At 35.0% G+C, this 243,536-nt stretch overlaps 7 protein-coding genes across 13 annotated transcripts; 2 read left to right on the forward strand and 5 right to left on the reverse strand.

Annotated features, from left to right (window-relative positions):
• Positions 1 to 1,831: 1,831 nt before the first annotated feature.
• On the forward strand, positions 1,832 to 66,229 carry LOC137931456 (V-type proton ATPase 116 kDa subunit a 1-like). Its single transcript, XM_068774833.1, has 14 exons — positions 1,832 to 1,963; positions 10,367 to 10,490; positions 51,882 to 52,049; positions 53,242 to 53,568; positions 56,083 to 56,259; positions 57,150 to 57,362; positions 58,078 to 58,228; positions 59,451 to 59,824; positions 61,739 to 61,848; positions 61,945 to 62,072; positions 62,967 to 63,181; positions 64,255 to 64,426; positions 65,056 to 65,227; positions 65,947 to 66,229. The coding sequence occupies exons 2-14, from the start codon at positions 10,374 to 10,376 to the stop codon at positions 66,086 to 66,088; spliced, it is 2,466 nt and encodes an 821-aa protein (XP_068630934.1). The 5' UTR covers positions 1,832 to 1,963; positions 10,367 to 10,373; the 3' UTR covers positions 66,089 to 66,229.
• A 4,354-nt stretch (positions 66,230 to 70,583) lies between these two features.
• LOC137931652 (katanin p60 ATPase-containing subunit A1-like) lies at positions 70,584 to 103,610 on the reverse strand. The gene is made up of 9 exons (XM_068775125.1): positions 103,495 to 103,610; positions 102,981 to 103,142; positions 81,866 to 82,086; positions 79,300 to 79,766; positions 76,056 to 76,235; positions 75,401 to 75,543; positions 72,234 to 72,343; positions 71,679 to 71,805; positions 70,584 to 71,024 (listed from the first exon to the last, which is right to left on the reverse strand). The coding sequence occupies exons 2-9, from the start codon at positions 103,139 to 103,141 to the stop codon at positions 70,826 to 70,828; spliced, it is 1,608 nt and encodes a 535-aa protein (XP_068631226.1). The 5' UTR covers position 103,142; positions 103,495 to 103,610; the 3' UTR covers positions 70,584 to 70,825.
• Positions 103,611 to 120,765: 17,155 nt separating this feature from the next.
• Sply (Sphingosine-1-phosphate lyase) lies at positions 120,766 to 142,716 on the reverse strand. Of its 3 annotated transcripts, none has more exons than XM_068774905.1 (11): positions 142,462 to 142,716; positions 139,837 to 139,974; positions 135,775 to 135,990; positions 134,914 to 135,122; positions 128,533 to 128,766; positions 127,660 to 127,869; positions 126,524 to 126,644; positions 125,505 to 125,622; positions 123,797 to 123,943; positions 123,125 to 123,245; positions 120,766 to 122,534 (listed from the first exon to the last, which is right to left on the reverse strand). In XM_068774905.1, the coding sequence occupies exons 2-11, from the start codon at positions 139,970 to 139,972 to the stop codon at positions 122,424 to 122,426; spliced, it is 1,623 nt and encodes a 540-aa protein (XP_068631006.1). In that variant the 5' UTR covers positions 139,973 to 139,974; positions 142,462 to 142,716; the 3' UTR covers positions 120,766 to 122,423. The 3 variants fall into 3 exon arrangements, with proteins under 3 accessions (XP_068631006.1, XP_068631008.1, XP_068631007.1); XM_068774907.1 differs by having other exon boundaries at positions 142,652 to 142,681; XM_068774906.1 differs by lacking the exon at positions 142,462 to 142,716 and adding an exon at positions 141,749 to 141,789.
• A 964-nt stretch (positions 142,717 to 143,680) lies between these two features.
• Positions 143,681 to 154,147, forward strand: ics (ras suppressor protein 1). Of its 2 annotated transcripts, XR_011109046.1 has the most exons (7): positions 143,681 to 143,888; positions 145,416 to 145,706; positions 146,286 to 146,368; positions 147,405 to 147,519; positions 147,919 to 148,051; positions 148,785 to 148,934; positions 153,932 to 154,147. XR_011109046.1 is itself a non-coding variant. In XM_068774947.1 (6 exons), exons 1-6 carry the CDS (start codon positions 143,738 to 143,740, stop codon positions 148,870 to 148,872), a joined length of 861 nt encoding a protein of 286 aa, XP_068631048.1. In that variant the 5' UTR covers positions 143,681 to 143,737; the 3' UTR covers positions 148,873 to 150,622. The 2 variants fall into 2 exon arrangements, 1 of the variants encoding a protein (XP_068631048.1); XM_068774947.1 differs by lacking the exon at positions 153,932 to 154,147 and having other exon boundaries at positions 148,785 to 150,622.
• Positions 152,853 to 162,518, reverse strand: Nemp (Nuclear envelope integral membrane protein). The gene is made up of 8 exons (XM_068774946.1): positions 162,297 to 162,518; positions 160,939 to 161,060; positions 159,937 to 160,150; positions 158,635 to 158,801; positions 157,880 to 158,095; positions 156,232 to 156,356; positions 153,887 to 154,048; positions 152,853 to 153,119 (listed from the first exon to the last, which is right to left on the reverse strand). The coding sequence occupies exons 1-8, from the start codon at positions 162,379 to 162,381 to the stop codon at positions 152,951 to 152,953; spliced, it is 1,260 nt and encodes a 419-aa protein (XP_068631047.1). The 5' UTR covers positions 162,382 to 162,518; the 3' UTR covers positions 152,853 to 152,950.
• Positions 162,519 to 163,684: 1,166 nt separating this feature from the next.
• Positions 163,685 to 240,322, reverse strand: jar (Myosin heavy chain 95F jaguar). Of its 4 annotated transcripts, none has more exons than XM_068775287.1 (26): positions 240,079 to 240,321; positions 195,150 to 195,339; positions 194,109 to 194,182; positions 189,492 to 189,621; positions 188,406 to 188,570; positions 187,235 to 187,497; positions 186,842 to 186,991; positions 185,942 to 186,198; positions 184,919 to 185,076; positions 184,454 to 184,618; positions 183,019 to 183,142; positions 182,262 to 182,370; positions 181,459 to 181,656; positions 181,026 to 181,250; positions 179,650 to 179,857; positions 178,640 to 178,881; positions 178,023 to 178,135; positions 176,674 to 176,781; positions 175,548 to 175,685; positions 174,108 to 174,200; positions 172,776 to 172,820; positions 171,517 to 171,637; positions 170,644 to 170,761; positions 168,793 to 168,975; positions 164,955 to 165,093; positions 163,685 to 164,313 (listed from the first exon to the last, which is right to left on the reverse strand). In XM_068775287.1, exons 2-26 carry the CDS (start codon positions 195,337 to 195,339, stop codon positions 164,298 to 164,300), a joined length of 3,732 nt encoding a protein of 1,243 aa, XP_068631388.1. In that variant the 5' UTR covers positions 240,079 to 240,321; the 3' UTR covers positions 163,685 to 164,297. The 4 variants fall into 4 exon arrangements, with proteins under 4 accessions (XP_068631388.1, XP_068631387.1, XP_068631390.1 ...); XM_068775286.1 differs by having other exon boundaries at positions 168,793 to 168,978; XM_068775289.1 differs by lacking the exon at positions 172,776 to 172,820 and having other exon boundaries at positions 240,079 to 240,322.
• LOC137931669 (myophilin-like) lies at positions 230,657 to 231,440 on the reverse strand. The gene has a single exon (XM_068775150.1). The coding sequence runs from the start codon at positions 231,402 to 231,404 to the stop codon at positions 230,841 to 230,843; it is 564 nt and encodes a 187-aa protein (XP_068631251.1). The 5' UTR covers positions 231,405 to 231,440; the 3' UTR covers positions 230,657 to 230,840.
• Positions 240,323 to 243,536: the final 3,214 nt, after the last annotated feature.

A 243,536-nucleotide genomic window follows, 5' to 3' on the forward strand; every position in this document is an offset into this window, starting at 1 on the left:
TTAATAAGTAGTTTTAATTTAGAGAAACTAAATTATTATTTATTATAGTCGTAAACATGTCAAAAGGTTATAGTGGATATACGATTGTAATGGAATAACACTAAAAGCTTGCTATTTACAATTTAACGCGAATGCTGTTTGTTCAACTGGTTTAAACACACAAATAGCATGCATTTAGCGCGCATAACTCACAATTAGCATGAACATTCGCATCTGCTAGATATCAAGCGATTTCAGTAAGTTCTTTAAAGATGTTATTTTTATTTCCTTTAATCTATCAATTCCCCACATTGGCTGGACAGTCGGATATATTAAGTGCTAGGTTTCTTCCTTTTTAATCTTCTGCATACACCCTTATCAAAATAATCAAGTAGTTTTTTTTTTATAAAAATAATTGTTTCATTCAACAAATAAATATTTTATCACCTTTCTACGTCATGAAAAGCATAATATTAATGGGGTCATATGTTGAAATCTTTGATTTAATTAAATTTTTAGATTAAATACTCCATACCCTGCTACCAATCACTACAGTAACTTGTTGATAGTATTTTATGAAAAAATTAAGCATTCATAATGCACTTTGATACTGTTACAAGCTTATAATAACCGATTATGGTTTAAGGAAGGTGAAGGGAAAATGATGGTTTGAAATCTAAAAAAATAGATCAAACAAAACTTTTCCCACACCAAACGGCCAAACAAATGTTGTCAATAAAGAAAAAAACTCGTATAGTTAATCATAGTGTAATAACATTATTGAGTTCAAAAAAATGTTTTTGTAAGTGATCATTACTCTTATCATAATATTATTCAGTAAAAAATTAAAGGCATAAACCTTCATTTGTTTATTTTTCTATTGAACTAATAAAAATTTTAAAGCTAAAGCGGCTTTATAGATAGTGAAAATTAATGATAAACAATAAAATTAATTTTTAAGTCCTAAACAGCACAAAGTTAGGTTATATTTACATTAGCAAAGTATAATTTTTAAATATACTTATTTTTTTAAAGGTTATGTCACGCTAGTTTTTCTAAATTGCTCAAAATTTTCTGTATCTTCCTTGTCAAAAACAGTTTCTGCAATTTTTTGGAAATACGGTTAAGTTAACAAAATTATTAAAGTAATCGGCAGCAAATTATTAATGTCATTTCACGAAATGTATCCAGGGACCGGAAAGTAATGTCGTTTTCTTAATTTAAATTCATACGATTATATTTTTAAGAAGTTTTTATTTCTTAACAACAATATGTTCACCTTTGTTATTAACAACTTTTTGCCATCTAATATACAAATCTTCAATGCCGGAGCGGTAAAAATCAACCTATTTTTCTGTAAAATATGTCTACAGAAATGACATTACTTTCCGATCACCCTAATATCACATCAGCAGAATGATTGCATATGATCATTACCTAAAAGGTTTTTTATGTATAATATATATAATAAATAAAATAAAAATTGATACAACAATAAACATAGCATATGTAAACACATTTAACAATTAAAATAAAAAAATCGGATATATCAAAATGTCTTGTTTATAAGCAATTTCATCTCGTAAAATTTTCTACACCTTGAAAATTATTCTATAAATACTGTAACAATATTTTTTTACTTTCATTATTAATAAAAGAAAGTGCTTATTTACAAGTTATAATATAATATAATGCTTACAATTTTATTAAACATCACATTATTACAAACAACATTTTTATGACAAGATTTAAATAAATAAAATCTGTTCTAAATAAAACAAAAGTTACAAATAGAACAAACCGTTTGTGAAGCTCGCGGGATCTACCTAGAATTCTTCAGTGCATGCGACACTATCGCGAGTGTCGCACGTTGATTATTGTGTTAATTTTTCATCGGAATGTGACTACCGTCTTAAATAAAATCAAATAAAAAGGTTTTCCAGGAATATTGTGATAAACATTAACATACGTTTTGTCAATCCAAGTGAGTAGTATCCATTTTTATGTGATATTTGATTAGCATACATTTTAAATTCCAGTTCATTCCTGAGTTGATATTTGAAATAATAATAAGCCGTTTATTTTACATATCAAACGGATAGAACCGTTGACAAATTTATATTAACAATTTCATTAATAATAAGCAAATTTTATTGTTTTGTAAAATAAAGCATTATTTAAAACGTAATTAAGTTTATATTTCAAATAAACACAGAAATAAAATTGTATAGAGAAGTTGTAACAATAAACTATCTTATAATAAAACGATTGTTATAAAGGATTTATTTATTTTAAACATTAGAAGTTTGTATATTAGAAATGTGAAGAGTATTTGAGCCAAATGTTTACTCACAAAGTTTGGATAAAAATAGAAAAAAGGGTAGAGTAGATAAAAGTCCCATTTGGCTGAACCGTTAGTTACAATTATCTAGTTCATGATCGTATCAATGGATTCCCGGACAATATTTTTGATAAAGCGAGAGTACTATTTGGATACGGTCCAGGACTAAAATACAATGCTTAGCTGTGTCTCGGTGCAAGTCTGCCTGGGATCTCTGGTACATCCAGGCCATTGATATGCGGCTAATGTGTCCAAAGGTGACGAAAACGCGTGTTTAACATTCCGCGCCTGCTATTCTGCATCTATGAAAAAGCGAACGCATCCATTCTTTTCTTTAAATTTTTTAATGGCCGCCATTTTTTGACAATACTGTTTATTCAGTAACACGTGTTTAAAAGGGGGTTAAAATTTGATCTTTCATTAAATTTTGTGGTTATTGAGTGATTGAAGAACTGAAGCTTAGTACCGTACTTGATTTGATTGTATGTATATCCTAAGATAAAAATTCCCGATGGAGTGGATTACATATGCACTACAGGGCTTTTGTCCCAGCTGTGGGAATGTAAGGCTTAAAAAAATTACGAACATTAAGCAGATAGGAATTATTCTAAAATAAATGCCTGATAATCGATATTCAAAAGTAGATACATAATTGCCATTTCATATTTATATTGGTGTCGGTTTAGGTGATAAATGATAAACATCTGAATCCAGTCAAGCTTTTATATTTTATTTTGTATATTTTACTTGTATAGTACACCTATTTTCAATAGCTAGGTATGTTCATTAAATTTTTTTTTTTAATTGTTATGTGACAGGCCAATAACATCTGCCAGCATAAAGTCTGCATCGACAGATAATAAATGACAATTAATTTTAAAATTTAGTAATTCGAATTTCGAACACGTTTTTTCTTACTATATTATCATTACATTATTTATTATTTTTTAGTTAGGTTATACTGTATAATAATTGACAGCAAATAAGTATTACATTCACCCCTTTAAGGCTTTTATATCTTTTACTAATCATTATAAAATATATACTAAAGAATATATTTTATATCTTAGAAACATTCTGATGGCAATGCCACGACAACTGAAATTTTATTGAGCGAATGATTATTACAATTGTTTCTCTAAATTATTTAACTACTTATTGTTAAAATCAGGTGTCGTCAATCTTTTCATTCGAAAGACAGAAACAGGAAACACAAAGTAAGATAGTGAATCAGGTCGCCATTTTTTTTTAAAGTAAACTTGTTTTTGGAAACATTTTTAAAAAGATACAGGTTATACGATCATCTTATATTTTCTCTGCTAAATATGTTTGTTCATAAGATTCATTAAATGAAAGTTATATATATATATATATATATATATATATATATATATATATATATATATGTGTATATATATAGGTATTGTGAATAATTAAAGCATTTCTTTATGTTGTAATAGAGTTTAATCAACAGGATAAGTCACATATTTTTAAATTTATTTACGTAAAAAATTAATTACTTTATGCATCTGTTCTGTTTTTTATGGGGAGCCGGTTGATGTGGCGTGTGTGGGGGGGCCCACACTAGGTGGACCAACGACATAGCCAAGTAGTTTAAAATTATAATTCTAATTTTGTGGTATATTTTTTAAAGCAATTTTGGTGATAGTTGAAGTAATCAAAATGCCACATAAGCCACGGATTTGCGACCCCTGGATCTAACCAAACACGTGCCTATGTTTAATTCTGTACCAACATACGATGCTATAACAGATTATAATAATAATAAACATAATAAATTCAATTGTCAGCCCGCCGCCGATTATGCATTGTTTCCGGCTTGCGTTTACTTTTTAATTGAACGAAGGCTTTGAATGTACACGCGCGGTAATATAAATACATCATTATGAAGAACCAAATACGAATCTGCTAGTAAATATAAGTATTTTATTAATTGTTACACATAGATATTTTTATGGTATTGATTTTTTGCAGTCAAATATTCTAATTGCGAATATCTTTATTCAAATGCATTTACACACACTTTTCAATCTTTAATTATTGTAAAAGGTAAACTAACACCAGCTCGGAATGTTAATCTGATGAGAAAAGCCGGTTCGAAACTTAATACTGGCTCTTTTTAAATTAAATTAAATATATTATAAAGTATATATCAATACATTATAATATCAAGCATGTAAATGAGTCAACAAAAAAGTCCAATAAAAAAGATGGCCGCTGGAGTCTTAAATCAGGACAGACATCCTCGTTCAGGTTGTTGGAACACGGGGGCAAGGGGAATCTATTAGGCAGGACTTTGTCCAAATGCGGACATCCCACCGCTGAAATAATCGACGATTATTACTAATAAAACTAAGTAATCTAACAAACTGCAAAAATTCAATTATAATGTGTTAATACGCTATAATTTTTGTAGGGTAGACGCATATTTTTGCAAACATTTGTTCGTCGAATATAGCATTATCCGGAACTGTGTTATATTACAAATTTATCCTGATCGCGCAAAATTCTAATAGAGCTGCTGGCATCACTGTTTAAATCAAATGATTGAGGTTATTTCTCAGACATTATATATACACACACACATATATATATATGAAAAACTATATGTATATATGAAAATATACTTGTATATTAAATGATTTGCTTCTTTAAGAAAAATATGATATGTGTAATCTCCCTAATATTGGATTTTAACGAATGAAACTTCACAGACGATAACGTATTTCGTGGTATATTTCGATACGTTTTTAATAATATACACAAACAACACTAAGGTGCAGTTAAACTTCGGTTGTGTTCGCGGTTCGCGGGGCTGACGGACTGGCAATTGCACAGGTAAGGGGCTGACTTTTTACACCCCTTGCGGCATCCACATGTTGTACCGTTAGAAAAAAACATATTTTTAAAATTAAAAGGGTAATGGGCAGAAGGCCTGGTCTTATTCTTTTACACCGCAGGTCGGTACTACCCTGATGGTGGTGGTAAGCAGCCGCACGATCTCCCTGGACTGGTCAGGCGGCAGCAGGTTGAGAGCAGGAAGCGCCGGTAGTTGATAGGATGTGTTCGTGCCGGTGCGAGATATGAATATATCTAATCTCAATGACCGAAGGGGTGCGAGGCGATATAAAGTTTGTGGCATGAATTAAAAGATGCTCCGAGAATAAAAAGAACTAAGTCGAGAATTTACAACGTAAATTTATAATATAAATTCCAATTGGCCCGGCGCGTGAGACGTCACGTAGTTGGTGAACGCAACCGACACAAAGTGAGTGCGTCGGTGCGTGAGACGTCACCTAGGTAGTGAACGCGACCGAGGCCAGGGTCCTTCTTCCGGGCTACGGATGTAAACTACTGTGGCTGGTGCTCGGGCGCATTGGAATATTTGTTATAAAAAAAAGGTCCGCTGAACCACTAGCACGCTTCCACGATCCCTCGCCACTTGGGATGTACCATTCCCCGCGAAGTGTTCAACAATTTTTATTATTGTATTGCAATTTATGTGTCATTTTTAGAGTTTTTATATATTCTGGTTAAAATTTTAATTAAAACGTATGGGAGGCTAGCATGCAACGTTACAATGTGTCCTTTAACCCTTTCCACTCCAATGTCGAGTGTCACTCGACACTGATTTTGTTCCACAAGCTCCACTGTCGAGTGATACTCGACATGGTGTAATACTTCTTTTTGCGGAAAATTTTAAAACAGGAAAGATTTTTGTTACTAAAATGTTTGAATCACGAATGAATGAAACATATTCTAGAATCGCAAGATACTATATTTCAATTAAAGTTTATCGATGCTACATAACAGCCTTGGAGTGGAAAGGGTTAAACAAAGAGTTTCACATTTCTTACATTCAAAAATACCACGCATCTTACACATGTTTTAATTTTTATTAACGTAACCAGTTATACCTCTGCCCTTTACGAACGGTACTTACAAAACATACCAAGTAGCAACAAGTATTTCCTTAATACAAAATAATACCTGATATGACTACAGTAGTGCACTTGACAGTGAATAAAAACGAATTTAAAAAAATTAAGATGTAATAACAGTTTATTCCCCTTTTGCGATCAATAAAATTATATCGAAGAAAAAAAAGTAATAGTACATAGATAACTCATTTTTGATATTAAAGATGCACCGAATACAGGTTTAACTGAAAACTAATATACGTTTGGAATATGACGTTTAAACAAAGTAGTAGGGCTATAATAATATTATATTGCTTTATTATTTCATCATCAACATATCAGTGTATCCGGCGTGTTTCTTACCTTAAAGAGTTCGTTTGTTCAACTTGTCGACATATAAAATATACGAAACATTTATTAGAACAATTGTCAAAAATCTAGTATTAGATTAAAATTATAATTATGATGAACTTTAGTGTCTAAACAGTTTATATTAAAACCTCTTTGATAAATTTAATCCGAAAAGAATATAAAAAAGAATACGTCAAATGTCGAAGCAAAATATAAAGCTACCGTCACACGATTTTCGGCTGTCGCTCTACACACGATCTGTATAAGAGCCGTTTATTTTGAAAGTGGCATAAGTAATTTTTTTTTAAATAAACCTATTGAATGGCAACAGTAAATAGAACTAAACGGTATCTAAAAAACTAAGTGACTTATGCCTCTTTAAAAACAAACGGTTCATATATATAAGACAATCTCTCCCGACTATATAACAATAATGCATTGTTTTGAAAACAGAGAAACGACATTTAAAGTTTGTTATTTAAATTGTAGATCCCTTTTAAAAGTTTATTCTGCAATATTTTAAATTATCGCTTTACATCTCAAATACAACTGCTTTACCGACCGGCGACCGCAATGGACGCCATCATAGCACCATTATTAACAGCGCCATCTATGACCTGTCAAGGATAAACAGCCACTGCTTTACCGACATTAAATAAACGCGGCACAATACTAAATAGAAGAATATAACAGAAATTAATTTCTTTACATATATATTAGAGAAATCATGTACGATTCTTTAAAAAAAGGTTTGTATTATTTATTTTATTTATAAATAGTTTTGTTACACATGGTAATCAAAATTTTATATATCGAGATTTTCGAAAAAAAATCTTTTTTCTAATTTTACGTACAAATAAGTTGAAGTACCACTAAACCCAGGAGCCGATTTTTGTGCACCTATTGAGGAGAGATTCCTCGTAAGTTGAATTTGCGGGTATTGTTCGCTTTTATCCGATATTTTTAACATCGCCTGTTATTCAAAAATATAAGATCCGAAAAGATATAACTCCTATAGTGTCATTACTTCATGTATTAATGTATGAGATTTCAATGCGATGTCTATTGCTTAGCTAATGTATACGCGCTATGAGAGCGGCGGTGTGAGATCACCGGGGCACGTTTGTTGCATCTTAGTTTATATTGTTACGTACCAGGGCTCGAATTAAAATTCCACTGGTACTAATAAGATGTATTTATTCACGGCACCGATATTACAAACAGACATAAATATGAATTTCGTAACTATACGAACACTAGACTGAAATTCTCTGAACACCTTCAGTATTTACGACACAAACTCTACTTTAAACCACCGGTAACGTCTTTTCATCTCATCGCCTGCTTGGAACAATCTGCCGGCTTCCTTATTTCCAGAGAAATGTGACCCAAGTCTCTTCGAGGTTAGAGTCTGCGTGTTACATCTTCTACTCTCGATGACTTAGTGGTCAAAGCCGGATTAGTACGCGATAAAAAAAACTTTACTGTTTTAATTACTTTGCAACTATTGATGTCGCACCGTCAGCCCCGACTCTCTCGTTAATGGAATTCGTCTTTTGTTCCCCGTGGTTTGCTTTTGTATTTGAGCGGTCGTAACAAAACCTATAAATGTACGAATACTGCAAAATTTTGACCCAAACTATGACAGCGACTATATCAATGATAGCGTCCAAATTTGAAGTATTTATTCAGATTTGGAAATCAAAAAAAAAGTATAGATGGGTAATGAAAATGAACAGATTTTCTATCACATCTTCTACAGTAATACTCCGCTTTACGCGAGGGATACGTTCCAAAAAAAATCGCGTTAACTGAAATTCTCGTATAACGAGGTTTATAATTAAACATAGTCAAAAATTATTACAAAAAAATACAAATAATTTTAATCAATCACTTTAATTCTAGGAACACTTTATGCAACACATACTCTTATTTTTTACGGAAAAATACATCTATTGTCTTTTGGGTAACGTTTTGTTTACGTTCTTGTAAAATACGTTCATAACACCCAACACTGTTTTTAATTGTTTGTCAGATGGTCAAGACACCATAGAGAAGTTGATGACTACATTATATTTATACGCACTCTTTCGCGTAATTCGAGGCATTTGAGCGCGAAATTTGCAATTCGCGTTATAGTGAAACCGCGTATAATGGGGTCGCGTACAGCGGGGTATTACTGTATTCATATTTCCATATAAAATACTGTATTGTCATCTCAGTTAAACAATTTTTAAGATCATGTAGTTAATAATATATTACCTGTAGTTGTTCGTGACATGCGACTGCGTTATTGCGGTCTATACATAAATTGGTCGTAATTTATTTGTAAGGTCTTCGACCCTGCCGGAGTTATTTGCTCAATGACCATCTCCGTTGGATCAATCTGTTGTTACTATAAGATCTGTGAAGTGTCCTATGTTCGCGCCTGTGCAATATAAGTAGTTTGTACCGAAGGTTAAGTTTAAAATTCGTAATATACTTCTAATTTTAAAGGTTTTTTAAAATGATTTTCCAATAAAATCGGATTGTTTATTCTTATAGTCTGCCAGTTTGGCAGGGTAATCTTGGAATATATATTCCTAATTACTACAAGTTCAACAAATAGCAAATGCCTTCGAAACTTATGCTTTGAATATATTTCAGTGCATGTACTTATATAAATCAATATATCATCTAGTTTATTATTAAGTTGACCCAATAGACGCATTTACCAATTCTGTTTCTTCAGCTTCGTTTTAGTCTACAGATGCTCATTGCAGTATAGATCTACTCCAAAGATATTTATGGGGGAAATACTATAATCGCCACGCTTGGCGGGTTGACGATAGCAGAGTGGTAGCAGTAGTAGAGAGAGAGAGATAGCAGAGTGATAGGAGAGTAGAGAGCAGTATTTTGGTAAATAAGGGATGCTGTTGCCCGTACTCTGAAGATTCTTTGTGAGCATTGATAATCATATGTAATTAATGCACAAAGTGTGAATTATACAAGATTGTATATTTGAAATCGAACCCATGAACTACGATCACAAATCTCCGTGCTCTACCGCACGGCTACCGCTGCTCACAACAAATTCTGTCTATATTGTAATAGATTTTCGGTACAAGATATTTCAATGTTTTTTGTTCACAATTGTTCAGTTTTGGCTGCTACTAGTTTTTATAGCTCTTTTATTTTTATCATTTTATTTAATAATATTTGGAAACAATTTTTTTAATAATATTAACTGGGCTATTTGTGTACTTTGATTCAATACGTTCTGTGGTACCGCGGGTACTTTACGTTTCGAGATCCTGTTAGCATTTTACGTTCTGAGATCCCACCAGCGTTTTACGTTCTGGGATTCCTCTGGTATTTTATGTTCTAAGATTCCGACGTCGTTTGACGTTCTGAGATTCCTGTGATATTTTATGTTCTGTGGTCCCGCTGGCAATTTAATTTTTGAGATCCCGTTGGCATTTTATGTTCTGAGATCCGCTGGCATTTTACGTCCGGATATCCAATTGGCATTTTACGTTTAGATCTCGCGAACATTAGGGAGCAAAGCGTGGAAGGCTTATTCTAAAACTCATGTATATGTACATGAGTTTTAGAATAATTTATTTTAGCAACCAAGGAACTATAGTTTGTTACACTTCATGTAATATAGACTTCCCTACTGGTTTTTATAGCCATTTACAACAGGTGCTTAGTTTTAATATAACATTGCAATTGTAGGTAATCATGAAACTTACATTTACTAAATTTTTTTAAGGTTCGCCATGGGGTCTATGTTCAGGAGCGAGGAGATGGTGCTCTGCCAGTTATTCGTGCAACCAGAAGCCGCATATATATCTATGTACGAGCTAGGAGAGGCTGGGATCGCGCAATTCAGAGATGTAAGTGTATTTTACTAATAATATATTATGAATTGCGAAAAGGAACCTATTTAGCGTTGTCGCTAATTATAATTAGCTTTGGTTACGCTAGGATAGGAGTAGCGTAACCTTTTAGCCCGTATTCACTATAATTAGTCTAAGATGGTGCCTTCATCATCCACTCAAACCCAAGAAAGGCAGCAATGGGTAGTGATCTCGTGTTGTTGTGTTGTGTTGTGATTTAAAAGCCTCTAGAGAGAGTCTAGTAAAAAATCTTTTTAATTCTAAGGTAGGCATTAACACGCACTTTTGAATCGTCGTATTTTAATAACGAGTGTCTGGAGGCAGATTTATGTTTTTAAATACAATTATTTCAAAAAGTAATAAAGAGTTCGGGGGTTAGGTGGTATCGTAAGAATCCAATACAATAATAGTCGGTACATTCAGACGCTGTACCTGAGACAATAAGAAAAGTCACGTACACCGCACACCGCTATCATCGCTTTTCGATAACCAACCGGTATCGACATCAACTCTACTATCGTATTATATGGAATCATTGTTGTAGATTTTTCCGATACTTCTTCAGTTGGCGCTAACGCTTTTCAAAGTGGTAGTAAGTTCTCCCTTATTCTGCCTTGTTATCTTTGTGTCTGAATGTTAAGTATTATCGACAAGTGACATCCTAAGCCGAGGTCCTCTCTCTCTCTCTAGTCACTTTATGGAGCGTCCACCAAAGCGATTTACAGCTTGGCGAATTGAGAATCCGGTAAAATAAGAGCCATCGAGTTAAGCTATTTTAGACGTTTTGGGCTAGGCGCCTTCTGTGCCTTGTTAACTTAAATCCACGAAATCTGCAAATGCCATTTGGACAGTAATAATAGTCCTGTTTCAAAATAAAATATGTAATACGATTACTCCGAAACTATATTCTATTTGAAGATTGTTTTAACTATCAAAATCATGAACATCGCTCTTAAAAATTCTATCGAGACTATTCCTCCGATATAAATATCTAAATGTCCATTATCTGGTCCACATTTGTTTTGGCAACAATGCGTGAACTAATTAGATAGGCGTGTTTACTGCCTCAGTTCCCGAAACTCCGATTCCGTACTGTGTAAATATTTATCTTTTAACCCTTCCGACACTGCTGGCGGATGTATTCTGTATCTTTTTACTCTTTCGTCACTCACTTGGCTTACCTTTATATAAACAACTTTTGTAGCAATAATGTTTTTTTAATTAATTCATTATTAAAACATTTTTACTGCTTTTTTTTAATGGAATCAGGAAGTCTATCCTAAGTAAGAAAAGGACCAATATTTAGCCACTTCCGCACATGCAGTGGTAGTCGTGCAATAAAGTGCACCGCCCGCCAGCCCGCTGATAAATGCGCATGCGGCAAACAATGCGAATTATGCAACTACCACCGTTAAATCGCTCAACACGTGTTTCACCCCTCCACGGGGCATCTTCAGGAGTTATGTTCCACCGATTAGTGCCAAACACAGAATTTTTACTGCTGACATTTTATCGGCAGCTTTGTTTAACATTTATGTTGTTTGTGTAGCATAAGACGTCCACTGTGACTGTCTGTCTGTGACATATATGTGACTATAGCAAATTTTAATATCTTTATTAGAGCCACAATTACTGCGTTTTTTATTTATTTCGTTCACAACTGTGAATATATACTCCATTCTTACTTAAATTCAAAAGAAAAAATGTGTTAAACACATAGTGAATTCAATATATGAAAAATGGATAGTAATGGTGTTATGTAAGTCAATATAAACTGTGTTTTATTTATATTTTAGAATTTTATCAACATTAATTTTAGAATAGGCGAGAGAATCAAAAAATATGTCAAATTTTGATCTTAAATAAATGTATAAAGTATGAAATTTTGGCGCAATTTGTTCGACTAGTTGGCAACTAAAAAGATTTTCTATTTCTCAACTGGCAACCTGATCGGGAAACCTGATTCCTATACTGTACCGCCATTTGAGCTTGTAGGCGGTTACAGTCCATAGAAGTGGACATTGTTTCATTGAGTTTCATATAGGTTAACAAAATAATTTTTCGGTCTTCGTAAATTTTGTCTTAACTTGTTCCAGACTTTACCCAGCGTTCACTTATTACGCCATTACTATCTATTAACCATTCTCTATGATTTGTTTGATTTAAGAAATTGGCTTCAGATGTGCGTTTAAATATTGTGAGGTCCAGTATATATATATATATATATATATATATATATATATATATATATATATATATATATATATATGTGTTTTTTTTTTATAGAGGTTTAAAAATACTTTTACGTATCATAGGGCCTGATGTTGGTGCCCCGTATGTCGGACTCGATCTAGATCAATACCGACTAAAAACAATCCTCTCTCTTCGGTATCCCCGGTCCCCACGGCATGGCCGTTAGGCATTACTTCGCGGGGGGGATTTAGCCGCAGCTTTCTCTGATAGAGTGGCTGTGCAGGCCAACTTCCTCCGCTCCTGCTCTATTTTTCGCAACTCCTTCAGCACCGTCGTACAGTACGCACTCAGGTAAGTTCCCAGGCCGAAGGCGAGGATAGCATTGTAGCTATCAGAGTTTCAGGATAGATTTTGCATCCTACACCTTCTTCCCAAGACCTCCTGGCTTCGTTAAATCGAGGGCAGACGAAAAAGACATGCTCTGCATCTTCAATCATTCCGACACAATTAGGGCAGTCAGGGGAATCTTCGTATTTGAACCTATGGAGATACGCTCGATAACAGCCGTGGCCGGATATCATCTGAGTCAGGTAGTAGTTCAACTCTCCATGATCTCGGTTCACCCATGGCTCTAGGTTTGGTATTAGCTTACGCGTCCATTTTCCGTTTCGTCCATTCTTTAAAGTTTAGCCTATGGTCGATCATTACTCCAAGGTACCGTATAGCTGGTTGAGTTGCGATTTCACAGCTGCCGACATTGAGTGTGATGGTCTCCGCAACTCTCCTGCCAGTAATGAGCACTGCTTCCGTCTTCTGCTCAGCCAGTTCTAGTCCGACTGACCTCATCCACAGAGTGATTATTTGGAAGGATCTTTCAAATGCCCACTTCACTTCCTCCACGTGTTTCGCTACTATAACGACTGCTAGATCATCAGCGAATGCGACGAGTTTAGTTTCGCTGGGTAGATGTTTCTTTAGGAGTCCATCGTACATAGCGTTCCACAAAAGTGGCCCTAGTACTGACCCCTGTGGGACGCCTCCAGTGACTTTGTACTTCTCCGTCCCGGTTTCCGTAGTGTACATGAGGACTCTATCAGAGAAGTAACTAGCGACTATTTTACGTAGGTATAGAGGTACATTCAGTGAGCTAAGTGCCCCCATGATAACCTCCCATTTTGCTGAGTTAAAGGCGTTTTTAATGTCCAAGGTGGCAACCAGGCAGTATTTTATCGAGCCTCTCTTCCATCTTTTCCCAGACACTGCTAGTTTTGCTATATTGACTACTTGCTCTATAGCATCTAGCGTAGACCGGCCTTTTCTGAACCCATACTGTGAGTTAGCTAGGTGGGGTTCAACTGCTGCTTCGATCCTGCTGTGGATAATACGTTCTAGTATTTTCCCCGCAGTATCCAGCATACAGAGGGGCCGGTATGACGATGGCTCGTCTGGTGGCTTCTTACCTTTAGGGAGAAGTACCAGTCTCTGTCGTTTCCACGCGGTAGGAAAGGTGCCTTCCAGTAAGCAGCTATTGTAGGTCTCCAAGAAGACTCCTGGTGTTGCTACAACAGCTTGCTTAAGAGCTACGTTGGGGATCCCATCCGGTCCCGGAGCTTTGTTGTTTCCAACCCTACCGCATGCTACCATTAGCTCCTTCTCGGTAATAGGGGGGATCTCATTCGGATCCACAATCCCTAGTTGAAAGGAGGATTTTGGTTGCGTGGGGAACAGAGCTCTTACAATTCTTCCTAATAGAATAGGACAAGTGGGCGTTGTATTCTCATGTCTCAGTTGTTTAACTACAACCTGGTACGGCTTGCCCCATGGATTCATTTCAACCTCTTCCAACAATATTTTCCACGCGTTTCTCTTGCTCTCTTTAATGGATTTATTTAATTTTAATCGCGCTTCCTTATATTTGTCGTAGAGCTGCTCGAATTGTGGTGTTTTCCGAGCCCGTTGGGAGGTTCTACGCGCCTTAACACATATTTTCCTAAGCTCAGCAATGTTATCATTCCACCAGTACACCGGTGGGGTTCGGTTGTTGTTGCGTCGCCTTGGCATTGTTGCATCGCAGGCCTCGGTCAGCCTCCTTATGATTTCAGCCGCCTTTTCACTGGCACTTTTGGAAAGCAGTGGTCGATCCTCGAGTGCTATCTTGAACAAGCCGGAATCATACATGCTAGTCCTCCAACCCACTAAACCAGTTCCTGTGTGTGGTACTCTATTTGTATTCGGCTTACATGACACCTCCCAGTATATGGCACATTGGTCGCTAGCGGTGTAAATATCCGAGGTCTCCCAACTGCTATTTCCTCTCGCTAGTGTACTGCTGACGAAAGTCAGATCCACAATTGAGCTCGCCTCGCCTCTTGTGAACGTGGGCTTATCGCCTGTGTTAAGTAAGGCGACGTCCAACAGTGACATCGCTTCCAGAAGCTGACAACCTCTAGTGTTAGTAGCTTTACTACCCCAGTCCACTGCCCAAGCGTTAAAATCTCCAGCTATAGCTACCGGGGAGTACATTCGGGCATCCTCCACTAATTTGGCCAGGAACCGGACGAACTCATCGTGTGTTAGGCTAGGTGGTGCATAGCAACTGTAGAAATGTATTCCATTAAATTTGGCTCTTACAAATCCAGAACAATTATTTTGATTACCCTGGAGAGGTTTAGTGCCACATGCCCAGATGACAGCTTTTCCTTCCTTATCGGTGATCCAGTTTAGGTCACTGATGTGCTTATAGGGTTCCGAAATTAGTACTATGTCTAATTTTAGCTCCCGTACAGTCTGCATAAGTAGGTCTTGGGCAACCTCACAATGATTAAGATTAATTTGTAGTACCTTGATCATTTTTGAGGCTGTCTTAACATCTGAAGTGCTTTTTTAAATACAGGGCAATGACCACATCCTGCAATGTGAGCACAGTCTTCGGAATTCGCATTATCAACACAAAGATACATCGGGCTTCCTTACCGCACTCTTTGGCTTTGTGACCTATTTCCCCACATTTGATGCAGCTCTTCGATCTGTCATGTTTGTTGCTGTATTTGTTTGCAACGTGACCATAGTGCCAGCACCTGAAGCATTTTATAGGCCTTTGAGTAGCTCTTATTCTACAATTGACCCAACCTATCTTGATGTTTTGCCGCTTTGTTAAGGTTCTTGCCAGTTCAGCTGCTACTCTAATAGAAGCCGTAAGTGTTCCTCCGTATGCTTTGCGAAGGGACTTGACACAGTGTTCAGAAATTTGGCTTCCTCCGCCAGTTATTTTCTGTAGGGCTTCTACGATTTCAGGCACCGTCGTGGTTTCGTCTAGGTCCTTAATCTCTAATTCCTGTTCAGGTACTTTGCATACTACCGTAGCATCTTTTCCAAGAACTGTGGAAATGGTGTTTCTTATCTCCTGCGTTTTATCTTTTTGATTTTTCGCTAGGATAAGAAGCATATCGCCCGTAGCCGTCCTTCTAATTTTATCAACACATTTGCCTATATGATCCGCGGAAGCATCTTTTTTGACCCGCTTAAGGATCTCGGCGTACTGATCCTTCTGGCTTGGGCGAATGATAAGAGCACTCGGACGCGTTGCTACTTTTTTCTTGGGTTGCTTTTTCTTTTTTACCTCTTTCCACTCCGAGTGATCGTGTGGAAGTGGCGGCTTTGGCTTCAGCTCTGGCCTTACCGTAACTGCTAAGTCCGTTGTATTAGCTTTTCGCAGTTTCGGTACCTGGCTGATCTCCAAGGGTGAAGAGCGTTCCGTCCTTTTGACTTTTCGCGCTTTTCGGCTCTTCGGTGTTGCCGATTTGCATTAATCTTCGGTTTCTTTTACAGTCGTGTCCGAATACGTTCTGTAAAGAGACGATGACGTTTGCACTTCTCCTACAGATGTGGTGGCGTTTGATTTTCCGACGCTTCCAATTTCCCTGGTGATCTTTGCAAACGATGTACCTAGCGCGGCCACATGTTTGCGGATCTCTCCATGAACGTTTAATTTGCCCTTTATGTACTCCGCCAGGGCAGTGATTGTATTTTCGTGGAGCTGTAATGCCTTCTTCAGCTCCATATTACTTTCATTTTCGTTTGTTTTTTTGATTAATTTATCCATGCTGTTCCCACGAGAACCTAGGGAAATATACAGTCCGCTTCGGCAGAGCCCCGGTTACCGAAGTAAGGCCACTTAAGTACGCCTGAGGTGGGACCTGGTACCCTCAGGGGAGCGCTTGCGACGACCATTCCCTGTCGCCTTCCAGTCCTGGGCACGCTAGACCACTGACATCGGGTTGTGTTTTGTCCGCGAGGGCTATTTTATTTCACCCCTACCCTGTTTCGCAAATTGCGACTCTCGGGCTTTCCCCTATCCGCAACCTTGGGGACGCGCCACGTAGCAGTACACCTCAGCCCGTGGTATATCTGTGTGTGTTTTTTTTTTTTTTTTTTTATAGAGGTTTAAAAATACCTTTACGTATCATAGGGCCTGATATTGGTGCCCCGTATGTCGGACTCGATCTAGATCAATACCGACTAAAAACAATCCTCTCTCTTCGGTATCCCTGGTCCCCACGGCATGGCCGTTAGGCATTACTTCGCGGGGGGGATTTAGCCGCAGCTTTCTCTGATAGAGTGGCTGTTCAGGCCAACTTCCTCCGCTCTTGCTCTATTTTACGCAACTCCTTTAGCACCGTCGTACAGTACGCGCTCGTAAGTTCCCAGGCCGAAGGCGAGGATAGCATTGTAGCTATCAGAGTTTCAGGATAGATTTTGCATCCTACACCTTCTTCCCAAGACCTCCTGGCTTCGTTAAATCGGGGGCAGACGAAAAAGACATGCTCTGCATCTTCAATCATTCCGACACAATTAGGACAGTCAGGGGAATCTTCGTATTTGAACCTATGGAGATACGCTCGGTAACAGCCATGGCCGGATATCATCTGAGTCAGGTAGTAGTTCAACTCTCCATGATCTCGGTTCACCCATGACTCTAGGTTTGGTATAAGCTTACGCGTCCATTTTCCTTTCGTCGACTTATCCCAGGACGATTGCCACTGTTGCAAGCTTTTCAGTCTTCCCCGAATTCTAAGTTCAGCTGAAGTTGGGTCTGATTTGCTTTTTTTGCTACGGTACAGATCAGTTCTTTCGTCTGCAAGAAGCGCAACAGGAACCATACCTGCTATCACGCATGCTGCATCCTCCGATACTGTACGAAAGGCGCTAGCTACCCGTAGAGTGCTGACTCTATAAACAGAGGCGATTTTCCGTCGGGACTCCTGTTTGCTCAGTGCGTCGGACCATATGGGTACTCCGTACATAAGCACTGACGTAGTCACCGACGCTAATAACTTCCTTCTGTTTTGCTTGGGACCTCCGACATTAGGCATGAGTGGGCAGAGTTTAGCTGTCACCAGAGACGCTTTCGCTGCTGCTCTCTCAGCCTGATCTTTAAAGTTTAGCCTATGGTCGATCATTACTCCTAGGTACCGTATAGCTGGTTGAGTTGCGATTTCACAGCTGCCGACATTGAGTGTGATGGTCTCCGCAACTCTCCTGCCAGTAATGAGCACTGCTTCCGTCTTCTGCTCAGCCAGTTCTAGTCCGACTGACCTCATCCACAGGGTGATTACTTGGAAGGATCTTTCAAATGCCCACTTCACTTCCTCCACGTGTTTCGCTACTATAACGACTGCTAGATCATCAGCGAATGCGACGAGTTTAGTTTCGCTGGGTAGATGTTTCTTTAGGAGTCCATCGTACATAGCGTTCCACAAAAGTGGCCCTAGTACTGACCCCTGTGGGACGCCTCCGGTGACTTTGTACTCCTCCGTCCCGATTTCCGTAGTGTATATGAGGACCCTATCAGAGAAGTAACTAGCGACTATTTTACGTAGGTATAGAGGTACATTCAGTGAGCTAAGTGCCCCCATGATGACCTCCCATTTTGCTGAGTTAAAGGCGTTTTTAATGTCCAAGGTGGCAACCAGGCAGTATTTTATCGAGCCTCTCTTCCATCTTTTCCCAGACACTGCTAGTTTTGCTATATTGACTACTTGCTCTATAGCGTCCAGCGTAGACCGGCCTTTTCTGAACCCATACTGTGAGTTAGCTAGGTGGGGTTCAACTGCTGCTTCGATCCTGCTGTGGATAATACGTTCTAGTATTTTCCCCGCAGTATCCAGCATACAGAGGGGCCGGTATGACGATGGCTCGTCTGGTGGCTTCTTACCTTTAGGGAGAAGTACCAGTCTCTGTCGTTTCCACGCGGTAGGAAAGGTCCCTTCCAGTAAGCAGCTATTGTAGGCCTCCAAGAAGACTCCTGGTGTTGCTACAATAGCTTGCTTAAGAGCTACGTTGGGGATCCCATCCGGTCCCGGAGCTTTGTTGTTTCCAACCCTACCGCATGCTACCATTAGCTCCTTCTCGGTAATAGGGGGGATTTCATTCGGATCCACAATCCCTAGTTGAAAGGAGGATTTTGGTTGCGTGGGGAACAGAGCTCTGACAATTCTTCCTAGTAGAATAGGACAAGTGGGCGTTGTATTCTCATGTCTCAGTTGTTTAACTACAACCTGGTACGGCTTGCCCCATGGATTCTTTTCAACCTCTTCCAACAATATTTTCCACGCGTTTCTCTTGCTCTCTTTAATGGATTTATTTAATTTTAATCGCGCTCCCTTATATTTGTCGTAGAGCTGCTCGAATTGTGGTGTTTTCCGAGCCCGTTGAGAGGTTCTACGCGCCTTAACACATATTTTCCTAAGCTCAGCAATGTTATCATTCCACCAGTACACCGGTGGGGTTCGGTTGTTGTTGCGTCGCCTTGGCATTGTTGCATCGCAGGCCTCGGTCAGCCTCCTTATGATTTCAGCCGCCTTTTCACTGGCACTTTTGGAAAGCAGTGGTCGATCCTCGAGTGCTATCTTGAACAGGCCGGAATCATACATGCTAGTCCTCCAACCCACTAAACCAGTTCCTGTGTGTGGTACTCTATTTGTATTCGGCTTACATGACACCTCCCAGTATATGGCACATTGGTCGCTAGCGGTGTAAATATCCGAGGTCTCCCAACTGCTATTTCCTCTCGCTAGTGTACTGCTGACGAAAGTCAGATCCACAATTGAGCTCGCCTCGCCTCTTGTGAACGTGGGCTTATCGCCTGTGTTAAGTAAGGCGACGTCCAACAGTGACATCGCTTCCAGAAGCTGACAACCTCTAGTGTTAGTAGCTTTACTACCCCAGTCCACTGCCCAAGCGTTAAAATCTCCAGCTATAGCTACCGGGGAGTACATTCGGGCATCCTCCACTAATTTGGCCAGGAACCGGACGAACTCATCGTGTGTTAGGCTAGGTGGTGCATAGCAACTGTAGAAATGTATTCCATTAAATTTGGCTCTTACAAATCCAGAACAATTATTTTGATTACCCTGGAGAGGTTTAGTGCCACATGCCCAGATGACAGCTTTTCCTTCCTTATCGGTGATCCAGTTTAGGTCACTGATGTGCTTATAGGGTTCCGAAATTAGTACTATGTCTAATTTTAGCTCCCGTACAGTCTGCATAAGTAGGTCTTGGGCAACCTCACAATGATTAAGATTAATTTGTAGTACCTTGATCATTTTTGAGGCTGTCTTAACATCTGAAGTGCTTTTTTAAATACAGGGCAATGACCACATCCTGCAATGTGAGCACAGTCTTCGGAATTCGCATTATCAACACAAAGATACATCGGGCTTCCTTACCGCACTCTTTGGCTTTGTGACCTATTTCCCCACATTTGATGCAGCTCTTCGATCTGTCATGTTTGTTGCTGTATTTGTTTGCAACGTGACCATAGTGCCAGCACCTGAAGCATTTTATAGGCCTTTGAGTAGCTCTTATTCTACAATTGACCCAACCTATCTTGATGTTTTGCCGCTTTGTTAAGGTTCTTGCCAGTTCAGCTGCTACTCTAATAGAAGCCGTAAGTGTTCCTCCGTATGCTTTGCGAAGGGACTTGACACAGTGTTCAGAAATTTGGCTTCCTCCGCCAGTTATTTTCTGTAGGGCTTCTACGATTTCAGGCACCGTCGTGGTTTCGTCTAGGTCCTTAATCTCTAATTCCTGTTCAGGTACTTTGCATACTACCGTAGCATCTTTTCCAAGAACTGTGGAAATGGTGTTTCTTATCTCCTGCGTTTTATCTTTTTGATTTTTCGCTAGGATAAGAAGCATATCGCCCGTAGCCGTCCTTCTAATTTTATCAACACATTTGCCTATATGATCCGCGGAAGCATCTTTTTTGACCCGCTTAAGGATCTCGGCGTACTGATCCTTCTGGCTTGGGCGAATGATAAGAGCACTCGGACGCGTTGCTACTTTTTTCTTGGGTTGCTTTTTCTTTTTTACCTCTTTCCACTCCGAGTGATCGTGTGGAAGTGGCGGCTTTGGCTTCAGCTCTGGCCTTACCGTAACTGCTAAGTCCGTTGTATTAGCTTTTCGCAGTTTCGGTACCTGGCTGATCTCCAAGGGTGAAGAGCGTTCCGTCCTTTTGACTTTTCGCGCTTTTCGGCTCTTCGGTGTTGCCGATTTGCATTAATCTTCGGTTTCTTTTACAGTCGTGTCCGAATACGTTCTGTAAAGAGACGATGACGTTTGCACTTCTCCTACAGATGTGGTGGCGTTTGATTTTCCGACGCTTCCAATTTCCCTGGTGATCTTTGCAAACGATGTACCTAGCGCGGCCACATGTTTGCGGATCTCTCCATGAACGTTTAATTTGCCCTTTATGTACTCCGCCAGGGCAGTGATTGTATTTTCGTGGAGCTGTAATGCCTTCTTCAGCTCCATATTACTTTCATTTTCGTTTGTTTTTTTGATTAATTTATCCATGCTGTTCCCACGAGAACCTAGGGAAATATACAGTCCGCTTCGGCAGAGCCCCGGTTACCGAAGTAAGGCCACTTAAGTACGCCTGAGGTGGGACCTGGTACCCTCAGGGGAGCGCTTGCGACGACCATTCCCTGTCGCCTTCCAGTCCTGGGCACGCTAGACCACTGACATCGGGTTGTGTTTTGTCCGCGAGGGCTATTTTATTTCACCCCTACCCTGTTTCGCAAATTGCGACTCTCGGGCTTTCCCCTATCCGCAACCTTGGGGACGCGCCACGTAGCAGTACACCTCAGCCCGTGGTATATCTGTGTGTGTTTTTTTTTTTTTTTTTTATAGAGGTTTAAAAATACCTTTACGTATCATAGGGCCTGATATTGGTGCCCCGTATGTCGGACTCGATCTAGATCAATACCGACTAAAAACAATCCTCTCTCTTCGGTATCCCTGGTCCCCACGGCATGGCCGTTAGGCATTACTTCGCGGGGGGGATTTAGCCGCAGCTTTCTCTGATAGAGTGGCTGTTCAGGCCAACTTCCTCCGCTCTTGCTCTATTTTACGCAACTCCTTTAGCACCGTCGTACAGTACGCGCTCGTAAGTTCCCAGGCCGAAGGCGAGGATAGCATTGTAGCTATCAGAGTTTCAGGATAGATTTTGCATCCTACACCTTCTTCCCAAGACCTCCTGGCTTCGTTAAATCGGGGGCAGACGAAAAAGACATGCTCTGCATCTTCAATCATTCCGACACAATTAGGACAGTCAGGGGAATCTTCGTATTTGAACCTATGGAGATACGCTCGGTAACAGCCATGGCCGGATATCATCTGAGTCAGGTAGTAGTTCAACTCTCCATGATCTCGGTTCACCCATGACTCTAGGTTTGGTATAAGCTTACGCGTCCATTTTCCTTTCGTCGACTTATCCCAGGACGATTGCCACTGTTGCAAGCTTTTCAGTCTTCCCCGAATTCTAAGTTCAGCTGAAGTTGGGTCTGATTTGCTTTTTTTGCTACGGTACAGATCAGTTCTTTCGTCTGCAAGAAGCGCAACAGGAACCATACCTGCTATCACGCATGCTGCATCCTCCGATACTGTACGAAAGGCGCTAGCTACCCGTAGAGTGCTGACTCTATAAACAGAGGCGATTTTCCGTCGGGACTCCTGTTTGCTCAGTGCGTCGGACCATATGGGTACTCCGTACATAAGCACTGACGTAGTCACCGACGCTAATAACTTCCTTCTGTTTTGCTTGGGACCTCCGACATTAGGCATGAGTGGGCAGAGTTTAGCTGTCACCAGAGACGCTTTCGCTGCTGCTCTCTCAGCCTGATCTTTAAAGTTTAGCCTATGGTCGATCATTACTCCTAGGTACCGTATAGCTGGTTGAGTTGCGATTTCACAGCTGCCGACATTGAGTGTGATGGTCTCCGCAACTCTCCTGCCAGTAATGAGCACTGCTTCCGTCTTCTGCTCAGCCAGTTCTAGTCCGACTGACCTCATCCACAGGGTGATTACTTGGAAGGATCTTTCAAATGCCCACTTCACTTCCTCCACGTGTTTCGCTACTATAACGACTGCTAGATCATCAGCGAATGCGACGAGTTTAGTTTCGCTGGGTAGATGTTTCTTTAGGAGTCCATCGTACATAGCGTTCCACAAAAGTGGCCCTAGTACTGACCCCTGTGGGACGCCTCCGGTGACTTTGTACTCCTCCGTCCCGATTTCCGTAGTGTATATGAGGACCCTATCAGAGAAGTAACTAGCGACTATTTTACGTAGGTATAGAGGTACATTCAGTGAGCTAAGTGCCCCCATGATGACCTCCCATTTTGCTGAGTTAAAGGCGTTTTTAATGTCCAAGGTGGCAACCAGGCAGTATTTTATCGAGCCTCTCTTCCATCTTTTCCCAGACACTGCTAGTTTTGCTATATTGACTACTTGCTCTATAGCGTCCAGCGTAGACCGGCCTTTTCTGAACCCATACTGTGAGTTAGCTAGGTGGGGTTCAACTGCTGCTTCGATCCTGCTGTGGATAATACGTTCTAGTATTTTCCCCGCAGTATCCAGCATACAGAGGGGCCGGTATGACGATGGCTCGTCTGGTGGCTTCTTACCTTTAGGGAGAAGTACCAGTCTCTGTCGTTTCCACGCGGTAGGAAAGGTCCCTTCCAGTAAGCAGCTATTGTAGGCCTCCAAGAAGACTCCTGGTGTTGCTACAATAGCTTGCTTAAGAGCTACGTTGGGGATCCCATCCGGTCCCGGAGCTTTGTTGTTTCCAACCCTACCGCATGCTACCATTAGCTCCTTCTCGGTAATAGGGGGGATTTCATTCGGATCCACAATCCCTAGTTGAAAGGAGGATTTTGGTTGCGTGGGGAACAGAGCTCTGACAATTCTTCCTAGTAGAATAGGACAAGTGGGCGTTGTATTCTCATGTCTCAGTTGTTTAACTACAACCTGGTACGGCTTGCCCCATGGATTCTTTTCAACCTCTTCCAACAATATTTTCCACGCGTTTCTCTTGCTCTCTTTAATGGATTTATTTAATTTTAATCGCGCTCCCTTATATTTGTCGTAGAGCTGCTCGAATTGTGGTGTTTTCCGAGCCCGTTGAGAGGTTCTACGCGCCTTAACACATATTTTCCTAAGCTCAGCAATGTTATCATTCCACCAGTACACCGGTGGGGTTCGGTTGTTGTTGCGTCGCCTTGGCATTGTTGCATCGCAGGCCTCGGTCAGCCTCCTTATGATTTCAGCCGCCTTTTCACTGGCACTTTTGGAAAGCAGTGGTCGATCCTCGAGTGCTATCTTGAACAGGCCGGGATCATACATGCTAGTCCTCCAACCCACTGAGCCAGTTCTTGTGTGTGGTACTCTATTTGTATTTGGCTTACATGATACCTCCCAGTATATGGCACAGTGGTCGCTAGCGGTGTAAGTATCCGAGATCTCCCAACTATTATTTCCTCTTGCCAGTGTACTGCTGACGAAAGTGAGATCCACAATTGAGCTCGCCTCGCCTCTTGTGAACGTGGGTTTATCGCCTGTATTAAGTAAGGCGACGTCCAACAGTGACATCGCTTCCAGAAGCTGGCAACCTCTAGTGTTAGTAGCTTTACTACCCCAGTCCACTGCCCAAGCGTTAAAATCTCCAGCTATAGCTACCGGGGAGTACATTCGGGCATCCTCCACTAATTTGGCCAGGAACCGGACGAACTCATCGTGTGTTAGGCTAGGTGGTGCATAGCAACTGTAGAAATGTATTCCATTAAATTTGGCTCTTACAAATCCAGAACAATTATTTTGATTACCCTGGAGAGGTTTAGTGCCACATGCCCAGATGACAGCTTTTCCTTCCTTATCGGTGATCCAGTTTAGGCCACTCATGTGCTTATAGGGTTCCGAAATTAGTACTATGTCTAATTTTAGCTCCCGTACAGTCTGCATGAGTAGGTCTTGGGCAACCTCACAATGATTAAGATTAATTTGTAGTACCTTGATCATTTTTGAGGCTGTCTTAACATCTGAAGTGCTTTTTTAAATACAGGGCAATGACCACATCCTGCAATGTGAGCACAGTCTTCGGAATTCCCAATGTCAACACAGAGGACACATCGGGCTTTCTTACCGCACTCTTTGGCTTTGTGGCCTATTTCCCCACATTTGATGCAGCTCTTCGATCTGTCATGTTTGTTGCTGCATTTGTTTGCAACGTGACCATAGTGCCAGCACCTGAAGCATTTTATAGGCCTTTGAGTAGCTCTTATTCTACTATATCTGTGTGTGTGTGTGTGTGTGTATGTGTGTATATATATCTTGCGGTGCGCTTTTGTGCAATTACGCGCATCACACTGCTTTAGCCGATTGATTACTAGCGCCATCTATTAGTTAAGATATAACATCTTATTTACATATAATTCACGATATGCATATATATATACAAACGTAGAGGACTGTTAACGTGAATAAATGTTTTCAAATCGTCTTACAGATTGTTCATTGTATTGTAAAGACAGCGCAGGCAACGTAAGGGTTAAATTACACGTACAATACACTAACATTTATCGCATCCGCTGGACCGCGATGATATTGGAGTAAAGAATTTTAAATCATAAATTAGAGAAACAAGTCAATCTATTATAGCGTTGCGGAAGTAGCTGTACCTTTTAGTCCTTTGCGGACCGAACACTATAGGTCCCCACAGCTTGTTAGCGTTTATTGTGGGAAATATAAATGATCTTAATGAAGTAACGTACTTATTAGTTAGACAATATACAAAAAATAGTCATCCTACCGCGTCTGAAAGACGATGTCGACCCATACTCTATATCGGAAGGACAAAAGACGATGTACCGTATCGCAAAGGACATGCTTGCGACGAAACGCGGATAGTATCAGCAACTTCCAACTGTCAACGTGCGTTTATTTTTTCCTCGGCTCACGTTACCGAACTTCCCTAAGACGCGATACAACTATAGCATTATACAGTAATACCCCGCTTCACGCGACCCCGTTATACGCGGTTTCACTATAACGCGAATTGCAAATTTCGCGCTCAAATGGCTCGAATTACGCGAAAGAGTGCGTATAAATATAATGTAGTCATCAACTTCTCTATGGTGTCTTGACCATCTGTCAAACAATTAAAAACAGTGTTGGGTGTTATGAACGTATTTTACAAGAACGTAAACAAAACGTTACCCAAAAGACATTAAATGTATTTTTCCGTAAAAAATAAGAGTATGTATTGCGTAAAGTGTTCCTAGAATTAAAGTGATTGATTAAAATGATTTGTATTTTTTTGTAATAATTTTTGACTATGTTTAATCATAAACCTCGTTATACGCGAATTTCAGTTAACGCGATTTTTTTGGAACGTATCCCTCGCGTAAAGCGGGGTATTACTGTATCTATAATTCGATATTGCCACACAATTCGAGAATATAATACACATTACCCGATACAGAGTTGTGATAAAATGTAAAGAAATGTAAACGTTGATAGGCACGTATTTCTTTATCTACTTTTGATTCTGGTTGTCCCATAAATCAACGTTAAGTTGAAATCGAGTGATAGGTCAGGTACGCATGAAACCAAGAAAATTATTTTAAAAAATCTATGTCACGTATTTTAAAATACTAATCTTGAATTTTATGTATCTGGTAATGTTCTTTTTATGTTTATGCTTTTACTAATTTTATTACTTTTATGCCTGTGATAGTAACGTTTTTGGCCTAAATTTTGTAATAAAATAGTTATTTATATATAATAATGTTAAGTAAGTTTTCTATGGTTAGTCACAACTGATATATGACTCGATTTCGGTTTAACTTTGATTTATGGAACATCCTGTGTACACTCGTAGACTTGTCAAAATAAATCTTATTTATTTTTCAAACAGTAGACGATAGTTATTTACTACTAGACATTGGTGAACATTAATAAACAGACTTAAGTACCACGATAATTAATGCCGATTTTGCATACCGCGGTATTTCGTGCATTTAGCTTAATCATTGGAATATACTTTGGCTCCTAAATTGCAGGTAATTGGTCTTACATAACTTTGATTTTGAACTCGCATCGATGTTGAAATTTCCGTTTAGGCATATAAGCGATACTGTATTCAAGTTAATTACGTAATAGCCTTTTGAACGCTAAATAAATATCGTGAAAATTACGCCTCGACGTTGCTTATGTCGAACGAAGGTCGACAGTTTAAAATTTTAATTACGTACATACGAAATTTTTAAGCAAACCTTCCTAACTCTTGCGTTATTTTTTCTAAGGGGCCAAGGGGTGGGGTTTCTGGATATCGTGGCGTGGCTCAATCATGAAGTAATCCTATCTCTTATTATGTTCCTCCAACTGTTCTCTGGTTCTCTGCGTCGTGTACGGTGGTAGAAACATTCATATTGATGATGGTTAGGCTTTGGTGAGATCATCTGCCAAATACCAGGGTATTCTGGAGAAGATTCGGCAGTGTTTTATACCAGGACAGCTGTTAAGTCTGTATGTAACAAAAATACGGTCAAGTGTTGATTCTGTAGCCATCTGTGCGATGAATCAGCGGAATATCAGCTCTAATATTTAGACTGCATATAGATACAAGCCAAGCACTAAGATTCAAAGCTTGGAGCGTCGACAATAAGTTGTCACTTTATCTTTATTCTACAGAATTGAAAATGCAGATTTTGGAGAGTATGCGTCGGACTTACACCAAATTACCCCATCTCCTTTCTTCTATCGGACAACAAGATGTACGGATTCATAAGATCCGTATACAGTTGAAATCGCTTCCACCTGTACTAAGCATTTTGCTAATACTTTTATAGTGCATACAGCCAAGAAGTGGAGAAACCAACTAGTGTCATTCTTTCTAAACAATTATAACTTAGGAGTCTTCAAAACAAGAGTGAATAAATTTCTTCTGGGGATGCATGTACCATCTTAGGCCTCGTCATCTATTACGATCAGACGAGACAGAGATCAAATGCTTTGCTTATACAAGATAAAAAATTGCCAGTCAACGCCAGTTCCCCCGGACGAAATCAAAGATCCTACGTAGGCAAATGTTTGAAGACCACGGTTTCAAATGAATAATCGATTATTCTTTGAACAAGTATCGGTGTTACACTCATACAAAATGTTTCTTGTAGTTACAAAATCTTACATTGATAAAACCATATCGTACAATGTACGTTTATCTGTATAAAGTTCATGACCGGGATAACATCGTTGATAAAAACATTAAGACATTTTATATAGGGTGATAAATATGTTAATATTTAATAATACCATTTTTTACTTTATAATATACATGATTGATTGTAGCTGTTAAACTTTAAAGTGGTGAATGTTGTATTGATACTTTCCCAAATTTTACAAAAGTAGGCACATGTAAACGAATCTTTACAATTTTTTGTCTTCCACTACAATCACCTGTCTCTTTCGTTAACTTGAAAGAATGCTATAGTAACGCAGTTCGGTCAAAATAGTGAAGTTAATATGGCCTAGAATACGTACTACTGTCTATAACTACCAAGAACTACCAATAACGTAAATAACAAATTTTTATTGAGAGAGACAGAGAGAGAGAGAGAGAGGTTTAGATATTAATTTAAAGCAAATACGACCAGATTTGGTAAAAAGGTGTTGTTTCATTACCAATTTTCTGGTGATTTCGGTACTGTTAGCCCAAAGGTTTTTACGGCTCCATCTGAGCTAAGTTTACGGAGCGGAAGGGTTCGTGAAATTAGAGTTGTGGCAAAAATCCATAAAACAGGCTGCGAACTGCTACCCTATCCAGCATATTCTTCAGATTTAATCCCCACCGATGAATGCAGAGGTTATAACTGAAACAAATTTCTATTTTGAGAACTTTAATAATACCTATCACTTGGTAGGAATAAAAGAATAGTAAAAACTCTGAAATATAAATATTGGTCACTGCAAGGCATATACCTTCCCCTAAGATATCTATAAGGAGACTAGCTGATCCCGCAAACGTTGTTTTGCAGAAAAAATTAAAGTTTTTAATTAACAAATGTAAGATAAGGGTTGATCGTAGAGGGGTGAAAATTTAGGTTTGTATGTATTTTTGTATGCTGTATCAAAATAAAAACCAAAAAATTTGTCTAAAAATTAAAAATAAAATTTAGGGGTGGACCACCCTTATCACTTAGGGGTATGGAAAATAGATAGTAGCCGATTCTCAGACATACTGAATACGCATGTAAATATTTGGTAAAAATCGGTCAAGCCGTTTCGGAGGAGTTCAAGTTCGAACACCGTGACACGAGAATTTGGCGGGTTTGCGATCGTAATGTGATATTATGGTAAGCAGAAGACGCTGCTGAAACTTGTTATTGTGCAATGGCAATTCTATATAATTAATGCACAAAATGCGAATTATATATAAGGTTGTATACTGGGAATTGAACACGCGGCCTTCGGTCGCAAGTACCGATAAATTACTTAAATACTAAAGTTATCAAACAGTCTTCACAAAATTTATTAATAATTTAATAATTATTATTCTTTATTGAAATAAATTTACATTTTATTAAAAATAAATTACGAAATTCATAGTGCATTGACAAACTGCTAACAATGAATCCGTTTCATCGATTAAACAAAAGATAAAGAATGTAGAATGCAACGATATAAATTCAAGTGGATAATAAATATGTTTTGAATCTGTGACAATAATGGTCCGCCATTTTGTTGCGTCAGATTAAAGATTCTAAAGAGATTGTGAAAGTGCGTCATTTGTTCATAACCTTTTGAAATATTTTCGAAAGTTTTCATTATCGTTTTTAATTGCAATATGTAATTAATATTTTAATTAATATTTTGAACAGCGATAGGGGACTACGACTCGTAGGTCGAGGGATCAATAGCCGGGATAAAATGTTAAGTAGTTTACAGTTTATGCATTAATTATATAGGATTGCCTCTGCTTACAAACAAGTTTCCATAAGATGTTCATCAGCGTCCTCTGCCAACCATAATATCACACTATCGTGGCAATTATGGTATATTCCCTCATAGGTATCTTAGGAAATGGCCTATGTCTTGCAGTCTCAATCTAAAAACAAATGAGTATTTAATTTTAACATAATCTCCATTTAGTTCAGCGTTTTTACTATTTTTTATTCCTACCATCTTTGCGTACCAAACCTGGTGATGATTGTATGTGCCCCTATATGTCTTTAGGGGAGGCGTATCCTATGCAATTAGTTAAAACGACAACTGTTTTGATACTTTCAATTAATGATAATCGTAGTACATATTGTAGTTTATTTTAATTAATACTATATTAAATTTTTAATCTGTCAAGCTCTATTTTATTATCTGTGTTTGAAAATCAGACAGGTGGCAGTCTGATTTTTTGTCTGTCATTTAAAGAAACATTACTCGCGGTGAAGGCGAATAAAAAATATTATTGCAAAGATTTATATTGTCTGTCAACTGTCTACTATAAAAAATATATTTATTTTCACTAGCCCAAAGTAAGTCAGGTAATAGAGCAGGTTTAATACACCCTCGATAAGTAAAATAAGGTTATAAATAAATGTAACTACACCAATACCTCAATCTTGCGTCGTGGTTAGGTTTCAAAAAAACACGACGCAAATTGAAACGCCGCAAAGTGAATTAAGATTTTCTATAGCAAACCATGTAAAGATCGAAGACGTTCCAGGGTCACGAAAATACAACTTTTTAAGAAGAAAATTGAATAAAGTAAACATTTAAAAAATAAAAATAATATAACTCTGCCAATAAATAAATTGAAATAATATTTACCTTTTTTGTAACCAAAAACAACACGTAAAAATTTAAATAAATTTATTATTCTTTTCTATTAAAATTAGCAAAACAAAAAAAAATTAAAATAAAACAGTATTCAAATTGCGTTGATTTTTAGTTCTAAAGAGAATCCCTGAGTTTTGATGGCATGGCGCAAACAGAAACAAAAGTGTTGCCATCATTAATAAGAAAAAAAAATTAAAAAAAAAATAAAGACTCGAACTCAAAACAACTCAACCTCGAAAATCTAACGACGCACAGTGAAAATAATGCTAATTAAGGAGCGACGAAACTTCGAAAAAAACGCAAAACGTAACGACACAAAACGAGGTATTGGTGTATAAAAATTATTACCAACATAAGTAGTACATGGTTTGACAAGAAGCTTTACTTTGATGCAATAAATCGGAATCCAAGTGTCTCAAGGTAACTCAGTCCAAGTTGATTTAAATTGGCTACAGGAGGCAAAATAGTGAGAACCCTATCATTAGTTGCAACGTCATTATCCTTAGTTTGTGTTTAATAAGTTAACATAAGTGAACAATGCCTTAACCAAGAGCAATATCGGAACAGTCTTCCATGCCTTGATAGTTTCACTTAAATTAATGCCTCCCATTGCAGTACGAAGCTTTGCCTGTTATTTCCAGAGAAATCAGAAAAAATAATAAAAATATAAAGAAAATCAAAGTGTGCATAAAATTCATGTACTTTTTTTGGAAACAATAATTTAAATAAGTACGTGACAAATATTCTGGTAATTATTATATATTAGCCTTTAGCTTTATTTTATACTAGCTGATCCCGCAAACGTTGTTTTGCAAAAAAAATTAAAGTTTTTAATTAACAAATAAAAAATAAGGGTTAATCGTAGAGAGGTGAAAATTTAGGGTTGTATGTATTTTGGTATGCTATATCATAATAAAATAAAAATCAAAAAATTTGTTTAAAAAAAATTAGGAGTGGACCACCCTTATCACTTAGGAGTATGGAAAATAGATAGTAGCCGATTCTCATACCTACTGAATACGCATATAAAATTTGGTAAAAATCGGTCGAGCCGTTTCAGAGGAGTTCAAGTTCGAACACCGTGACATGAGAATTTTATATATTAGATTTATTTTAATTTTACCACTTGACGTTGATTTATGGGACGGCATGTATATCACAAAGCAATATAACGATCACAATAAACCTATTATAACAGTCATAAATATTTCCTTAACTCTAAAACAATCAGCTTTTAGTGTAATGAGGTAATTTACTTGCTGATGAAGCGTGACGTACAAATGGAGCGTAACCCAAGAAAGCGAGTTCAAAGCGTAACAATTTTAAAGCGATCGTAAAAAAGACTTTTAATGTCTTAATATAACCATTCAATTGTCCCTTGACGCACTGTTCTGGCATTCGAATTGTTTTGTTCTAGAAAAAAAAAAACACAAGAAAAGATTTTGGGTGATTAGCATGGGTTGAACTCCAGACCGTGTCGATCACTGATGGTTGCCATATAAACTTTCAATTCGAGCCGTGTCAGTCAGTGATGACCGCATTTTGCGAGGGTTTTCGTTTCGTTCTTACAGACCGTTGGGCAGAGCTGTCGAACTAAAGCATGTTTATTTTTGAAAAATTTAAGAACGTTGAAAGAAAAATACAATAACCATATTTAATAGAATCAGGCGTTACCTTGCGGGGAAGTCCATCCGAAGTAAGAAAAGGACCAATATTTGCATCAAACAATGCGAATCACACAACTGCCAACGCCAAATCGCTCAACACATGTTTTACTCCTCCACGGGGCATCTTCAGGAGCTGTTACACTGATTAGTGCCAAACACAGAGAGTCTCTGTGTTGGCCGCATACGCATTTATCAGCGGTCTAGCTGGCGGTGCACTTTGTTGCACGACTACCACTGCATGTGCGAGAGTGGCTAGCTAAATATTGGTCCTTTTCTTACAATAACCATACGAAGAAATTTATAACCATGTTACATTTGAGTAAAAGATAAAAGTATATAAGCAAATAAAACATTTAATAAATTTTAAACAGGTTTATGATTTTTAATAGACCTAAAGGGAAACTTCACTGACAGTCAGCACTGACTGCGTTATCAGAGAACCTGTTAAAACCTCAGTAGTCAATAGACGCTCTCAGCGTGGTATAGCCTTTCCCCATAAATGGTCACCATCTTGCATTACCCTCATGCAGTGACCTCCCGACCTTGTCTATCATATCATCTCGGTGGCATCTAACAGTAATCGGCCCATAGTGCGAAGCTCTATTATCACCTAAAAATCCTTTACACTAGTATATTAACCCTTTCCACTCCAAGGCTGTTATGTAGCATCAATAAAATTTAATTGAATTATAGTATCTTGCGATTCTAGAATATGTTTCATTCATTCGTGATTCAAACATTTTAGTAATAAAAATCTTTCCTGTTTTGAAATGTTCCGCAAAAACAAGTATTACACCATGTCGAGTATCACTCGACTGTGGAGCTTGTGGAACAAAATCAGTGTCGAGCGACACTCGACATTGGAGTGGAAAGGGTTAATAACATACCGTTAAACGGGACTACTTTGCACATGTTTTGGCAGTTTATTGGATACTCCTTTTTAACTAATTAATACTCCTTTTTAACAACCAAAATTTATGGTTTTTTTCTCTTCAGCCGAACAACGTGTCCCTTGGCTGTCAAACTCACATGAATATAAAGCCCCACAGAGTCAAACAATTTTACATATTTTTTTCAAAAATGTGTCAGTTACCCGGAATGAGATTTCTTTGAAAAGGCATTAAAATGCAACATAAGTCAAACATTTAAAACTTAAGGATTACTTTAACATCGTTTTGTTTAAACATAATTAATTTTTTTCGCATTAATCAAAAGAAAATTAAAACAAGTTTGTTGAGACCAATATTCATTTTTATTATGACGTAATTTACAAATTATAGGCATCTAATCACTCTTGTAATCAACTTTTACAAAAAGTTAACAGAAGCATAATAATAAAACTAAAAAAAAATATTAACCTGTATCCTCGCACACAAAACACATACCACAAATTAAATTTTTACAAGTGATGCAACAAATCCAGTAAGAATAATGGCGGTAGAACTGGAAGTCACATCTGCGGTACTTCTATTGTAATAAACGGAATCAGTTTTTATTCAAATTCTGCAAAATATTATTTTATTTCATTTATTCATCTCATTTACGCTATATCTAATAAAGTGTATATATATAAATCTGTATTGTTAAACTTAAAGTTGTGTTGTTGTGGAGTTTCTTCTTGCTTCTCCACAACTATAAGATCTTGCAAAGAGTAGAGTCAAAAATAAAATAGATTAAGGGTTCTGTTAAAAGTTCCAATGTTGAATAAATTAATTTTATCTTTATCTTTATCATAGTTCTTTAACGTGAGTAAATCATAGCGGTCAATGACCTCAAAAGACTTTTACGATCATTCTTAATTATAAGTAATATACGCACGCAACAAAGAACTGGAAGCGATTATACACTGTCCGAAAGATTAGGTCGGCTGACCGTCCCGCGCCGGGAGCGGCCTTTCGTGACCATCATATTGATTGGACGGCATTTTACTGTTTTATTCAAGCATCAACGTGAAAAAGTATTTTTGAGAGTAGGTCAAGGATCTAATGTAAAGCATATTCTTTTAATACTTACATCTGCTTCATGCGAATTTACATTAAGATACGTAATTAAAGCATTCCTTCGTAAACAATTTTAACGACCATAATTAAACGTATGCTTTTTCAAAATTAGTTTAGTGATTAACCAAAAAATAAAAAAAATCTGAAATCTCATCATCGTCACCATCGTTTCAGCTGTAGAACCTCTTTTATAGATTTCCAATAAAACCTCTTGGAAGTGGTCTATATTTAGCATCTTTCTAGGAATTCGGTATCCTCATTTTGACATAATTTGGAAATTCGGTTTTCTTTCAAAATTATCTTTCCTTAATTTATTGTTTCTGAACCTATTGATTTTTGTAGCATAAAGCCAAATAGCTATATGTTCAACCCTTTAAATCTTTTACACCTATCATCAATCAACTTCTGTTTCATCATCATATGAGATCAAATTCTACCGGGACAACAGCAATAATAGCAGTTACCTATGATGATTCAAATTTAGTTTACATTCACATATATCTAATATATAAATTTCTCGTGTCACGGTGTTCGAACTTAAACTCCTCTGAAACGGCTTGACTGATTTTTACCAAATTTTATATGAGTATTCAGTAGGTATGAGAATCGGCTACTATCTATTTTCCATACTCCTAAGTGATAAGGGTGGTCCACCCCTATTTTTTTTTTAAACAAATTTTTTGGCTTTTATTTTATTATGATACAGCATACCAAAATACATACAACCCTAAATTTTCACCCCTCTACGATTAACCCTTATTTTTTATTTGTTAATTAAAAACTTTAATTTTTTTTGCAAAACAACGTTTGCGGGATCAGCTAGTTCATATATATATATATATATATATATATATATATATATATAGATACACATACCACGCTTGTCACGCAAACCGCAAAGGGATAGGCCGCTATGATAACACGCATAGTACGCGCAATTTGTCTAAAACGTCGCTTATACTAAAAGAAAAATATGCATAAAAATACTAATATGGCAGCTAGCCGCAAAGTGCGGATATATACAACATATAGGTTAACAAATTTTATAATACTACTAGCTGATCCCGCAAACTTGTTTTGCAAAAAAAATTAAAGTTTTTAATTAACAAATGTAAGATAAGGGTTGATCGTAGAGGGGTGAAATTTTAGGTTTGTATGTATTTTTGTATGCTGTATCATAATAAAATAAAAACCAAAAAATTGTCTAAAAAATTAAAAATAAAATTTGGGGGTGGACCACCCTTATCACTTAGGGGTATGGAAAATATATAGTAGCCGATTCTCAGACATACTGAATACGCATGAAAAATTTGGTAAAAATCGGGAATTTTATATATTAGATAAAATGACGTTACGAGTATAGTTGACAAGATGGTTAGTGATATAGCCCTGTGCAGTGTAACACGTTTTATAATTTTTATGATACACCAAGTGTCAAAAGAACTAGCTATGTTTTTACATTTTTTCAAGTTTATATTCTAAAATTTTTTTATTTAACTTACGATATTTATTTTACCATATGTGTTGTTTGACAAATGCCTCAGACCAGAGTACAAGAGCTAGAAAATGTTTTTTTTTTTTAAATAAAGGAAATAGAATTTTAATCTACATCGAAATAACTGAAAGGCGATCTCAAGGTATGCTATCATCTAGAAAGTAATTCACAGTGTAGAAATCCATAACATATAAACAGTTTTTGATATTATTTTTTTAATTCCAGCAACATGAGCTTTCTTAACAATATCTGGGATTCTATTGTAAAAGCGTTGATGGCAGAATATTAAACTGAATGGCCTAATATTATTGGTAAACCTTATCAGGTACACACAAACTTAACATACTATTACATGTCATTATTATCTATTGATTACGGTCCAAAACCGATCTAAACGCTACCTATATAAGCTTTACAATTTTTTTGAGCCACTATGAAAAAAATAGACCTTCATCAAACCACAACTCCTATTCACATAAGTTTGTTAAAACTACATAAAATTATTTAAAAGTTCCGAGTTAATTTCTACAAGTACCCGAAAGTTTTAGATTCTGAAATGTAAAAATTAAAATAGATTCATGCTATTAAAATTTTAGTACTACTAGATCCCTACAGTGTTAAGGCAGAGGTAATGTCTGATGACGAATTTGGGGTGATCCGCCGCAAGTAATGAGTTGGTTGAGGCACTAGGCCATCGTAGAAACTACGGTAGTATGAGAAAGCGTTCCTGTAGTTTTAACAAAAGCCGTTCAAGAAGACGGCGGGGTTTTAGCCGGTGGGCTTCCGGCATATAACCCTTTCGTTGCCCCTGCAGCGGAAGAGTATCCCATGCAGGATTTCCCCACCACAAAAAAAAAGGTTATATGTAGCTTTGATAAAAACACCAGAAACCTTATTTCTGTTCAATGAAGACATATATAACAGTTTTAGGATATGTGTTAAGTATTTATTTTTGTTTGGAATATGTACGTGTAATTCAAATGGTTCTCGAACGAAGACGCGAAGGTAGACGCAGCGTGGGTAAACCCCCCTCCCCCACCACCTCCAGGTAGACCGACTACATAGCTAAGGTCGCATGAAGTCGCTGGATACGGGCAGCGAAAAACTGGTCTTCGTGGCGATCTTTTGACGATGTATACTTCTATTAAACTCAATTTGAAAAAAATATTGCTTTGATTGTAAAAAAAATTAAAATGACAGGATAATTCACTAAATATATTCAGTGTAATACGAAATCATGAATAAATTACTTGTTTCTATATTTAGCAATGAACATAGAACTGAGGTATAAAGGTAATGAATAATTTAAATGCGCTCCGGTTTACCTGCGTCATCGCTTTGTTTGCGTTGTATTGTGCTTGTGATCCCACTGTTGGGGTGCGAGTCTCTCTTAGAGAGGAGAGTTCATTCACCTTAAGTGCATTGCGGATAAGTAGACGTCACATATCTTCGCATAGTTTCGGTCCTAGACGCCGGGTTCCTTACGATGTTTTTATAGATATATAATCTATGGTAATGTTGTGTAATTTAAACAGTATGCTTCTATTATCGATACGCGACCTTCGATCTTAAATTGCACTTTCGACTCGTTATTCATATTTATAAAAATCGTTGGCCTATTGCAAATGGCATATTTACTGGCCTGTCACTTTGATGACTTACGGAATTGAACCATGGTCTCTCATTTTAGCCCCATTAATAAGCTCTCAGTTAATCAAAGAACCGTGGGGTGGGTTATGCTCTTGGTTCACGAAATGAATTCAGGAATGAGGAGATCCGTAGAGGAACAATAGTAGTCGAATATTTCAACGGATTGACAAGTTGAAGTCGCAGTAGATACGACAAAACACGCGGAACAGGTTGCTGCTAAGACAGTGGCAAGTAGAAAGTCCTATAAAAACATAAACAGACGACACTGTAACATTCCTCCAAAGGCCCAGGAGATCGCATCCAGGTCCTATTGGATATCTATGGGAAAGACCTATAGGTAGCAGAGGACATTCTGTAGCTCGGATATTAATGATTCTAACAAAAAAAAAACAATGTAACATATTGGAAATCTGTCACTTTAAATGTCATAATTTTGCGACCAAAACATACCGAGCGATGCAGCTATTAAATGATAATATCAATTTGTAGCGCATGTACAATCGTGAACAAAAATGAAAAATCGCTATTTATTAATACACATATTTTAAGATTATTTTTAAACGGTTTTACTTAGTTCGACCCATACGGAATTTATTTGGGTCAAAATTAGAAATTGAAATTTAAGCACCTTCCCGTTGTCAGATTGATCTGAAATTTGGTACACACATTTAATTTAGATGACAATACAATATAATAAAATCAATAACATTATAAATCTAAGATGGCCGCCGTTACAAAATGGCGTATTACATATTATTCCTTAACCCCCTCAATATGGGTATCAAATGAAAGGGCTATACTAGTAAAACACGATAATTATGTCAAAATTTAAAATTCAAAATGGACGCCGTTCCAATATGGCGGACTAAGTACATATTTTTCCACAACCACCACAATATGGGTATCAAAAAACCATTTAACTTAAAAGTTTTTTAAAAGAATTTATTTAATCTCTATGCAAATTTTTTTTATTCTTTTTTCTTAGGAACAAAAAAACTATAATAGCTATTCTTCTTATTAATATGCCTTATGAAGGTCGGTACCCATAATGGCAATATTAATTTTTGTCATCGCTGCTCTGAAATCAAACGGGTTCTCTTTCCAAACCACTGGCGTAAATATTTCAGCCAAAATATTCGCCTTCTCTCAACACTTCGCTTTCCGTGAACCTAAGATAACTATTTATATAATCGTCATTATTTCAGCAGTAAGACGTTCACAGCAGAAGATAGGTCTTCACAATAGATTTCTAATGCGACCGGTTGGAAACGGCCTGCAACTAGTCTTCCGACGAGTTTAACAAGGTCATCTGTCTACGTTCGTAGGGGAATTGTGGTCCCACCAACCTCAAGCTAACCAATATGATATATACGCCATCTTCACTAATACTGTAATCAAAAAATAAGGTGAATTTTGTTCAATCAATTTTCTTTTTTATGTGATCCCCGTCCGAAAAATCGCACTTTCCAACTTTGTCCAGCCCTCAAAACAGTCGGAATAGTCTCTTTCTAATATAGCCTTTAAGGTCTTCGATTAGGTTTGTTATCTCCTCAATCGCGTCGAAATAGCGTTCTCGCATTGCTTTTTTGTCGCACGGATCCAAACCATGCAAATGCGGTGCTTGCGGAACTATATGAGCCGAGCTACAGACTGTTTTTTGTCAGAAATTTTAGCGATTTTGGCACCAATCGAGCCAAATAATATTTCAACTTTAGACAAACAGCTTGTTGAATGATACAGACCAAACTAAGAAAAAAATTACCTGTCTTCATAATGCCAATTTTAAGTTACTTTTTTATCACGGTAATATATCGCACATTTGAGAAAAAAATAAAATAGCCATAGTCTTCCAAGGCAATCAAAAGAACAAAGAGAGATATTGCTTATTTTGTTTCGCCGCACGCCCCGGCGAATATCCAATGCATATAGAAAGTTGTTTACCATAAATCCGCACAGGGAAACGTTCCCCTGTCGCGAAGATTGATGTGCGACCAATTTTTGTGCCAACACAGGTGTGGCCAATATTGAGCAACTAAAAGCGTATTATTGTAATAACCCATTTATATAACCGGAACATTCTACATAGATACTATGTAAACATATATAAATAGAATACTTTTGTAAGTTTGGCAATAAAAACAAAAGGAATGCCATAATAAAAGTATATATGCCATAATAATTAATTATGTGTGTGAGACGAAAGATATCTGATTTAATAAGGAGTAACTAATTCTGTAACCAAAAAAATACATTTAAAAAACTTTTGAGTTAAACGGTTTTTTGATACCCATATTGTGGTGGTTGTGAAAAAATATGTACCTAGTCCGCCATATTGGAACGGCGTCCATCTTGAATTTTTAAAATTTGACATTATCATCGTGTTTTACTAGTGTAACCCTTTCATTTGATACACATATTGAGGAGATTAAGGAAAAATATGTAATCCGCCATTTTGTATCGGCGGCCATCTTAGATTTATAATGTTATTGATTTTATTATATTGTATTGTCATCTAAATTAAATGTGTGTACCAAATTTCAGATCAATCTGACAACGGGAAGGTGTTTAAATTTCAATTTCTAATTTTGACCCAAATAAACAAATTCTGTACGGGTCGAACTAAATAAAACCGTTTAAAAAACTAAATATTTTTTTGTTAAATTCCACGCGAACGAAGTCGCGGACGCAGCGAGTGTATTATATATTGATACTGAAAACAAGATATGTGTTCTGTGGTTCCTGTTAATACCTTCGCTGTTAGTTCGAAAGGCTTTTACATCTGAATCAGAGCTAAGTTCATGGAACTGAAAGGTCTGTGAAGTACCACAAAATCATTACTGGATCAGATGTATTCAAGTTAAACGATGACGTTCAAATGAACGCAGCAGCTGTATAAATGTATAGTGTTATTTATGTGAGTGTACGGTTTAGAATGGCAGCGAAGACCACACGGACCACTCTAAGGTAAGATACGGATCCTACTTTGGATCGCCCTCACTGTTCGCTGGGCCTCCCCCCAGGAAAAGGAACACATTGTGCTTTGTGATGTCGGATTTTGTTACATCTTACACGTTTATGTTTGCGATGTATCGCAATAAAAATATATATACAATTTGTATGCATATCAAATTTAAAGGTTACAATTTAAATCTTAACAATATCTTTATAAAATAAATTAAAGCAATAAAATTTTTAACCTTTCGTGCTAGTCAAAAAATGATCAAAATAATGTTTTAAGATATTCTGCTATTATGTTACAATAAAAACAGTATAATACATGTGTTTGCTGAAATGAAAATATTTTTTTGTTCATGGCGCTTATGGAATATGTATGGGTATTCCCGCAGCTTCAAATTGATGCAGGCCTTTATTATGATCTTCCAATTGGGATTTTCTTCATTCTTCTCTTGGCATACACGGAAAGTAATGATGTTTGTAGCAGGGGTGGCCAAGCTTCTTGGTAGTTCGACCCGTTGTTCGAAATTTGAAAATTTTCGCGAACCGCAATTTAATACGCATTTAAAACACACAAACCATTTTTTTTTTTCAAAAATTATATTTATTGAAATTATATGACAAAAGTACAAAATACGTATGTTAACGTTAGATATAATGGCACACATATATGGCAGCACTCCTAATAATATTTAAGATTCCGGTTAGTTGATGATCGGTGGTTGGATATCGCAAATTTTATGGTGGAATAATAATTATTATTCACATCAGTAATTTGTTTCGATTTCCCAAGAGCTGACATAGGTAATGTTAATTTAAATATTGAAATGATTCGACAATCAATCGGAGTTAATAATAATCGTTCAAAGAGCCCTGGTATCTTGAATAATTGGTTATAGGTGTAATAGCTTTAAAAGAGTATATTATGCGTTCACGCTCAGTATTACTGGCCACTACGGATACATTCTTTTTATGTCAAACTATTCTTGGGCATACGATTTAAAATTCGAACGATGATTTGAATTCGGACGCCAACAGTGATGTGTTGCCGCTGGGTTAATGTCATGTAAATTGTACATATGAATAAACTTCTCGATCAATCTTGGCTATTATTTTCTTGCCCATTGTTCTCGGGTGGTTTATCACCTCCGCCCGCTATATCACCTATAGTTGTTAATTAATGTACGGTACACCCTATAGTAACCAATAACTATATGAATAAGTAAAAATGTAATACATTGTGAACAATAAAATAAACCTAGACTGTAGAACTGGAGATAGGATGTAAGGTGATGTATAAAAGGGATAAAGATAAATGAATAATGTATAGTTAAAGGGCGAAAGAAGAGAAAGAAATTGTCTAAAAATAAAAAGAGAACTGAAAAAATTATTGCCCTAACAAAACCCTGTTACCAACAAAATAGGGGGTGGAACAAGAGATCCCCAAAAGCGGGAACCTATATAAAAAACTACTAATAACCAATCTTGTATACACCTCCAGAGCTTTTCAATAATCTATGTTCAATTTTTAATTCGTTAGTCATTTTTTTTTGTTGACTTTCGTACCTTTAAATCGTCTTCATTTTATTATTTCCAGAACTTTCTAGAAATTTATACAGAATTTAAGTTACATCGTGAATTAATATAACTCTTCGAAATATTTGCTATGTTTCGCGACAATATTGATAGTGTTATAATAAATATTTGGCCTATTTTTATCAGTATCAATTGATATTAGATAGACAGTTGTTTTACGACCGATCATATAACCACGCCTTCGTTATGGAACGAACTCCTTATTCACATGACTTATTTTATATGTCTTTCTCCGTTGTCAGCTTAACCGAGTTCAGGGTAGCGTGAAGTAAGAAAAAGAATTTTATTGTTTGCGTATCTAAAAATTAGTACATTCAAAATATAATGCGTGTACCAACAATGGGCAACCTTACCCAGTTACATACAGCTATGTATAGCTAAACTTAGTAATTTTTTAATTAAATGTCCAACCATTACTGCTCGAAATCGTAATTAAAACTGGGTTTTAGAAATAAAATAGTTAATGAAAATTACGTATGAATAAAGAATGAAGAAAATCGTGGTTGTAGATAGGTCAGGCCTCACATATTGTGGGTTAACTTGCAATTTGGTGATGCCGTGTATGATGGGATTGAAAGGTATTGTTTATTTAGCTTTTATTTATTTTAAACACTTTATACATTTTACACATAATGGCGAACTTTAAGCTGAAGGCATTCTATACCAGTTAAGCGCTTGTTAAATGAGATAAATTAATAAATATAGGTGAAACAATTTAATATCATAAAAACACGAAAAATAAAATCAAAAATGTAAAAGGTTTTACCTTTGAGCTGTATCATCGATTCGTATCTACTAACAATTGATGAGATAGAAGCAAGAAGTTGAGAGAAAATGGCTAGTGTTGTCTAATAGGAGGCGAGTGGTTTTTCATCACGACAACGCTGCCATACACATCTTTAGGCAATCGGAGGAAATTACAAGAGTTTACCTAAGAGGCGATAACACATCTGCAATGTAGCCCTGACCTTGCACCTTCCGATTTTCAATTGTTTCGGTTTCTTCAGAATTCTTTAGGCTTGTGTATATTAATAAAACTGCGATAGCGGCAATCTACGCTCAGTAAACGCGAAAAAAATTCACACTATAAATAAAACACCCTAGTGATACAAATTAGAATTAATAAAAAAAGTGTAAGGACTGTCAAAACTATTTGCCGCGTTTTTTTAAATCGGGAGTCACAATATTTCAACAGCAACGGTATTATGTCACCAAGTAAGATGTCAAAAAGTTAAAATGACGCCTATATACTATAGTTAAATGAAAATATTGAAATAACACGTTAAGAATTTTGTTATACAATACTAAGGAATGTTTTATTCCAACCTATTAGAGTATAATTAAATTTATCACGTTATGCCAAATACATAAACGGACAACCGACATAAAGTGTTTTAACCCTTTCGATACTGCAGTACAATAGTGTGTCAGGACTAAAATTGAAATTATATTTAATTCTTACTTCAGGCGTGTGAATGTACTTATTTGTGCCAATTGGTATAAACATAATTTTCACTAAGATTTTTCTATAAAAAACTTGAAATTCGATATGGGATTATATGCACCATTGGTATAGTAGAAGTGTAAATTTCTGTCCCATAAGTCCTTAAAATGTAAATGAAATAAAAAAAATATTTTACTTATGACATTTTTATTGCAAACTGCTTATAAATTTGACGTAGCAGTCTCTCATCACAATTCAGTGGGACGTTATGTCCCAACAGTCCATATGTTTGATGGGACATATATATATACCTACAGTATCGTAAGGGTTAAAACGGCATTCCGAACTCTAAGCTAACACATAGAGAGTTGTATTTCAATTGACAGTTATCATTTGACCCCAATTGACTTCGGAGCCGATTGACAATTTGCTGTTTTTATTTTTATGATGGGTTCTTTTATGAGTTTTAGGATGTTTGTTTATTTGATGCTATTTCTGGACTTATTTCGTGTATGTTTAAAATAAACTGTTTAGTTCAGTTATTTTTTGTTTGAATGCCGTATGAAAGAAAAATAAACGCCAATTATTAGAAACGACGGAAATTGATATTTGAATCTTGACTCTTCGAAGCCTGTTGTACGACTTTTTGTCAATGATGCCCGAAGTGAAAGACCACCGATTTATCGGGTTGTCAATATGTGGAATTTCATTTATTTATGTTATTATTTACGCTGTATTATTAACAGCGATCACTTATGTACACATATATGTTACGAAGACATCATGACATATAAGAAGAAGACGTGTACATAAGAAAATGTTAGAAGAAGATGTCAGAAGAATGCTAGAAATTCAGACGGGATGTTTTTGAGATCAGTTTTGTAATATCTTTATACAGTTGTAGAGATAATTATTCCAAACGATTATCACTTAAAAAAATCCTTAACCATATATATAGAATCTGTATAAATAATAAATTTATTGCCAACATAGAGATAAAAACACTAAACATAAGAACTGTTGAGGAGTTAAAAGTACCAAAAGTTAACAGTACAAAAACTACCGCATTAGCAAACGTCTGCTACTCTATACAACTGAAACATCATGACATACAGAGACTTGGTGAAAGATGAGGCATTGTATGCCGAGGAACACCTTAAATGAAATAAAGGAAAAGGAACAAATCTCCTTATAGTCTAAGACTGATTGCAGATAAACACTAAAAAAATTGTTACGTAATATTTCAGAAACATTACACATAAATTTACATAAAAACTAGAATTTATTAATATAAACAATTTCAATACAGATATCACAAAATAAATGCTTTTTTGGAACATGTAATTCTAACTTCTAGGGATCTATTATGTTTTTTTTAAAAAGGTTTTATTTCGTGGAATTTATGTAAAAATATATCCGACTTGAATTAGACGATGGAAGACTTGGTGACAATGCTCGATGATCTCAGTAGAGCCTCCGTACAAGTAGGCTTTAAAACAAACTTAGATGAGACGAAAGTGATGTTTAATATTTATGTAGTGCCTACTCAAGTGGTTGTCAGAGGTGTTATGTTCGAAATTGTAGAAGCCTATATATGACCTGAGGTAAACCGTCCAACTTGGTAAGTCCAACTTCATCAAAGAGTAAAACGAAGGATATTGTGAAGCGTGAAAGAGAGTGGTAAATAAAGAAAAGACTGAAAAAAAATATTGAACAATAAAGTCCCTGATCCCAAAAAGTTAGGGGTACGAGAGAAAAAAAAAGTCAAACTTCAAAAAAGAGATCACTCGCCGAATCCAATTCGGATAGGCAGTATTTAGGAAGCTCAGAAACCTCTTCTAGTTCAAAATACCGCAACGTTTGAAGACGAATGTCTGACAACGTGTGTTGCCAGTGGTGACATATGGATCCGAGATGTGGTCACTTACAAGCCTCAAGAAGGCTCAAGGTCACCCATTGATCCCCGTGATCACCTACGTAGCTCGAAGAATTGCTTGTCCGTGGCAGTGGGCGGGGCATATCGCTCGTGCAACTGATGGCTGTTGGGGCTGAAAGGATCTCGAGTGGCAAGTAGACACAGCGTGGGTCGGTACTCCACTTGGTGGACCAACAATAAAGTTATGGTCGCAGGAAGTCACTGAATGTGGACAGCGACAGACCAGTCATAAGTAAGAAAAGGACTAATATTTAGCCACTTCCGCACATGCAGTGGTAGTCGTGCAATAAAGTGCACCGCCCACCAGCCCGCGCATAAATGCGTCTGCGGCAAACAATGCGAATCACACAACCGCCACCGCCAAATTACTCAACACGTGTTTCACACCTCCACGGGGCATCCGGCACAGCTATGTTACACCGATTAGTGCCAAACACAGAGTCTGACTTGTTTGTTGTTGCTTTGACTGCTAAATATTGGTCCTTTTCTTACTTAGCATGGACTTCCGCGAGGTAACGCCTGATTCCATTAAATATTTAAGACCAGTCATGGTGGGGAGGCCTAAGTCTTATATTGGGCGTCCATCAGCTGAAAAGATTAATAAGATATTTGACTTAAAATAACATTATTATGTATATATAACTAAACTTAACATAACATTTTCAGTGCATATATTTTTCATATAACCATAGCAGACAAGTAAAAGATTAAAAAAATTAAAGACTTGTATAAAATATTGTCAATAACAATTGCGCATCAACATATTATACTCGAGATAAAGTACATTTTATTTATCACCTCCCTTATCAATAGAGCTTAAAATATAATACCTTTAAAGTACACTTACCTCTAGTATTTACGTAATTTCGCCCCTAATATCTAACTTTACGATATACAAAAGATAAAGATGCGTGTTAATAAATCATTTATATGAATAGCGGTGAAAGGAAACATTGTAATACTGAAATATATATGACCAATAAAACCATTTGGACGTTGTGTTCGGATTATTGTTTGTTCCCCGTATATCTATTAAAAAGAGGATTCATGTCTCAGATGGAACATATGATAACAATAATGCTAAAAATAATGATTTTGCTTATGCCTTTATTTTAATGATATTAAGTAGTTTTTCATCCACAACATTAGGACATATGCCTCTTCTCCTCGTCTCTGAGGCCTGGTTTCCGCTACAAAATGATCATTTTGCGTGGGAACACCGAAATATTCGTCGGTAGAACATCTATATATTTATTTATTTAAACACATACAATGTATGCAGAACTTAATCATAAAGGCATTTTCTACTAGTTAACCGTTTGGACGGTAGATAAATAAATTAAAGAAGGTATTATATAACAAAATTCGAAGCAAACTAAAACAAAAAATATCTTTTTATCTTTAAGTGGACCTCCTATTTTTAGCTTGTCAGACCATGGTGTCAAATCAAGAATCTTACATACTAACTACAAACGAAGCGCCGGTCAAAATCTTTGTCACTGACAAAATATTTTAATATAACTGATAATTTGCACACCTGCGTATTCTATTGTTATTAAAGAATTGCTAACAGTCATTATTTTGCATATTCTAACTTATTATCCTGTAAAAGACCATTGTTTCAAAACATCAAAGAGAATAATTGAAATTTCTTGATCTTCTTGTTTCTTGATGTATGTCTATACTCTAATAAATTCAGGCGTTACTTTGCGGAAGTCCATCCTAAGTAAGAAAGGGACTAATATATAGCTACTTCCGCTATGCAGCAGTAGTCGTGCAATGAAGTGCACCGCCCGCCAGCCAGCTGATAAATGCACGTGCGGTAAAATCTCAGCAAAGTATTTTAATATACAAAAATATATATTTATTATAATTAATAACTGAATCTGTTTTTGTTTGTCTTGAGTTTTAGTTCTTTTTTATACTTACGTATAGGTGATTCCGAATTTTTGTTGAAGTAGATTAAAATGTTTCATTACGTTGCAAAATATTTATGTATAATAATTTTAATTATATAACGCTTAATCTTTGTCACGGTGTCTCTGGTACATTGCTATGCAGGTTCCGAGAAAAAGTGTTAAAGCATTTGTATTGATAAAATTGAATTTTGGTATCATTTTTATTCTTAACCTCGTCGTCAACTTTCATTTCATAGACGCCTGCTGCAAAGCACAGGCCTCCCTCAAAGTTACCTATCGGGACAATCGCCACACTTGGCGGTTGTTTGTATGCAATCGCAATCCCATATAATTAATTCATAAAGTGTGAATTATATAAGATTTTATCCCAAAATTCGAATCCACGACCTACGATATCAAGTGGAGCAGTCTTTACTGGGCTACCACTGCAAACTGATCTGAACCTATTTTATTTATTTTCTGTTGAATATTATGAATTATTTATTCTTTACTTATAATGTATTAATATTGTGAGTGTTGTACAAACTTTCAATAAGCCTATGCATAAGAAAATAAAAACAAAAAATGTTGTCTAAAAAATGTTAAAAAAATTTTTAGGGGTGGAACACCCTTAACATTTAGGGGGATGAAAGATAGATGTTGTCCGATTCTCCACCCTGATCGATATGCACGCTAAGATTCACGAAAATCGGTCGAGCCGTTTCGGAGGAGTTCAATCACGCACACCGTGACACGAGAATTTTATGTATTAGATATACACCTATCCCCCGATTTACACGGTACTTGTTTTACACGTTTTCGCTTTTACATGGTTTTATAAATAAGTTTTTTTTTGTTTTAATAACCGATTTTATTACCATCTTTCATAATGTAAAAAAATTCGAACCTTCAATTCCGAAAAAAAGAATGAGAGTAATTTCTATTTTGTTCTTCTCTTTAATGTATTGTAATTAAATTAAAAAAAACAGTGTTTCAGTAATATATTTTAACTTGTCAATGCATTTTATTTTTATTTCTGTGTACACCGAAAAATATTGAAAAAAATCACAACTGTTAAATAGCAAAATCGAGCATTTTCTGTAAAATTTTCGATTTACACGTTTTTCTCAGGAACGTATGTACCGTGTAATCGGGGGATAGGTGTATTTGTATCTAAATATAGAGTAGAATAGAAGTAGAGAATAGATAAAAATATTACTAAACGTAGCCTTAATGGACCGAATACGCGGCTTCCCGATGCCGACGCTTGGTCGGTGAGTTAGTGCCCTATTTTAATCAGGATGTACCAATTTGATGCTACTAGCACTGTACGGAGAGAAATTCGTATTATCTTCAAACGTTATCAGTCAATGTATAGAATATAAAACATTTAATACTTTACTTCTATATTAATATAAATAAATATAATGCGTATTTGGAAGTAACCCTTATACTTACGCTTTGACATATGCCTCCGCCAAAGATTTCCGGACAATTCAGGTTTTAGTCGTCATATTTCCTAGACCTTAATAAGGTTGGCTGTGGACCTTGTGATTAGGCGTTCTACTCCACTAAGACCCAAGCGCCTACCTGTTATGCGCAAGTGACCTTTTCACTGCTATTTAAATATTTCAATCCGAAATAAAAATCAAAATTCAAACAGTATTGTGATATACCAAAATGGTATGGCGAAAAAGATGTAAATGGAATGTAAATAAATAAGGGAATGAAATAAATTTGTAAGGGTGATAAGGAAATATAAACTGAAATTAAAAAAGATTATTTAAAACAAATAAGTCATTGTCTCCTATATAATAAGATGTACATAACGGTATAAAAAACACAATAAAGAGGACATACAAAAAAAAACTGGCAATCGACTGGGCTATGTCGATTTCTTTCGTTCGAAATCTACTCATTCTTGATTCGATCTAGTAAAATAACCCCAAGCTCAGCTGAGGCCGAGAGGTGATTATCGTATATATATTTCATTTCCTTTTTAAATCCTTTCTTTGTGAGGTTCTTTAGTTCTGCACGAACAGATCTCTTTGACTCAAGGTGTTACCATTGTATATTCCATCGGATTAATCTCACTGGAGACTTAGAAACTAAATGAGAAATTACGTAAATGTTTTTACTTAATTGTTAATAGCAAATTTTTCAGAGTACGTTTACATTACGCATTGAATTAATCAAGCCCAATACAGATTATTACGTAATCACTTGACGGCGAGCGGACGAGTGGAGGTGGTCATTGTCGTTTCAATTAAAAACAGTAATTGCGCGAGAGTGTCGAGTGACACGCGTCGACTGCACTCGGAGCCACGATTAATTGGATAATATTTATCTTAGCGTTGTTAATCCGCTAAGTACCTTCAATGCACTTGTCTGCAATTACATTCAAGGTCATCAATCAGTTAAATGATTAGTTCGGTCCAGATGATTGAGCCAAAGTACTTACGGATCAGAATGCTAAACACTCACGCCCTTTGCGCTCAGCCAGATGGATATCCGTAGTCTGCCTGATTAAACTTCTTCGTTTTTCTTCTTCGTAGCTAAAACAGCCACCATAAAATCTACCGTCATGCTCCCTTTTTCAGAGACACATCACACTCATAGACAATTCTGTGAAAGCCTTTGCTATTCCATTCATCCTGTGTCAGCTGGGGTACCAAGCCAAGATGTTAGAAGAGAAAGAAAGGCACTAGATCTTCTTTTAGTATTGTAAAAAGATAATTAGTAAGGTAATTAAAAAAACAAATCCTTGTCGGATAAAAGTAGAATAAGAAAATGAACTGTGATAGTATATTACGTATAATTTAACAGAGAAAATGAAGAATATATTATAGATTAAAAAATTGTAATGTAATATTTTTTCGTCGACAAAAGTAAATGAATAAAAAAATGTAAAAGTAGTAGTCTGAGGTGAAGGCGAATTAAGAAAGATGACATAAGAAAGGTAGAAGAAGTATAGAAAGGAATGTGAGGAATAAAATAAAGATGGAATGAAAATAAAAAAGTCAAAATGAAAAATTTATTGAACGCCTATTGTCCCTGCGTTAGGTACGCAGGGGAGACGGTAGACAGGGAATATACAAGAGGTCTCCAATAACAGAGGCCATAAAAAGGAAATAAAAAAATGTGTTACGCTTGTGTCGTCATTTTTAACGATTCACTCTTGTTACGTAACAGCGTCCAGAATGCTATTGTGTCCACCACCGGCCACAGTATCAACTACACGGATATCAATGCGATAGGCAGATTTACCTGAAAAGTAATGTCCGATTATCCTATGTGTATAATTTACACATTCATCAGTTTATAATCCACAATGACGCTGAGTCGTCATATTTAAATTGCCGCCAAATTATAATAATGAATAAATTATAATAATGAACAAAACATAGGATAAGATAGAAAAGGCAATACATGCTTATAATGGAAAAGGATGAGAGAGAGTGCGTCCTCGAATTCTTTAGGAAAGTTGCGCAATACGCAATAAACAGGAACAAAACATAGGTGGATAAAACATTGTAATATTATTAAAATAGATTCATTGATATTAAAAAAAAAACAATTGTAAAATAAATCCGTGATAAGATTAATGTACACAAGAAAATAATTAAACCAATTAAAACTGTGATACTGTAATAGAAATGGATAACTGAAGTGTTTGAGAATGTACGAAAGGAATGGAATGATTGAGAAAGGAAGATGGAATTGTAGAATGATAGAAGGAGGAAAAAAGATATCGTGTACTATGGAAGACGAGAACGAAAATAAAAATTCTAGTGAAAAAAAAAAAAATATTATTAAGAAATATAAAACCCTGTTTCCAATTAAATAGGGGGTGGAAGGAGAGGACCCTAATAGCGGGGGCCACAAAAAAAAATAATTAATGACAATTTGAGTTAAGTAAAAAGATGTATTTTCAAATTTTCTGGAACCACAAGGTTCTGGATCGAAGAGGACGACTTGTCGTCAAAAGATGCTGTATGTGTGTCGTTATCTTCGGGTCCTATTATAAATCTATTAGGTAGCTCCAGCTGTGGACGTCGTATGGCTGAAATGGTGTTGATCAATCTTGAGCACTTTCTCGGGATCTTCAACTGGGTTTATAACATACTGCACTAGATTGATAGGCAGTCATTATTAGGCTTCTCTGGGTTAAACCTCCCAGAAATAGAGCCTTAGTTTATCGGATTGATAGGTTATGAAGCTCGTCCAACAGTAGACGTCTTTTGTTTCAAATGATGATGACGACGATGAAACCTCTTTTTAACCTTTTTTTTTTAAAACTGGCCAGTTATAAAAAGTTTCACTGACAACGATAATACTATTCGCAAACCTTTGGTTTAATAACGATGTATTTTCTGGTAACAGCTGAACCCGCATGTGAACGACTTCCAACGCCGCTATGTGTCGGAGGTGCGGCGGTGCAGCGAGATGGAACGGAAGCTTCGCTACGTGGGCGGCGAGCTGCCGGAGCCTCCTCCTCCGCCCAAACCGTCACCAACGGTTCTCAGCCCGAGAGAGATAAACATACTCGAGGTACTGTCCAAAATCATCTAAACTTTCATTGGTTGTAATTCAATCTTGACGGAAACGGTCTAAAAACATATAACAAACTGGCCGAAAATAAAATTGTATTTATTAAAATAATTATAAAACTACTTTTTAACATAGCTTTTATAAGTTATTAAAAAAGATTCATACCGTTCAAAGAATTGTTGTGAAATATAGATCAAAGAAAAAAGAGCGAGGGAAAAATCAGAGGTTAGGATTAGTTAATTAAACATTTTTTTTAAATTCTAGAATTGTGTATTTTCAAATATTAAAGGCGAACATTTTGATATGAAGCAGTTATTTATTTCGCTACCACGCTAGAAGTTATTTGTTAATCTAATATATAAAATTCTTGTGTCACGGTGTTCGAACTTGAACTCCTCCTAAACGGCTTGACCGACTTTTACCAAATTTTATATGCGTATTCAGTAGATCTGAGAATCGGCTACTATCTATTTTCCATACCCCTAAGCGATGAGGGTGGTCCACCCCTAAACTTTTTATTTTATTTTTTATACAAATTTTTTGGTTTTTTTTTTATGATACAGCATACAAAAATACATACAACCCTAAATTTTCACCCCTACGATCAATCCTTATCTTTAATTTGTTAATTAAAAACTTTAATTTTTGCAATACAACGTTTGCGGGATCAGCTAGTTTTGTATAAATGAATGGCATGGCGCTACGTTCAGCCGCGCGGTATGTCTAATTGAGAAAAAATTTCTCGCCAACATCAACAGTGACTCATAATTGGAGTATTTATATTTCAACGACTCCGGCAGATAGCCAACAACTAAATGCTAAACGATAATAAAATAATGTAAAATGAAATATTTATATTATAACGTCAAAAAATGTTAGTGCGTATTATATATTTTTTAAATTTTACGGCTATGTTCTACAGTTCCATTTTCAAACTGTTATAATAGTGAAAAATAAACATCATAATATCAGCCAATTCACGCCCACAAGGCATCAGTCTTCTCCAAAGAGCGCCACTATGACCAGTCTTGCGCTGCCCGTATTCAGCCTACCCATGTGGCTCATGGCCGCCACCCGAAAACCTTTAAGCCATGAGCAATGTGCTACGACATGGATATACCAGAAATAAAGAAATTGTAATTTTAAATAAATAACAACATCAAAGTAAATCCGAATAATTTATTTTCCGCAGGAAAGAATCGACTACATCGAATCGGAAATCCAAGAAATAACACGCAACGCACAAAATCTAAAGTCTGATTATCTCTCACTAAAAGAGCTGAAGTTGCTGATCGGAAAAACTCAGACTTTCTTCCAAGACCACAGCCATCACAGAAAGATATCCGCTTCCGTGCAAGTGTACAACAACGAAGGTGTCTTAGGACATTTGGGTTTTATTGCCGGCGTGGTGGCAACTCCTAGAGTACCTTCGTTTGAGAGAATGCTTTGGAGAATATCGCATGGCAACATTTTCTTCAAACAAGCACAAATCGATGAGCCGCTTAAGGATCCCGTCACTGTAAGTACATTTTTTAATTTAGTACCCAATGCTGACAATAATGAATTGTTTTGTACTATTTTTTTTTTTTCATCATACCTGAAAATGAACCATAACATGATTTTCAACCATTTTGATTTATTTTTTATTTAATTTATCACTTAACAACACATTTACAAGTGTGTAGCTTGAATCCTATTACCTAACGTAGCTGTCTCATATTTTTCTACCTAGAGTAAGTTTAACTCTAATCTTAAATGACTATTACTATTAATAATATATAGATGTCATTATCGATTAAGTTCATATTTCCAATAATTTCCCTACTTTGTTAACTTAATAAATTAGTAGCACTTGTTATTAATTGCAAATTTTGCAACCAATTTTTAAGTAATTATAATATATATTAAAGGCAGTCACAACATTTGCCATTTATGATACAAGCATTGTAGTTTATTTAGTTATTGTTTCTATGTACTAAATAAAATACCCGGCGATAAATATTGCACACCGACCTCTGGAAAGAGACAATCGGCTAATTTCGGCTTCGCAAAGCGTTATCCCTATCGCACGAAATACAAACAGTGTGTGGGAAACGGTAGATGTACTTTAGCGTCGGTACCATTATTTCAACAATGACAGTGAATATTTCCGTATATTTTTTGCTCACTTTCCTGCATTTCCGTTTTTACTAGGCTAAGTTATTCTACTCTCTTCTTAAATTGTATCCTAACTTATACCTCAAACTTTTTTAAACAAAATGAAACAGCTAATATTTCGTTATTTTTCTGATTTTAAATCATTTGTTTTTGGATTTCTTTCTTCTATTACTTATTAATTCTTTTTTGTTTGTTTTTTTTTTCATAATGCCGTAACAATATTTAGTTTTTAATATTACAGTTTATGCGAACATATCCTAATCCTTACTCCAATTGCCACCTTCAGGTTGTACGCCAGGAGGCATTATGCATTAACAATATTTAAGTTTAAAAACTTGTGGTGTAATATATAATGAGGTAGAAGTAATGAGTGATATCCAGGGTTGACATCGAATCAAGTCAACACAGTAACCTTACGAGAATAAGCACGTGTAGGGATTTGCTTTCATGCGCCCACGAGGCGACATCTGCCAGTTAAAACCGGAACCTGACTGAGCATTGCGTATTTCTTAATTCGATTTAAACTAATCTGCGTCACGTGTTTTTCAGCATGTTCTTCGATAAACGTTTCTTAAGTCTTACTTTGTATTTATGTCACCTTTACGACCAATAATTATACGTCGTGTCCTTCTCACGTCGCAATGCTTTTTGCCGAGGATCCTGAGCGTCCACAGATCACCTGCTCCATCGTTTGTGACTGTCGTCTTCTTTTATAACATCGTTACTATCAAGCGTGGTACAGATTTGACCTGTCCACAGAATTGCTTCTCCTCCATGATCTTTCACCGTCGATACTGCGACAATAAGCTTCGAAGTACCTTCCCATTTTTGTGATTGAAATTACAAAAAGGATATAAGGATAATTATAGGCACATAGATGAAAGCCTCGTTGTCACTTCATTCCTTGAGCATCGAGAGCTTCGTTCGTTTGCCGTGTCAGGGATGTGCAATATTTTTCTCCAGCATCTACATTTCTTCAATCATGTCTTCATGGTTTCTCTGGTCATGGTCTTAACAATGCATTTGTCGTTTCAGCCAATAGACACCCACTGCTGGATATATATTAACCGCCATATTTGGCAGACGGTATAACGATTGCAATATGGTATTATAGTACACAGAGGACGCTGCTAATATTTGTTTGTGAGTAGTGGCAATACAATATAATTAATGCACAAAGTGTGAATTATATAACATTGTGTATTTGGAATTGAACCCGTGAACTACGATCGCTAATCTTACTCTTCTACCGCTTTGCCATCACTACATTATTGTTAACAAAGTTTAAATATAATATACAATACAGCATTGCGGGTATATTCTGGCAATGGCATTTTGAACCCCATTAACATGGCGAATAGTTATAAGCGAGTATAGCGGTCATTGAACCCTTTTATATTGATTTTCCTTGTCGTTCACCGGCGCAATACGTTTTTTTTTATGAACAACGGCTTATATAAAATAATATGTTACGATGTTCAGTTTAAAACTATTTATAGTCTTGTAATAAATAACTTTAATGGTGTTTGGTAGGTTTCATTCCCAGAAGTCGAACTGTCTGTATGTATTATGTCTTGTTTATTTCTCCAATAAGGTAACTGTCCATTCAGAAAAATAATTAAATAAGATGTATGGCCTATAAAAGAAGCATACACCACACTCTTTTTTAGACGGTAGATACGTTCAATATATATATATATATATATATATATATATATATATATATATATATATATATATATATATATATATCCGTTTGGTAATTTGAGGAAAAGTATCAATAACTTTGTGTATGTCTGAGAAAAAACTTAAGTAGTGTCTGTTAAAAGAGTGTAATTTTATGTCACTAAATAAATTACTTCGGTACTTGTTAAAGGGCCACGAACTGCAGAAAACTGTCTTCGTGGTCTTCTTCCACGGTGAGCAGATCAAGTTGAGAGTGAAGAAGGTGTGCCACGGTTTCCAGGCAACGCTTTACCCATGCCCTGCGACGTACAAGGAGCAACAGGAAATGTTAGGTGGAATCGAAAGCAGGATTAAGGACTTGGAGATGGTGCGTATGATCTTTCGTATTAGATAAACTAATACTTAAATATCCACATAGCGCGGAGAACAGGTAGCCGTTGAAGCCTTAAGGTTCTTGAGCGGAGGTGAAAGTCGATAGTCGAACTCGTTGGAAAATTCTGAACATAGCTTTCAACCGGGCTTATTCGAATTATATGGGGGAGGCCTATAGAATCCAATGTATCGAAATAAAAATGACATCGTATTTTAGCCAGTAAAATTAATTACCATGTGATTCTTCACACTTGGCAATGTGATGTGATTCTTATTAGACGTCTTTCTATGATTTACTGGTAGCAGATCTATACAAGATTCTACGTCATATATTTTTTTAAGATTCACTGGTAGCAGATCTATACAATATTCTACGATACGTCATATATTTTTATTATAGAAGAGACCCACCGTGCTGGTATAGGCCTCTTCCATAAATTTTCAATATGACCGAATGTCCAGACGGTGGAAACTTCCTATCAAACGTCTGAACATGTTACGGGTGAAAGGAATGACGAATATATAAGCTTTATGTGGGTGGAGATTAATTACCATATATACTGGTATTTATTCGTTCTTGATGTGGAAGAAAATGAGAGACAGGGGTGATCGAAATGGTGTATTTAAAGAGATCATTTACAAATGTATACTATTTATTTACAATGTCGACTATGTCACTGACGCTGCTCGAATTTAAATTTCGAACTGTCTGAAGAATTAAACAGTAAAAAGTATTTATATCATAGTCGCCAGTAATACGAAGCTTTCTCACTTGAACATTACCAACATTTACGTACTAAAACAAAATATAAAACAGCATATATATTTGTATATAAATTGATGGTCCAATCGAATCGACTTAATTTGCTCTTGCTATTATTCCAGGTGTTGGAACAAACCGAGCAGCATCGGCGCTTGGTTCTCGCGAACATAGCAAGGGATATCAGCACTTGGATGGTAGCTGTTCGCAGAGAGAAAGCCATCTACCACACCCTGAACATGTTCAGCATGGACATCGTCAAGAAGTGTCTTATCGCCGAGTGCTGGGTACCTAGGAGTGACCTGCCCATATTGCAGAAGGCCTTGGATAATGGCGTGGTGAGATAGCACTTGCAATTATTATTGTAACATATTTTTATTTAGTTACAATTAACCTGAAATGCTTGTTTAGTTTGATAAATAGGTTGTTGTAAAATAAATGCATATAAAACCCTGATGGTACATCGTACCAAAAGTGATTGGTGTCTTAACTTTAATTTACAATCAGATTTTCTACTGAATACATTAACGATACCAATTGTCCAAGATTTTAGCGAAATTATATACTTGCATTTATATGTTTTTTATATATATTTTTTTAATCCAGATATCTCAGTACCTTACTGAAAATCATCTCTGTAGTATGTATTATGCGTTCGTTTCCTTTAAACCCATAGACGCTCATTACAAGGCATTGGCTTCCCCATAAATATCAAGGGATATACAATAATCGCCTGGCTTGGCAGGCAAGTTGGCGATTGCAGTGTGGTATTGTAGTATGCATAGCGCTGTCCATCTGGAAACTTTTTTATGTTTGGCAATCCTATATAATTAATACACAAATTGTGAATTACATAGAATTGTTTCGTATATATTTATATATGTTAGGTTTTAAACAACCAAGTGACCCTACAATAATTAATCCTTTTTGACAATAACGTTGTATGAACTGCATGTTTTCCGTATAAATGAAAATAAAAAATAGACATATAACCTTTGGGAGAAGATTTGTGTTCAAACAATATTTAACATAAGAAATATCTTCTGTATTCAGAAGGAGAGCGGTAGTCCCATCCCTTCTATTCTGCATCACGTGCCCACGTGCGAAACGCCGCCCACTTTCAATCGCGGCAATAAGTTCACGCGTGGGTTTCAGAACCTAATCGACTCGTACGGCATCGCCAGTTACCGAGAAGTCAACCCAGGTAAATTATCCATTAATATTTCTCTTAAAATTCGCTGTTAAGATTTAAACTTCGCCTTGTGGAAGGAAGAGGAAATTATACGAAATTCATGTTTAGTAAAATTCTGTAATTCGCTGAATGCTGTCAGCGCAAGGCTGGTCAAGGCGACCTTTGGGGTAGGCCTCATAGTGGCCATCAGCTGATATAATAATGATCTGCAGAAAGACCAAGGTTACCGATGTACGTAGCTCTAAAAACTGCTCGTCTAGAGTGGCAGAAGACGGGTCACATCGCTTGTGCAACTGATATCCGTTGAAGACGAAAGTTTTTTAGTGACCACCAGCTGGCAGACGCAGCGTGGGCAGACTCCCTACAACCTATTAGGTGTTATGCACCATTTTTTTATTTACAATACTAAATATATATAATAAAATTAAAAATGTGTATATGTATACAGTAATACCCCGCTTTACGCGAGGGATACGTTCCAAAAAAAATCGCGTTAACTGAAATTCGCGTATAACGAGGTTTATGATTAAACATAGTCAAAAATTATTACAAAAAAATACAAATCATTTTAATCAATCACTTTAATTCTAGGAACACTTTATGCAATACATACTCTTATTTTTTACGGAAAAATACATCTATTGTCTTTTGGGTAACGTTTTGTTTACGTTCTTGTAAAATACGTTCATAACACCCAACACTGTTTTTAATTGTTTGACAGATGGTCAAGACAACATAGAGAAGTTGATGACTCATTATATTTATACGCACTCTTTCGCGTAATTCAAGGCATTTGAGTGCGAAATTTGCAATTGGCGTTATAGTGAAACCGCGTATAACGGGGTCGCGTAAAGCGGGGTATTACTGTATATATATATATATATATATATATATATATATACATATGGTATATACTTATATATATATATATATATATATAAAGTATTTTCTTAATAATTAACGATAATAATGGGCTAATTTTAAAAGAAATGAATAGACTATAAAGTATTTATATGCGTGTGTGCGTGCGCGTTTATGTGTAGGCGCGAGTGCATGTGTACCGGTTAGTACGTGTGTGCTATTTTGAGGAAGTGTAGGTGTATACACACTTACTTTTGTAAACAGTTCAATACCTCAATTTAAAATTTTCAACAGCCATTTTAATATTACAGATTTACATTTACATGATTTTGGTTAAAGAAAAAATATAAATTAGTACCGGTTTGATTTCCAGCCTTGTACACAATGGTGACATTTCCCTTCCTCTTCGCGGTGATGTTCGGCGATGTTGGTCACGGTTTAATAATGACCGCGTTCGCTGCCACCATCATCATTCTAGAAAAAAGTCTCTCCAAGAAGAAAACAGACAACGAAATATGGAACATCTTCTTCGGCGGACGATACATAATACTGCTCATGGGAATATTCTCTATATACACTGGGTTGATATACAACGACATGTTCTCGAAGTCTCTGAACATCTTCGGCAGCAGTTGGAGGAACGTGTATGACAATGAAACATTAACCAGAAGCAAAATGTTAGAGCTGGACCCAGCCGTCGCTTATACTCAAACACCTTATCCGTTTGGACTTGACCCTGCTTGGCAGGTAAGAATTTTCATTTTAATGCTTCATATTGTTAATCAGTAAGTTGGTTAGTATTGGTCTATTTCAAGGATATTACACTTCCCTGATGAGGCACACAGGTTACCGCCACACTTTCTTGCACTCTGCGAAAATTATAATAGGGTAGGTTATAAAAATAAATAAAAACCAAAGTTGGACAAAAAATATAAACAGGTATATCAAAATAGTTGTAATACAGAAAGAAGACATTTAAAAATTAGAATTTAATGAGAATTGTAAAATAAAATGTAAAGAAGGATATAAAATAACACGTATAAACAAATGTAATATTATAAAAAATGTGGTCAAGGATGGAAGGCGATGAAAGCTATGTAAATAAAAGCAATGAGATGAAAAATGTGAAGGAACAAAGAAGATAGAATGTCAGATATTATGAGGAACGAAAGAATAAAAAGAAAATTGTACTGAAAAACTTATTGAAATCAAAGTCCAGGGTGTCAAACTCAAATGCTAACTTGAGCTAAATAAGCAATGTAATGTAAGTAAATGTAAACAAATATTTACATTTTGACTTGTACATTGCAATAAACATGTGTAAAGTTAAATTATTGTTTACGTCCTGACACTTGTCATCACTTATCTGATAATTTCTTATTTCGGGGGAAATATTATTGGCCTTTCAATTGACCCTACGGATATATTGACTGGGCCGCAAAAATGTACAGTTAGGACCGCATGCGTCCGCAGGCCTTGAGTGCGACACCCCTGGTATACTCTCTACAATTATATTTTAACAATCTGGTTGTTCCAAAACATGTTTTTACCTGTGTGTTACCAGTGGTAATTTACGGCCCCCAAAACGTGGTCTCTTACTTCTGACGTCACTGGAACGCTCAAAGACAACGAACTGTGAACAGTACTATGCTCGGTATTTTTCTACGATATTATATCAAATATGAGGAGGTCCGAAGGTGAATGAAAGTCACCGACATAGCAGAGTTGATTAGCAACTTGAAGTGGCAGTGAGTAGACGATAAAACCTGCGTGCTTTGGTCTTAAGGTTCTAAAGTGGAGACCACAGACCGGCAAGCGTGATGTAACACAGACGTGCTTAAATATTTAATGGAATCAGGCGTTACCTTGCGGAAGTCCATCCTAAGTAAGAAAAGGACCAATATTTAGCCACTTCCTCCACCACTCTGTATTTAGCACTAATCAGTGTAACATAGCTCCTGAGAACGCCCCGTAGAGAGGTGAAACACGTGTTGTGTAATTTAGCGGTGGCGGTTGTGTGATTCGCATTGTTTGCCGCATACGCATTTATCAGCGGGCTGGCGGGCGGTGCACTTTGTTGCACGACTACCACTGTATGTGTCGAAGTGGCTAAATATTGGCCCTTTTCTTACAGAGGAGCTTGTCAAAGTTCTCGGAAGACTTTTTTTTTGCCACGCCTAAAACTCCTAAATTACATGCAATTCGTTTTAAATTTCATTTCCTGCTCGTTCTAGATATATATTCGAATTAATACTAAATGTTTACCTTTTTTGTGTTATTTGATGTTCGAACGCATTATTAAACAAAAAGTAAAATAAAGTGCTGATTATGTGCACAATTACTTATATCAATTTTTTGGGCCTAGTCATTTTTATACCATTGAAACAAAGGGAAGAACAAATGTTAAGGCTTTTTTCTTTTTTTTATTTTTATATTTTTTTGTCATTGCCTTCCTTACTTCAGTAGTGTCGGAGAGATTTATTTTTATTTCTATGAAGACTAAGAAAGATGATATTTCCGAAGACATTGGATGTATGTCGCCACCAATCAATGAAAGTACTATGGGCGAAATATTAATAGGCAAGCCGATTAATAAATAACTTTCTTCTGTCTGATAAAAATAATACAAAATGTTATTTACATGTTAATATTTTGTTTCAGTTCGCGTCCAATAACATAATATTCCTTAATTCGTTCAAGATGAAGCTATCAATCATATTTGGTGTGATCCACATGGCGTTCGGTGTGACAATGAGTGTGGTAAACTTCAAGTAATTACTGTATTCATAGAAACTAGAGCACGTAGTCTTGTTCATTCTATTCTAGCACTTGACACGTTCTCTATAAGGTCTCTTATCGTTTTACAGCTTCTTCAAGAGGAACTACATGATATACCTGCAGTACATACCGCAGATATTGTTCCTTTTGTTGCTGTTTTGGTATCTCTGCATACTGATGTTCATGAAATGGACCATGTATTCGGCTGTGTCGACTGGTGAGTCAAACCATATCATTCATTCACCGAACGAATGAATCATTTTCATTCAAATAATTTATTTCTTCTCTTATTCGTTTTCTCATGACTGTGGGTTCAGGACCCATCATGTCAGTTCTCACTATCATAGGGATCTTGTACACTTTTGCAACCGTGTGAGTCCAGCGAGTCGGTGAAGATTGAAGGTGGCAATGAAGCTACACTGCCAGAGATTTTGAATTACAAAATTATACATACCATATATCTCAGTAACCTAACATAATCTGTCTGAAGACATCTAGTCAGATTACTAGGCTACAGAGATTTTTAGTATCTAGAAAAAAAAAACACCTTAAAAATGCGCAATTCTCAGTGGGCGAATAAAATATACCTGAATTATCAACGGCAAAGCCATTCTCACGTAAAATAATATACTAGTTCTATTTCTATTCCTCCATGGCAAATAAGTCCATGATTAATTAAAAAGCAGTGACGTTTGCAGTAAGGTTATTACTATACCAAAAAGTTATTACTATACCAGATCATTAAAACTTGTAGCATTAATATATCTTATTATTCTTTTAAAAACAATATACTCAAAGTCAACGAAGTAACTAAGAATTTATACATAGTAAATTTTGTAGGTGGTAAAGTTAGGTACGAGAGGTATTACAGCTGAAAATCCTTATAATCTGTTGAAGGCCTGTCAAATTAGCGCACATAAGCTAATTTCTGTATTGGGTTTCTAATGTATTACTGGTAGAATTATTTATAATTTAGATAGGGAGAGAAATGTGGTTGATGAAGGTGAAGGCGAATGAATTGCAAGGGCCCTCTGCAACGTAAAGGAGTCACACCCTCACGGTAAATCTATGGAATGCTAAGTTACGTCTCGATAAAAATTGTCCTCCATAGATCCAGCATACGGCACATCCTGCGCGCCATCAGTGCTGATCATCTTCATAAACATGATGCTGCTGAAGCAGTCGGAGGTGAAGCCGCCGTGCCATCAATACATGTACGAGGGTCAGGAGGGGCTGCAGAAGACGTTCCTCGCGGTCGCTTTCCTCTGCATACCTATCATGCTGTTCGGGAAACCCGTGTACCAGATGATGGCGGAAAAAAAGAAGGTGAGTTCTTCTTTTTACAGAGGACTCTTATTTCTTGTTCGTACTATCAGGCGCAAGAATAAATTTACATTCATTTCTTCGGGTCGTCCACTATGATCTTTGACATTTTACATACTTGCACCAAAAGAACACCGGCCTATGTCCTAACAACTTACCTAATATTATTTTTTTTAATGTAAAGTAGGAAAGATGCGGCACGAGGTTAATAAACAGCACTAATCTTAAATATCTCTTCTCGTTCAAAATACTTAAATGTCTGAAGACACAGGTTATTGATTGATCACACACTGGTGTATGTTGCCAGTGATGATATGACGATAGGCCTTAATAGAAGGTCATCCAGAAAGCTAAAGAGAGGGCTATTTTCGAAACATCACAGCCATATTGAATCAGAAATAGACAGACATCAGAACAACCACAGTCAACGCTATGGCTCGGAGAATTGATCGTTTGAAGTAGCTGTGGGCGGGGCACTTTGCTCGTACCGCCTTTATGGGGTCAAAAATTTCTCGAGTGGTGACCATGATGAGTCCGTAGATGAGGCGTGGGTAGGTCGCGAGAAGTTGCTGGATATGGCAGCGCAAGTCTGGTCAAGGAGGTGATATGCCATGCAGTGGGCGCCTATTGGCTGACATGAATGAACGAGTGAATGATTTTATTATTTTGAACTGATATTAATTGTTAAAATCAAATAAAGAATTCGACCAAAAATAAATAAATATGAAATGTCGTTGGACAGTAGAGGATTGTAATTAAAAAAATAAGTTCCTATATTGTTATAAGTCAAGTTTGTTGACATTAACGTCCGTGCCTTTGTTTTTGTACCTACCTTTAATATTTCCGATTTTTTTGACCACGTTTTTGCATGGCTACAGTGTTTAAGTTAAAAAAAAGTAAGTCTCTTGATCTATTTTAACGACACCCTAAGTATCCAGTTTTTAAATTACTTTTACCAGCCTGTACACTCACCTCTTTGAAGCCTTTACATCTATAACCAATGATTGTGTATGTTTGTAATATAATTATAATCACTTATTATGATAATGAAGGTAGTTTGAAATGGTTCATTCTAGAAGCAATACCAGCAAGGAGTGGAAGGAGGGGATGTGGAGAAGGACCCCCACGACGGCGGAATGGGTGAAGTGCTCATAACGCAGGCAATACACACCATTGAGTATGTCCTCGGGACCGTCTCGCACACCGCCTCCTACCTGCGACTATGGGCGCTGTCTTTGGCCCATGCCCGTAAGTTCTGATCCCGGTGGACTTCCTGTAGTAACATTTCTACCCTTTTCCCAAAACTGATCAAAAATTGTTTACATCAGATCTAACTATGGAAATTTCGAGCAGTATACCACAAATTTATAGCTTGCAAGCGCAGATACCATACCATATTTCGTGCCTTTACACGCCTGAACAAGTCTCGATACGTATTATATATGGAATGTGCAAGTTTACAATTGACCGCAGCTTATTAAAGTATTACCTGCCTATATAAGTAAAGTCTGTTCAACATTTTACTTCTTAATATATAAAGCAGATAAATTTTCGTTACTTGTTTGGAAACACAGGCATTATATGGACATAGTAAATGATTTAGTTGTTTTAGTTGTGTATTATAGAAAATAGTAGGTTAGGTTATGAGTGGTCACTTATATCAAGTAAATACTAAGAGAGAAGGTTAACTGCTTTTAAACTGGCTATACATACATATAGAAAGAATATATTACAAATATAATATATAATTCAAAATTAAAATATCCTTTTGTGATTGACTGAGCTTATGTCACAAAACAAAGCTTTTGAATAGCGTATATAAATAGCCTGCTATAAAAATGCCGTTATCGTTGTAATAAAAATAACTTGTATCGCAGAGTTATCAGCTGTGCTATGGCAGCGGGTGCTTCGCATGGGGCTCGGAGGCGGTTCCCCGGTAAACTCGCTGATGCTGTATGTGATATTCGCGGTGTGGGCGTTCTTCACGCTGGCCATACTCGTGCTTATGGAAGGCCTGTCCGCCTTCTTACATACATTAAGGCTTCATTGGTAAGTATAAACGAGATACAAATTCATCTACATGCAATTCTTTTACACGGTTGATACGTTCCTAAGAAAAGCACGCTTAAAAAAACGTGTAAAAAAATCGTTACTTTTGGTAAATTTGGCGACATGTTCAAGAACTTGAAAAAACTGAATATTTTGCCAAAAAAATAGTGTAAAAGTGGTAATAATAAAATCAATATTAAATAAGTATTTATAAAATTAATGAACAATTAAAATTCAATACATAAGTACTAAACACGTAAAAATACAAATTTAAATTATGAATAAAAATAAATTTTATTACTATTCTTTGCTGCTTGATAACAAGCTTGCACTTTTATTACGGACTGGACCCAATATGCCATCAATTGCTGGTACGTCAAATGGAAGACATCTTGGCAAGGAACGGAGAAGGATAGAGCGAGTGGTAGCGCCATAGGAAGAAGTAGAAGAAGTTGATACGTCAAATATGCAAACGTCGATACAACTGTTTAGTTTCAAGAACTTTACATTATATTATAGATTCTGTAAGCACTGTCAAAATTAGTATTAAAAAACATTGTATAAATAATATTAGTTTTAGACACTAATAATTGTTAAAAAATAATAATTATTGCAAAATTAGTTAATAAACACATATGAATAAAGAAGTATAAACATATCTACATACAACATATCTATATGCTTCGTCAATGATTTAAAATATGTTGTCTGCTTTTCAGGGTGGAATTCATGAGTAAGTTCTACGAAGGACAAGGCTATGCCTTTGTACCGTTCTCTTTCGCTGCGATACTAGATAGAGAGGACGACGAAGCTGTACAGAGAAATGGATCCCCGCCGAAACAGGGGGAAACAACCGCCTAGGTGCATTCTGACCATTCAAATATCGACAAACGTAGACTAAATCAAAATTTATATTATAGTTATATGTAAAAATCTATTTAAATACTTTAACAGTTTAATCATCACATTAGTACAATATAACCTTTAACGTATAGAAACAAATTCAAATATATAGAATGTAGGTTGTCTCTTATACGATGGCGCGAAGCAACTGACTGCCAGCGCCATCTATTAGCACCGTTAGAAGTTACAGCATCTCCAACGCCATCTTTGTTCGCTAGTTTTTATTTAAGCACACCAGTTAATCTTTTCCCTCTTTATTTATTACGTTGATCTCCGCTAATAATTTCATATCCCACCATGTTATGATTCACTTCATTTTTGACTTTTTATATGCTATACTCTGCATGATTTTTAATAACAATGCTTAACATATTCTCAACAAAATGTTTAAAGTAAAATATGTTATATTTTCATTTTATTAACTCTTGTATATCTCTAGGATTAGAGTACATACATAAAAAACTTTCCAAGTAACCTTAATAATAGTAAAAGTATATTTATTCAAATCACATTTTTAGACATCGTAAATAATATAGCATAAGCAATGTTAAAACCTTTTGCATTCTTTTACCATTCTCCAATTTGCACTATTTAAAGTAAATACAAGTATATCTATGTATTTTTATTGTTCGTGTAATAAAGAACGAATGACATATATTAAAAATGCCTTGTGACTATGCGATAGATTATCACAACATTAGGTAGATTTAAGTGAATATTTAGCAATAAGATAGTTCCAAGGACGCTGGAAAATTTTGAGTAAAAAATATTATTCTGAAGGTTAGATTTTCTTAATATTTGCAAAGAATATCAAATTTCATACGTTTCTACCAATTTTCAAATCACATTTCCCAACTCAGCCAACTCATCTCAACAAGTACTTCCACATTGGCTTTCTCAAACCCACTAAAAGATTATTCTGGTGATGAAAATTATTTTGGGAAACAACCAATATATGTGTGCGAGAGACAGTTTTCTTTTTGATTAAAAAGAATCAAAGTACCCTTAAAAGAATTAAAAATTTCCTTAAGAAACACCGAAATTACCTAAGAACTAAATAATCTCCCTAACAATCAAAAAATATTCTTACTCAACACACACCGGTATTATCTGCAGATTGTTCTGATTCTCCTTGATTCTTGGTTTTATTTATTAAAAATTTTCACTTGTCCATTTTTCACATTTAAACTCATTATAAAAGTGAAAGCTAATTAAAGTCAATCATCATATATCAAGATACAAGTTTGATTTTTTGGAAGAAATCATTGCATGAAAATCTCACCCAAGCTATTTTTATCGACGCTAAAAGAAATTAGAGGTAAACTTAAATTAAGAATAAATTTAATTTTAAAAATATCATATTGCAAAATGAATTATAACTAGCCATCGTTATATTTTTTTTTCACAAAACTTTCCACGTGGCTTGGTTTAATATCATTTGAGCCAAGAATCCAAGCTTATTCTACCGTAATCGAACCAAATAGTCGAAGAATATTTGTAAATATAATAAAAAAATGTGCCTTTCATTTGTAGTTGACTGTACACGTATTTGACGCCTTAAATCTTTGTGATATAGAAAAACAAAAGTTATGATAAGATTCCGTTCCCACAGCGTTTTATGCTCTTTTGATAAAATGTATAACAGCTTAAGATTTATTCAATAAATATACTTTGCTTGTTCAAGTACGAATATGCTGTAGTCGCTGGATAACAGTATCTAATACAAGTGATATGGAAATAAAGATTGCGAACAGTAGTAAATAAATCTATAAAGATGTTTACATGTGACTACTTTTTTATAATAGGCAAAAGTCATATTTATCTATTGAAATAAAAGTCATTTAAGATATTTTTTGAAATCTAGCGAGCTCAATTTCCAGCAATTGACGTGTTATCACTGCAATGATAATCTGATTCTGTTCGTTTCTTTTAATAACAAATTATGGAATAAAAAGAAGATTATTTATGTTTTCGTGGATGTAACTAACATTTTGTTACCATTGTAAACGCATCCTTAGACATATCACTAAACAATAATGAGATGAAAATTTTCTTGTATAAACTCCGGAGTATGCAGTACACTTAAGTTGACTGTATGACTATATGGGTTAGTCTTCATTTCAATTTGTCTTTGGTTATTCAAACTATCGAAATATAAGTGATTTAGCAATCTTGTTTATTTTAAATCCTTAGGATTTTGTTTGGATTATGTTTTAATATGACATTATATTTAATGGGACGAATCTTTAAACAATTATAAAATAACGGTAAATTCCAAAAATATGGTTCTTGTAAACATACGATAACCTTATGGTTCTGGTATGGGGACGGGAAGCGCAGCGCTGGACTTCCGCGCACAAGATGGAAAGAAGACCATGTTAAATGATGACAGCACTAACAGAGCTTCGCTATACATAAAACATGCTTTAATATGGTAACACTACATTATTTTTTGCAGACAAAGGTGACATTTCAAGATCATGCATGTATTTTTATCTATCGCCTATAGTTCAAATAAGGATTATTAATCACAAGTATTCCATTATTTACTCACTAATTACTCATAAAAAAATATTTTTAGAATCGATTTTTAATAATGGCATTAATTTTGAATGGCAATTAAAAAAAATTAATACTTGTTGTAGTCTCAAGTTATTTAGGTTATTGTAAACACAAATAGGGATCGTTTAATAATAGTTTTATAATATTTCTGAGATGTTGAATATAAATTTTTATGTGACAGTGAAAGTCAACCTTTAATTATGATTAGCAAAGACTTGTATGTCTTTACTTGTAAAATTGTTTTAATATTATCATGTGTTATATTCAATAACTTGTTATTGAATGTCTTATTGTTTAAAGGGTTGATAATTTTAATCTTCGTTTTATTTGTGCTATTAAATTTTTATTTCATTAATTTTACTATAATTTTATTAAGATGTTACCAATTATTTCCTATGTACAATATTGGGATATTTCTGCAAATGTAAACAGCGATTTAGATTACTGAAGAAACAAAAACAGTTTTAATTTATGTATGGTGTAAATCCGTCCTATTCTAAAGTGAACCAAAATTCGTGCCTTGCACTTTTTAAACTCTAACCACTAATTATAGGTTATAAAATAACAAATCATCATTAGAAACTTTGACTTTTATTAAAACTACAATAAATGACCACATTACAAATTTACATTATTCAAATTTAATGAGTACAATAAACACATTTTACACCATTCCTCAATAAATAAATATTATATAAACTATGAGTATTATTTTATTGACCCCACAGCTTTTTACTTTTGATTTTTTCGAAAATTAAAAAATAAAACTTATTATTCGTGTATTCTATAATGCCTATTTATAACAAGAAACTACAAAAATGTTTAACGGCTCTTATATATTTTTAATGTAAAATGATTTAGAATAACATTTTAAACAAACATTAACAAAATGTCATCCATACGTCAACAGAAACATAACTAAACTCGAACCTTAGTTATGACTGTTGTTACGTATTAAAAATTTGACAAATTACTATTTCAAAGATTAAATAATAATTTATACGTAATGTTTAAAATAGGTCCATCGGAAATATCATGATGAAGTGGATAATAAACCAGAAATAACGCACTAAATAAATTAAAAAATACATAGATCACTAAATAGAGTAAAGCAATTCATAAAATGCAATATATTTATTCTTTACATACGTTTGACAATTTTAATATGCTGAGCAAAAGGTAGTATTATTTTCGTGAATATATTACTAACATGATGAAAACCAACCTTTAGGCTGCATCTACACACATCTCTAGTGGAAACGCAGCTTAAATATTGAATGCTTGTAAAATCTATATTTTAACCGCAAAATTTTATTTACAATTCAATTATAATAATAGTTCATGAGATGATGTACATGAATAAATGTTATATGCATCTAATTTTTAATTTAAAAATTTATATGAATAATCTTTTTCTTCAAACTAGGCCATGAAAATAAATATATAGAAAAACTAATATTTTTATATATGCATGTATATCAACATAAACCCTTCACAATCTGAATTCTCAAAGCAATAACATCAGATCTACCGACCAGTTCTTCCGTAATGTCTAAAATCTAATCAAAATCCTACCTACTTGAACCATAAATAGATTATAAGATATTATATTGAAGTATTATATTGTATTGAAGTTATTTTACGAAAAAAAGCTACATAAATCTGGAGTTAACAGCTGCTTCAATAATAAATATACACGAATAAGATTCAACCAGAATAGCTGTACCTTCAGCGTGATTCCGGTCAATATACAGGATGATTAGTTATACGTTATCATTTTTGAGACCATTGATTTTTGGATACGGTGTACCACATATCGACGGCAAATGTTATTCGTTCACCCATTTAAAGATTTTACTATAACAAATCACCCTGTATAATTCGGATATGTATACACGTTGGTGATCCTATATTAATAAATATATATCTTATGAAAAATAAATAATTTTATTATTAATGACAACATTCACTAGCATATAATTTAAATAATTTTTAAACACGAGTTCAAATTCAACTGTAACTATCTATACAGATTGTTCATTCGATACGAGATTACGTCATGATCGACGATTTATAGCGATTCTAGCAGTGCCTCAGTTTCCTGAGCAGCGCTCGAAGCGCTTTAGTTCGGCGCTAGGAGCATCCGTGGCGCTGGATCCATGATGTATAACGCTCCACGTCAGAAGAGCTGACGGTGCGACGTGTCTTTTCAACCGCCGCGTTCAAATCTTCCTTAGACACGGGCGCCTCGAGTTCCGACTGCTTCAGCCGCCGGATTTGATCCGGGGTTTTCCCCGCGATCTTCCGACGCATTGTCATCATAGCTGCGTCTCTGTCCGTAAAATGCAAAGATTATGGTTTATTTACGTTTATTTTTCAATGACAATCCTTACAGAAGCTTCAACGAAGTCATCGAAGCTTAGAACTTTAAAAAAAACTTCTTGGTCGTAGAGAAAAAATACTTTTTAAGAAGCCAACTTCCAGAGTTCTTTCTTTAATACGAAATAAAAGAATTGTCTAAAGTAAACCGCATGATTGTTCCATATGGAATCCTTTTACGAATGCTTCTTTTGACAGAGTGATATAGTTACACCTTCGAGTATAATATCATGAAGGTTACCCACAATGTCCTCAGTTTTAAATCTAAAACTAAAAGTATATTATTACATGAACCTTATATTAAAGAATTAAAGAGTTTTTAGTTAATCGAAATTGGAACTTGTTTTGTTGAGTCATTTACAAAACAAAAAAAAGTTTTTTTTTTAAAAAGAGCTACTGTTGTGTTTCTGGCCAGCTCTCAGCAGATCAACATTCCAAGCCCATGGTACCTTATTACGTATGATATTAAAGTAATAGATTCAGAAGAGCGTATAAATGCCTACTTGAATAAAAGAATTTATATATACGAGTAGATATTGCCAGGTTCGAAATATTTATTCTATTGAGAGGATCCTGGCGAGAAAGAATAGAGTGGGGGGAATCCAACCTGCAAATGTTGCAAATGTCGGAGCCGCTGTACCCGTCCAGCTTCACAGACAGCTGGTTGAAGTCCACGTCTTCCGTAAGCGATACTTCGTGCAGGCACAACTTTAGCAGTTTAGTTCTTGTTATTTCTGTAACATTTTATTCAGACTATAATAAATTCCCTGAACATTTTACACAAGATGCAATTTGTTTTTTCGATTCGGATTTACAATCTTACTTTATTAGTGTTTATAGATGCCATAGTCTTGAGAGAGCAGAAAGCGGAAGGTGCTTGACCCTAAATCTAACTTAGTTCAGAGTTCGATCTCTTTCTACTATTATAAGAAAAAAAGGGACAGATGATTATACTAGTTGTAAAAGAGTGTGAATAATTTTAAAGATACGTTTACACATAACTAATTTTCTAAAAGATTTAAGGTATTAAGTATTACAACATTAGGTTATTAATAAATAAATGAGGTATCACATTGTTCAGTTCATCTGCGCTCTCGGTACTGAGTCTCGGTCACAAGCACGCAACAGCAAGTTGCTTAAAGAAATGAATGAAATAACTAACCATCAGGTAGACCAACGTATATTCTTTTCTCGAAGCGTCTCCTGAAGGCTTCGTCGATGTCCCACGGATGGTTAGTGGCTGCCAGTACCATTATCACCTTATCTTGATTACTAAAATAATAATCAGAAAAATAAACGCTATAGTTTGTCTCTTTCTTTCATAATGGTTTTGATTGTAAGGAAATTTCGCAGTGTTTATATTTAGAAAAAGAATTTTCGAATGTTCGACGAAAGAGTTCTTATTGTACTTACAAATAGAAACTTAAATCATATACATAATCAATACGTTCAGTCCATTCGCATATATGATCATTAACAATTACCACTTATGCGCGTCATGAGAAGAGAGAACAATTTATCATATTTTATATATTACGAGGACAGGAAAGTAATGTCGCTTTCTTAAGTTACATTCACACGACTACATTTTTAACAAGTTTTTATTTCTAATTAACAAATACATATAACTAAAGTACGTAATTAACAACCTTTTGCCATCTAGTATACATCATCTTCCAAGTACATAATAAACTACCAAATGACAATCAAGTATCGAATTGCGCAGAAACGACATTACTTTCCAGTCCCTCTAATACAAAAATAAACTATGCACCGTTATAATATCTACTTCATAAATTGTTTCTCAAGAGAGTTTATTCTCTCCTAAACTTATTAAAACACGTTATATCGTAACAGCTTATTTTATAGTTTTATTTTACAGTTTCTGTATTCAATATTATTAGCTTGTTATCAGTTATAAAATGACTTCTACCGATTGTTTAACAATTTAAATTATTTAACAAGTGAAAACGTGTACAGTACCCGGCGATAAATATTGTACCTTTGTAAAGAAACAATTGGTTAATTTCGGCTTCGTAGAGCGTTATCTCTGTCGCACGAAATACAACGACAGACAAAACGTCACATAGGTAGTGTGGGAGAGAGATAATACTCTACGAAGCCGAAATTAGCCGATTGTCTCTTTCTAAAAATCGATTTTCAATAATTATCGCCGGGTACGGTACTGTTTAAATTTAATTAGTTTGTTATTGCTGAAGGTTAACTATATTTTAATTTTTTTTCGTTACTGTGGGCTTCATTAGCAAGCACAGTCACTCAAAGAACTCTAGAGAACCATGCTCGGTAGATAATGTGAACTAACAACGTTGTTAAAGTAATAAGACGTTAGGTGCTGAATGCTTCGAGCCTATCGGGAATCTATCGGGGCGGTTTATGTTAAATGGTATACGTCTTACGGCAGCAAAGTTTTTGTAATTTTTTAATTGATTTTTGATTTAAGAATATGCTGGATTTTATAAATAATTCTGTTCCATCGTAAGTAAGCACTATGTTATACAATTCAGTAATCGAATCCTATGTTGCGGTTCTAAACCACTAGACAATCTCATCTTGTTTGTTCTATTTCACTTATTATAATCTATTACATAATAGTTCATTTATGTAACCAGAACTTAGACCTAAAATTACTTATGTTGTAATTACATAATTATATTTAAATATATCAGGTGACCATAATTTTCATGCCAAAATCAGGATATAAAGTGACAATGGCTGACTTTTAATATCAAAACTTTTGAATTCATTTCATATTCGGAATCCGAAAATATTATGTTTCCAGATTTTGCGTTAAGTTCAATTGGTTACCCATAAGGCTTCGACGGAATGCATACATCCATTATCTACTCTATAATATTCTTTTTAATCCGCTCACTCCCTCTTATAGTCAATATTTCAATTTTTTTACAATAAACAAAGAGGTATTGAAGATCATCAGAGAATCTCAAATTAAAATGCCGGCGCATTCTTCTTCGTCTGTGGCCAAATCGTTTTCCACACAGTTCGTTCGATCGTGGAATAAGTTACCGCTGAGTGTATAACTTGCTAAGTCACTACCTATTTTTAACAATATGGTTAAGAAATATTTACTAGACCAATGATTGTTTATCCTTTAATTCGATTTCTTTTCTTTCTGTTTCTTTTTTTATTACTAAATCAAATGCGATCCAAGTCAGTTTCATGTTTCTATTGAATGTTGTATTAATAATTATGTTCTTTTTTATTTTTAAAGCAAGTGGGATTCAAGTCAGTTTGAAGTTTTTTATTGACTATTGTATTTATAACTATATATTATATCGAATTTATTAAGAGTACATACGCTATATATACGTGTATGTATATGTATGTATGTTTTGTCTATATGTACATGTTAAAAACCCGTAATTTATCTCTGTAGTGTTTTCATAGTATAGTTGTCTGGAAGAAATTGCCTTATGTGATAAGACTACGCATTATACTTTTTTCTTTACTACTAATCAATTATGTAGATATTTTATAGCGTGTATAATAAAAAATATTAACAAATCTTTCTAGTATTTTAATTTAATATAACTTCATCTTTCAACGTAGTGATAGCCTAAAGTTTTTCACTGTGAAGAATAAATAAGCGTAGCCCAACGATCGCAACGATGAATTTAACTATGTCATCGTTCCACATAGTGGGGAAAACCTTTTAGTCCCAACGGCAGTTGCTTCCAAGGGTAACATGCCTCCCCTCCCCCCCCAGTGCCACTATAGACAAGCAATTTTTGGAGCTACATCGACCTTGTTTCATCTGCAGATCTCAATATTTCTGATTCGATCTAACAGCGAAGCACCGAGCATAACCATCTCCATCACTCTCTGAGTGACCTTGAGTCTATATAAAGCCAAATGACAGCATTATCACCGGCAACATACATAGATGAAAGACTTTCAGAATACGTCTTCAAACGTGAGTTATTAAAACGTAATTATATAAAAAAACGTAATAACAATTAAGAAAAGGACCAATATTTAGCCACTTCCGCGCATGCAGTGGTAGTCGTGCAATAAAGTCAAGCCAAAACAGAGTCAAATGGCACTAATCGGTGTAACATAACTCCTGAAGATGCCCCGTGGAGAGGTGAAACACGTATTGAGTAATTTGACGGTGGCGGTTGTGTTATTCGCATTGTTTGCCGCATACGCATTTATCAGCGGGCTGGCGGGCGGTGCACTTTATTGCACGACTACCACTGCATGTGCGGAAGTGGCTAAATATTGGTCCTCTTCTTACTTAGTATGGACTTCCGCGAGGTAACGCCTGATTCCATTAAATAGTAAACATACAAAACAGCGGCGAGCCCGTCCATCTGTATTAACAGCTCCGCCTTGAAGCGACGCGAGGCCTCGTGCTCGGAGTCGGCACCGCGGACAGCGCACAGGGAGTCCACCTCGTCTATGAAGATGGTGCTGGGCGCGTAGAATGAAGCCTGGAGTAAAACATTAATATCTTTAAGCTTCTAATTTAAAGATTCCTTCAAACTCCGACGTAGTTGAGAAGAGTACAAGTATTTTGTTGATTTACAGGTATTTTTAACGTGCTGTTAATGGCTAACGTGTTGTTAATATCAACAAGTTAACAAGTCCATCGATATCGCAGTAATTTTTAAAGGCAATCTCCCATATATACCTCGTGTGTTTAGTTATAAAGAGCTGTTATTAGAATATTTTAAATAGTTTAGACATTGATTATAACTCATTATCTTCATTTAAACACAATGTTTCAGAAGGTATTTATGATATATATCGTTCTCGTTACTATAAATATATAAATAGTTTAAGAATAATAAGTACTTACTAACCTTATACATTAGATATGAGTATATATGTCCAAAGATTTATTTTCAAAAGTCTAAATTAATGAGACACTCGTACCGTAGTACAATTAAAAGAAAATATATAAAATATATTATGATTAGTGTGATTTAAAGTGATAACAGACCATATCGAAGAGCAAGCGAACAAGTTTTTCGGAATCGCCGCGGTACTTGGAGGTGAGCGTGGCGGAGGAAACGTTGAAGAACGTGGTCCGGCACTCTGTGGCCACGGCTCGCGCCAGCAGCGTCTTGCCCGTGCCCGGCGGCCCCGTCAACAGCACACCCTTCCACGGACGACGGATGCCCTGGACGTGGAAATAAATTTTCTTTTTGGGCACACGGGACACTTTTCATGAAAAAGGTACGACGCATCTACCACGTGGCCGCAGTGCGGTGCGTACGAAAAACGACATAATAAACGCAAATGTTATTTAACTATTATTATTAGTTAATCACATTAGTAAGGTATAAAGAATTATTGATGTATTATATATTTATCCTATTTTCTCATTTGCCGTCAAATAAAATACACCAATAACTCGCTTTGCGTCATTTCGTTTTGCGTGTTTTTCGAAATTCGTCGCTTCTTAATTAGTACGAATTTTCACTGTGCGTCCTTAGATTTTCGAGGTTGCGTTGTTATATGTTCGAGGCTTTAATTTTTTTTAAATTTTCTAAAAGATGGCAACACTTTTGTTTCTAACTGCGCCATGCCATCAAAACTCGGGGATTCCTTTTCTAACTAAAAATCAACGCAATTTGAATACAGTTTTATTTTCACTTTGTTTTGTTGGTTATGGAGTTCAGTTTCAATTACATAGTGTGTTGTGCTTTTTTTTTAAATAGAATAATAAGTTTATACAGAATTTAACGCGTTGTTTCTGATTACAAAAAAGGTAAATATTTTTCCAATTTATTTATTGGCAGAGTTATATTATTTTTGTTATTTAAATGTTTACTTTGTTCAATTTTCTTTTTAAAAAGTAGTATTTTCGTAACCCTGGAACCTATCTTTGATCTTTACATGGTTTGCTATAGAAATTCTTAATTCACTTTTCGGCGTTTCAAATTGCGTCGTGTTTATTTGGAACGTAACCACGACACAAAGTGAGGTATTGGTGTATGGTATAACTTATCCAAATATTTTATTTACAAGCTTTGCCTGTAGACTTATAAAAAAATATTTACCTGTCGCATTCTTTTAGAAAAATTAAATTAATATGATATACATCAGAGTTATCACTCTATACTGAGTGATTGTAAATAGGTATAGACACTAAACCTTTTTTAATAAACTATAATATGTTACAAATATAATCACTCTCTTTTGGTGTAACAAATTGGTGTATTTAATGCAATAAGGAAGTTCTCATAAGATACTTCGTCTGTTGCACATCACTGCAAACTTCAATAAGAACGTACGGATTGATATAAGAGCGGTTTATTCTCAAATTTATCTACGCACTCAAGTGGCGTGCATCGAAATTAATTGTTTATATCACCTGTAGTTTTTTTTAATTAATAATAACTATATACATATTTAAATTTTTTTGTATAAATGCTTCACGTTTTAAAGTTTAAATTCAAAAATTCATTATTCCACCTATGATGGATTAAATCTTTTGTTTCGTCAAGTTAAATTTATCGCTGTTTCGGATAAAATGCCACAGAACTAAGAAGGATAGGCAAAAAAACTCAACGGAACTTTTTTAAATAATGGAATTGTGTTTAATAAACATTGAAATTGACTAGAGGCGAACACATTCTTCCTAAAAAGTGCTATAAATGAAATCATTAACTGTGTTGTAACCCATAGAATACGAACGATTTTGGACAATTATTCGTAATCTAGCAAAGGAAAACTTTCTGAACATTATTTATGATTTTATTGTTAAAGTGTATACATTGCCTATATATAGATTTGATATCCCGAACTCAAGTCTTGGGTACACAGAATTTGTTTTTACCTCTGTCACAGTTATGTTATTGTGGGCATACAATTCATTTTTATTTACATATTAAAACAAAATAATATTTTAATTTATAAAAAACAATCTTAAAGTCACCACGACGTAAATTGTAAATAACATGAATACATTCTGCAATACAAAAATTCATGTTCCCCACACCCCAGAGCAGTATGTCATATAAGATAAAATAGTGAGTTCGTTTTTCAAAAACGAACACACGTAAAAAAAATTCAAAATTTGAAAACGATACAACATAAAATATTGTTATACACTAATAACAATTAAAGTTATAATATATAATATATACATTAATTTAAAAAGAACTAATCGATAATTAAACTCGTAAATTTAAAATATCGATTTACTCATATCACCGCTCGATATGAAATATAAAAAACAATGCTTTATTTCAAATGTCACGCAAGCTTACACTGTGACGATCGTGGCATTCAAGCGACATTAAAATTAAAAAGCAATCAGCTCAGTCGTAACGGGTTCGATAATTATTAAGGAGTTAAGAAAGCTGTTTAACATTTGCACCGGTTATGCAAAACGGCCCGACATTACAAAGAGGAAAAAACGTATAGCAATCAGAGAACATTAGAGGTAGAGTTGTTCCAGATCGTGGGAACCTTTTATTGTATTATTCATGCAGATATATAAATAGGCATGGAGTTCTATCAATACATGTATTCTTGGTAGCCGATGGCCATTGGAGCCGAAAGATTCACGAGTGATGCGGCGAGGAAAAGCCTCTCTCTAGGCGGATCGACATATTTAAGGTTGCAGGAAGTCACTGTTTGTGGGCAGCGCAAGAGCAGTCATCGTGTCAATCTTTTAGCGAGGCCTAAGCATTACAGTGGGCGTTTTTCAACTGAAAAGAAGAAGTAGAAACATTCCGAACTAGCGTTCTGTATGGTACAGTCATGTGGTGCACTCTACACCTAAAATTCTGGAATTTTAATGGGTTAAATTTTTTGTGATACAGACCATGGATCCAAAGATCAGATCTACAAGTACCATAAATAAAAATCTTCTTAATAACAAATATAACTGCAAGCTTCAACCTATTATCAAAATATATAAATGCCTAGCTGTTCCCACAAACTGTACTGCCACTAGTAATTAGTCTATCACATTCCAATAAAAAAAATATTACTGTGCTTATCGATAAAAAGTGAAATAAATAAATGTTTTGATGGATAAATACTGATGCAGCTATTAAACCACAATTTAAATCAAATGCGTAAAGTTACCATAGATACTAAATTTTTTTAATTTAAAAAAAGATGAATAAAATAGGTAAAGTCGTTCTTAAATTATATCGTGGCTAAGGTAAAAAGGGAATAAGTTATAAGAATACAAATTAAGTAGTTTAAAGCTCTACGAATTGACTCACCTTAAAATAATTAGGCATAACCAGTGGCAACACCATAGCTTCTTGCAATACTGCCTTCGCGTCGTCTAAGCCGATGACATCCTTCCAGCGTACGTCCGGATTCTTCTGCAGAATATCTCTTTCCAGCGTCTCAACTAAATGCAATTCATAGCCTGTTGTATCAAAGACCTTTTCGTCTTTCTCCAGGATGGTTACATCGCCGTGGCTCTCGTCTGACTTGCGGATAGGTTTTATAGGAGCCAGCTGCCTCTTTACCCTGGGAATTCTCTCAACCGATCGACATTTCCTACCGCTGCCGACTGAGGAAGTAGTGGAAGTCTTCCGGGATATGATCGTGGGTAGAGTGGGTTGAATTTCCGGGTCGCGCTTGCGAAGTGTCCCGGCCCATTTCTCAGTTGTGGGGTCGGTCTGCTTCGCCTGATCCATCGGTGACTCTTGGAACGACGTCGCTTGAGTCGGTCTAACGACTGTATTGAAAAATGATTTTAGGTAATTTACAACAATATAAATTATATAAGCTAAATAATAAACAGCTTTTTATGCATGTATATAAAAATCTGGATAAAATTTTAGCTTATTGCTTATCAAATATGTGATTCCGCATAAAACTTTTAAACATTGTATATATGTATGCTAATATATAAAGTACCCGGCGACAAACATTGCACATCGACATTTGAAAAGAGCCAATCTGCTAATTTCGGCTTCCTAGAGCACTATCTCTGTCTCACACTACTTATGTGAAGTTTTGTCAGTCGTTGTATTTCGTGCGACAGAGATAACGCTCTACGAAGCCGAAATTAGCAGATTGTCTCTATCCAAAGGTATGTGCAATATTTACTGTACTTTACAAGGATATAGTAATATAACATTCGACGCCTAAATTACTGACTAAATACTTAAGTAGCCGATTTAAGATTCGCTCTAGGTTTCAAATTATTTAAATTTTATTTATATAGTTAAACTATTACAAACCACTACAAAAATGCTATAAAAGAAATTCACAATGCAATTCCACTCTTATTATTTTAATAGTACTTAAATTTTAAATATCTGTAAAGTATTTATCACAATTTATTTTGCAATGTTTGATTATAGATAATGAAAAATACTTTATTTATCTTCTTAGTCACTGTTACATTTTACGCGATCCATTCTAACAAATACTTAGTTCCATAGCAGGGTTTGCCCGGCGGTAAAATGAAATGGAAATAATAATCATATTACATGATTGTTGTCATAATTTTTATTCATTATTTTTAGGTTGGTCCTTTAAAACTATCTCAGTAGGTACCAAGTGACGCAGTAGTCTTAGTGCGGTAGAGGACAGAGAATTGCGATGTTAAATCGCTTGTTCGATTCCCGATATACAATCTTTTATAATTCACACTTTGTGCATTAATTATATTTGATTGACACTGCTTAGAAACAAGTTTTCAGAGTATGGGCAACAGCGTCCTCTGCGTACCATAATACCACAATGCAATCGCCAACTCACCTGCTAAGCGTGGCGATTGTATATCCCCCCATAGATATCTTTGGAGAAGGCCTATCTCTTGCAGCGGGCGTATATAGACTTAAACGACGATGACGAAGACGACTTTCACGACATAAAAATGATTATGTGATCACAAACTTCTTATAAATACTCTTAAACTGCAACAGCGTATAAATCTGTGTATATTGTAAATGCAATAAGGAAATTCTCAAGAGATACATCGTCTGTTGCACATGTATCATTGCAAACCTCGATAGTGAGACGTCCGAATTGATCTGAGAGTGGTTTAATCTCAAATATCTACCCACTCAAGTGGCGTGCTCGTGTATCAAAATTAATTCGATGCTATTAATATGACCTTTATATCACACGGTCTGGATTCAAGTCTCTTTCAACTGGTTCTATTAGAAATCTCTGAGGCAAATATCTAGCAGTGGACATCGTATAGCTGACACAATAATGATAAATATTATCTCGATATCACTCGGTCTCAATGTAGGCTGCTTCCAACATAAGTAAGAAAAGGACCAATATTTAGCCACTTCCGCACATGCAGTGGTAATCGTGCAATGAAATGCACCGCCCGCCAGCCCGCTGATAAATGCGCATGCGGCAAACAATGCGAATCACACAACCGCCACCACCAAATCACTCAACACGTGTTTCACCCCTCCACGAGGCATCTTCAGAAGCTATGTTACACCGATTAGTGCCAAACACAGAGAGAGAGACTCTGCATCTCGAGACTCGCATGCGCATTTATCACCGGGCTGGCGGGCGGTGCATTTCATTGCACGACTACCACTGCATGTGCGGAAGTGGCTAAATATTGGTCCTTTTCTTACTTAGGATGGACTTCCACGAAGTAACGCCTGATTCAATCAAATGCTTCCAACATGTTGTAAAGTCTCTGGCTGAGGCTTGGGCAGTGGGCGTAATACAGTCAAAATGATAATAATTAATATCTTTTTAAAATCTTCGATCTGAAAGCAGCCTGCATCCAAACGGTCCTGTCTTTGATTGAGGTCTATGATGTCTTACAGAACAAATTATGATAACGAACATCACCTTGAGTGGGGGGATGGCGAGTTCCCGTGCTTGCATGAGTGTCGGCTCTGTTCCTGTCCCTTCGCGCAGTGTTCCTCCCGCTGTGGAGGCCGTCCCTCGGCTCCTGGGCCTTGTCGTCGCCGTGCCTGCGTGCGGTCACCCGCGCGAATCCAAACGGCTGGAGACTCTCACTCATCATCCGGTCCATCATCCTCGCCATTTGGTGAAAACTTGACGACGGACTAGAAATAATAATGTTTTCTTTATTAGGTACAAAATTATTCATGTCGGTATGAAAACACAGTAACAAATGTTTAAAGAACGAAAAATATTTTTTAAAAGCAATATTATTAACTGCAATATATTGTATATTAACCCTTAAATGCATGAGTTTTATTTATACGATAAAAAAATATATCTAGCAGTATATACGTACACTACAACGCACGGAAAAATAAAAAAAGATATATAATATTTTTAATACTTTCTTCATTGAAAAACCTTATGTTGCAGATGTACAGCACTATGCATATACTTTTAAGTGTAGTACTTATTTTACGTTTAAGTGTTATGTTGCAAGTTTTCATCATTATGCATTTCAGGGTTAAAATAAATATGGAGAGTAATATGTATGGAGAGAAGGAGCAGGGCTAGCCCTGTGATATGAGACAGACATACGATCGTAGGTCGCATATATAATTCACAGTTTGCGTTTTAATTATATAGGGTTACCACTGCTAACAAACAAGTTATCAAAGGATGGGCAGCAGTGTCCTCTGCGTACCACAATACCACACTACAATCGCCAACCCACCTGCCAATTATGGCGATTGTAATATAACCCTCTATAGATATCTTTGGGGAAGTTCTATACCCCCCAATAAGCGTCTAAAGGCTGAAACGACGACGACTAATATGTTATTTATTTATGTAATTTATTTTATTTAGTAACCATGTCGAATTTTTTATTCTTATCACGTATGATTTATTTTTTATTTATTGACGACAATATAAAGTAAGTAAATAAAGGCAACATAATTATAACAAATCACACTACAAAATAAAAACTATGTGTATGTATGAATATGTGTGAAAAGTGTCTTTATGTGTACGTTTAGTGTATCCGTGCGTGAAACAAGAAAGCTAGGACAGTGCGATAAGACCGCCCTTTCTACTTTGTTTATTACCTATTTAGGACAGAAATAAAAAGTTAACGAATAGAAAACATGAAGGAGTCGTAGAGTCAATCTAACCGACTTTGTCCAAAAGGTAACTGAAAAGATATTTTATACAAATTTTACATAGTTTTGATGTATATATATATTTGATGTATATATGTATATAACATAATACAGTATTTATTACAGAAAATTTATAAATAAATTAGTTAAATATGATGATTTTAATTGATTTGAATTCATATAATTGTTACTATTAATTCAAATTAAATTTTACTGCGATTTTTTGACATTTACCTGTAACATAGGCATGTATGTACCATTTTGCTTAACAAACTTTTATTTATTTTTGTTGACATTGCTTTTAATGTAAATTTGGATAACTATACAAATTGGCTATTATATTAGCATATATTAGTGCTAAAACATTGTATAATATCACTGTGATTTATTGAGGCCCGTATCTACCTAGGTTTTAATAAATAAATAATCTATACTGACTAATTTCGAATTATAATAAAATATCCAGCGCTGTAACAACTACGCACCCTATAAAAGGATCCCTTTCAAAGTACGGCCGCAATCCACCCACGTTTGGGTATAGGAAATCGCCGAATCCGAAATCCATGTTTCTTCTAAAAAGTTTCCACGCGGTAGCTAACATAGGTACGTCTGTGACTTTCAACGGCGCATATGATTCACAAAAACAAAGGATGGCCAAGATAACATAATTTTCCGGGTCTATATAATGTGACGCTTTGTCCGGACAGTCGGGGAAATTTGGATGTATGACAACTCTGTTTTGCATCGGTCACCATAGCAACGCTTTCGCGGATACATCAGTCGCTCTATGGAAGCGAAGACAAACTTTATTTTTCGCTGTCTAGAACCACACGTGTTTGATTTTAACCTTAATTGCTTTATACATTCAAAGGTTATAACATTGTAAGGTCGTCAGCAAATGAATATTGGTCGTATGAGGTCGTTGCGATCTTTTTGGGACTTTTCGTGTCGTTGAACGAGTTGATTATTAACAATTGACCTCGTTTCGTATTTCAGGGGACTGCGTAAGTAGTTCGACCTTGTTTATAATAGTACAAGTGTTTAGCAATTTACACTTTCGAAAACTACAGTTCTTATAATGTAATCTGAAATTTCCATTCCATATTAAAAATGAAATTTTAGTAAAGTTTTATTACTTATAGTCATCTCATCATCATTTCAAAAGCAGGACGTTAACTTCTGGACATAGGTTTTCCATCAGAGCGTATTCATAAGACCTTGACCATATAACTAATGGATGAATGTACTATTCTGGGCTTGCTGGTCTGTAGTCTTCACTCTAGAACATTAAATCCCAGCCGCTACATCTTCTGCGTGCTAATTGGCCTGCCTATTGCCATTACAACTTGCCAGTTTGCTGAGCTATTTCTGTTCGTGTCGTTCGTCTACGGATCTCCTTATTCCTAGATCTCTTAAAAAAATCCCGAGTACAGATATTTAATGTAAATATAATAAATATTGTATTCTTTATTTCAATATAACTCATAGCAATCAACTATTTTACCTTTCAGTTTTTCAATTTAGGTTTACTATAAAGCAAAATTTGAATTAATTTCTTAAGATGTCTACGAAATAAACAGTTTCAATTTTAAACGTAGGAAGATTAAATGCACTTTAATTTTATTTCAAAACCTTTATGTACATTATTTTAACATTGTAGTTGCTTTAGTTCGGTCAGTGACGACACTTATAAATATGCACTTCTTGGATTTTGAGGTCAATAATCCCGCTTTAATTCCTCCTTGAGTATTTTCAGCCGTTATTAAAAATTCGTTTCAATTTTAATTCAATATAATGTCTACATCCTTATCAAAATGTTCCTTTTCTGGACACGAGTCGTTTGATGGCGAAAAGTTCACAGATAAAGAGCAATTTTTTTAATTCTTTTTATAAACAGGCTGTTTTTAATTTTTATTATTCCTTTTACAATAATTAAAAGACATAATTCTTCGCAGTAATTTTACAAACCTTATCTTATATTGTAGTTCTAAATGAAGACATTTTTCCATGAAAATTTCAATTGGTTCCTTTTTGGCAGTTATGTGAAGCTTTAAGTTGAAGTAGATCTCACAGCTCGCAGCGTTCCCAAGGATGGAGTACGTAAAGGATATTGTATATCTGGAGTCAATGATTAGCGATCAGGGAGGGTGAGACGAGGGGATTCGAAGATGAACTTATTAATATGGCTAAAATTCGACGAGTAACTTGAGCAAAAGAGGTAAACGTACAAAAAAGAGATAAGTGATGCCATTATGAGGGACCTCGGTTTAATTATAGTTTGTAGCTTTCGCTCTATAATGCTGGCCACTACGACCACATTACTTTTATGTAAAGTCATTCTAAGGTCTTAGAATTCAAATTAAACGCCGATTTGAATTCGAACGCTATCAGTGAAGAGGTCGCTGCTGTTGTGTTACTCCGGTGACTCCAACCAGTCCTCCACCAGCTCCGATGTCTATTCAGATAAAAAGTCTTCGGAGGAAAGGATCACACTTTTCTCCCAAAACCGACTAGGTAACAATTAGCTAATACAATACGTCAGGTGACGCATCTGATGTAGATTTTTTTTTAGTTTATTAGCTCGCGAATTTCGGATCCGCGAGTCCTGAGTCTGATGAAGCTGTAAAAGCCAAAACATTCGAATATAGTTTTGTGTTACCGTGAAGTAAATTGTAAATACTCTTTGTACATATGTGAATACAACCTTCTTCCACCTCACTTTATCATTTCTCTTCCCAACGTACTCGGGCGGTAACCAAAGTTTATACAAATCGGGCAGTTTTGGCTTTCTTGTCACGATTTTTTTCTAAACATTGTAAATGATCAAAATTGGAAAATAAAGTAAAAGAATAAATTAATAGTTTATTATAAAATTCTATCGCAAATTTCCTGAACTGTCCACAAAGCCAATTAAATCATATGTGAGTAAAATGACATGTGATACCTATGTTTATCTTCGTTTTTGCTCTTACTATAAGTTATTTTGAGGAATTTCTTTCGCAATAGAAATTTTTGTACTTTCAACCTATTTGTATGTGGAATGCGACTGGCCAATAACTTGATATAGTACAATGTCTACAGAGACAGATAAACAATAATTAATTTTAATATTTAGTACTCTGAACGAAAACGCTTTTTAACCATTAAGTTAATAATTATTTCTGAAATCATTAATTATTGAATGGGGTGTATCGTATAGTAATTGACAGATAATAAACTATATTTTTGCCCCCCCTCAAAGCTTTTACACCTATTCCAATCATTATGAATATAGATATATCTTCAGACTATAAAATGCAATGATAACATTAGGCGTACGCTGGAATATAAAATAAAATTGCAGCTGTAGGCTGTAGATCGATTGATAATTGCATGAGAACCATTACCCGGGGTCATCGAACTTTACACATGTCCATTGACGGCGAGGGTTGTTATTATAGGAAGCGCCGAAACTGTGTCAGAGGTCGTCGACTAAACTTGACTGGAGACAACGAACTCTGCTTCACTATGTACTCTTTTCGTTTTACTTTAATGTCAATGTGTCGATGTATGCCAAAGGACATTACACCCTAGTCCTTAGTTCACTGTACGTTTCGACAACGACGATAGCATATTGAAATAGATGTATTAAACCTTTGAACCTATCCTTCGATCACAATCTAAAGTGATCGCTCTGAAATATGTTACATTTATTTATTTAGTTAGTTACACTTTATTGTACACCATAGATAATAGCTAAAAAAAGTTACAATTCCTATAGAGATACAAGAAGCGGACTAATCGTTCGGGGCTATATCTACAAGACAATCTTTGGATAACCATTTAAACATTAACGTTAAGTAACATATTTTTATTGGAATGCGATAGACTCATCATTTAAGATAGTACAAAGAAACTATTGACTTTTAGATAGAGTGTACGATACAACAATTGACAGCCAATGTATTATATATTTACACTTTTAAAGCCTCTATACATATATACATCTCGTATAATAAATCATCCTGTATGTCTATGCCTTAGGACGTTTACCCTAGTTCTTAAAGGTCATTACCCGTTTTGACACTAGTAATCTTTTGTTGATATTGTAATATTGTAATAAAAGAAAAAAATCGACTCTCTTATAATGCCTCTATGGTCACATAATGAACCAAAAAGTTCACAAAACAAAAGTTCAATTGCTTTTGATACTATTAAGTAGATTTGTGGAGTTTATTGTGGGTTCTTTTAAGATAATGGCTTGGTTTGTAACTCTCCTAGATTTAAGTTGTAAAATGCCATTAGAAGGGATTTCAAGCCGATTCTAATTTCTATCGAATTAAGTTCTTTTCTCATTCTTTTCATGACTTACACAAGTAGAAATGAATGATCATAAATCATAATGATATTATATTTCACAGGTTAAAAAAAATAAAATTTGAAGGAAGTATGAATAAAATATACAAAGTTACAATAATATTAAAATTTTCTGAGTTCAACGGGAGACAAGATGGGCTATAATAAAATAGACTTTTGGTTCTTTAAATAATTTCTTGCAACTAAAGTTCCAAGAGTTTTATGACTTGGCTTCAACACGAACGGGTCCACTAGTCATATACCTAATACCAGCGTCGTGCAAGATATCCTCAAGAAATCTCGTAGTCCAAATACGTTGGCTTGTGATTTTTACAAGGCGATATAACGAAATTCCAAAAAAAATTAAAATTCATAATATATTTATTCAAGTAGACATTTACATGAGCTTTTAGATCATCAATTACTTTAACATTTTCAGTAATAACCTACCACTGATTCGGAACGCAGATCTGTCGAGAAGAGCCGGCCAGAAACTAGACATTATAGATTATAATATCAATCATGTAATTGAGTCAACAAACCAAGTTCCATACATTACGATAAATATCTCTCGAATGCTATAATAAGATTTATAAAATAATGTACCTTTAGTAATATAGTAATATAGTCATTTTAGATTTGAATTAAAGAACGTGTGGTCTAAGATGTCTATAAAGAACAGAGTTTTTATTTACTTTTCGAAAACACTTAATTAAATCAAAATCTTCGTAAAGAAATGGTGGTTCCGGTAGCTTAAACTTTCAGACGCGTTTATAAAAACCTTCAGTATTGTTTAAAGGAATGTTTTCTGATCAGAGGAACATCTACTGATACTATCTGACAATATTAAAAATTATAAAGTAGTATATAATATAATTTTAATATATTATATAATATAATTTTTGTTTAATAAAAAGAATATATGTTCATGTTTTAATTATTTTGTATTGTTAATTATAGTGTTAACTTTTATTGTGGGCAATCCTATACAATATAATTTAATAATGTTATAGTGTATTATTGTGATTGAAATTGTTTAAAAAAGCAAAGAGCATTTAAATGAAGGTTTGTTAACCGACTTTATGAAGCCGTCAATTTATTTTGATCAAGGGTCTCGTTCGAGGACGTCGCGATGCGCGATTGCCTCAAAGAGGATAATTATCGAGTGGGCGAAGTCACGTCACCGCTCGATCCTGGAGCTTTATAAGATAATCTGGTTTGCTATCAAAATCCTAATTGTTCAATTTCGGTTCAAGACATCTGGGGGTCAATTTAAACAACACCTGTTAAAAGACGATTCATTAAATCTTGGAAGTTATAACTTGTTTATCTTTTTAAAAAATAACCTTCTACAACTTATTTCACCGTAACACTAAGCTATTGTTATATCGATCATAGAGAATTGTCTCCAAAAACAAATATAGAGTATATTTGTTGCCATTTAAAACAGCATCTGCTTCAGGATTTAATGTACTGAGATATATAATACACCTTACCGATATCCTTATAATGTCACATTTGAATTATTAATATTAACCTGTACATATAAATTAAATTGAAATTGTCAGTATGTAATATTATAATTACCTATTCTTACTCCAGGCATATGAACATATATACAGCACATATGTTAAATTTACACTTTTTTTTAAAAAAATTTGATTTTTCATCTGTCTGTTTTGTTGCGGCTCATGGCTGATATAGCTAGATCGATTTTAACGGTAGTTATAAGGCAAGTAGGTTATGTAATAAGGAATAACTTAGGCTACTTCAATTTAAAAAATTTTACGATATATAATTCAAGAAAATCGTACGCCAAATAATGTGTACAAAAATGTATCACTCAAAAATGTTATATATTGTATAAAGTTTAGAAAAAAGTTGTATAAAGCACATTATATATATATATGAATATATATAGCAATCATAAGTAAAGTTTTGAGTTATGAGCTTCATACATTTTACTAAATTATGATAACTGCAAATCAAATAATCATGAAAAAGCGTACATAGGTCGTCATAGTTGAGGGTAGTAGGAAGCCATAATATTATATAATAATTTTTTTTTCTGTGGGTAGACAGAGATTTGGAGCTCTAAATCGCGCTATCAAAGTTTCCGCGTGACTTCGAATATATAGCAGCGACGAGTAGCGCCTCCCGGGGTCAGCAGCCATGAGGTAAACCAGTCTGGCGAAGCTGGTCTAAATTGGCCACTCTGTCCCAGAGTGTTAAGACTAAAGCTTCTAGAAATACACCGGCGAAGCTACCACACACCTCATGGTGGGAGTACATTACCCACGCTGGTTGACTTGACCCCTTTTTTTAACGGATTCTTCTTTGCTTTTTTACTTTACCATGTTAAATTATAAAAGGTTATATCTTAATATAAATCTCGTGTCACAATGTTTATACTCAATGGACTTCTAAACCACTTAACCGATTATAATAAAATTCGCACACCATGTGCAGTTCGATCTAACTTGAGTGATAGGATAGTTTAAATCTCAAATTATAGTCGCAATTTTAATTTATTGCTTATTATTGTCTGTTATTATTTGACAGTCACAATTATCTCTTAACTCCAAATGATTCTAACAGATGTCGATACCTTTCGACTGGGTTGAGTAAGTAATCAATAGATGGCGCTGCTATGGTAAATCTACGAACGTGTCATATAAGCTACATTTTAACAGCATAATTACCACGTGTTGTTGACGCTATAAAATTAATTAAATTTATTTTGTAGTGAACGAAATACCGTATAATTCAATTATTTCCACTTTTTAAATTTTCACAGCAACGCGTGGCCGGGTCAGCTAGTATACTATAATCTTTGAAAATCGTAGTGTGAACCTCTTGAAATATAATACTTACGTCATAATTTAAACTATTATAAATTCTCGACGAAGAATATTTTAGTTTAAGGATATATAAAATAACACTTCTAAAATGTTTAAACAGAAAAAATGATAAATAACCTGTAATATTAAATTAGTGTAATAATAAAACACGATATATATTATATTTACAAAAATGCACCAAAACGAATTACAAGGTCAGGATCGCGGGAAGCCTCTGGATGCGAGAAGCGCAAGAGAAGAAAAAAAATATATTTTTGTTAAATCCTACGCGGTCGGAATGGCGGGTATAATTATTAGTATATATGAATAGGTCGTGTACGTCGCGATAGTGCCAATTCGGTAGAAACTAGAATCTAATTGACCTTTCATATGATTCCATCCCACAACATCAATCTACCAGAGTTCAAAAAGCGTTATGTTCTGAGGAAAAGTACAAACGCAATCGGTTTTTTTTCCCGATCATTTCACATGTATCCTAAAGCTTCGTCATCATTTAAAAAAATCTTTACATTGTAATATAATTAAACTAGTTTTAATTTGAAAATCATTTTAAATTAATTGGTTGATAGTAATATAGATATATAGTAGATTGTATCCAGATTCATACCGGAGCGTATTGTAACACCGTTGGCCCACAAAACAATAACTAACTTTATGCAGCCTCAAAAATTATAGAAACTTTTATTTACTTTCCTTAAAGACTAATTTATTTCTTCACTCCATAAATGATTAAAAAATATATAATAATTTTATTAGAAATAATATCAATGGAACACCAATAAACCATAACTTAGTACGAATGTTTACTTAAATAAATATTTTTTTTATAAAAATATACAAATATACGTACAGGGTAATTGTTTATAGGTGTAAAATCTATGAAGGGGTGAATGTATAGGTTATTTGTGTGCAAAATCCTTCAAAGCGTTGTACAAAATCTTATTTTTTCTATCGGAAGGCAACAGTCGAATTACTTCTGGTAGTACAAAGTCTTCATTGACAGATAATAAAGAGTAATTAATTGTAATAGGTACTGATGCGAATTTTGAAGACTCTATTTCTAATTATGAAATTTATTTTAAAGTTTTCAAATAATATGAATTAAATATACAAATTTAAAGATAACATAGATATATTGATCGCAAGTTAATTAATCTATTGATATAACAATATTTCATACAGCCCGCGTGTATTTCGTAATGACATTTTAAATTTTTGAGTTAATATCGATACGCTCGTAGCACTCGTAGCGCTTGTAGCCAAAGCGCGTAGACTTGTAGTGATTGAGTGCAGTTATAACATACGACCTCATTTACATAAGGAAATATTAATTTAATTTTTATTTTAAATGTGATTAAAACACGCCTACGTATATACGACATTGCAATGCTAAAATCGATTGCATCACTTGCATGTCATCTTCGAGACAATAAATTAAATTATTAGCTTACATATATAATACTTATTTATATAAGTAAATCTTCATAACTCGACGGCCCACGCATATTTGCTTTACGCAACGGGCGGGTTTTCTTCCAACAAGTTTTATGAATCGAAACATTTTTCTTTTTAATAATATAACTATTAACTAGGAGTTCTCGCTGCTCCGCATTCGGAAGATAAACAATGCAGTTAGAGACCGAAATAGAAGAGAGTAGTGAGGTAAAAATACCGTCTCCTTGGTAGGCGTCGAAAAACATCGCCCTTCGTTCCTAAAATTGAGCAAAGAGGTCGTATAGGTTATAAAAGAGAGAAATAACACAAAGCAGTAACGGTCATGTATATATTACAACTAAGAAATTATAAAAGTATTATTAGAATGTAATAGATTGACAAATAGCCTCCTATTACATAACGATAGACAAGAATTAAATTATTCTTTGATATTAAAAAAACCTACTGTAATATTTCAAGAGCAAAGGAGAAGCGAGAAAGGTGATGTATAGAAGACGTACAGTTTGTATAGTATACTAGTAAGCCTTAGAATACGAGATATTGTGAAGAAAAATAGAAACAAAAGAAGAATGTATGATTAATATTGTGATGGAAGAAGGAGAATAAAAAAATATGTAGAAGTGAAAAAATATTGAATTGAACTTTCCCTTCTTAGATAGTGGGAATTAGTTCTTAGTTTTTTTTATTATCATTGACAACGTCTCGTTTTTTATCTGTAGTATCTACGAGTAGCAGCCTCTTTTTACCGCCCTTGGTTAAGCAAAGAATATTTTCACCGCATTGTACTGCGTTCGCGAGGTCTTTTTCGCTTGAGATAAACTCTTCTAAATTTAGATGTTTTTTATGAATTTTCCATATAAATTTTTGAATAAATTTAAAGTTCTTCGAATAAATAAAACACTTGATTACTTCCAGTAAATAAACACGTGATTTATATGATATTTAATTATACTGCTTTTAACATTACAAGGTCATACAGGCCTGTGTTCTAAATTATAATTACCATAATTATTATTCTTCTCTTGATATACACAAGTGATTAGTAAAGCGATTCCAAGTAATAATAAGAATGGATGTATGAAATGGATTTTAGGAAGGAGAAAAAAAGTAATTAAAAGTATGTAAAACCTTTTTTTATGTACAACCCTTAAGTTATATAGAATATATACTGCATTATATGTACTGTATTCTATATACTACACATAAAGGAATAAGTAATCAAATATATAACACACGTACACGCACACACACTAAACATACACACTCTGTGACAATGGTCAATATAATACACTTTTCTCTATTTAGTTTTTTCTTCCTTTACATATGTATTCGTAAATTTATGAATTTATAAAGATGTGCACGTCGCAATTGGTATGGTTAATATATTAATATTTATATTTTGTTACATACGAACTTACTGTGAAGGACCTTGGAATAAATAAATATGGTTCCTAAAAGACATATGAACCCTACAATTATATATTAGAGATATGACGTAATAAATATTCCTTGGTATTACCATAATACTGTGCAGCTTGCGCACAGGGCATCCCTGACCTGAATCTGATAATCACATTACGAACACACGCCAGCCAGCCTGTGCCCAGGTATAATGCAAGGTATAATTGCGTCATATCATTTCTTACTCTCTCCATTTATAATTAATTACCTCCAAAAATACTCCAATATACTCGATGTATAGTCTCGCAAGATTACATTTGTTATTGACGTCAAGCTGGATCTATAAGGTGTTTGGAAGTTCAATGCCTTAGCAACCCTATATGTGTGTGTATATATTTATATATATATATATATATATATATATATATATATATATATATTTCTCGTGATATTACTTTGACTTGACGGTTAGAAGTCCAGAAAACAAAAAAGACAGATTAGGTTCGTTTATAAAATTATAAGTATGTAAATATTTAAAAACAGTTTTATCTTTAATCCACGTACATATGTATATTATACATATATATGTGTGGGCGTGTGTATACGTATGTGAATACTTATATTCTAATATTTATATACTTATATATATATATATATATATATATATATATATATATATATATATACTTTACGTACCCACTACAGTGGAAATGTTCACTTACTAAACCAATAGAAGATCAAAAAGCTGTCATATGTAGATATATATATACACATCATATGATTTTGCTTTCATTTTCATAAAATAACATGTACATATTAACATTGAAATAGCACGGGGGCGAATACATTATTCCCAAAACTTTCCAAATCTCTTATGAAATCATTTACAGTGTAGTAACCCATAACACAAAAATGTGTTAAATTGTAATTATTGTATTAATAGTAATTGTAATAAAAATGTGTTTAAATCGTTTTTTAAATCTGTCAATGGAATCTTTTGGTAACGTCATCACGAATCCTATTATAAAAGTGTATATTTTATATAAACATAGATTTGATAAATCAATGAAAACACATCTTAGGTTCACAAAATTTTTATTTGCTTCTATTATTAAACTGGTCTACCTACTCCTTTTTAGAAGGAAATATCTTAAACCAAGTCAATTAGTGTAACTACTTAGATTTATTTTTGACATAAAATGGACTAAGTAATATATGAAAGGTGCTCCCTAGTATATACGTCTTCAAGTCGAACAACCTTTTATGAAAAGTCAGGATCACCAAAGAAATAATTATTTATATTATATGTCAAGTTCCACTTTCCCTGGATATGATATGGATTTCTACATATGATAATAATGAAATAATATATATTCACTTTTATTTACATATTATACATCGACATTGCTTTTTGGATCAAAGATTTCGGACCGAAAAGCCCATCAGTGTTCTTCGGATATGTGTATACGGTATGATATGGACAGACGATGATATTGATATTGTCGAAAGTCCCTATATGTAAATCGCTTACAAACCATCTTTTTGTAATACATGGGAGATGTAAATAACTAGCTGTAGACGTCGAATGAAAAGATAATTATTATATGCTATTGTCTGCCAAAAAAGTTGTTCTCATGAGCTATATTCCCATATCCGACTAGTTCTCCTTGTATCAAGGATTTTTATAAAGGAACCTATAGTACAAATCTATCAATATAAATAGACAAGTTAATATTGAAGCAAAAGATTTATCCGGTTTCGTTGTAAGTGTGGAGAAGCAATACACTATTTTTTTCCAATGTCTAGCAGCTTGAACGAGAATGCTTTCACGTACAATAAGGAATGCAAATTTCAAATGTAAAACTTAATTAATGAAATAGCAAGCTTCATAGTGAAACGACGTTATTAACGATAATTGAAGAAGCAATGACGGGGAGACTATTCACGAAGGGTAATGCCTCCATATGTCAGCAGTAATGTATTGTGCATTGAAATTAAACGTGAAATTATCGATTTTATGACAGACTACAATAGGACTTTGTAATACAGTGTAATAGACCTTTGGTACAAAATTTATAGTTACTGACGTGTAAACTACTGTATAAGAAATTTTAGTGTAACTTCATTAATTTTAAATTATACAGGGTGATAACTTTAAAGGAGTGAAGGTATAGAGTTTTCAGCAAAAAGCTTACAAGCTTTTACAACTCTTTCTGATCTTCCTCTATAAACAAGCCCCTCTGAAATATGTTACATTAATGTATTTCTCTATTGTAATGCGACAGGTCAATTACTATTGACAGTACAAAGTCTACAGGGACAAATTTATTACCTGAATCTACAATAATTAATTTTAATATATAGTATTACAAATTTTGAAAAAGTTTTTCATACTATATCATTATTACGTTATTTATTATTTTTAAAACAAGTTATTTTTAGATGTACCATACTTTAAATGAAAGCAAATGAGCTATAGGTTAACTTGTTTAAAACATTTATAATACAACTATAACACAAATATTCTGTAGAGGTAATAGATATTACAACTCTGTTTTTGTTCGCTACCGATCTACGAACTCTTAAAAAGGATACCTTTTACAGCACCCGGCGATAAATATTGCACATCGACCTTTGGAAAGAAACAATCGGCTAATTTCGGCTTCGTAGAGCGTTATCTCTGTCGTACGAAATACAACGACTGACAAAACGTCACATAAGTAGTGTGGGATAGAGATAATGCTCATCGATCAATGAACAAGCCGATTGTCTCTTTCCAAATGTCGATGTGCAATATATATCGCCGAGTACTACACAATTGATGTGCCATAATAGCTAAATAAGATTTTTATATCATAAAATATTTCTATCCAAAAAAATACACACGCAGTCTTTAATTACAGTGCTTTATAATTATTGCTCGGTTTATCGCACATTTCAATCAGTAAGGCCGTGAAATCGGGTCACCTACAAAAAAATTCTAAGGAAAATGCCCTATTACGTTATAAAAACGACTTTAGATTCTATAACTTCACGTTTACCGCCAAACGACAAAAGATTTGTAACATACAAATGTCTATAAGTGTATATATGTATATGTAAGTATTCTTGTATGTATGAACACCCTAAAGTGCCCCCTCCTTCATGTCTCTCATCTCCATCCAAAGGTTGTCTGGTATCGCCTTGAGCGATAAGACTGCCTCTTGTACCATGTGAATTGTTTATTTTTTTCCTAAAATTGTTGTCTATGGTGTACAAAAGTGTTTATAAATAAATAAATATTTCGTGATTTTGATAACAATTTGTAGCCGATGTTGCTTTAAGAATCGCTCATCTAAAGTGGCAGTGGGCATGGCACATTGCTAGTGCAGCCGACAGTCTTTGGAGCCGAAAGGTTTTCTGGGGCTACGAGTCGGTACATGCCCCACTAAGTGGACCAATGACACAGTTGGGAAGTCGCAGGTACGGACAGCACATGTTTAATGGAATCAGGCGTCACCTTGCGGAAGTCCATCCTAAGTAAGAAAAGGAACAATATTTAGCCACTTTCGCACATGCACTGGTACAATTCGAATCACACAACTGCCACCGCCAAATCACTCAACATGTGTTTCACCCCTCCACGAGGCATCTTCAGGAGTTATGTTACACCGATTAGTACCAAACACAGAGTGCTTGCACTCTGTGTTTTGTGTAATTCGCATTGTTTGCCACATACGCATTTATCAGCGAGCTGGCGAGCGGTGCACTTTGTTGCACGACTACCGATGCATGTGCGGAAGTGGCTAAATATTGTTCCTTTTCTCACTTAGGACGGCACATGACCTGGCAATCTTAGAGGGAGACCTGTGTCTTGCAGGGGTATCTAATGCCTGATATGATAATGATGACGACACTATTTAATCGAGGAATGAATTTCGCAAGTATACTGTTTTAAACATAATTCTAAAATGCAGAATTTCTATCGTACATACTAGCCCAAATTATCCAATTGTCTCTTTTCAAAGGTCGATGTGTAATATTTATCGCCGGGTATTGTACCTTACGTAGTTGAAATGTATAAAAACATTTATATTATTTAGTATATTTGTAATCAACTTAAATAAAAAGATAAGTTTTATTATTTTATAAATACCTTCACAATCTAGAAGGTAAAAGAGCTAGAGTATTGTTACCTACTTGCTGGACCGTGTTACAAAATGGTAAAACACCACCTACCCATAAACCTATCCATAAACCTTTAACAATATAGAAAAGCCTGAAGAAGCTGGTAATCAATAAGAATTTAAATGAAGACATTCTCAACACAGTCTAGAACAGAATCTACTACACTGATTGACTAACATTTCTTTACTTAAAGTGAATAAACTATTTCTCAGTATTCCACGAAGTTGTTTACAGTGTATTCTAGAACATATGTCAGTCGTATTTTTCCTGTCTACTTCCTTTAACCTTGTCATGACAATTTGAGGCAATTTGTACGTACCGTAAGGACACGTGATAGATGTACTATGTTTTGCTTTGCTGATAATCTACATTAGTTTTCTGGTTTTAACGAATTGATTAAAATGTTTCAGTGTTTTTAATATATATGTAGTACCAGATTTGAAAGACTAAAATATTACATCTTTTAAGTTTTATTTTTCGAACGTAGAAGGCTGTATTGAATGGACAGAAGATTCCCTGTTTTTGGGTGCCACGAGAAGGTTGAATGAATTAGACGAAAAATTAGAATTTGACGATTTGGTGTCTGGTGGTGTTGAAGACCACGATTAAAGGGTTGTCGAAAGACGCTGTATCTATTGAAGGAGGGTCATATGTTCAGCAGTGAATGTCCTATGTCTAAAATAATGATGTGATTTATATATCAGTGAGATACAGTTAACATGCCTTATAAATATATAAATACTAGCTGATCCCGCAAACGTTGTTTTGCAAAAAAAATATTTTTAATTTTCAATTTAAAAATAAGGGTTGATCGTAGAGGGGTGAAAATTTAGGGTTGTATGTATTTTTGTATGTTGTATCATAAAAAAATAAAAACAAAAAATTTCGACAAAAAAAAAATTTAAGGGTGAACAACCCTTATCACTCAGGGGTATGAAAAATAGATAGTAGCCGATTCTCAGACCTACTAAATACGCATATAAAATTTGGTAAAAATCGGTCAAGCCGTTTCGAGGAGTTCAAGTTCGAACACCGTGACACGAGAATTTTATATATTAGATAAACGGCAAGTTTGTTATCAATGACTTAGCTACGTACTGACATGTTAAACAACAATGTGTTTGCAGTATTTCTAAGCGGGGTAGGTAGTGGAGATCTATCAGGGCGTGCCAGTTGCATTGGCAACAGCGTAACGCGCGAGGTCAATGCAACCCGACGCCTCTGAAAATTGACACCGCGACACTGTCTGGAAGTGAAGGAAGTATCGCTTACATACGATATGTTACAACGAAAATTGTGCCTAGCTTTTCCTTTGTAACTTGATTTATGTTTCGTCACTGATAAAGGCGAAAGGTTTTTAGAATACAAATCTTTGTTGTTTTTATTAATCTCGCAACATTCCCAATGTTCCTCGTAAAGACCTACCAGGAAAAGATTTATTCACACAAATCTAAAATTTGAAACAAGTTTATTTTTTCGCATACGCATATTTAAATATGCATTTATGCTCAGTGATATGAGTCCCAGTTTTCTATACATTCTGCCAGGTACGGAATGATAATTATTTTGAGAAGAATCAAACAAAAAACTTAGTTACTCTTTTAAAACTGAATTTTACATTTTTTTCATGTTTATTTTTTTACTTTTCAACTGAAAATCAATATGATATTGATCCCTGGCAAGATTGTCTCCTATATATTCTTTTATGAAATAAAACAGTTCGTTTAGCAATCTCTCTTTAACCGTAGTTAGTAGCGTCCTCTGGGTATGAAAATTTCCTGACTTAAATAGGTTCAACGACCAGTTTTTAATATTACGGTTCATGCAACTACTTCCCTTCTCCAAATTACCATACTCAGGTTGTACGCCAGTATCTGTGCGGTGATTGATTTTTTCGATACATCGATTAATCTTGCGATCGCATCTTGGGTCTCATTCGTTTAATACACGCAAGAGTTAGCGTGACGTGATATTGTTACCATCGAAACATGGACACAGTTATTTAATAGAATCAGGCGTTATTTTGCGGAAGTCCATCCTAAGTAAGAAAAGAACCAATATTTAGCCACTTCCGCACAACTGCCACCATTAAATCACTCAACACGTGTTTCACCCCTCCACGGGGCATCTTCAGGGGTTATGTTACACCGATTAGTGCCAAACACAGAGTCTCTCTCTCAGTTGTGTAATTTGCATTGTTTGCCGCATACGCATTTAACAGCGGGGTGGCAGGCGGTGCACTTTGTTGCACGACTACCACTGCGTGTGCGGAAGTGGCTAAATATTGGTTCTTTTCTTACTTATGGACACAGTTATACAGTCCGAGGTTGTCTGTTGATCTACGATGACCGCCTAGCTCTTTGGCTCCTAAAACTCATAAATACTGAGCGTCCTTGAACTTTCCTCTGTTGCCTTGGCTAATGAGAACTTGTATATTGGCTTGATATGAGTCAGGTACAGGATGTTTTTCTATTTCAGGATATTCTCCTCAAAGTAAGGATGTTTACTCAGGGAGTGCACCACCTCTTTCGATGAATACATACCCCTATTCACAAGGTTTACTATGAACTTATATCATAATTCCAAGACGTGTGAGAGTATTATTAAACCGTATTAAAATGTCCACAAAAAGTTACGAATTATGTGAAGCCTAAATAAAGATATAGAGCATATCCTACCGTACATTGTTATTTTGCAAATCAAATATTTTCATTATCCACTTATTTATATAATTTTGACAAGACTGCCAGAAGAATCTATTTTGGTAAAAATCAAAAACAGTTTGTGCCATCTTCTAATGGAGTCCTTTTAAATGCCTGACTCGAAAGTTTTAAACGCACTCTGATCTTACATGAGCCTATATAATAAACTCTGTTTTTTTCTGTGATTACTTACAAATATCCTTAATAGGGATAATATGTTCCTAAACTATATTTTTTATAAGCTATATATTTCGTTCACTACTATCTTGGGAGAGACAGGGTTTTTTACAATTGAATAATCTTTCACTTCTCTTTATGTTATTTTATCCTCCCTTTTCCCCCACAACCTCTGTCATATATTTCTTTATTTTTCTTCACAATATCTCTTACTCTTCTGGGTTACTAGACTTCTTCTATACACGTCTTGCTTCTCTTTCGCTCCCAAAATATCACAGTAGGTTTTCTTTTATATCACAGTACAATTAAAATCTTGTCTTTGGTTATCTACCTTCTATTTGTCTAAATACTTTCTTATACAATTTTCTTATATTTTTTTAGTTATAATATATATACGACCCCTTTATTTTATTTATCTCTGTTACAACCTGTAAGACCTCTTTGCTGACGTTTAACAATAAGGGAGAAGCTATATATTACTTATAAAAAAATTGCACTGTAGTGGATTTTTTTATAAGTCATCATAATTCCAACGCATTATATAGAGATTCTTTTATGAAAGCAGTTGCCTATTAGTGGTACAATAGATTGAGACCATGTATCAAATAGAGATATGTGATTATTGTAATCTCACAAGGGTCCGAGTACATAACGGTGCCCACAATTTCTTTAAAAGCCTCAAAATACCATCCGATGATTTACTTCTATAAAAGTACAGCATTACGACACAAATTGATTTAGAGTATTAAATGTTCTGCATGGAATAACTACGACTTAAATTAAAAATCATAGCCTAATCCGATACAGCCAAAACTATATACAATATAGCGATATATGACTAACTATACGAGTAATGTAAAATAAAAAAAACAATAAACCTGTAATGTTAGATATCAATGATAAAAAAACCATTGTTCACTGTATTCACATAATTAAAAATAAATAAAAACCCAACATAACGGTATTATCAATGCGAAATTCCATGACGAACGAAAATTATAATTGAAGACGGTACGAGTTGGGGCTTTGACCTTTTGACTAATTAATTGCATCCATTAAACAACGGATTACCACGTGTTTATAACAGCTATCTCTTTGTTACGATGTTCTGATATATTCAGTCTATTCTGTCAGAATCAATTACCTTGCATTATTCGTGGCCACCTATCGAGAATCTTTGGAAGGTTCTAGAGTGGTGACCAGAAACCGGTGGACGCAACGTGGGTAAGCCTAGTTCTAGATAACCCCTATGACATAGTTCAGTTCGCGAGAAGGCGCTGGTGGGTGATGCTGACACCTGAACTGAACCATTATCGTAGTGATCTTTGGGGGAGGAATATACCTTGCAAGAGGCGTCTATCAGCTGAAAAATGAAGACTACACACGTGTACACAATGTGAAGAATGCTAGAAGTTCTCAATTTGACTCAATTTAGAACGCCTAGTTCTCAATTGTAAAAAAACTAAAATCAGATTGAACTCCTCTTTACTTATGGCTTAACATACTTACAACTTAAAGCTATGACGGTTCTAAACGAGTCCTAGTTTGAAAAGAGCTTCTGCATAGAAAAACTTTCTGCACACATATATACATAGATATTCGCATGAAGTCCTGGAAATGGAGGTATACCATACTATGCTAAGAATATTCTGGAGAGATAGTTAAAAATGGAACAGTGATAAGGAGCGTAAAGAAAAATCAGATATGTACAATAAAACAATATTTAGACCACACGATGAGAAACTCAAAATACGAGGTACTGCAACTTATCATACAAGATAAGATTCACGGAAAACGAAATGTGGGTAGAAGGACTTCGGTGTGTTGAAAACAGTACCTGTCCGCTTTTAGGAGCAGCGTTTAAAAAATTAAGATTTAAGTTACAGATTAAGTATGTATAATAAGTATATAGTAATAAGTTACAAAATAAGATGCTTAAAAGTAGGTCCTATTGATCAATTCGTAAACAAAAAACTTGTACATGATAAATACGTTCATATTAAAATTGACATGAAATGTAGGTGCAGAATTATGCGATGGTTTGTTTATCAAAAGTATCGATATTGTAGTACTGTTGTTGACTTTTAATAATATTTGATCAAAACTATTTGCGTTTGGCCACTTACATGTAAAAAATGTGCTTAAACTGGACATCGAAGTAAAGATAAGCTATGACGGTCAGACTCCTATAATTGGGGTAGATATTATCACATAGTTATCAAAAATTTAAGTTTTTTTTTTTAATCAAATATTTCTTAAATTAATTCATTTAATTATTCCTACACATGAACCATACGAAACATTTTATAAATATTAACTTTTGCATTAATGTTTAGTACTGTATCGTACATATAATAACTTAAAACGCAACGACAAGATATCAAAAAAATTTTATATTTAAACACTAACAATAATCTTGATATTGCTATATCAAGTACATTTTGTCAGATTTACATACATAATACATATTTCTATCGTCTGGATTGTTATCTAAAAATTTACTTTATTCGCGGTTATAATAAAACCTTATTTAATTAAAAACGACAACAAAAAATAATTCTAACAGCGATATCTGTAAAAAAATTAGTTTTATTTTTCAAGTAATATTAACTAAAATCTAAGAATTTTTCACATGATATGTTTCTCGGTCCAGAGTAGAGGGAATGGTTCAGGATCCATAAGTTGCAGATTAAATGAAATATGTCAAAGAATTGCTCATGTGTGCGAAGTGCTTTGACGGTAGAGAAACTTCTCTAACGAGAGCTTACAATTAAGTATATTAAATAGGTAGACTCACCATCCAATATCCCACGCAGAATGAAAAGCAGGATGTGCAGACATGGTTCCTAAGGGCATCCCGAAACCAAACTCTATCTTGACATCATCTGACTTCCGCAGCCAGGCACCACGATTCTCCCGTGCCTCGGTTGACCCGTGAGATGCGTCGTTCGTCATCATACTAAGGCATACAATACTAAATTCAAAACTAGTTTTGTTTATTTTTATTTATTATTTACATAAACAAAAAAAAATAATTTCAAAAAGAAAAACTTTATTATACATCTATATTTGGCTATGAAATTATAAAATAAACTGTAAAATCAAGTAAAGTAAAATATTAACAATCAAAATCATTGAATTAATTTTAAACACGAGATTGTAAAAACAAATCCTAATTGCCTTTATAGTTAACAATGAGATCGTGTAAACAAAAATATTCTATCGTGGTGCAGAAAAACAATCGACATTTTCGTGATGCTGCAACTCTCACGGAGATGTCTACGAAACGCTACGAAACGAAAAATGCTGACCACAGCTAACAAAACCAATATCCCATACGCAATTTAACCGCAATGCAACCACTGTGTTTATTTCTCAGTAAATTTAATTAAAAGGCTTGTAGCCGAGCCCATCAGTGGGCACGAACTAACGCACTTGCAACGGATACAAAGGCTATGTTTACCGCACTGACCATACAACACTGTATTCGAATAGTGTTGCGCCTACTAGCTAACTAAATAGCGTTGTAACGTTAACGTTATAAGCTATTAGCTATCAATGCTAAAATTTCACAAAAAATAGTTTGTTAATATACTTTGATACCAAAATACACGATATAAATTAATCTAATAATTATTATACCGTTGTTATTATAAAATGTAATGTAATACTTCTAACTACGATTTGGATTTTCATAAATAGAAAATTAGTTTTAATATAAGGTAAGAAACATGTCTTTTACCTTTAATTGTAAAGTAAATACACATAAATACGCACTTCATATAAATTATTCAAATTTCTGATAAAAAAAAATAAGAAATGTTGGAGTGTATAATACGATTTACGTATTTTAATTTTATTGTTAAGTGATATAAGTTGCATAATTAAATAGCAGGACATATTAGAAATTCATTGTTGCATTAAAGATATTTATCAAAGTTTTATAGTTAATTTCAAAACAAAAAAAAAGGCTAATTAACAAAAATTTTAACTAAACAACTTGCCTGATGCACAACGTTTTCTTTGTAAAGAGATCAGAAATTCAAACACATAATTTTATAACAAACTATTTGTATTATTTAATAATAATTAAACTGTTATAGCGTGCTATAACGACTGCAACGCTATTATAAATCGCGTCAGCCTTACGCGGCGAGTGGCGGCCGATGACCGAAGCGACGCCGACGTCAGGCGTCGTTCATTACGATTTTACCTTTGCCCTAAATCTGAACGCCGCAATAACTATCAACATTGTACAATAGAACCATCGTTTATTCTGACAAAAATGTACAATTTTATTGTCCTTTATAGAATAATATTTAAAGGATTGATGATAAAATAAAGATTTTCTTTTTTTAGTTAATGATGCAGTTTAAATAATTTATTTTATTAATTTTAAAATGTGTGAGATTTCTTTCTTTGTTTACAAGGGATTCCGAACACCTATACAACTACAACCTTCATTTAATGGCACCATAAATATGTAGGAATTTATTACGCCAAACGGGATATTAAACTATTATATATTTAAATTTAATCTTCCTTCGCTTTTAGTACTTCTAACTTACTTATTAGTTGTACTAAAAAGTATGTAAAATAATGCGGTATATTTTAAAAACCCTAAATAATACTTCTTAGTCGACTCTTATTTTCTGAAGGCTCTGCCCATCTCGAAGGCTTTGATATGGCAAGCTCTTTCCATGCTATCTTATCCTCTGCTTTCTTAAGATCAATAGTAATGAGTAGTCCTGTTATTAATTTGATTTAATGAGACCACCTGGTAGGCGATCGCCGACGTGGGTCTTTCCCTACAAACCAGTAGTTTGTCGATGTTATATGGTTGTATGAAGGCGTTTTGGCCATAATAACTTAGGACCCCTTAGGTCTTAATTTTAAGTTGGACGAGGATGGACTTATTGATGATTATATATATGATTACTATGCGTAACGTTTTTCTTCAAAGTAATTATATATAGCGTGTCTTACAAGTAAATTTATATTTGTTTAGCTCACTGTCTGCATGCAACAAAATTGAGAGACGAAGATTTTATGCCAACCAATAGTTTGGCACTTGGGAAGTTAGTCGGTATGTAACGTTTCTTAAAGACGAATAGTAAAATGTGTGTGGGTGAGTATTTGTTATTTATTGTACTTATTGGAGCGTGTAGAAGTTTCCGCAATGTTCACAGGGTCACTGCTCGATGACGCTTTTGATCCTTTTTTTGAGTTTGTTACACTGTAACATAATTTCTGTTTGTTTTTCATACCTTGCCTCTGCCTCTGGTTCCTACATCCGCCGCATACAAATTAACTATGTATTTATTCCTAATTATTTCGTAAAATTTGCCGTAGTATTTGTTCAACTTATTTAGTCAGACTTAAAGTATATTTGTTTGAAAAACAAGAAGCTGTTCATATGAGTAAACAGCATTTGTCTACGATGAAAAAAAATTACGTGATATTAAGAGTTATATTCTCTAATACTGGCTGAAATTTAGATTAATCATCCATTTAAAAAAAACTTTAAGTTTAGTTCTATAGTCTTTGGGTACACTTGTTTCTCTGGAAACAGTTCTACCCTCCATTTGCAACAATGCAAGAGTACCCTCACTTATAGCACTTACCCACGTAATTAGAATGTAACAAATAGTAAATTCCTCTACTCCTTTTTAGAACATTTTTGTCGCATTATGTTACAGCAGAGTTCCCCAAACTTTTTTGTGTCGTAGACCCCTTGCCAAGTTTTTCCGTGTTGGGTAGACCCCTACTTACCTGATATTGATTTCCTGTAAATTTCTAACCGTAATGAAGTTTAGTGTATGTTCAAAATGTATTGCGACCACAAAGCGAATACCAACATCCTACAACTCACACAATTTTATAAATATATATAATATTTTTTTTACTTTATAGGTACTTTTATGAATAATGTAAATGTTTTGATATTATAATATAGTATGAAGTAAGTAAACAGGTACTATTAGTGTATGTGTTGTGATCTACTATCGTGGACCCCCATTTTCATTTTACGCACCCCCAAATTTTTTTTCGCTGACATAGACATCTTGCAGGTTGGCATAGACCCCTAGGGGTCGATATAGACCACTTTGGGAATCACTGTGTCATCAATGCCAGTCTTCGGCGGTATGTATTGCCTGATCGGACCAGCGCCATAGGGTTACTACCTCGATGACTTCGTCCATCCACTTTTCCAAACTCTATAAAATGTTTAAAAATAAAATTCTATTATAAAATCAATAGAAACAAAGTTTAATATACAGTAAAAGTATTTCTAAATTACATATAAAACTGTATAAAAAATATAAAACGAATATATATATCGAAGTGACGGTTTAATGGTAGAAGCTGATCCGTAAACTGGACCTGTGGTGAGTCCGAGGGTCCTCATATTTGGGAGGTAGCCCAGCAGTGTCGTGAGGACCGTACCCTCCTTGGCACCGAGAACTGCCTGTCGCTTCAAGGCATCTATATCCTCATTTTCACCTGGCTCGGTTTCTTCTATTGTAGTCCGTCTTGTTTTATCGTACATCGCCATGAACCGTTTGAAATCTTCACTTTCTGTAGACCTCAATTCTCGACGCACCTGTTTGTACAATGTTAATTTCTAATATAAAACTTTTATATCACCGTTCGCACTGTAAAACAAAGTTTATCAATATAACATAGCACAATGCTTGTTCTTCTTCTATTCTTATACCTTGGATCTCTATTAGAAATTGCCGGGAGTGATATATCAGCCAAAGTTTTTTTTTAATTATTATTTATCTACGTATTTCTTTTCGATCTTGTAAAATAAAGCACACAAGCATATTATATCAAGATCCATACTAGTTATACTTCATCATCATTATCATTTCAGCGGCAAGACATCAACTTCTGAACATATGCTTCCCTTATACATGTCCAATAGGACCAGCTAGAAGGTGCCTGTTTCCACCATCTGATAACGAATAGCGTCGTCTGTCTACCTTGTGGATAATCTTATACGCTACACCTGCCGTTTCGTAGTCTCCTTAAGGCTCCGTATAAATAATACAACGCATAATTCAATTTTTATCCTTTTTAAAAAAAAAAAAAACATTTTAATTTTTCTTATAAATCGTTGAAAATTCCGCCTAATCTTTACGCTTATTGGTGGTTCAAATAAACATACGGTTCATGGAGATGGAGGGAACGCGAATTTCAGGGATAACATGAACAACGAACATACTTTTTGGGACTTTACCGACGTTTAATGTACCCCATACTAAGATATCCGCATGAAAAAAATCATAATAACTCTCACCTGTGTCAAGTTTGACGCGTTTTGCATATATCTCAGCTATGTTCGTATTTAAGTAAATAAATATAACTTTAAATAAGTACCTTCGCGGGCGTAGCAGTGGTGATCAGAGTTGAAGTTATGCGTGTGCTTAGAGGCTCGATAGATTGACCCGACGCAATTTGCTCCTTTCCAAGTAACGTCTCTTGCAGTTGACGGGCAGTTTCAGCTATAAATTAACAAGTTATTATTATTTTTTTCCAGTATTGTTGCATTTATACTTACAAGGTTTACAATATCTCGGATACACGTATGTAACAAAACAAAATTAAATACATAAATACAGGTGTGTGGAAATATACACGGACTAAGATCACTTACTTTGCTGTTAAAAGCGTATAGGCGTGTAAAGAAAATAGATTGACTGTTATTAACAGTTTTAAACAATTTCCAATCGATGGATCCTTGTTAGTTTCATTCTTTTTGTTTACTAGATTCCAATATCTAATAGATTCAGGCGTTACTTTGCGGAAGTCCATCCTAAGTAAGAAAGAGACTTGTACATAGCTACTTCCGCTATGCAGCAGTAGTCGTACAATGAAGTGCACTGCCGGCCAGCCCGCTGATGAATGTGCGTGCGGTAAATAATGCGAAACACAACTACCACCGGTAATTCACTCAACACGTATTTCACCCCTCCACGGGGCATCCTCAGGAGTAACGTTACACCGACCAGTGCCAAACACCGAGTTAATTCGGGGTTTGGCACTGTGGAAGTAGCTATATATTAGTCCCTTTCTTACTAGATCCAATCTCAATGGAACAAACGTTAACTTCAGACCTGTATATAATATTATTCTGTCGATTTTCTATTGCATGACTATTTTACTTTGCGTTTCCTCCGGTCAATCCTTCCCTGCGACTATCTCACCTGAATCTTTCTATCTTTCTCTATGGTCGATAGTTTATTGTATAACTGACTTGCTTGGTTCTGTCTATACGATAGACGATTTTTCATTGCCTAAACATCTTACTCGGCTTTATTTTAGAATCTTTATTGCGTAAACATCTATCTTGTTGGGTATTATCTTTTCAGAACATCCCTTTATTGCCAGATATCGTAGTCTTGGATTATTACTCTCCTTGAATAAAAGATTCGCTTCTTTCTGTCTCCCGTTTTAGGATTTCATTCGATCAGACTATCTCTTTTATATATATTCTCATATATCTTTCATATATCTCTCATTTTCTTAACTAATAAATGTTTAATTTTAAAATTACTCTTAATATCGATTAAAATTGTACTCTTTCATAGTAATCCTGATTTAATTACATTTTTGTTACATTTTTATTTCTATATGAAGTAAATGATTAAGAAGTTAAAATACAAAGTTTGGGTTGTCGTCGCTTAATAGCACTCTATTCTAAATTTACTTAAGTAATGGTTTTTATGCTTAAAACCTTTCATAAAAAATAATTAGCATTATCTATGAAATCACTTTTAAATTAAGAATCGATTTCATTATACATAAGCATAGTATGTTTATAGATGATGTAATAAATTAATTTACTTAAATAGATAAAAAGTGTTATAAAAATGTTTTTTTTTTCAAGTAAAATATACTCATATTCTTTTCAATATTAAGTTTCCCATGTGTTTCGTCATCTAAACGGTAATATGCGGTGGTCGTTTCTTGACATCATAACACAGTAAAAAGAATCAAACTCGTTACAAGGAGATAATACATATAACCAGGATAATAACAGAGCAGCGCTTATTTGTGAAACCTCCTGATCATAAGTGATAGTTTTTGCCGAGGGAACGAACCGAGCTGGGGATCGTAATAACCTATTCACTCTTTTATTGAAGGAAAATACTCATATACTCATCGAAATAGGACGAATAATCTGACACAGGAAAATGTTCCACTCATCTGACAAATTATCATAACAAATTTTACTTTTGCAAAACTTGATTATGCTTTCACTTACGATCCGATAAATATTCTTCGATCACTTGATCACTTATTTCTGAACCATCATCTTCATCGGTTGCATTTTGTAAATTTTCATTTGTTACCTCGGAAATATTTTCTTGTGTTTCAGTTACCTCGTTGGAAATTTCAGAACTCATAAATTTTATATCTGAAATATTGTTTGTAATTAGATTGGGTATTTCTTCGAAATTCATTCGTTTATCATATATTTACACACCTACTATAGTATTTGCAGTATCGGAATGTATATGCGAAAATGGTAGGAGATTTGTCCTCTCTTCGTTTGTAACTGCTTCTCTGTTATTGTCCACTTGTATCTGTATCGCATCATCTGGAAAATATAGATACAACGAATTGATCTGAATCTTTCAATCTATATTTGATTGTTCAAACAAACTTACTTTTAATTCTATTTTCATCTTCTTTATTTAATTCATATAGATAGTATGCTTTAGGTCTTCCCACAGTACGTAACTTTCTCTTATTCTTTATAGGTTTGTTCATGTATCTTCTGATTTTTATTCTTTCGTTTTCAATTCTTCTGTTCATTGTGTTTTCATAATCATCAGAGTTAAATCCAAATTTGAGAAGAATCTCTTTGATATTTTCTGAACGAATTCTTTGCGGGGCGTCATTTGATTTCTCAATCTTTATCGCAATTAATTTCGTTAGATAAATTTCGTCCATGTTTCCAATGGTATTTTCAGAATTGTTTCTTTCCAATTCTAACACTGTACTTAAAATTATAGTATCCTCTAGTGACATTTTGTTATTCCTGTCATTAAGTTTTTTAATGTCTTCTGAAATAGCATCTACTATATTAACAGCCGTAGTTATAATTTAAATTTCGAAAATAACATACGATTTCTAAAAGAAGTCATAGTATCGATATTAAATATGGTTTGATGAGTTAATATCATAAACAGAATTTTAGTGTAAAAGAACAAAATCATTCTGTGCCTTTTGAAGTTGGTATATCTAAACATTACTTTTGCAAATTTTCTGATTTAGATTATTTTAAAAGAACTTATATAAAATTTTAACGACTCGTTATACATTTTTGTATAACACAATATTTCTTCTGTAAATAAATTGTGAAGGTATAATCGCTTTCATATAAAATACATATAAATATAAACGAAGCAGATGATAAAATAGTATAGACAAACAAGACCTATAGATGTGAAAAGACGAGAATAAGAAGAAGAAAAAGACTAGAATAGTCTGTCCTGGAAGAATGGAATCTTAAAGGACCATACTCACGCACTGCACACAGGCCTGGATACTGAGTGGCTGGTCGAGTTCGCGGAGGGCAGAGACTCGCAGGCCTTGCGGGCTGCCAAAGCGGGTGCTTCGGTCTCGGACCACGCGGCGCCAAGTTGCACACCAGACGCTCCACTGTCCGCGGTCGATCTTGCCACATTGTCTAAACCAAAGGTTCCCAGATATTTTTTCTCATAGACCAATTTCAAAATTAACCTGGTTTTTCATGTGTGAACAAGCGTTGCGGACAGCGCCGGCGCTTTGCAAATACTGAATGTGGAATATTCAAGTTTTACAAGTAACAGATGAGAGCTTATATATATATATATATATATATATATATAATATTTAAAATTCCGGTGTCACGGTGTTCGAACTTGAACTCTTCTGAAACGGCTTGACTGATTTTTACCAAATTTAATGTGCGTATTCAGTAGGTCTGAGAATCGGCTACTATCTATTTTCTATACCCCTAAGTGATAAAGGTTGTTCACACTTAAAATTTTTTTTTTAACGAAATTTTTTGTTTTTATTTTTTTATGATACAGCATACAAGAATACATACAACCATAAATTTTCACCTCTCTACGATCAACCCTTATTTTTTATTTGTAAATTAAAATATCAATTTTTTTTGCAAAACAACGTTTGCGGGATCAGCTAGTATATATATATATATATATCAGTTCTTCACCATCGCAAGCAAATAAATTTTTGACAACTAACGAATTGTGAACTCCCATTTTACTATCACGCCTATATATAGCCCGTGAACTATATCAAGTGTACGAAAAAAATATAAAAAAAACTATTTTACCATAAACCTACTGCGCCCGCAGCCAACCATGAATGTCCGCGACCAAAGCATTTGGGCAAAGTCACCATAATAGCTACGGTTATGCGCAGATCTGAAACAATAATTTTATATTTGTTATAGATGCAAAAGTTTTAAACAGGTGAATGTATAGCTCATTTGTCAGCAAAACTTTAAACCTTTCACATCTATTTACAATCTGAAATATGCTACATTCATTTATTAATGCGACAGACCAATAATTTCTGGTAGAACAAAGTCTACAAACACAGATAGTAATCAATAATTAATTTTACAATATGATAATTCGAATTTTTAAAAATCTTTTCCTTACTGTATTATTGTTAGGTTGACTATTATTTCTGTAATCATTGTTTTTGGATGACAAATGAGCTATAAATTCACCCCCTAAAAGCTTTTACATTTATTTCCAATCACCCTGTATAAGAGTGGTGGAACGAAGATCAGTTGCTATTGATATGTGCTACGATTCCCTTCTAATAGTGTGTGTGTAATGCTTCACCAGTGTTTCTCAACCTTTTTTGTGCTTTCCCCCACCTATATCTTCATATAATTTTTATATTAGAGCGTAGAGCCTTTAAATATTGCGCCCTTGTTGAGCCTAGGGAACACGTTGGGAAACACTATGCTACACAATCTTGTTGTGTAAAACTATACGTAAGAACATATATGCACTTGTCACCATATGACGCGATTGAATATTTGATTAACCTAGTAATTCTAGTAGCAATCGAACTTATGATTACTTATATTATTATCAAGTTATCAATAAAAGAAATGTTAATAATGGGATCATGTATATCTCGACTTATACAAACGTCTTATGGAATAGTTATCACAACTCAAGTCAACTCTTAGCAAGTGCAAGGTAATATCTTCAAGTGACGAAAGTGATTTTCGTTCGTATATTATCAGACTACGAAATACAATGGCGATACGTTTTAGCAATTTCTTATTACAATAGCAATTCCGTATTTCAAGTTGTTTTTTCTTTATTTATTTTGAATTGTTTTCTCCGAGAGACTTTTTAAGCGTTCGTATTTACCGCATAAAGGATTCTTTTTATAGTGTTGCGAAAACAATTTTATGTAGTATTTTCGACATTTTTAATGTGTTTACTTGTATGTTATCCTTATGCACCGCACAAAAACAGGTTTCCACGGACATGAGGGGGCAGAGCACAAAAGGCTTTTAATCTAAACCTTGTTAAAGTTTCGCTCTAGATGCAATTTTGTCGGCTACCGGCCGCTAGCTCCTAGATCGCTTAGGCACTATGTACAGGAACCCTAAAGGAGACCCCTGCTTGGTAAGTTACTCAATTTACCTTTAATATTCGGACTCAAAACTCTTATGTTAAGTTGCAATTGCAAAAAAAGCGCTAATTTTTAACATTAGATTGGATTGGCTTAAGTATTATAACCCTTACTTTTCAAAAAATGCTATAGAAAGAAATAAAACGTAAATATTGCAAATAAATAGATAATGAAGACAAAATAAGAGCAAAATAATATACAGTACTGTGATATAAAATAATTATAGAATTTAAGTAATAAAAATGTGATATAAAATAACAACGTAATTATGAAAATGTAAAAAGAAAAGAGGAATAAATAAAAGGTGATACAGAGCAAAAGGGAAAGACAGCAAAATTGTGGCATGAAAGAATAGACCGAAAGACAATGTGAAGTATGAAAGAAGAGAAAGTAAATAATAAAAAAATATGTGAATAATTAAATTTGCCCATAAAGTCCCTGTCCCACAAAAGATAGGGGGTATGAGAGGCCCCCAAAAGCGTGGGCCATAAAAGCAAAAAAAAAACCTTACTTTTCTAGAAAAACCTTATGTATAGGAAGGTTACAAATATATTATAACTATCTAAACTCACGGAACGTATGAAGTTACATTATCCTTGTAGTGTCGTCCCTGCATGTACCACAAGTCAACCAGGGATTCGACTCGAAGACCAGGCGCCTCCCCCACTACCGACGCCACGTTCTGACCGACTGGGATTGAATCTACATAACACCAATGTACACATTATATCCACAGGTTGAACGGAATTTACTTACATTGAAAGACAATTTTATTTTGTAAATAACAGAAGTAAAACATGTTTGGTTATAGGTTTTCTCTCAATCAATTTACATCATATACGCAACCAGTATTATCAAATATTATAAATTACGTAATGATATATAGTAAAAAATAGCGTTTTCAAAATTCGAATTACTACACATCAAAATTAATTATTTTTTCTAATTTAATTCCTTTTTTTTTTATTAAATTAATTTATCTGTACATGTAGACTTTGTATCATCAAATGTTATGGTGCTGCCGCATTCCAACAGAAAAAAAAATAATGTAACTTATTTAAGAGCGATCACTTCATACAGGGATGATTGTAAATAGATGTTAAAACTCGTACGCTTCTTGATAATAAATAAGCTATAGATTCGTCCATTAATAAATAGAAAATAAATGTTACACGTTACTACCGTGTGCCAAAGCTATGTAATAATAGTGAAAAAAACTAACACAAGTCCCTGCAAATGTCATGCTCCTCCGGAAACTTCGGTGGGTAACATTGATTGGCCCACAGCTGGGCTTCGCGAGCTAACTCCTCCACCCAGCGCTTGCAATAAAATGTTATAAAAATAATTACGATAACTACATGATTGTTCAGTATTTATTATTTTTAAGCTAGTCCTTTAAAATGATCCTAGTACAAGCTAATTGACAAAAAAGTCTTAGAGCGATAGAGGACTGAGATTTGCGATCGTAAGTCGTGGATTCGATTCTCGGGATACAGTCTTATATAATTCACACTTTGTGCATTAATCATATAGGGTTGTCACTTCTCACAAATAAGTTTCCAAAGGATGGACAGCTGTGTACTTTACATACTTTAATAACACACTGCAATCGCCAACCCGCGAAATGTATCGATAATGGTATATCCCCCTATGAGATATCTTTTTTTTTGGCCTCCGCTATAGGCTACCTCTCCTTCCACCCCCTAAATATTTTTTTTTCACTGGAATTTTTATTTTCGTTCTCGACTTCCGTAGTACACAATATCTTTTTTCCTCCTTCTATCATTCTATATATCGGAGCCCTCCAAATGCGGAACATTCTGCTACCAGGTGGATCGCGGTCTGGACCACGCCCGGTTCACAGAAGCACGAGGGGTCCTCCTTGAGCTTAAACCTATGAAGGTACATAGATATCTTTAGGAGAAGCCTGTGTCCTACAGTGGGTGTCTATGAGCCTCAGTGCCGGCCACTTCCTATCAATTTTATTGAAAATTTATGGGAGAGGTCTATCTCCAGCTGTACTACGGCAAAAGTGGTGATGACGATACTTAATATTAGCGCCAACAGTGTGTTTGGTGATGTTGTGCGTACTTTTTTTGGCAATTTAATATAGTTAAAAAAAACGTTTCTTTATTTTCTGTTTACAGATAAAAATTAAAAATTTAAGACATACCAAAGTGAGCATATCTCCAGCGCTGGGCAAGTTTCCGAGTAGTCCCAACGCCGCGTCGTTCCGCCGATGGTTCAATCGTGAGATTATACTTAGTTTCTCGTCTTTAGAAAGACTTGCCGGCATGAAACCGGTGCAAAGTGGACCAGGTGCGTCCTGAAATATTTGATTTTCTTACGAAACGTATGTATGTAACCTTACCTAGTAATCCTTCGTTCTTCTCTCTTTTTCTTTCCCGTTTTCTTCCATGACAACGTACCTTTTAAAATATCTAAAAACACTCTTAATTAAGCATTTATCTGGCTATCACTGTCTATCTATGCATTAAGTTAATTTGCGGGTTTAACGCCTGGATCACTTATTACCTTTATCTCATTTCAAGTGTTATATTATACTTGTTTCAAAGAAATAATTTTAAAAACAAGTCTCGTAATAATACAATATTATGAAGGCAAAGATTATATGATATGATTATACCATTAATATAGAATTAGAACTTCACAAACGAATAACAAAATATCTGGTTATGGATATATATTTTAATCATATGTCGTCTCGAGTTCTAAATAACGCAAACAGCTGTAAAAAACGCGAACAAAAGTCAAATCGGCATAAACATGCGCTGCCCTAATCTCAGAGCTGTTTTCTGTCAACTTCGATAGATGCAACAAAAGCATACATACATGTTACATAGTGGAGGTAGAATTAAAACATACAAACAAACATTGCGTCGAATTTGACCGCTAAATCTGAACTTTTTCGGTGGATTTAATATTTGACCATGTCAACAGTTCAACTAGTAGGGGCGTAACCCCCCCCCCTCCCCCCAAACCGCGTCTATCGGCTCGTGATCGCCACTTGGTCAACTTTGTGGCAGTAACGGTTGTCGGTTGCACGAGCGGTGTGCTCCGTTCACTGCCACTTCAGGCAAACTATCCTTCGAGCATCTATATCAGTATCGGGTAGTCGTTAAATGTGAGCAGGGCAAGACAAGTCATTGTGGCGAAATTTGGGAACGCCCTATGCCTTGCAGTGGGTGCATGTTTGGTATATCATTTATGGAGTATATACCATTTCGTAGCAATATTATTATATGCAATTGAGATTATTTGTTAGCTATTACTATTTTTTTTTTAAATACTAACAGTGTATATTAATATTTCGTAGTATTCCTAGTGTCTAAAGTACACCTAGCCTATATATCATAAATACTAGAGTTCTTTCCACTAAGAGTTGCCAACCTATAGAGTATCAGATATAAATCTGTAAGAAACTATTTGAAATTTATTTAAATTAATTTCAATATAATTTCCCTAAACGAATATCCCTCTATAGTAGTGCACATATTACTAAGACTTATTAAACAACGCATTTACTTATAATGATTGCTAACACTTTATATGTATAAACTCTCAGTATTGTCATGAGTTTAGACATATATCTTATACGCCCCTTATCAATAGTCGCCTTATAATTCAATAAATTCATGAATTAAAAACACAATTACACTGTATTGGCGTTAAATATAATGATACTTTGCTCAGTTTTATTATTCATAATCATTTCAGCTGTAAGAAGTCCACAGCTGGACCTGGGGCTTCCTCATGGATTTCCAATAGAACAGGTGGTAAGCGGCCTGTATCAAGTGTTTTCCAATGACCTTAACAGGGTCGTCTGTCCACCTCGTGTGTAGATTTCCTTCAAAGCCTTAAAACCCCAGTGACTGACTGTTCTATGGGCTCTGTGGACTACCCGCTCCCACTTAAAATTGAAAATCCGCTGGACTATGTCCGTTACATAGGTCCGTCTTTATTCTTCTCATTCCTAAATCGATCTCCTAAAGATAAACCGAGCATAGACCTCTCCATGGATCGTAGAGCAACTTTGAATATGCTAATAAGGGCAGTAAGTTAAAACAATGAAATTATAAAGCCGTGTTCACATTGACCAACTAAAGTAAGATTTCGGAACGAACAAAATACGAGTGTGTATCTCTTATTTTCTTTAATTTGAGAAACCTATCAATAACTATATTATCAAGGCAAATGGGCGTAGATGTTATATCTTTATTAGTGCTGGCAATACCTTATTTACTATTTAAAAGGGGTGTAATGTGTAAACACTTACTGAATATTTACAAAACGTATGCATATCGGTGTTCGCACACATTTTAGCATTACAATAATTTATTTTACACGACACCATCTTCATGAGATGTATACAGATTATGCAGAATAAAAAACATCTCATTTTCGCCGCGATAATCACTAATTGGAACGTTAAATTTTATTATAAATTACTCATTTCGTGATATCTGTCACTTTGTAAACAACAAGTGACAGAAGTCAAAAGTCGTACCAAAGACTAAACTGTCTATTGTGGAAAAAACTTCCTCTGTTTTTATTCTTACATGTAACACTTTTATATGTAGTCTTATATGTGCACTTTACTATTTCATGTGTAACGGTGCCTTAGCGTTTCGTTTCAGCCCATAGACGCTCTCTGCAAGACATAGGCCTCCCTCAAAGATATCTATGGGGGGACATACCACAATTACCAAGTTTGGTAAGCAGGTTTTCGATCGCTGTGATATTATGGTACACAGAGGACGCTGCTGTCCATCCTCTGGAAACTTGTGAGCAATGGCAATCCCATATAATTAATGCACAAAGTGTGAATTATGTAAGGTTATCCTGGGAATCAAACCCGTGAATTAACATCACAATTATCATCCCTCTACTACTGCTCATCATTTACCAAATTCACAGTTAACTAATCAACTTTATCTGCCTACCTCGGCTGTAAATTTAATGATGTCATTCTTCACCTCTCTCCAATTTGCCCAGTTTTGAAGTGAAGATTCAGTTGCTGCCCATCACTCTCACAAGGCCCTGGTGGCCTTTTCTGCTTCCCTGGTCTTTCAAGTCCCCTGACCTCCACTCTAGCTAATTAGCCTTGCTTTTCTAAGACTGACTTTCTTTAACAGCTTTCTCAATTATTCATCCTTTGGTCCTTTAAAGTTTACTTAATATAGCAAATATTACACTAAATATTTGACAGATTAAAAATAAAACAACCTTTTTATACACGACACCAATATAATTACACAATAACATCAATAACAAATTTTACACCTACCTACACATGTTATAGTACGTAAAAACTAAACTCCAACTTTACGAGTCCAACGTGAAAGTGACGTCAATATCAAAGTCTATTCAATTATAGCTCTTATAATTGTGTGTTTAAATAAACATTTAAACTACTTCTGATTATCCTCTTGCATCTTTGATGAATGTTATTACTAAAAAAATATTGCAAATGTAATATACAAAGTGTAAACCCTTAAATAAATAATTATTTTAATAGGTATATTCTTTGTGATTTATTTCGTGTATTATCTAAAGAGATATAAAATTACAAAAGTTTAACTATTTGTTCAAAAACAAAAATTGTCCCACGTAATCGGAGTGTAATTATCTATTTATCTCTTTATTGTACAACGAGATACAAGAAAAGAAAGTAAATTATATATCAAAGGCAACTAGAAGCGTCTTAAATTTGAGACGCTTTGTTACAAAATTTTTCTATAAAAGATGATTTACAAATTTTAATATATTCCAACCGTTCCAACGAACAATACATCAATATTATTACCAGGTTTATAAAGTGATTTTCGACATTTACTTACTTATAATGTCTATATAATAATTAAATATTTTTTTTAATGCATTAAAAACGAAATCTTTGACAACAAAGCTGTACGGTTGTAGTATCATAACAACATAGTTATTCTTAGAAAACGATTCAAAAAAGTTGATGGAATTCATCATCAATCATCATCATTTTACCTGAAGGAAGTCCACTTCTTTCTTTCTCTTATATTAGCTTCCTTCATAGAATTCCATCAAAGTCGTATCAGGTCTCCACTTCATAAATTTAATACCACAGCAGCCTTATAGAGGCCTACGACAAACAATGGACGTCCTAGGGTTGAAATGATAATGAAAATACCTACTACTGTGCCTATTAAAAAGTAAAACGAAATTTGCATTTAAAACTCCCGGGCATTAGGAAGGCAGGAATTTTTTTTCCTAGGTTGGTAGGACTGTCTGCAACATTTGCTAAACTTCTTTTTGTCTAAGTTGGAATATCATTTGGCTCAGCCCTATTTTTAAGAATATTTTATTCCTCAAACGCATAAGTTTCGATTGGTCGATGTCATACTGCATTGGACCTTCGCGACATTTTTGACCAAAAACTCTACTCATATCGTTACGCAACCACCGTATCCACCTGATTTGGCTCTGTGCGACTTCTGGGTATTCAGCAAACTCAAAAGGCTAATGCAGACGCCATTTTAACCTGATTGACTATATAAATACCGAATCGAAAAAAGTCTTGAAGGCTATATCCGAAAAAAAATTATTCCGACTTATTAAAGGACTGAAAAAGCTTTTTCAAAAGTGCGTTTGTCCAATGGGAATTATTTTGAAGTGGATGAAAAAGGTTTGGAAGAATAAAGTATTTATATTTTATAAACAAATTCACCTTACTTTTTAATCACAGTATTATCATTTGTTACAAATTAAAACTTTTTTGTCTTACTTCTATTAAAAGTTATATTTCTTTTTCACAAAAATTATGATTTTAACAATTACTTGTCGTTGTTAACCTTATTATAGTGTCCACTCGAATTAGAAATAATTTCCCATATTAATAAAATAAGCTAATATAGCTTTAAGCTAGAAGATGCTATAAGGGTGCTCAATTTGATTCTAGTTACAATCAAATTAAGCTTTTCTGGCATTTTAATTATGTACACTATTGATATTAATAAACGTTTATAGATGGATAGACATTTGAATAAATAAAAACAAATAATTGTAACCATAACCTAAAAAAGCAATTACAAAAACTTCAAAAATTAAAATTTTACCCATCATCACAGATAGACGTCTTAAAAAGTACTGTGATTTTATTTATTCATTTAACATGACTTCATTTAACTTTTTTTTTTTTAATTTTGATAATATGGCAAAAAACATTTTTTCGGAGCAATAAATTAACAACAGAACTGCTGTAAGGTTTATTTTAAAATATATGACTTCGCCATTTTAAATAGAAAAAAATTTTCATTACACAGATAACGTATATCTCGAGCGATAATTAAAAATAACAAAATGCCATTAGCCATTAGTCTAGAATATATTCGAAAAAATATTTTGTCAGAAACACTATAAGCACTTTTATATTTGAAAATATGGTATTTAAATAGTTTTTAAAATCTGTACGACCCATAGACTACATAACCAACTACACCCAACTCTTTCTTTACACGACTTTAAAATAATGCGGTTTATCTAGGAAAATAAATAAATTTTACACGGATTTTTTGTTCCCGCACAACTCACATTTTTTAAATCTAAAATTTAGCGTGCATTGAAATTTTTAGATAATTTTATTTTTCGTGTAATTTGATATCAAGAATATGTAAGCAACTTGAGAAACCAAAAGCCGCTAATAACCGAGTTTATAACAAGAAAAAAAACCTATAGACGCCATTAGTAACTATAGAAATATGAATATAATGTCAGATAGGGTTAATTAATTCTTTTTTGCAAGATTTTTAGGAAAAAATAATTATAGTTTTATTTATGTTACACGATTTTTTTAAAGTATGTAATGTGTAGTGTATATGTGTAAACAAAGAGTTGGGTGTAATATATATCACTATCGAAAGCTTATGTCTATTTTATATTTAATTAAAATCATATAAATAAAAACATATACCCAAAAATAATAGCTTAATAAATAAATTCCGAAAAATAAAAAAAGTTTACCAAAAAAAATTACTCATCACCACAATAAAATGCCTTCACATTTTTTATTATATAAAATCGTCAATAAATAATTTTAATTTACTAATCTGGCACTATCTTGACTAAGATAAACAGATATGAAATAATCGGATGCATATCTTACCTAAAGTTATGTGTTGGATTAACATGGAATGCACTTTTGCCAAATAGTTCAGAAGGGTTTTTAACTTGCACAAGAGTAGAGACTCCATCAATAATTACTTTATTAAATATATTAATAAGTCGGCTTGTATATTCTAGGAATATTGATCTAAGTTAGAACCCTGAAATACATATTTTTAATCAATAATACCAGTAATGTTTTTATAGCGAAGCGATCTCCATAATTTTTTAGCCCTAATACCAGACATCTTTTTATATAACACTTGTTATACAGGTCGCTAAAAATTATTTAAAGTTACATAGACAAATAACTTGTACCCAAAGATAATGTTCAAGTTTTAACGAGGTAAAAAACAGTTACATTATTTTAGTAAGATTTTTGATAACAATATCATCATAATTTGATTTTTTGATGTATAAATAAGATGAGACGAAGAACGACAATTGAACCGATGGGAAAAAGACTGATAAAATAGCCGGTCAATTATAGAAGAGAATAGCGAGAAATAGAGATGAATGGAAGATTTTAGAGGATGGCATTATCAACGGACAAGCTGTTGAAGGTATCCTATAGTTCATGGGTGGACAACCCGCGGCTCATTAAAAGATTATTTGTAGCTCGCGATAAATATAACCGAAAAAACTTTTCATTTTTATGTACTTATTTAAAAAAAAATTCGTTTCGTAAGATTCAAGTATCATCATCATATATTTTGTACTTACTGAAATACATATACATATACTTTACTGAAAATAACAATACCTTTTTAAAACGTTATTTTTTGCGGCTCTTGAAAAATTTCAAATTTCGAAAATTGGCTCGTGCTATCGACTCTTGGCCACCCCTGCTATAGTCTATTGTAAAACAGTGTCGGTATTGAATAGTGTAACATTACGTAAAACATTGTACAGCAGTCAACAGCCTTGCGTATTATTGTTAAAAAGATTAAAAAATCCACTATTTAATTTTATATATTTATTTAAAATTAAAGTTTGGCTGTCTTACTATGAAAAATACTTTTGACACGCATTTTTCGAATAATTGTGCTATTACAAATATACTTACATGTGCAAGAAAGAGACAAAATACACATACTTGTAAATAGGTAACTTCTAAAATTGTTTCTTTTTTATAAATAAATAAGCTGTCTTCTTAGCTATTCTTTAGGAAAAAGTACATCCGATTATCATATCTATAAATATTATATAAATCGATAGATACGTACTTTGTTTTGTTAACCCAAAAATTAAACCCCTTCACAACGGAATAATAATGCTAGTGAACCATTATTTGTGGTCAGTGTGTCCAGTGTTGGGACAAAAGATAAAATCCTAATAAAAAAATATTTTATATACCCCTAAGAATTGCACATTAACGGAATGCGAGAAGTATCGCCTATTGGTCTTCGGGTTTCGGCAAATAATACATCGAGTCGATAAAGTGCTTCGTAATGTCGGACACCAGACTTCTGTCGGATATTTCCTGCGCGACGCCGTATATCGCCATCTGTGAATTTCACCACATTTTTAAAACAAATAAAAAGGCTGTTTGTCTATTTTTTTACATATCGTGATAAGCCGACAACTTTTTTTAGGTACTCTATTTACAACAATTTATACCTTTACTATGTTTTATTGTAATTTATACCGTTACTGTTCATTTTCAAAAATAGATAAATATACTAATTTAATACGTATCTATATATTATCTGTACGTATAGTTAGATATTTAATTACAAATTAAAAATTAGTTTCCTTTCTTACTCTATCTATCTATTTCTATATCCATCTCTTTCTAATTAATTAATAATTACGTTCCAGTGCCACAGCAAAGCTGAAGCTAGTGAATAAAAGATTAGATATCTATTGTAAATTAAAGTATTAGTAAATATATATATAATAAGAAGTAGAACGGTAGAAACTATAATTATTATACTAATTGGTAGCAAAACATATCCTACTTACCTACCTATCTACCCTTTTGTCAAAAAATATTAATTAAAAAGAAACTTACCCGCGAACATAATTCACGGTATTCAATATCAATTTTATCTTGCCACAGCAAAAGCAAATTTAATACAACAGAATAAAACTCACTTTCCCTTGCACAGGCTCGCCGGCCTGACTGTTACAGATAGTGGCGACCTCCTTCACGTCAGCGACGAAACGCTCCGCCACGCCCGGCTGCGTGTGCGCATGGGTCACGCAAATGTGAATTCTATGGGCATAGAAATAAAAACCAATATTCAATAAAGTAATACCTTGATACGTAACATCAAAAAAAAATCATGATAAAAAGGTATTTATAAATTTACTATTAAATGACATATACAGTCAATAGACGCTGTGTATTGTAACTCATTTTAGTTTTCAAACATTTCATGAGACATTCTTGATAAAGCTTCGTGAAAGGTTTCCGCGTCCCACGACAGACATTCGAGGTAATTTAATCCTACAGGGTGGGTTAGTTACAATAACAATAATAAAGTATACTAGCTATGCCTGCGACTTCGTCTGCGTGGAATTACAAAAGTATTATTTAGTTCATTTCGGTTTTTTTACATATATTTTTAAAAGTAAAAATAGCCTAAATTATTCTTTATTACGTCAGCTCGGTATGAGTTCCTTCAAAAATGCTGCAGCTATTTCAGAGATTAGCCAGAACAAATATACAGACAGACATTTGTGTGTATATATAGGTAAAAAGCTGTTATTATAATATTGCAAACAGACATTCCAACTTTATTAATTTGTATAAATCTAACGCACCCAGACGGAAATTGTAAGGCGTTGAGTGCCCAGCCCTTTTTGTGCAGTAGTTCTCCCATTCTGAAGATGTCGAACTTCTTCGAGCCAAACGCCACCACTGTGGTCGCAGGTTTACCGAAGATGAACAGGCAGTCGATCTTTCGTAATCTGTAAAATAAATTTTAATTACATAAATTATTAAATTGCTCATTATTATATTTTTTGAAATTTTTCAAGTTTCTGCAGAATTTTTGTTTTTTTTTTCCTTAAAAACCTGCAAAGTATTGACAAACTTATATCAAAAGAATATACAGCCTGTAGAGATGTTGTCAATTTGTTATTTCGTATCTAAGAGAAACAGGCTTTAATTTATATGTATACATGGTGAATGCATACAGATATAAAAGCTTTAAGAGGTGTTTTTTCGTTCGATCTATATTAATACATGTTTCATCTTATTAGCAGAGAAATCCTAAGACACTCTCTGTTACTAATGGTCGCTAACTATTGAAATAACTCATTTCAGTAGTGTGCTCCGCGTAGGTAGAATGAATTAGTCGAAGAATTAGAATTTGACGTTTTTTGTGTCAATCCACATGTATTAAGGCGCAAATACATGAACAATTTCTTTGGTTCTCGAATTTAAAATAGTTGTTACTTTTTAAAATATTTATACATTATATGCATGTGTGCATGCACATGCATGTATGTATACATACATGAATATATTTATATGTATCTTGTAAGACTTTGTTCCATATTCTGTATATGTTATAGAATTTAATGAGTTACTTTTTTTCTATGTTGGATTGTGATCCTTTCGCACGTCTTCACAATGTATGTAATTATGCTAAAGGCGAAACCTTGTAATGACCGTTTTGGTGTATAAGTCGCCTGTTAAAATGTACCTAGTTTTTAAGTTTCCTAAACGAGTAAAAATAAAAAAAGTATAGCTTATTTATTGTCAATGAACGTATCCTATTCAAAATATCATTGGTGACAGAAATAATACATAACTTAATTATAATATGAGCCTGGCAAACGATATACTGAAAGGGCATACGCAGGCTGAAACCTATGTGTCTCGAAAGACTCATACAAATGACCAGATCCCTCCCTCTAGCGCAGGCCCAAGTAGATTTAAATATGGACCAGAGTACCGTGTCCAAGCACACGTGATTAATGCGTTCTCTGTTAACGCGGTCAGTGATGACCGTCTGTGAGGTTTCCCTTTAGGTCTATTAAAAATCATAAACCCGTTTAAACCTTACTAAATTGTTTTTTTTTTTTTTGCTTTATGCAATATATATTTATCTCTTACTAAAATTCTACTTGGTTATAACAAAAGTCAATTTGGACCATTATTTATGGATGGTTTTTGTAATGAATGACTTTCGAGCGAGGTTTTTGTGAGCTAACACCAAGTGTCACCCTACAGTTCACTAACTGTAGTTTGATACTTGGTGTTATATACCGCAGAGGCACTTTCCCTATAATATTTCACTAAATATACGCAATATATATAGCCGGAGGCGCAATAACTGTAATAAAAATATTAACACAAAAATCTAAGAAAATCATCTGAGCACGTCTTAGGTCTTACACATTTGAAACCTTCTTTGATTTAAGCTAAACGTTGCCTAGCATGTTTTTATATATGTTCTTACTTGAATAATAACTTACCAATTACCATCTAGGAGTAACTAATAAAAATTAAAAAGCCACTCACTCGGTCTCTATGTATCTGGCTGTGGTCACGACCTCATCCGCCATCTGGACGTATCGGGCGCGACCAACGTACATCATGGTCGCCCAGCAGGCCGCGATCAGACCGCCGGCCCTGCTACCTGGGAACATATATCACGTCCCTATTATAATTAAAGCTCACAATCGCTCAACAAGCAAAATTGAAGATTACACTTGAAATTTCTCATCGAGATGGAATCAGGAATGAGATCTATAGATGAACGAAAGAATTGAAGTAGCAGTGACACGCGAAAAACAGATGGCTGCAGACCTCAGAGTTCTGGTGTGGAGACCACGACTTGACAAGCGCAGCGTAAGACTTTCAACTACAAGCTGGACAGGATTCAGGCGGCATCCAACCGGTTCTAGGATATCTCTGGAGGAAGCCTTTACCCTGCTGATGTCTTCTACTACCATCATTTCAGGTGTAAGGCTGCTGTATTACGGCTGCCGTGCGGAATGCGGGTATTGGGATTGTGGGGGTTGCCACCTTTCACAGCAGAAATATGGTCCTTAAATAGATTCCGCCTGGGGCTAATAAAGGCCTGTACTCGTGAATACTATGCCTTTGTTCCAACGTCTTTTGGGTGAAGACTTCGGGAGATTTCATTCACTAAGTTCGTTACATAGTCTGAGTTCCAGCGTACCATTTGGGAGAAGAGAAGATTATTCCCCCCCAATACGTTGGGTACGAAAGATTTTCGAATGGCGAGCGTCAACCAGTAAATGAGGCCTTAGTAACCAACCCACTAGGTAGACCGAAAACATAGTCCAGGTGGAAGGAAGTAGCTGGATGCGGCTTTAATAGAAGATGATGATAGGGCTGCGTGAGCGGCTGTTACTGGCAGATCTATGAATGGGTGAAATCGTTTCCGGAGCCCCACCTCAGTCATGATGGTGGAACAGTCGGTGCATGTCTGACATAACGCAGTTTTGACCCCACCAAAAGGCATTCCAAGTAAAACATAAAAGTAATAACATTAAAATGTAATGAAAGGTTACCATTGACGGTAGGCGAGCCATAAACGCCACCTGGCCACTCGGTGGTGACGGTATACTGGCAGTGTCGATACTCAGGCTTGCGGTACAGTACCACAGACGTACCCTTTGGCGCGTACCCATACTGTAGGCAAATATCAAAACTCAAATTCGGAAAACACACACTTATTTTATAAAATTTTATTTAGTCCCCAAATTTTCATTTGCTATTTAAAAAAGTGACTTAAACATGATAAATACAAGAAGTAAAAATAAACATATAACATAAAATTTTCGTTTAAACGCATATATAATGAAGTTACACAACAAATCTCGGACCTTCCTTCTTTAGTTTTAAATGTTAAATTAAAATAACATTATCAAATAAATCTTATTATAGCATTCGAGAATTTATTTGATCATATGTGAAACTAGTTTTATTGACTCATTTACATGCTCGATATTATAATGAACACGTGAAATTTTTAAAATATATTATTTAAAAAGAGCAACTGTTGACTTTCTGACCGGCTCTTAGCAGATCAGTATTCCGAGCTGGTGGTAGCTTACTACTTCTTCTCAGCCGATGGACATCCACTACAAGACATGGAACCCCACCAAAGATCGCCACCATGACCAGTCTTGTGCTGCTCACACCCTGCGACTTCCTCGACTGTGCAATGTGCCCTGCTCACAGCTACTTCAGGCGAATTCTTCGAGCTATGTCAGTCATCTTGGTTCTTTTGCGGATCTATTATATATATGCTTCCTAATTGAGTTTAACTACCCAATACTCTTTGCACTTATATCTAATATATAAAATTCTCGTGTCACGGTGTTCGAACTTGAAATCCTCCGAAACGGCTTGACCGATTTTTACCAAATTTTACATGTGTATTCAGTACGTCTGAGAATCGGCTACTATCTATTTTCCATACCCCTATGTGATAAGGGTGGTCCACCCCTAAATTTTATTTTTAATTTTTTAGACAATTTTTTTGGTTTTTATTTTATTATGATACAGCATACAAAAATACATACAAACCTAAATTTTCACTCCTCTACGATCAACCCTTATCTTACATTTGTTAATTAAAAACTTTAATTTTTTTTGCAAAACAACGTTTGCGGGATCAGCTAGTTATATTATATATATGTACCTTATGTGTGTCTGCAGAGATGCTGGCAACACCGGGCAGCTGGAAATCGAAAGGAGGTATCTCCTTCCCTGCTGCCGGCATAAACGCGGCTATAAAGCCGCCTAGACACGCGTCCACGTGCAGCGGCACGCCGTACTCGACCGCAATGTCTGACAGCGACTTAATATCGTCCATCGTGCCGTACGGGTAATTAGGAGCGGAGCCTACGATCTGAAATTAAAATTATTTTTTTACTACACATATATCTTGCTAGAGATGATACAAAATAAAACTAAAAAATTTGTCGATTACACAAGTCAATGCTTCTGGAGTCTAATGGCCAACATAGAACGACATTATAGAGTGTTCGTTTACAGTTTTAATATATAAAATATATAAAATTTTAAAGATATAAAAAACTTTAAAGCTGTGTAAATTTATTATTCTAAAATATATATCATTAATTTATTTATTTTTTATTTCAAACGCAACAGTCTAAAAACTAGCAATACAAAGTCTGCAGCGAGTCAGATAGTAAACAATAATTAAAGTGGTTTTTTTTTACAAAATGTACATACATGTAGCAAATGAGCTATATTTTCACCTTGCTTTTACGCCTATAACCTTTCAGCGCTTATGGGAAAAAACAAGGTGTCAGCATGTATATAAGCATAAGCACGCAGTCTGGCTAATAGTTAACTGTCTTTTAGTTTATTGTTCTAATACAGTTTAAAATCGTTAACTCTGGATGTACTACAGACCACAGGATCATAAATAATAATATTTTATTTATCATTTAAAAAAATCCTTCCCGACACTGACTGGCGCCATGTTGCGGCAAACAAAAGGTTAATAAGTTGACCTTTTAAAGTAATTACTTAATTAAATACTGACCAGACATGTCCTGCGTCCTATGGCGTTTCTCACTGCCTCCACGTCGACGGTATAGGTGTCCTTGGACACAGGGATGGTCACCACCCCCAGGTTAAGATACTGCGCCGCCTTGTCAAACGCCGAGTGCACCGTCGAAGGCACTATAATCTGCGGGTTGCTCACGCCCTTGCTGTATGCAAGGTCGCGGAAGGCTTTGCACGCCATGATGATCGATTCTGTACCTCCTGTCGTGACCTGCAAATATCTCGTTATAAATAACCCTGTAAAAATAGTATAATATAAGATGATAATTACAAAGAAAATTCGTGTTAAATATTTGAACAATAAATAATGTTGCAAAATAAAATAGTAAGGAAACCTAGAATGTAGTGGTTGAGGATGGATGTATGGCTAATGGAATTAAAGAGAAAGACTGGGAAAATTGTAGAATGAAAGAAACAGTACGAAAGATAAGATGATACATGAAAGAGAAGAATGATAATAATAAAAAATATGAATAAATTACTAGAATTAAAAAGTCCCTGTCCCACACGAGATAGGGGAACGAGAGGTCCCCAACAGCGGGGACCATAAAAAAACCCTGTAAAAAAATATTCGTCCAACAATACAACGAAACCTGTTTCTATGAGTTCTCTATTTTGTGATTTTTTGTGCGGTATATTAAAAACAAATTAAATTATAATTGACGAAGTTATCAATAAAAATGTACTATACAAAGGATATATATTTTATATCTGGCCACCGAGAAGAACTGATCACAGAAATGTTTACTGGAAAAATTAAAAAAAAAATCAATCATCAGTACTTTGAACTGACGAAAGAATTTGAACCAGGTGACGACAAAAAATTCGCGTATTATTAAACTATGCGTATATATTGGTAATAAGTTTTAACAATTCCTTGTTATTTCGAAGTTTTGTGGTTTTTTTCCTTCTCTTTTATACATTATTAATCGCATAAAAATACTTGTATTTACTAACAAAAACTAGTTTTTACTTAAAGTTTTTTTTGCGATTTTTACAGCATAAAAACAGGTTTTAGTTTATTTCTAAATCAAATTGATCGAATCGCCGGCGACACAGAGATGTCGCTTGAATCGCGGGAGCGTTCGGATCGCTTAAGACATTGTTACTTCGACAGTCGAATATAATCAATTACCTTTCTGAATATGCAAATGCCCCTTTAATTTAAAATCCACCAACGGACAAACCGGCACAATGTTATGATAATAAAAATTATTTTCTCTTCTCATATAAGACAGAGAATCTGTGGACATAGTATTACAAATTATTTACACTAAAAACCTTGACATTTAAACACAATCTCAGCGTATGTAAATTGATTTTTTTTTGTTTTCTGTTTCTTAATTTCAATGCATTGTTCATTTATTACATCAGGTGTATAATACGAAAATCATTAAAATTACCAACACATGTAAAGTATATGAAACAAATGTACTGAAAAAGCAAAGTTGTTAGGCAAAATTTATTTTTAAATGATTATGTATTTAGACATAATACTTAAACATACAAGACATAAGACTAATTCATAAACAAATCGTCGTTTCAAAGATATCTATGGGGATATACCGTAATTGCCAACATAGACAGGCGTGTTGGCGATTCTAACTGTGGTACTATGGAACGAAGAAGACGCTGCTGCCCATCCTTTGGAAACTTGTTTGTGAGCAGTGACAATCCTATATAATTAATGAACAATGTATGAATTATAATTCCCCGAGAATCGAACCCGCGACCTACGATTACAAATCTAAGTCCTCTACCGCTGAGCTACCCCTGCTCAATATAACAATTAGTCTGCTTGTCACGTAAAATTCAAAAATCAGTAAAGGAGTTGAATTTATTCACTGTGCCGTCCGGCGATACCACAGTGGTGTCGTGCGCAAAAGGTCGACCAACGGCCGGCGACACCACAGTAATATCGTGCGCAAAATATTATAAATAGTATCGTTGAGTTCTATTGCTCTTTAGTTCTGTTTGTGTTTTGTTTAAGTAACAATAAGTTACACACGTCAAAAAGTTTTTGGTTTTTATAAGTGCTTGTGCCCTTTCAACATGGAAGACGAAATAGACGACACGATTAATTATGATGAATGCGCGGACGTCTCGTCTGATGTTCCGGACGATTTGGACGATGTGGACGATATGGCCGATTCGGAAGAAGACATTGGAGATGAAAACAGTGAAAGTGGAGCAGAATCATCGGAAGATTGTGAAATATGTACAAGTTGGATTCGACGTTGCATCTTGGGACTGTTTTGCTTCATACCGTGCGAAAGTAAAGTACTGAATACCAAAGAGAATGAAAATTAACAAATATATAAAACGAACAAATTTTTTATTTATTTACGTATGTATATCTTTGAAAATTCATGAAAGTAAGGGAACAGGGTTGAGAACGCATGAGAACTAGCGATGAGTTGATTCGCGATGAGTTGAAACGGCCGGCGACAAGCCAAGTAATCTGAATTAGCGCTGCCGGCGCCAAGCGAATAAATTTTTACAAAACGTGCGGACGGCAGTGTCAAAATGTAATTTATTGTTCTAAATCAATTTCATGCCCAACAAAGTAATTCCCGTCTGATAAAACACTTTTGTCAACTCTTTTTTCAGTTCTCGAAACAGTTGGAATTGTCTTTTTTAAGTATAGCCTTCAAGACCTTGGATTCGGTTTTACATCCTTAATCGTGTCAAAAAGGCTTTACCGCATTGGCCTTTTGAGTTTGCTGAATAGCCAGAAGTCGCACGGAGCCAAATCGAAATCAATGTTTGCGGAACGATATTGACACTCACTCTTTGACACACACTTGAAAATAAATAAAAAATACTATTGTATAATGAGAGAGGAATGGAAGGTCACAGAGCGAAAGAGAATGAAAGAAGAAATGTGGAATGAACACCGAATGAAAGAACATAGGATGCATAAATGAAGAGAGCGAAAATAAAAAAAGATTGTGAAAAATTAAATTAATGAAAACAAAAGTCCCTGCCCCACACCAGATAGGGGTAAGAGAGGCTCCCAATAGCGGGGGCCAAAAAAAAAATATTGAAATTTTATTTCCAAAAAAAATTAATATTTTTTGCAATAATCAACTTGACGCGTTTGGGACACAAAACATCTTTCAAAATAGTTCAATCTGATCCAAATGATATTTTAACTTTTGACAAGTAGACGCTTGGCAATTGTTATATAGACAGGTTTTTAATGTTGCTTTTTTCCGAAGTTGGTAGAACAATCTAGGGACAAAAATTACCTGTCTTCTTAATTCCCAGGAGTTTAAAATGACAATTTCAACTTACTTTTGCGTGACAGAATTGAATCAATGTTTAATCGTTGTAAATTGGTTTTGTAGGGTAGTCACATGTTTTTATAAACACCTGATCGATGGCTATAGGTGTAAAATTATAGTGTACGTGTATCAAATTATGTAAATTAATAGCTTTTAAAGAGCAAAAAGCTTTTACGTCTATTTCCAATTCATATAACGGCAAAAAAATTAATCGACTACTTTTGTATATCGGGATACTAATTCAATAAGTAGTTTTTTACGAACAGTCCGATTGAAAATACGTATAATAGCTTTAAAATAGGTTAATAAACCTCATTTGTCACTAAATATTTAATCTGTGTAAAGTGATTACAAAATTGTTACATTTTTTTTCTATCGGAATGCGACTGGCCAATAACTTCTATCAATACATAGTCTGTAAGAACAGATAATAAATAATAATTAATCTTTATATGTTGTATTTAAAGCCTATACACCTTTAAATAATCAACCTGTATTATTTACTAGTAATGACAAATTAATAATTTAATTTTCTCTCTCTCTCCTTCTCTCACTCTCTCTAAACAGGATATGCAGTTATAACAATTCTTTTCGTTTAATTTGTTCCCGCAATTAGCATTGAACAAAAGGGGTCACCTTGACGCAGTAATTAAGTGTAAATGTACTAACTAATGATACTAAAACATGTTTCTATTATCAAAATAGACCGTATGTAGTTAAGATAAAGTTCATTTTGAACTGTCATTGATCACGTGCTATCGAAACATGGTGCTATAAACACGCGAAACAAAATTACGCGAAAGAGTGCGTAGAAATATAATGAGTCATCAACTTCTCTATGGTGTTTTGACCATCTGTCAAACAAATAAATCAGTGTTGGGTGTTATGAACGTATTTTAAAAGAACGAAAACAAAACGTTACCCAAAAGACAATAGATGTATTTTTCCATAAAAAACAAAGAGTATGTATTGCATAAAGTGTTCCTAGAATTAAAGTGATTGATGATTTGTATTTTTTTGTAATACTTCCACTTCTACTTCTATAATACTTCCATTTTTAATATACCAGTAACTTCTTTAAATATGCAACACTAAGGAGAAAATTCGAATATCAGCCTACCGTCATGCAATGTGCACACTTCGCGGCGCGTTGTTTGGTTCAGTAGCGTCACTTTGGCGAAACGTACTGCGGTAAGGAAAGGGTTAATAATTTCCCGCCTTTTCTTTTAGGTTAAGAAAAGAGTCCGTAACCAACAAACAAAAACAAAATAACTGTAGGAGATAGGTCGTTGAGTAAAAGTTCGTCGAACGAGAAACACTGTATTCAATATTGCTAGTCGATTTTTGCTAAACGATTTGGTTCTTCATTCTCTTTTGACTTGTTCCTACTTTTTTTTGTTCTTTGCTTCTCTTCCTTTTTATTTAGTTTCTGTACAGTCTTTTTCGAAGACGTTAGTGCTGTTAGGCCTAAGGCTTTTACAGCTTCTGGTATATGAGTTCACGGAGCGAAAAGGTCCATGAAATATACTACAAACTAATGAATTCGTGTTTCAGAACCTATTTTTGACACTATGATGGAGAATGAGACAGCTAAGACAAGGCTTACCTGATCGTCTCAGTGTTGATGTTGGTGTAGTGAGTGTGGAGTGTGAATTAGAGGGAAGCGTGGACCACTCGGCAATCTAAGGAAGGATACTGATCCTACCTCGGATCGCCCGCGCTGTTCGCGGTGGCAGCGTTGGGAGGCCCACGTTGTTTACGTAACGGACGGTGGATAGTCTTGTTTTTTTTTTGGTCCCCGCTATTGCGGACCTCTCCGTCTACCCCTATTTAATTGGGAACAGGGTGTATATCTTCATAATTTTTTCACTTGAATTTTTATTTCCGTTCTCGTCTTCCATAGTACACAATATCCTCCTATTATTCTAAGATTCCATCTTCCTTTCTCAATCATTCCATTCCTTTCGTACATGCTCAAACACTTCAGTTATCTATTTCTATTACAATATCACAGTTTTAATTGGTTTATTTATTTTCTCGTGTACATCAATTTTATCACGATTTTTTTTAATGTCAATGAATCTATTTTAATAACTTTACAATGTTTTATCCAGCTATGTTTTGTTCCTGTCTATTGCGTATTGTGCGACTTTCATTAAGAATTTGAGGACCCACTCTCTCTCATCCTTTTCCATTATAATGGATGCAAGTGTTGCCTCCTCTATCTTTTTGCCTAGGCGGCATTCGGTCTCATATCGGAGCCCTCCAAATGCGGGACTTTTTGCTACCAGGTGGATCGCGGTCTGGTCTACGCCCGGTTTACAGAAGCACGAGAAGTCCTCCTTGAGTTTAACCCTATGAAGGAACTCAGAGAACTCCCCGTGCCCCGTGAAGATCTGGACCAAGACCGCGTCCACCTTCATTCCTCCTTCCTGGTGTCCGTGAAGAATTTTCGCGTTGGGATAGTCTTGTTTGATTTTTAAGCATCGCACACGTTCTTTTGTCTGGTGAGCAGTCGTCAGTATAGAGGTTGATATAAAGGTTGAGTTTGCTCTTGCAGAGTTGCAAGTGTGTGAAAGGTGATGTATGGTGGTGAGGAATGGATTGTGGGAACCCTGCGCTATCGCAGGGTTCTCGCCAATCCATACATCTGCAAGGTCTGCAAGGATCTGCAAGGACGTCTTCAGGACGCCTTACGATGTTTCTAAAGGGGCTGCCGAGGCAGAAGCGAGTAGTTAATTATTGTTTACCTCTGCAGACTTTGTACTGTCAAAAGTCATTGTCCTGTCACATTCCAATAGTTTCATAATGATCACTTTACACAGGATGATAGGAAATAATTGTAAAAAAAAGTAATGTGTTTGCCGACAGATGAGCTATTCATTCACCTTTAATTCTTTTACACCAATAACCAATCATCTCATTTAAATATACAAGATGATTGGTTACAGATGTAAAAGCACATTCTTATGATTTAATTGGTTAATAGCAATATTTAATTAGTATCCTAATAAAAAAGGTCCAGCAATAATGAACAGATTCATCATCAGCCCTGGAATATGAATACACACCGTCCCGCAGCATTCTTCATCGCCATGGAACAGGTTGATGGCCATGCGGACCACCTCGGCCTCCATCTTATTGACGCCGGGGAACACGTCCGCGTGGAGTGGGTTCGTGTACGCCGTCAGCGAGTATGCGTCGCAAGCGACCTTGGCTATCTCGTCGCTGAGGTGATATACCGCGCCCGAAACACTGCCCTTCTTCCAATCATATATACCTGCACAAACATTATCACAGCTTACGATCCAAGACAACATTGAATAGGAGACTTACATATGTATGAAAAGGGCCAATATTTAGCCACTTCCGCACATGCAGTGGTAGTCATGCAACAAAGTGCACAGCCCGCCAGCCCGCTTATAAATGCGCATGCGGCAAACACAGAGTCTAAGCACTAATCGGTGTAACATAACTCCTGAAGATGCCCCGTGGAGGGGTGAAACACATGTTGACCACGCATCTACTGGCTCGTGGTCGACATTCGAGAGCCCCGAAGGTCACTTTAGCTAAACAATTCTGGACAAATCTTTTACTGAACTACATTTCAATCATGAATTTTTATTCGAGTTTGCTCAACAATTTTCATATTTATGCGAGGTTTCCTCGCGACAGTTCTCTTTAGCTTTGTTAAGGCAATATAGTTAATATATAACTTAAAGAAATTGTCTGTCTGTCCGAGGTCAATTTCTCGAAAACATAGTTTTAAGAATTTAACTTCGTAGGCACAATCGAAAACCCAGCTCGAGCTATGGAGTGACTAAACGCATGAGCCCCCACAAGTGGACTTCGGCTCAGGCTAATATACATTTAGCATTCCGATTCAAGGGAGCCCGAGATTTAATCAATTGCTGTTAAAAGAAAGTACATACCTAGGGTAAGATGATCCTTTATCTCCTCTGAGACTTGTTCCGCCGGCAGGCCATTCTCAGGCAGTTCGTGCCTGACTGTCACGCCGGCCAGACGTTTGGTCACATCTCTCCTAAAGTCCCGCTTGATTTCCGACATCTTCTCTTCAATCTTGCGCTTCACCATTGGCACTTGTCGCAACCATCGGTAGAACTCTTTTCTAAATCTTGTTGTCACACCTAAATTTTAGAAACGTTCCATTACTATAACTCATTTTTTTATATACGCTAAAACAATTATTTTATGGGGATCGTCCAATCAAACGTACGTCAAATATTAAACCCTAGTGCTGTCTCGCTCGCACAGTACCTACCACACGCAGACCTGTGCGGGTTCACTTACCCACTAGTTGTACTACGCAAAATGTATACATATAGCGGTAAAATAAAGGAGCCGAATGAAAGAAGAGAAAAAAAGAACAAAGAAGTAAAGGTATAAGCCAGAAGAGAATCAAGAATCAAATCGATTAGCAATATTGAATACAGTGTTTCTTATACATTCAACGAACTTTTACTTAATAACCTATCTCCTAAAATTTAAAACAAGTATAAATAGAAATTGTTTAACGAATAAAAGTTCGAATTTAAATATGAAATAATAACCTATTTTTATTTGTTATTAATAATTCAAATTAATTTATCATGGTACATATATTTCATATTTTTGAATATTTTTGAAAACGTTATATTTACGTGACGTCAGTTTTACCAACAACGCAAACAAAGCCTTGGTAATTACAGCACACTTCGAGTAAATTAAGTCTCAAAGTAAGAAACCAATTATATTTGACTAACAGCGTAAAAGAAATATCCGAACGGTTCAAGCAACAACTGTCTGTGTGTGTATTTACAATCCCAACGTGACTAAACTATATTCGTCTAAATAACTCTTATACATGTTAACTTCATAATAATTAATTTTTAACAGTCAAGCGATTTAACATCGAAGTCACATGGCCATATGAAAAACCTTCAATTAAATTAGCATGTCAGTGTATTCAAAATAAATCAATATAGTTTTTTGGGTCATACACAGAAAATCATTTTTAACTAATAAAAAATGTTGGTCTATTAATAGATACATTATTTCAATTCTTAATTACTTCAAAATATTTTAACCTATTTCACATACACAGGTCTCTTCATCTATACGGTTTATGTGTAACTAATTTTACATCTCCTATTGTTTAGTAGTATTAAGGTAAGGATGCGTTTACACGCAGCAAAATATCAGTCTACATATGTTGTTTGCAAAGTGCGGACGCTTTGTTTTGCTTCTTTATTAGTTGTTCCAGTTTACAGCCAGCCGTTGTGGCCGAAAGGTTCTCCGGTGGTAGATAACTGATAGATATAGCGAGGATGGCTGAATAAGGGCAACGCAAGACTCTTCATCATGACGATCTTTGGAGTAGGTAGGGGGCGGAGCTATTCCTTGCAATGGGCGTCTAATGGCTGCCATGGTTATGACTCCACAACTTTTTCATGAGTGTAAAACGACCTACTGACAATCAAGTCATACTAATTTTACGAATATTGCCTCTGGCTGGCCATGTGTACATTACTATTCGTTTACATTTATCACTGTACACACATACACAAGGTTTTCATATACATGGTGGTTAGATAGAGAATATGATCCGCGCGGCAACACATTTGTGAGGAGCGTTTCACTTTACAAGCGTATATTAATTGTAATTAAACAGCGTATGTTTAGCGTATTTCAATTTGTTTAGTTTCATTTTCATAAATGAAAAAGTTCAAAATTCAACACAAATTAATTGGTATATTTTATGTTTTACACAATATTTTAGAAGTATTACATCAAAAGTTATTTTAGATATCACAACAAACACACCCGGATACAATGCATGATGTTGACTTAATGCAATTTTAATAAGCTGCAATTGCAGAGAGAGGTTAAAATTTCATGGTTGACGTCTAACACGTTCCGTGCCACAGAAAATTTTGAAGAATTTCCATTCAGGCCGCGTGGGACATGTTCGACCCACATTTTACACTTTAAAAATTAAAAAAAGGCGTTTAAGACGTATGCTTTACAATTTTTCAATACTGCAAAGCTAAAATTAGCGGAGAAAAGTTATAAATTTTAATATGCATTACGTACGCGCATACCTGATGTGAAATTATCTGTATTCGACCCTAAACTTCGTTTTTTAAGAATCCTTTGTTTTTCAATGAGAACCGCAAATGGCCTGAACGGAGAGTGCGGGGGGCATATGGCATGGAATGTGCTAAAGTCGACGCTCGGCCGTGCGCGTTTATAATAAGTTCGTCGACTCAAGCTGAGGCTCGGATGTGCGTATCCATATCACAGCCGTCGACTTAAATCGACGCTCGTATCTGCGCATTCATGTCACCTCCGTTGACTTAACCCGACGCTCGGATGTGCGCATCCATATTATGACCGTCGATTAACCCGACGCTCGGATGTGCGCATCCATATCATGTCCGTCGACTTAAGCCGACGCTCGGATGTGCGCATCCATATAACGACCGTCGACTTAAGCGGACGCTCGGATGTGCGCATCCATATAACGACCGTCGACTTAAGCGGACGCTCGGATGTGCGCATCCATATAACGACCGTCGACTTAAGCGGACGCGCGGATGTGCGCATCCATATAACGACCGTCGACTTAAGCGGACGCTCGGATGTGCGCATCCATATTACGACCATCGACTTAAGCGGACGCTCGGATGTGCGCATCCATATAACGACCGTCGACTTAAGCGGACGCGCGGATGTGCGCATCCATATAACGACCGTCGACTTAAGCGGACGCGCGGATGTGCGCATCCATATAACGACCGTCGACTTAAGCGGACGCTCAGATGTGCGCATCCATATTACGACCATCGACTTAAGCGGACGCTCGGATGTGCGCATCCATATAACGACCGTCGACTTAGCGGACGCTCGGATGTGCGCATCCATATAACGACCGTCGACTTAAGCGGACGCTCGGATGTGCGCATCCATATTACGACCGTCGACTTAAGCGGACGCTCGGATGTGCGCATCCATATTACGACCATCGACTTAAGCGGACGCTCGGATGTGCGCATCCATATTACGACCATCGACTTAAGCGGACGCTCGGATGTGCGCATCCATATTACGACCATCGACTTAAGCGGACGCTCGGATGTGCGCATCCATATAACGACCGTCGACTTAAGCGGACGCGCGGATGTGCGCATCCATATTACGACCATCGACTTAAGCGGACGCTCGGATGTGCGCATCCATATAACGACCGTCGACTTAAGCGGACGCTCGGATGTGCGCATCCATATAACGACCGTCGACTTAAGTGGACGCTCGGATGTGCGCATCCATATTACGACCATCGACTTAAGCGGACGCTCGGATGTGCGCATCCATATTACGACCATCGACTTAAGCGGACGCTCGGATGTGCGCATCCATATAACGACCGTCGACTTAAGTGGACGCTCGGATGTGCGCATCCATATTACGACCATCGACTTAAGCGGACGCTCGGATGTGCGCATCCATATAACGACCGTCGACTTAAGCGGACGCGCGGATGTGCGCATCCATATAACGACCGTTGACTTAAGCGGACGCTCGGATGTGCGCATCCATATAACGACCGTCGACTTAAGCGGACGCTCGGATGTGCGCATCCATATAACGACCGTTGACTTAAGCGGACGCTCGGATGTGCGCATCCATATTACGACCGTCGACTTAAGCGGAAGCTCGGATGTGCGCATCCATATTACGACCGTCGGCTTAAACCGACGCTCGGATGTGCGCATCCCATATTACGACCGTCGACTTGAGCCGACGCTCAGATGTGCGCGTGCATTTTACGACCGTCGACTTAAGCCGCCGCTCGGATCTCGGATAATTTTTATGTCATCAAATCGTTCCAAGTCACTAGCTCCTATATTTTGGATTGAAGAAGCAACACGCTCGGGCAAAACTAAAATTGCCGAAATAAAAAATATATATTTAGTTTGAAAGATATAACTTACTTTCTTGTGCGTTGTAAAGACTGTGAGCCCATACTATAGCAAGGACAGAAGAAGCAGTCATAGTAACAATCTGCCATGGTTCCTTCCCGTCGAAGAACCGGTTTATGGCTTTTAACGGCTGCGGACGGTCACTCATTTCTACAAAAGAAAAAAAAAGTAATTAGAAATCATTTTATATATTAGTTTATTTATCCTATTTTGAAAGGTCACACAAATATAACTTAAATATGATTCAAAAGTTGCTATATAGTTGTTAGGAATTAGACAATACTTAAATTATCAATAAAGAAGACCTACTGTCTTACAATAGCAAGGTTAGATAAGATTAAATACATAAAACGTTATTTTTGACAGAAAGATTTTTTATTTTCTTGTAGTTCTTTGTCCAATATGGTAGGTATTGACATGTCTTTGACCAAAAACATCGCAGTAAGTTGTTGGACAGAGGGGAAGACTATGCCATGCTGACATCTATTGGCCAATACAATGATGACTTTTACTAGTCAAGTACTAGATGATTATCCAGTTATCTTTTCTATTGTTATTTTTAACCTGTATTTATATTTATTCTTTTACTCAATAACCTTTTGATTTACAAAATGCTGATAAAACCAATATTGACTTATGGAGTTGAGCTATAAGACTCAGATTGTGACTCTAAAAATAATATAAAAAATTACAGGTACCAAAACTTCATTCTCAAGCATATGTCCAATGCTTCATGTGCAATAGGAAATTAAAGGTAACATGAAATATACAACAAGACTAGAACTAGTGGACTGATTACATCTTAATTATAAAAATAAATTACTTTTTTTACCATGATGATGGAATAAGCAGTATGAACAAGTCATTATTTAAAAAGTAAAATGAAAATTATTATTGCTTTAAAAAATTATTAATCAGGTATTAGTATTGTAATTTAAACAGCAAAGTTCACTATGGACATATGCATGCATAGACACCCTTGAATGGTACCATTTATCTCAAGCAACCACTTTCATTGGATAATAACAAAACAGAAATGAGAAATAAACATGGGTTTTACTATGGGCAGCCTCATGCCTTGATAAGCTAATGTATTTTTCAAAACATTTTAATTTATGCAAGCTGCAATTAAATATGTATTAAAGATATTTTTTAAAGAAATAAATCTATGGCCACTATCTCGCCCACTCAATACTCAATTTTTCTAAACACACACTACTTGAAGAAACACAAAGCATATATGAAATATAGAGTTGTTGAATTTTAATGTCAAATTATGTAACATATGCTATGTGTAACATAATACAAGTAAACATTGATTATCCTAGTTTCATTACACTGAAGCAGGAGACAATATCTTAGTAACTAATCCTTTAAAATACAGATAAAATTTTGATAATGCAATGGTATATCTTAAAAGAATAATTTTGTTGGACCACACATTCAGTATAACAATTATATCAAATTTTTATTGGGTAGCCACTTCTTGCCCTATCACCCAAATTTGGCTTCATATTGATTTATAGGACATCCTGTATATCAAAAAAATTGTATAGTGATTACTTTCATCACTGTTTCCATTTAAATATGTCCCAAGTGCTTTAATGAAAGTTTAATGGATTTTTACTGTTGATGTTAATAAATTTATGCAATATAGGCTTCATCAGGCTTTCAGTTGAGTGTCTATGACATATTCCTATAAAAAATTATATCTCTTCAGTAACATGAATGTCTATGAATCACTTGAATTAATGTTAAGTTACACATTCCTTTATAAATATTTTCTAGAGCTCAATCACAAGTTATAAACAATAACAAAGAACTTTATATATATTCATGCATCTAGAAATACATATAATAAAATTAAAGACAAATAAATAAAGGGAAACTTTTTAAAAACAAAAAAAAACATCCTGAGATATACCATACTATTCACCAGTAGAAAATGTAACAAGTATTCACAACTCAGTACTACTTTTATTTGTTGCAAAATATAAATTGATCTAAATTCTATATCCTACATACTATTATATACTAATATACACTATAATCACATAAAAAGTACATTAAAACAAATTGTAACTTATTTGTATTTGACATTGCAAACAAACATTACTCATTGAACTTTGTACTCTCATGATACATATAATAAAATATCCATGCAAATGGTATATGTATTTCCCTAACTTGTAATGGTTTATAAAGCTCTACACTACATAAGATTATGGAAGGGTTGATACCTCACACCTGCCCTTACCCCTACACCATTATATTAATCTATTTTATTTTAGTAAATATTGCAAAATAATGGCTAGAAGCAATTAACAAATTGTTTAAGACCTTCCATGAAAAGCACGGAGCTACTATATATTCCTCATCACAGTAATAATTCTATCATAAGTGTATATATTATATCTTCAAACTACAATAAAAATAATTTACGTAATATTTTTAATAATAATTAAAATGTAATTACGTACTTTTTAATAAATGTTAATTAAAACTTAAAACGCCGTAAATGAAAGAACAGAAACTTTCATAACATTAAATTTAAATTAAAACTAACTAGAGTGTAAAATCTTAACATTAGAGTAATATAGCTAATTGCTTTAACACGAAAACAATAAATGCACTCACCTAAATCTATTTAAATATACGAATAATAAGAAATTTCAAATATTTAACTAGTTTAATACACCGTCGTTATCATGATAAGCTGATAACACAAGTTTAGACACTCTCGGTATGTCGCAAGATCTACGATTAGTATGAAGTAATTAAACAATGGTTAACACAATAATATTAATCACTTTTCAAAAATGTTTACCGATAACTATACAAAGAAAAAATAACTCCTGGAGTAAGAACTGACAGAACAATGACTTTGACAGCTAATACATCTCCATTTGCCGGATAATGTTAGTATAGCGCCTTTCAACCACACTTTTGTAAACAAGTGATAAGGGCAGATGATTGCAGTGGTCATTAACTAAAATATAGTTATATTAAGATACGTTTACATGGCTAGATTTTAAAATTTGTGAATAGATTCATTTAGAAAACTAGTATTTACAAGGTGATGGACCATGAAAAAGTATTCTGCGTTGTTATAAATCAGAGCACGATTAAATATACGAGTAAGCGCGATATTCGTTGCAAACTGACCGCTTGCGACCAGTCTTAATGTAAATGTAAGAAAAAGGCTAATGTCCAGTAGTGGTTGAAACGATGTTGAATATTGCAAATTACTATAAACTAACGGTGCAATAGTAAGAAGCCCGTAAGGCTCTTATATGACTATATAGAAGATTTCCTACATATTCTTATAAGAATATGTAGAAGATAATGCATAACATTTAAATTACTCACTATACTAAAACTTAATGATTTAATTTTTTAGAATGCACATTTGTGTCGTTTAATGACTATCTTGATAAATAGCGTAATATTAATAGTTAATGTCATATTTCTCGTAATAGAGATTTTCATAAAAAGTAAATGAGCAGCTGAAAATATTTATATTTAGAGATGTATATATGTACGAAAACTCTTTAAGTACTACATACATACATTGAAAAATATTTGATAAGTTATTAATAGCTTAAAATATTTAGTTATTAAATATGGAATACAATTAACTGAATAGGTTGTTATTAATATTGGTTTTTAATAAGTAACTTACTTTACTTAGAAACTATAGAAATTTTCTGTTATTTTATTTTGAAATGATTTGTATTTAAGTCACATGGAAAGTAAATTATATTTTTACATTAGTTTTGAATATTAACATTGTGAATATTGCAACCCGTTTTGATTAGAACCAATAGTGTACAAAAAGAAATAAAACAACGCAATGTGATTGGAGGAAATTCTTTATCTACAACGTTGTTCCCGAGTTTGCGCCTCCTCTGCAATGAGTCACCATCCGCCAGTCTCATGTATTCCAAACACTGGCAAGATGTCGAAAGCTAAGAAAGTTATAGAAGAAGCGAAGGAAATTAATAATCCTGAGATAGATCTAGTAGATAAAGGACTATCTAGTCTAGACGAAGTACCTGGATTATGTAAGTTGTTTTTTCCTTTTATGGTGTAGTTACTAAAACAAGTTTTGGTACCAGTTTTCCTATAGTATACAATTTATTTTGCTAACAATATACATAATATGTCTATTTTTATTTTGTAATTTTGTTTTAGCCCTATATGTTCAGTCTTTCATGAATGTTTGTAAAAATTCTTTTTTTTTTACTTTTATTCATATGTTACGAAAATAAACATGACCTAATGTTTTAGTTTCTTACAGCTGTTTCTTATTACATTTATTTGGAACATTAAGTTGGATCTTTTTTGACATAATATCTTTTCTTGTACAATATTGATAAGTAAAATAAGTATTATTTAACAAGAAATTAAAAATGTTATTGTATTCTTTTCGGGTGTGGCTAAGTTAAGGAAAACTGTAAATAACTATTGAATCAGCTTGTAGGCGTGTATAATATTTATCAATAATTTCTTTAAGTTATTTTTTATAATAGTTTAATATCGTAATTGCCATATATCATGTATATACAAAAGTGAAAACAACACTATTTTCTATATTTTAAATTGTTTTAATACTTATGTAGTTTATATTATTTTAAACAGTTACCTTTATTAAAGTACAAATTTCAAAAACCAATAAAATTATACAAACCACACACTTTAAAATACTGTTGTTTTGTAAATTTATTTATCCTTGATACAACTTTTTTCCATAATTAAATTTCTCCCTAATTTTTACTCCAAGCTGCCAAACTCTTTCCTTGTTATGGGATTGTTTTACTGCCTGTTATATAGTATCAGTTATCTTCATAACTTCTTTGACTGAGTCAGGACTGGATTTAGGCCTGGAGTGTCAAATTTTTAGGAACAACAAATTTTGAAGGCTAGTTAATGTTTCCCCAAAAATGCAGAATTTTTATTAGTACTCAGATTTATACACTAAGTAAAACTTTTAAAAGGTTTTAAATTGAGAAAATATATCATGTATCATGCACGGTTCTCAATAAGGGTGCCAAAATGCTTCTTTCTTCTCTTCTTCTGGGTAGACCTTGGAATATGTGATTGGGCTATAGTGTCTCCATGATATGAAGATAAAGTGAAGGATACATAGATATATAGAATAATTGGTTATATGTATGTATGTATAATTGGTTATATTATAACATTAAAGGAATAAATGTTTAGCTGTATGTCAACAATAAGTTTAAAATTATTACGGCTTTTACATCTATTTACAAACACTCTGTGCAAAGGAATCACTCTTAAATATTAATTATTCCAGTTAAAATGTGACAGGCCAGTAATTTCTGGCAGTACAAAGTCTACAGGAACATAAAATAAACAATAATTTATTTAATATGTAGTAATCTGAACTTTAAAAATGCTTTTTCTTACTATATTTTCATTACATTATAATTTTAGAGGGTGAATGGTTCACCCTCTAAAAACATTACTTGACAACAAATGAGCAGTAAAATAACCCTTTTTAAGCTTTTATATCTGTAATTAGTCATCTTGTATAATGATGTACATGGTATATTTTTTTGTTTCAGTCAGTTTAGCTAACATAACAAGGTTGTCATTAAGCCACAACAAGATCCAGGTGGTGCCAGCTGCACTTGCCAACCTTGTGAATTTGGAGATTTTAAATTTTGCTAACAATCATATAGAAGAATTACCAGTTAGTTTGTCTTCTCTGCCAAAGTTGCGTATCTTAAATGTGTCTCTTAACCGCCTCAATGGATTACCAAGAGGCTTTGGTGCATTTCCAGTACTTGAAATTCTGGACCTTACATACAATAACTTGAATGAGAAGACCCTTCCGGGAAATTTCTTCATGATGGGTATGTACTCTATAACATTTTTTATACAATGTGTTAGGCACCAGTTTTTTTACTTATATATTGTATTTTAAAGCTTATTAACATTTTAAGATTTGAAAGTGTCACTGCTCACTTTAAATAGGAGCCATTTTTAAATTTCATATCTCATTTTAAGGTATTGGAACTCTTGTTCTCTTGGATGGAATCTGTCATAATTTAAAATGAAATTAAATAAAGAAATTACAAAAAATTATAATTTAAAACCTTTACTTTAGATCAAAAACTTGATACTTTTGTGCTTTTCCTTTAGTTATTGTTTTCGACTAAAAAAATTTGGCTTAACCTTTCGTTTTTTTGTACTAACAAGGCGAAAAAAAAATTTTGATACGAAATTGTGAAATGGCTATAATGATTTGTTATCTGATATATTTCAAAATGAAATCTTTAGTATCTATCACCTGTGACTTCGAAAACAAGCTTTCTTTAAAAAACTTATTATTCAACTATAGATAAATATGCATACAAAGTTTGTATATAATGTTGTCTTGAAATAAATTTATCATCAAAAATATTAAAATTAATTTTTGTTTGGTTTTTCAGAAAGCTTAAGAGCTCTTTACTTGGGTGATAATGACTTTGAGTTCTTGCCACCGGAAATTGGAAACTTGAAGAATTTGCAAATTGTGAGTTTTATTTCATTTATTGTAAGATCCTTTACTGCTGTGTGTTAAAAACTATTCTTACCATTGAAATACATAAAGAAAACAAGGCAACAGTTTGTAAAATTTCATGTTTATTTTGATGTATTTGTTTTACAATATATACAAATGGTGTGTGAGTTCTAATATGTAAGGTTGACATATGTAGGCAAAGCAGAACTGGCATTCAACCAAGTGAAGTGTATTTCTTACTTTCTTAATGATCATTAGAGAAACTAATCCCAGAACATCTTTTTTCCATATAATAGCATCTGACATATGGTACTTCTTATCAACACAATTAGCAGGGAAAACCCTGTCAACATTAACTATTATTTTTGATTGAACTGAGTATAGTAAAATTGCAATTGTGAAGCATTCTAAAAAAAAAATAGAGGGTATATATTATTTTAGCTTCTTATTTTCCACAAGCGGGAGCAAGAATGATAGATCATACACCAATGATTAAATATCAACATTACAGCTGTTATATGAGTTAATCAAGTTTCATAAATCTGAGACAAGTTATTATAAAAGTTATAGAAGAATATATTTCTTATTCTATGTTTTAACTTATCTATGAGTTGATTTGGTTATCTCTGTAAGTCTGAGCTAGTACTCCGATGAGCAACAATTCCTCTAAAGCCTAACCCAGAACTGACGCTATTACCATTCAATTTCCCCCCATTGTTAAGTTGGAAGGAACATTGGTTGTTTACATAGTATTGCAGACTACTTATTTGACAAAGGACAGATGGATATTATTTCTTGCTTAGCATCTGCATTATTTTGCAATATAGCCATCTGCTGATTTTATAACTTGTGTGTGTGGCATTTGCGTGAATGACTCAATTAAATATCTGTAGTGTATTTAAACAATTGAGATTTAGCTTTGTATATTTTTAGAGTGATAATTAGAAAATTTCTACAAGTCATAAATTAAGAGCTAAAATTTGCTGTCCATATGAACCCTTGCTTTGATATGTACATTTGGTAATTTTATATTTCTTTTAATTTACAGTTATCTATGAGAGAAAATGATTTAATAGAGGTGCCAAGGGAATTGGGTCAGCTGTCTCGTCTGAGAGAACTGCACCTGCAAGGCAACCGGCTTGTTGTTTTACCACCTGAGATTGGTAAGTTTAACAGTTTATGTAATAAACTTAATTGACCAACTTAAAGATTGACTTAGTTAAGTCTTTTAATGTTTGCACAAGGTGTAGGTATTACGTGGATATATCCCATATGAGATCACATTTGTTTGTCGAAAAAAGCCTAAGTAGGGCTTTTAAAAATAATTTTTGGTAGGCAAAGCAGCCTTTTACCTGGGTCCACCAGATTGCTAGTCTAAATTGGCTGCAGATAAGTTAAGTAATGTTTAGTTACTTAAGTTTAAATGCACTATACAATAAATATCGTAAATTGTTTGTGTCTGTGTAGTTTTATTATTTAAAATACAATGTTAGGGGTTGCCTACATATTGTACATTTTAATTTATAAATAAATTTTATAATTACATAGATGTGTTTCTACAGGTTCCCTTGATTTGGCAAGCAATAAAGCCGTTCTTAGAATAGAAGGCAACTTCTGGGTGCCGCCTATAGAGGACCAGCTGAAGTTGGGACCTTCACATGTGCTGGACTATCTTCGATCAGAGACATACAGAGTGTAAGTGTTATGATTTTTAATAGCTTTTACATAAATTATAGGTATTGTGACCCTTATGTGCACAGCGGTTCTCATGTCCACATTCTTCATGTACAATATTTTACTTACACCACCAATGATTTTCTCCAAATGTGATGTGGGCTAGAAGGGATTAGTGAACGTATTTTTTGAGGGGTTCCCGCCAGGCCACACGCGCCACTTAGAAGAGCTTTTACTAAACAAAAAGTCTAGTGTCAGTGTCCGATGGCTGAAGAAGCACTTAAAGTGTTACTTATTAGATAATCCACTGACACTCGAGGCTTGTTGCAGAGATAATCCTCTGAATGAAACTAATAACATGATTAAGTCAATGTGTGTATCTATGCCGCTATTTCATAAACATTTATTTACATTCCTTAACTATTACTCAATTTTTTATACTTAGTTACTTTATTCCTGATTGATGGCAGTAGATCTATAAGTTTTGTTTTTGGAAATAGATAAGCCGAAATATGTACGTCTTTTCCATTTTCGATTTTTTAAACATTTTCAAGATTTTTTCACGCTATACCATGGAAAGTATTTGCGTGCAAAAAGAGTTGGGAGTACATTTGTTTTCAAAATAGTCATTTTGTAATACTCCGTCATGTGTTGGCGTGCATTGTCAAGCCTGTTTTTACAAATACAAATATGATATTTTACACGTGTAAAGTAGCAGAACCTTTATGTAATACAAACTTAACATGTTTTGCAGATTATACAGCCGCCACGTGTCCGCCAAGCCGCCTCCTCCGCCGCAAACCCTCGACAAGAGCAAGAAGGCGAGCCGTGCCCGATCCTAACATAACGTACAGCGTGTTATAACCACTAACAAACAAAACTTCGGATGCATATTTTCCAAGAGGTATTATCATTTGCTAAGATATTATAAAAGTCGCCTTTGAGAGGTCATCACAGGGATAGCTGAATGTAATGAATGGTTATAATTGCCATTTATTTTAAAGCTACGGATATTAAAACACGCAAGACAATCACCATGTTATATTTCTTAATAATTTGACATTTCTTTTTGTATTGACATTCTTAAAATTATTAGTTTGAACTTATAAATTCAAAAAGTTTGTATATGTTAATCAGTAACACCGATAGACACCCACTGGAAGGGGACAGGCCTGCCTTACCCACAATGAGATTACCCAAAATTACCTTATGGATATTAGTTAAATCAAAACTAATCAGAAACTAATTTTTTCTCCTTTTTTTTTCAAGTATATCTGGGCATTATTACATGCATCACTATCTCATTCGCACCAACATGTCCAGAAGTTATTTTACTTGCCCATTTGAAAAGGTCTTTAAGTGCTTTCCAAAGTAAATATGCATTCGATTTTGATCCATTTCGAAATTGATAACAATTTGGTACTAACAAATTTTAATATATAATAACTAATCACAATAAACATATTAATTTCTTATTTATTAAACTTTAGAAATAAAGTATGGAGATACAGAAGCAGGTGAAAATAAATATTATACAAAATAAATAATTATTAAATAAACTTTGTATGTAATGTATACAAAATTTTAACCCACAGAGCCTGTTAAGATAACATTCGCCTTTAATTTGTATTGCATCCAGATATTGTGTTTCTGTAATGAAAGGGAGTTTCTTTCTGTTTTAACGTGAACTAGGATTCAGTGGTTGTGTTGTAGCTTTCATACCAACGATAGCAATGTAAACAAAGAGAAGGTATACAATATGTGTATGTGTGTATCCAAAAGAGTTTGCTAAAAATATAATCAATCAATTCCTACATTTTAAGCGTCTATTTAAATAATCTTATAATACAATATCCTTTTTATTCTTTACAAAGTTATTGCGCTCAATTTTGTATCAAATATGTTCACTCGGCTTGGATTCTGTGTAGTATTGGAAGCAGTAATGGTACCCAGGTATCTCAGCTCATAACTCATCTGAACAGGCTCTGAATGATATGTAACTTTCAAGTTATTTCTCCACTGGGTCTAGTCAATTACATGCAAAGTAACTATGTTGAATATAAAATCATGAAAAATTTGTATAAAATAAATCAAATACATGTATATAAATGTATACATATATCACAGTGTTGTATGTCGACAAAATGTTTGTAGTGATATGTTCACATCTGAATATAAACATACACACATAACACATCTTACTATCGATAGAAAACACTGTCCTGAGAAATTCTAAGGTCCTGAAAGCCAATACAGATTCTTTTTATATCCCCTGTACTCCTAAAACTATTGTCAATTTGTATTTATTTTCAATTTTGATTTAGCAAAACCCTTACCTTACATAATCTTTAAATGCTCCACGAAACTACAGTCAATTCAAAATAGAAATAAATAACATATACACTAATAGAAAATTATATTTATTCAAACCATCAATTATTACAATTAAAACACAGTCTCATAAATTCAAAATGTAGATTATTAAGGTGCATATATATAATGTAACAAAAAACAAACATGCATGCATGACTAATTAAATGTACAATAATTAAATATTAATTATTTTTTTACACAAAACTTAAATAAAATAATTCTTAATTATTCGCCTATTTATTTCAGACCATAATTAATATAAACGTAAATGAAAACTTACAATTCAAAATGTTACACAATATAAGACAAATATTAGAAACAAATATGAAAATTTGTATTAGTGTAAAATAACTTAACTATATTAAGTAATGTTCATGAATTTGATAATTTTTATATTACTACCAGAGATAGGATATTTAGATGCATATTCGACTATGGTTGTAGGGTTGGCTTGATGTGGAGAGCGCTTTTACGAAACGTTTTGGCGAGTGAGAACGACAACACAACTGTTGGTGTCTTTGTAGACTCCGTAAATAATATATTTTGTTAATATATAGATTTGTATTTAATTAGAGCCGCCTTCCATAATTTCTTAGCCAAAAGAACCAAGGGTAAATATGCTTCTGATATCTACCGAAACATATATTTGTCGGTGACAAAAAAAAGTAACACAATTTTTAACTAATCTTATGAAATAGTGCACAATTTTTTTTTCTCTATGTTGCCATTATATGAAAAGAATTCATATTAATTTTACAAAGTACAATATTTTTGGTCAGTTTTTATGTTTTATACCCCTGATCGTCGGATATTTAAAATGCTTTCGGTAAAAAAATTACAAAACATGACAGCACCATATTAAAAAATTCACAACCGAAACACTGAACTATGTCTACAATACAAAACTACTCTTTTAGAAAAATATTAAAACTACACACTAATTATATATTTTTGCTTTAGTTCTTTGAATAGAAACCAGAGGGCTTTTTTAGGAACTACCTTCAGACATTGCATATAGCTTACAATGCATAATTTATTTAAAGTTTTTTTATGTACATAAATCTATGTAATACTTTTTATAGTTACAAACAAAATGTATAAAGTTCATGTAAAATTACAAAATGAAATTTACTTAAATACAAAATGCGTTAATTAAAATTGAGATTGATATATGGCAGTATAATTTTTTTATGTCAGATTATTTATTATAAAATAAAAAAAAACACTTATACTACATGTATCTTATAACACATGAATATAGATGAAATATTGAAACATGTTAAATTGTATGTGGTCTCCTTGTGCCGCCGGACTATGTCTGTATGTATTTTTAACGAAATTTAATATTCAGGTAAATTGGCGATAAATTTGTAATAAGTACAGAAATTTAAAAGTGACTTGCTTTAACCGCTGCTGTATATTTATATGTGATCCGTGATTGCAATGGGTTAAGATATATCTGTAAAATACCGGTATAGCTCGCTTCAAACTTCCTGTATATGTATTCCTGTATGATACACAATAACTAGACAAAGACATGGAAATATGTATTAGGGCAGCTTTTCCCGTTGTTGGGCAAATCGAGAATGGACACGACACGTATTGCTTTCACTTTAATATAAATATTATATATGTTACATAAGAATTTTAATATGGAGCATTGTACAAAAAAGGTTGGTAAACACTGCATTAGTTTGTCCTTCCTATTGCTACGGAATGTACTTAATGTTCCATCAAAAGTACAGTCACATATCTATTTTCATAGCAAGTTTATTACTTTTATTTTATCAATGTTTTTTTTTACTTTTACACGAAACATCGCTTATTGGATTAGAAGTTCGGAACGAGCTTTACTAAGATAAACCTATCACACAAGTACTGTTCCAGTGCATATTAACCTGTGAAACTATATTCTTCGAGCTTTTGAAGGTACGTGATTGGAATAAGCAGACTGATTCCACCAAAGTCATGTCAAACTTTTTTTAATGTGGACATATCTTAGACAATCTCAAATATTAAAATAAACTATTAAAGGAAATAACTGCTATTATTGTTGTTTATTAATATAATAAAGAGGTAGAGTAATACTGAAACCACAGTACCGTGTCTTAGGTACACATGCGGCGAGACAGGGAAGGGGAGTATCAGCTGCAGGGTTCCGCTCTTTTATATCAGCCATCACCTCTTCGTGCTTTCCTAAGGCATGTAACAGCGGTTTCGTTTTAGCAATGTTATGAATTGCATTAAGTAAATAGCTAGTCGCTCCAACAATTCAGATCACTGATAACCGACGTAGCTCGGAGAATTGCTCGTAGGAAGTGACAGTGGGCGAAGCAACCTGGTACATCCAACGACAAAGTGGCTACCAAGAATCGGTACACGTGGCGTAGGTAGGCAGCCCCCCCCCCCCCACTAGGTGACCGACGATATAGTCAAAAAATTTTTTGGAGGCAGCTGGACATCGAGGTAGGACATATTCCTTGCAGTGAAAGTCTACCAGGTGATATGGTGATACAGCTTAGGAAACTTGGCGTTAAATATATGAACTTAATAATACTGTGCGTCGTCGTCAGAAGAGTCGTCATCTGATATGTCGAGATGGTTCCGCGTTGAGTTGGCGTGGGGTTTGTTTCTTTCCAGCGAGAATGCATAAGACTCGTAGTCCAGGACTTCGTCGTCGCTGAGATGCGAGTTCCCCTCCACGAAACTTGCGAACCTGTTAAAATCCGTATTATTATTCTAAATTTAAATATTCAAACAATGTAATACACTTAAACTGTTTTTGTGTGGCATATAGGGACGGAGAAAAACTTCACGGGTAGCAATAACAAATAGTTTTCGAATCACAATTAAAAAAGTTTTTTTATGTTGTCCATTGAAAGGTCTCAAAAACAAAGAAGGTTAGAACGTTACGGACTTGTTACTTTTCGATTAAACACTGCTCAAAAAATAAATCTTGCTCTCTACCAGTATAATACAGATGGTATCTCATTAGCAAAAAACCAACTCGGGGACCTTACGAGACACACGTATATAATGAGATATATATATATATATATATACACACACATAGATATCACAGAACTCTGTAGCCTCGGTCGGCGCCGACAGATGGCGCTAGTAGTTCTCGTATAAACGAAGATAAAGGGGCCTGGTTGAATCGACAATGACCTACTAGTACCTGAACCGAAGACAGACAAGTTCGCGCGAAGATGTTGGATGCAGCAATATTAGTCATCGTGGCGATCTGTGGGGGAGTTTTTTATCTGACTTCCATTGCTGCCAAGTGGCATTTGCAAATTCCGTGAGTACGAGGGAAGCTGTAATGGGCACTTAAATTCTATTAAAGTAGCGAACCTCGAAGGGCTCCTGGAGTAGTACTTTACATTTAGATCTCTAAGACGGACACTTAATGGTCCTCAAGACGGGACCTCGGCAAGGGCTGTCACTTGTCGATAATAGAAGAGCGATGAATGCGAGTACCTCTTAGCATCGCTGATCTTCAACATAATGCTCCACTGTGCGCAGTCGGGGCTGCTGCAGTAGCGTCGCAGGTCGTCCAGCGCGCGTTTCGTCTCACGCGCCCCCTGCTCGTAGTACTCCTCGCTGGACAGCAGCCGCGGCTTCGGCGGGAACTTGCGACGCCTGTGAACGGTACCGAGCCCACTGAATCAAGTACAGCACGCACATACACACGTGTACACTTTCTGGCGCACACGTTCGTACAATCACGTTCACACAGGCACGCATGCGCCTGCAACACACACGCTTAAACCCTCATACACACTGATATTTACTCATACACATATATATACTGAATATACATGAAACCATACACACATACACAAATGTTGCTTGTTACAAATTCGTTTCTGAGATTTTAATGTTCACCATTATTTTCACATTAATAAATCTGTTTTTATCTAATATATAAAATTCTCGTGTCACGGTGTTCGAACTTGAACTCCTCCGAAACGGCTTGACCGATTTTTACCAAATTTTATATGCGTATTCAGTATGTCTGAGAATCGGCTACTATCTATTTTCCATACCCCTAAGTGATAAGGGTGGTCCACCCCTAAATTTTATTTTAAATTTTTTAGACAATTTTTTTGGTTTTTATTTTATTTTTTTTTATTAAATTTTCACCCCCCTACGATCAACCCTTATTTTACATTTCTTAATTAAATTAAAAACTTTACTTTTTTTTTGCAAAACAACGTTTGCGGGATCAGCTAGTTACTTAATAAATTTCACGGCCGGCATTTTATCAATATGCTTACCCAACCTGTTTTATTTTTCGACACTATTTCTTTTGTTTACGTCCTCGACTATAGCTCTGCAGTATTAGAGAAATGCAGGCCTATCTTTTATCGTCATTTATTAGTGCAGCGATACTGTCCTTACTAATCTTTTTTCTAAGTAAGAAAAGTAGTAATATTTAGACACAGACATAGACTCTGTGTTTGGCACTAATCGGTGTAACATAACTCCTGAAGATGCCCCGTGGAGGGGTGAAACACGTGTTGAGTGATTTAGCGGTGGCAGTTGTGTGATTAGCATTGTTTGTCGTATAAGCATTTATCAGCGGGCTGGCGGGCTATGCATTTTGTTGCACGACTACCACTGCATGTGCGGAAGTGGCTAAATATTGGTCCTTTTCTTAGTTAGGATGGACTTCTGCAAAATAATGCCTGAATCCATTAAATAATCTTTTTCCTAGCAGGAGCTCGGAATCGTATCGGAGTCTTCCGAATGCGGGACAGGAGGCCACCAGGTGCACCACCGTCTGGTCCACCCCGGCGCACATTAAACATATTTCTAAATATTTAATATTCCGAATTTAGAAAATGATTTTGCTGACTATATTGTCTTTACGTTATTTATTATTTTAGAAATCATTAATTTTTGAACAGTGTACCACAGTGTTCCCAAAGTGGTCTATATCGACTCCTCGGGGTTTATGACAATCTGCAAGGGGTTTACGTCAGCGAAAAAAAATTTGGGGGTCCATGAAATGAAAATGGGGGTCCACTATAGTGGATCTCAACACATACACCGATTGTACCTATTTACTTACATCATACTGTCTTATAATATCAAAACATTTACATTATTTATAAAAGTACCTATAAAGTAAAAAAATTATTATATATGTTTATAATATTGTGTAAGTTGCAGGATGTTGGTACTTAAGGTTCAGTTTAAAAACGGATATCAGCCATTCTGGCTGCAAAATAACATACCCGTTACTTATCCCGTATTATGGAATATAGCGACGAAATTTTTAATTTCCTTTCCATCGTCATACCTAGCGGAAAGGGGGTTCAGGGCCAAACACCAATCTCCTAACGACATGGACATCATTAGCCGAGGAGATTTAAGATTAACCCTTACAAAATTGACGCCAAATGTTGATAATTTATTATTAAAGCATCAGGTTCATCCTTCTCACTAAAAATGTTGACTTATTGCTTATGTTATTTTATTTATAGTTTATTTTATGTTTATTTAATGTTACGTATATTTTACATTTTATTTTGAATATTTTTTTTGTTAAATTCAATTAATAAATGTATTAATTAACATGTGTTTTTACTTTAAGTTTTTAACACTAAACTTCACTACAGTTAGAAATTTACAGGAAATCAATATCAGGTGAGTAAGGGGTCTACCCAACACGAAAAAACATGGCAAGGGGTCTACGACACAAAAAAGTTTGGGGAACTCTGGTGTACCATATGTTAATGAACAAATTTTTAATATTTATCGCCTTTACCACTATTAACTTTCATTAGACAGACTATTAGGTTGTACTTTAGACTTACCAATAGCCTTCTATCCTGTAGAGCAAGGACCTCGGGAAGTATTTGACGGACATGGCAATGATCGCCACCGCGGCCGATGCCTCTTGGTACTGGCTGCTGAAGAATATCATCAAAATTCCTATGACCTGTAAAAAAAATATTTTTTAGAATGCATACGAAACAAGGGTGTTTTTTCGTCTTTCTAACACTGTCCTCAATCCTATAAAATAATAAAGTCGTCCTCTTTTTAACGACCAGGACTTTTTTTACCGCTTGTCCGAGTGTGACTGCCAACTCGCCTGATGGAATGTGAAGATTTTGTCGATGAAACACGCAGATCTCAGTAGGTACCTAAAAGGTCTTGTTTAATCCTTTTTTATACATAATTATCTATTTACTTAATTTTTTTTTGCTTAAAAAGCAGATTTAACCTGGATGCATTGTTTTAACTCCATTAAGGGTTATTCCATCAGATAAATAGTCGATTGATATTTTGACGGCGGACAACAAGTCGAGAAATATGTTCACAAAAATTAATTTAAATCTATTTAGCCCTAGGTAGAGTTTGTTTTTTACTGTAGCAATTAATTATAATAGTGATTAATTATGGGTGCAAATAATCCCCGGCAGAATTCCTGCTAACAGAACCACCGACTGACGATATAGTTATTTTTTTAACACATCTTGCGCGGTCACTTTGCCACCAGTCTTACCGTGTAGCGTGTAGTTGGCAGTTCGTACGCAAAATTCCTTCTGCATAAAAAAGTTGTAGTATTAAAACATTAGGGTCTTTTGAAAAAAGTTTCAGTTTTTGTGTTATAAACAATTTCCTTATTTTCTTTTTAAAATGTTTCAAAGTGCGATATCGTTCAAAGCATTATTCTTTATTTTTTGGTAATAAAAGGATCAGACAAACCGCATATGAATCAAAAATTCAATAAAGTCTCTCTCCACACAAAACTACCCAACATTTTTTGAAAGCATTTAGAAACAAAAGTCAAAATCTTTTGCGTAACAATGTAATCACGTCAACAAAACGAATTCATAGGAATCTATTCTTACAACGCACCTTTAATATCTTTCCAACGTATGCCTATCCGATCTCATTGTAAAAACATCACAAAAACTAAGACATGAAATCCGCCCATAAAGACTTTATTTCGCTTCCCGCGCAAGATGTGTCGCTTCTTCATTCCACAGACATTAACGTGAGTGCCTATTTTTACAATTAAGTTTAATATTTCTGAAATATTTTTTTTTTGCTGAAGATTTTGCAAGTTGCAGTGTTTAAGTCTCTTAAACTATTTAAAACTAATTTTAAGTCAACTAATTATTGATTTGAATGAAACGATTATTTTCTTTAAACGTGTCTTATTTGTTTTTAAGGATGCCGCAGCAATGTCGAATTTTTAAAAATTCTTTTTGTGCGACCATTTCCTCATCCCTATTTCATATTGCCATCCTCAGGTTGTGCACCAGTATTTGTGTAGGGGTTGTCGTGTTCACCACATTGATGAAACTTGCGATCGCATCTTGACTCTTATCCGTGCAATATGTACACCGCATGATGGACACTGGTCGCTGGACTTTTAAAATTCAGGTCTAATGTATCCCGTGGAACTATATATATAAACACACAGACCCATGAAGAATTTGTTAACTAACTCACCTGCAGTGTCCACATGACAAGGTTTTTGCTTCTTTGGTTCTTCGGAGGCCCGATCCTGTAGCACACGACGAAGCTGATGAAGGTGACGAGCAACGTGTACCAGAAAATATATAACTGGTACGAGAGGATGATGCTGCGGATATTCTCCCAAATCTGCTGCAGTAAGTACACTCCCACAGTCCAGCCTCCGATAAGAACGCCGTACGTAAGTGTTTTCTGAAAGATATCAATCATATACAGGATGCTTGTGATAGTTTTTTTTTTTCTCGTACACCCCCTGTCTAGTTTTGGACAGGGCTTTAATTTTTAATATGCTGTTTACTACCTTATTTTATAATCATAATCACGTTTTCTCAAGATTTTAAATTTATTAAATTACAACTAGTTTTTTGTTTGTTTTACTTTTATTTTCACATCCTGCTGTTTTTACATGCTTATCCGACATGTTTTATTTTTCTGTACTGTTTCTTTTGATCATCGTCCTTAGCTACGGCTATCTATATCTATATCGTCATTTATTAATAAGGCGAAGGTGTTAAAGTTTTTAAGGGGTTGAATGTATTTGTGAGCAAAAATATGTAAAGCTTTAATATAATAAACTATCACCCCACAGAAGTAAATGCAGCAAATGGCCGTTTTTAGGAAATCTCCCGGGTAGGCCTTTGCCCAGCAGTGAAATCTAATGTCTGAAATAATGTGACTTTAAATAATTTCTAGTTGAGTTAACAAAAAATAATGTATGAAATATATCTTACCTTAGGCAGTAATTTACTAACATAATACACCACTAACATAAAGGAGGCCGACACACCAACGAGGACCCCACAGATGTAGAAGAACAGAGGGTTCCCACTTAAAGTCTTTGAAGAGAATATCAAAACTAAACCAAATATCATTAACAGCACTCGCCAGATGTCCACTCCTGTAAAATAGAACATACAAATTTTCTAGCATATTTCAACTAAAACAATATTTAATTAATTATTATTTTCTTCTCATAATATATTAGTTTTAATTTAAAATTCTACATATAAAAATACATAACGTTTCGAAAATAATTATAGAAATTTTTATTGAATATACAGACTTTATCTATTTGGAAATAATTGTAATAAGGTACAATCTATAGCTTGTCTTTGCTAAATAAGTATTTTCTTTCCTAACCATTAAATAAATGTGACATCATAAATAAAACTGAGATAATGGTCATTATAAAATATTTAAACCTATTTTCTTGAACAATAACGGTAAGTAGTTTGTCTATAAAACCGACAATTTTAAGACACAATTCCAAGTCATCTTGATGTATAACTTTCAAAGAAGTTATGGTTAAAAAACAATCATAATATATATATACTTCCAAACAAGGAAAGAACAGCAAACTCTTGTTGTATCAATTACTTGAGTCAGTTCAATTAATCAATTCACAAAGTTTCTAAATGTTTTTTTAGTGTGTTCTAAAGCAAAGTTCCCCAAACTTTTTTGTTGTATACCCCTTGCCATGTTTTTCCGTGTTGGGTAGACCCCTTACTTACCTGATATTGATTTCCTGTAAATTTCTCACTGTAGTGAAGTTTAGTGTATGTTCAAAATGTATTGCAACCACAAAGCGAATACCAACACCCTACAACTTACACAATTTTATAAACATTTATAATAATTTTTTTACTTCATAGGTACTTTTATAAATAATGTAAATGTTTTAATATTATATGATAGTATGATGTAAGTAAATAGGTACGTACTATCAGTGTATGTAATGAGAAGAGACCACTTTGGGAATCACTGTTCTAAAGCATTTTTTCAAACTTTTGCAAAACTCATGACATATGCCGCTTGACAGCCATGCTTTGCAGACATCTCTCTAACTTACTAGTGTATATATATTGATCATATTGTGTGTGTGTGTATATATATATATATATAAAGACCATGTGTTCTTGTTAGTAGTTCATCATCATCATCATGTCACATAATTGAAAGGCATAAGCCTCTCACAAAGATCACCTTGACCGTGTCATCGGTCCAACTAGTGAAGTGTTAATATTAATACTCACTTTGTATTTGCAGCTCAATATTATGGCGGTGTTTAGTATTGATGGCCATACAGGTTGGTTCGAATAGATCAATAGAGATGCTCTTATATGACTTCCTTTGGAAGGGATTAACAACAGCCCAGCCGTAACTGTTTTCTGTGTAGTCCTTGTAAACATCCTCAGGACTGGGGCCAACATACTGACTAAACTCATCATTCTTTATTTTTATATTAAACTGTGAACAAGAGTATATTATTAAAAAAAAAAAAAAAATTATTGATATCAAAGCCAATTAGTAAATATAATTTACTCTAAATCAAAAATGCATCTCTAATATTTATATACTAAGTAAAGATATGAAAAAATCAGAATGTTGTCTGAGACCATATTAGATGATTGGTTATAGGTGGTCAAGACTTTAAGATGTGAATTTTTAACTCATTTGGAGTCAATTAATATGTGAACCACAACATAAATAATATAATGGAGACCGGAAAGTAATGTCGCTTTCTTAATTTCACACGACTACATTTTTAACAAGTTTTTATTTCTAATCAACAATATATTCACCTTAGTTAACAACAATCTTTTGCAATCTAGTATACAAATTTTAAATGGTGGAGCAGTAAAAATAAATAAGTTTTTCTGTAAAATATGTCGACAGAAATAACATTACTTTCCGGTCCCCCTAATATAATGATAATACAGTAATAAAAATTATTTTCAAATTTTGGATTATTACATATTAAAATAAGTTTTTGTTTACTATCTGTCCTTGCAGTCACATTCCAATTAAAATAATAAATAAATGGAACTTGTTTCAAAATGTTACATTTATACAAGGTAATTGGAAATAGGTATAAAAGCTTTATGCTTTTTGTTGATAACCTATACATTCACTCATTTAATTTTACACCTACAATCAATCACCTTATAGTACAAAATACATTAAAACAGCATACATGATATATTTGTAAGGTTATGATCCAAATAAAAATTAATATGTAAGTGTCTTTAACTTACTTTCACAGTTTGCCACAATGCAAATAAATTTTTAGCACCTCCGCTATAGCAATAGATATCAACTATTTGCTTTGTTGGTTGAATTTCCCTTTCTATTGTCGTTGGACCTCCCAGCCAGTGAACTGTACCAAAAAAAAAATTCTATATTAACTTTTTTAGGTTTTTATTAAAAATGTGGTGACATTTCAATAGTACTCCATTATAATTTACAGAAATAAAGAGGTTTTTTTAATGCAGATATGTAAGAATACATGTAGATAAGCTGCCTAAATAGTCACAATATGTCTGTGAATATTAATGTTAAAGATAAAAGCCTATAGATATATGACTCATTTTGTAGTTAAATGTTTTTTAGTAACACTTCTAATGACAAACAAAAAACTAAGTACTAGATAAGTAGTCAATTTGTTAGACATTTTATTTAATAGGAACTATACCTTATATATGTAAAATAAGGAACTAAAATAAATTGAGGAGTAAAGAGCCTATATAAAAATAAATGTCACCTTCACATACTGTTTATAAAATTTTCTACTAATTATATTGAGATATACACTCAGAAAAAGTCAGATGTTGATATAATTCCTATTACTTAGTCAATGCAATTATATTTAAGAACTGTATCTAAATCTAAATATGATCTATTGCATTTAATAGTGTGTTTGTTTTAATCACATTTATATTTGGTTAAGTAAAAAACATATATTTAGTTAAGTGATATTTGTCATGGTACAAAATTAAAACTTTCACTATTATTATCAACAGTAGCATCATAGTTAGGCAACCAATATGTGGACCTACAATGTAAGCAAAGTTTTGGGAAGTATCTGGATGCAAGTAAAATTAGGTCAGTCATCTTAGGTGTTGTTAAAACAATGATCATCATTAGTCATCGTAAATAAAGAATAGCATCAATAATTAACATTCCTGATGCTGTTCTTTATGATAATTTACTATTCAAGTAATTGTTTCACTGTACAACAAGAGGAAGGCAAAAGTTTACTGTAGAGGCAACACTGCCAATAAAGTTAATATCTATATTAGAACAGTATTTCGTAGTTAACTTTATTAAACTTAGCTGGGAATAATCGATCGAAGCTGTGTATTTGATGAAGTCGTAATATAAAAGTTGACAACAACAAACATCACTGACATATTAACCAAAAAAATAAATAAATATCACACAGTAGTTATTCAAGCACAATAGTTATTCTATGTATTTATTTTAGTAAAGTTAAAGTAAGCTTTTTTTAAGTTTAGATACTTTTCAATTCATATATTTCTTTCGTGATTATTGAGTTCGATCTCAAAGCATAAGATATAAAGAAATTAGTCCATGTTTAAAACTGAAAACTTACCATCGTATGGCAATGAGTTTACGCAGCTCACACTTACAATAATTAATATCAAAACGTAAATACGATAACACGAGATAGATTCCATCTTCCTTTCTAGAATAAAGTAAACTTAAGAATTAACATATGTCGTTATAATATAAAAATGTTTACATTATTATCATTACAATTATGAAATATCTTGGACAAATATTTTTTAAGTCGATAAGAATAATATATTTTTGTTTATCGGCACAACGCCAAAACAATAGCGAAAATTATTCTTGACAATGACAGTTGTATTTTTAATTTACGGCCTGGCTTCAGGACTTTTGCATCAAGTGTCACAAAATACATTATTTAATAGATAAGGTGTTAATAGTGCTGCTATGATGAGAGTTGATGTCTTTTTTAAAAAAAATCACACGAATACTTATTTTATTTACTTCTTATCATTAAGTAAAACATAAAGTATATAAAAATTATATGTTTGAAAAATAGCAACGATAAAAGGAACTTTGAAATATATAAATAGTTCTCGTTGGTAACTATGTGTATAAGATTTTTAAACCATATTTATTAAACAACTTCACCAGATAGTGTGAAATAATTGTGGCAATGATATTTGACCGTTTTTATCGCTAATGACTGGCAACACTAGCTGCAGGAATTTTTCAACTTTCCACATGACGATCCGTACAGTCGAAAATGTAAGTGAGGAGTAAAATGATTGTATGACAAAATTACTTTATATGGAACAGTGATTACAAGAAAAATACGAAAGGTCGATATAGCCATACGAAAAAAAAACACATTAGTTTTATTTATAGCCTTCAATGTATGCTTACCAAGTTTTGGGCGATGGAACTTGGGTAGTGATTAAATCAAACATCTGTATACAAATTTGTGACGATGAATTTTTTTCAGCCTGCGAGGTCAGTTCGCGCGGGTTTATAATGTTTTTTGTCGATATTCGTTTTTCATCAGATATGTATTAAATATAATCGATGAAAAATGATAGAAAAGATGATTTTATCCACTGTTTTTATGTGGCTTGGTTAATATCTTTGTCTCAGTCGAATTTTGCATGTGTGGAGACTTTTGTCAGGAGTGTAGGCGCACACGTGCTGCGCAGCAGAATGCGCATATAGCGACCTTGTATATACTATAATCTAAGACAACCCTTTTGTAGGTAGTTTCACAATTTCATGTAAAAATTTCACAAATTTTAACATGTGTTTTTTATTTTTTGTGGCGCTGATTGCTATAACAAAATATAACTAGCAACCAACAGGGACATGCTAAAATAGAACATTCTATAATTCTAAATAAATAAAATAAAACAAATTTTCTCCATTGAGTAACTTTTGACAGTACAGAAGCAAAAGGTAAAAAATAAAAACACATTAAAATGCATTACATCTTATATTTATTTGGTAAAGCATTACACAAACAATGGTCATGTATAATAAGGCATTATCAAGGCACTCCTTAACTCTGTACGTTGTACTTCATCTACGGCTACTGTTCAAACTAAACAAACTTCAAAATCCATTATTAAAGGAATGTATCAAAATACCATCTCAAATGAATACTGTTGTAAATGGAATACTGAAAGGTTGGAATATCAAAGTATTATATTTAGGAATGCATTAACAAATATTTCATATAATTTATCTAGGTCTCGAAACATCACAGTTTAATTATACACCGAAAAGGAATTCATTCAATAATCTATGTAAATAGTATATATATGTATATGTTATAATTTCATTCTAGCACCCTGCAAGAACGACAGGTGAGGGATTTTATATAAGTTATGTATATAAAACTACATCTGTACTTTTTATATGATCACATACAGTCCGCGGTGAAATATCATTGGATACAATATGCATTGCACTAATGAACACCTACTGATCTCTGAAGGCACATTGAAAAGCGCTAAGTTGTTTAATACTTCTTAAACTATATAAATAGAGCTATGTACTCATTTCAATAGACTTCGTTACTAAATACATTCTGCTAAGATTGTTGCATTCTGAAAAAGAAAATATTTTATTAGCGAATATACACATGTATGTTATAGTTTATAAATTAATTTTGTTTTATATATGTGAATTTAAATATTAATAAACACAATTGTGTTGGTAAATGAAGAAATTGTTATAGAGAGAGTAAAGAAAAAATGTGAGGAAAATAGTGAAATATAATTTTTTTCCATTACTATTAAAAAACACCAGTCCCTAGTTTAAAAAATTATAAAAAATTTCAAATAAGATGTATTTGAAATACATCTTATCTATTCCATCTAACAAAAATATATTTATATTCTTGTATGCACAATGTGATCTGTTGATTTAAATTATCCTATGTTTAATCTATATAAAGTGTATGTACTTCAATATCTTTAAAGAACTTTTAAAAAAATAAAAAAAATTTTTCGAGTATAAGAGATAAAAAACTTATTTTGTACGTAATGGTCTGTACGAAATTCTGGGATACTTTTCATAAATTTCTGCGACGGCCAACTTTCACAGTACAAATGTATTGTATATGTTTGTTGACCATGGTGAGGTCACCAACGGTCACCTTGATGACGACTGTTCCGCCAAGAGGATATAGGGGTTTTACGTGAGATGTGTTGCATGAGATGGGTGTTGGGAGGGAAGTGGTCGTTACCTGTCAAGCGCGCGATAGGGGGGCCCGTTGTGACGCGCCCACTCGCGTTCGAACTCGTGCTCCAGGATCTCAGCGCCACGTTTGCGAGTCAGCCCGGTCTCTTCCAGGCTCAGTTCACACATCTGCATATCGTCGACACCTGCGCACGCACATACGAAGACACATTAAAAATTTATTTTAAGTCCTTCCTTTTTTTTTTAAATCTCATAGCCATCATTAGTTTTGCGTGATGTTTATTTGAAACGTATATTTGAAATGGTATCATTTGTGAAATATAAAGAAAGGATCGTGTCTGTTAAAAGAAAATGTTTTATTGTAATTTTTTCTTCTTTTAGGAACTTAACTAAACTGATTATTGCAATAAAATTAATTTAAGCACAAATAAGGATTATAACCAAGACAACTATATAAGAAGTTTGGAACATTGTCAATGAGCTAAAGTAATTTTGTGCATATGTTTGCTAGAGGGTCCATTTATTAATAAAATGTTAGTTCTATTCCGTCGAAAACTTTCAGGTTCTGGGATTTAAAAAGGTGCACATATTAACTAGGATTGTCATGTGAATTATATACAAATGTTAACAAAATGGTTTATGCAAATTTTTATTATATGATTTTTCTTTTTCTTTTAGTGTTAATACTTTGTGTGGGTTTTGAGATTCTGTAAATGTGTTCGTTTGGTGGTGTGATTAAGCCGCAAACGTGTAGTCGTGTATATGTTCACGCATGTGTATGGTGGTGTGAGTAGTCATGTGCATGGGACTTCGTAATCATATGTACGTTAGATTTTGTATGGTCAACTGTGCTTGCTCACAAATATGTATGGTCATGGGTATATGTGGCGTTGTATTGTCGCACGTGCGTGCATCCAGTGGTCACGTATTTGTACGCACCCTTGCAGCAGCACGGGCGTCTGATTGAGGTGCAGTTAAAGTTAAGTGTTTGTATGGTCGACTGTGCTTGCTCACGAATATGTATGGTTATGGGTATATACGGCGTTGTGAGTATTGTCGCGCGTGCGTGCACGCAGTGGTGACGTATGTACGCACCCTTGCACGGGCGTCTGGTCAAGGTGCAGTTAAAGTTAAGTGTTTGTATGGTCGACTGTGCTTGCTCACGAATATGTATGGTTATGGGTATATACGGCGTTGTGAGTATTGTCGCGCGTGCGTGCACGCAGTGGTGACGTATGTACGCACCCTTGCACGGGCGTCTGGTCAAGGTGCAGTTAAAGTTAAGTGTTTGTATGGTCGACTGTGCTTGCTCACGAATATGTATGGTTATGGGTATATACGGCGTTGTGAGCATTGTCGCGCGTGCGTGCACGCAGTGGTGACGTATGTACGCACCCTTGCACGGGCGTCTGATTGAGGTGCAGTTAAAGTTAAGTGTTTGTATGGTCGACTGTGCTTGCTCACGAATATGTATGGTTATGGGTATATACGGCGTTGTGAGTATTGTCGCGCGTGCGTGCACGCAGTGGTGACGTATGTACGCACCCTTGCACGGGCGTCTGGTCGGGGTGCAGTTAAAGTTAAGTGTTTGTATGGTCGACTGTGCTTGCTCACGAATATGTATGGTTATGGGTATATACGGCGTTGTGAGTATTGTCGCGCGTGCGTGCATGCAGTGGTGACGTATGTACGCACCCTTGCACGGGCGTCTGGTCAAGGTGCAGTTAAAGTTAAGTGTTTGTATGGTCGACTGTGCTTGCTCACGAATATGTATGGTTATGGGTATATACGGCGTTGTGAGTATTGTCGCGCGTGCGTGCATGCAGTGGTCACGTATGTACGCACCCTTGCACGGGCGTCTGGTCAAGGTGCAGTTAAAGTTAAGTGTTTGTATGGTCGACTGTGCTTGCTCACGAATATGTATGGTTATGGGTATATACGGCGTTGTGAGTATTGTCGCGCGTGCGTGCATGCAGTGGTGACGTATGTACGCACCCTTGCACGGGCGTCTGGTCAAGGTGCAGTTAAAGTTAAGTGTTTGTATGGTCGACTGTGCTTGCTCACGAATATGTATGGTTATGGGTATATACGGCGTTGTGAGTATTGTCGCGCGTGCGTGCATGCAGTGGTCACGTATGTACGCACCCTTGCACGGGCGTCTGGTCAAGGTGCAGTTAAAGTTAAGTGTTTGTATGGTCGACTGTGCTTGCTCACGAATATGTATGGTTATGGGTATATACGGCGTTGTGAGTATTGTCGCGCGTGCGTGCACGCAGTGGTGACGTATGTACGCACCCTTGCACGGGCGTCTGGTCAAGGTGCAGTTAAAGTTAAGTGTTTGTATGGTCGACTGTGCTTGCTCACGAATATGTATGGTTATGGGTATATACGGCGTTGTGAGTATTGTCGCGCGTGCGTGCATGCAGTGGTCACGTATGTACGCACCCTAGCACGGGCGTCTGGTCGGGGTGCAGTTAAAGTTAAGTGTTTGTATGGTCGACTGTGCTTGCTCACGAATATGTATGGTTATGGGTATATACGGCGTTGTGAGTATTGTCGCGCGTGCGTGCATGCAGTGGTGACGTATGTACGCACCCTTGCACGGGCGTCTGGTCAAGGTGCAGTTAAAGTTAAGTGTTTGTATGGTCGACTGTGCTTGCTCACGAATATGTATGGTTATGGGTATATACGGCGTTGTGAGTATTGTCGCGCGTGCGTGCACGCAGTGGTCACGTATGTACGCACCCTTGCACGGGCGTCTGGTCGGGGTGCAGTTAAAGTTAAGTGTTTGTATGGTCGACTGTGCTTGCTCACGAATATGTATGGTTATGGGTATATACGGCGTTGTGAGTATTGTCGCGCGAGCGTGCACGCAGTGGTGACGTATGTACGCACCCTTGCACGGGCGTCTGGTCAAGGTGCAGTTAAAGTTAAGTGTTTGTATGGTCGACTGTGCTTGCTCACGAATATGTATGGTTATGGGTATATACGGCGTTGTGAGTATTGTCGCGCGAGCGTGCATGCAGTGGTCACGTATGTACGCATCCTTGCACGGGCGTCTGGTCGGGGTGCAGTTAAAGTTAAGTGTTTGTATGGTCGACTGTGCTTGCTCACGAATATGTATGGTTATGGGTATATACGGCGTTGTGAGTATTGTCGCGCGTGCGTGCACGCAGTGGTCACGTATGTACGCACCCTAGCACGGGCGTCTGGTCGGGGTGCAGTTAAAGTTAAGTGTTTGTATGGTCGACTGTGCTTGCTCACGAATATGTATGGTTATGGGTATATACGGCGTTGTGAGTATTGTCGCGCGTGCGTGCATGCAGTGGTGACGTATGTACGCACCCTTGCACGGGCGTCTGGTCAAGGTGCAGTTAAAGTTAAGTGTTTGTATGGTCGACTGTGCTTGCTCACGAATATGTATGGTTATGGGTATATACGGCGTTGTGAGTATTGTCGCGCGAGCGTGCATGCAGTGGTCACGTATGTACGCATCCTTGCACGGGCGTCTGGTCGGGGTGCAGTTAAAGTTAAGTGTTTGTATGGTCGACTGTGCTTGCTCACGAATATGTATGGTTATGGGTATATACGGCGTTGTGAGTATTGTCGCGCGTGCGTGCACGCAGTGGTCACGTATGTACGCACCCTTGCACGGGCGTCTGGTCAAGGTGCAGTTAAAGTTAAGTGTTTGTATGGTCGACTGTGCTTGCTCACGAATATGTATGGTTATGGGTATATACGGCGTTGTGAGTATTGTCGCGCGAGCGTGCATGCAGTGGTCACGTATGTACGCATCCTTGCACGGGCGTCTGGTCGGGGTGCAGTTAAAGTTAAGTGTTTGTATGGTCGCGTGCACGTGCATGAGGTCATGTATTTCTACGCACCGGCCTGCAGCAGCACGGGCGTCTTGTCGGGGTGCAGTTCCATCTGACGCGCCACGTAGCGTCCGTCGAAGTGGGCGTACCACCAGCCGCGCCGCTCGCCGCCGCCGGGCCGGACGAACGGGATGCGGAAGTAGCGGTGCCGCGCGCCCAGCACCTCGCGACCGCTCACACGCGGCGCCTTCGCTGCTTGCACGCAAACACATATATATACTTTAATGGAATCAGGCGTTACTTCGCGGAAGTCCACCCTAAGCAAGAAAAGGACCAATATTCAGCCACTTCCGCACATGTAGTGGTAGTCGTGCAATGAAATGCACCGCCCGCCAGCCCGCTGATAATTGCGCATGCGGCAAACAATGCGAATCACACAACCGCCACCACCAAATCACTCAACACGTGTTTCACCCCTCCACGGGGCATCTTCAGGAGCTATGTTATACCGATTAGTGCCAAACACAGAGTGTTACTATTAGTAACTTCAATGTACGACTTTAAAACATTTTCTTGTGATATATTTATAGACACATATGTTTATTCGTCTATCACATGTTCAGATAAAATGCCACAGACCTGAGTAGAACAGGCAAAACAAAGTCACCTGACCTATGTATTATTTATATAATTTTATAAACATTGAAATGGCCTGGATGCGAACACATTATTCTAAATGTGATATACTCTATGAAGTAATACACGAAGTCATGCTTAACCATAAACTTTCTTTTATAATTTTCTTAAAATCTCTCAATAGATAGGACCTTATTGGAAACTGGTATACATTGCCCATAAAAAGATTTGCTTACGCAATTGTAACAGGAACTACATTACGTTTGGTACTCCTTTGTTGGGAAGAACCTACGCCTTTATAATACTTCTTTAAATCAATTTTAGAATTTCATTAAATAATAACTAGAAAAAATCCTTCTAAAGTGCAAGGGATTATTATCAACATAATTTCAGCTCTAGGAGATCCACTGAACATAGGGCTACTTCATAGATTGGATCGGTTGTAGGCGGCCTGCTTCCGGTGTCTTCTGACGAACTTAGGGCCTGTCGACGTGTATTTGCCAAATTGAGGTTTCAATTCCACATCCTTAAGACTCCAGCAGCCATCTGTTCTGTTTTCTATGCTGACCTACTCACTGCCACATACTTGCCAATATGCTACAAAAATCCTGATCATAGGCCATTTCATGGCTCGTTGAGAGAAAAAAATCTTTACAATGAGAAATAAATTGAAATATCGAAACAAAAAAAAGACGCGTGAAGTGATAGCTGCACAAAATATTAAGGAGATTGTAAAAGAGGCTAAAAAACAAAAACCTTCTGAGTTTGTTGCAGGCTTTTCTCAGATCAGAGTGCGTTTGGGACCCTCGTAGCTTCTTCCATTGTTAGGAAACAAGGAATAGTTTAGAGAAAAAGAGAGGGAGAGATTGAGTAAGGGAGTATATGTCGTAATCAATCAACAATATTTTGATCTTACGATAAACCCATGCTAATGCTAAGAATTGAGAAATTTATTATAATTTTTTTTTCTTATTTATTTAATTGTTATCAAAACGCCAATGCTGGCTGATGAAGGAGACAAGCCGAGCCCGGGGAGTCTATATTAAAAGATTTTTTTTGATTTATATGTAACACTACCTATACCAACTTTATTAATTTTTAAATAAATAACTTATTTTATATTGTGTAAGTTTTAGTTTTATATTTTTTATTATATATTAATTTGCAGTAATTTTTTATATTCTTGCATGAAAGGGTCGCCGATATGTTTTTGCGCTCAAAACCCTGGAACCGGCCCTGCATCATTATAAATGATTACTATTCATATTTGAATAAATGACTGACCGGCCTCCATGATGGACTGCGGTGCGCGCTCCTGCTCGTGCAAGGTGGGCTTGCGCGCGTTCTTCGCCTTCCACGCGTGGTACACCTTCAGGCGGCGGTGGAACTCGTGCCGGCACGCCTGCGGTATATGTTATACTTATAGACTACTGTTTTTAAGGTGTATATCCACTAGAGCTGAACGAGAATGTGTAAAAATTATTAGCTGTTTGTTATTGTTTTGAAGAGCTCGGAGAGTCAGAAATTAAAAGATCCGTAGAATAACCAAAGTCTCTGATATAGCTCGAAGAATTGCTCATCTGAAATAGCAGTGCACGAGGTAAACGACTGCCGCTGAGTCCGAATGGTTTTCACATGGCAACCATGACCTGATAGACGTGGTAGGCTTTCTTCTAAGTGACGACATAGTTAAAGTCGCTGGGTGCGAGCAGCGCTAGACTGGTTATGGTGACCTTTGGGCCTAACCCTTGTAGTGGGCGTCGGCTGACGGGATAACGAAGGTAAATTTCATTCAGTTCAGTTCATTAAAAATGTGCGAGGAAGCGTATTGAAAGAGCAATAGAAACAATCCATTCAAATTTGTACAGCGGGGTAAATAGAGAGCATCCACATAAACGATCTTATAAACAAATCCCCGGCGGAATCCCGATCCGGTAAAAAATTAACCTACTGTACATAGTGTGTCATCCTAAGATAACCAGTATCTCACCTTGAGACAACCCAAAAAAAGTATCTCTGATATCCGGTAAATAGTGTCTCACCTCGACACATCCGGTATATAGTGTCTAACCTTGACACACCTGTATATTGTATCTCACTTTTACACATCCTGTATAATGTGTCTCTTCTTGACACACCCTGTATATAGTGTCTTACCTCGAGCAGCTCTATGTCGCAGGACGTGTTTATCGTATCGCGCAGCTCGGAGTACTTCCACTTGGACAGGTCGTACTTCTGCTTGCCGGCCATAGCTTGCTGCATGCGCACGCGCTCCGATCTGAAACGTATTCAAACTGTAACATCCCAATTTATGATACAATTCAGTCATATTAATAAATATATACATATATATATGTATATTAATATGTGTTACTGTTTGTTATGTTGGCGGAATATTGTTAAGTTACACTGAAATATTGTTGTTTTGTTAATGTTCATAAAATATCTATTTTTTATACATAAATAAATTAAGGAAGATCCTAAATTAAAAATAACAAAATTGTTATTAATGAATACATACATACGTATAAAAATATTTCTCTAGCACCTTAGTCACCCCATAAGTTTGAAAAATTGTTCTCAACAATTTTTTATAGCTTTTGTATTTTGTAAAAGGTTCTTAAAAAAAAGTATATAGCTCAGAAATTTTGATTGACACAATTGAAACTTCACGCGTTTGACAATTAGCTATGAACTTCGCGCGTTTGATAGTTCGCTATGAATTTCGCGTTTGACCTTTCACTATTAACTTCGTATGATTGACAGTTCGCTGTGAACTTCGTACGATTGACAGTTTACTATGAACTTCGTACCATTGACAGTTCGTATTGATTAATTATAGTCAAGACAGTACGTCTGTTGGGTCTATTATAAAATAGGTATATAGAGAAGAGAGAGTTAGCAAAATAAGTCTGTCTTTGTTACTAATCAAATAATGTAAAGTGTGTTAAATTAACAAAAAACTTATCTGTAAAGTAATGTTATAAATAAAATTTATACCGTTAGTAAAAAAAACTTCAAAGATTATCTGGCAATGTGAAATTACGAAGAATTGATATAATGTTTGATGTTTCTACTAATGATAGAGTAAATACTAAACACTACAGTTATAAACTACTAGGATACCACTACTAGTGCCGACCAGGAACCACGTGCATTAGAAACAGGGTAAGCAGAAGCCTAAAAGAGTTAGCGGAATTAGTTTGTTATATACAACATGACCTTTTTCAAATTGTCAATAAATAAGATTCATACAATTTGCAATTTTTTTTAAATTGTAGATTAATTAAACAATTTTGAACCTTAAAAAAATCTTGAAGATTTGTTACGGTGTTTATTTGACAGTTTGAAAAAGGACATCACTACGAAGGCGGCGTGCAAAAGAGAAAACAGCATATTCTGCGTCACGTTTGTACCTGTTTAACTTATTCTCCCCGTTCACTGTGTCCATTGTTGGGAAACTGTGCAAACATATCATAATATTACTCATGATGTTACCATCGGTCAAGCTATGTACAGGAAGGATGCGTCCCAAATACATTATAATGGAATTTTGATTTTTACTTTAGACTTTTTACCACACCATCATCAGGTACATTCCTGTATTACATCATTTTAACTATCTCTCAATCTTTTCAGCTTTTTAATTCTGTAAGTTATGTATGTATTTTCTTGATTTATACGTCTAATGAAAGAGGAGAAGGAAACCACTTTTCTAAATAATTTAAATCGTTTTTCAATAGAGCGTTTTTCTATACTGAAGTTGTAAAAACTTAATAAGACTTTTTTGTATTGTTCCTTTTGGTTAGAACAAAATTGTTTTTGTTATAAGAAAATTAAAATCACTGTGATTCTATTTTGGGTTATGTACTTGATTACATTTTTTTTTTAACAAATAACTCAAAATAGAGCAATTTTAAAAAAATGTTTTTTTACTATAATTAAAACACTAAAACATATCAGACCATGATATAAATAAATATTTGTAAAATATTAAATCAAAATATCTACACTCCTCTACATAACATCCTGTATATAAAAATTATTTATATATTTATTTCCATTGGTCACGCTATGAATTGAGAATGGCTTTACTGATACCATTCATGGTACTTTTTTAAGTTTCCTAATACTTTTTAGAAAGTTGTTACTAGAAAAATGAAACCTTTAGTGCGGCTTGCACAAATAAATTTCTATGGCATTAGTTGAGTGTAAATGGCATAAATTATGCAAGTCCTTTTTTATATGACGAACTATATCTCCTGTTTTCGTGTTGGAGAAGCATTTTGGCATTATCTATATACACACAAAAATTTAACAATGTATGTAAATGTTAATACTTTTTTAATAGATTGTGGTTCAATTGTGGTTCAATTGTGGTTGAATATAATATTATATATATTAAGGTTGAATAAGATGCAATAAGGGCTGTTTGAAACCCCTTTAGCTTTTAAAAGATGCTATAATAGAAGAATTCATTTTGATTGTAGTTTCTATCGAATCTGCCTATATTGACATCTCATTAACTACACAAGGGGTATGATTCCATGGGGATAAATTAAAATTAAAATAAAATATTATCTATGTTTGTTTTGAAACTAATCAACCAATATCATTTAGTCCTTGGAGAGATATAAATATGTACTTTATGACTACAAGAATTTTCAAAGGTATACATAAATGTAACTTATGTTTATGTAAGTAGTAAAGAGTATATAACTTAATATATATAAAAGTATTAATTTTACCTTCGTAGCTGTGGTGGGGAACCTTCCACATGTCCATTGGTCTCTTCGGCTAGCCTCATTGCCATCTCGTGATCCCTTCTCTCCTGTTCGAGCCTGGAAATAATTATTTTGAATAGTATGCGGTGACGACGGTGATATATATAATGTATGAACATATAGAACTATATCTACACGGTGTAGTACTCGAATAGCAAAATAATTTTGTTTATATATATAAAGATAAGACGTTTGGAGTTTTTTTTTATAATTATGTTATATTTTGAACATGGAACAATTTTTTTTTGTTAAGATTATTATCCATATATCGGCTAGAAAGAATAAATTGTTGTCTATAGAACACGGGGAGATGTTAATTTAATAAATAACTATAATAAGGTCTAAAAGATTCAGGCGTTACTTTGCGGGAGTCTGTCCTAAGTAAGAAAGGGACTAATATATAGCTACTTCCGCTATGCAACATATTATTGCATAGTGGAAGTAGCTATATATTAGTCCCTTTCTTACTTAAGTGTAAAAGCTTTAAAAGGATAAATAAAAATCTAATTTTTCAGCAAATAGTCAGCCTATATAAAGCAATCACAATAATTCATTTTAATATTTAGTAATCTGGATTTTAAATCGATTTTTCTTACTATACTATTATTAAGTTATTCATTATTTGTGAAACCATTGATTTTGGTTTCCATGTACCATATATTAGTGACAGTAAAATATAAATACATTAACCTCTTTAAAACTTTTACACCTATGACCAACTTTAGTAAAATTCAAGTTTTTAATAGTTTAAAATTATTTTATGGGTTTTGTCTAAAAACTAAATAAATATATATGAAATATATAACGGCAATTTACTATTACGTATTGTAAAATCGCATAATTGTTGAAAATTTATTATTGTAGAATATATACATATATTAGAAAACCTGTCTGTTAAAAAGTAATTAAGGAAAAATTAGTGGAGTATACTTAATCCTTAATAAGAGTTGTTACTCTGTTAATAAAATTTAAGAAGATTCTTCGAAAAATTTCACTGATCGAAGAATCTTATTCACCGAAATAATGCTATTGATGTTCGAGTTGCTGTCATCACTGTTTTTATACATCTGCATAATTCACTGCCAATACTTTGTGTTCATATTTCTATTACATCCTACTTTTAATATTAAATTTTTAGTAAATTCTTGCAACAATTTTAAATGTAATTGTTTTTCTATAAACCGATTCCAAAACATCTTATCTTTGTAAAATTTTGAAGTGTGTTTCGATAAATGACTTTCGAAAATGCTAGCTACCTAAAATCTTCTATAATCGCATCTGTAATGGATCAAGCTTATTGTCAATACAGTTTTTGTTTTATGTCATTAGCTTCACAACAATTACATGCAAGTGAGAAAAGGACAGAGCTATATAATAGTACTGTTAGAGGAGAGTGTAACCAACCTCTCCCTGTTCTCCTCATCGGCTTTGGCGGCTTCCTCCATCTGCTCTTGTAGTTTGAGCGCGGCTAGGCGGTCGCGCTCTTCTTGTCTAATTCTCTCAGCCTCTTCTGCCTTGCGACGGGCTTCCATCTCGGCTTTCCTGCATAATGTTAGTTAAAATTACTACTTATATTAAAGAACCCAATATAAACAACCTTAATTCAAATAAACTTATGTTTATGAGCACCAATATACTCTGACGACCGCCCAATAACGAATTCAACAAACAAGCCAGTCGGGGCTGACGGCGCGACATAAGTAGAAGATTACAATGGAGGATCGTTCTTTAGGTGGCTTTGTTTCTTCACCTCTCCTCCCCATCCAGCGTAGAACCGTCTAGAAATTGCCAGCTGTGATATTTTAGTAGGAGTCTCGAGAAAGGCAGTTTCTTTATCTGACGTTTCGTCAGCGATACCAAGTAATAGAACAGCTATAGTCGACATGTTACCGGTTGTCTAAGTGAACCAGTGTTCGCGGAGTTTTAGTTGAGTAATCGCGTAGTTACGCAATTTAAATTCAAAATAAAACATTTTTTGAATACAAGTTGCATTTTAATTCGTACCCCATCTTGACTTGAATGTGTAACAGGTTATGATTATCTACCTATGTAAAAAAATCAATCGACAAATGTGTTACTAAGTGAAAAACAGATCGATTAATAATGCTATTTTCACATACTTTCTTTAGGGCGACGGGAAATAATAAAAATCATGCTTATTTTTCCCTTACACATTATAGAGAAAATTGTCAACTGTCTCTAGCAAATTAAATATTTGACGTAAGTCGAAACAGTAAAGGCTTATATTTGTGAGTAATATTTGTTATTCGCCTTACGCTTAAAGGCGTACAATACTGAAGATAGGCTTCCGCAATAGATTTTCAATAGGACTGGAAGCAGCTTGTCTCTAGTGACTTCCGATCACCTTGTGCTACGTGCGTTGTCTTATTAATAATAGTGATCACTCGAAATTAAGTTCAGTTTGTCAATTATTTCTATTGTACTACGACAGGTTATTTATAATAACTTTAAGCTTTTTTTAAGTCTATTGGAGTAGCCAGTTGTAAATAAATTAATTTTAGATACTAACATTCGACGATGCTCTTCTTCTTGTCTAAGACGCTCCTGCTCCTGGCGTTTAGCCTCTTCAGCCGCCCGCATCTCTGCTTCGATCTTACGCAGCCTCTCTTGTTCTTCTCTGAAAAGAGTATTAAACAAAGTTTTTTTTTTAATAACCTAACACGTCTCATACCAGGGCAACAGGACGCAGATGCGATTACATTATTTATTTTCGAGCATAGTTTAACATTTATACAGATTTCGAGGAAACTAATTTTTTTTTAGACTGGAATAAACTTTCATTGTCATTTCAGCTAATAGATCTCCACTGAAAGGCATAGGCCAAAAAATATGATGGTGAGGATGTGCCATTATCACCACGCTTGGCAGGCGGATGGGTTATCGCAGTGTGGTATTATGGTATGCAGAGGACGCTGCTACTCATCATCTAGAAAAAACTTGTGTCAAGAGTGGCCACCTGTATGCATAACAATGTTGGGTTCAAATTATCATCCTCAGGAACATTGCAAACGCTCCATGGTTTACAAGAAACAAAGAGATACATGAGTACCTAAATACAACAGTGGATGAACATATGAAACATCTGTCATCACCCAAATTAGCTCGTTTTTTGGATAGTTTAGGAGTTAAGAGGTTGAAGTGAAACCACGTGCGGTAATTGGACAGTCAGGCATTTTCTCTTTTGCTCTATTAAAGTGTGCACATAGCATATCTGACAGTTTTGTGACTTATTACAGGTAACATGATAAAAAAAATATAGATTTTAAAGGTTAGTTATTGGATCTTGTATCCCTTTCAAACGTTTAATTTACGACTAACTGTCCTTCTTTAAAATATTACTCATGCATCTCATTAATTGGTTCAAGTTAAACTCTCACCAGTCTCACTCTTTCTTATTCGAATTGCACACTATCTGTCTCACTCGCATAACCGAACCTTCGACTTACGATCGTTTGCAGTCTTAAATTTAGGCAACCTATTCTATGCGTTCGAAAAATTGACGGCCTAAAATTGTGGTGCTGGAGACGGATGCTCAGAATCTAGTCGAAAGCGCACCGAACCTGTTCAAATACGAATCCTCAAGTTCTTTGGACATATCACCCGTGACTCAACGGAAGGTTTGGTGGTGCAAGGCTAAGTGAATCTCGTAGACGCTTTCTGACAAGATAGAAAGACCTCATCAAAACTGAAACCAGAAAGTTGGTAAATGAATTCCTTCACTTAACCAAACACCGAGCTACATGGTGACACATAGCGAGAGCAGCGAGGGCATCAGAACTGACCGGTGCATGACTACGAGAATTCTCACAAGAGTGCACGACTGGACTGGAGAAGGAGATTCTCTTTGTACTAAAATACCTGTTTTTCTGGTCGGTCATGGCCTTCTGCAAGGCCGCCATTTGGGCCTCTGTCTCTTTGGTGAGCTTCGTGTACAGTTGGTCTATCTCTGCTCGGGTGATCTTGGCGTTACTCTGAAAAAAATATACAACGTGATTCAATACATTGTTAAGAACCATTGTAGTCTAAAATTGACGTTTATGATTATGACGGTGGTGGTAGGGGGAGAGTAGTGGGGGGGGGTTCCGGTTCCAGTTTCTATCAAATTGGTGTCTTTTGGAATTCTTACGAAGCTGTTAATGTATTTCTTACTAGTCATTTTTGTAAATCTACAGAAGTGTGGTTCCCAGCAGTAGACGTATTATAGCTAAATTGGTGATGACACTGATCGACTTTGTTTTGAACAATATTGTGGATAAGGAATGAGCTGGGGGTGGCATGTATAACGCACGCAGATATCTATTTTTGTTCCTTAGGAGAACTTATGTGTGTTCCATTGAGAGTTCAAGGAATCTCTCACCAGATGTATCGAAAAGAAACGAAACAAATGTAACGAAAAGAAAATAGTTCGAATGGAGATGAGAGACATGAACAACCCAAAATGTGTATATTGTATCAATTCAATAAGGTTCTCATACCTTAATCGTAGCGCAAGCATTTCTTATAGAGTTCCTCAAGTTCTCTATGTTCTTCTTAGCTGTATCTTTCTCCTTCTTCAACTGTGCGACGACGGTCTCCATTTTTTTAAGGTTCTCCTCGAGCGCCTTGATCTTGATAATTCCTTTGTACCGCGGTTGGTGCTGGCGACGAACCAGGTAGCCGCGGATGCTCTTTTGGGTGAGGACCAGACATGCGCGCCGGTAGAGGATTTTGTTCTTTACTGTGTAAAACGTAAATTATAAATTACATTAACATTTTTTAACTATAATTGTAATGACGTTTGCGTAAGTGCAAGACGGGATATCTGTTCTGAAATACCTCGTGTGCGTCTTGTCAAAATGGCACTTTCCTCACATACCTACCTATTTAAATGACTCAAACGCCTATTTGATACAAGGTTCTTTTTGGTAAGCAACTATGAAAACAGCTCTAAAGTGAAACTAATAGATAATTTTAAGAGTACATTCTAGGACTTTTTAGATACAAAATTTCTTTCCATTAAATAAAGAAACACCCCGTTTTTAAGTAAGTATGAATTCTAATATCGGACGTATGGTTAAAATTTATTCTTAATGTGCTACAAAATAAAAAGATACGCTAATATATAGTTATTGCAATAGGTCTAGCTATTTTCAAAAAATTATACCGTACGTTTATACTAATGCGTAAATGCCTTCAGTATCTATAAACGTAAAAATAATTTTGCTAAAAATAATTTATGTAGATGATGTATTGGTGTTCTTATTGATCTATCAATTTGAAATCGAAATAACGAGATCGCTGAGGAAACACTTTATAAAGATAATTAATAAAAAATAACAAAACTTGTTTCATTTGTATTTAAATAAATATCTCCTATAGTCGACAATCCATTCTTAATTTCGCTGTTAAAAGAATATTCCAGAAGTCAAATAAAAAAAAGTCTAGTAATATTTGATACAGTCTTTCGTGCTTCAACGGTAAAGTAAAATAATATTTGTTCGCATACGTTTAATGACAGAAAGCGCTGCGAAGATGGAACGTCTCCAGCGGGACTTGACGAGCCAGGCCAGCACAGAGTCCACGATGGCCTTGAGGTTCTCAGGGTCGGAGCGCATGATGGTGTCGAACTCCGAGTACTTGCCGGGCCGGAAGAACAGCCGCGTCACGCCGAACTTGTAGTCCTTGTCCGATAGACCGAAGCTGTGCACTATCGCCTGCAAGAAAAACCTCACGTTATGGTTACTTTGTGGGGTTGCCCACATCACTCGCCCTATATCATAGAAAGTATTCATAGATCGCCTGAAACCGTCATACACATTACAAGAAACTCCCACCCAGGAAGACGAAAAAGAACAGAAAGAACTTAAATAGACCAGATCAGGACGCAGAGTGAAATTAACAAATTTTTACCGCTCATGAAACGGTCTTTTGGGGAGAGTGATGTGGCCAACCCCACAAATGTCATTTAAATTTAAGAGTAATACGAATGACATGAGAACGTCACTGCGACAATGACGTAATAAGCATCGGTCGAATTAATTGCGTTTTGTGAATATTATTATTAATTGGAGCATTTCACAATCTCCACTTCTTTTCATAGGCATCTCCCAAAGGTGGTCACAATGACTCGTCTTGCCCTGCCCCGCACCCAGTAACTTCCCATGACCTTAACTATATTCTCGGTCAACCTATTGAAGAGTTTACCCACGTCGCGTCTACTGGCTCATGGTCACACCACTTGAGAACTTTGCCCCACTACCACATTAGACCAGAAATTCTTCTAACTACCCTCACCATTCTTGGTCTGTTTAGTACAAATTATTTAGATTTTCTAATAGATGGCGCTGCCGCATTATTTGCATAATTAATTATTTCGCGGTGTTAAGATGCACTTTTCAATGCTTTTTCTTTTCAATTTTTCCATGGTCATTCAAAGATAAGTCTCTTACGAAAATACTCTTTATGTTCTATGTAGAAAAGTAGTAAGTGTGATTGACAGGGGTCTGCAGTAAAAGGGGTTGAAATAAGTATATTTGGTTTGGGATGTTAAAATAAGCGTTAAGTATGTAGTATCGAAATAAAGAAAGGGGTGTAGAGCGGTGCAATAGTTTTTTTTTTTGGGAAGAATGGACTAGGTGTTAAGGTTAAAATAATTAAAATGTGTGTTGCGGTGTTGTAATGGGTGTTGAGATTCGCGGTAAAGTTTCATATTGTTACTGTGGATGCAGAGCATTGTAATAATTGTTAAGGTCGCGGAATTATGCGGAGTGTTAAAATGGAAAGTTAGGGGTGGAAGTGATGTAATTGAGTCGGCGAGGGGGCGTAAAGCGAGGATATGGGTGATTGGAGGTGGAGTTAAGAGATGTGATGTTTTAATCGAACCTCGCAGAAGATCCTGGGCGAGAGACGCTGCAGCTGCGCGGGCAGATGCGCGGCGTAGACGTCGTGCAGGTCCCGGCAGCGAGCGCGCGACGGGTAGCCGTGCTGCATGAGCGCCAGCACGGCGGCCGTGCCCGAGCACTGCAGCTGCGTGAGCACCAGTGCGCCCTCTACTGCGCGCCCCGTCATACGGCTGTTCGGCTTCACGCATCGCACGAAGTTCGTGCCCTGTTCAACATTGTTTTTATTTCCTCACAAATCACTTTATATACACAATAATTGGTTATAGATGTAAATGCTTCAAAGAGACTAATGTATAACAAGTCTGTCGAGGCAAACAAAGCCTTTTGAATTTTGATATCTCATTAAAATAATGCTTCCTTTTTCAAAATTTAAAAATACTAAATTTGTGTAAAATTTCTGTATAATAACTAACGTTCTCTTTTAGTTTATCCATAAGCTGCGACAGCTGAGATTGGAACTTAGCGCCGACTGATATAAAGTTGAGTTTCCCTTTGGCGTTATTGTTGTCGGACGTCTGGAACAACTGCTGCACGAGCGGGCTGCTTGATTCCTGCACTAGGAACTCCAGGGATGCATGCAGGGCGTCGTTATTCTTTTCTATGAATTGATTCTGTAATAAATGTTGTAAATTAAACAAGTGTCATTTAAATGTTTAAGAAGCATCTTAATGTAATGGTTTCCGATAGGGGGCGTTACCACTTTCTAGTTTACCATGTAGTTTTTAATTGGGGCGGTAACGTGTACAAAGGTATATGGAAGAGAGGAGAGGGAGGAGGACGGAGTGGAGTTAACTTTATGCCGTCCGGCGACAACGCAGTTGTGTCGTGCTCAAAAAAGCGGCCAACGGCCGGCGACACCATAGTAGTGTCGCGCGCAAAATAGTATAAATAGTATCGCCGAGTTCTGTTGGTGTTTTGTTTAGGTAACCATAAATTACATACGTCAAAAAGTTTGTCAAAAAGGTAAAACATTTTGGTCTTGATGATTAAATAATTGTGCTTTTTTATCCGTCAAATTTTGCCTCCTTGTTGTTGTGGATTTCATCAATATTCCGTTGATATAGAAATTTTGGTACTTTTTAAAAAAACGCGACAAGTATAATTTTGGCATCTGATTCTATTTCTTGTTCATGCCTTTACACATAGAGTACACTCTACACAATCAGGTAAAGGTCACATCTGATTTTGTCGATGAAAAAACTTAAATAGAACATACCGTATTGTAACACACAGCGCCGGCGAAATGTCTTAAAAGAAATCCTTCGTCATCTCTTAAAGTCCTGTGTGCCTTGAGGCGAGACGCACGCGGCACCTGTAGTCGAGAGCTGAGAACAAATATTAAAGTAACAAAGTTAAAAATGTATTGGATATGCCTTAAAATTATGTACAATAGATAATATAAATACACTTGCACTTAACAACACTTAATAACACTTTGTTGCACGACTACCACTGCATGTGTGGAAGTGGCTAAATATTGGTCCTTTTCTTACATATAAAAACACTGCTAAGTAGTAATGCACGCTTTATATATCGATTTAATCCTCATAATAAAAAAGATATGTTTAAATCTATAAGAAGAGCGGGGAACCGAAAGAGAGAAATAACTTTAGTGATCGATCAATATTTGTTTAATATTTCAATACAAAGACTCGAGAAGGCTATACCTCGGGATCTGTAGCTGTTTGATGGATCATGTTCAATCATTTTAATTGAAAAAATAAACTAATAATCTCTCCTTTTAGTTATTCATTTTTGTAGATAAGAATCACACATTACCCTGCCTCCGTCAGGCTATATTGAACAAGCAGAAGATTTCCCTCCGAAACAAAAAAAATACATGCCCCGAGAATTACCACGAAGAACTGTCTTTCGATACAGTATATATATGAAACATTATTGCTTATGTTATTAATATAAGTATTAAAGCATACCAAATAAAACGTTAGAATAATTAATAAAATGATATTTACTTAGGATTGTTCCCGCCCAGTTGTTTGTGAACGGAGTGGGTGAAGTGGCTGAAGTCGGGCTTAGGTAATTTCGACTCCTCGTCCAGCAGGTGAAAGATGCCGTGGTTTCTGCTCTCAATCAAATCTAAACAAAAAATACTCTATTATTATTGTTAAACATTTTAGGATATTTTAAGATACGGAAATCATGACGTTTTAGAAGAGTTCATCCAGATTGTATAAAACGGCAGATATACTACGGCAGAGTTCTTGCAACTCTAGACATTTAGTACAAAGCCAGACAGCCACCAGAAGAATTGAATACTGTGGTACATGGAGATATGACTCATAGAATACAAGAAGCAGTGATTAAAGGGTAGGGGGATGATGATCCTGAAATAGTGAATTAACAGGCATTTACTTTTATAAGTTTTTTTATACGGCCCCTCTTTTAGGTGACCTCTCGTCCCCTCCTCCACATATGTGAAGGAGGGATGTTAAAGTTCGAGTGAAGCATTTTTCATTTTATTTTTATCTATATTTTATATTACAATTTTCTTCTGTACTTCACAATCTCTTTCTTTCTTCACATTCAAATCGTCTCCCTCATCTTCACTCCTAGACAACATTTTCTTACATCATCACAATTTATTAAACCTATATTGACTTTACTCATGACTAACTCGGGATCTTGCTCGACTCTTTTTGACTTACTTCTGACTTTTACTCTTTTTTCTCGTATATTGTACAAATTTTTTCGAGTATTTTAGAAATTTTCGTCGCCTACGAAGGATTTGGACTATCGCGAGATTCCACGTGTGTGGCACATTTTGGTTGAATTCTAAAGATAATTGCTCCCAACAGTTCGTTCGTGTTAAGAATGCAGATCAATGTCGGTCGGTCTACCCACGCCTCCTGAATAATCAAATTATTCCTAATTAGAAAGTCAAGTTCACAGTGACCACAGTTTTTCTAAAACAACGGTGAAGAGACTGTGTAAAATTACTGTCCGTACCCTTCCTTACTCTTTATATCTGTCTTTGGAATATTACAAACATTCAGACAGGCAGCGTTGTACAAGGAGCCGTCGTGTAAAACAGTACTTGGCAAATAAACATTAAGAATATAATAAATATTTCAGTCAAATCAAAAGTGTGTTTAAATATAACACAATATTACAGGGACCTCTGCTTAGATGTCCCTGTAATATTGTATGTCATTCGAAGTTAGCACGTTTAGCATTACAATTCGAAGGTGACCAAACGATGGCACGATTGATTGAGAAGGCTTTATCGAAAGGATTTTTACAGGTGTTCATCACCTTCGGCGTTGTTAAACGTTAGCGCTAGCATAAATAAAAGAAACGCTAGCAATGCTTTAAAAATTTTGTTTGAATTGGTCTTTTCAGATAAAAGGTATGTTTTACAAAATAAGTAGTAATGGCAAAATATCGTACCGATGCTGTCCTGGTTGTCGACGAACCGGATCTCTGGCACGTTGAGACCCTCACGGCGATAGAGGTCCTGCTCGTTCTTGAGGATGCGCTCGTTGAAGAATTGTTGCAGCTTCTCGTTGCAGTAGTTGATGCAGAACTGCTCGAAGCTGTTCATTTGGAAGTACTCTGCAGGGGAATTAGAAAATAATTTATTATGATTTTGGCGGCGGAGTCGTGGTTGTTGGTGCTATTGGAGACAGTGTTGGTGGTAGTGGTCGTGGGTAAAGATTGCGATGTTAGTGATGGTCGTGATGACTATTGTATATTGGTGATGGTGGACGTCACGATGCTACTCATAGGGGTCACAATAAAGATCGTGGTGGTGAAAGTGGTGGAGATCGTAATGACGATTTGGGGTGATAGCGGTAGGGGTGAAGATCGTGGTGGCGGTGATAGTAGTGGTAGTGGTGTTGATAATATACAGACCGAAGCCGGCGATGTCGAGCACGCCGATGTAGTAGGCGGAAGCCTGGAACGGGATGCTGGAGTTGATCCGGTGCACGATGTAGTCAAACAAGCGGCTGTACACCGCTTTGGCGAGAGCGTCACGAGCGTTCGTCGCCTCGTACGGCTTCAGCGGTACCCTGCACGTGCCGATTATATAGGTGTATATATACATATATATATTACATACATGTATGTATATATATGTAAAAAATTATGTTAGACAGGCTGATGACTTATGTGTTAAAGCTTGTGGATTTATAAGTCATTTTTGTCAAATTTTAAATATCGTAAGTAAAAAGCGTTTTCAAAATTAGAATTACTACATATTCAAATTAATAATTCTCTGCTACCTGTCCTTGTAGACTTTGTACTGTCAGAAGATATTGGCCTAACCTAACCTGATCTTTTTCGGAGATATCAATTTGTATAGATTGATTAGAAAAATTTGTAAAAGCTTTTACAGATATTGGAAATATGCCCCTGTTTATATTTTTTATGTCCTATTACAAAGAAACCACTATCGCAAACCACTAAGTCGCAATTAAAATAATAGATACTTAGATTAGATGACACATCATAAGGCCCATACATTCAGTCTCATTACGCTACATCCTCGTAAGCAATATAAAAGTTAAGCGATAGCCCAATACGTTGAAATAAATATTGTAACCAAAGAGAGGGTTTGAACAACATACCTAGTTATAGCGTCGCCGAGAGTAATTTTCGTTATAAACCTACCCTTCAATTAAATTTCATTATTCAAATTACTTTGCATTAAGCAGCCTTCATTGTGCCCCCCTCAATCTATAGGTAGATCGATGATAACGTTAAGATCGCGGGAAGGCGCTGGATGGAGGTAGAGCAAGACTGGTTATCGCTGTGATCTTTGGGGGGAACAGGCATTGCAGTGAGTCTATTGGCTGACATAATGATACATACAAGATAATTACAGTTATCGCTGGTGGATCTAAATAAGTGTAGGAGGTGAGGAGTAATATTTACATGATGGCGGTGCCCTTGAACCCGCCACGGGAGCTCTGCATGAGGCGCGAGACGAGGGCCACTCGCAGTTCGGAGGCGTCGACGCCAAGCAGCGTAGCGGCGGCGGCGAGTGCAGGCTCGCACTCCGGAGCTACTCGACACCCTCCTCTAGGCCCTCCCTCTTCCTCGAACTGCACGTTGCCCAGGTGCAGCACGCCCGCCACCACCGCGTACACCGACCGCTTCTCCTCCTCGCTTAGACCCACACGCGATAGCGCCTGCAAAGTTATGAATAGCTTACAAAAGTTGATCCACAAGTAACTGCAGAATTTAAATATCTCTAGCAACACATTTGGTGATTGATTTTTATTTATATCCATAATCTTTTATTTTTATATTCAAGGTGTGACATAATCAATGTAGTAGACATGACGCAGGGGGAAGAACTTCAATACTTATTCATGCCCGTGAATATTCAGCAATTTTCAATAGTTCGGCAGGTATTTGAGAAGAATTTTTGTTTTATTTTTTGATTCCTTCAGAGAATGTTAGGTTTTGTATCATGTAACCGAAATTGATCATTCTTTTATGAAATATACAACGAACGGTATTTTAAAGAGAACAATTTTAGAGATGTGTTTTTAGTTAATTACCCGAGTGTTTTTATCAGTAAACAATAATAATTTTATATTTAAAGAAAGATGATGAATCAGATATTGTTATTTTGTCCTAGCATAGGCACTGGATTGATTAATTTGTAACACACTGACACACTGTTTAGTATTAACATTAAATTTCCATAGACTATATGGATACGTGTCATGGAAAAAAAAGTAAAGAAGCACCCATGTCCATAGTAAGAATTAACTTATGGCATGAGCATCCTATATACTATTGCATATAATTCCTTAATATACGTACATGATGCAGCCGCTGGAAGTCCTCCACGTCGTCCAGTATGGGGTCCCTGAGCCCACCCTTGGCCTGCTGCTGCTTGCTCTTCTGACTGGCGCTAATCTTCTTCTCCGACTCCGGCGTTGCGAAGTATTGTGTGCAGCCGTTCTTTAGGTACTGGAAATGCACGAATTGCCATTAGTTTAGTCGCTGGTTGCGAACAGCGTAAGACAAGTTATCTTGGCGACCTTGAGGGAGACCAATGCCTTGCAATGGGTATCTATCGGATTATGTGTGATGTGTAATAATGTGTAGTGTTTACATGAGAATGGTATGTGCTACTCACCACTACGGCTATAGAGTACTAAAAAAATGAATATCACAATGTTTAAAATATAAATAAATAAAAAAAAATCAAACCTGATAATCATCAGGCTTGGTGATCTTCAAAGCGGTTCGCAGCTCCTGGGGTGCACCGGCACACAGTAAGTAGAACACGTGGTAGTTCCTCTCCTCCGCGCTCTGGGTGCATATCCTGGACTTCTCCAGAAGATAGTGGGAGATGTGCCCCCCGACCACCTGGTACTTGGCACTGAAGTGCACCTCCATGAACTTGCCGAAACGCGAGCTGTTGTTGTTCCGTGTCGTCTTAGCGTTTCCGAACGCCTCGAGGATCGGATTGGCTGGAAATTTTTATAATTCCTTTTTAACAAGACCAAGAAGACGTTCATGGTAATTAGAGTTATTTTATAACGTATATCTTAATACACAATACTGTCACCATGAAAAGTTATATGATTCTGAAGCGATTCCTAACTATTCAAAAATGTACTCGACTTAAGTTTAACTCTTTTGCCCTAATTTAAAAAAAAATGTATATTACAACGGGAGCTATAAGAAGTGGGGCAAGGGACTGTTCTAAATTATTATACTTAACTTACAATCTAGGTAATATTAAACCATGAAAAACCTCGAAGGTTGATCTATCATTATGATACAATATATTGTATCACGCTACATATGGTTTTATTAGCAGAATAGTTCTACTATGTTCAACCCCTTAAATCAGGACACAGTAATGATTATACATTGGATAGGAAATATCGAAGAATAACCCAACTGATCTCTTATTTCGGACCTCATTTCTTTTTCATTCCCACAGTCTTACAGCCCTAAAGTGGGCTACATGGATACATGAACGAAAGTAAGCAATACAGCCCCCAGCAGATTGGCAACCTGAATTGGCAGTGGATATGCTATTTAGAACGCAGAACACATCGCTGTTGGGGTCTAAGTCTGCAGTGGGCTTGCATCTACAACGCTTCCAACTGGTTCCATTGGAAATCTAGGAAGTCTAATGTCATGCAACTGAAATAAAGTTGTTTGAATATTGACCGAGTGCCTGATTTCTTTTTCTGGGACGGTAAAGGAGACATTGACAGACAGCCATTTAAAATTTCTTTACAATTGTAACAAACAAAATGCCGTTTCATACTGGTCCTATGGGGAATTTTCGGGTGAAACCAGTCTTGCAATAGACGTTTTATTGCTGAATAATAAAGGGTCACCAAGAATAAGTAGAATTTTTTACCGTCCAATATTTTCTGTTCCACAGGTCCGGCGCCCTTAGCCCACAGATCACATAAATACTTCAGTATGTACTTGGTGGACTCGGTTTTTCCCGCGCCCGATTCACCGGACACTATGATAGACTGCGATTGCTTGAAGCCTTTCATGTCGCGGAAGGCTTTATCAGCTGGAATAAGAAATATATTAATTTAATATGTATATACGCATTTTTGTGTGGCAAATTAATATATATTCAGGAGACTATCTCTTGGAGTTAAAAGTATAACTCGAACGCAGAGAACACACTGAATTTAATTTGCCAAAACCATATATTTATTATAGAAAACAAAGCTATAACTACGTTAACGAATTAAAGAACTAACTTTATTTAGACAGCCAATCACAATCCCTACTTTACAACCAATCATACGTGTCGTTTGTGTAAGAGCGATGGACGATGTGTGTGACAAAGAAAGGTATATACGAACGCACCTAATTTTGTAGCGCGCAGTTATTTATGCAGTTGCTAATTGTCGCTAAAGACATATAAGTTGGTGTAAAAGCTTTCAAGATGTCAATGTATAGCTCATTTGTAAGCAAAAGTCATCAAATCTTTTACAAGTATTTCTAAACAACCTGTATAAAGTGGTCACTCTGAAATATAATACATTAATTTACTTTTTGTACTATAATACGACACGCCAATAACTTCTGGTAGTAAAGTTTGCAGCGATTTATTTTAATATATATTAAATAGGAATTAAGAAAACGCTTTTAACTATATTATGATGGTATTATTTATTTTTTCTGAAACCATTCATTCTGAAACCAGCACCAAAGGTATAAGATAGACTTGTGCTCTCAAAGCCCGAACATATTCATAGTCTGATAAATTTTTAGAAATATACTAATACAATATTTTTATTAAATTGGGTCCGGATTATTTAATAATTAACGAGTCATAGTTTGCTATATACAATGATTAATTTAACCAAAAATCATGTAAACCTGTCAGTAACCCTGAATGATTATCTCCTAGAGAAGGCTTTCAATTTTAACTATTAATGTCTTTCAAAGAATTCCAGTTAAAAATTTAAAGTGACGTTACCTATAGCGAAGACATGTGGAGGCATCTCTCCCAGCGAGCGGCCCTGGTAGTTCTTGATTGTAGACGACGAGTAGAGATCCGGGATGTCTTCGTACGGGTTGACCGCTAGTAGTATATTAGCTACGTATGTCTGTGGAAGAGATGAACTTAGTTAAGTGAATAATAAGTGGTTAAGTTTCCTATTGTGACCCCGTTTATGGGCCCTCTTGTCTACCTGTACCATATTTTGGGACAGGGAATTGTATAATCTTTACCATATTTTACACGACATTACACTGTAATCAATTTTTAATTTCCTTCTTTGCATCACCTCTAATCCTCTATCATGCTTCTCAAATATTTCTCTTACTATACTAAACGATGGTTGGACGAGATAAAGCAGAATTATAAATGACTCATTTTTATTCGTTCATTCGTTTATTTCAGCAGATAGACGCCCACAAGGCATAAGCTTTACCAAAAGATCTCTAGATACCGATCTTACGCTACCCGCATTCCAAGACACTAATTATGTCCTCGATGGACCGACCTAGTGGGGGGGGGGGGGGCTAGCCACGCCTCGTCTACCGGCTTGTAGTCATCATTCAATTACTCACTCCTTATCAACTAATGTATAGTACACCTTATCCAAAAATCAAAGTTTTAGAAATAATAGACAACGTAATTATAATATAGTAAGTGAATCTTTTTTTATATAAGGATTATAACTTTATAAAAATTAATTACCGTTTTATACCTATCATTTTCAGGATGATCACTATATACAGGCTGATTGTAAATAGTTGTAAAATTTTTAAAGTAGTTTGCTGATCAATGACCTATATATAAGTATATGTTCATCCTTTTGAAGCTTTTACACTAATCATCCTGTATAAAGATCTCGGTGAATATTTGATATACCATAAACTACGTTCATCTACATTACAAATACGTGTACTTACGTAGTTTATTCGAAGGCTTCGTTTCTTGTAACGTTATACAAAGCCATATAATCTCTTTGGTTATTAAAACATACATCCATCGTAATTTGCAGTAATTTACTTGACTAAACTAATCGTATTAAGAATTCATAAGACGATTAGTAGGTAACAAAACTGTTTTTTTTAAAACATATCGTAACATTTTTAGGACGTCGATGGAAATAAACGAGACACAAAAAATTAAAAAAAAAAATGTTGACTTCAATTTTGTTTTACGATTAATTTACAAAAAAATCGGAAATATTGTACGTAAAAGGCACGAATGTTTATCTCTGTGGAATATGGATTCTAACAAAAAAAAGTTTAGTAAAATCAGCGATTTAAATAAGATACTAATATAATTATTTGAAATATCAAAATTTAAATATGAGGCCGTTCTCATATTCAAATTTTATGTAATTAAATTCATTGATTATTACGTCAATGTGCTAGTTTCTTTTTATTATATATAAATAACTTTAAATTGATAATTAATTTCTGCGGAATATTTGACTATTTTAAGTATTACATATAAAATGATCATTTCCATTTTTTTTATTCCACATATTTCCAATAAGATCGATTGAAAACACTCAAAAACCATGGAGAGGTCTATACTTAGTATTTCTCTGCGATATCGAATTCAGAATGACGTCCATAGACAAGCGAAAATAACAGACTGAAAGAGCGCAGAAAAAATAGCAGCTCTTAGATTCTTAAAGTTCTATAGTTGAGATTACGTATCAGCAAGCCCAGTCCATCGACAAGGTGGATAACTGACCTCAAGGTCAGAAAACACTGAATGCAGGTCGCTTCTAACCACCATTGCAAAACTATGGAGTTAGACTACATACCACGAACGTAATTTTAAAAACTAAACATTGTTATGGCGCCGTTAAAATGAATTAAGAGACTTACTTTTTTACTTAAACATTCTAACATACAAAAACAAAATTCTGAAATGTAAAAGTAAAGGCTCGGACGCTAATATCTTTGGAACACAGATTAAAAGTAAGAAAGGACCAATATCTAGCCACCTCCGCACATGCAGTGGTTGTCGTGCATGAAAGTGCACCGCCCGCCAGCACAGTGTTTAGCAACACACTCGGTGTTTAGCACTAATCTGTGTAACAACTCCTGAAGATGCCCCGTGGAGGGGTGAAACACGTGTTGAGTGAATTTACGGTGGCGGTTGTGTAGTTTGCATTGTCTGTCGCATGCGCATTTACGAGCGGGCTGGCGGGCGGTGCACTTTCATGCACGACAACCACTGCATGTGCGGAGGTGGCTAGATATTGGTCCTTTCTTATTTAGGATGGACTTCCGCAATGTAACGCCTGAATCCATTAAATACAGATTAAAAGAAAAACCCTATATGGTTCAGTGGATGTCCTATGGCTGAAATGAAGATAATTATAATTATTATTTTTAATCTGTGGTTTATATCGGTTTACACTTATATTGTCTTGTGAGTTTTAATTCGAAGTAGACAGAAGGTGTAGACATTAAAACCTATTGTCCGCATTTCTCACGGCTCCGTATTATTGAAGGCTCGGACGGAAACAAATCGTTTCGCATTGTTCAGGCTTCACACGGCTGCTTTGAAACTTAGACGAGGGTAATTTAATAAATCTATGCTTTATGCTTAATTATAAGAAATATTTGTTACTAAGATTTAAGATAGTAACTTATATCATTCATTTACAATACATTGATTGATGTCGGAGTTATTTTTTCATATTTGTATAGCGGATTAGTAATTCTTTTTGGGTCCTCTCGTTCGCCCCTATTTATTGATGGCACAGGAATGTGTTTTCCAAATAATTTTTCATCAATTTATTATCTTATAAACTTTATAACTTCTTATATTCTAATTATTTCATTCACAGGGTTGGTAAGTTGAAAGTAGTGACTTAGATAAGGTTGTCGGTAGACGCTTGATACAGGCAACTTCCAACCGGTCCTATTTGAAATATATGAGGTCTATATCTCTATCTCTCAGGTATTATCTCGATTCGATCAGAATTACACCAAAACGCCACAATATACGACGCTATACATTTGGCTTACATGGATCGAAAGCATGATATCATATGGAGAAAGCTATAGAGGGAAGTCCAAATAATAGAGAAGAATGGTGTTTTACAAGGTTGATTACGCCATGTTAAGAAAACATTGGATAGCAAGTGACACGCTTCAACGTTAAATATACAAACTTATTATCGTATTAATTTATCGGAATTATAATTCTACTTAAAATTATTTATCATATTAAAGATTAATTGAGAAAGTCAAGATGCCCATTTCGATAGATACTAGATCTAAATTACGCTCACTTATATCATGACAGTGATGTCTGTAAAACTAATACCGAGGTTATATCACTGAAATATATATATATATATATATATATATATATATATATATATATATATATATATATACTTAATGTACTGTATTACATAGAACAAAGCGACATAGCACCTTCTAATGTACATGTGTGCGTGTATATAAATCGATATAAAGAACCCGTCTTCAAGGTGAGAACGACTAGAGCATGACTCACGCCTTAAAGCGAGGACACAGAGCAGCCTTAAGCGGCAGGTCTAGATTATATATATAATATAATGTAAACCTTTATAGTACACTATGATACTTTTTCACTTACCAAACAGTTAACTGGTAAAATTACTTCAACATTAAATTCGCCGTTATATTATGTACAGTACTGTATAAATAAATACATCCTATTGTATTATTGGTTATCGAGATGACGAAAAAACATTGAAACAATTTATAATGTATTTAGGTTTTATGATATACACATTCAAAAAATGTTTATTCAACATAAGATGGATTACATCTTAAATATCTAATAGATTCAGGCGTTACCTCGCAGAAGTCCATCCTAACTAATAAAGGGACTAATATATAGCTACTTCCGCTATGCAGCAGTAGTCGTGCAGCCTAATGATAAATGCGCGTGCGGTAAACAATGCGAAACACAACCACTACACTATCTACTCTACACGTGTTTCACCCCACGGGGCATCCTCAGGAGATGTTATATCGACTAGTGCCAAACACCGAGTCACTGGCGGGCGGTGCACTTCATTGCACGACTACTGCTACATAGTGGAAGTAGTTATATATTACTCCCTTTCTTAGTTATGGATTAGATCTTTTGCTAAAGACATTTGTGATGAAAGACCTGACAAGAACAGGATAAAGAAACCGAGCGGGACCAGTATTAGGCCACCCTAAAAATTGCGGTTGGCAGGCGAGATAGCGATCTCAGTGTGGTATTATGATACGCAGATCTGCTGCCCATCCTCTTGAAACATTTGTGAATAGTGACAATCATATATAATTAAGGTACAAAATATGAATTGTATAAGATTGCATCAGGGGAATCGAATCCGCGACCTACAAAAGTCCTCTACCGTTTGGCTACCAATCCTCTCTCACTTAGCTCACAAACGTTCTTTGAGTAATTCATATAACACGATCGTTACACCATAGAGATATCTTTTTAAAAACTATGTCAAAATTAAAGTGTTCGTTTTTTGTATCATATGTTCGTTTTTGTAATATGCTACAGAAAATAAAAAAATATAATGATTCCACTGATATAATCTGTGGTACTTTGTGAACTTACGTAAATCTTTTTCTTCTTATAGCGGCATATTATGTTGTTCAACAGTGTCGCTTCGTTCAGGAACATCAGTTCGCCTGTAACATACATTACGTTTTGATTAAAATGTTTCTGCGACAGTTATTGCGTAGTTATGTTCGTTTATTAATATTTTTTAATTAATTCTAATTTGTATCGTTAGTGTTTTTTTTCACAATATTTATCTTTCGCTTTAACTAAACTCAGACAGTTGGGAGGGGGTTGCCGCTATTTGATACGGATCTTTCTTCTCCCAGCTGCGATGCACGACAGCGTTTTATAATATTTTTTTTACAATTTTTTTTACACAATTTTCACTTACGGGTAAATACAGCTAAAATTTATACATATTAACAATACAATTTGGAATACTCAATTATATATTAGTTGCTACATTATTTTATTTAAGTCGCTGCCCAAGCGCTACAGACCGTTAAATGCCTTGAGATTTAGGACAATGTGCCGGGCCAACTCATCAAAAGATTCTGCTGTAGATTTTTTCATTTATTAATTAGATCATATTTATCTTTTTCTTTTATAGCTTACGACTGTTAATAGATCCGCTTTTTTCGCTCGTTCCGTCAGCATGGCCTTTCACTGACTCTCGTGTACCTCGCTGTAGTTTCCTGACGGGTAACCAGAGCTGTTACCTTAACTGTTGCTAGTAGAGGGACTTCTGTTTAGCGAGAAATCCGTACTTTTTTTTTGGAAAACTATTTATTCTTGGAACTCGGTCGCATCACGAATTCCTATACTTAGATCATTAATTTTTGTCGAGTTTCAGACATAAATTAGATATATAGTTGAAGAGAGTCCACTGGAACCAGATATTTATTAAAAGCGGTTGATAGGAAAAAAACAGTTCGGGAACTATATGTTTATAGATTAAGTTTAGGTTAAACTAATCACTAAATTAAATTAAAATAATCATTATCGACAATTAGATTATTAGAGAGCGAATACAAGAAATAAAACTTTTTTTTAATCTACATACTTCTGGCAGCAAAGAAAAAAAAAGAATGTTACAGTTATCGTCGTATTCCTTCTCCGGGTCGCCGGCTGGTAGGATGTCATCGAAGCTAACGACGCGACGCGCGTGCTTGTTGTCCAGGGGCACCACATCCGCCTCTTCGCCCAGCAGCTCGTGCAGGCGCGCCAGCACGAAGCCCTCCGTGGGCTCCCTCACCCACACCAGCTGCTTGTCTAGCGTCATCATCTGCAAAATACCATAATGTTCAACATCACGTCATAAAATTATTATACAAAGTAATACGGTTTATGTATAAAAGTTTTAAAGAAGTAATTTTACAGCTCATTGGCTATCAATTAATGTATGGTATAGCATTCGGACTCTTATAAGCAACTGAGTTAGAGAGAGACAATTAAACATCCATATTACGTCTCTAAATTATCTTGCAATAAATTTAAGAAGTTACTTAATAATAACTTGTACAAAGAATCCTTTAACATTGCGAAGGATTTTTAGCTGATAAACCTTTAGGAGTCAAACGTGTCGTTTGTTGTGGGTTGGAGCGCTTTTGAAACCCACGCAGCTTTAAGTTGAAGAAAGCCACTCCGGTCACACTAGATAAGAGCGTTGCTGAAGTTTCTTCTTCCAGTGCTAACGCTTTCCGTAGTGGGTAGTACTGTAAGTTAGATAATAGCTATCGACCAAGTCGAGGTTTGGCCCTCCCGAGCGTCCTAGAAAAGGAATACTAAAAGGATATTTAATGGAATCAGGCGTTACCATGTGGAAGTCCATCCTAAGTAAGAAAAGGACCAGTATTTAGCCACTTCCGCGCAGTGGTAGTCTTGCAACAAAGTGCACCGCCCGCCAGCCCGCTGACAAATGCGCATGCGGCAAACAATGCGAAATACACAACTACCATCGTTAAATCACTCAACAAGTGTTTCACCCCTCCACGGGGCATCTTCAGGAGTTATGTTACACCTATTGGTGCCAAACACAGAGTGAGCTCAGTCCTAAAGTCAGAGAGCTAAATATTGGTCCTTTTCTTGCTAAAAGGATATTATCGACGAGTGACGGCCCAAGTGGACGTCCCTCCGAAGGTATCCTTGAGACTAATCTCTAAAAACATCCACCGAAGCGATCTAAGAGCTCGGCCTCCCAATCCGGTGATAAAGTAGTATATAGCAGCCTAAACGGAGGTTTAATTGGGAGCCGTAGAGCTTTGCGATCTTAAAAAAGGTGATAAGCGAAATCTGCATATGCCATTTAGTCAGCAAAGTAAATAAGATAAAAAAGGGGAAATCTATCTGATTCTAGTTTCTATCTAATTGAGATATTCTTTCATTATTCTCAAGATGTACACAAGTGGGTGGTAATTGATCCTAGGTGGGTAAATATATAATTAAAACAAGGGTACCCGGGAGGACTCAGAGAAGCCGAGAACATTATATACATTACATACAATGAAAATTAATTAATAAATAATATAAAACAAACATTCCTATAATAGTTTGATGAAAAAGGATATGTCATATCCTTGTTTGCTTAGTCAAGCACGTCTAATTAATTCCACTCACCACTCAATGCTATATTTATTAATTAATCTACTCCTATAGACTTTGTAACGTAAGGTATGGCGTGTTGCAGATATTGGACTGTATTCTCATTATTTCAGTTGCAAGACGGCTGCTTGACATAGACCTACCTTCAAAGATTTCCAAGGAGACCGGTATATATGAATAGACGTAATGCATAAAAACAACCATTATTCGTAGAAATAAGTCTTCTATTTCATAATCTGCATGACAATCTTTATAATCTGATTATATATTCAAAAAAATTAATACGTACACAGTATTTACTAACTTCCTAACTGATCATTTAGGTCTTAATTTTTTGTATGACTTTAATTATTTAAAAGCAACAAGTATTTTTATTAACTCTAAGGTAGAATGTGTTGTGCGTTTTAGTATTTTCCTCGCAATTTTTATAATTATATAGAATCAAGAAAGCTTGATTCTATATAATTATAATCGTAATCGTATTTTAATGTGTTACCAACACACTTGTCGATTTCTTTTATTTACAAAGATTACTGTAAATCAATTAAATAAATTAGAGCGCCTTTACCAAAACTTATGTATTTGGACTCCAAAAATATGACCATGAGTCCGGATTTCGTATTAAGGTTACTCAGCTTCACCGGAATGCTCACATCATTTATTTATTCTATAATATTCTTCTCAATCCCCTCACACCGTCTTATCTCAAAAACAAGATTTCAATTTCTTCATCATACGCATTCTTCTGCGTTCATGGTCAAATCTTTTACCACACAGGCCTTTCGATTGTAAAATGCGTTACCGCTGAACATAAGACATGCTAAAACACGACCTATTTTTATGAAAATGGTTAAGATATATTTACTAGGCCATTGATTATTTATCCTTTAATAAGTATTTTATTTATATTTTTTTATTGTATACGAGTCGAATGCGATCAAAGTTACGTGAATGTTTTATTTATTATTGTATTTATAATTATGAATTATACAATATATATTATAAGTATATATGAATAAATGTATACTACCTATATATGTATGTATGTTTTGTCTATATATATACGTATTTATCGTGTGATAAGACCGCCCATTGTACTTCTGTTTTTACTATTATGCAATTATGTATATATTTTCTAGCATTTACAATAAAGTTTTAAATAAATAATTGAATAAGTGCTGCAAGTCAAGCTAAATTCAACTTTGCCTTGGAAACAACAATGTAAGTTCAGAGGTAGAATGTCCGCTACCAGTCGGACAGATGAACCAAACTGTCGGAAAACTATTTGGGAAGCAATGTAATCTTATTAGCATGTAGTGTGTTTAAAATCAGAAAAAAAAATTTACTGAGAAACTTGTCTTGCTTTATCAATGCGTAAGATTTTGTCTCTGTGACCTCAATGAAAATAAAAGTGACCAACGATTAACATTTAAACTGTTTTATATGCCCGACGGTTAAAAACAAACCATAAAGTATAACGGACAATGCGGCGTAACAGAGACTCGTGCGAGATGCCGGTAACAGAACCATTAACTCACTTTCGTTACGGCGTGCTCAGTGCATAAGTTGCGTAACCCGAGGTTGGATAGAGTGGCCACATATACGGGCCGAGACGGGATAGTCCACTTCTATACTTAATCGAATCGTGTTGAACAACTCCGTCAAATAAAATTTCTTTTGAGGCACACTTTAATTTTATGTTAATACTAGCTGTGCCCACGACTTCGTCCGCGAGGAATTAATTTTTTTAATAGAAGTAGCCTGAGTCACTCCTTATTACATTAACTACCTGGCAGTATAAGTCCCGTTAAAATCGGACCAGCCATTTCAGAAATTAGCCGGAACAGACAGATAGGCAGACAAAAATTGAAAAAAAAAATGTTATTTTGGTATATATACCGTATAACATTAAATTTTTTATAACATATTCATATTCAAATTTAAATTGCAATTGTTAAGGTCTAATAAAATATTATTTTATCAAAAAGGGGAAAATATGGTATAATTGGTCTCTCCGAGATTGTTAGTTCAGATGCACAATGTCTACTTAATGGTTGTTTCAGCCCATAGGCGGGTTGGCGATCGCAGCGTGGTATTATTGTACGTAGAAGAGATCCCATCTTCTGGAAACTTCATGTGTGAAGTGGCAGTCTTGTATTATTAATGCACAGTGTGAACTACATAAGATCGTATTTCGGGAATCGAATTGGCGACCTACGATCGCAAGTAACAGTTCTCTACCGCTTGTGTACCAAAGCTCTTATTACTTAACAATTAGGTGGATCTATTTAATTTTTTTTTCCTTAAGATTGGTAAGTTAAAATAGCTGGATTTTGAAGGAGAACTATTTTTAATTTACTGCCGCCATTTTTCTCAGTATTACATCGTAAAGGATTTCGTAATGCGATGTTTATCTAAAAGTATATCAACTTAGAGATAAACTCGGTTTATATGTTTAAACTAGCTAAACCAAAGTATAATGATGACAAAGGTTACGCAATAAAATTGCTTAAAATAAAATCAATTATATAGTGTAGCATGGTGTAATGTGTATGTTTTTAAATTGAAATCATCAAGATGTGATTGATAATTGATGTCTGAATTATCACTGTAATTATTTAAAATATTTCTTAATCAACACATTGGAAGTTTTCTTTTATGACATTCTGTCAAATTTAACTGTGGCGTCGAAGCTGGGCCGCCATTTTGGACGCCAGTTTTACCCCTGGCACCATTTATATTAGTGTTTCTCAACCTTTTTTGTGCCATTCCTCACTTAAAGCTTTATGAAAAAGAGAAAGAGCGTGTCGAGTTCATTTTAAAATTTGCCTCCTGTGGGGCGTGTGCCCCACATTGTGAAACACTAATATGTAACATAGCGAGTGAACTGTACTCCATAATTCTAGGTTCTACGTATTATCTAAAATGTATATACACAATTTTTCAATAATTAAAATATTATTAAGTAATTTAACTTTTTATTACTGAAGTAAGCCTGTTGGTCATATTTTAATATAATACTGTGATCAAAAAGTAATTTGAATTTGTATATAAACATGTAAATTCTTTCAAAGTAATTCCCATCAAAATAATAATAATAAATTCTGATAAAACGTAATCAACGTTTTTTCCAGTCCTCGAAACAGTAGGATAAATCAATTTCTGATATAGCCTTCAAGACCTTCTTTGTTTCGGTTTTTATCTGTTTAATCATGTTTAAACGAAGTCAAATCAGGCGAATACGGTGGTTGTGAAACGATATTAGTAGAGTTTTTTAATTTAGAAAAAAATCTTGAAGAACAAATGTACTATGACATCGACCAATCAAGACTTAACCCTTTTGACACAAAACATTCTTTAAAATGGTTTGGGATGAACCAAATGATATTCCAACACTATCACCGATGTCTCTTATTGTTGACGATTTTCAAGTAACAATTATTTGATTTTTTGGACGTGGCCCTAGTTACCTTACTTTTTCATCAAAGTAGCATCTAACGAGATTATACATGATGAAATAATTATTGACTTTATACCGATCGCTTATCATCTGATTTTTCGCAATGACATTACTTTTGCTGACGTCTTGTACACGAATACAGATGTCCCCTAAATTATTTCCCCAAATTTGGAGACCCTGATTATGGAGCTATAGCACTGCACGGTTGGCTAGCGAGCGGAAGCGGAAATAAGTAGGGGCATAGACACACCGCGACACGTTCCACTGGGTGGTAAATTATGCAAAATTTCTATATTTTACTTTTTACACTTCATTTTAAATAATGTTTGTCAAGTCAGCGATTTACAATCTGCATTACTATATTTATATATATATATACACATAAGATACCATTATATAGCCGGATCCCATTGGTACGTGAAAATTGTATTGTTTCTAATAAAGATAATGCCCCAAGACTTACAGCTTCATCTGACATGAGGAACAAAAGGGTCCATGAACTAACATTTAAATTATATTAATAACAAACAGAGGATATACATTATTATATTGTATTTTTATTTATTTAATATTCTTTATTGTACACGTTAAGATACATTTAATAAGTTTTACAATAATATACAAAAAAGTACAATGGGCGGTCTTATCACACAAGGCAATCTCTTACAGACAACCATAGTATGGAAAAGGTAAAAGTATTAATAATTATAATAATGTATTAGCTAGCACAATGTAGAACATTTAATAACAAGGTGGACAGATCTTTTTAAGATTGCTGGCAGACGCAGGATGTGAGCAACTTCCAACTAGACCCATTGAAATCTATAGGGAAAGTATATAGTATCAGTGGACCTCGGAAATGATATGGCTAGTAGCTGACCCCACAGAGGTCCAGATTTTGCTATAAATAATCAATTCATATTTAAATATATATATAACGTTTATTGTTTATCTATCGTTACATACATTGTTAGCACTATTTTTTGATGCGTAAATAAATATTGATGAATTAATAACTAATTTCGAAATTTATATATCTATATTACAAATGCTAGCCAAGCATCAAAATTAACCTATGTTTACTTTAAAGAAACTTGCAATAAAATATGAATAAAATCCGTAAATAAAAAGACATTTTTTAACAAGGTATTTTATCATTAGCTCGCAAAGTAAATAATAATTTATCTTTACGTATTCTTAGAGATAATGAGAGTAAACATTTGAAATATCAATACAGTTAGTGGTACGAAAGTGAAAGTGAGGAATAAAGTGTCACACAGTAAAATATTGTCTTCTAACATTTAAAAAAAGAACAGAAAAACATTCCAAAACGTTAAACTATTGCGTTTTAACTATCGGCAAGCACGTGATGAATCTATTGCTCAACAGGAAGTGAAATAAGTTAAGTGTAAATATCGAGAGAAATCTCATAACACCAGGTCAGGCTTGCGGGGTGGTGTGCGTAATCTGATAAAATAGTGATATAATAACATGATATGCTTGATGCATATATACATAAATATCACATATAAATAGCAAATTTATCACCTATAAATATTTATTTTCGTATATTCGATTCTATGAACGTATTTCTGATTGTTCTCGAATGTATTGCTCTTAGTCCGAAGGCTTTTACAGGTTCATCGGAACTGTGTTCACGAAGCGGAAGGGTTCGTGAACTTAAAAGTGGATGTATTTGCTATGTGTGGAAGTAACGATAAAGAAATTAAATAATATAACAATTGTAAATATATAAAAGGTTGGGAATTTTCGTCCACCCTAGAACCGTCTTGAAAAAAACCTATGATCGACACAAAAGTTTATTATTTTCCTGTAAAAAGCTTCTTACTTAAAAAAAACTTTCTCGGAATTAAAGTGAGCTAATCGTAATAAATTCATAAAGAATGTTCGAGACTTATTGGCAGAAGAACTTACGTAATTATCATCACTTTAACTTGCGCATATTTGTTTCTTATGGAAATTTCATCGTTTCAACGCATTGTCCCCCGCTGCAAGGCATATTCCTCTCTCAAAGATATCTATGAGGAATGATATCCTAATCATAATCGACAATGTATATATATATATATATATATATATATACATACATTGTCGTTCCAGTTTATAGCCACTGTAAGGCATAGGTACAGGCCTCCCCTAAATATATCTATGAGGGGATATACTATATAGCCACCACGATTGGTAGGCGGGTTGGCGATCGCGTTGTATATGGTACGCAGAGGAAGCTTTCCCATCCTCTGGAAACTTATTTGTGAGCACTGGCAAATCTATATAATTAATACATGTGTGAATTATAAGGTTGTATCCCAGGAATAGAACCCGCGACGTATGATCGTAAGTTTCAGTTCTCTACTGTTGGGCTACCATTGCTCTATGAAACCGTATATACTGTTAACACTTTGATTCAGTATTTAAAATCAAAAATATTAAAGCTTTAAAACAGTTGTGTAGAAAAAAATATATAATCATTATAAAATTATGCTTCGATCGTGGAAGGAATATAGAGGATTGCTTTGTATAATTGAAGATTAAGGGACAACTCCGTAGAACAGTTTATGAGAGGAATGCTTGTGAGACGCATGGGAAAAATGAAAACCATACGAGAGACAAGACGGCCGTGGCGTAGATAAACGCACCGGCGCGATTACACGGTCCGGAGGCGGGAATCGAACTGGCTAACTAATGACTCCGTGATGGCTTTTAAATTGTTTCATTTTATATGGATAAAATCGCAAAGTGAATGTCTTCATGACTGTACCTATTGACGATATAAATGTATACTCTCTTGACCGTGCTGCAATTGTTTATACTCCATACAGTTTTAAAGCAACTCCCGCTTATGGAAAAAGCCTGAAACGTAACCATCTTGTAGCAAAGTCAACTGCTTATTCCACCAAATACAGCAACAATTTTTTTGGTTTTTTAGGTCCTAATCTGTACAACAATATTATTAAAACGCTGTCCATTCATCTTCTAAATACTTTCAATTTAAAAAATATGCTAACGGAATGGTTGCAAAACTAGAATTATATGGAAACAGAAAACTTACTACATTCTTTGGAATAAACTTTTAAGACATAACATCACATAACACGTAATAAACATACATGACACTTTTCATTTAGTACTGACAAAAAAATAACTACTTAAAATTTATGTTTCCTTATTTCTCTGGATTCTGGATGTATAAACCTAATTTTGTTAATACCATCTCTTTGGACGGTAGTATCAAAATCAAACTACTATTCAAGAGGCGGGGCATCAGACTTGTAGTACAGGTGCAAACCTAGTACAAGCGTCAGCTCCCACAAACTCAGTCTGTAATTGGTACGTGGTGGTTTGCGGAGAGAAATAAACATTTTATTTATCTATTTATTATTATATATTTTAATTATAAGTCTATTTCAATTCACTACCTTGGTACAACATAGTCTCTTTATAGATTTCGTTTACATAATAATGAGTTTAGATACAAAAATAATATTTTCTCTTGTAAAACTTCAATCGAATCATAGTGTTAACTTATGTAATTTTTTTAATTAATGTAAATTTAAATTTCTGCCAGCACTTGCAGATTCCGTTGGTTCTAAAGGATAGGACATAGATAGCACTTAGCCTGAAATATCTATTAAGGAATCTATAGGAGCTTGCAGTGTCGGTTCGAGAAGCTATATATCGGTTTCATTGCCGAGCTTAGATCGATCTTAGACGCACCATGGATTGACTAGGCCCAAGCTGATCCTTCTTTAACTTTCACTACACACCCGTTTAGTATCCTTACTCAAGTGTACCCAAGAGGGCTGAACAAATAGGCAAGTAAATAAAATAATACATATAAAAAGGTACAACTAGAACAGACGAAATGTGATAAAGAATAAAAATAAATAAATTATAATAGTTAAGGTATGAGAAGAAAGAATGGTATCGAATAAAAGTAAAAATGGATATAAAAAGGAAATAAAGAAGAATTGCAGAGAGAAAGAAAATAAAGGAATGAAAGATCAAAGGAGGAACGATAGAAAAGTGCGATATATAGGGTCCCACAATTGATATGGGACTATGAGGGATCCCCATAGAAGAGGCCTTATATAAAAAAGGACTGAAAATCGACTTAGTCGGTTGCTACCGGCCGACTTGCATAAATACCACTTAAGAAGATGATCCAATTTTGAATTTCAGAAGGTATTTTGCGTGCTATACGTTTCAGTGTAAGGCATGTCTAACATATACCTATTTTCCGATCGCAATATTCCGGATGATTCGTTATGATTATTGAGTGTATAGAGAAATTTCAAAGTACCAATGGCTTGATTAAATACAATATCTGATATCGCGTGCCGTCGCGGGCCTATCAGCTGGATAATTAAAGATTATTGTTTTACTGGAAGGGGAAATCAGGCCATGGCTAATGACGGTAAACTGCATTGCGACTTCAATGTAACTGTATGGATGACATTGCACTAGTTTTCAAAGGTTCCTAATTTTTTTAATTCTGTTATATATATTAGTATATTATTTCGGATACATATTTCATTATACTACCATGAATTAAATAAGAAATTAGTGTAGGATTTCATTTGTGCACATTTTTTTATGGCCCTCGCTATTGGGAGCCTCTCATACCTCCTATCTAGTTTGGGACAGGGACTTTATTTACACATAATTTTTTCAATTTCTTTTATTCTTTCCTTTTATCCTTCACAATATCTTGCAATTTTTCTTCTTTCATCCCTTCTTGCTTTCATTGCCTTCATTTCCTCATCTTTTTTACTCTTAGGTGACTAGGTACATTTTTATTTTCCAATCTTTATCTTTATTTTTTGATATCACAGATTTGTTTGGATTTGAACTTTTTAATACATTGCTAGACTTGTCTTATATTCTATTATTATTTCATAAGTTCATTAACATGTGCATTTATTTCATTTTTGGTTCCAGTTTTTCTATTTGGTTTTGTTCTTTTTAATAGCATTACTTACCACCCTGCGAGCAAACGATAGGAATGATGGACGAAGGTTGTTATATGTACACATTAACATAGTGCACCTAATTTGTACTCGTTTTATTAAGTAAACACTAAATAATGAAGATTATCTTAGATTTCCAAAAGGAATGGCTGGAAGCGGTATGCGTTTCACACCCTTCAACTACTTTATAAAGGTTGCCTGACCACCTTGTCGGCGGTCGTCCTATCTTGCGCTTGCGGTTCCATCCTAAGAAAGAAAATGACCAATATTTGGCCACTTCCGCACATGCAGTGGTAATAGTATAACAAAGAGTGCACTCTGTGTTTGGCACTGATCGGTGTAACATAACTCCTGAAGATGCCCCGTGGAGGGGTAAAACACGTGTTGAGTAATTTGGCGGTGGCGGTTGTGTGATTTGCATTGTTTGTCGCATGCGCATTTATCAGCGGGCTGGCGGGCGGTGCACTTTGTTGCACGACTACTACTGCATGTGCGGAAGTGGCTAAATATTAGTCCTTTTCTTACTTAGGATGGACTTCCGCAAAATAACGCCCGATTCCATTAAATATTGCGGATCCATCGTCTTCACTTTAAGGCTCCAGTGGACATTCATTTTGCGCGCTTTATGGTCAAGTTTTTCTTTAAAAATATATAATTCATACAATAGCTAAGGTTGTAAAATAATGATCGCTTCAGGCGTAAGTTCTTTACCGTTCTAGAAATTTCGCTATTTGTATTAAAATTAGTATCCAGTAAAGTACTTCCTAGACCCCCCCCCTCCCCCCCCTAGGCGAACCGACTACATAGTTAAGGTAGCGGGAAGTCGGTGGAAGTCGCTGGAAGCGGGAAGAGCAAGACGGGTCTTCGTGGCTTTTGCGGAGGCCTATGTCTTCCAATGGGCGTCCATATGCTGAAAATAAGAAGTATGTACTTCTTTGATGATCAATTTTCTTGTATCATTTTAATTTCTGAGAAAACCAAAATTATTAATATAATTACTATATAAAATTCTTGATTATATTTATTTCGAATCCTTGCATACTATTTCAACATAAACCGATATATTGAATTGATATATACAATGTTTCGGAGCACACAAACCGTACTAATCCATACAGTACGATAACTAAGATTAACAAGACGATACTTAATATAGATTAGTTTAATCCGTTGATAAAAGGTCAAAGAACCGTCGTCCTAACAGACGCTAACAAACTAACAAAGTTCGAGGTCACTGACCGCGACATTTTAGAGAGTGCGACAATGGTACGAAGACCATCTTGTTAAAGTTTAGCTAGGGTACTTTATACCTTAGGACGTTGACAATAGGTGATATATCTAAGTGTTTTAGTTGTAATGCGGAACGTTACAGCTGTGACTTGACCTCAAATCATGCCCTTTTTGCGAAAGGAAATAAATGACCGCATATTCGGGACATTCCTTACAGGTCAATGGATCATGATCGATATATAACTATTCCATTTGATGTGTTTGAAGTTATCATGTTAGCTGATTTAGGCTTTTACAGTTTTATCGAAATTAAGTCGAAAACAGGAGGTCAGAGGACTTAAAATTTTAAGCTGGGTGATCGTACTCAGTTACAGCGAAGATGCACGCACGAAGAGGGACTATACCTGTGTAGGTGTATAGTGTAGTGAATGAGATGTAGTGTATGTTAGGCGAAATGGGGAGTACTAAGCGATCGGGAGAGACACGGGCTTCTCCTAACCGCTCTCGCTTTTACGCGGGTTTTATTTAACTATGTATCATAATCATATGTATGTACATATATTATTTTTAAACTGTCCAGTTCTACATCAGTGTCACCGAGGTACTTCTATACATACAATTGCTATTTTATGAGTATCATAAAACAAATGCTTACGTTTCTTTGCAATTACGTAAATGCATAAAACACTACACTCACGACTTACTTCACTGTTGACATAAAAAACTGCAAGTCTTTTTATGTAATCATCTAATAAAATAAGACGTCTGTACACAAAGTCTGCTAGACATAGACCTCAATTGATTTCCAAAAGGACAGGTTGGAAGCAACCTGCATCTAGCAATTTCCAATGATCTTAACAGGGTGATCTGTTCAGCTCGTTATGGGACTTACCAACTGCCTCAACTTGCCAATTCACTGACTATATTTATTACTTCCGTTCTGTATTTACGTAATAATAAAACTATATTATCTTTTTTAATGTATATTTTCGTAAGACCACACTAGGAGAAATTCTGGCATATTAATAGAGGTCAGTAGCTAAGGTCAGTTTTTAAAGCAGCTTTGATAAAATTAGAATTTTAAATTTCGAATCTCATCATGTGAAAGTCAATTTAAAACAACGACGGAAGGTCGCCGCTTGCTTTCGTTAATTGTAATTTTAAGACAAGGTGTTCAGGGCGGCCTTCATCTCAATTCCACGTATTCCTAACTATTGAAGTTTGTAGAGTACTATGCAGTGGCGTACCTAGAACTTTTGCCGCCCGGGGCGATCTCCAGTTTGCCGCCCTTTCTATTATATGTCAATTAAATAGTGGTTTTTGATTTTAAAAAAATATTGATATATCACTTCAAAGTAATCATATAAACTTTTCAAAAGAAATGACATTTATAAACTGACATCAAAAAATTTTAGTAAGGAAAAATTGCCGAACAAAGTTGTAAAGATCCTTTTACGAATTCAACGAATTTTAATAATAAATAAAATAAAATTATTATCTTGTTCTTGAAGTAGAATCCAAAATTTACACTAAAATGCATTTATATACACCGAGGAATAATATTCGAAATCATAAAGTTAATCATAATTTATATAAATCAAATATTAAACTTATAATAATCATTTATTATTCAAGAATGAAAATAAATTTGAAATGAAAAAGTTGCTTTTTACAACTATAAGTAAATTTAAAAAATGCCGCCCCAAGGTAAGTGCCGCCCGGTGCGGACCGCACCCCCCCCCCCCCTAGGTACACCACTGGTACTATGCTAACACTAATATAACTGTAGCAGTTTTCAGCTGTGAATTTTACTTCGGCTACTGTGGTATCGAGCATGGTTCATACCTGATTGGACCAATACACTTTTAGAGATCGAAAGTTTTTTCAAGTTGTACCAGTTTTTCCTAGCTAAATGACTAAACGACTCAAAAAATTCGGATGCATTCATGTTACTTTTTTCTCGACCCCTCACCGTGATTTTCTAAGGTGAATCGCAGCGATTTTGGTAGCATTATTTAACTTTGGAAACCGTTAGCTCCGATAGAAAAAGCGGAGTAAAAAACAGTGACGGTACTCCTGTATAAACAATTGCGTTGGAATAGGGCGGCGGTATGAATCAGAATGAGGTGTGGCGGACGCCAGATGTGCTGTGAACAAATAGACCGGTGAACAATACGTAGTTGGTGCGTATTACATTCACTTGTACAATGACTTAATTAATAGTTCACACTACTGCGGGTAGAGCGAGAAAAAGTACGTTTTTATTTATGAATGCATTAACGTATTAATTGTTAAATAAAGTTAACATTATAACACACAAAAAAGGAAGAAACAAAGGCGATTCCTTCTCAAAACCCATTTGATGGACTGATTCACCAAGTATAAATCTCTCAGGCGGTTAAAGTGGCGGATAAATCTAAAAATTTGATTCACAGAGTACCTATAGGACATATATTGTAAAAATACAACTACATACTGCAATAGTAAAATAGCTAATATAACCTCCTTTCAACCGTGTAAACAAATAAATTAAATAAATGTATAGGCATCATCAATTCCGATTAGTGCCAAACACAGAGTCTGCACTAATCGGTGTAATATAACTCCTGAAGATGCCCCGTGGAGGGGTGAAACACGTGTTGAGTGATTTGGCGGTGGCGGTTGTGTGATTCGAATTGTTTGCCGCATACGCATTTATCAGCGGGCTGGCGGGCGGTGCACTTTGTTGCACGACTACCACTGCATGTGCGGAAGTGGCTAAATATTGGTCCTTTTCTTACTTAAGATGGACTTCCGCAAGGTAACGCCTGATTCCATTAAACAAATATTCTTTTATATCCATCATCACTTCCGGTTATAGTACGCCCACAGTTAGACATTGACTAGACTATGGATTTCTAAAACAGCTGGTTGGGAGCGACCTGCATGCCGCGTCATCTAATTGTCTTAAGGTGGTCAGTCTACCTTATGGGCGGACCAACTACGCTGCGATTGCTGGTATGTGATCTTCACTCAAGAAACTTCAAGCCCCTTCTATCCATATATAGGCATATAATACATATTAGGATTAAAAAGGGGCTGGAAAGGTTTATATGCCAAAAGCGAATAATGAAAGTATAATAGCAGTTTGCTAACACGTGATATAGCAGTGTTTCTCAATGTGGGGCTCACAGGGGGGCAATTGATTGTCAAGGGGCGCAATAAGGAGTGGGACTCGACGCGCGTGTAAACCCTTTTGCTTTAGTAGTATGTATATTAATTTTAGAAAGGCTATAAGGCACAAATAAGGTTGGTAAGCACTGTGATAAAGAGTTGAATCTGCGCATGAAATGGCACTCAGGGACCGTGAGTCACGGGGCTAATTCACGTGACCTCCGGGGTCGAGTTGCGATCCCCGCACCCGCAGTCACGTCAATTAAATTTAAATTACGTGTTATGTAGCAGGGGACGAGTCAATGTCAGCGGCGTTTCTGATAACTACTGTATTAAAGGTAAGTATCCATTTCAACTGATTACACTTTCATTTTAAGCTATGGCCTTTATTTTGGAGTACTTAAACTATATAGCGTGACTAATGTAAGCTGTAAGCGAAAGAATTTATAGCTAATTTGCCGTCAATTTATGTATGGTTCACCGTATACCAAAATCAATGGTTTTAGACATATTAAATAACGTAATAATAATATAATGAGAAAAAATGTTTTGGGAACTGGATTGCTACATATTAAAATCAATTTTATCTGTCTATCCTGCAGATTTTGCACTGCCAAAAGTTATTGACCTCTCGTATTAAAAAAAAAGAAATAAAAAATCATATAATATATTTTAGAGTGATCGCTTTATACGGGTTGATTGGAAACTTTTACGTCTATAACCAATCACAGTATACGAAGTCTTTAGACCGGCTCCACTGAAACTTCGGTAATATGTGAAAGCGGTTTTTCAGTTCTAAAAGGAGTCAAAAGAAGACCCCGGAGTTTATCAGGAAGGAGTCAAACATGAAAGCAGGATAGTTTCAGTTTGTAGTTACTACTACATTCCTATAATTTCGCTGAAATATCGCCAAGTTCTTCTCAGGAATGAGACCCGAAAACATAGTAGACTCGACGAGGTAAGGGACGTAATTCTTCGTAAGTTGAATAAAGTATTTTTGAATTAGAATCATGATTAATTGGAGCCACTTGGAATGGACGCAGGAGCGTCGAGAAGTCAGGTTATCCGACCCCGTACGGATATAAATAGACTCAACTGCCCTAACGTGATACGAGCAGGTTTTATCGACGCCTCTGCCGTGAGAATAAAACCTTCATCTCGTCACGAGTGTCATGCACCAGCTAAACTTAATTTTAAACCTATTACTATACACATAAGGTTTCAATTAGAATAACATGATGTTTATACGGTAATATAAATATTTTCGATTAACGGACATTATGATAGGCGTTGAGTTATTTACGTGTTTTAAATTTCGTTGTCTTGCTAGAGAAATAAACTCTTCGATTTACACATAAAAGTTGGATATCTGAATGTATTTTTAAAGAATATTTATTCTTTTTACGACAGAATAAAGATGTTAATACAATCAACGTGTGTTTCATAATGCTAAAAGAATAACTTCATTGAGAAAAAATCATGACCAATACGTAGTCGATATCGTCTTACTCACGAAGTGTACAGACGTTGTTAAGATCTTTGGAAAACTGGGCTCGGGTGGCTTTCAATCTGACCTATTGGAAATCTATGGAGAAGTCTTCTGTCCAACGGTGGACATCCAATTACAATGATTATACTGTCGATATACATACGATAATCTTTTTACATACGTTAGAATACGCATAGATCTGCATTAGGAATAAAGATAAGCATTTCATGACTACCCTCATAAAATTAGCAAGTCGTTTACTTTACTTTATTGGAGATAAACAGTAACTAAAGGTAGAAAGTAGTTACTTAGAAACTTAGAAATATGAAATTAGTTCCAATTGTTACTTTATAACTATCTCATTAAGAACATTTAATGTTTTCAAGTCAAACAATGACAAAACAAAGAAAAACTTTACTAAACAGGGATCAAAGATCCAGCGCATTCTGCAGATCACACTGCAATAATTACGAGTCACAGCAAGCCGTCACGTTGCAATGAGGTTTAAATCGTATTCGTTCTTCTACTCTTTCAATTTTATTTTCATAGACTGCATACAGTTGATTCCAAACGGGGGATAGATACTCTAAGTGAGATCTTACTAGAGATTGATAAAGAAAGATGAATGTGTCTCTGCGCTTAAAGGATTTCGTTTGTGTTTGTGAGTAATGTCGCTGAATTATCATTTCATTTAAAAAGTTTCTTAAAACAAACTCTTAAAAATAGTACTGCAATGTAAAGAGTTTTTAAGCGTGGGATTGAAGCGCTGTAACTACCGTATTAAAGATATTGGTAAATATGATTAAAAAAAATAAGAGTGTTTCGGATTTGTCTTAGACCAAAGCGCTTTTGGAATTCTGGTAGCTTTTTTATTGAAGGATGTCATCACAAATCTAGACAGCTATCTACATTTATTTTTAACATTTTACAATAACAACAATGGTAGAACATTCTAGAAAAAAGTTAGCCGTCATTTTAAGTTATTATTAGCTTCGGTTTTTACTTCGATTACCCTTTATATATTTTATTCTAATTTGGATTCTATTGTATTATGTTTGTAATAAATGTATTATTATAAACAACTTATACCAACAAATTAATTTGTATAGGGACCAGGAGATGTAGGTACATCTTAGATTCGTAAAATAATACATACATTTTATGAACCTCCCAAAATGCGTGCTTGTTTGTATCGAAGCACAAAGTCTGTATAGTTAAATACTCACACACACGGCGTTACACTTCCGTCACGGTAATATGTTACGAAAACATCGTGTTCCGTCATGCGATATATAAACGTCACTACGTGTAATATGTTGAGTTGCATGCATACCAACATAATTACATAAGTAATTTATAAACAAAATATAATATTTAAGTTTTAAATTCTACGTTTCGTATTTTTCCAAAGAAGTGAAATAATAGATATTGAAACTATTTGACATTTATTACATGTTTAAGACTTCTGTATCGTAAATATAAGCTAATATCTAGACCAGTGTTACCAACCTTTTTTTCATATTTCGTCTAATACAAATTTCATCGAAACCGCTACACCTATTTACCACCGGAGTGGTATCAATGTAACGTTGACCTTGACAGCGACATCCACCTTCCAACGACCCAGGAATTATCAGATTTGCTTAAATATCTGCTTTGAATCAGCCCCGACACACCCTTATCCTCTCATAGCGAACGCAACTCTCTGTACTCCTCGCACCTCTTTCATGATCGGGAAGAGACTGAAAATCCTTTAGTATAAGTAAATTTTATAAGTATAATTTTTATATTGTTTATTTCCAATTAAACTCCAGTGTGAAAAACGAAACTGAAAAATTCAGTGTCATTTTATTAAAGACGCTTTTCAATTACATTAACAAAATAATCACGGTTGTAATTGTTGACGATTTGATTTGACATTTTTGATCATGACATGATTTGCTTAATCTGTTTTGTATAATCCTATGATATAATTCAAATATAAAAATAATATGAAGAAATATAAAACAGGCAAAAATTCTAAAATCAAATTAAAATTCTCTTGTAATATGATCGAAGTCTTCGCGTATTTTAAGATAAGATTTTTTTTATTTATAAACATTTTAAGAGAGATCTGAAAAAAGTAACGAAAGGGTCACATTTTTTGTCTATTTCAGTATCGCTAGTGATTTGCTTACAATACATTTTTTTCCTAGCATTTACTGAGCGCATACATTCGGTAGAGGGATTACCGTTTGCTACGGATTTTTCTCCTCCCGACTGCAAGTCACACCACAGTCTTATATTATAAACAATATTAGGTGCATCCCTTCATACCCCACCACGTACAGTGTTGTTTCTAATTGAAAATCTGAACAAGACAGTTTTGTTACCTGAAATATAAAATGTTAAAAAATATGTTTTACAAATACCTTCACTAGATTATACTAATTAATAATTTCATGGTAGACAGACAAATTTTAATTTGTATACATATATATTTTTTATGTCTTAAGTGCTTGCATATTCACAAAAAAAGTATAATATGATTACTGAATTGTATTTAATAATAGTATTCTTATTATTTACTTGATGTCGTTGCTCAAGCGCTACAAACAGTTAAATGCTTTAAGATTTAAAACTGTGTGCCGAGTCAGCACGTCAAAAGATTCGGCACACTGCAGAAGTACTTTAGTACACGAGTAGGTAGACCCATTGCATTAAAAATAATTTATTAGTGTGCACGCATCCTTATTCTTTATCTTCAGTTAATGATCAGTCAAAAGTTTTGTTCACAATAACTGGGTTATGTATTTGAAAGTGATACACAACTCAAACAGACCGGGACGGAATGAGTTTTTCATAACAACGAACCAACTGTCCGTAGCTAATCGGATTATGTGAGAAAAATTTACCACTTTCCAATAACTATTTTGAGATACTTTAAAAATCCCGTTATAATGAGACGTTTTTTATACTACACAAGCTGTTTGTGTAAAAAAGAAACATTGAATTAGTCACCGAGTTCCCCCAATGCCAAGGCTCGGTGTTGCCGCATTTGGTGACTCCACATAACCGGTGGTAAAAAAAGTTCGCCATAAACCGGCGCTTATATGGACATTCAGGTCTTGTTTTTGTGCGTATGTTTTGAATTAAAACATTTTTTTTTTTCTGTTAAACCAGTTCTGAACATTTTTATCGAGTTTGTTCTTTAATATATATTTTATATGGACCGATACAAAAACATGTGGAGTTCATGATGGTATTTCTACTTACAACCACAACAGGTAACGTCCACAGAATAACGATCGATCTTTCGGAGAATTACGTTTATATGATACTAGCTGTTCTGGTTAACTGTACCAGGAGGAGTTACGAATTTCGCTTTTCAATAGAAAATATAAGTTTACGTAACATATTCTAGATTGACAATTTTTTTTATTAATATATGTAAAAGAAATTTATTTTGTAATCATTATGCATATTGAAGGAGTCTTTGAGGATCAAACAGAAAAAAAATGTTGCGCATGCAATAGACAATAACACGCAACAATGAGTCCATCTAGGACCACGCCATCCAGTGTGCTACCAACTAACTCTAAGTTATTTTGTATACAAATCACATCTCTTGTGTACAAATTACTAACGTTAAAGTAGAGGGTAAAAGACCACGTGGGCGACCCCACCCACCGCCAATCTGATCAACTTAAACTAATAACTGGACTTTTATTACTCCTATGAGGAAAACATACGATAAGGTAGTATGGAAAAAGCTTGTCATCGATACGTTATGAGATGAGTTTTCAGAACGAAACGTGCTTCATACTTACTGGACTAATGAGGCGTTTCATTATACGTTATATTGTCTTTTAGTATTAAAGGAACGTATTAAACGCCACTTTTCCTTACGCGATAAAAATGTAGTATCTGAGACTATTTTAACGGCAGTAAATAATTGAATTTCATTTGTTAAAATCAGTCATTCCCGAAGTGGAACAGGTGGGCCTCCATGGATACATGGAATACTCTAAGAGGGTCTATGTTGTTGTGATACAAGATAGGTATTCACAACTTGTAACTCCTCGAAAATTATCTGCATTAGATAGTGAATGATTAAAATTTTAGCTTGTCTTCACCTATCAACGGTAGATAATATTTTAAGAAGTTCAGAGACTGTTACTTGTAAAAATTGCATATTCCATATTCATTAAAATGTATTGAGATCAACACGGAGTCATATGGAATCAGCTGAATTTTGAAAGTGGTCTGAAAAATTTTGGGAACATTTGCTTAAATAATGAAAATATCTAGTATAACTTTAATTTCTTTAATTTACGAAATATAAATATATAGCTTTTAATTATATATTAGAAAAAAGGTATTGAAAATATCTTTGACTTTATTTTTTCTTAATGGCTCCATGGACAATTTTGGCTTAATAATTTTTCCACTTCACATATTAATATCATCTCTCATTCCTATTCATTCCTTTATCTTTCATATATTGTCTCTTTTCCTTCACCATTCCTTCCTGACTGCTACTTTACAATGTTTATTTTGTTTTCTATTTTTATTTTACGATTCTTTAATTTCTTTATCACGTAATTTACAAAACACCTCCTAATTCCTAGTTCCCATTGAAAAAAAAATTTAAACTTTCTAGCTTTTACAGCTCTGTCCGTCTGGATCCGAAATCAACAAGCTGTACGGAATCCACTAGCTTACACTAGCATCTTTACCGTATGAAGTTAATTACTAGACAAAAATAGTGCAGCGGTTTCCCGCATATACAGAAGCACTACAACATAAATATATTTACTACATTGTGATCTTATAAAACATTTTGCATTGCCACGACTCTCATGGTCATATTTTCGTGTGATTGTATCAAATTTCTTTGTTTTATGTTGAATAGTCTCTTAATTCTTAACGAGGCTGGTAACCTTACTACTTGGTCACGGGTCACTCATTCCTACCGGTAAATAAATATAAAGTCTGCTTCACACCGCCGGTCGGAAACCGTGCGGAAATAATTGCATATAAACAAAATAGTTGTTAATTAATGGAATACATTAATTATCTGTGCCGTTACGGTTGGCCGCGTTCAGTCAGTAGGCCGCTGTTATATAAGAATTAATTGTGTTTATGATTTCATTTTACAGTTTTAAATAAAGAAGGCTTAAGTTAAGAATGTTCACCGTAATGTACGAGTTAAGAATTAACTATTGTGTTACTTATTCTTAGATCTAACTTTATGGTTCACGTTAAACTTTTAACGTCCCAAAAACGGTGATGGTTTTTGCTATAGGAAGGTTGCTTCATGTCGCGTGGACAGTATCTCAAAATTAAAATCTGCCTGTGCTAAGTACTGGAATTTTTCGTTTATGAATAACTAACGACTTTGGTAGTAAATGAAAAATCTAAACCAAATCTCGGGGCTGTGCTTCCGATACTAAAGATAGAAACAGCTTAAAGAAAATGAATAATACTGTAAAAAAATTTAATTAAATACATTTTATAAACCTATCTATGTTACCAATACTCACACTTTACCGAAAATTATCTGTCATTTTATTATCGATTTTTTACGTAATAAAATTTTCCAAATTTAAAATAAAATGTTTGCGTAAATATTACTAAATAGTATTTGTACTGTATACCAGCACAAGATTCCAACCAATTCGACATCGTTTAAAACAGTTAGAACCTGTTATAAGATTTAAAAAATGAACACCAAAAGCCTTAAACGAAAAGAGGCAATTGCGGTCCACCGCGCTATTTGTCGCAATCGATATGAAACACCTCGTCGCAGGTAAACGCAGCGAGACTTAATGCGACGCAAGTGGATTATTAGGACGACGCGGACCGTTACAACGGAGCGAGATGTGGACAATTCGCGAGGCAATCGGCTGCATGTGGGTTAATCGATATCTACATCCAGTAAATGCTAAACTGCAATCCGCAAATTACCATACAATTTCACAACACAGCTTGATTAAACGTGGGAAGAACTGTGAACTAACCATTTTGTTACCAGCGCCGGAGTCAACCTATGTGCACTTGACGACCCGTGTGTACCTACGCCGGAGTTGGCCGACGTACACTAGACGATCCCCGAGTACCAGCGTCGGAGTTAGCCGACGTCCACTGGACGATCCGTGTGTACCAGCGCCGGAGTTAGCCGACGTCCACTGGACGACCCGTATGTACCAGCGTCGGAGTTAGCCGACGTCCACTAGACGATCCGTGTGTACCAGCGCCGGAGTAAGCCGGCGTCCACTGGACGATCCGTGTGTACCAGCGCCGGAGTTAGCCGACGTCCACTGGACGATCCGTGTGTACCAGCGTCGGAGTTAGCCGACGTCCACTGGACGATCCGTGTGTACCAGCGCCGGAGTTAGCCGACGTCCACTGGACGATCGGTGTGTACCAGCGTCGGAGTTAGCCGACGTCCACTAGACGATCCGTGTGTACCAGCGCCGGAGTAAGCCGGCGTCCACTGGACGATCCGTGTGTACCAGCGCCGGAGTTAGTCGGCGTCCACTGAACCATCCGTGTGTACCAGCGCCAGAGTTAGCCGACGTCCACTGGACGACTCATGTGTACCAGCACTGGAGTTAGCCGGCGTCCACTTGGTAATTTGGGCTTATATATAGATCCCTGGTTCAAGATTTTTCACAGCCAAATAAATTACTAAATTACGAATTACATTTTTAATTAATATACCAGTAAAAACTTTAAATATGTAACACGAATGAGAAAATTCGAATATCAGCCTACCGCCACGCAATGTACACCCTTCGCGCGCCGCAAATGCCCGGTTCAGTAGCGTCATTTCGACGGAACGGACTGCGGTAAGGAAAGGGTTAACCGATCCTTAAAAAGGCTTATTATCCTTCTCGTTGTATCGTTTTGCTTCTGTATGCTACGTTTTCTATTCCTGTAGGCCACCACTATATTATATTGTACAAAGCTGTGTCAAATTTGATGCGATAATGATCGATCATATTGTATAAAATAAAAAAATTATATGTATTCAAGCTATTGAGAATAGTGATTCCACGTCTTCTTTATTATCATTAGGCAAACGCCTAAGATCGTCACGATGACCAATCCTGCGCTGCCCTCATCTAGTACTTAGTTTATAATACAAATGTTATATTTCTGAGACACAAGGTTCTTTTGCGACGATAGCTCTTTTTACAATGTAATCTCTTGCCATTTGCTTCAACTTTGGAGTCTTTAATTCAAAAGTCAATAGATATCTTTTAGGCATACATGTACCATCCTAGACCTCGTCATAGCTTAACATCAGGCGAGACAGAGGTCAAATGCTTTGTCTATAAACAGTAAAACAGAAAATAAAAAACAGATTTTGGTGCTCATTTTGAACCTAATCTTAAGGGTTTTCAGCCGTAAACTGTGTTTTCCGAACAGCTTTTAACATCCTCGGACTTTACATGAAAAAAACAAGATAAATTTCGTCCATCTGATGGCATTAAGTTGATAGAGCTATTAATAAACATACAAACTAGCCTTTAAGTTGCGGATATAAGTATTATAAAAAGTTATCCTATGTCATGGTGGTCTTTGTTTCTCTGGTTTCTTTGTTGATGAAGGTAGTCTTCATCAATCTTAGAGAATTGTTGTCTTCGGAGCCAAATTTCTTCTATTTCTACTAGTTGCAAATTGTAATCAATTAGTATGTAATTAGATACTGAGACAAATTATGGTAAGTATGGTATCCCTACAATGACGTAAGCCGGGGCTAATTCACGCCGAGATGAAACGTGCTCACTTTAAAGTGGGTAAGCAAACAATTTAGTATCGCCGAGCCGGGCAATAAGGTCGGGCCGTATCGATAGGAAGGTTAACGAGCAAATCATCAGGGGGGCAGTCGAGGTTGAATCAATTGGGGGCCCCTCCCAACTCCCGTGACGTGCGAGTCTCATCGACGCACAGGTGGTACTGTATTGCAAAAGATGCAAAAGATATTTTTATAAGCTCAGGTACAGATTTATTCAATGGCAGTCTTCAGAAATTTAACAAATCATTCATTGGTATGAATGCACGCACATATAGTAGGGCCTTCCGTTTCTTAGTTAAAAATCTAAAATTAAAGGTATATTATTAAATAAATCTCATTAGAGCATTCAACAGTGTTTAGTTGATCGAAATACGTGAAACTTGCTTTGTTGACTGATTTTAAATGGTTGATGTAATAATGTACACATGAAAAAAATTGATAAATATCTTTTAATAAAATATATTATTGAGAGTCTGGCAAGCACTTTTTAGGGTTCCGTGCCGGTGGTAGCTTACTACTTATAATATTAAAATAATCGACTAAACGAATCGCATGTAAATGACTACGTGAATAAAGATATTTTGAATTTCGATTTCTTTATAACCATCGTCAGCCTATACTCATACACAGCTTTGTATGTTTACTGTTTATTATAACACTGTACAAGAAAAAATGTATGAAATACAAAAAGATATAGTACTGAGGAGGTTTTAATAGCCTTTCATTCTATTATTTGACAGGGACTTTGACATCGGAATAATATTTACGATTTTGTTTCTTTATTTCTCTTCATTCATATACATGATTTCCATGCATCGCCTTCCATCTTTTGCGTCATTTCTTACAATATTAAATTTTTAATTATTATATTTATTTCCTTATTATCATTTCTTTTTTAAGGGCGGGTACAGATGAACACATATTTTATTTCACTCTTCATACTCCTGTTTTCTTCTGCTAATTTCTAAATAGTAATAAACAATAGCAATAAACTTTCTCGATTTTCAACATTTGAAAGTCACTTACGCTATTATGCTCTGTACTTACGGGTCACTTAGTGACACGAGGTGCAGCGCTCCGTACTTTCTCTACATGACGGAGCAACCGAAACTTAACATTCGCTTAAATAAACACCGCAAACTGAAGCTTTCACCGTATTTCATACGCACTCTGTCGTCGTACATTGATTGTTACAAATTTGACAAGACGATGTTAAAAATTCTACAATAGCATTTGCATATTGTTTTAATATATCGTGGTTATAGAAACAAGATCTATACTTACTGTATTACTACTTTAAGATATATTAGCGTTCGAAAGGTAATCTAATATACAAAATTTCCATGTCACAATGTTAGTTACCGTAGTCCTCCGAAACGGGTTGACCGATTTTTACCAAATTTTATATGCGTATTCAGTAGGTCTGAGAATCGGCTACTATCTATTTTCCATACCCCTAATTGATAAGGGTTGTTCACCTTTAAACTTCTTTTTTAATTTTTTTGACGTATTTTTTTGTTTTTATTTCTTTATGATACAGCATACCAAAATACATACAACCCTATATTTCACCCCACTACGATCAACCCTTATTTTTTATTTATTAATTAAAAAATTTATTTCTTCTGCAAAACAACGTTTGCGGGATCAGTTAGTAATTATATAATATGAAAGTTGTATGCGGAAACAGATTTCCACATAAACTTTACTAAAATTACACTTCCAAAGTAAAGTTTCGATATTGCTTATTTGTTAAGGCTATAGTTCAATTAAGCTTACTTATCATAGTGAAACTATGCTACGTTGCTCGTGGAACCAACAGCTGTTGGGTTAGAAAGGTTATGAAGGACTACGAGCCGGTGAACGCGGTTTAGGCTCTTACTAGCTGGACCGATGTCATGGTCAGGATGAAGAGATGTCGCCGGATGCAGGAAGCCTTCCATCATGTATCTTTGGGTAAGGCATATGCCTTGCAGTGGGCGTCTATCAGCTGACATTAAAATGATTTAACACCAACTTAATGATGCTTTTACTAATGATAATATAAGTAATGAATAAGTAACTTATAGTTACATTCTCACATTATTATTTTTATTACATATATATACAGAGCATTTGACCTCTCTCTCGGTTGATATTAACACTTAAAATGCGGATATAATTCGCCGCTGCTATACGCGTGCAGCACTTTTTGTGAATCACGCGGATGTTTGATTATTCATAAAAATCGAAGTAAATTGAAAACTACTTCGTTTTTACGAACGAAACTTTCTTTATGTTAAACTTAAATATAATCTGTATGATTAAAAAAAAAACGCGTTCCAGCTACAGACTGTAAAGCAAGTAAAAATACGATACCCGAATGAATGCCGAATTCCACAATGGTACATGCCTATAAGGATACTTATTAATCAATTGAAAGCGTTCCTTTAGTTTAATATATAATTTAATCCACATTTATCTACAGATATCTCACGTTTTCATATATTATGCATGCACTATGCAGTTGGCGAGAGTTGCAAGAGTCACGATGTACTTGGCAGAACTGTCCGGCTACAATAATGCAATAAAATAAAAAAATAACAAAATTCAACTACTGTTTTAGCATGTTAAGCTTGGGAAATACCTTCTTTAGTTATCATATAAGTTTTCAAAAGTGATCATTGTAAAACATGAACTCGTCTGAACTTGTGGATTCCTGTTACATTACAACGCGTTTAGAACATTAATGGCGAAGGATACGATTGGCGCTTTAATTAATTCGACACGTTTAATGTTCTTTTTAAACATTATACGCATTATTTAACATCTTAATTAAAATAAAAATTTATGTATACGAAACAATAACATTTCGTAATTATAAAAGGAAAAAAATAGAATTTTTTTTAAATCCTGAATTATTTTATTTTAATAAACTAATAAAAAAGCATTTATTTTACTTATAATAAATATCATTTATAATTAAAAATAGAAATCTTTTTTTTAAATTTTGTAATTTAAAAAAAACACATTTATTATGAGAGTCTGATGACAACACTACAGAATAAATGTAATTAGATCCAATGCACGGAATTACGATCGTGTATGACCTATAAATGGTTACAAGCGAAGCCATATTAAATATCTCCGAGTTTAGATATAACTTCAAAAACAATTTGTTTCAATAGTAGTTTTAATTGCTCTTTTTAATATCCTTTGGTATTGTAGAATATTTTGTTACTTCAAAAACATCATCTTTCGACAAAGACGAAAACCTCCCTCATCGATTTCTAATACGGTCGTTTGAAAGCGACCTGCATTTAACTTAATAAGATCTTCTATCTAATTTGGAGGTGGCTGTTCCGTGGTATTCGCTCCGAAACCTTATGGTCCTAGCGATGATTTGTCCTGTGCGTTGTGGCACTATTAATTCTATGGGCTAACGTCGATCTTTCATTCGTCTACTGATCTCCTCATTCCTTGTTCAAAGATCACCACGATGATTTGTACCACGTATTCAGCGATTTCTCTCAGACTTAATTGTATATTTCTTAATAATCATTAATAAAAAAAAAACATTTTTCATCATTTTCGTCTAACAAAGGGAACGTACAGGCAAATCACATTTGTGAAAGCATCGACCTTCCATTTTATATAATAGGCAATCCGACATCCAGTTGTGAGTATTCAGGACAACCCTGACACGTGTGGTGTAGTGCGGTGGGAAGCCCTGCAAGTGCGGTCGATATCACCTTACGTGCGAGCGACAGGCCCCGCCGACCACAGAGCACGCGACCACATACTTTATGACTACAACTTTAGATCACAAAATTTCTGCCCAAGGCTGTCCACAGGTAGACTAAGCCAGGTAGACGAAGCCTCCTTTACAGATTTCCAATAGGAACAACCAGCGTTTTTTGCAACGACCTTGACCAAGTTATGTAGTCTGCCGGTCTGTGGTCTCCACTCCAGAACCTAAAAGCTCCAGAGGCTATCAGTTCTTCGCGCTATATGGCTTCATCACTGCTAAACCAAATAGCCAATCAGCAGTTTCAATTTGGTCACCTTCGTTCGTGTACAGATATTTTCATTCCGACGAACGAAAGATTTACCCAAGATTATAGATTCCTTCTCTTCTATCTCATACTTTTAACGCTTAATTCCAATCGCCTCGTATAAAGTGATCACTTTAAAATATATATCATTTGTTTATTTTTAAAATTGGAATCCGACAGACCAATTACTGGTAATACAAAGATATCTGAATTTTGTGAACGCTTTTACTATGTTAACAATATTTATTATTTCTGAAACCAATGATTTTTGTATAGTGTGTACTACACATGAACTTATACGAAATGAGCTATGAATTCACCCCTTTAAAGCTTTTACATCTATAACCAATCATATTGTATATAAATAATGTAAATAATATTGTATAAAAATATAAATAGCAAAAGATATAACTTTCCTTTATAGTAGCTATTTGATGTATATATCCGTTACAATTCTGATTTCTACATACACAATTATACGCTTTATAAGAGTATATAAGATATGTTTTGCGGCACAACCACATTTGTAATGAAAAGTCAATAATTATGACAAACGTAATATATATATATAGACTTTCACAAATGATATAGCAGAAACACAAAAGTGCTTTTGAGTGTTTGTTTTACCCTCCCCTTTCAAGAAATAAAATGCTTTCTTTATTTTATATCCATTCGGAATTCCACCCTCAATAAATTAAACACGGTGGTTAGCTAGGGCGTCTCCCTCGTAACACAGACCGCGATTAAACAGATTACCCTGCATTTTTGTAATGTAATACGTTACCATTAGAATGCAGGAAGACTTATGGACTTTTTAAATTGTTCTATTTATCATTATATATTAAACCGCAGCTCCATGCGTTGGTCTGGTCAAGTCCGAATAACGTTCGATACCACATTAGCCAAAGCAATATATCGCGGAATACAGGCATATATAGCGTAGCAAACCAAAATGCGACGATCTTTAGTAGTGATACGACGCAAGGAAAATTAGTCGTTACATCGAAAGTTGTGTATTTATTGTCTAGTTTTCAAATCAATCTTAGATACGATTGAATCTTAAATCTTACGTAAACTTATCCTGGAATCTCTTGAGTAAATTTTTAGTTTTTTTTTTTAAATAATTATAGTACATATGTTGCACATTTAGGCCTTCGGCCAATTTATTATATATGTATGTATGTGTGTGTGTGTGTGTGTTTGGGATTATCAAACAATAAAGGCAGTGGTCACGCACACAAGTCTTTACTTCGTTCTTAACAGTGTAACAATCTTTTCACTCTATATTTCTCATGACAAGGTACCTTTATGAAGTTATAAGTAAGAAGTAGATAAAAACTTAAACTTAATTTAATTTTTAATCCACATATATTGATAAATAAATTTAAAAAATTCAAATTTGTGTCAAAATGTTTTTGTATGTCTTTTAGCTTACAAATTTTTCTAGCTATGATACCTTTCTTTTCTTGCTAATGGTATATTTATTAACACTTTTTACTTACATTTGTGAAATGGCGGACTTAATACCTGTATTGTCTACCAGTAATCCTAGACCTGTAGTACATTTTCTATTATCTATGTAACTGCAGTTTTGAACTACGTTTTTGTACACATTTGAATTAACACTGAGAATTTCTACGGTATTGCTCTTGAATAACAGTAGCGGCATATTCGGCACCACATAGCTCGCAGAACAGTTTGCCGCTTGACCCTCAACGAACGGTCTGGAACGAAGACCATGAACCGGCAAGCGCAGGATGTACGACCACTGACGCCCACGACGAAAGACACTGAATGCAGGCCGTTTCAATCAATGTACAGCGGAAGAACTTCTGATTTAAACTAACAGTCAGATATCAAGATCATCTAGATCAAACATAAAGTTATACGTATCAATTATAACTGAACCTCAGGCCTAATGACACAACCATTATTAACTGTCTAACTGCCAGTTAAATTTAATATACACGGAGATACGTGGCCGTAATAAAACTCCGTAACCATACGTTCATAAAGGAAGCATTAATGATCAGCAATTCATATGAAAGCTGTTAACAGTGTAATAGGTTTTACTACCGCTATGTTCTCACAAATCGCCGCGTCATGGCATTAAAACGGCCATGTTTATGAATATAATGAATCAAACACGCACTTTCACTCTGATTAAATTCCTAGAGCCATTAGAGTCAAATAAGGTAGTAACTATCATCTATAAATAAGTTCTAATCGATTTACCCGCACCACACTGCGGAAACTAATAGATGATGACGTCATCCTAGATGATAAAGGATTACGGGTGTTATTTCCCGAGTTCATTCACATGGGAACCATGTTACTTGAATCATTATTTACCAAATAATTACATATTTAGTCATATTTACAATTGTAGATTTAGATCCGAGTCATTGATAAAAACAAATTATGAATTATATACCATATACGTAACGATACAACCTTTTTATTTTCGGGGGTAAATCTTCAGTATGGACATAAGATACCCTGCTCTCTGGTAGAAAAACAAGGTTATGTAGAATTCCTACCCATTGACTTTTAGAGAGGCCGCCCGATCTCTTACAGAACTCACAACTGCCCCTCAGTATTGTGCCAAGACACATCCCAGGAGTGAGCAGCGCCTCCCCCGGTATCCTCGCTGTACCGCAGCAACAGGAGACCACTTCGCATTGCTACCTTTCTTGAGTTTGCGTTGAGTGGACAATGAAGGCCCTCACCTTCAACGCCTGCGAACCCTATGCCCCTTTTAGTCGCCTCTTACGACAGATAGAATACCATAACTCTATTCTAGTGAACCCGGAGAAAGAGTTGAAGTTATGACATAACATATGGCTATAGGAAACATATTGATTTATGCATGTGACCTGATAGACGGCCACAGCAAAGCTTACAGTATGGAGTTGATTTAAATTTGAATTCGTTGATTTAATAAATATATACACAGTTTAGATTTCCTAGTGTTTTGTTTCTAAAACCAGACATATCAGTTTCTCTAATGAACAATTTAATGTTTTTAATATTAAAAGTTAGGTATGTTAATTACGGGTTCATAAGAATTTTCGAAATGCTAAGGTTGTGCAGGGCCCAAAAAAGTTTGAGAAACACTGGCCTAGAAGGTCATACATAATTATTTATATTTGATAAACGTGTAAGTTCGCTTATTGGCAAAGTATCTTTATACTATACTTTACATTAAAAAAATATTTCTTATTCCATTGATACTAAAACTTTTAATCCTTTATAGGCGAAGCATTTGACCTGTATCTCGCCTGATGTTAAGCAATGACGAACTCTACCTTACAACATGTTGTCTAGAAGAAACCTATTCACTCTTGTCTTGAAAACTCCTGAGTTATAATTGTTTAAAAACTATGACGCCGATAGGTTGTTCTACAGCTTGGCTGCTCGAACTATAAAAGCAGTGGAAGTGTAAGTGGAAGGAATTTCAACCGTGTACAAATGTTGTACGTGTTGTTACATTTGCAAGACTTCCAGTATTAAGTTCGCATAAAACAGAGCCAAAAACCCCATAAAATGTTTCCTAGTCGTTTATATAAAACCTTTAATGTTTCAATACCATTAAAAGCACGCCAAACGCAATCAACGAGATATACTGTTATAAACAAAAAGGCACATTAATCTTGCAGTGTAATCTTTAAACACATGTGGCGATAAACCCCCCTATACGTTCTCTGTTCACTTCCAGCATATGTTGAAACGTGAAGGTGTGAATGAGAGAAGCAATCAAAACATTCAGTAGTCGGTAGTCGGACATCCGTGTTTCCGGTGTTACCGACGCATGACCATACCTTCCTGGGCCTGATGACGCACCGCTGTCTGTATTTACTGAATTAATTACGCTGATACCTCAATTACATTTAAATACCTACTATAAATAAAAAAGTAAAAAAAAGCTGCACAAGAAAATAAAACCTTAATTAAAAAAACCAATTTATTAGAGAACTATTCATTTTTAATATCTTCTATAAATAACATTTAGAATTTAACATATATACTAATTGGTTATAGGCGTAAAAGCCTTAAAGGGGTGTTTATATAGTTCTGAATAAGCTGTCAATTAATCACACAAGTACACTGTTCCCAATAATCAATGTTTTACAATAATAAATAACGTAATGATATTATAGTAAATCTATCGTCTTTTTTTCTTCTGATGGTTTCACAAACACACAAAGCGTTCTTTGTTAGGTTCATATATGTTATTTATTATATATTTAAACACAAGTTTCATTAACAAATGTCATTAATGGTGCTTATTATGGAAGTACAACCAAGGACGTTAGTTTACTAAAAAAAAAAATGAAATGTTTTTGAGTGACGACCACGAGCAGATATATATTTAATCTGTGGATAAAGTCGTCGTTCGTCGAAATTTAGGTCTGTGAACTGAAAATTTGCTGGGCGATCGTATTTCAGTTTCACTATGATGTTCTCATGAAGATGAACTATATTCATGTAGAGTGCGACTCGGCGGTCGAGCTCATTGACCAGGCGTGGGTACGACTCCCACTAGGTTGGCCGACGACATAGCAAATGCGAGAAGTCGCTGGATGCGGACAACGCACGCCATCAACAGTAAAGCGTAGGTCACGCCACGCAATGCCGGACGAGGACACACCGACCCCGAAAGGTATTAAAAGACGCCCCCCAAAAAGACCAAGGGGGGCCCCCATCAACGAGGTCACACAAAAGGTGACAAGACACGCCCAAGCAAGAGGGCGCACCTAATGGCAACTATCACGAGGTAGTTGCAAGAAGAAAAACAAGACACCGACGTCGACGCGGACTCCAACACCACCATCGAAGGAGAAAAGCAGCAGCAGCAACACAGCAAGTCTCTCGCAGCGCGACGAAGCGCCGGGAGGCGGCGACTAGTACGAGGGTCAAACTGAAAGTTCTTAGAAAATCAAAAACTAAGCATTCTAGCAAGTTATTAGTTTTATTATAACTTTTCAAAATAGCGTCCATTTACATCAATACATCGCTGCATTCGATGGAACCATTGAGAAAAGCACCTTGCCCACTCGGCCTTAGGGGTCTCTTCGACGGCGTTTTGAAACGCAGCCATTGCTTCTTCGGCGTCCATAAAATGTTTTCCTCGAAGTTTTTCTTTTATTTTCGGGAATAAATAAAAATCGCAGGGTGCGAGGTCGGGGCTATACGGCGGGTGACCCAGTAATTCCACGTCTGAGGTCGCCAAATAGTCGATCGTTTGCCTGGCGGTGTACGACGAGGCATTGTCGTGATGAAGGAGGATCCTGCTGCGAGGTCGTTTCTCTCGAACTTTTTCCAAGACAAGTGGCAAACAGTTATTAGTGTACCACTCTGCATTAACCGTTTTCTGATCCTCTAAGACAACTGTCGCGTAATGACCTGTCTTTCCGAAGAACGAGGCCACCATCTTTTTTCCAACACTTCGACCTCTCTTCACTTTAGTTGGCAACTCTTCGGAAGGAAACACCCACTGAGCAGACTGTCTTTTGGTTTCCGGATCATAACAGTAAATCCAGCTTTCGTCACCCGTTAGTATGTCGAACACAGCATTTGAGTCACCTCCGTTAAATTTTTGGATCATTTCTCGGCACCAATCAACACGGCGGAGTTTTTGAGCCTCGGTCAAATTATGCGGTATCCAGCGGGCACAAAGTTTCCTGACCGCTAAATGTTCATGGAGGATTTTGTGCACTTGACTCATACCTATGCCTAGACTTGTCCGAATCTGCTGATAGGTCACTCTTTTATCAGTCTCTATCATACGCCGCACAACACTGATATTGTCTTCAGTCGTCGCTGTAGAAGGCCGTCCCTCACGCAAATCATCGGTGAGATTAGTTCGACCACGTTTGAATTCATTAAACCAGTTGTAAACTGTGGCACGAGATGGGGCTTCATCGTGAAAAGCCAATCGAAGTCTATCATAACTTTCTTGTTGACTTATATGACATCGAAAGTCATAAAAAATCATTGCACGAAAATTTTCTCGGCTTAAATTCATTCTGACGTGCACAGACAATTTTCAATTTGACGCCAAATCGTAAAACAAATGACAAATGAATGAAATGTATACTCAATATTATTGGTAAAGAGTTCTATTTTCAAAATTTAAACTTATTTTTTTAATATAATGCTTTTAAGTTGCCAGTTCTAAAAACTTTCAGTTTGGCCCTCGTATAGAGTAGAAAGAAGGAATTTTTTATTAGACGAAGTTGTAAGAGCCCCACAAGGCTAATAACGAGAACATCAATCGGAATACAGAGGACAACGCACGACCAGTCAGCTTGGAGATTTTCGAGGGAAGGTGCCTTCCAGTGGGAGTCTTTCGGCAATGATAACAGCAGTTTTAAGATTTTCTTCTAAATGACAGGAATTCGATGTAAAAAAAAACGGTAAAATTGTTCACCTATAAACATAGATAGTTTTTCGCATAATCGGTTATGTAAGCAATGAGTCATTACATATCAATACATTTTCCTCTTCACTGTTAGTCTGATATAACAGGTAAAATTCAACTTTAATAAACGTTTTTAATATAGTTGTAGGCTTTAAATATAGTAACATAGGCTGTCATTTCAGAAAATTAATTGTCTTTCTTAATAGAAAGTGTTGATATTATATAGATTGAAATAATAAAAAAAACTATTAAATATTTAAAAAATTCATTCGTATTGTAGATTATTTTTCAGTCAAGAGGTTTTATACACCTATTTCCAATCATTTTGTATAAATGAATGCTCTTTTATATATTTTTTTCTATTGGAATTCAACAAGCTAATAACTTCTGATAGTACAAAATCTGCAGGCACAGATAATAAATAATTTTATTAATAATACGAATTTCGAAAATACTCTTACTGTATTATCATTGCGTTACTAATTATTTATGAAAATATTGATTTTTGCCCAAGGTACACAAAAAATCTCTTTAATGTTTTTATACCTATTTCCAGATCTGTCTTTTGGAATTTAATCGTGACCTACCGTAATATGTCTATGCATGTAAAAGGTAATATAGCTTCATTAAAATTCCTTAAGAATTTTGAAAGCTGATTGTACAGCCGCACCATAATACACTTAATTATTGCATCAAATATAAGTGAATGTAATTTTATGATCAATGATGAACATATAGAAAATAAAAGTAACAGAGTTACATAAACGCTTGAACAAAAATTATGATATCGCGGATTTAAAATGCTAAAACCGTAAAGTTTTATTGTTCAATATCATGTGAAACGTCGATAAAGCGTTCAATTATATACACCTATGTATAATCTGTGACAATCGTTTGAAACATTATCTGCAGTCGCATTGCGTGAAGAAACATGTTTTATAAGTAAAGGGCTAGACTGACGAAGTTGAACCTACTTGATTGTTAAATCGATATACCGTAGCGGCGACATTATAATATCGTTCCACAAGGGAGTATGCTTGGTCTACGACCTTTCTTAAAGGTCAATAATTTTTATAGGAAAATAGGTGTTTATTTTTGTTTTTGTCTCATCATCATATTAGCTGATAGTCGCCCGACAAGGAATAATTCCTAGACCTGCACGCATTCAGCCACTTACCGAAATCTTTACTATCGGTCTACCTAGTGCTGGGATCGAGGACTTTTTCCCCCTAACGATCACATGAGCGGGGTATATCACCACGTCCACAACCTATCTACTGCGGATTTAATTCCTGCTTTTGTCTAACTCTAAAGTAAACAAATAAATAATTGGAAACGTTAATTTTAATGATTACATAATCTTTTGAATTGTGATAATACAAAGTATTAAGATTAATAGGATTTATCGGAAAAACACACCTAAACGTGAATAACTATATTGCAGCTGCATTAATATAGCATAGCTACGAGTGCCCGATGTTTATCTAATCACCTTCGTTTACGCATTCCCGCAAGTACATTTACTAAGACATTTTAAACGTTTGGTAAATAAAATATTGTTTTACGAAAATATAAAATGCAATTTATTGGATTTTAAATAACAAACTTTAATTTACTTATATCACATCTGACGTCTATTCCCGAAGGAAATGCCTGATTGTTGTCCTTTGTTGCTGCCGTATTGAAGAGATATTACGTTTTGTCCTGCTCTGAGTTGTTCATCAGTGAACTCACGGACATTCTTATCCGCTTCCTTAGGGCCTATGGAAGGCTTACCGTAGTTGCCAGCTTTTCTGCCCAGCGACTGAAGGCATATTATAACGGAGTATAAGTTTTGTCTCTCCCAAAGGTCAATCGTCTGGAACGTCTCCTGCGGCGGCACGCCCAGCTTTTTAGCGGCTTCGAGAAACGCGTTTATATTCTCCATACATTTAAACGCCATTGTTGATTGATTGATCTTCTTAACAGAACCTTCTTGTATGGAATTAACCAGTTTACAGAGGAGTGTGCCGTCTTTAAGTACCTCGTACAGGTTGTCGGCGGTACCTGTTGTGTCGGCGGGTGATCCTGTCAGTTTCTTGATCCACTCGAGTGTTTCCGTGGCGATGTCATCGTTGTACTTGCTGTTGATTCGGGCCTGAGCCTCAGCGTTGATGCCGGCTTTGCCTGCACGATATTCAGCCATGTTGCCTGCTTCGCGGATACGTAACCACTGAGGTGATAGTGAGTTCTCGATATCGCGTTCAAAGCGTCTGATACGGACTATCGCTCGTTCTGCGAACCTCGACTCACGAATTATCGCTTGATGAGCCGACATTTCTTATCTTACCGCATACGATCATTGTAACAATATCAACTCCGTAGGTTTGATATAGATTAGTATATTATTTATTGTTAAATTAATTCATATTTATGCGCTGTTTACCTATTAACTCGATGACACATTGATTAGGTTTTAGGTTAATAGATAGTGTTCAAATAATCTATTATATCGAAACTTGCTTTGTTGTCCAGGAACAATTGAAAGTCCTCGCGATAACGGCGCTAAATCTGGGCTAAATGCTTAAATGACTAAAGCCTCTACTGAGGTGTAATGACCATATCCACGTTCATTCATTTATGAATATAATTATTTAGGTAGGATCATTAGTGTCCTCTTATATGCTTCATAAGAAGAATGCAATAAGAATCCAAAAAGAATCAGATTGAGCTTCCCTATAAATCTATATCCATATAATTTAGTTTATATTAATACGGCATTTATTTTACGTGTTTTTTTTTTCACACATTCAATTTGATGAAATGATTTAACTTAGATTGCATTAATAGATGCCATTATTTCGAAATGAAAAAGTACACTCGACATTGATATACCGCCCGTGAGAACTGTCAAGTCATTACTATCGAGTTTCTTACCAGTTTCTTTTATATAGAATCGTTATTCCGAACCGGGGAGTGTTTGCATAAAATTTGGCCCAATAATACTAAGTATACTTACTTATTCTCTGTTGATGTTGTTGCTGTTAGCCCAAAGGCTTTTACAACTTCATCAGAAGTGAGTCTGAGTTCACGGAGCGGAAAGATCCGTGAACTTAAAAACTGAAAAATGAACAAAGCTGGACGGTCGGGTACTAGTTTCATGTAGTCGTTAGCACGTAGTAAAACGCTCTACCCGAGTAGAGCAATGTACTGTTTGTGTTGCTGTTGTGTGCATGCGGTTTGGGACGGCAGCGTGGACCACAGACAAGTCGAAGAGGGATCCGGATCCAACCTTGGTTTGCTCACGCTGTTATGGTTCGCGGTTATGGAGCGGGTGCTCTCTAAAAACTGGTGTTGTGGTGTGGTCATTAGCGTTAAGTTCTGTTGTGTATAAGCCAGTGACCTGTGCAGAGTGTCACAGATGCAGTGGTTGACTATGTATAAATACATAATTATATGGCACATTATAAGTACAATGTCTTGACATTTCGAAGGCGTTTGGCAAATCCTATTTGAAAGAACTAATTTTTGTTTCATTGTTTCAATACCGCGTATTGTTATCGAGTTATTTCAAAATCGTGTAAAAAAGACCGTGTAGAAAACATAGTTAGGTTTATATCGAGACATATTGCAAAGTAGAGTGCGATACCAGAGACATTAGTCATAGATGGAAGCCATAAGAAGCATTGCGCAGCCTATTCATACTCAGCTAGATTATCTCAATGCTCAAATATTACGTCATACCATGAAGTATACTTTATATTACATTTTTCAAGCTACACTTGATATATGTTTTACTTTTTATAGCGCTATCAAACTTGTCTTACATTAAATGTTTTTCACCTGCCAGTAACAACAAACTTTTTTTAATAATCAACCTTCATGATAGTTGTTTTATTGAAAAAAAAATTATAAATATTTATTCACAAAAGAGTAGAACTAGTAATAAGTACATTTTTCTTCCGAATCCATCTGGTTTTTTGATAATTTTATTCTTAATTTTCAAGTAACAACATCTTTATTATTTAAATATATTTGGAAGTACACTAGATAATTAGCTATTTTCGTGAACATATTAATAAAAATCACCAAGTTATCATTCCTGGCTACAATCTAAAAATATTTAGTCGTACGGTAGTCACGAATAACGACATTAGAGAAAGCGTCCGCTTTGTGAAAACGACATCAATGTAGACGCATCCTTAGCTCGATGTTGTTCAGAAAATTTTACATCCTATTTATTTTGACGTCACTTTAGTTCTTTTCAGTCAATGATTGTCGGTCTACCTAGGTGGGGGCTTACCAGCAATTCGTCTACCAGCTCATGGTCGCGTTCCCGACCACTGTCAGTTTAAACGAGCAATTCTTCGAACTACGTCAGTATCTTTGGTTCTTCTACATATCTCCTCATTATATTTAAGAATTCCATATTTACGCTAAACGTGAAAATATTTCGTACAGAATTCATTTATTTCATTGAGAATTTCAAGTACTCGTTATTACATTATAATGACAAAAAAACATTTTGGTCCATAGTTCCAAATAAATGTTATTGTAAAGGCAACCGGTTAAAACGATTGTGAATTTTTTATCTGTATTAATAAACCGGTGAATAATCCAGTAAGTCAAATAAGACTGATACCCTTCAATGAACAGTTATTCGTAATTGTCAGGGTCATTTGTGCAGACAGACTTTTATTTTCTTTTGTAAGACAGAAGAAAAATATCTAATGGATTCAGGCGTTATTTTGCGGAAGTCCATCCCAAATAAGAAAAGGACCAATATATAGCTACTTCCGCCAATTTAGTAGTAGTCGTGCAAACCGAATCGAACACATAGAGCACAACATTACTCGTAAGGATGCCCAATGGAGGGACGTGAAACAGGTGTTGAGTGATTTAACAATGATAGTTGTGTAATTTGCATTGTTTGCCGCATGTGCATTTATCAGGGGGATGACGGGCGGTGCACTTAATTGCACGACTACTGCTGCATAGCGAAAGTAGCTACATATTGGTCCCTTTCTTACAGAAGAAAAAGAATGCAGTAAGAATGCGTTATTAATAATGAATAATCAATGTTACTTTTAAATGACCCCCGCTATTGGAGGCCTTTCTTATTTCCCCTGTCCTGGGACATAGAGATAAGTTCCAATAAAATATTTATTCAGAAAATTTTCTTATTTCCATTCTCTTATTTCTTCCATCTTAATGTCATCTATTCATTCCTCTTTTCGTTCACTCGTTCGTCATAATTTTTTGCTACACTATTTTATTTCATTCTTTGTATTCCTTTCATACCTCGCCTCACTTACGTCGCCTTCCCTCAACGAATAACGACAGAAAGGTCATTTAGTTAATTTTTATTTCTTTTGCTTTATTATAGAATTTATACATTTTAAATTGTGTTTATTTATATCTTATGTTTTTATTTTCTTAACACCATATCGCAGTTGTATCACAGGATTTCTAAAGTATCACAATTCGTTCATAAATATTTTTTGTTCTTTCTATACTTTAAATCTTTGACAGGTGATTGTTAAACGTAGGTTGATTGACGTAATTAATAAAAAAAATTAAGGCAGTGTCTAGACCACCGAATCAACAAGCTGCATAAAACGATTGCCTACTAAGTGAACTACTTTGATAATGTCGTTGGAAGACTACCTTGATAGGGTCGTTGGAACAAACTCGATGCAGGCCGCTTACAACCGATCCTCTTGTCTATATTTTCAGAGATCTACAGCTGAAATGTTGATGATGACGTAGTCTCAGTAGTATTTTCAAGGAGTTATTTTTGCTTAAATATTATGGAAGCGCCTTCTACCAGTTACTCATAGAGTTACCTGAGCATAATTAGATGTAAATATTTAATGGAATCAGGCGTTACCTCGCGGAAGTCCATCCTAAGTAAGAAAAGGACTAATATTTAGCCACTTTCGCAAACAGAGACTCTGTGTTTGGCACTAATCGGTGTAACATAACTCCTGAAGATGCCCCGTGGATTATCACAGCTCACAATTCAAGACAACATTAAATAGGAGGCTTACATATGTATGAAAAGGACCAATATTTAGCCACTTCCGCACATGCAACAAACACAAGTGCCAAACACAGAGTCTAAGCACTAATCGGTGTAACATAACTCCTGAAGATGCCCCGTGGAGGGGTGAAACACGTGTTGAGTGAATTATCGGTGGCAGTTGTGTAATTCACATTATATGCCGCATACGCATTTATCAGCGAGCTGGCGAGCGGTGCACTTTATTGCACGACTACCACTGCATGTGCGGAAGTGGCTAAATATTGGTCCTTTTCTTACTTAATTAGATGTAAACTGTCGTCTTATTTAATTCCGGAATATTTATAACACAAAAGTTCTTTTCATTATTCGTTCAACGCTTCTTTTTTTGAATAAAAATGATCCGTATTGATCCGTCTGATTTCTACTAATTGGACACAGGCATCTCTCGTAGATTTTCAACAGGACCTATAGGAAGCGGCCTGTGGTGTTAAACTAAATAAGGTCATGATCTATCTTGTAAAAGGATGTTCTTCGCTGAGCTTGCCGGGTTGGTCTATTTAAATACTATATGAACAGTTAGATTAAATTCCAAATTCAAAAATGTTTAAGTCACTAAAGCTAAATACGTTATATAAAAAAATATATTTCGTTTTAAATAAAGATATGGTTCCTGTATATTTGCCACCGAATGCGCTTCAACAGCTAAATATGTAAAATGGGCAATTAGTATAAATTAGTTTTATATGACTAATATTAATTACGTCATACGATTAGCAAGTAGGTTTTTGAAAGTTAATAAAGAACATTCTAGAACGATGATTGGTGCGGTGCACCTTATCGTTATTGTCGACGGTAAGATATTATCATTAAACTGATAACGATTCAATTGTACACAAGTACCGGGTCGAATACTTTAATGATAATATAATTGAATTATTTGTAAGGAAATGGACTCAATATAATTTTATATTTATATACATATATGAAGAAATTAACACTGCAAACACCTTTACGTATATTGTTTTTTTTTGCAATTGTAATACAGATAAAAAATCTGAGAGGCAGTAGTTTAGTTTGGGCTATCAATCTTTGAAATTCATGTTTTTCACGACCCCTATTTTCCTGTACGAAAAACAAATATTTTAATTACGCATCAAATATTAACAATGCTGTCCATTACAATAAAAACCACTATTTTTAATTTTTTTTATTTAAATTTCGTATTCGGCGGATAAGTTAGCTAAGGCTTGAGATATTACATTATATGTAAAATAATTTCGAAATTCAATTCGGTAAGTTTTTTTTTTATTAGAGACACGACTTTTATAAGTATTCGAATTAAATCTAATTAACAATGTATTGGTAATACACGTTTCAATATTGTTAAAAATTAGAAATAAGTCCGGTCTAGAAGACGTCGCCGTTATCCTCAGAGATTATATTACATACTAGCTGTGCCCGCGACTTCGTCCGTGTGGAATTTAACAAAAAAAAAATAATTTTTCTTTTTTTATTTAAGAATTTATCTAAAACAAAAGTGGCCTAAATTACTTCTTATTACATCAGGTACCTGCAACTATAAGTCTCGTCAAAATATTACTGGTCATTTCAGAGATTATCCTAACAAACACAGACAAAAACTAAAAAAAATGGTGTATGTACTACTGTATATATATTCATATGCATGTAGTAAAAATCGGTTATTTTAATATTACATAGAGACAATACAATTTTATTTATTTGTATATATTATTTCTTATACGTGTACATCGTGTCAAATCTCACTTTTGGTTACAATCAGGTTTAATTCTCTTTAGGATTTATTTTATATTCTAACATACTTATTGAAATTATAGTACCTTGTTTGTCTTTTTTTTAATTATTCGATCTAATACATAGAGGTACTTCACCATCATCATATCAGCAGATAGACGCATAAATAATGCATATGCCACCCCCGTAGATCACAATAATGCAACGGGCGTCTAACGCACACATACACATAACATAACACACATACGTACCCATATACTGATACCTTTGCGTTCGGAACAATTAATAAATATTCACATCTGTGCGTCTGTCTATTTATTAATATTTTTTTTTAGTGTACTTTCATAAGTTAAATTACTGCAATTATCCTGTGCGACATAATAGGTATACACACACACATATATATATATATATATATATATATATTAACGGCTCGTGGTCACCACTCGAGAACCTGACGTGTCCAAGGGCCGACAGTTGCGCTAGCGATGCGCCTCCTACTGCTACTTAAGAAGAGTTATTTTTCCAGCTATGTCCACGGTCATCCTGGTTCTTCCGCGGATTTCATCATCTCACATTCGATCACGCAGCAAAGATCCAAGTATAGCCCTCTCCATTGCTCTATTGGTGATCATGAATTAAGGCCCATCGTAAGCGACCACGTCTTGGATTCATATCATTACTGACAATGCGCACTGGTCAAAGATCTTCGGTATTGCGGTATTTGAATAGTTGTTCACTATAGATAAATAGTTTAAGAGAGCATAAGTGAACTAAAAACATTCAAGTTAAAGAAACAAATCATTTTGCGGGTTTTATTTCAAGATCATATCTTTACCTGGTTTTATCGTTTGGAAATTGTGATAGCGGTCTTTTGTTCGGAACAACGTCGGCGTCATTGTTTCGCTCGTTGATTAAACACAATAAAATTACGGATCTGTGCCGTGCTGCAAGGCTGTTTGGCAACATCGCAACGCTATTTCACACAATTTAAAAAAAAACCTTATGGCCGTTTTCACTTTGTACTTTTTGATAAGTTTCGATCGAGTTGTCATTTAAATATATCTACAATAATACGGTTTATTACGTACAATAATATGTTTATACTGTAGTCAGTAGCCAACATAAATCCAATAAAGATATCTTACACTTGTTAAAATTCTTAAGCATAGGATAATTACATATACAAAGTGATTAAAAATGTTTAAATCAAAGTTCAAAAATCAATAGATTCAGAAATAGTAAATAATATTATAAATACTGTACAAAAAAACACTTTCAAAATTCAATATTACTATATATTAATTAAATATAACATTGAGCCATCACCTCATATAGACAGATTGGAAATAGGTTTATAAGATTTAAAGATTTCTCCTGAAAAGGAGCTACATACAAAATCACAGCGAAAAGATCATATAACAATTTTTACATAAATCATAAAAATTATCAAACATACATTATATATATTTCTCAAATGTATAGTTTTACTAATTTAAATCTATTCATTGTTCTAAATGTAATATTGTATTGTCTTCCACATGTCTTGAGTCTACAGGTAACAATGAATAATATATCATGATAATAAAAAAAACACACTAAATACATTGTATTCAAGAATGATTCATAGTAACAATTGTTTTCATAACACTTGTGGATAGAAAATGTTTTTTTTTTTACATTTAAATAAATAAATAAGAATTTCATTGTCAATTACCCACAATCATTCTGTAGGATAGAGTTAAAAACAACTACATCATATATATGTTTAAGTTGCCGACACAAATGAAGTGGAAAGGATTAGCCTACATTAGTATAGCCATATTATATAAAGAAAAGACGGTCAAAAGATCAGGAAAGTTCTGGAATTTCCAGAGTGTTTGCCAATCATCTGGATGGGGACTGTAAAGAAAGACAAAGGATACTTCTACAAAACACTTCATCCAGAGTTGTGACTAATGGTCAAAAACCATAACCAAGAGTAAAGGGATGTAGGAAGAAGAACTGGTAAATAATTCTAATGTTCTTAGGAAAGAAAAACTTATTAGAAACTGCCTATCTGTACTTTAGAAGTGTACATATATTTTTTGTTTATATAGACATATTTTTACAATAACAAAAGATACAGGATTTTTAAATTCAAGAACTATAAAATCTTAGCTAAGCTTTATTATTACCTCTTTGTAGTAGAGTATATCTTTAAGTACTTCATGGTTTATATGAGTTATCACTGCATTTAGAATGCAATAGTCAGCTATAATACTTGGAATGGTCTTTTGAACATCAGATATGGGGCAGGAGTAGCAGAAATATGCAGATTATCAGGTTCTTTACTTATGATATTCTTTTTCAAAGGGTACTAAACAAAAGTTTATGGTGATAATAAAATATTGTAATATAGATGTATTTTAATTGCAAGTTTTCTTGAATATTTGTTTATAACTGTTACATTCTTTTATAAACCAAGGTTTAAAAAATATTTTCGCCCAGAAATTTGGTGCAATTAATTAAAAATACTTTAAAATTACACGGAATTGATAAATTAACATTGATAACAATCTATGTATAATTTGACAAAGATTAACGAACGTAAGTCATTAGTAATGCCTATTTACAGTTATATTAATTCAAGGCAATCAATATTGCCTAACGTCACCAGTATAATGGCAATTTAGAGCGTACTTTAAATTAATGATAATGAATAAAACACTACAGTGTTTCGAAATGGTAAATGAAATATTGTGGATGTAACGAAATATTATTAATAAAATTACTATAGCGGCACTTGAAAGACTAATTGGATTATTGAACCAACTTTGGAGCATCCAAAAGCTAAGCTAATTTAAAGTTTAATGAATAATTTAAGTAACTCGGGAATTCCTGATCTGAGAGCCTTTAGTCCGACAAAACTACGAAAGCCGGTACGACTAACAGCGCTGAAATAAACCTAAACCAGACTAGCAACAACTAGGTAGCGTGATAAAACTATGATAACGCTCTCATGTATCCACGGTATCAACTAAAAATCAACTTGCGCGATCACAAAACAATAGTGACGAATTAAACAAATAAGAAATCTTACCGCAACTTTTTACACCGTCTAAAGTTTTGTAATGTTATCACAATGCACAAACAAGTTAAAAGTTAAAAAAAATAATCCATTTTATTTCACAACACCACACTTTCACAGTTTCGTTGTCGCCTGCCGGCTGAGCGGCGAAATTTGTTTGTTAGTTGGCGAAATGAATTACGTTACGACATCCGCCGCCCGCGAGCGTTCGGAAACCTTCGTTCCGTTCTCTAGCCTCCCCGCCACAACCCATGTGACAAGCGTCTGATTGGTTACTTACTGCGCTAGTGATGTCTCTTTGACAAGATTTACCAAAACATATTTTTGACATTTTTAAAATCTGTGTAAGTTCTTATGTGAAAACATAAAACTAATAATAATTAATAAAGTAAGGATTATTTCTATAATTAACCTAATAAAATAAGTCAAATTTAAATAGCATACTTTTCTATGCAATAGAGCTTCATTGTCAAAATTATATTCAGTTATTATTTGATTTAATTATTTTTATTTTAACTCATAACTAATATTAACTCATTTAACTTATACTTCTGTGTAATCTTTCTTTTAACGAAATTTAATCGATAAATTAACATCAAAAAAGGTACACACTAAAACCAAACAATTTTTTTCCAAATTGTTCATTGTAAATTATATATTATAGCTTTACTGATAAATGATTAAATTAGAGAATAGTGTTAAAATTTACATTTTTAAATATTACGTAACTAATTTCCAAAATGATTGGTAAACAACGTTCGGTTGAAGTGTTTCTACATACTAATAATAGATGGCGCTAAACTTTATTTCTCATGGCAGTAAATTTCATCTTTTTTAAAACTGTACTTTTTAAATTTATTTTAAATAAAAGCACTTAACAGATATCTCTGCCAGATGTATCATCTAATTTTATTTAAGATTTGTTACCTAAACCTGTCTACATAATTTTAAAAAAACTGACATAACGATAGTCAATAATTAAAAAAATAGATTCTTTCATATCAGTTAAGACCTTTTTCTTTTCCTTCTATTAAATAGAGCAATATAAGTAGTTAATAATTGTGCCAACTACAAATTTCTATTAAATTATTTTTCATATAAAAACATCGAAACAAAGATGGCTTGTGGACCTTAAAGTAATTGAAATATTTTATCCAGAATAAAGCTTTGATGCTCAACGTTTAACAATACGACAGCGTTGGTATATTGGTTTTCACACAATGTCTTCTTTGTTAATATGGTAGAATATGTAAGCTAACAGTCGTACCAGACGCCCTCGAGGCAGCCCTCGTGTTGATTACTGTTCATAACTTTAGGATGAGGACCTTCAGTGCATCGTCACTTTGGGCTAAGTCAACGGACGAATATCTTTTATAATGACAAAGTAAGATGTTTTCTTTACCGCTTGACAGCAGTAGTGACGTAATAAAATATGTTTATTATATTTCTTCCCTTTCTCTTCGTCTTCTTGTTGATAATTTTAATTTACTGTCAAGTTGTTATAAAATTGAGTGATTTATTAATCACTCAATTTTATAGCATCAAAATAATTAATTAAAGCGACATCTAGCGTAGTTACCTTGAAATAAACATACTTGATGTTATAATTTAATATTAAACTACAACAACTATAGATTAATTCGAATAGTAGTTTGCGTTCTTAAAATATAATGAAAATCTTGTATAAATATTATGTACCATTACGGGCAATTTTAAATTATTATTTTACGTATATATATTTTAATAAGAGTTAAAAGTGATGAACAAATTCGCATGGGTAATTTGAGTTTCTGTGGTGCCACTACGCATGAATATTTCTTTTGAAATATTATGAGTGAAAGAAATTTCTTGAAGTAATAGCCAAAAGATGATCAAGAGGAAGCGAAGGAATATATAAATGAGTATATTGTCATCGATCCCGCAACTGGTTATTGTATAAGTAACCTGATTTAATGGTAATACTTAATGAAACGTATAAAAGTCTACGAGTACATTTATTTTTTGAACTTATAGTAGTTATTTACAGTACATTATATTTTCTAACATTTCCGATCATGCAATAAAGTAACCTTGTTAAAAAGTGAACGAATCTAAAACACAGAATAAAATAATAATGAATTAACAAATAAATTCGTCGCGTAAGCGCGGTATAGAATAGGCCCACCCTTTGTCGAGCTAACAGAAGGATCAGTTTCAAGATGATGGGCAGCAGCGTCTTGTGCAAACCATAAAGCCACACTGTTTACGATCGCCAACCTGCCTGCCAAATGTGGCAGTCGAGCTAATGAAGGAGATGAGCTATATGGATAAAAGGATAAAATAACGCAATATTTCAAATTCGTTGTACTATGGTTGTGTCAATGACACTCAGTAGTCAAATTGGTCCTCAAGGAAGAATAATGCTGTCGCAGTTTTCTTTAATGCTCGGCTGAATATCCTGAGTCAATGCTTTTTTGGTCGACGCAATGCTGCCAATTGTTAAAGTCATATATCTACTAGTTTGTTTTATTACTCTTTTACATGTATCTACATTATTATTAGACATGACCATTGTGTAGATCAATTAAAAATGTTATCAATCAATCATTATGGTACTGCAATCATATGGTAATGCGTCCCACTATAGGCGGCTCCATAGATGTGCCTCAAATTCTCTGACTCCTGAGTTAATTTAATAAAATTTGTATTTAGAACACGATAGGTTGGAATAAGACCTCTTAAGTGTTCTCAAGGGTTCAGTCTATTGGACAGAGCCAGCTGACGAAACTGAAGATCGATAAAGGCAGAATTGTATCGTCCAATCCCGAGGTGATCGAGAAGTTCTATGGACAGTTGTACTCTTCGACACGCAAACCTGTTACCAATCTAGCTAAAGACCTACCAGCTAGATTGACTCCAAGCTATATCGATGATCTTCCGGACATCAGTCTTTTCGAGATTAGTATGATGAACAGATAAAAAATAACAAAGCGTCTGGTCAGGATGCAACAACGGGTGAGCTTCTGAAGGCAGGTGGATAAGCAGTCTTGTAACGTCTGTAGAAGCTATTTAATACAGTCCTTTAAGAAGGTAAAACGCCACGGGCATAGAATAGGAGTATGGTGGTATGGTGGTGCTGTTCTTTAAAAATGGTGATAATTCCTTGCTGAAGAATCAAAACTCATGTCACATGTCTACGAGTTATTTACAGGGTTATTATGAATCGTCTCGCACGCAGATTTGATGATTATCAGCCTCACAAACGAACCTGTTTTATTAAAGGCTTTAACACCATAGACCACAAACACGGCCTCTATGCTTGGCGTTTGTAGACTATGAGAAAACTTTCGATTCGGTCGAGACTTGGTTTCCGCAGTCCAAGAAAGAAGCCAGATAGATTATCATCACTAGACGTCGTAGTGTATATGTATTGTATATGTGCATTTGGTATGTAAAGGCAACCATGTCAGTACAGCTACAGGACCAGAGCT

The sequence above is a fragment of the Battus philenor genome, unplaced genomic scaffold (genome assembly GCF_028537555.1).
Source record: "Battus philenor isolate CCGP_79_NKW_IND1 unplaced genomic scaffold, ilBatPhil1.0.hap1 SCAF_8, whole genome shotgun sequence".
Lineage (NCBI taxonomy): Eukaryota > Metazoa > Arthropoda > Insecta > Lepidoptera > Papilionidae > Battus > Battus philenor.

Bases quoted from the DNA above. Each gene is read 5' to 3' on its own strand.
- LOC137931669 (XM_068775150.1), bottom strand. From the start codon at position 231,404: ATGGCTGAATATCGTGCAGGCAAAGCCGGCATCAACGCTGAGGCTCAG.
- LOC137931456 (XM_068774833.1), top strand. From the start codon at position 10,374: ATGGGGTCTATGTTCAGGAGCGAGGAGATGGTGCTCTGCCAGTTATTC. The intron at 61,849-61,944 runs GTAATTACTGTA...ATCGTTTTACAG, and splicing joins ATGAGTGTGGTAAACTTCAA to CTTCTTCAAGAGGAACTACA. The intron at 63,182-64,254 runs GTGAGTTCTTCT...GGTTCATTCTAG, and splicing joins TGATGGCGGAAAAAAAGAAG to AAGCAATACCAGCAAGGAGT.
- ics (XM_068774947.1), top strand. From the start codon at position 143,738: ATGAGTCACCATCCGCCAGTCTCATGTATTCCAAACACTGGCAAGATG. The intron at 143,889-145,415 runs GTAAGTTGTTTT...TTTTTGTTTCAG, and splicing joins AGACGAAGTACCTGGATTAT to TCAGTTTAGCTAACATAACA. The intron at 147,520-147,918 runs GTAAGTTTAACA...GTGTTTCTACAG, and splicing joins TGTTTTACCACCTGAGATTG to GTTCCCTTGATTTGGCAAGC.
- LOC137931652 (XM_068775125.1), bottom strand. From the start codon at position 103,141: ATGATGACGAACGACGCATCTCACGGGTCAACCGAGGCACGGGAGAAT. The intron at 82,087-102,980 runs GTGAGTCTACCT...TATTATTTCTAG, and splicing joins TCTGCGTGGGATATTGGATG to TCCGTCGTCAAGTTTTCACC. The intron at 72,344-75,400 runs GTATGTTTACTA...TTATTATTTTAG, and splicing joins GACGGGCTCGCCGCTGTTTT to TAATCAAGATAAGGTGATAA.
- jar (XM_068775286.1), bottom strand. From the start codon at position 195,339: ATGATGACGCTAGACAAGCAGCTGGTGTGGGTGAGGGAGCCCACGGAG. The intron at 186,992-187,234 runs GTTTGATTTTTT...GTGCATTTCCAG, and splicing joins CCAAGCCTGATGATTATCAG to TACCTAAAGAACGGCTGCAC. The intron at 176,782-178,022 runs GTATTTTAGTAC...TACTCTTTTCAG, and splicing joins ATGACCGACCAGAAAAACAG to AGAAGAACAAGAGAGGCTGC.
- Nemp (XM_068774946.1), bottom strand. From the start codon at position 162,381: ATGGAATCTATCTCGTGTTATCGTATTTACGTTTTGATATTAATTATT. The intron at 161,061-162,296 runs GTAAGTTTTCAG...TTTTTGGTACAG, and splicing joins AAACTCATTGCCATACGATG to TTCACTGGCTGGGAGGTCCA. The intron at 153,120-153,886 runs GTACTCGCATTC...GGATTTTAACAG, and splicing joins AAGATCAGCGATGCTAAGAG to GTTCGCAAGTTTCGTGGAGG.
- Sply (XM_068774905.1), bottom strand. From the start codon at position 139,972: ATGAGTGACCGTCCGCAGCCGTTAAAAGCCATAAACCGGTTCTTCGAC. The intron at 135,123-135,774 runs GTATGTACTTTC...ATGTTTGTGCAG, and splicing joins AAAGGATCATCTTACCCTAG to GTATATATGATTGGAAGAAG. The intron at 125,623-126,523 runs GTAACCTTTCAT...ATATGTTCCCAG, and splicing joins TGGCTCGCCTACCGTCAATG to GTAGCAGGGCCGGCGGTCTG.